Source organism: Pristis pectinata, chromosome 3, assembly GCF_009764475.1.
Source record: "Pristis pectinata isolate sPriPec2 chromosome 3, sPriPec2.1.pri, whole genome shotgun sequence".
Lineage (NCBI taxonomy): Eukaryota > Metazoa > Chordata > Chondrichthyes > Rhinopristiformes > Pristidae > Pristis > Pristis pectinata.
In genome coordinates, this window is record NC_067407.1 from 41952858 (window position 1) to 42241215 (window position 288358).

Sequence of the window (288358 nt, forward strand, 5' to 3'; positions counted from 1 at the left end):
CATTATGGAAGTGGTGCCAGTTGCAAAGTCAGCACTTACACACATGGTGCAGCATCTGAATGGCTAAGGTTGCAGCATCCATTACAGCATAAACAGATACTGCACAAAAAAACTGCAGTGGGAATTCTAACTTCTGCCATGCAAGCTCAGATTACTGCCATCAAAGATCCAGCTTCAAATATATTTTAATGTTATCACAGCAGTTCAACAATCTGTCCTGCAACAAATCACTACAATTGCTGATATAAAGTCCAGTGGGGATGATAATGGCATCACAGAGTATGAATCTATTGTCCTTTCTCCATAATGATCCCACCATTGCTACTCCAACAGTGACCTCACAGCAGCCCATCACCCAAATTGTCCAGCTGCTGCTGCTAAAGATAAGAAATTGCAGTCCAAAGCCAATCCTTTTGGCTCATACTTAGTTCCTGGCACCCTCTCCATTGCATGTGTACAACCTTTCACCGGCAAAACTACAGCTGCTGAGAGATAATAGTGTAGTAGTAGTAGAAAAGGCAAGAGGCAGACAGAAGACAAGAACTGAGGGAATGCACAAGAGTGGTTAGTCAGCAGCAATTCTGATCCTGAAGATGCACAAGAATGCCTGACTGTGATTTTCAATGATTTATGCTGCAGAGAACATTGACATGACTATTAACTATAATAATAACAACATCAGAACTGTATGGTGATATTTGTGATATGCCAGCAACAGAGAAGTCAGGTCTGCTAGGTGGTTGGTGGCGATGGCACAGGACTCCTGCTCACACACCTGAACCCAGTCCAGGTAGTGATAACGTAGAAACCTTGTACTCTGCCATTCTTTGAGAATGAATGGTGCTACGGATACAGAAGGTTAAGGTAGAAGCAGATGCAATCTCACCTGCCAAGAATTTTCCACATAATTTATTGAATTTGGACATTTCTTTCAAGAGCCAGCAGAGTATAAGAGACTTGCAGTGGATCTGAAGATTGCAAGAAGAATGTTGCGGGGGGGGGGGGGGGGGTCATGGGTGCAGGGGCAACACTGAAGGAGAGGAGATTCAAAGGTGTTAAGGATCAAGAGCAAGAGAAGTCAAGGGGAAAGCAAGGAGAAGGCAGTGGCAACAGCATCTCCACGCGTGCATGAACATGTATCTGCTGAACGGTGCCTACATGTGTTGATATCCGTGCAATGGAGACTTGTCTCCAGTCATCTTGGACACACTTGCCACTGGATCGAGACCTCGCTCTGTCAAATCCATGTGGCAGCTCGTGTGCAACAATCACTCTGTTAAAAGAAATCATACACAGACAACTTCCTTCTACAAAATGAAGTTCAGGACATAAAACACTTGAACCCTCATGGACCACCCCAACAGCGACATACCTGAATGCCACTCACTACCATAACACAGGAACGCGGACATTTTGAAATCACCATTGCTACCCTGTGAGAGGACAGGAGCTGTCCACCTCAAAGAATACCTTCCAGAAGAAGGGCAAAATGTAAGAGGAGGGTTATCTTAATGGAGTGGGTTTTGCTGTTTAGAATGAGCTAGTCTGGATTCTCAGTGACTCCCTCTGTGGAAATGTTAACCGCTCACAAACCTCCTGTTTACTCTAACCTGAAACCTGCATACTATCGCCATCAGTGAATGCAACCCAACAACAGAAACCACAGATGTGGCTAAGGAAGACTTCAATCTTTATAAAAAAAAGTTCTAGCCCACATCCCAGAAGAAAACAATCAGGTCCTCCTGGATGACCTCAATTCCAAGGTTGGTAAAGTCGCAATACTGTGGCAAGGTGGGAAAAGGGAAAGCTAACTCCAAATAAAATGCTTGGAGCATGGTCTTGTCATAATCACATTCTGTTTTGCCAGAGAGACAAGCTCATGATCTCATGGTTGCGCCAATCCATCTGTTAGATTATAGCATCATCCATTTGAGAGAGTGCAAGGATGTTCACATCACCTGCATATCAACAGGTAGCCATGCCTGTTGGACTGACCACTGCTTAATCCACTCTGTCATCTTCATTAGCCTGGCCCAAAACAACATCATAGGTCTCAAGAATGCTGAACCAAGAGGAGCTACAAAGCATCCACAGCATCTGGACTGTCTTGAAGTCCATCATAACTACCATCTGTGAAGATAATCTTGGATTCCCCAACAGAAACCACAAGGGCTGTTTCGATGAGATTGACCAGAAGACTGAGGATCCAATTAAATGCAAATACAATGCATTCTAAGATTGGAAGTTCCAGTACACTTCAAGGGAACCTGAAGGCCTAAATCCAATTGAAAACCTGTGACCCGAAGAACAAATGGTTGGTGGAAAGAGTGCACGAGGTCCAGCAACTCACTAATAGCCAACACAAACTCTACGGCAAATCTGTCCTTGATGCGAGTGTCCCCAACTCCAAAAGTATAGGCTTTACATTTAACATCCATCAAATTCAAGTTCTCTAATAACATATCCCTGCTCTACAACACTGCCCTCCAATGATGAGGGTTCACAATGAGACCATGGAAAATATGGACCACTTTCTGTACCTTGGGAGCAACCTCACAGAGAAAGTAGGCATTGAATTTTTCTGGGCAGCTAAGTTTGAGGTTGCTCCAGTGGCGCCCTCAGTTGTGTCAGAGGTTGTGACTGGGCCAACAAAGTCTTTGGTCATATGAGGAAAAGAATGTTTGAAGAACAAGACCTCAGATCTGGTACAAAGACCATGGCCCAATGTTGATTTTGAGTCATGGATTACCTGCAGCAGTCACCTCAAAGTAGTGGAAGATACCACCAATGCTATCTCTGCAAAATCCTTCAAGTCTTCTGGCAGGATAAGCAAATCAATATCGGTGTCCTATCCTAGCCCTAGTTGAGCTCAGTTAGCTCCAATGAATAGATAGGACCATAGGAACCATAGGACACTACAGCACAGAAAACAGGCCATTTGGCCCTTCTAGTCTGTGCCGAAACGTTATTCCGCTAGTCCCATTGACCTGCACCCACTCCATAACCCTCCAGACCTCTCCCATTCATGTATCTATCCAATTTATTCTTAAAACTTAAGAGTGAGCCCGCATTTACATCAGATGGCAGCCTATTCCATACTCCCACCACTCTTTGAGTGAAGAAGTTTCCCCTAATGTTTCCCCTAAACCTTTCCCCTTTCACCCTAAAGCCATGTCCTCTCATACTTATCTCTCCTAATCTAGGTGGAAAGAGCCTACTCGCATTAACTGTCTATACCCCTCATAATTTTGTAAACCTCTATCAAATCTCCCCTCATTCTTCTGCGCTCCAAGGAATAAAGTCCTAACCTGTTCAATCTTTCCCTGTAACTCAACTCCTGAAGACCCAGCAACATCTTAGTACATCTCCTCTGCACTCTATCAATCTTACTGACATCCTTCCTATAGTTAGGTGACCAGAACAGCACAAAATACTTCAAATTTGGCCTCACTAATGTCTTATACAACCTCACCATAACATCCCAACTCCTATACTCAATACTTTGATTTATGAATGCCAGGATGCCAAAAGCCTTTTTTACAACCCTGTCTACCTGTGACGCCACTTTCAGGGAATTATGTATCTGAACTTCCAGATCCCTTTGTTCCTCTGCACTCCTCAGTGCCCTACCATTTACTGTGTATGTCCTACCTTGATTTGTCCTTCCAAAATGCAACACCCCACACTTGTCTGCATTAAATTCCATCTGCCATTTTCTTGCCCATTTTTCCAGTTGGTTCAGATCCCTCTGCAAGCTTTGAAAGCCTTCCTCACTGTCCACTACGCCTCCAATCTTAGTGTCACCAGCAAACTTGCTGATCCAATTTACCACATTATCATCTAGATCATTGATATAGACAACTGACAATAATGATCCCAGAACAGATTCCAGAGGCACACCAGTAGTCAGAGGCCTCCAGTCTGAGAAACAATCATCCACTACCACTCTCCGTCTTCTCCCACACAGCCAAGTTCGAATCCAGTTTACAATCTTTCCAATGGATACCCAGTGTCTGAACCTTCTGAACTAACCTCCCATGTGGGACCTTGTCAAAGGCCTTACTAAAGTCCATGTAGACAACATCCACAGCCTTTCCTTCAACTCTTTTCTTGGTAACCTCCTCGAAAAACTCTACAATATTCATTAAACACGATCTACCACACACAAAGCTATGCTGACTATCCTTAATTAGCCCTTGGTTGTCTAAATCCTTGTATATCCAATCTCTCAGAACACCTTCCAATAATTTACCTACTACTGATGTCAGGCTCACTGGCCTGTAACTACCTGGTTTACTTTTAGATCCTTTTATAAACAACAGAACAACATGAGCTACCCTCCAGTCCGCTGGCACCGCACCTGTGGCTAAGGACATTTTAAATATATCTGCCAGGGCCCCTGCAATTTCTACACTAGTCTCTCTCAATGTCCGAGGAAATATCTTATCAGGCCCAGGGGATTTATCTACCTTTATTCGCTGTAAGGCAGCAAGCACCTCCTCCTCTTTAATCTCTATATGTTCCATGACACTACTGCTTGTTTTGCTTCCTTCCATATACACTATGCCAGTTTCCTGAGTAAATACTGATGCAAAAAAACTGTTTTAAGATCTCCCCCATCTCCTGAGGCTCCACACATAGAGGACCACTCTGATCTTCTAGGGGACCAATTTTGTCCCTTACTATCCTTTTAATATACTTGTAGAGATCCTTCAGGTTTACCTTCACATTATTTGCCAAAGCAACCTCATGTCTTCTTTTTGCCTTCCTGATTTCAGGAAGATCACATCGTTGGCATGCTAACATCAAATTCTCAAAACTGACATGTTCTCAAGGACACTTTGAAAAAAAGTGTAACATCCTTAAACACTGTGGGAATCCCTGGCTCACGATTGCTCAAAATAGAGGAGGAACATTTGGGATGACACTGAGAGGCTCAAGTCATGCACTGGGAGCACGCAGAAGCCCACTTTGAACAATGAACAGATTACACCACCTCTTAAATCACCAACCTACCTGCCCTATCGAGCATTGCCTTCTCACCTATGGCAGAGAGTGTGGGTCCCACATTGAACTCATTAGCCACCTTAAAATTTAAAGTACTATAATGGATGCAAGTGATGCTCAATCCCAAGTGGGTGATCACTTCTACGAGGTCAGCATTTATTACTGATCCCCAAGTTCACTTAAGGTGGCGTACTGCAATGCTGTTATGAAGGAACCCTGACAATACTGCTATAGCAGTAGTTCAAAGTGAATGAAAAGTATACAGGAGTAGGAAAATATTTCACTGTATCTCAGTGCATGTGACAATAATAAACCAATTCCAAATGAAGATAGTGAAACTTGGAGTCCACTCCCCACGTTAGAATTATTGCCTTTTATTTTGTACATGGTCCGTACAGTCATTGTGTTAGTGTTGGATTCAAAGGGATATTACGAAGAGGTTGGCCATTGCAGTGAGCTTTTTTGTGGTGAACATGTCAAAGCTACTTCATTCTTGGAATGTCACTCGGAAGCAAGTAGGGAGCTTTCTTCGTTAGCATACAGACTATATAGAAGTTCTATTATGCTTTATAGAGAGTGAGATTTTACAAGGTCAGGAGTTGAGTCTTTGTGCTACTGATTTGGTCTTGCAGCAATAGTAATCTATAGAGGCTGCTATTTAAGGAAATGGATTACTGTAATGCCATTTGATGTTAAGGGGAAATGGTGATACTTCTACTTGAAGGTAATGGTAATTTCTGGGCAAAAATGTGGCACAATGTTAACTTGCCTATTATTATTCAAAATCCAACGGTGGCAAGGTCTTGCTGTGTTTGGGTACAAACTGTATCTCTGGTTGAGCCCTCATGAGTGAAGTTGTCCCCATAAGGAGATTGGGTGTGGCCACACATCACAGGATGGGTCTCCCAGTGTCTGCTCCGTTTATCCTGCTGTACAAAAGGCAATGACTGTACCCTTACTTCTGCGGGGTTACCGAAAATACAGCAGATACAACAAAGCAGGGTACCATCCTCAAAGAGCACTACATGGTGCTCCTGGCCTGTCCACATAACAATCTCATTTCGAGGACTCCAAGGGGAGTCTCAATTCTTATAGCCTTGTAATTGCAGCTTGAGTTTTGCTCTACAGTACGTGGGGAAGCTTGGAATCCAGGCAAGTCAGTATGCCTGTGGTACTCGAAGCTTTCAATTCAAGGAGACAAATACCAATCTCCTCAAACCGAACAGCAGTGAGAAACCAGGTGCTATAAGCTATACAGCGTGCTCTTCAGGGTAAGCATTCAGGGCGATGGAAGTTTTCTCCTTCAAATGCAGCACGGTCCAGACAGGTGTGGTTGGAGCTGTGCATGGACTTCTGTGACCATTTAGAATACCTGAACCTCTAGAAACACTGTTTTTCAGATGCACTGATAAAACTTGTGTTTGGAAGACTGTTGGAGCATCCTCCTGCAACTTCCTATGGAGATTATCTTAGTTTCTCCCTTGGCTGCTCCTGATTCATGCTGGAGGTCTATTAAGTCCATTAGTAGAGCACCCAGGTTTAATATGCTTCAACTTAAGAGAAAGGAAACATCTCCACAATGTCAAAGTGAGGTGCAGCAAAGCACAGTATCGCTTCCTCTCAAATGAATCCCCAATAAATCTGAAAGTAATTTTGTGATCCTTTGAAATATTTCAGGCACCTGGCTTCTTCCTACTATTCACAATCAACTTAATGCAACAATTCTGGCAAAAATAAAAAAGTAATGTGATTGAATTTCTGGGTCATCCTGAACATGCAATATAATGATCCACAAAATTTCTCTGGTGAATTGAATGAACTAATAAATGACCATTTTGTGACTTAACTAGCATACACAAATGAACACATTAATAACTCCCGTAAGGATCAACATTTTCCCCCCATCCATTATTAAAAAAATGCACTATTTTTGTTGATACTTGTTTACCTTACCTTAAAATAGCGTATGGTATCTTTTATGTTACAATTTGCACAGTTTCCAGTTGCAATACAGAACTGGTATTGATATGGGATATTATACATAGTTGTGAACTAAAATTAATTTTAGTTTTCATTGCAGTTTGAAAAAAATACATCAATAAAGAGTATATAATATATATTTAATGACATTTTTAATACAACTTTTTTTTAAACCTATGTTCAGTTTTTCTTGAAAGGCCATAATATTCTGAAAACAGTGCAAGATGATAGTTTACAATAACACTTCACATTTTTCAGGTTTTTTTTTTAATATATATATCTTTAGTTAATTCTTCTCCATTATTTTATCTTCCGATTTAATACTAGATATTTATGTGATCACTGTTGGCTTGGTGCGACCTGTTCGCTCATGAATCTGAGAAAACTTCAGAGCAATTTTTATTAGAGGGCTGAGCATCGCCTGTAAAAGAAACAGAAATCAGATTAAAAAAAAGTGTGCACACACACTTATGCACGCTCCTTTTTCTCCCCCTTGTGCTTAGATCTCTCCCATCTCTGCACCATCTGCAGCTGACAAGGCTGCTTTCAGGACAGATGCTAGGAATTAGTCCTGTAGCTCTACAGGAGAGCAAGAGGCCATGTGTAGAGAACAGGAAGGTGACAGGCTATGTGTAAAGAGGAGGAGCAGAGTGTAAAAACTGAGAGTAAAAGGAAGAGTTTAACATGTGCAAGATTGTATTTAAATGGCAGAATGGGAGGCTGAATATAGAGTGAAGATCAAGTTTATTAAGTGGGAGAACACTTTGGGATTTAAAATGTGATCTCTCTGAAGGGCAGGTGACAAAAGGTTATCTGTGGCTTTCCAAATTGGGAAAGGGATTTAAATATAAAGCACTAAATTTAAAAGAAACCAATTCTGCAATAAACTTAAAGTTTAAACCAGGAAGACAGGGGTAAAAAATTAAAGATATGGGTAATTCACCTGGAAGTTCAATTGGGATAACACATTAATGTGTACCTAAAGAGTAAAGGAGAAACAATGAAGTTTCACTGATCATGAACAACCACCATGGCTTCAAAGTGTAGTGCAGCAAAGACCAGCAAGCTCTCCTCTCAAATGAATCCCCGATAAATCTGGTAGTAATTGGTGATCCTTTTAAACATTTCACATGCATGGTTTCTTCCTACTATTTAGATCAGACCTGCTCCACGTGGCCCAATGGGCTAAATAATGCAACCAACACAATGTGGTAGGATAAATGAGTCTGCAGAGACTCAATTCTTACATCACGTAGAAACTTCAGGATTCTAGGAACAACATGTGCAGAAAGTACCTCCAGTTGATCAAATTTAAACTAAGGATTTCCAAGCTGGAAGGGCAGCTGGAATAAATCTTGAACACAAGGGAGGCTGAGCATATCCTGAATCTGTGTGTTCCAGGATGTCATTGCTATTCAGGGTAGCAAGTGGGTGACCATCCCAAAGTGCAGGAGTAAGGAAGAATCTCCATGCAATACACCAGTCAATGATGAGTGCTCAGCATTAGGACAAATGGGCTGATGATGCCCTGAACAAACACAAACAATGGGCAGTGTAATGGTGGTGGAGGACGGCGAGTGGTGAAAACATCCAGGCATTGAAATGCATTAGTGTCTGGGGATCCCATTGTCCAAGAATAAGTTGTGGGCAGATACTTCCCACTTGATGTGCTGATTCCCTGAAGTTAATAGAATGTTACAGAATGTTCAGGGTATTCTACAGGGAAGCTGTGGGAAAAGAAATAGATTAAAAAATGGCTAGATAATGGTGCTGGATGGAGGGCTTCAGATTCTTGGTGCACTGGGGGACAATTGGACCCGATCTAAATGAATGGGTTGTGCTTCAGGAGGCCTTGGATTAGTGTTCTTATGAGGACATTCTCTAGACCGGTGGTGGTGGTGGGGTTTAAAAGATAAATAGGCAGGGGAATGGACACCAGCATATAGTTGTACAAGAGATCTACAAAGACGTGGGAGTGTCGTATTGTACTAGAGTGGGAAATAGTCTGCTTCCACTCAATTCTATACTGTGAGAGTATATAGATGACAAAAACAGGTTTAGAAGACATATCAGTAAATACACAATGTATGGTAAATAAGGTTCGTGAGTTACAATCATAAATATCTGCACGGAAATGGTATAGTGGTAATGAATGAAACGTAACTGGGGAAAAAAGGGGCCGGACTGCACAAAGTATTCAGAAGAGATAGGGAAGGGGAAGAAAAGGCAAGTGTGATAGTACTGATTAAGTAAGATAAAATGGATAAAATGATAGAGAAAGAATCTCATTGTGCAAACAATAGATCCATGTGGTTGGAAGTTAAGGATAAAAAAGGTGTTTTATACTACTGGGGGTCATCTCTATATCACTAAATAGAGAGAGGGAAAAAGTGGGGCAGACTTACCAGAAAATTAAATGTGCAATAATTGTAGGGTGGTGATATTGGGGAATTTCAATTACCCCAAATGGAATAATTTGAGTACTGGGGCAAAGTGGGGAGGAATTTCTGAAATATGTTGAAAACTTCCATTGTCAGCAGGATCAATACAGTGAAGAAGGATCCATTGCTGTATCTGTTTCTGGAGAATGAAATAAGCCAAATGGACCAAGTGTACATGATTGAAAAGTGAGGATCATCAAACAAGGTTTAGGTTGACAATGAACAAGGACAAGTACCAAACTGCAGAAGAACTTCTTTACTGGAGGAAGGCCAACTTCAATGGGATGGGGGGAGGGGGGTTGGGGAGGTGGTGGTGGTGGGTGTAATCTGGGTTTGGTAAAGTGGAAGCTAAACTTGCAAGAAAACAATGGGAGACTTTTGAACAGGGGATGTTTCAAGCTGAAGGTAAATATACATCTTTCCTGGGAATATCAGGCTCAAGGTGACTCAAAGTGGAGATCGAGCATTGGGAACGGTACTGAGAACATCAAGATCATCCATCAGGAGCACACATCAGGATGCCCTATGTAGGAAGCAGAAGGAGAACACCACCTCAAGCTACCCACCTCCAACCATGAGCCCCATCTTTGGAAGAGTCTACAGATCCCACATTGGCTTCATTAGCCACTTCAGAACCCACAAAACCAGTGGAAACAAGTCATCCTTGATCCTGAGGGACTGCCTAAGATAACAAACAAGTGTGAAGAGGGAAATGGGGGGGGGGGGGGGGGGGGGGAGGCTCAGTGACAATTGGGGACCAGGAAAGTAACATGTCAAGAGAAGAAAGGCAAGGCTCAAATATTTAAACGAGTACTTTGTACTGGTCTTTACCAAGGAAAAGAACGCAGTCTCAATAAAAGTGGAAGCAGTAGAGATAATGGGTCTAGGGCTGAGGGATTTCAGCTATAATGTTAGACTGGAGAAGCCTGGGTTGTTCTCCTTGCAGCCACAGAGGTTGAGAATTTAACAAGATCATGGTGGACTTATATAGGGCAATAGAGAGAAGCAGAGCAGACAAGATTCAAAGTGATGGGTAAAAGCTACAGGAGATGGGAGGATTTTTTTTTAAAAAGCAGTTTTGATTTTAAAAATAAAGTTCAGAATTTGGGTGTCATTTATTGCTCTGGAAGTCATTGACTACAAGGGCAATGGATTCTAAATGTGATTCCATCAGGACTTTCAAAAGTGAATTGGATAATTGAGGGGAAAGTAATTTGGAGGGCTACAACAATAAACAGGGAATGTGGCCAAGTAGATTGCTCTACAAGGAACCAATTGACCAAATCACCTTCTTATGCACCATAATGATTCAATGCTTGAAATAAACCCGAGGATTGCAATCTCTCTGAATTTTGGTGATAAAAAAGTGGACACTTCCAAAATAATGTTGTGTGAATTCAATTTTGTCTTACTTCCACTCTGCTATTTTGTCTGCACAATTCAGAGTTCAACTTATTTTGTAGTTTATTGCTTTAAAATAAATGTTTGGATTTTTTTTTTAAAGAGTTGAGTCTTTCTGTTTTAGTCTGTTCTGTTGTATACCATATCATGCGGAGCAAACTAAGGTGTGGATCTTTAAGGTTTTTTATTCCATGGAAAAAGTCACGTTCTTCCCTCTGCTCCTCTAAAATGTCATGGTTGAGATTGAACTTCCAACAGCACAAGGAATCACATTTGTTAACCAGTGACACATTTTACAGCATGCACTTTAGTGTTTCAATAAATTGCAACATTGCACTACATTATCTTTAAGATTTTCTGGTCCCTTTCTCTTGAAGGCATTGAGTGACTCTGGACAATTTTACTGGCGATGGAGCCCACTTGTGCCCCATCCAAGTGGCCACTCTTCCTGTGTGGACCTAGAAGCTGATTTATTTCCTGTGTTATACAGTAGGTGTTAATCTGGGGAAGCAACACACGTGAAAGAAACACATGTACACTTTCCACTAAAAGTCACACATGGAAGGAGAACTCTGGCCGCACTTTCTTCACTTTCACACAGGATCTCTTGGACCATAAACATAATCCCAGATGCTACCCTAAGATCAGACAAGGTCAAATCTGGAAACTTCTTGGTTTGCAAGACACCATTTCCATTTAACCATCAAGACATTACAGACTATTCCTTATATTTTTAAATCAATAAAACTGTCAACATTTTTAACTCTATACCCAAAGCATTGCTTTATGCATGTTTGTTGTCACAGAATTAAAATTCAAGTCAATAATTTAAAAGGGAATAATTAACATTGCACACATAAGTACAGACCCATAACCAAGTAAACAGCCCATTCAATGTGTTTCTATTTAAACAAGCTGGAGACTGCTAACCAAGTCAACAACTCCAGCCAGATGTTGCTAATGTTGGTAGATGAACAACTTAAATTTTCAGTTACTCTGCTGTCAACCTTATGGGTCATTATGACAAAATGCTAAGGAAATACATTGTACACCTGGAGAAAAATAGCATTTTCTACTCATTTTCTTCTCGCAGCTTGAGAGCACAATGTTCCATTAGTGCTGGCTACCCTCATACCTATTACAATGAACCTTAGTGATCTGAGATAGTAACAGCGAGCAGAGAGCACAGTACTTGACTGTTGAGATACGAAGCTAATGTCTTCAAGATAGATCCCTGAATACAAACAAAAAGGAACACGAGCTAATTTGTTTTTCTTATGTCATTGCTGCAGAGGCATTGAATCAAACTGTAGTAGCACTATCTCCGATTAACTATTATCAATAGAGATTGGGAACAAACTTCCAAGTCTATGGCTATGACCACATCTTGCAACTCGCTTACAAGCCAGATCACTGGGAGCCATCCAGTTAGTAAATGAACCACACTAACTAGGAAGTTACACAAGGGAGCTCCCCCACCCATACTCCGCCAATTAATTTCAATCGGTGTAACAGAGCTCTCTTTAGCTTCAATAATCCATAATAAAAGGAGAAAATTAAATTCTTATGGTGTCACTGCTGACCTCTGCAGCATCTCTGGCTAGAAGCAAATCTATAAGTGAGAACGCAATTGGACTTGGATGCAACAATTCTCCTCCGTTGAAAAACCAGGAAACACTAACTATCAAGGCTCACACGTGAATAAAATGCAAGGTAGTGTTGGTGAGAGCTATGTCTTAGCTATAATTAATTGCCTTCAGATGCTGAGAGAGGGAAGAAAACCAGTTATGCCACATTAAGATTTCATCTTGAAGTTCCGAACCATCCAACACTTTATATTATGGATAAAACAAACAGATTTTTTTCAATTAACATTTCCAACAAAAAAATCATTCCCAACTAAACTAACAGATAAGATCCAACAGCACAGTATGATATATTCATAAGATCAAATATATATTTTAGAAAACTGGAAATTACTGAGCCAAATGTTTAAAAGAAAACAACAAGAAGGTCAAAATAAAAATCTGACACAAAATGAATTATACATGATTACTTAATTGTTCAACATTCACAGTTGGACAGATTTCATATATTCCTTTACTGACAAACCTTGTAGAATAGTTGTTTGTATAGGCAATAGAATATCATGCAATATCTTTTAGTTTTTTTTTCCCTAAATGTGGGAAGAAGTTGATCTATTATCAGAACTTCTCTATTATTGCCATGGAAAATTAGGCTGAGATGTTCCTAATAAGTGCTTGACCACTGGCTGGAAAATCATGCAGATTGTCATCCAAGACTGGGCATTTAATTTGTTAGAAAATCAAAGTACAATATAGCAGGCAAATTGTGGGCCAGATAGCATTTTCCAATTACTGAAATTGCTCATGCACTGCTGTTTAAGTTTGGTTTGCTCTAAACCAACTTATTAGGAAGTCATCACTTTTCACCCGAAATATCTCAACACATAATTCTGACAAAACATCATACCTCATCAATTAAATTGCAGATTTCAACTAAGATTGCAGGAGGAAGTAAAATTATACTCTTCTCTAGAAATCCAGATCAGGCCTTCAGTAAAAATGAACTTCTCTGCTATTGTCTTACAGCTCATATTAACATACTTTGGAGAAGCGGTGCCTAGCAGCAGATCTCAAGATACAGTGTTTAGATTAAAGACGAGGATGGGGATTAAAAGTCACTTTGTATACAAAATATTTACCTGTGGATCTTGGAAGATTTTACAAGCATCTTTATAGTAGCTATCAATATAGATTCTGATGGTTGCTCCAGCACTGCCAGTTCCACTTAATCTAAAGATAAGGCGTGATCCGTCTGTGAAAATGATTCTCAATCCCTGTCAACATAAGATTTATCACAATTATTCACAAGCTGACACTGATGCTGTGACCTGTTAATGATATGGCTAATATTCTAAATATACACAGCCTGCTGCTATCATGAGTTACTGGTGCATAAGAAATGTAAAAGTAGAACATCTGTAATATCTTCTAGCAGGAAATTAACAAAGGTATTCATAACAGTTCTGGAGATTTAATTCCCAGTCTTTGATGAGTTAACAGACTGGTGTTAGAATAGCAATTGTATGCTCCAATTGTTCTTGGCTATCTGGGGTAAAAGGCAAAAGAGAAAAGCCGTAATCCTCTCTCAGCTCCTCCTGGGTGGTGTGTGTGCATGAATTTCCAATTAATGCAGAACTTGTCTTTGGTTAATACCTTCCACAGGTGTTCCAGTAGAATATCTTGCCAAATTTTTTTTAGGCTTATATCTAAAGGAAAGGCATGAAGATGATCTATCCCAGGGCTGGAGGCATCTATACAAACTAGATAATCAGCCAGCAACTTGAGCAAGAAAATTGACAAAACTACAAGAAATTAATTACCAATGGCTATTGATCTTAGCCTGAAAGGAAATTGATATTTCAGTCTGGTAATATTTTGTTAAATCCTAAATGGATTGCAAAAGCTACTAGTTACATTGAAATATTCAATGTGTAAAAGTGAAATAAAATTTGAAACTTTTGCCCTTCGGACTTTGCAAAATTCTTCCTATTTAACCACTTTTATTCTGATGTGATGGATTTCAGGCATTTACTATGGATATTGCATGTTCCAAAATTAGAGATGTGCCATAATCTATTTTAGACTAAAAGCTCTGTACTATTCCAATATAAATGTTTTTTGTCTGAACTTCTGACTCTGAATGAAGTTGATAACAGTCAGCAACAATGAGTGGCATTTTATGATTTAGGTTTGTTAACATTTTAAAATCACATTGCTTTTTAAAATTTAGCCCACAAAGGAACTACATTGTCTGCAATAAAGGAGATTTTCATTACTGAACAGAAAAGGATTAAAGTTCTAACCAACTGCAGCTCATGGTCACAATGAATTACAGAAAACAGGAGCAGGAGTAGGACACGCAACCCTTCGAGCCTTCTTTGCCATTCAATATGATCACAGTTTATCGTATATTTCAATACCATATTCTCACTCTCTCCCTTTGCATCTAGAAATTTATCTATCTCCTTTTTAAATATATTCTGCAATTTTGCCTCTGCAGTCCTCTGATGATAATTCTACAGATTCATTACTCTTCAGAAATTATTTCTCATCTCAGTCTTGAATCTCTTGGAAATTGTAATCTTTTGTTATCAGCATGCCTGCCATGGGAAACATCCATCCTGCACCCAGTCTGAATTTTGTAAGTTTAAATTAGATCCCCTCTTGTCCTTCCAAATTCTAGTAAATATAAACCTACTTAACCTAATCAGTCTTGTTCTATCAATGCAGCTCTAACAAGTTATTTTAAAAAACAGCATCTGAATTTCTTATCAATTGTATAGGTAACTGCAGCTGCTTTCCCATTTTTTGTTCTTTCCCGCACCAATATCTTTGATTGGCAACTCTAAAGAAAGTAAATTGTTAGAAGTCAGCACCTGTATTTCTTTCCCACCTTGTCCCCCAAGGTATATATTGGAGCACGATCTTCTAGATTCACACAGGTTTAAAGTTACTGACATGTCACCTCTTAATGTACCTCCATGGAGAACTAAATATTATGCAATAACATCATATCTACATCTCTACCTGATTTCTGGAGATACTGCCATCAACAGGGTCACAGTATTCAAAATTATCAGCCTTTTCCACAACGTATTCTTCCTCACAAACTGTGAATTTATGGCCAGTGAAAGCACGGTCTAACATTACAGTCTCCATATCCTTCATTATCTTGCTTGCTGCTACAGCATCTACTTCCTCATAATCGTACCTGTCACAGAAAAACTTAAGTGAATAATGTGCATACAGCTAATTAAGAGGCATTTTTACATAAGTATTTGGGATTATGAAGGTAAATGTGATATTGCTTCCAAGAGTGTAATACCAGTATTCTGTTTTAAGATTATCACAAGGAATTCATGGTAGGTTAGAAATTTTATAAATCACGACCAAAGAAATCATCACTAAGGGAGAATCCAGTTATTTTAGAAGGGAATTGGACATTTGCTTCTTTTGGAATAAGAGCAGGAGAAGGAGATTAGACTCTGGTTCATGAGGATAAAAATATATGTGCAAACTTGATGGAACAAAAGCTGTATTTCTATTCAGTAATTCTAACTGATTTACATACTGGTTCAAGTGTATGTTATAGTAAGAAGTCAGTGTGATCATTTTTTTGCCATTTCTTAATCCCAGTTAAATTTCATTTCCTTCCTTGTTCTCCTGAAGGTGTTGGTTATTATGAGAGAATACTTCCCTAAAAATTCGATCTTCTTGATAACTCACTCCAGAAGTTATTCTTTATGTGCAGATTTGGATTGTATGCTATGTGTAGGGTTTCCCACCTGACCCTAATCAAATTCCTACATACACACTTTTGGAGAGGGCTGACTGGATAAAAATAAGAATCAAAAGCTACAGAAAATTTACCTAACACTCACCAAGCCAAAGACCAATGTTAGAGCCAAAATCAAGGTCTGCTGGACTGGAAAGTAGCTTCAATTAACCCAAATTTAGTACTTTCTAGTCTTCATGGCTTGGCATCACACATCATGCATATTAAATGCCAACATCTGGGGAGTTCAAACATTTTATTCAGACAGAATCCTGATAATGTAACTGTACCCCATAGTTCCACATTAAATGTCACATGAAGGTTGAAATGTCAAATCAAAGCAGCTCCTTCCAATCAAGTAAAAATTAAATTTTCACCAACTAATTTACTATAATTTATCATTCCATATTTGAGTAAAGATGACAAATGTAGTCAAAATAAGATCCAATTATTAGTGTGAAATAAGCTAAGTGCAGCTCTTGGACACTTGTGATCACTAGCCAACACTCCGAATTGCCCAGTTTAAACTTCTTCTCTGAAATAAAACAGAAATGCTTCATCGTGTCAGGCACCTTCTGGGGACATAGAAACAAAATTAACACTTCAGATAAAGGCCCTTTGGCAGAACTGAGAGACAGAGAAAACAAGTTGGTTTTAAATTACAGAGAGGGTGGGGTGTGGGATGAATCCCTTTCTGAATCTCTGTCTCAGTCTCAGGGACAGGCTAGCAACAAACGTGTATTACAAGCCGAGAGGCTCTCACAGCTATCTTGACCATGCTTCTTCCCACCCTTCTCCTTTAAGAATTCCATTTTATTCCCCCAGTTGTTCTGTCTCCATCGTATTTGTTCCAATGATGAGACTTTCCACACAGGTGCCTCTATGATGTCTTCTTTTTTTCCCCAAGCTATGGCTTCTTTTTGACATAGTTGATGGAGCATAAAACACTTCTGATTTATTCCTGGGCACCTCCATGCTCACTCTCTCTCTTTCTGGACAGAGCAAGGACAGAATTCCTCTGGTACTCACCTTTTGCCCATCAGCCTTCGTGGTCAACAGGTTATCCTTGGCAATTTCTGCCACTTTCTTGGCCTCACCTCACCAGATATTTTCACCTTGTCCTATCCAGTTCTCCCCCAACCTCTGCAATTGAAGACCAACTTGTTTTCTCTCCTTCCCAGTGTGACAAAGGGCGTTTAGAGGTCAGAAGGCATGGGATCCAGGGAAACTTGGCCATGTGGATTCAGAATTAGCTTGCCTGTAGAAAGCAAAGGGTTGTGGTGGAGGGAGTGTGCTCAGATTGGAGGGCTGTGACTAGCGGTGTCCCACAAGGATCAGTTCTGGGACCTCTACTTTCTGTGATTTTTATTAATGACTTGGATGAGGGGGTAGAAGGGTGGGTTGGCAAGTTTGCAGACGACACAAAGGTCGGTGGTGTTGTGGATAGTGTGGCGGATTGTCAAAGATAGGATGTAGAGCTGGGCTGAGAAGTGGCAGATGGAGTTCCATCAGAAGTATGAGGTGGTACACTTTGGAAGGACAAACTCCAAGGCGGAATACAAAATTAATGGTAGGATTCTGGGTAGTGTGGGGGAGCAGAGGGACCTTGGGGTTCATATTCACAGATCCCTGAAAGTTGCCTCGCAGGTGTATAGGGTAGTTAGGAAAGCTAATGGGATGTTAGCATTCATAAGAAGTGGGATCGAGTTTAGGAGCTGTGAGGTAATGATGCAGCTCCACAAAACTCTGGTTAGCCCACACTTAGAGTACCGTGTCCAGTTCTGGTCACCTCATTATAAGAAGGACGTGGAAGCGTTGGAAAGGGTGCATAGGAGATTTACCAGGATGCTGCCTGGTTTAGAGAGTATGCATTATGAGGAGAGACTAAGGGAGCTAGGGCTTTACTCTTTGGAGAGAAGGAGGATGAGGGGAGACATGATAGAGGTATACAAAATATTAAGAGGAATAGATAGAGTAGACAGCCAGCACCTCTTTCCCAGGGCACCAAGGCTCAATACAAGAGGGCATGGCTTTAAAGTAATGGGTGGGAAGTTCAAGGGAGATATCAGAGGAAGGTTTTTTTTTACCCAGAAAGTGGTTGGTGCATGGAATGCGCTGCCTGGGGTGGTGGTGGAGGCAGGTACATTGGTCAAATTCAAGAGATTGCTCGATAAGCATATGGAGGAATTTAAAATAGAGGGATATGGGGGAGGTAGAGGTTAGATAGTCATAGGCGAGGTTTAAAGGTCAGCACAACATTGTGGGCCGAAGGGACTGTATTGTGCTGTACTGTTCTATGATTAACCTAAGATGTTAAATCTATTTCTCTCATTTTATTCCATATCCAGCATCGAAAGTCTCTTTTGCCTTCAAAAAACATGTTGCTTCAGTTTGCATAAATGGCAACTGCTCTGCAGCAGAACAAACATTCCAAGCAGCAAGGACTGTCCTTCTGAAAACATTTTTTTTCAAATCAAGATCTTTTAACAACTGAAGACAAATGAAAAAGCAGCATGGCATTCTTGCCCAGTCTGATGGCTAACCCCTTCTAGAATACTGTGTCTAGTTCACACACTGGGAGAATTAGAAGTCAGGTGATTTCGCACAGAGTAGGTTGTTGGCTCACACAGTGGATAAAGATTAATTACAATGCTTTCCCCCCCCCACAATTACACTTTACTTAATGTCAAATGAAACTGAACAAGTTTTTGGATGTGTTTGATATTGCAGCATACAAAATTGAGGCAGGATGTTTGGTAATATACTTCATGATAAATGTTACCAAACGATGAACATTTCTTTTCCTCCCCTCTCAGGGTCAAAGAGACATTTCCCAATTTATTTTTCCCCTACTGTAATTGTATTTATATCTATTGGTTCACCTTGTGGACTGCTCAGAGAGAAGTTTGGGGTTGTTCTGCCAGTTAACTGGGATGTATGCAGTCTATTCCTTTGGACTCATTTGCATTTCCTTATGTATGTATGGCATTTCTTTTTAGAAACATTGCTGAAAATAAATTGCAGGAGACACTGAGGCAATAATCAACAAAATCTCCTTCAAAGTTTTATCTCACTGGCAAATCATAATGTAGGATTTTTCATAATTTGAACATAAGGTGTGCAGATGAACAGAGGAGTAGGTTCCGGTACAATTTTTTTTGCCTGGAACCATGCACATTCATATGAAAAGCAAAGGAACCTTTTTTGAATTACGTGATCTGACCTGGTGAAAAAATTGCGACCATATTTCTGCCAGTGCTCCTGCATGATCACCTCCACGCTTTGTTTGCGTTTGGCAATAATGGACAGCCAGGCAAGCACAGCCCACAGACCATCTTTTTCACGAATGTGGTCAGATCCTTGAAAGGTAATGAAAATAACAGCTGCCATGAATCAAAGGTTCAATTAGAAAAAACACTGCAAGAATCATGGTGTGGGAATGCTGGCAGAAGGAACACATTTCCAATGTCTAATTAAGCAATCAAGGTTAGGTGAGATAAAGCAAAAGCTTTGCATCAAAACTGCCCTGAAAGTGTTAAATGTTCAAAAAATAAAGTTCCTTCTTTTGTATTCAAGGCTTTCATTTCTGAATATTGCCCAGTTACATGAGCTGGCCAATATTCGGAAACGAAAGCCTTGGAAGTTTTCCCTCCTTCCTCAGTATGAGCTATTGAAACCAAATACAGTTCCATCACAGTCAAATTTAATACAGAGCTTAATATATTTGTGTCTCAGTTACCTTCAGTTTTGATCCTCAGAAATACCTCTGTTATTCTTTTGAGAGTATGTTTCCAATAATATTGTCCCCAAGCCACAAGACCAAAGGGAGATGGCAGTTTTCTTTCAGATCACTAGCACTACATCTACTAGAAGATACACGACCAGGAATGGCTTAGCTACTGACTTTTCACTCACTGGAGTATTGGGAACGAGGGTGATCAGCTCTGCCAGATCATCATGTTTAAATTACTGTCTACTGCACAAAGTTGTGGATTTAGACTATACCTTAATGTTGAAAGTAGCGATTAAAAAAAATCTCACAATAATCAATTACAATAGTGAAAATTATTTCTAAACCTCTTATTTCATAATATTAATATCGCATTCATCTACCAATTAAGAAAATTAAATACCTTACCTGTTCCAAAGCTTTCTTCTCCACAAAGGGAAAGTTTATTGGCATCCATCAGATTTCCAAAGAATTTCCAGCCAGTAGGTGTCTCATACAAAGCTATTTTTGTAGCCTTGGCAACTCTTTAAAGAGATGAATTCAGGTCCAATTTTCAATTTTTCTTCATACGTTAAAAAATAAAGTTCAAAAAATTCATCTATAATTTATTGCAGAATTTGACCTCACAACTTTTGGATCCAGTTGTTGAGCAAAATAGAATGTAAAGGGAACCAAGGATATTTTCTTGGGAGTTTCAAAAGTGCAGGAGCAGGCAGAGAAACTTGTTACAAAATATAGTAGGAGTATAGTATAGTAAAATAAAAATATAGTAAGGACAGTTCATTGAACAGAACTGTTGAAAATCATCTATTGTGTCCGGAGTACAGAGATCGAGGAGGATCTTTTTGGAGGAGATGGGGGTTTTATTATGGTGACAGTCATAAGGGATATTATTTGTGATTAGAAGTGTATCAGTAGTTTGCCAGACCCAGAAACTCAGTTGGAAAAATGGATACAAATCTGAAGATAACAGACATGTTAAAAAAAAGCATAAGTATAAATGGATTGGACACAAGGAAGGTTTTTTTTGAGAAGTGGGCAATGATTATGATTGTTACAGGGATAGGAATGGCAACTGCTTGTAATGTTAATAATATAGCAAATGTGCAATCACAAGTTTAATGGAAATATTTTTAATAGTGATGGAAGGGTCTTGTAAAGACTATAAGCTTGCAGTAGGAAAGACAAGCCAAACTATATTCAAAATGCAGTGTAGGGAATTTTGAAATGAGTTTGGCTTGGTGTGCAAGTTTAGTAATATGCAAGCATTTTTGCCAAATGGTAAATAATGCCATTTCACCAAAAAGATGTTAAAGGAAATATTTTCTAGTCATTGGCAATCTTATCATCAGAGTCCCTCAAAAATCAATATTAATGAAAAGTTTTAATTCATACTCATTTGACTCCGTTTTAAACATTTAGATGAAGAAAATACCATTGGTTTTATTTTCTAGGAATGGTTACTGAGCTCAAAAGAATGTGGAACTTGAATTATCCATGTTATTGGATAGGTGATGTTTGCTGTAAATTTGACTAGGACACAATATTCAAATACATTATCAACCTTGATTAGTTTAATAATACTGTCTCCAGTTGAGAGCAAGTGATCTTTTGAAGCACCTTGCTTAATAACCGTTCTAAAGATTCTGTGGATTTGGTCAAAAGATTATCCCATGTTTCCATTAACAAAAATGCAAGGACATTTCAGAAGGCTATTAGTGTGCTCAATGTACGTTTTCCTGAAGGAGCTCCCAAAGACAAGGACTTCCCTTTAAGAAATTAAAACAGAAAACCAAGATGCTGTCACTCATTTAAGTTTCAGACCACAGGTAAATCATGCTCACCGATCCAGTGCTGCACTAGTGGGCATGCTGCGAGCAAATCCTCGAACACCAGTTTGTTGGAAGTACGGAATAGTGAAGATGTTTGCAGCAATTACAGCCACAGAATCAGATGGGTTGACAAAGAATCCATGCTTTCCAAGGATCATGTTCCGATCCTAGAGGAATAGAAGTATATTTTCATTTTATGTGATCAAATGTGATTTAACAGTATGCTTAGAAATTAATCAATTTGCGCTCTTATTTTTAAGACATTAATTGCACACTACACATAATTTAGGGAATTTCCCCCACCGTGATTGCACACATTTTATGATGAAATGCCGCCAATCAAAAAAACTGGACCAGGCATTTAGAGAGAGTCATAGAGAAATACAGAATGAAAATAAGCCCTTTGGTCCATTGAGTCCGTGCTAACCATCAACACCCATTTACACTAACACCACGTTAATCTCTTTTTTAAAAAAAATTCTCTTACATTCTCATCAACCCCTCCCCCCCCACTTTGCTGATGCACCAGGGGAAATTTACAGTGGCCAATTAATCTACCACCCTGTATGCATTTGGGACATGGGAGGACCCAGAGCACCAAGAAGAAACCCATGCAGTCAAAGTGAGAACGTGCAAACTCCATACAGATGACATCAAAGGTCAAGGTTAAATAAAATGCACATACATTATGAGTGCATTGTGCATTTTATTTGATTAACAGCGGAAACTGGATTAAAGATGAATGACCCATGTTAGGACACAATTCAACAAGGAGCATATCATGGTGAAAGTGAAACCTGTGGGACACTGCTGGAGATTTGCTTTTATATTTAATAAAGATTGTCTGTTTCCCTCCACAGATGCTGCCTGTCCCACTGAGTTTCCCCAGCTTTTAGTGTGTTGCTCCAGCATCTCCAGTCTCTTCTGTCTCGACTGTGTCAACTGAGTTTTATTTTAATAAAAGTAGTTGCACCCGCAACATGGGGTGGGATTGCAGGTTCTGGCTTGCCCCCAGCCAAATCACTGTCCCATGGCCAACCCAGCTTGATTGCAACCGATCATAACACTCAATTCCCCCCACGCTGCAATCTGCTTGCCACTAGGAGCATGCCTTTAAGGGTTAATACCCTTCTGAGATTGCTGAATGAGATTGCATTGTATAAAGTGTGATCCCACTGGAAACCATGCAAGGCCCAATTTAGCACTTCATTCTAGCAGTTTGCCTTTTTGAACAATTTCACTATTTTTTTTTGAAAGGGTCTGAGTAACACCAGAATTAAATGCAACAATGTTACAACATAGCAAAATACATGTGATCAAATGGGCAAAAAAAAAGAGCCTGACATCCAGTTGCTGTGGACCTATTTGTCCTGCTCTGTAGAGACCACGTGCAATAGCCACCCACATTAAAAGAATTCATGCACAGGTATTATCCACTCCTCAGGAAAGGACTGCAAGCAAGTCATCCTCTATTCTGAACGACTGTCTAAGAAGTTGAAAAGAATTGAGCAAAAGGTAAAAGATAAGAACACAGAAGAAACAGAATAGCATCTCAAGTAAATGGTTAAAGGAGATGGATAAATGGCCAGTGTGTTATCCGTATGAGACAAGGCATAATATGTGGGAATAATTGTGGCAGTCAGGAGGGCATTGCTGCCAGAAATAAAAACACATAAAATTGGCAAAGCCTAGCAAGCACAGGCTGTCTGTAATCTCTGAAGGAAAAAGGTCACCATCAAGGGTGCAGACCTCCCTATTAGTTTTCTAACAGAGGTGCCCTTTCCAAAAATACAGTACACAGATACCACATCACCAGCAGCTTCTACTAAAGAAAATGAGAGCTATATAAATGTGACCTGACAGAGTGGAAACTCAAATTCAACACAAAACTCAAATCCGATATATGCCGACTCCACATCACTGAACATGAGGGCACCAACGTACAGCACCATTCCACTGCCCTCAATAGGTCTGTTTAAGTTTATTCGGGTCCTTTCATTTATATTTAAATTGGTCACCAGCATTAGAAACTGGAAAATTATACCACAACAGCTCCGAGCTAAAATACTGGCAGAAAGACAAATGTTATTTCTTACACCATCACCGTCAAATGCAGCTCCAAAATCATAGTCTCCTGTTTGCATGGCCTGCACTAGGTCAGCAGCATATGTCAAGTTTGGATCAGGATGATGACCACCGAAGTCTTCAAGAGGTGTGCAGTTCACTGCTGAATTTGCAGGGGACCCCAGCTCTTCACATAGAATCTTCTTAACGTAAGGACCCATCACTATTTAAAAGAATAAAATGAATGAAACAAATATTCTGATGACAGAAAAAAAGTGCAGCTTATTGACAATTAAATACTTTAAATCCAAAACTTATTGAATTGAACATCACACAAAATATTAAGAAAAGCAAAATAAGCCATCATTGCAAAATCTGAAATTAAACAGAAAATGCTGGTACAATTCAGCAGGTTAGGAAACCTCTGCAGAAAGGGAAATAGAATTAAAAAGTTCAATGACTAGTGTAGGTGGGCAAAAAGATGGGCATGGATGTGGTGGTCCAATAGGCCCATTCCTGTGCTGTACATCTATGACTCAATAACTCTATGACTCTTTTCAGAACTGGAAAAAGTTAGCTTAAAACTTATTTTACTTGTGTGGAGAAAGAGGAAAGGGGAGAAAGAACAATGGGAAAGATCTGTGATGATCTGTCACAGACCTTAACCTTGTTCTCTCCTCCCCTGTCCTTTCTCTCCATCTTAAAACTTATTTTACCTCTAACTTTCCCCAGTTTTCACAAAATATAATTAACGCAGGAGATTAACAGTTCAACACTTTCCACAGACACAGAGAATGATATCAAGACTGAGTGAAATTTAAAACCAAAAATATACATTGTATCAGCAGCAGATTCTTATTGAATATTTTCTTCTGAACATGCAGAACTGCTAACATGATTTGCCAGATTTCTTTTCTATCCTCAAATATCGAGCAACGGCTTCTAAAAAAGGTGCTTTTTCCAGACATTTACCAGCCCCATACGAGAAATTTTCTTAAGCTTGACGAGCTCTTTTGATGCAATATCTCCGCAATTGGTTCACTGCAAATCCCAGATGGGGGGAGGGGGGGGGGGGGGGGGAAGTAAACAGTGTACATGTCTGCATTATGGGGATCACAAACTACAAATAAACATGAGTTGAGACTTTTAAGAAAAGTAAAAGTGCTATTCTTGATAAAAAAAAAGTTTTAGGAAAAAGTCATTTGCAAATTTTAAGGGTGTTATTGCATTGGAGAGGGTATAGAAAAGATTCACCAGGATGTTGACTGGATAGGCTGGATTTGTTTCCTATGGAGTAGAGGGGGCTGAGGGCAGATCCTAATAGAAGTGTACTAAATTACGAGAGGCATTTATTTCATAGAGATATGGAAAAAAGAAAAAAAAGAATGTTTTGTGAATATCAGAAGCATTCATAAATATACCAGCTATTTGAAAAATAGCCAAATAAGGTCTGACATGTGACAAAGACCCACAACAACATTTCATTATAAAATGGCTATATAAAGGGCTAACTGTGAAATGAGTGATAAAAACAAAATGTACAACACAGCAGAAGGCCATTCAACTCATTATGTCTGTGCTGGTCAAGAAAGAATTAAGCTATTCTTCCATCTATAGCTCCATTGCTCTGAAGCTCGTGGCTCTTCAATTACACATACAAGAACTTTTAAAATGTGATGAGGCTTTCTGCCACTATCATCCTTCCACACCCTAACCACCCTCTGGGTGTACAAAAAAGTTTCCTCACCTCCCTGTAAATTTATGATTTGCCTGCTATGTGGGATCCATGAAGACAATATCAAAAACACTTCCCAAAGATTAAATACATAGTTATCATGTGCTAAATGCATCTTGATCACATTGAAAAACTTGTTTGCAATATCCCATATCTATAATATTTTGCTTTTATTTGTTTACCTTTTGCATCAACAATAAAAAATACATGCATAGAGCAGAAGAAGTTATAACATGGGAGAAATGAGGGAGGATTTTTGAAATAGAGTTCTGTTGAGGAAACTGATATTGTTGAAGAAACTGAGTAACACAACATAATGCAAATGCAATATTTGGCTTAATCAGTTACAGTAGCTTGAAACCTGAAAGTTAAAGAGGTACAAGCTTTGCAAGCTGTTATGTAGTCAGACATTGATTTATTTGCAAAGAATCCAATTATGTAAATCATAATAAAATACAGAATAATTTAAGTAAAGGCTATTTGTCAAGCATATTTTCACAAAAATTCACCTTTTGCAATTAAATTTTATACCGGGAATCTTCAGCAAAATATGTTCTAATATTAATATAGCAATAAGCAGTCTTCTCACTGCAGTTCATACCTCCATGCATGGCATCCAATCTTATCTTCAAGTGCTCTGAACCAGAAAGTAGCTCCTTCAAAGCATTAAAATCGAAAATGTTTCGTAGCATGTTAGCATAGGCTTCCACTGAATCCACAATTTCCACTAGAAAATAATCAGACATTCCTTATAGGGACTGCCGTGATATTTATTTTTAATGGAGATAATAGCACACATGACAAAAAAGACCAATTATTACAAAGGTTGGTGTTAAAGGGGAAGATACAGGAATCTGCTGTACTTCAAATGAAAATATGAGGGTGATAACCCAATAATTCAGAGATTGGATGGAATATCTATAGAGAAGTTCAAGCCGATTCCTTGCTTCATATGATTAAGTTATGAGGAGTTGATGTGCTTCATCTTTGGAATTAGGTGAAAATGGACATTTTAAAAAATGATAACTGCAATGCAAGGCAGCATATGTCCAGCAAAAAATTAACAGTAAGATCACAGCTATGTGCAGAAAATAGTGCATTAAGCAACTTTGCATATAGCACTGATCAATACCTGCACCTTCCTGGAGGCAAAAAGCATTGAATCATCCAAAACACAATGAATATCAAAAAGTTCTTTCCAGCTACAGAAAAAAAACCTATCATGTCCATAAAACTCATTTCTTTTGATGGATCTTAACTCTCTGAACCCACCTCTTTAAAAGGTTCCTCAATTCCTTCTTTTGAAAGTTCGGTTATAAAATAGTTTCTACAACCACATTTTTTTTTTAAAAGAATGATCATTCATAGCCTAATTGACAACAAAGTCACAGCTTAATTGGCAAGTTCTCTGTTCCTTGATTTCTTCATTTTCATAGTTGTTAATAATACTGGTTCTTGAGTCGTTAAATTTTAATGGTATCACTCTGTGCAATACCAAGACAACATGAACACTCCCACTTTGCACTTAGCTTGTCATAGCTGTGGTACTATGGTATCGCAAAAAGTAGGTTCATGCCTTATCGAAGCAGAAAGTGAAAAAGAAAAAAAGCTCAAATGGAATTGTTCTTCTAAACTGTTATTCAAGGACCATGGCTGGCAGAAAATCTGAATGAAATATCAGATGACAAATGAATCAGATTAATTTATGGATTCTATTTTATTCTTTGATTAACTGCCAATTCAAGTTAAGCTCTCATTTATGAAATGGATGAGATACTCACCGGGCATGTACTTTAAAATGAATAGCACTTCCATGAGAGAAGGAAAAGAAAACATCCAATCCTACATTAAGCTGATTTGTAGTTCTAAATTACAATTCTGTTCAGAACACAAACAGAATTATTAGAGCCCAATATTGCATGGTCTTATAGACAATTAGGTACAGCATTATCATGCCCAGGGACCAGGTTCCAAGCACTAATGAACTCAAGAAGAAATGAGGAGACAGTGAGAGATTCAAAATACTTATTAACCCAAAATAAGTGAAAGTTTAGTTTATGTTAGTGGTTTTAAAATAGAGGAAACAATTGGTTACCTGTAAATGGTTTAAACTTATTCTCCAAGTCAAATTGTTGTTTTCCAATTGTGCTTAAGTCAACTTTCAGATCCGGACAGATTGCATATTCTTCAATAGTTTTGCTGAGCTGAAAAATCTTCTCTGTGACAGCCTCAGGAGCTGGACCTGCAGGAGGCAAGACATACGTGATATACTATAAAAGAGATAAATCAACACAAATAACTAGTTGTTGATTTACGGACACTTTTTAATTGAAGGATCTCCCAAAACACCAGAGAATGGGGATACTTTCAACTTTGTCTACAATGCTGCATTCTACTTCAAAACATCCACTTGAAATTTACAGGACTTCCCCCAGCCCGTTTCCTGACAGCCAAGTTAAAAATTGTAATATCTGCTGTTTCTAGAAACTGATCCAGTATTCAAATGGAATTTGAAAACCTTTAGGAATCAAAAAGCTTACAAAATTAATCTTCAAACTGCAAAGATGGTTGATCTTAGGCAGTAGAGAACTACAAATTGCCCTGGGTTCTAAAGGCAAAACCAAGATTTGGTCAGGGCTGTCATTCATGAACACAATTCTGCAGCATGCACAAGAGTGAGATTGTCTGTGATGCACTCAAGATCGAGTAGTCTGTTGACATGTCATGACACATGATTAAAGGGCTTTTTGGGCAAAGAACTGAAGGGTTTCTATGAGCTAATAGAACCACAGCAAGATCTCAAGTTCTTCATAAGAGGGAAAGATGGATGAAAATTCACAGACTATAAATTGTCGTAAGTATAATTTGTCAGGTTTAAGTATATGTTACACTAAACAGAAATCATACCAACATTCCTGACCATTTTTTAATTTTGCCTCCTAAGGCAATTTGTAGTCCTGTACTGCCTCAACCAAGATCAACCAACCTTGACCTTGGAGATTAACCTTTAAACTTTCCTATTCCTTTAGGCTTTGATATTGCAATCAACTATGAATCTGTTTCTGGAAGTCAAAAGTATTATGACTTCTACTTAGCTCTCTAGAAATAGGCACTTAGCTCTCTAGAAATAGGCTCGGGGAAAATAATGCAAGCTTCATTCAAATGGATCTTTTGATCATGGCACCTCCATTATCTTAAGTGAGAAACATTTTGCAGGTAGGATCATTTTTGCCTTGTAATTAATTGGTGGATCTCTATTTAAGAGTCAGAAAATCATTCCTTTGTTCAATGGCATTTAATTGAATGTTACCCGTTAGGGGACGATGCAACGGGAATATTCAGGGTTGTGGTTTAACTTGAAAAATGGGGGAAACCCTTAAAAAGTACTCAAAAGTGAATTCTCTTTTGATAATTGATATAGTGGGCTGCAAGCAGAATTTGAGTACCTGAAAGCAGCCAGCCACTTCCAGGCCATCTTAATTTTGGGCAATCCAATCTGCCTCCAGGCTAAAAGAGATAGCTAAGACAGGGGGAGAAACCTGACATTTAGGTCTAGGAAAGCCAGAGCAGCAACAGCATTTCAGGCAGGACTTTCTTCTGTGACCAATCCCCCCCCCGTGCTGGTTGGAACATGCAAATTGCTCCTGCAATCAATTCAGTCTATTATAAACGAGCCGACTATCCATCTCCAAAGGACGTTCCATTAATAGTGTCTTGTATTCACTAGTTATCACCTTCAGAGTGCTATTGTTTTGCTTCCCACTGAATGGAAGTGAACAAAATTCAAATTTCAATCCTTCCATGTGTGGCAAAAGTGGTACTACAATTGACGTCAGCATACCTAGGTTGCAGGGAAGAGGAAAAATTGCTAATCAATATCCCTTAACCTACTGGTGAGAACAGGCTTGAATGCAAGTATGATGCTTTTACAGAACCACAGAAATGTTACAGCAGGCAAAGAGGCCATTTGAGCCACTGTCAATATTATCCCTATGCAAGAGCAATACAGATAGTTCCACTCCCATATTCCATAACTTTTTTCTTTAAAAATACTTACTCAGTTCCGTTTTGAACATGACAACTGAATCTGTTCCTGAACATTCCAGACCCTAAACACTTGCATAAATAAGTTTTCAACATGTCACATTTGGTTCTTCTGCTAATCGTCATCACTTTATGTCCTCTGCTTCTTGACCCTTCCACCAATGCAAACAGTTTCTCTGTCAACCCTTCATAAATTTTTAAACACCTCTATTAAGATCCCGTCATCTTTGGCTGTTCCAAGGAATGTGGTTGTATGGATTGACTGGAGGAGCAGAAATTAAAATCCCTCATCTCTGTAATCATTCCAGTCAACCTCTTCTGCATTTTAAGGCCTCCACATCTTTTTCAAAATATGGTGATGGAAGTTGAACGCATTTCACCTGTTGTGGCTAAACCAGCTATTCCATATAAGCTCATAATGAAATACATTATGTCTCCATTTATAAAACGCAGGATCCTACATGCATTTTTAAACAACAGTCTTCTCAAACTGCCCTGTTACTTTCAATAATTTATACATGTACAACCTCCGATCCTCTGTTCTTGCACTGTATCAATAGTGCTGAGGTGGAGGTGGTTGAGAGCTTCAAGTTCCAAAATGTAAATATCACCAACAACTTGTTCTGGTCAAACCACATAGATGCTATGGCCAATAAAGCACACCAGCGCCTCTTCCTCAGAAGGCTAAGGAAATTCAGCATGTCCCTGATGACTCTCGCCAATTATTACAGATGCACCATAGAAAGGATTCTATCCAGATGTATCACAGCTTGGTCTGGCAACTGGTCTGCCCAAGACCACAAGAAACTGCAGAGAGTTGTGAACACTGCCCAGTCAATCACAAAAACCAGCTTCCCCTCCATTGACACACTTCCCACTGCCTTGGAAAAGCAGCCAACATAACCAAAGATCCCTCCCATCCTGGTCATTCTCTCTTCTCCCCCCTTCCATTGAGCAGAAAATACAAAAGCTTGAGGATTGAAGTGGATAGTATAACATGTAGCTTAAACAAATATGATGTGCCAGGAAGTCCCTTTCTGTACTGAAGTTTCAGTAATTATTTATGCCAATAATACTAAAATTAATAAACATTGTATGCAGTGTAATATTAGCAAACGTCTTGGCAAAACTAAAATTACCACAATGTTTGGGCAGAAATGGCTCAAGATACAATTAAGATAACAAAACTAAATCTCAAGTAGTAACAACAGTAATCTGAAAACAAATAAAAACACAATAAATACTACAAAGGCACTTCCTTTGTGACTATGTACCAATTATAACCTACTCAGAAGTGAGATGTAATACCTTATGATGTTTCCAAAAGGTATGCCACCTGAAACACGCTCTACATTCGTGAATTTCAGTCCTTCACAAATGTTCTAAGATAGCAAAGGAATGAGACGAGCAGATAAAGCAGAGAAAAACAATTTCTTTTGCTCTAAACTGCAGAGCAAATGATAAACATTCAATACAATTTTGCCAGTCTAAATACATGCATCAATACTCAGTGCTTGTCTGAGTATCATTTGAAATTAAAAGCAGATGAGTGGAAATAATTGGATAGTTCTTTCAAAGAGTGTACAGGAAGTGATGAACATAATATCTTTCTTCAGTGCTATGTTAAAAGGGAAAAGTAGAACAATTATGGTTGGGATGAGATGTGACGATAATGAAAAACATCTATTTCAAAGAGATGCTTTCTGCTTGAACTACAAGCAAAGCTGTGATATCAAATCTGACCTATTCAAATACCACATCAAGATGGTGCTATTGAGCCGAGGAGAGTTCCCATCTTACCTGCACTGCCATCTAAGGATCTCAGCATCCAAGATTAGGAAAGATACCAAAACACGGTAAATCAAAAAGAAGCCCATTATGGAAGTAAATTTTCAAGATAGACCATTCTATTCTTCATGCCAGAAATGAAAAATAACAAATAAGAAGGCTGGAAATAAACATAAAACATCTACTGTTCTTGGAAATGAGAGAATTATGCCAAACAAGTGTTTCCACCAGCTTTCTGTTAAATACTTTCTTCTGGCATCCCCTCTGAATCTCATTCCATTTCACCCACCCATACTCTAAATATCAACAAATGAAATGGTTCAAAGAATCTCAATTTGGCAAGTGCTATGATGGAAAGTTGCATCATGGAAATTTTTTTGTTTTAAAAAGGTAGCTGAAAATGAGCTGGACCTAAATGATGTCTGGTCTAAGAAGAAACTACATGAAAGCCATTACTGCCATTCAAGCTATCCAAACAATAGCAAAATGAATGATCAAAGCACAGGTTTGAAAACCCATTAGTTAATCAACAGCCAAATTTTGCATGTATTACTAACCTCCATTGGAAATATTGAATTTGATTCCAAAATCTCCATCAGGTCCACCAGGGTTGTGGCTTGCTGTCAGAATAATTCCTCCAATTGCTTTAATTTTTCTGATTATGCAAGATACAGCTGGAGTTGAGAGAATTCCATTTTGTCCAATTACTAAATGGCCAATCTGTTTAAAAAGGAACATTTGTTAAGTATTCTGAAACAGTAACAGTTTGTTTTTAAGTGAAATCCACTCATAAAAAGATTAAGAATGCCTGTAATGAGGAATAAAAAACTTCATCAGTATCAGCATCCAGTTTTACCCCACTAGGATATGGATTGGAGTTTAAAAAAAAACAACTGTGTTTCATTCCTATTGTACCAACAATACATGTTCTGATTCCATTCTCAAGAGTATCTTCACTCCTTCAGTATATCTCTCACCAACTGAGGGTGTATCCTTCTTAATATTCAATTTTACTGCCAAATTATGGACTATTTTGTCTTAATGACTACTGCCTTAATGACGACTGCCCAGTGGCTCTGACATCCGCCATCATGAAGTGCTTCGAGAGGCTGGTCATGGCACACATGAACTCCAGTCTCCCAGACAACCTCGACCCACCGCAATTCACCTACCGCCAAAACAGATCTACGGCGGATGCCATTTCCCTGGCCCTATGCTCATTTCTGGAACATCCGAACAGTAAAGACACCTACGTTAGACTATTATTTATTGACTACAGCTCTGCCTTCAATACTATAAATCCAAGCGAACTCATCACCAAACTCCTAAACCTGGGATTTAATACCTCCCTTTGCAACTGGATTCTTGACTTTCTGACCAACAGATTGCAATCAGCAAGGATAGGCAGCAACACCTCTGCCACGATTGTTCTCAACACTGATGCCCCACAAGGCTGCATCCTCAGTCCCCTACTCTCTACACACTCATGATTGCCTGGCCAGATTCTGTTCTAACTCCATCTACAAGTTTGCAGATGATACCACCGTAGTGGGCCACATCGCAAATAGTGATGAGTCGGAGTACAGGAAGGAAATAGAGAGCCTAGTAACATGATGTCATGATAACCTTTCCCTCAATGTCAGCAAAACAAAAGAGCTGTAAAAGTAATTGAGAATGTAAGGGTTAATGTTATCCAGCTGCTGTGGCCTAACCATGGCATATAAAGATGCAAGATGTCCAGGTGTCTTGTGTAAATCAGATAAGTATCCCTCACTCCCACTAGCAAAAGAAAATTAAAATGTTTGTTGTATGCTCCTTGGTTCTGTTTATCTTTGCTTTATTACAGCGTGGAATGACTTAACAGAGCTGGTCACCGACTTCAGGAAGGGGAGCAGTGCACATGCTCCTGTTTATGTCAACAATGCTGAGGTCGTGAGGGTTGAGAGTTTCAAGTTCCTAGGAGTGAACATCACCAACAGCCTGTCCTGGTCAAATCACATAGACGCCACAGCCAAGAGAGCTCACCAGCACCTCCACTTCCTCAGGAGGCTAAAGAAATTTGCCATGTCCCCTTTGACCCTCAATTTTTATCGATGCACCATAGAAAGCATCCTATCTGGATACATCCCACAAGAAACAGCGGAAAGTTGTGGACACAGCTCAGCGCATCATGGAAACCAGCCTCCCCTGCATGGACTGTATCTACATTTCTCACTGCCTTGGTAAAGCAGTCAACATAATCAAAGATCCCACCCACCCCAGACATTCTCTTTTCTCCCTCCTCCCATCGGGCAGAAGATACAAAAGCCTGCAAGCAAGTACCACCAGGCTGAAGGACAACTTCTATCCCGCTGTTATAAGACTATTGAATGGTTCCCTCGTACAATAAATGGACTCTTGACCTCACAATCCACCTTGTTGTGAACTTGCAACTTACTGTCTACCTGCACTGCACTTTCTCTATACTGTAACACTTTATTCTGCACTCTTATTGTTTTTAACCTCATACTACCTCAATGCACTGTTATAATAAATTGATCTGTATGGACAGTATACAAGACAAGTTTTTCACTGTGCCTCGGTACATATGAAAATAATAAACCAATTTACCAATTTATTTTATGCCTTTATTCACCTCGTCAAGCAATCAGATTGAGACTGATCCAAATGCATTTAACTCAAGGCCATCTCAACAGATAGCAAAATAGCCATCTTCAAGCCAATAGCAAGTAAATGCAGTGTACATGGATTCAATGATGTATTTTATTAATCTGTGTCGATTTATAACTACAACTTCTGAAAGAATGGAATAATCCGTGAAACAAAAAAAAGTACAGAATCAGTGTCTTGATTAAAAGGCTTCAAAAAGATTTTATTCACCACTAGTGACCATCCTTTGACATTATTCAAAGCAAGTCGGAGGTAATGCATTTCACTATTTGTAACAAAATATATTATTAGGGCTACTAATTTCTTGTGAATGAATTAGTTCAATCACTATTGCACTTCAAAAATACTTAATTGACTGTGAAGTACATTGGAATGGCGAGGAAAATTCTCTCTTCATTACTGGAACATTGATTCAGAGGACCACAAATGGCAGAAGGGTCTTCAAAAGAAAAGGTAGATATTGTCTTTTTATTACGAAGTCAGCAATGCAGGAGGTGGCACAGAGTTGGAGGACAGAACCACCAAGAACATGCTAGGAGGATTAACACAAATGTTTAAGGCTTAAATTTGGGATTAGCAGGATAAATTGCACCAGTTAACAAAAGAAGTGGGCAGCCTTTACTGCAGATGGGGTAAAGGCTAAGGAATGGGCTAAGGAACTCCTCAGCAATGGGCCAAGGAATTCCCAACATGAAGACAGGGAAATGGTTCACATAAAACTCATCAACAGTTCTGACAATTCGTCATTTTAAAATCTTCATCTTTATGTTCTAGTCCCTCCCTGGTTTTCCAATCCACCCCTGCTATTACACAAATCTGACAACCCATTCCTCCAGCCTGTAAGCCAATGCACCCCACCAATTCCTGGCCCTTTATGTATTCCCAGTTTTAATTGCTTCATCACTGGTGGCCATTCCTCAACTTGGCCATCCTGACATACTCTCCAAAATCTTCTACCTGTCTCCTCCTTGAAAATGCTCATTAAAGTATATGTCTGTTTGACCAGTACTTTATGGCTGGTGTCAATTTTGAAAATATGGAAACATACCAAGAACAGCAATAAATTGGAGGCACTGTATTTCCTAATGAGTTAAATTTGACTTTGTGGCTAAGCAAACCAGTCCTCACAATGCAACTCCCTTTGAAAAGTGATCGAGTTGAATGAACATGTTAACGAGGTGCAAAGATTGAAAAGCATTTCGAGTGCTTACCAAACAACTCAAGGTCAGAAATATGGCCTTTTTTAAAAAAACTGTTGAGATTAACAATTGAAATGGTCAAGTCAAAACTCAGTTTATACTTTGAGGTAGAGCATGGAAGAGTGAGGGAAGGTGTCACCTCTTAAGTAGCTGAGAATTAGATGAAAAAGAGCAACAAAACCTCAGTTGGCATCAAGAGATGGCAATGAACTGAACTGCGACACTATCCTCAAACATGCAGCTGGGAGGACTAAACGGAAGCTCAAAATGCAATAAAAAGTGATGGAAAATTGAAAGGTGGACAGAAGTGATGTGCCAAAATGATGGAAAAGACAACAAGATTTTAAGGAAACACAAGAGTTTTGTGTTGCATGTAAAATTGTTCATTTCTATGTAGCAGACCTGTCATGATATAACCTTTGCTGAATTAGAAAATGTGCAGTTTTATAACCTTGGAGCCATTTGGCACAAAACATCATATTCAGAGATTTATGGTGATGGAATCAGTCAAATTATATTTTGTTGAATCAATCATCATCACAATGACAAAGCTATTAGATCACATCTGTCTCAAAATGTTTCAGCACTGATACTGAAAATCAATTTAACATGGAATAAATTGCACTTGCGACCACTTCCAGCTCAAATCACACGAATCAAAAAAAATCTCAAATGGACATATCTATTTTTTTTAAAAAACAAGTTACCCTTGCATCTTTACAAGTTACCCTTGCAACCCTGGCACAATTTCTGTGTCATGGGAACATGTGACATCATCATTCCTAGTGTAATGCTCCTTTTGAAGCAGGGAAATTTGGATCACATTGCCCTGGAGATATCCATCATTGGGAATTCCCAATGCAACAAGATCTTAATCCCACAACACCTGCTGGTAAATCAGAAATGTATCCAAATCCTCAAGCCACAGCTCTCTCCAAAGCACCCCCATCCCCCCTCCATATCATCATGCCAGCCTATCTGATCTCCTCACCACCCCCACCTGCTTCCCTGATCTTCCTGCCACTCCACCTTCATATTCCCCTTTCAGATCTCCCAACCACCTGACCCTCGTATTGTCCTTGCCGATCTAGCAACCTCCACCCCTCACACCATATTTTCACACCAGTACCCTAATCTAACCTGCCACTGCTCCCCACCAATTCCTTGTGGCAGCCTCTCTCCAGACCATGCCAACCTCCACATTTATCCCCTCACTTTGTGCATGTTGTGCTTAAAACTCCTAATCCCAACCTTCCAAACCGAGGCTCAGGAAAATACTGAGCAGTACACTCAAGCACGAAAAAGGGCAATGTCAGGTTACTTGCAACCAAGGCCAATAGCGCAAGTAAACTTTGATGTAGTGGGACAATGAGCAAAATGATTGTTGTTCCACCAAATTAAATGTCATTCCAGCAACTCTCCGGGCAATTTTCCTTCAACTATAACACAAACAAAAAGAACTCAGGTTTATAATAAAAAGCCATGGAACTTCACAGGAATGTTTCAGATGAAATTCAACTGAGCAATGTAAGAACACACTACAGCCAACTATCAACAACTTGGACAAAGGGGGCACATTTTAAAGCAGCATTTTTGAAAAATTAAAAAGCCTAAGAACCTGAATATCTTGGGAAAGAATTTCAGAGGCTTGGCAGCTGAAGACAAAGCCACAAATGAAAGAGCAATTAATTTTGGGGATAATAAAGTTGCCAGTGCTGGAACATACAGACAGCCTCCAGGAGATTACAGAGATGGGAGTTTTGAGGCCCTCAGTATTAGAACATAAGAAACAGGGGCAGTAGGCCAGTTGGCCCCACAAACATGCTCCCCCAGTAAATGAAGTCATGGCAATCCAATCTTAGCCTCAATTCTCTCCCTGTACCACTCCACACCAAGAAAGTTTAAACACCTATCAATAAACAATTCAATGACTCCATCTCCACAGTTCTCTGAAGCAAAGAATTCCAAGATTCATGGCCCTCAGGAGAAGAAAATCCTCTTCAGCTCTATCAGAAATAAGTGAAGCCCTATTCTGAAACTACCCACTAATTCTAGATATCCCCACTAGTGGAAATATCCTCTCCACATCTACTCTGTTAATACTACAATTTTCAATATGGGTGGCAAAGTAGTTAACAGTGCTGCCACATAGCTCCAGTGACCTGCATTTGATCCTGACCTCTGGTCATGTCTGTGTGGAGTTTGCACATCCTTTATGACACTCTGGTTTCTTCCCACAGCAGTGCCAGTAAGTTAATTGGCTATTGTAAATTGCTGCTGATGTAGGTGGAGGATCAGGGAGGAATTGATGGGCATGTTAGAGAATAGTTTACAGGGAAATAAAATGGGGAAATGGAACTGATGGGAATGCTGAGCATTGGCATAGACTCAATGGGATAAATAGCCTCCTTCATCTTTTGAGAATATGAATATGAAATCACCTTTCATTCTTCTAAACTCCCATGTATATATGCTCAACCTGTTCAAATTCTCTTAATACATCAACCCCTTCAAACCAAGAATTAACCAAGAGAAGCTTATCTGCATTACCTCTAACACAAGCACTGCCTTCCTTAAACACGGAGGACATGTATTCCAAACTGTTAATGGCATTATAGCAAAAGTTAGTAAATTGTGCAATACCTATATGCATTGAGCATACACAGCTCTAAAAGATAGAGAATTACATAAAATCACTGGAATAAAAGCCAACATACATTCAAATTGTATATCAAATACTCTAATGTATAACAGAGTACTAAATTCAAATTTGCTAATTTCCTTTGTCTGTAGTGGGCATAATTTCTGGATCAGCCATTTTTGTAATTCTCTATCCCACGAAGCTGGTATGTTCAATTGTTCTATTTATAGATATTAAGATATCTTTATAAGTTACATGTACATTGAAACACACAGTGAAATGCATCTTTTTGCATAGAGTGTTCTGGGGGGCAGCCACAAGTGTCACCACACTTCTGGCACCAACATCGCATGCCCACAACTTCCTAACCCGTGCATCTTTGGAATGTGAGGGGAAACCAGAGCACCCGGAGGAAATCCATGCAGACACGAGAGAACCTTTAACTATGGGATACGTGTCTTCAATTTATACATCTATTTCTTGTTATAAGAAATAGCATACGACTCTTCAATTATAAAATTGCTTCATGCAACTCTTTCCAGGAACGCATCCCTTTCGTAAATCAAGGAATACCTGTGCATTCAAGACCAAGTACGAATAATTCCCTTAGTGGCTGAAAAATAGAGGTAGTTAGGATTGGAAAATACAGCAGATGTAGAAATTCAGCCATAATGCATTGAGCATTGGAGCAAGCTTGAGAAGTAGTATAGCCAATTCCTGAACTAATTGGCTATAATCTTATATGACAGTTTAAAAAAGACAAGGTATCAAAGATATGGAATGGCAAGTATCTGTCAGCAAGCTTGACCTTTAAAATTATGATTCCAGGAGGACTGGAGTTCCTCAGATTTAAGATTCTGGAAAGGGTGAAGTTAAAATAGCAAATCTTATTTCCAACACTAAGAACTGAGGAAGAAGGAAAAGCACACTGGATTGAGTATGTGCAACTTAAGAATAACCAAGGAGAATAGTTTAGAGCAAACTTGATCTTAGAAATACCTGAATAAAGTAAAGTAAAGCAAGAAATGCTGCAAAATACTATAGCGAAGAGAATTAGCATCCAAACACTTTTCTTCTTTGATTCTGTTCAATGGCGCAAGAAAAACTTTGAAGACTCTTCCATGAATCAGCCATAATCAAATGGCCGGAGAAGACTCAACGGGCCGAATAGCCTAATTCTGCTCCAATGTCTTATGGTCTTCCACATTGCATGCAGCATTTAACTCCTGAATGTACTGGAACATTTTAGGCAACTAAACTATTTAAAGGTAAAGTGTTTGGCATTAAATAGAATCTAAACTGTAAAAGCAGCCATAGCATAGCCATCATAACACTTGAAGGATAAAAGAGTAGGACCAAAAATGTAACAGAGCTTTACCCACTTATTTAGCAACATGAAGCAACCTCATATCCAAAAGGATCAAAAGAAACCTCCAAGATGAACTGGCTGAAAGTAATCCTTTTGGCACGGCTCTACAAGAGCACTGACGGTTTTATGCATCATGCACTTGTAGTACACCAATCATCGATGAATATAAAGTAGAATCAATAGCCAAGGGTTGCCAAGGTTGGAAGAAGTGACAGTAATCATAAAATTTTAAGTAGATGCAGAGGAAAGAACCAATTCAGCCATCAGCCTTAACAAAGGATAGCAATGTAAAAGAATATGTTAGCCAATAATATGGTAACTCACAGAAAGAAAACAATGTCTCTACCTTGAAGAGATCTGTTTGAAGTGTAAACCAAAGCCTAATAATACCCACCCTCCTGCAATTCATTACTTGGTGGACTTTGTTCATTTGGTACAGAGAGTTTTTGATGCATTGTTGTTGCATCCCCATCTTCATTTTACATTCTATTTACATATACTTGAAAGCAAACAAGAATCCAAACCACAATACTTTAACATCATTCTCTTCCTCCAGAATCATGAGAAGGAAGTTGAAATTAAAAGTATATAGAAGAAAATTACTGTAGAAATAAATAGCACTCTTCAAAACATCATTACATCCTGCAAACAGAATTAAATAGTACAAGGCATGTTGCCAGTCAGAGTCTGTCTTAATTTTCTGCATCTTCTGCATCCTGGGCTTTTATTATTCTGTGAAATTATGCTGCTCTGTTCAAGTTACATGAAAAAAATCAAATAAATCAAGTTATGGGTAAAATGTTTTAAAAAAAACTTCTCATCCCAAACTATCCATATGCCATTGTATTACCATCTGGTCAAAGATTTCTTGATTCATGTAACATATCTATGTATTCATGAGTTTTAAAATAAAATCTGATATTAAATATAACTATTGTTTACTATCATCACCACAGAAAACGGTTTAAAATTAGATCTTTTGATGTAGTCTTCCTGGGATCTCCTGTCCAGCTTAACTGGGTGAAATATATTTTACTATTTAATTAGGATACCAGCTGTAGGGAGGACGCCAATTAAGGGAGAAAATACACTCTTCCTCGTTCCTTGGGAAAGTTAATGAACTTCTTCAAACACCTGAAGTAATGCACAAAATTAAGACACATTTATTCACTCTTGATTTTCTGATTTTGGATATAGACCAAAACAGATAGCTTCCTCTATGTTCTCCACAATAGTAACACATGAAATGAGTTGATCAAGTCTTAAATCAGTTCTCAGCTTGGAGCCAAGGATTGGAATAATTTGTAATGTTGGACAGGTTAGGACAAGTATGTGAAACATAGAAGAACATTTCTTTGTGCATTTAAGTGGGAATAAAAGGGCATCATCCAGGTAAAATAGAGGCATTTCATATTTTCACCAATGAGTCACATGCATTGCTTGATAACAATAAACAGCTCCTAAAACAGGAAAATGTTCCATTTCCTATACTAGAGAGGATAACAAAGTTCAAAAATAATAAAACCTTATTAAAATGAATGCTTGTCATTGGAATGGTCAGATAATTTTATTTTGTGTTGTCAACAGAAAAGCAAAGAAGTAAGATGGAACTTTTTCATGGTTTGAATTTACTGGCTCAGTTGCATTTCAAAGACAAAGCAAAAGATACTTAAAAACTTTTCCCTTAGAAAAAAATGAAAGACACGTTAGGTAGAAAAAAACTAGCATTAGAAGTAATACAACTAAACCAGGATAATCTGCTCACACTCCCAACTGCACAGGAGAATGGAGATAAAAGTGAATTGATTAACTACACTGTTACTTTCACTTCCACTTTTGGGATCCAATCAAAATCAGACGGCTCTCTCAAGGTGTGAGGTCTGGTATTTGATCTACCCAGTTCCAAATAGATTTAACATTTTTTCCACACCAAACCTTAGATTAACCCCAAAAGTGCCTTTGGTTGTTGGCATTCATCACTTCCTTCAATAAAAACGGTTTGGCAGGCTCCTCTAGCAAAGCAGAGCCAGAGGAGCAATCTGTTATTTTCTGCAAATGATACCAAAGAATGACTTGTCTTTTACGACCAAAAGCGCACATTCCAATGCGCTTTACAAGCAATTTAGTACATTTTTGAAGCGTTGTGGCATGGGAAATACCGCTTCCAATTTAAACATTCCAGGCTACAACAAAGATAAAACGAAGAACCCGATAATCTGTTGATGTTGAATTCCTGCTGATCTTCGCATAGAGCCGTAGGACTTTCTACCTTTATTTGAAAAGGCACACGAAGCCTCTACCACCTCAATTGTTCCTTCGATTGTTTAGCACTCCTTGAGGACTGCAGTGAAGTCAAACAAGATGTGAGCCTCAAGTCTCGGGAGTTGGACTTGAACCCTCAACCGTCAGTGAGTGCTGCCTCTGAGCCAAGACAAACACTAATCAATCATTCGGTGTGCAAACGTACATTCAAATGTTACCCCTCTAAATGTGTCCCGCATACGCGTGCGTAATTTTGATCTGTACCAAATATAACCTCGACTCGATGCACAAACCAGAACACGTGCCTCAGAGTCTAGATAAATATTATTTGCGCTTCAATTTACCTGTGTCCTCCAACTACCAAGCGTGATACTATCATAGAACGTTAACAGCAAAACGTAGCCAGTTTTCCCATCGCACTCGCTCTTTTTAGGCCCATTCCCCAGCAGAAGTACTCGTATCGCATTCGCATAGACCCTGAAGTGATATCTCCGTGAAAATACCCACCAAAATCAGTGCAACTCAATCGCAATATTGGCCGATAATGTGCGGGTAGCAACATACCCCATTGGCAGCAGCCATTTGAACTATGATTTCTATGGCAGCTTTATTGTAGTACCGACCATCGCCTCCGACCACCATAGTAGACCCCTGGCGATCCCTCAAGTCAATGGAAGCATAGATGCTCTGGATGAAGTTTTCAAGGTATCGCTGCTTGAACTGAAAAACTTTAGTTTTCTTCCTGAGCCCGCTAGTTCCCGGTTTCTGAGCATCATAAGGAGCTGTAAGTACAGTCTCTACAGGCAGTGGACTCCCATCCATAACGAGATTCACGCCGATGATTCATAAAACACTATCAGGATACAGGAATGAATGAGAAGTGGGAAAGAGCAGAATTTCTTCCGAAAATTACACGGCGAAATCGGTCAGTGAAGGAACGGGTTACGCTGCCGAGAGATTTAGATGTTCAGAAACAGCAAAACAGCGCCTAGAAATAGCTCCCTCGAACAGATACAGCACTTTCTGTAATTGAAGAAGCGTTGCCACACTTGTTCCAAAAGATCACTGTCAAAAAGTCAGCATGAAAAAAAGAAATAGCCCGTTGCAAATCAATGATAGGAAAATGGAATTGTTCCACTTATCACCTGGCAGAAAACTTTCTTCGGGTGTCTGCTTTTGATAGATGGGCTCCCTAGACAGAAGGAATCTCTCTTGCTTGTTGACAGATAGATCAGACGGACGAAGGACTGTGAAAACACGTCATGAACTCGGAGTCATCCCACCAAGAAAGGCTTGGTCTTCTCATCGGAGACCCAAACGAGTATGGAATGCACACTGATATAAGGAGATAACCGAGTATAACAAGGTGCAAAATAAATAGCACAGATCTAAACGGAAAGGACAGACAATTTCATAGTCAGAGTAAGTACCGAAAGCTCCGATTGCTTCTCTTATTCCAGTTCTAAAATTTGACCATGTGTGAAAAAAAGAAAGAACGCAATGACTGTGTAGTCTATGAACAGTTAACTTTTCATCTCAAAACATCTTTCATTGTATTTAATGCACTGCGATTCAAAATATTAGTGTATTGATTATTCCCATGCTGTTGTTGAAAACATATTCCGAACCGGTTAAGTTCCGATGCTTTATTTTTAAAACTTTGAGCTACATCTCCAGCCATGGTTTAAGGGGATACGTTCATTTCATAACTTTTAAATGTGGCCACCTACACAAGAAATGGAAGAAAATCTGATTTCTATAGTTCTGACCCTTAAAAGCAGCTTGATACATATTGGATATCCACATTAGCACTGGGTGTTTACCGCATGAGAAGGTTGTTACATGCTGGGAGAATAAGTTCTGAATAAATCACAATTTTCTTCGCATTAGATGCTGAAAAAAATTCCCATTGGAATTTGGAGGAGGTCAGTCGCCCGTAGTTTTGTTTGCTCCCCACCCCTTACAAAGCTGTCAAATACCACCCCCCCCCCACCGATATTAACGCAGGAATCATAGCTAAAAAAGTTTACAAGAACGACAAGTGAACAACCAGATGCGGAAGGGTAGGCAGGCCCCACATCGGACTTCAGCAAAATTAAGAACCCACAGACGTGGAGAATAAGTCATCCACGACCACGGGCTTCAGCACTTCCAGCACTCACACAATTTCATATTCACATTCCAACTAAACAATTATGAAACTGCTATGAAGGTTTTCTGTTGTAAGCAAATTTACTGCCAGTAGGTATTTCCCTATTTATCAGGAATACACGAATGTCAATTTTAAGAATATCATCAGAAACCTTGATGTAACTGAGATTCACAGTCTGCATTTTAAAGTTTGGTGAGTGGAGTATATTTTTAATGCAAGAGCAATTAGTAAATGTATTAATTGGTAATTTTCTCAAAAGGACTGGAATGAGGCTGAACACATGAACCTCATGGGAGCACTTAAAGGCAATGCCAAAGCATGCTCAAATTACAGAACATTAAAAATGAAAATAATATTACAATGGACTACAAATGATTGCTGGCATAAACATTAGTAGGCATTCTAGCTGGGAGTCCATTGTATTACATAGTTCCTGTCTGATACACATTTCTGTTTAACAGTTATGGTATAAATTACTCATGTTTAACTAATTTAACTAATTTCTAATTAAGATAACAACCAACAAATTTCATTCTCCAAGAACTTAGTGCACAAGACACTGCTATTTCTCACATACAAAAGAAGTTTGAAAATGAGAAGAAATCACATTAAAAAAAAATCATCTTTATTGGCTTTGTTTGATTAGAAAGGGCCAGTATCAGAAGGAGGGGCCAAGTCTGATGAATTTAATCAGATTTATTTGAGAGTTACAGAGCTGATGGATGAAAGTAAACCACTGGATATAATGTAGATTTCAAGAGACAAGTGACAAATTACTAAGGTGGGTTAATGCAGACCTGAAAAGTCAGTAGCAAAGAATGATTTGGCATGTGTATCTGTATTCATACCAAGGCATTGAGGTCAACAGAATCACTGCTTTGGTTCATTTATAGTCTTTATAAATTACTTAAATAATATGGACAGTGCACTAGGTTTACAGAAAGGTAACAAGATCCCTTAGGCTACAAATATTGCTAATATCCCATAAAAAGAACCCAGATTAAGTTAAAGAGTCAAAGAACAATACAGTGTGGATACAGGCCCTTTGGCCCAACCAGTCGATGCTGACCATGTTGTCCACCCAGCTATTCCAATTTCATGTGGTTTGGCCCATATCCCTCCAAGCCCTGCCCCTCCATGTACCTATCCAAGTGCTTCTTAAATGATACTCTAGTACCTGCCTCAACCACTTTTCTTGGCAGCTCATTCCATATACTCACCATCCCCGGGGAAAAGACTGTTACCACCCACCTTATCTATGCCTCTCATAATTTTAAACATTTCTGGAAGGTCATCCTTCACTCTCCTACCTTCCAAGGAATAAAGACCAAGCTTGGCCAACCTCTCCCCATAGCTCAGACCCTTTAGTCCTGGCAACATCCTCATAAATCTTCTCTGCACTCTTTCCAGTTTAACCATCTTTCCTATAACATGGTGACCAAAACTGTACACAGTACTTCAAGTACGGCCTCACCAACGACTTATACAACTGCAATATAATGTCCCAACTTCTATACTCAATGCCCTGACTGATAAAGGCCAGCATGTTAAATGTCTATTTCACCACCCTGCTACCTGTGACACTGCTTTCAACAAACTATGCACTTGTACTCCTAGGTCCCTCTGTTCCAATACACTCCTTAGTGCCCTACCGTTCATAGTACAAGTCCTAATCTGGTTTGACTTTCCAAAATGCATCATCTCACACATCTGTATTGAAATCCATTTGCCACTTCTCCACCCACTTCCCTAATTGATCAAGATCCCCCTCTAATCTATGATAACCTTCTTCACATCAGCACCACCTCCCAGTTTTGTGTCATCTGCAAACTTACTGATCAAGCCTTGTGCATTTGGGTCCAAATCATTTATATAAATAACGAATAATAAGGGTCCCAACACCAATCCCTGCGGCACAGCACTAGTCACCGACCTCCATTCCGTAAAATAACCTTTAACCACCATCCTTTACTTTCTACCTCCGAGCCAATTTTGAATCCATTGAACTGGCTTTCCTTGGATTCCATGGGACCTAACCTTCCCGATCAGCCAGCCATACGGGACCTTGTCAAAGGCTTTGCTAAAGTCCAAAGAGACAACATCCACTGCCCTACCTTCATCCCTTTTGGTTACCTCTTCAAAAAAAAAACTCCAAAGGATTTATCAAACATGACTTCCCATGCACAAAGCCATACTGACTCCTCCTAATCAGACTCTATCTATCCAAATGCTGGTAGATCCTGTTCCTCCGAATTCCCTCCAGTAACTTCCCAACTACTGACGTCAGGCTGACCGGCCTGTAGTTCCCTGGCTTGTCCTTGCTACCCTTCTTAAACAACAGAATGACATTCGCCACCTTCCAGAACTTCGCCAGTGGCTAACAATGAAGCAAATATTTCCGCAAGAGCTTCCACAATTTCTCCTCTAGCCTCCCACAAAGTCCGAGGACGCACTCGGTTAGTCCCTGGGGGTTTATCCACCTTAATGTGCAGTAAAGCTGCAAATACCTCCTCCTTGGTAATATGAATGTTCTCCAAAGCATCTCCACTTGTTTCCCTTATCTCTTGAGCAACCATGAATTTCTGCTCAGTAAACACAAAGGAGAAATATTCATTAAAAATCCCACCCACCTCCTGTAGCTCAAGACATAGGTGGCCCTGCTCATCTCTAAGGGGACCTACTCTCTCCTAGCCACCCTTTCACTCTTAATAAATCTATAGAATCTCTTGGGATTTTCCTTAACCTTGACTGCCAGATCCATCTCATACCGTCTCTTTGCCCTCCTGATTTCCCTCTTATTCCAGACTTGGCTAAATTGACAAATCATTCTGCTGGTTGCTAAACCTGTTCCATCTATAATTCAGAATGAATTCTTCTCAGATGGAAAGATGCGAATTCACTGTTCAAAGTTGCTTTTGTAGCTTTGAAATTTTGACTGGGAAAATGTGGCACATGGAATTCAACATGACAGGATAAGATAAAGTAAGAATATAGCTGGCAACATAAGCAAGTTAAAGAGTTAAGGTGGGAAATGTATCTGGGAACATTCATACACACATTTATTTACTTTTACCATCTGTCTATATGCCAGGAATCAACTCTTGCACATTCCTTGCAATGTGTTTCCAGAATTTTGTTTTTTTTTTATTTCAGATTTCCAACATCTGCCGTTTCCTCCCCCCCATGGATACATCTCCATTAAATTTCTGTTCAGAAGTTAGTGTAGTAGTATCACTGAAAAATATAAAAGACTGCAGATACTGAAAATCTGAAATAAAACAGAAAATGCTGGAAAGATTTAGCAGGTGAGGGATCATCTGTGGAAAGACGAAAGAGTGAATGTTTCAATTCCACAATACATTGTGGTGTTTCTGGGATAACTGACGATTAAAGACCTCTGCGTAAATTCTGAAATTCTTGTAAATAAGGCGTGGTTTTGATGTTGTTGTTAAGCAAACAGAAAACAAGACTTGGCTTTCCCTCCATAAAAGAGCGAGACACATCTGCTTACCAGAATGCTTTGATATGGAGATTCATTCCAATGCAAACCATTGAGATGTGAAATGTTATCTTCCCAGTTATAATGTCTCCTCCTTTAATCTTAATTTCTAGAAATTTTCTATGTGTCACACAGAAAATGTCCAATCCAAAAGAAATAAAAGTTAAGGGAGGTTGGTTAAAAAATATTGAAATCAACTATCAAATTCTGAATGAGCACATTTTGAGCAGTTTCCACATATTGCTAATCTGAAGGGGACAGAGGATTGTTGCCTACTTTTTTCTTATTTCTGTGAAAATATAACAGGAGGTCACTTTCTCAGTTGCAGGTGTGCTCTTAGATAAGAAGACATTTGATTCCTTAATAACTCTCACACAGTTATCCATCATCCACAACTCTGCCATTTAGAACCCATTTCCATCAGAGTGATAAATTATTCTTCTTGATAGTGAACAATAAAAGAAATGATTGGCCTAATTCCATGCAGGTAGTTGACTATGAAATATCAGAATTCAAATGCACCTGGTGAAGTACTGTGATCTTTAAATGGTCTGCATAGATCCTTCCCAACTTCAAGGGGAAAGAAAAAGGTGGAAAAAGTTAAGTTAAATTAGTAACTTTGATCAGTTTCACCTGCATAAGACTTGGGCATATTCAATTGTTTTGATGTTACTGCCCACCTTTTTAAATTAGCCTTTCAGTATAATTAGAATAAATTTTGAATCCCGGACTTGTCTAAGTTGACAAATCATTCACCTAGTAGCTAAATCTGCTCCAAGTCAATTCAGTCATCTAATTCAGAATAATTTTTTTTCCCCAGATTGAAAGGTATAAATTCACTGTTCAAGTTGCTCTTGTGGCTTTGGGAATTCCAGCCAGTGTGCCTTCCGGTAATAAAAACCAAAAACATATGTCAGGCCTAAGATGGTGCTTCCAATGACAAGTTACATTGAAAGGAGGAGGGTTACTTTGCTGCTATTGACACTTCCAATTGTTTGCATCCAGTGAAACTATGATTTAAGGTTGAATGTGATACTATTGCACAGTAAAAAAAAATGCCTGTGTGTTCAAGAGACCCATGAAATTTGTAGAGGATAACTACTCTGATTTAATTGCTCAAGCATACCAACTGGCTTGCTTTCTGTTTTCCAATATCTTGTTATCCAAATCAATGAATTTTCTTTTCCAAATTGCATCATTTCTAAAATCAAATACACATTCTTAAATTATACTTACCATGCCTCAAAATGTAATTTAACAAATATTGTTATTATGAGTTTTAAATCTAGTGCAAAGGAACTAGAAAAATGAGAGCTAAATTTCAGCTTATTAGATTTCTTAATTACCATAAACTATTAACTTGATTTCTGTCTTGCTTTCACTTACATTAAGAAACTCTTGGGTGGAACTCTTTAGAGTCATTTTCACAACAGCCATTTCTTGTTCATGAAGAATTTATTCTTCAACTTCAAAACATTGTAATATATCTTCTTTTGCCAGCATTCTTCCAATCAACTACTCTTTATCAGTAACCTATCCATCCCTCCCACATCCTATCTAGAACTTAGAAACAAAATTAACATTTCAGGTCAAAGGCACTTCATTAGAACTGGGAAAGGGAGAAAACAAGTTAGTTATGTTTCCATACTTTCTCTATATAAGAACTGGTCAGTTCTGTTGTTGTTATGCATCTGTAAAATTAACTCTCTCTCCACTGACACTGCTTGATCTGCTGGGCATTTCTTATAGCTCTGACCTACATTTCAGAGTTTTACATGTCTCTTTGTTTGTCTCTCGCGAACTTCCCTCAGTAATTTATCAACCAGATGGCTTCATAATAGCTTATCACCATGACAATCTTGGCTGCACCCCATCAGAGATACTTCCTTTGTCCTGTTCATCTCTTCCCCACCCCCTCAGCAATTTAAAATTGCTTTCTCTCTTTCCAAGTTCGGATAAAGGGTCTTTGAACTGAAATGGCAACTCTTTCTCTTTTCACAAATGCTGTCTGACCTGCTGACAATTTCCAATATTCCCTATTTTTAATCCCTTTATCAGTGACCTGGACGTATATGCAATGTCATACAAATATTGGGAAAGTACAAGGGGTAAAACCAAATTTGATTTCTCCCATTACGAGTGCAACTTCAACATATTTTTAAAAAATCCCTCATGGAGAAAATATTTATCTCAAACAATTTCCAAGCGTATACACAAAAGGAAAACCAGTAAGAGCAATTGTGGCCAAGATTTAATGTAGAAATAGACTGAGACAGATTGGGCGATGTTTAGTTGCCTGGGACATTTTACTACATTAAAGATGTAACATAAGTGCAATTTACAGTTACTAAAACTACAAATTTTGTTGTGGCCTTCGCAGTTTAAAATTAAAATTTAAGATTAAATAATATGTTTGTGCTGATAATTTTATATGATCAAAAATCTTTCCAATAAATGCTTTTCAATAAAATATCCGGGATTACTTAGAACAAATATTTGGCTACGTCTTTTGCTTAAGTGGTTTTCCATAAACCTGCTATCTTATTGATTGCTATTATCTGTACCGAGTTTCACAGTGTTTCTGCCTTGTGGATGACAAGATTGGAACAGAATGCAACCACTGAAAGAATACACTACATCAGATTTGTTTAATATTTAGTACTTCTCAAAAATAGCTTTTATCAAAACAACTTCAAGAAGTTCAAGGACCATTCCTGGATGATGTATCACTGCGAATCCCAAAGTCTATGTGCCTACCCAGTGCCAGAATTAAAGGGACCTCCTCGAAGCTGGAGAGGAACAGAGTAGGTGGGAAAGAATCCCTTTTTTATGGACAATGTAGTTGAAGGACAAAGAAGATGGCTCTGCTAAAGGAATATGAGCAGCTAGGATCCAAATTAGAAAGCACAACTACAAACATAATAATCTCTGGATTATTTTAAAACAACACAGAAAGAAGCCATTCAGCCCATCAAGTTCATGGTAACTCCCCAAGGGACAAATCTCAGGAGTTCTATTCTATTTCCCTATGCCCTTGCAACTCATCCTCTCACACACAAGCCTGTGAACTCTTTGTTTCTTATTGTTATTAAACCTACACTATGGGATTAATTTGCGAGAGCCAATTATCCTACCAGCAAATCTTTGGGACGTGGAAGGAAACAATACCATCCAAAAGAAACCTACTGAATCATAGAGAGAACATGCAATCTCCACACAGAGAGCCATTGTTGGAAATACTCAACAGGTCAGGCCACATCTGTAGGAAGAGAAACAGAGTTAACACTAAGGTTGAAGGCCCTTCATCGAACTGGGAAGGGGAGAAGAAGCTTGTTGAGCTGCAGGGAAGTTGGGGAGGGTGGTGTCTCGGAGGGTAAAACAAGGATGGCCATGGTAATAAGCTATAAACAGGGTTATCTGGTCAATGAATTAATGGGAGCAGTTAGAGAGTGAGAACATTGACAAAAGAACATAAAACATTCTTTTTGCCACTCGCTGGTATACTCTTCCATTACCACCAACCATCTCCCTTCCTACAGTACTTTCCCTTGTAACCACAGGTGATTCAACTTTCACCTCTTTCCTTTGCACCATTCAAGGATTTAAAAAGTCTTTCTGGGTAAAGCAGTGATTCACTTTCACATCATCCAATCTAAAGTACTACATTTAGTGTTGATAATGTGATCTCCTCTACACTGGAGAAACAAACGTAGATTGGGTAACCACTTTGTGGAGCAAATGTATTCAGTCCACAGGGGCACCCTGAGCTTCTTGTTCCCTATCACTTTAATTATTCATCCCACTCTGACCTGTGTCCTACTGCACAGACTCAACACAAACTTCAGGATCAGTGCCTCTTCTTCTGTCTGGGAACACTGCACCAATGTAGACTCAATATTGAATTCTACAACTTCAGGCAACTTGTTTTCTCTGTCTGTATCAACTGTCCATCTGTAATATTGGCTCAATTTGTTCCCCCCCCCCCCCCCTACTTTCTCCCCCTCTGCAAGTACATGCCCAGACTGACCTCAGGGCGTGTTTTCCTACTCTGCATTTTGCAACTCATACATTATTTTCTCCATGTTCTTTTTTCTATGTTCTTACTCTCCAAATGCTCCCATTCGCTCATTTATGAGATAACCATGTTTACAGCTTATCCCCATGGTCACCCTGGTTTTATCCTATCATAGACACCCCCTACCCTCCCAACAGCTTCTTTTCTCTCCTTCCCAGTTCTGATAAAGAGTCTTTGACCTGAAATGTTAACTCCTGTTTCTTTTTCCACAAATGTGGCCTGATCTGCTGAGCATTTCCAGCATTTTCTTTTCTTATTTTAGACTTTGGAGTCTTTTCCCCCCCATTTTCATCCACATAGACAACATCCAGCATCTGAGGTCAGGATCAAACCCAAGTCTCTGGATGTGTAAGTTAGCAGCTTTAAATCCTGTGCCACCATCTATCTGAGCATTGGGTAGGTAGAATCAGAAAAATGAATGTGTGGCTCACATGGGTTGCATGGGGAAAGAATAGACTGACTCGGCCTGTGCTCAAGTTTAGAAGAATTAGAGATGCTCTCTTCAAATCATACACAATTCTTAAGGACACTTAAAAGTGTAAAATAATCAGGTAAAAACAAGATTTACTTTCCACAAAAATATGTTTAACTAATTTATTGGAGTTCTGTGGAGAAGTAACTAATGTGCACTGTGGATAAAGAATAACCACCATTGGATCCACTGCATTCAGATTTCCAAAAGGCCTTTGATAAAGTGCCACATTAAAGGTTATTATGGAAAATAAAAGCTCATTGTGTAATAGGTAACACATTGGTTTGCATAGAAGATTAGCTGAGTAACAGTAAAAGGAAAAATGACATAAATAGGTCTTTCTCAGGTTGGCAAGATGCAATAAGTGCTCTGCTGCAGCAAACACTGCTGGCCTCAATTTTCTTTTACTTGTTAAATAAATGATTTGGAAGAAGGTCTGAAGGTATGGTTGCTAAATTTGCTGATAAGACAAAGATAGTTAAAGATGTAGCTAAAGGCTTCCAGAAGATGGATTTACAAATGAAGGGGTAGTGCCCAGTTCTGGATTTGCAGGGATATGTGTTGAGCATCATTACACCCAATGGAGCTGGAAAGGCAACACAGCAAACTGCACAAAACAGCTTGAGAAGGATAACCACAAGGTTAAGAAGCAATACATGATCAAATCAGTGGACAGATAGCTGAAAACATTTGGTGCTTATGAGTTACAAATGGATAATCAAGCCAGTACTGAAACTGAACTGATCAATGACATCCAGACTGAAATTGATCAAACAAGGACAAATTAAGTTAATAAACAACTCACCAAGGAGAATATGAGGAGGGATGCAAAGTCCACACTTGCACAACATCTCTGTGGAGACCAACCTTCGTAGACAGAGAGCCTCTATGCCCGGGACGAAAGGGAGACCGACTGTCAAGAATCAAGAGGAAGCCCCTATGTCTGGGACGAGGAGATCGAAAGTGGATAGTTCAAAATCGTACATCTAGCCAGTCACCTTGTACTGGTAATATCCTAACCAACTTGCTTTAGTGATTGTCTTAGTAGTCATAAGCGTTATTAGTAAGAATAATCATGTACTAAGAGACAAATAAATAAAGTTTGAGCATAAAATGTACCTTCTGCCTCAGACTCTCTATCTGTCTGGAGTGTTGCTGCAGGACACAGACAAGAAGAGCATAAAAAGGCTACAAAAGGGATAAGCAAGTAGGCAAAGATTTGATAAATGGATTATAAAGAGGTAAATGTGAATGGTTCATTTTGGCAAGAAATCCAAAATACAAAAGGAGTTGTTAACAAATCCTTACAGATTTTTTAATCAAACCACCTGATCCAGGAACTGTTTTATGCTATTCTAAAGGGAACTAGGTGTCCTTGTACAACAAGGAAAGTCAACTTGTAGGTACAGCAAGCAATAAGGAAATTAAATGATATGTTGGCATTTGTTATAAGAGGATTCTTCCAGCGATGTCCAGAATCTGAAAAATGAATTAAAATAACTGGTGTGGTACTCCCTCAAGACTGTAACATAAAATTAACTAAGTGATAAGAGATTGCAGAACTCTAAAATGCAGAGGAATCTAGATGCCCTAGTGCACAAGTCGCAAAAGGGTTGTATGCAGTTCCAACAAGTAACTTGGGAGTTAAAAGTATGTTATTTTTTATTGCTTGGAGAATTGAATACAAAAGTAGGAAGGTTATGTTTCAGTTATACAGGGCATTGATAAGACAATGTTGGGAGTACACTGCACAGTATTGATTTCCACATCCATGGAAGGATGTTAATGTGTTGAAAGCAATTTAGAGGTTTTCTAGACTAATATCTGGAATGGGAGGGTTGTTGCAAGAGGAAAGGTTGCAATAGGATAGGCTTGTATCCACTGGATTTTAGAAGAGCAAGAGGGGATTTGACTAAGACGTACAAGATCCTGAGAGGTCTTGGCAAGGTGGATGTAAATAGAATGTTTCATCTTGAAGGGGCATCTAAATCTAGGGATCATTGTTTGAAAGCAAGTTAAGATAGTGATGAAGTGAAATTCTCTCTCAGAAGGTTGTAATTCTCTGAACTCTTCCTCTAAGGGTGGTGCAAACAGAGTCTGAGTAGGGGTAAGTAGATTCCTGATAAGCAAGGGAGAGGGGTAGGAAGAGGAAAAGGAGCAGGAGTATGCCATTTGGCATTTTCAGCCTGCTGCTCCATTCCTCAAGATCATGGCCAATCTTCTACCCTAATGCTATTTTCCTGCAATATCCCCATACCCCTCAATTCCCTAAATATCCAGAAATCTTTTGGATCTCTGTTTTGAATGAACTGAAAGACCAAATCTCCAGAACCCTCTATGGTAGAGAATTTTAAAGATTCATTACCACTGCATAAAGAAATTTCTCCTCATCACATTCCTACATGGCTGATCCTTTATTCTGAGACTGTGATTCCTGGCTTTAGACTTCTTAGCCAAGAGAACCATCTATTCAACATCTAGCCTATCAATCCTTGTAGGAATTTTCTTAGTTTTAAAAGGAACCTCCTCTCATTTTTCCAAACTCTGGAGAATATAGCCTAGTCTACTCATCCCGCCTCATAAGATAAACCAACCATAGTAGGAAGCAATCTAGTAAATCTTCACTGGACTCCCTCTATGGCCAGTAGTAATCTCCTTTCTCTTTAGTAAGGAGATCAAAACTGTTCACAAAAGGACAGGTGTGGTCTCACCTGGACCCTGTATAATTTCATTAAGATATCTTCACTCTTGTACTCAAATCCTCTTGTAACAAATGCCAACATATCATTTGGCTTCTTAATTGTCTGCTGCATCTACAAGTTGACTTTCATTGAGTTGTGTACACAGACACTTTGTTCCCTATGAACATAAATGTTATCCAATAATTTGCCATTTAATAATTACTCTGCTTTTGTTTCATTGACCAAATTTGGTAACTTCACATTTTTTCCACATCAATTGCATTTGGCATGTTTTTGTCCATTCACTCAGTGGATCTATATCCCTTTGAAGCTTCTTTACATCCTCCTCCCCATCACAAAATCACCTGGTTTTGTCTCACATTTCCAGGTTTTGGTGATATTATAAATAAATGTGGTCCAAGCACCAATCCCTGCAGTACCCAACTAGTCCCAGCCTGCCTATCTGAGAACAATCCATTTATTCCCACTCTTTGCTTTCTATCCAATAACCAATTCTCAATTCATATCAGTAAGTTACCCAAATCCACGTGCTCCAATCTTGTTGACCACCTTCATGGGCCTTTTTGAAAGCCTTCTGAAAATCCAAATATAGTACATTCACCATTTTTCCCCTTGCCTATTGTACTGATCACGTCCTTAAAGAATTCCAAAAGGAAAAATTTGATTCAGATATGACTTTCCTTTCATAAATCCATGCTGACCCTACTCAAACCTATTATTCTTTTCAAGGTGTTCTGCTATTACACAACATTCCAGTGGACAGGAATGTGGAGAAATGGCAGAGCAGTTGACTCCTGCATCTAATTAGTATGATTGTGGAATTACTCATGGCTTTTATTTTAAATGCCAGATTATCAACCTGAATTTAAATCTAACAACTGCCAAAATGGGATTATTGGTCCAGGTGTCTGAATGACTGGTTTGGTAATTTTACTGCTGTGACACCATTGCAGCAAGGCAGGAGAACAGCGACATACAACTTATTTCCACCCAATCTAGTTTCTGTTCTGCACATTTCCTGCCATCCGCTCAATCTGCATGGCAAAACATCAGACATATCAATCTAATTTCATCCCCTTCCCCCCACCCCACCACCGTTTCCACTTAAACCTACCCAAGAATGTGAACCCAAGAATGAAAAAAAAAGCCAGTGTTATATTTACCATTGTAACCTTACTAGTAACATTAGGGTTCACTATAAAGTGCATCTCTATCAAAAACCCACATTAATAGAAAACTAAGTGTTCTTGTCTTTGAGGCTCAATGGCCAGATTAAGACTGAGAATGCACTAAATCACCCTAGACCTGTGCAAATTATAACATACGCATTATTTTCCCTTTTGAATTTTTTGTAATCTACACCAAATGTTTATCATTCCTGTCTGAGCATCATCAAGATGAAAAGGAAAAGGCTGCTCACCCATCCCTTTTCCTAACCTCTTATAATGTATTTCATATAATTTTTGGTACAATAGTGTGTCAAGTAGGATAAATTCAAATCTCACCATTATGAAATTGCATTTAGTAAATCTGGTAACTTGTGTTATTGCTAGGGTTGGGGATGGAAGAAAAGAAGAAAAAATTCTGACTGTGACAAAAACCTAACACTGTCACCTCTATGATGTAATTAACTCTTAATGCCCTCTGTTATCATCTTACAAGTCAACACTTCTTCAGTAAGGCAACACATTGCTGCCTTCTCAGGGAATCTAAAAATAAAAACTACAATCTTGCCAGCACCATTCATATAGTGGGATCATATACATAAGAAAGGTAGGATACAAAAGCCACTTTTCTCAATGCCACCATCAACCCACTCAATGGAGGAGTAAGTTTTCATCCACTCTAACAATTTTTTTTATTGTGGCAATACTAGGCCACTTCAACCACAATAATATTTGTCATCTGTATCACTGCTCTGAAGACATAAATGGTATTTCCTTTGACACAAATACAAAAAAATTCTATAATCTGATTGTTCAGGGTATGCACATACCATTTACTTGAGCCTCCCTCCTGCAGTTCATTCATCTGAAGATGGTACAGGACAGGGAGGAGCCATTTAATTTTGTTCATGGACAGTTGTATGACTATTGTAGACAAGAAATTTCTACTCTGGTTGGGCAAAGTTTCTTTTGTAAATCCAACCCTAAAAAGTAAAATAAAATCTTTAGCAGTGCGATGGAAACAATGCACTACTACCTCAGACTACCTGGATTCAAAGTCTACCAAATTGCATGTCCTCATTTCATGGTGGTCCTTCTATTTTCTTCCCCCCCAAAACAAAAGGAAATACACAGTGATTATATAACTTCATTTTTCTATAAATTTTCTATCCCTTTTCTCTGGCATTGATTAAACATGGTATGGATGAAAAATATCAATTAAGAAGGTTACAGCTATTCTTCAAATCACAAAATGAACGTGTTCCTGAAAAAGGTTTCACTAAGTGAGATTTTGTAAATCAAAAAGGCTGGGAGAAATACATTGTGGGTATTTTGGTCATGTATTCCAAACGGCAGAGGCAGATTCATAAATCAAAAATACACACCCCTGAGAATCAATATGATCTTGCAAAAATTCACACTCATCATCTCTTCATCATTACAAACTCTGGGCAGCACCATATTCTTCAGTATCTTAAAAGCAAAACTCACATGAATAAATAACAGCACTGCACTAAGATCAAGAGCACCTATTAATTCCCTAATCTTTACTACAACTATAGAACATTTCCCAGTACATAAAGTTGCAAATCCTAAAACACCTTCCTCGTAACATTTCTAAACTTCTCTTCCACGAAACTAATATTCCTTCTCCTCCTATCCCACCCATGACTGATCTAATTGTTAGGCTGCCCCACCAGATGTCTGCAGATAATAAATTACAACATGCTCTATTGACACTGGGCCTTATGGGGGGTAACATAGATAATGTGGCTCCATCAGCATATTTCCTGCCCCATGCAGGGGAGTTAACAGTCTAGATCACTGCTACAGCACCATCAAACACATCTATCGCTCCATCCCCTGTCCTCATTTAAGCACGTCAGATCATCTGTCAGTCAGACAATTTCTGGCAATGACACATCTCCACTGGTTGAGCTCAATGCTTTTTATGCCCGTTTTGAGCAGGAAAAAAAGTACCACCAAGGTGCATCCCCCCCGTCCCCAGCTGGCTCTGTGCCTTACATCTCCTCAGTGGCAGAAGTCAGATCTACTTTCACCAAAGTAAACTCTTGGAAAGCGGCAAGCCCAGATGGAGTCCCGGGCAGGTTCTGAAATTGTGCACCAATCACCTGGCCATTGTCTTTGCTGACATCTTCAACTTCTCACTTCAAAAGTCTACATTCCCCAGCCACTTCAAGAAAAGAAAATGTCCTGTCTTGATGACTACCAACCAGTAGTTCTAACATCAACCATAATGAAGTGCTTTGAGAGACTGGTAATGGCCCAGATCAGTGCTAGCCTCCCAGACAATCCAAACCCCTTGCAAATTGCATACAGGAAAAATAGGTCAATGAAGGACAGCATCTCACTCGTTCTATATTCAGCTCCAGGTCATGTTGATAATAAGAATACATATTTAAGGATGTTATGCATTGATATCAGCTCAGCCTTCAACACCATAATACCCAATAAGCTCATGGCTAAACTCTTGGACTTTGGCCTTAGGGGCCTCTATCTGTAACTGGCTTCTGGACTTACTGACTGGCAGATCTCAGTCAGTTAAAATTGGTCATATCACTTCATCCACTCTGACCTTCAACACTGGTGCTCCCAGGGTTGCATGCTCAGTCCCCTGTTCTACTCCCTGTATACCCATGATTGTGTGGCCAAATACAGTGCCAGCTCGATCTTCAAGTTCGCCAATAACACCACTGTTATTGGCCGGATCAACAAAAATGATGAGAAAGAGTACTGGAAAGAGATCGCGAACCTTGTGTCATGATGTCAGAACAACAACCTAGCCCTTAATCTCAGCAAAGTGAAAGAGCTGGTTGTTGATTCAAAGAAGCGAAAGAGTGAACACAATCCTATCCTCATCAATGGAGCTGCAGTAGAGATGGTCAACAGCTTCAAGTTCCTAGGCATACATATCACCAGCAACCTCTCCTGGTCCCTCATACCGATGCAGTGATCAAGAAGGCACATCAGTACATATACTTTCTTAGGTGTCCAAGAAGATTCTGTTTGTCCACGAGAATTCTCTTAAACTCTACGGAGAACTATAGAAAATATCCTGAGTGGTTGCATTTTGGCCTGGTATAGCTACTGCTCTGCCCTGGACTGTCAGAACCCACAGAAAGGGGTAAACGCGGCCCAGTCTGTCAGAGGCTCATTACATCCTTTCATCCAGTCCATCTTAAGATTTCTTTATTAGTCACATGTACATCGAAACACACAATGAAATGTATCTTTTGCGTAGTGTTCTGGGGGGCAGCCCGCAAGTGTCGCCACGCTTCCGGCGCCAACATAGCATGTCCACAACTTCCTTACCAATACATCTTTGGAATGTGGAAGGAAACCGGAGCACCCGAAGGAAACCCACGCAGACACAGGGAGAACGTACAAACTCCTTACAGACAGCAGACAGAACTGAAACCAGGTCACTGGCACTGTAAAGCGTTATGCTAACCGCTACACTACCATGCCTGCCTTCATGGTGCATTGCATCATCGAGGATGCCTGCCACCCTAGTCATTCCCTTTTCTTTATTCTCCCTTCTAGGGTGAAGATACAAGAGCTTGAGAGCCCAGATGACAGATTCAAGAACAGCTTCTTCCCCACTGCTCTCAATTCTGAACCAGTCATCTCTTTCATATCCCCTTCCCGGTGGTACTACCATGTTCTCAAACCCTTAATTCTACCTCTTCCAAAACTTGTCACTTTAGCATTTATTTTTCCACTAAAAGTTTGCACCACTGTACTTTGCACCATTCCATTGTTTTTGCACTCACTGTATTTTTTGTTGTATTTATTACTAGCATGTATACTGTTTACTCTGTCATTGCACCCTAATGTAAATGACAATAAACTAATCCAGCTCACTGTCTCCTTTTGCTTTATCTCTTTCCTTTAGAGCTGTGGATGTTGTCTACGTGGATTTTAGTAAGGAATTTGACAAGGTCCCTCATGGGAGGCTCACCCAGAAGATTAAGATGCATGGAATCCAAGGTAAATTGGCCATTTGGATTCAGAACTAGCTTGCCCATAGGAGACAGAGGGTAGAGATCAATGGGATTTATTCTAGCTGGAGGTCTGTGACTAGTGATGTTCCTAAGGGATCCGTACTGGAACCTCTGCTGTTTGTGATGTATATAAATGACCTGGATGAAAATGTATATGGGTGGGTTAGTAAGTTTGCAGATACTGCAGCGACTCACCGCACCGGCATTGAACCAGCTCCCGACATCGCGAACGTCGTCGGAGGCCCCGATCCAAGATGGCGCAGGGCCCTCCTTCTTCCCCATCGTCGGGCTAGGAAAGCCTGCGAGCGGGAAGGTCAGGTGACCCACGCGTGACGTCAGCGCGTGAATGGTAGCGCGGGAAGTTTTGGGATATTAAAGGCGCACCGCGCCCCTGTCGTTCATTCGACTTCTGATTTCGAACCAGCGACTCTGTGTCTTCATTTTGTAGTGTGTAGCTAGCCGCTACATTGGCGACCCCGATGGGCCCCAAACGTTTTTGGACCCACGATGTCTGCACAACAAGAGGTACAGGCAGTAGCCCTTAAACTGCCCACCTTCTGGACCCTCCGGCCCCGTGTCTGGTTCGACCAGGCCGAGGCCCAGTTCCAGATTCGCCAGATCACCAGGGACGACACCAAGTACTATTACGTGGTGAGCGCCCTCGACCAAGACACCGCAGCCCAGGTCGAGGACTTCATCCAGGCGCCCCCAGAGGAGGAGAAGTACAATAAGTTCAAGACCCTCCTTCTAGAGACTTTCAGCCTTTCCCGACGCAAACAGGCCTCCCGCCTCCTCCACCTCGATGGGTTGGGTGACAGACCCCCCTCTGCGCTCATGAACGAGATGTTGGCCCTGGCAGACGGGCATAAACCCTGCCTGCTGTTTGAGCAGGTCTTCCTGGAGCAGTTACCCGACGACATCCACCTGTTCCTGGCGGATGCCGATTTCAGCGACCCCTGGAAGGTGGCTGCCCGGGCGGATGTCCTTTGGTGGGCGAAAAAGGAGAGCAGGGCATCCGTCAAGCGCATTGCCACACCACGTACCCAGCGGCCCAGCAGGCCAGACCCGGCAATTGAATGCACCCCACCCGCCACCAGGTCTGAGACACCGATCGACCAATGGTGTTTCTACCACCAGTGGTGGGGTGCTGACGCCCACAGACGCCAGCCACCATGCAGGTTGTCCGGGAAATGCCAGAGCCAGCTGCCGCTAATGGCTACGAGGGCTGGCCACCCGGATAGCCTCTTGCATGTGTGGGACAGGCGTTCCGGACATTGGTTCCTAGTGGACACCGGGGCCGAAGTCAGCGTCATGACTCCCAACTGCCGCGAGACTCGCAACTGCACACCAGAACCCGCCCTCAGAGCCGCCAACGGCAGCACCATTCGGACCTTTGGCACCTGTTTGGTACACCTCCAGTTCGGCACCTGCAACTTTACTTGGAGGTTCATCCTGGCCGCCGTCGCGCAACCACTTCTCGGAGCAGACTTCCTTCGCACCAACAGTCTGCTGGTTGACCTGCGGGGTAAGCATTTGGTACATTCCAGGACCTTCCAAACGTTCTCGTTGGGTGAGGCCAAGCTACCGGTCCCACACCTCAACTCCATCACCACGTCGACCAATGAGTTTGCCAGGGTCCTGGCAGAGTTCCCATCTGTACTCACGCCCATCTCCACCACCTTGCCCAAGCACGGCGTCCAGCATCACATCCCCACCCAGGGCCCTCCCCTCCACGCCCACGCCCGGCAGCTAGCCTCAGACAAGCTCCACCTCGCGAAAGAGGAATTCAAAAAAATGGAGGAGCTGGGGATCATCCGCAGGTCAGACAGCCCATGGGCCTCTCCGCTACACATGGTCCCCAAGGCAGCCGGAGGCTGGCGACCCTGTGGCGATTACCGACGCCTCAAGGACATTACTACCCCGGACCGGTACCCCGTGCCGCACATTCAGGACTTTGCTGCCAACCTGTACGGGCAGTCCATTTTTTCCAAGGTTGACCTCGTCCGCAGGTATCACCAGATCCCGGTGCATCCGGACGACATTCCGAAGACGGCGCTGATCACACCTTTGGGCCTCTTTGAATTCGTCCGGATGCCCTTTGGTCTCAAGAACGCTGCTCAGTCCTTCCAACGAATGATGGACGTGGTCGGGCGCGACCTTGACTTCGCCTTCATATACCTCGACGACATCTTGATCGCCAGCAACAGCCGCCAGGAACATTCCACGCACCTCCGCCAACTATTTTCTCGCCTGAGGGATTTCGGCCTGACCGTCAACCCAGCCAAATGCCAATTTGGGCTGGAGACAATCGATTTCCTGGGCCATCGGATCGACAAACACGGTGCCATGCCCCTGCCTGCGAAGGTCGACGCCATCCGCCATTTCGCCAGACCCACCTCCATCAAGCGCCTGCAGGAATTCCTCGGTATGGTAAACTTTTATCACCGGTTCACACCATCTCCGGCCCGCATCATGCGCCCGTTGTTTGCTCTCCTGTCAGGCGGAAGCAAGGACATTGTTTGGTCGGAAGAGGCTCACACCGCGTTCGTTGAAACCAACCAGGCCTTGGTGGACGCAGTCATGTTGGTGCATCCTCGCACGGACGTCCCGACTGCCCTCACGGTCGATGCCTCCAGCATAGTGGTCGGAGGCGTTCTAGAACAGCTTATCGAAGGGCATTGGCAACCGCTGGCGTTCTTCAGCAGGCACCTTCGACCACCAGAGCTCAAATATAGCGCCTTCGACCGCGAGCTGTTGGCGTTGTACCTGGCCATCAGACACTTCCGATACTTCTTGGAGGGCAGGCCGTTTACAGCTTTCACCGACCACAAGCCGTTGACCTTTGCTTTCAACAAGGTCTCAGATCCCTGGTCAGCACGGCAGCAGAGGCACCTGTCGTACATCTCAGAGTTCACCACTGATGTCCGCCATCTGTCTGGGAAAGAGAACGTGGTCGCGGATGCACTGTCATGGCCCACCATCCAAGTTTTGTCCCAGGGGGTGGATTTCAGCGCCTTGGTGGAGGCACAGTGAACGGACATGGAGATGCCCAGCTATCGCACCGCAGTCTCGGGCCTGCAACTGCAAGACCTACTGGTAGGCCCCGGTGAGCGCACCCTGCTCTGCTGACAAGTGTTTGATGCCATCCACGGCCTTGCACACCCATCCATCCGGACTACTGTCCGGATGGTGTCAGACAAGTTCATCTGGCATGGCCTGCGTAAACAGGTTTCTGAATGGGCCCGGTCCTGCACACACTGCCAGACCTCGAAAGTACAGCAGCACGTCAAGGCCCCCCTGCAGGATTTTCAACCTACCCGCCGGAGGTTCGACCATATCCATGTTGACCTGGTCAGCCCCCTCCCAGTCTCCCGAGGAGCGCGGTACCTCCTCACGATCGTCAACCGTTTTACCCGCCTGAAGCCATTCCCCTCGCAGACACCTCCATCCAGTCCTGCGCACGGGCCCTTTTGTCAACTTGGGTGGCCCGTTTCGGTGTCCCGGCACATATCACCTCAGACAGGGGAGCTCAATTCACCTCCGGCCTGTGGTCAGCCGTCGCCGACTTGTGGGGTTCCCGGATCCACCTCACCGCCACCTATCACCTGCAATCCAATGGGCTGGTGGAGAGGTTCCATCGCCACCTGAAGTTGGCACTCATGGCCCTCCTTAAGGGGCCGAACTGGGTAGATGAACTCCCCTGGGTCCTGCTGGGGATACGCACTGCGCCAAAAAAGGACCTGCATGCCTCGTCCACGGAGATGGTCTACAGAACGCCCTTAGTCGTCCCGGGCGAGTTCCTACCAGCCCCTCGGGGGCCAGAGGAAGAACCTGCCGCGTCGCTCGACCAGCTGCGCGAGCGGCTTGGAAACCTGGCCCCGATTCCCACCTCGCGACACGGACAGGCCCCGACCCGTATGCCGACTTCCCTCCAAGACTGTAAGTTTGTCTTCGTCAGGAGGGGCGCACACTGATCACCGCTGCAGCGGCCGTACAAAGGGCCATTCCGGGTCGTCAGGAACAATGGGTCTACGTTCATACTGGACATTGGGGGGCGCGAGGAGGTGTTTACAATTGACCGGCTGAAGCCGGCTCATTTAGACTTGGACCAACCCGTGGTGGTCCAGCGAGCGCGGCGCAGGGGCAGACCACCCAAGTCATAGTCTATTTCATTCTGGTTTTCCCAACGGTATTGCCGGTTCTGGGGGGGGGGGGGGGGGGAGAGGGGTTATGTAGCAACTCATCAAACTGGCTCCCGACATCGCGAACGTCGTCGGAGGCCCTGATCCAAGATGGCGTGGGGCCCTCCTTCTTCCCCATCGTCGGGCTAGGAAAGCCCGCGCGCGGGAAGGTCAGGTGACCTGCGCGTGATGTCAGCGCGGGAAGTTTTGGGATATTAAAGGCGCACCGCGCCCCTGTCGTTCATTCAACTTCTGATTTCAAACCAGCGACTCTGTGTCTTCATTTTGTAGTGTGTAGCTAGCTGCTACAATACGAATATTGGTGATGTTGTGGATAGTGTAGAAGACTGGCAAAGGATGCAGTGGGATATAGATCAGTTTAAGATATGGGTGGAGAAATGGCAGATGGAGTTTAATCCAGCCAAATGTGAAGTATTGCACCTTGGGAGATTAAATGTAGAGACAGCACACTGTCAATGGCAAAACCCTTAACATCGTTGATGAGCAGCGCGAGTTTTAGGGTCCAAGTTCATAGCTCCCTGAAAGTGGCTAGACACATTGATAGGGCAGTAAAGGCGACATATGGCATGCTTGCCTTCATTAGTCAAGGCATTGAGTTCAAGAGTCAGGGAATTATGCTGCAGTTTTATAAAACTTTAGTTAGGCATTCAGTTCTGGTCACCCCATTATAGGAAGGATGTCGAGGCTTTGGAGAGGGTGCAGAAGAGGTTTACCAAGATGCTGCCTGGATTAGAGGGCATGTGCTGTGAGGATAGACTGGACAAACTTGAGTTGTTCTCTCTGGAGTGGCAGAGGTTTATAAGATTATGAGAGACAGAGATAGAGTAAACAGCCAGTATCTTTTCCCCAGCGTTGAAATGTCTAATACCAGAGAGCATGCATTTAAGGTGATGGGGGCAAGTTCAAAGGAGATGTGTAGGGTAAGTTAGTTTTGTTTTACACAGAGTGGTAGGTGCCTGGAATGCGCTGCCTGGGATGGTGGTGCAGACAAATATGACAGAGGCGTTCAAGAAGCTCTTAGATAGGCATATGAATGCGAGGGAAATGGTAAGATATGGACATTGTGTAGGCAGAAGGGATTAGTTTAATTGGGCATTTTATTACTCGTAATTGGATCAGCACAACATTGTGGGCCGAAGGGCCCGTTCCTGCACTACACTGTTCTATGTTCCCTTTGGTCACTCGCTCAGGCACTGTTTGAGACAGATTTCTGCCTCAATGTGGCCAAATCATGGCAGTTTCCTTGTTTTCTTGCTGTTAAGAGACTGTTTCTTGGCAAGTAGATCAAATAATCTTTTGTACCTGTTAATTTGATACCATATGTCAAATATTTGCAAACACACCTTACTTTTGGCTTTGAGATTCTACATTCCATTGCCATCCATGACAGTGTACACAACAAAACTTTTACATAGTCTGATTTTGGTGCCAATGCTAAGATCTCTGCTTTTTTATACTGTAAACAGTTTGGTCATGGCTCCAGTTTTCATTGCCATCCTTCTTATTTCACCAGCTCCCATCCAGCAGAAGGGAGCACACAATTCACAACATTGAAGGCCCATAAGGAGATATGGGCCATCATATATTCAAATGCAATATTTCAAATTTCATCTGACACAGGAGGCCATTCAGCCCAGAGTCTATGTCAGCTGTTAAAAGAATTCCATCCAAAATTCCCATTATTTGCCTGCAACCAATTCTCTCTCAAATGCCCATCAATTAACCCACCAGCACATCTTTGGTATATGGGAGGAAACTGGAGCAACCAGGAAAAACTCGTGCAGTAACATGGAGATGTGCAAACCCCACACAGACAGCATGCAAGATCAAGATCAAATCCAGGCTGCATGAGCTGTGGAGCAGTAGCATTAACTGCTGCTCCATTGTGCCACCCTAAAAGCAAAATACTGTAGATACTGGAAATCTGAAGTGAAAATTCTGGGAAAACTATGTAGGTCAGGCAGCATTTTCAGAGAGACAAAAATAGAGTTAATGATTCAGATTATCCACCCAAAGCATTAACTTCATTTTTCTCTTTCCACAGAGGATGTAGAACATAGAACAGTACAGCACAGGAACAGACCCTTCGGCCCACAATGTTGTGTCGAACTAACTAATCTAGTAATTAAATGCCTAACTAAAGTAATCTCTTCTGCCTATGCAATGTTCAAATCCCTCCATTCCCTGCACATTCATGTGCCGATCTAAGAGCCTCTTAAACCTCTCTATTATATTTGCCTCGACCACTACCCCGGGCAGCGCATTCCAGGCGCCCACCACTCTCTGTGCAAAATAAATTGCCCCGCATATCTCCTTTGAACTTACCCCCTCTCATCTTAACTGCATGCCCTCTAGTACTAGACATTTCGACCCTGGGAAAAAGATACTGGCTGTCTACTCTATCTATGCCTCGCATAATCTTATAAACCTCTGTCAGATCTCCCCTCATCCTCCGCCGCTCCAGAGAAAACAACCCAAGCTTGTCCAACCTTTCCTTATAGCACATGCCCTCTAATCCAGGCAGCATCCCGGTAAACCTCTTCTACACCCTCTCCGAAGCCTCCAAATGCTTCCTATAATGGGGCGACCAGAATCGAATGCAATACTCCAGATGCAGCCTAACTAGAGTTTTATAAAGCTGCCACATAACTTCGCGACTCTTGAACTCAATGCCTTGACTAATAAAGGCAAGCATACCATATGCTTCTTTACCACCTTAGCAATCTGTGCAGCCACTTTCAAGGAGCTATGGACTTGGACCCCAAGATTCCTCTGTACATCAACACTTGCCATTAACAGCATACTGTCCCTTTACATTTGATCTCCCAAAGTGCAACACTTCATATTTGGCCGGATTAAACGTCATCAGCCATTTCTCCACCCACATCTTAAACTGATCTATATCCCACTATATTCTTTGGCAATCTTCTGCACTATTTGCAACGCTATCGATATTCATTTCATCTGCAAACTTACTACCCCCCCCATCTACGTTTTCATCCAGGTCACTTATATACAGTACATCACAAACAGCAGAGGTCGCAGAACAGATCCATGTAGAACACCACTAGTAACAGACCTCCAGCCAGAATAAGTCCCACTGACCACTACCCTCTCTTCTATGGGCTAGAAAATCCTGAATCCAAATGGCCAAGTCACCGTGGATCCAATGCATCTTAATGTGATTTGATAGAGACGGTGCAGCAAAGATTCACAAGAGCCTTGCCTGGATTGTAGGGCTTGAGTTACAGGTAGAGATTGGATCAGTAGGGTTCACAAGATCACAAGACAAAGAAGCAGAAGTAGGCCATTCAGCCCATTAAGTCTGCTTCATGAGCTAAACTAAACTATTCCTATCTAGCCCCAATTTCCAGCCTTTTCCCCATATCCCTTGATACCTTGACTAATTAGATACCTATCAATCTCCTCCTTAAACACCCCCAATGATCGGGCCTCCACAGCTGTATATGGCAAAGAATTCCACAAATTCACCACCCTCTGGCTAAAGAAATTTCTCCTTATTTCTGTTCTAAATGGGTACCCTCTAATTCTAAGACCGTACCCTCTAGTCCTGGACTCACCCACCAAGGCAAACAGCTTAGCCACATCTACTCTGTCCATTCCTTTCAACATTTGAAATCTTTCTGAGCTCCCCTCTCATTCTTCTGTACTCCAGTGAGTACAGTCCAAGGAGCACAGGAGACTGAAAGGTGATATGATAGAGGTGTATAAAATTATGAGAGTCGTAGATAGGCTAGATAGCCAGAATCCATTTCCCATGATAGGGGAAGTTAAAACTAGAGGACATAGGTTTAATGTGAGAGGGAGGAGATGTAAAGGGGATCTAAGGGATAAGTTTTTCCCCACATAGAGTAGTTGGTATCTGGAATTGAGCTGCCAAGCAAAGTGGAGGAGGTAGGACCAGTAACAAAATTTAAGAGGCATCTGAACAGATACTTAAGTGAGCAGGGCATAGAGGGATATGGTATTAATGCAAGCAAGTGGGATTAGTGTAGATAGGCATGATGATCAGCAAAGGCATGATGATCAGCTGAAGGGCCTGTTTCTGTGCTATACAACTCTATGGTGCCTGACCTACTTTTTATTTTCATCACAGTTGTGTCAGAACTAACAGGCAGCATCACAATGCTAGGATTAAGATCTGAAGGGGATGCCTCGACTCCAAAATTACCATATGGCCACATCTACTCTGTCCAGTCCTTTCAACAGTTTATATGTTTCTACGAGGTCCCCTCTCATTCTTCTGTACTCCAGTGAGTACAGTCCAGGAGCCGACAAACGCTCATCATATGTAAGCCCTTTCATTCTGGGAATCATCCTCGTAAATCTCCTCTGAACCCTCTCCAACATCAGTACATCCCAAAGGGCCCAAAACTGTACAGAGTATTCCAAATGAGGTCTCACCAGTGCCCCATAGAGCCTCATCAACACTTCCTTACTTTTATACACTATACCTCTCGAAATGAATGCCAACATAGTATTCGCTTTCCTTACCACCGATCCGACCTGGTGGTTAACCTTTAGGGTATCCTGCACGAGTACCCCCAAGTCCCTTTGTACTTCTTTGAATTTTATCCCCTTCTAGATAATAATCTGCCCATTTATTTCTGTTTCCAAAGTGTACAACGGCACATTTCTCAACATTGAATTTCATCTGCCATTTCCTTGCCCATTCTCCTAAACTATCTAGGTCTCTCTGCAACCTTCCTGTCTCAATACTCTCTACTCCTCCACCTATCTTGGTGTCATCCACAAACTTAGCCACAAAACCATTTACTCCATCATCCAAATCGTTAATGTACAGGGTAAAAAGAAGTGGCCCCAACACCGACCCCTGCGGAACACCACTAGTAACTGGTAGCCAACCAGAACAGGATCCTTTTATTCCCACCCTTTGCTTTCTGCCAACCAGTCAATGCTCCACCCATTCTGTTATCCTAACTGTAGTTCCATGACCTCTCATCTTATTAATCAGTCTCTTGTGTGGCACCTTGTCGAAGGCCTTTTGAAAGTCTAAATACACATCTACCATCTCTCCCTTATCCACCCTACCTGAGATTTCTTCAAAAAACTCCAATAGGTTGGTCAGGCAGGATCTTCCCTTCACAAAACCATGTTGGCTTGGACCTATCTTGCCTTGCACCTCTAGGTATTGCATAACCTCATCCTTGAGGATCGATTCCAATAACTTTCCCACCACCGACATCAGACTAATAGGTCTGTAATTTCCGTTAGGCTGCCTCCCACCTTTCTTATACAGCGGAACTACATTTGCGACCCTCCAGTCCTCCGGAACCATGCCGGAGTCTATTGATTCCTGGAAAATTATCACCAATGCCTCCGCTATCTCTAAAGCCACCTCCTTCAGAACTGAGGGATGCACCTCATCCGGTCCGGGAGACTTATCAGTCTTTCGTCCATTTAGCTTTCCTAGCACCTTCTCTCTAGTAATCTTAACTGAACTCAGTTCCATTCCTTGAGACCCCTGACTATCCGGTATATTGCTGATGTCCTCCACAGTGAAGACCGATGCAAAATACTCATTTAGTTCACCTTTTTTCTTGGAATATATCTTCCTGCATTTTCCTTATTTCTTGTAGAAATTCCATCCATTTCTGCTCTGCCGTCCCTCCAACTAGCTTACTCTTCCAATCAATTTGGGCCAACTCCTCTCTCATGCCACTGTAATTTCCTTTGTTCCACTGAAATATTGATACACCAGTTATCACCTTCTCAAATTTGAAACTGAACTCAATCATGTTGTAATCACTAGTTCCTAATGGTTCCTTTACCTTTAGTTCCCTCATCACCTCCGGTTCGTTACACAGCACCCAATCCAAAACAGCCGATCCCCTAGTGGGCTCATCAACAAGTTGCTCCAAAAAGCCATCCCATAGACATTCCACAAACTCACTTTCCTGAGATCTACTGCCTTGCTGGATTTCCCAGTCCACCTTCATGTTAAAATCCCCCACAATTATCTTAACGTTGTCACTCTGACACGCTTTTTCTATTTCTAACTGCAACTTATAGTCCACTTCCTGACTGCTATTAGGGGGCCTATATATAACTGCTACTATTGTCCTTTTACTCTTGCTATTTCTTAGCTCCACCCATAAGGATTCCACCTCTTCTGACCCAATGTCCTTCCTTTCTATTGATTTTTTTTCATTACTAACCAACATGGCCACACCACCCCCTCTGCCTACCCGCTTATCCTTCCTATACACTGTGTACCCCTGGACATTTAGTTCCCAATCACATCTGTCATAAAGCCATGGTGACTGCCACAATGTCGTATTTATTAATCTGTAGTTGTATCACTAGGTCATCTACTTTATTCCTAAAGCTACGTGCATTTAAATATAGTACATTTAATCCAGTATCTGCTATTGATTTTGTTGTACTTCTATTGTTCAGCAAATTGTCCTGACTTTTCACCTGCCTGTCCTTCTTACCATCCTCACTACACACTACCATGGACTTGTTTCTATATACCTCATCCTCTATCCTAACATCCTGTATCCTAACATCCTGGTTTGTTGTACTTCTATTGTTCAGCAAATTATCCTGACTTTTCACCTACCTGTCCTTCTTGTCATCCTCACTGCACACTGTCTTGGACTTGTTTCTATAAACCTCCTCTCTTACCCTAACATCTTGTATCCTAACATCCTGGTTTCCATCCCCATGCCAGATTAGTTTAAACCCTCCCCAACAGCTAAATTAAACATTCCCGCCAGGATACTGGACCCTTTGGAGTTTAGGTGTAACCCATCCTTAATGAATAGGTCATGCCTCCCCCAAAAAAGGTCCCAATGATCCAGAAATATGAAGCCCTGCCCCCTGCACCAGTCACTCAGCCATGCATTCATCTGCCAGATCTTTCTATTCTTACTACAGTTGGCACGTGGCACAGGTAGTAATCCTGAAATTACCACCTTAGAGGTCCTACTTTTCAACTTTCTTCCTAACTCCTTGTATTCCTCTTCTCTTTTTCTACCTATGTCATTGGTACCTACATGTACCAAGACTTCTCGCTGATCACCCTCTCCCCTCAGAATATTCTGGACCCAGTCCGTGACATCCCGTACCCTGGCACCAGTGAGGCAACACACCATCTGGGATTCATTGTCCGTTTTGCAGAATCTGTTATCCGTTCCCCTCACTATAGAATCCCCAATAACCACTGCATTACTCTTTCCCCGCTGGACCACAGTACCAGGCACGGTGCCAAGGTCCCGGTTCCCATCATCTTCCTGTGTCAGGTCATCCTCTCCAACGGAATCTAAAATGAGATACCAATTTTCGAAGGGGACCGCCACAGAGGTACTCTCTACAAACTCTTTATAACTCCTATTTCCTGTTCACTCTCCCTAATCAGCCAAAGGTCATTGAGCTGCTGCTCCAGACTCTCAACACGTTCCTTGAGGAGCGGCATCTCAATGCCCTTAGTGCAGATGTAGTCATCGGGGAGGCTGGTGAGTTCTTACAGCATTCTGCTTCCCCCCACCCCAGATTCCAGATTCCAACATCTGTAGACTCTTCTGACTTCAGGGTCATGAATGTTATGGTCAGAACCAAAGACAGCAGCTTTTCTCTTCCCACCTGTAAGCTGATTCTGATCATCTAAAAAGGGACATGGCACAAGCAGTATGACAAACTATTTGCAGTGCGAGGTCAAGCAATGTCATGGTGAGGTACAGCTGGATCCTCTATCTTTTCCATCCAGCATTAGAGTAACAATAGCTCAAGTTCTGAACAAAAAATGGAGATCATACTTCCTCTTCTTCACTAGCTGCACAGACACAGCATACAAGCATATTTCATTAACTTTATGAAAATGCAAATTCAGAGCTACTCAAATTTATGCTTCCTCTTTTTGCAACATTTCGTATTTTCCAAATGGTGCCGAGGGCTGTATTAAATTTCAACCCTTGGATGAGACTCTAGCAATCGTGGAATTTTACAACACTTTAATTTTTGAAATTCGTCTTACATCTCACCTAAATCAACTTTTGACTGTTTTTATTTTTTTCCTCTGGCAAATGACATGTTGTTCCACTTTCTAAACTTTGCTCACCATTGTCCAACATTAAACCCTTGTGCAATCTGGGAGCTCTTTCCCCTCGCTCTGTACACAACCCCCTCCCATCCGTAACCATAGCAACCAGGCCTGCTAAATCACAGGCAGCCCGGCAAGAGAAACTGCGAGACAAGTAAATTAACACGAACACCCAGCAAAAAAAAAGAATTTAAAATTACTATCAGACATCAAATACCCTACATGGCTGGAATACTCACTAGTATCCTATTACAAATAAGAAAATGTCAGAGGGCAAACGGTCAGGGGACGAAAAGTCATCGAGCTGCAGAAGGGCAGCAATGAAAAAAAAGACCAAACGGGCTAATAAAGAAAGGCTCAAAACAGCAATTAAAAATTAAAAGTGACTCAACTTTCATTCACCTATGCACTCGACGACTACAAAGCAGCGACTTAAACACAATATCTGCTAAGAATCCCCTCACTTAATAAATTCGAGCTGCACTATTTATAAATTGGGACTACGTTCAGTGCCCAAAACATGAAGACCCTCGATCTTCATGTGGGGAGAAAAGTAAAATCAAACAACCTCTGAGAGTTTTAGCGACAAAAGGGCCGGTGTGTGTGTCAGCGGTGTCGAGGCCCCGGCCCAGCCCGGCCTCCGGTGAACCGCCCGGTTTTCCTAGCTACCGTGCGCGGAATGAGTGCAATTTACCCCGTTGGCCGCCGACATCTGGATAATGAGCTGGATGACATGCTTGTTGTAGTAGCGGCCGTCGCCGCCGACCACCAACACAGCGTCCTGCCGCTGGGCCGGCTCCACGGCCGCCGTCACTATGCTCTGGATGAAATTCTCCGCGTAGTTCGCCTTGGACTCGAACACGCAGACCCGCTTCCTCAGGCCGCTCGTACCCGGCTTCTGGTCGTCGAAGGCGCTGGTTTTCACCGTCAGGATCTTGCTCATGTTTCTGCCGCTTAACTCTCCTCCTTTAACTGATCTATCAACAAGTTTCTTGATGTTGGGCCTCTCCTCAACCCCGGCTCCCTCACCCCCTCTCTCTCCTCGTCCTTGCCGACGCCTTCGTCTTTTGACAGCTGGCTGCTCCTCCCAGGTTACCGAGCCGCGCAACACGTAGTGCACGCCGACCTCGCCTGCTGTCCGCCACGCACCCGCTGGCACGCTCTGCAGCCTTCCCCAGCTGATCCATTCCACTGCACAGAGTAGCTGCGAGTCAAGCTATTCCACTCTAGAAGGCATCACAACCAAGGTGATTTGCAAGTTTTGTTCAGTTATTCAATTGTCCAATATTTACCAAAAAAAACATGGAAGTCTGAAAGAGAAACAAAATATTCCACAATACAGCCTCTGCACCCCTTTGAGTGCAAAAGTTGGATTACCAGTGCCCAGAGCTCTTTGCAACCTTCTCCAATCACATACGGCCCTGACAAAACCAGAAATGTAATGTGGTGTTCAGGTCTGGTCTCCCTACCTAACGCAGGATATATTTGCAATTGAGGGAGTGCAGAGAGGGTTCACCAGTCTGACTCCTGGGATGAAGGGTTTATATGAGGAGTGATTAAGCAGACTTGGCCGGTACTCTCTTGAGTTTATGAGAGGTGATCTCATTAAAAAACACAAAATTCTTATGGGACTTGACAAAGTAGATGCAAAACTGATGTTTCCCATAGCTGGGGTATCTTGAACCAGGGATCACAGCCTCAAAATAAGGTATTGGCCATTAAGGACAGGATGGAAAGAAATGTCTTCATATGAAGACTCTTTGGAATGCTCTACCCAAGGGGAATATAGAGGCTCAGTTGCTCAGTATATTCAAGAGATTTTAGATATTAAAGGAATCAATAGATGTGAGTTGAGTGCAGGCAAATAGAACTGAGGTAAGAGATCAGCCAATTCTTATTGAATGATGGTGTGGGCAAAAACGCTGAATGGCCTACTCCTGCTTCTATTTCGGAAAAGAGAACAGTGAGTGAAAATATAACATTAAAAAAAAATGAAAATGCTGGAAATACTCGGCAGGTCAGGCAGCATCTGTAAAGAGAAAAACAGTAAAGATTTAATCAGAACTGAGAAAAAATAGTAATCAAATACATCTTAAATTGGAGAAGGGAGAACAGTGAGAATGTTCATGATGGGTCGGAGACCAAGAGAGAATGAACAACATCGGATCTAAGGAAGGATGTACTGGCCCTGGAGAGGGTCCAGAGGAGGTTCACAAAAATGATCCCAGGAATGAAAGACTTAACATATGAGGAGCGTTTGATGTCTCTGGGCCTGTACTCAGAATTTGGAAGGATGAGGGGTGATCTCATTGAAACCTACCAGATACTGAAAGCCTGGATCGAGCCCTTTTCAACTTTCCTAGTTCATTTTCCTCTGATATCTTTACCTCTTCACAATTGCACAACTATTATGTTTTCTACATCTTAATTTTCCAATCCACATGCTGACTTGTAATCTTCCATTGCGTTTATTCCTGACACTGAGGTGCCTTTAGAAGGGAGCTGTTTTCCCAGAGCTGTGCTTTTGGTGTCTTATTTTCTTAGTGGTCATGCTGTACATATTTATCTGTTAGGTCCTACCAAAAATGTAACTGTCTTATCTGGATGTGGATCAGGCATGGTAGTGTAGCGGTTAGTGTAATGCTATTACAGTGCTAGTGACCTGGGTTCAATTCCGGCTGCTGTCTGTAAGGAGTTTGTACGTTCTCCCTGTGTCTGCGTGGGTTTCCTTTGGGTGCTCTGGTTTCCTCCCACATTCCAAAGACGTACAGATTAGGAAGTTGTGGGCATGCTATGATGGCGCTGGAAGCGTGGTGACATTTGCGGGCTGCCCCCAGAACACTCCACGCAAAAGATGCATTTCACTGTGTGTTTTGATGTACATGTGACTAATAAAGATATCTTATCTATTAATGCAGCCAATCATTTATATCTCCCATTCATCCTGTGCATTCCCGGCCTTTCCCTCCAATCACTTCGCAATTTGCAAACACCAAACCCAGGGTCCAGCCCAGGTCCCTAATAGACATCTCAACCAAAATAACAACTCTAAGTATTCAGTACTTCATATATATTGTAATACCATTTTAATTTTTATTCACAAACCTTTAGAAATAAAAGCTTTATGATAAGACAAAGGGGACTGGTCTCATTATCATATTTAGAAGACCATTACATGTTCTGTCATAATTCGGTCAGCAGAACTAATTATTCCTGCATGGATCTCTGAGCACCTTTACTTCCCACCATCAAATTAAACAATAGGATGACTTAGGGGCTGGAGCAGTATGCATTTCTACTATATTTTGGCATGTGGACTGCTGAGCATTTTGGTGAGAATGAGGTTAGTGATAAGCCAACAAACTAGATTATTGTGCATGGTATCTTCGCTATCTATCTGAGCTGATAAGAAACTTAGCTGGGCCCACATCAAATGTGTAAAGTTTCAAACTTAGTCCTCTGACAGAAATGTTGTGTAAATTACATTGCTCAATGTTGGAATACAAACAAACTTACTAATTAGGAGGAGGGGAACAGTCAGAACCTCAAGCGGCTAATCTTTTTGCAACTTCAACTCCACATTCCTGTCTATCCATGGTAACCTATCACCAACTTGCTTATCAAGTATCTATCTATCTCTGCCTTAAAAATATTCAAAAGACTCTGCTTCCACTGCCTTTTGAGAAAGAGAATTTCAAAGACTCTTGATTCTCTGAGAGAAAAATTTCTCTTCCTCTGTCTTAAATGGATAATGCCTTGTTTTAAACAGTGATTCCCTAGTACTAATTCTCTGACAAGAAACATTTTCCCTATATTCATCTTGTCAAGACCCCTTAGGATCTGATATGTTTCAATCATATCCTCTTGTTCTTCTAAATATCAGCAGATACAAGCCCAGCCTGTTCAACCTCTCCTTGCAGTACAATCCACCTATTCCAGGATGGAGAAATTCATCAATCAAAGTGGTACTTTTCATTAGTAGTTCTGTAAGACAATCATTTACAGCACACAGTCAAGGGAAGAGTCAGACACGGGTTATATTTCTAGAGCTTTGAGATGCAAAGAAATCTGAGTGATCCAGTACATGAATCACAAAAGACTGGTATGGAGGCGCAGCATGTCTTGGTATTGGTGTTGGTTTATTATTGTCACTTGTACCGAGGTACAGTGAAAAACTTGTCTTGCATACCATTCGTACAGATCAATTCATCACACAGTGCATTGAGGTAGTACAGGGTAAAAACATGTAATTAGGAATGATAACAGAATGTTATTGTTTATTGCTAGGGAAATCGAATACAAAAGTAGGGAGGTTATGCTACTGTTATTTAGTGCATTGGTGAAGCTACATCTGGCATATGGTATACAGTATTTACCTATTTATTTAATGATGCTGATGCATTGGAAGCAGTTCAGAGAAGGTTTACTAGACTGGTCAGTCGAGTAAAGCTTCTCTGAACTGCTTCCAGTGAATTAATATCCCTCCTTAAAAGTGTTTTTAATGATTATCTCTGAGTGAAATATACCACTTTGACTGAGCAATTCTCCATCCATTGTGTGAATAGCGAGTATTCTGTTATACTTAGTGAATGAAAATTTTGCTTCAAAAGGTGCATCTCTGAAATTTGCTCTAGTCCCTACATTTTCTGATTATATTGTGAATATACACAGTTGTATCAACTATCTTACCTGTATCCCAGATATTGGATTCTAATAAACATCCTGAATGAGTTTTGTTTTTTTTGAAAATGTGAATAATTTACATTAAATTCAGTCCTTGACACACAGATAATTCAAGGGATTCTTAAATAAAAGTATGTATATTTAAATAGTTATCAACAAAACGATCACACATAGTTCTTTTTTTTGGGACAAGCATTAAACATAGGCTGTGTCTGCAACATTCATGCCAATGTTTAATGGTAGTCCCTAATTTTCATGGGAAGGTGGTTGTTGGCCGCCTTAATGAACCATTGCAGTTGTGAGGTGAAGGTTCTCCCACAATGCTGCTGATCAGCAGACTTTTGAACCACTGACAATGAAAAATGATATATCCAAGTCAGCATAGCACTGACAACAATACTCACCAGGACTGCATTGATGGTTGAAAGCAGACCGATGGAGCAATAAATGGCCTGATTGAATTTGACTTTTTTTTGTGAAAAGGACATTTTTGAGGAACTTGCCACACTGCTGGTAGATGCCACTGCTGTGTTAGAACAACTTGGCTAAAGGTGAGTCTAAAGTTAAGCCTTGAACATTCTGAGATATCTTTATTAGGCACATGTACATCGAAACACACAGTGAAATGCATCTTTTGCGTAGAGCGTTCTGGGGGCAGCCCGCAAGTGTCGCCACACTTCTGGTGCCAATATAGCATGCCCACAACTTGTTAACCTGTATGTCTTTGGAATGTGGGAGGAAACCAGAGCACCCGGAGGAAACCCATGCAATCACGGGGAGAACGTACAAACTCCTTACAGACAGCAGCCAGAATTGAACCCGGGTCCCTGGCACCGTAAAGCATTACGCTAACCACTACACTACCGTGCCTGCCCACTCTGATTGTGATATTCCTCCATTGTATCCTGAATTTCAGACAATTCTTCATTTCACATGGAGTGCATTAATTGGTTGAAGACCAGTTTCACGAAGATGCTGAGATGAAGAATCAATTCCACACTGGTGGTTGAAGTTAATTGCAAATGTTTCAACCTTGTGGAGACACTAGAGAGACTGCAGATGCTGGAATCTGGAGCAACACACAAAATGCTGGAGGAACTCAGCAGGTCAGGCAGCATCTATGGAGGGAAATGAACAGTCGATGTTTCAGGCCAAAACCCTTCATCAGGACTGGAAAGAAAGAGGGCAGAAGCCAGAATAAAAGAGTGGGGGGAGGAGTAGGGGGAACCAGATGGAATCTGTTGAGAGAGGACAGTAGACCATGGAATAAGGGGAAGGAGGCTGGGGACCAGAGGAAGGAAGGTGTGGGTGAAGGGCAGGTCGTGAGGGCAGGGGAGAGGAAACAGAAGGGGTGAAGGAGCCAGAAAGATAAGGGAAAACCAAAAGGAGGGGAGGGGGGTGGCAAAAAAAAAGTAGGGGGGGGAGTGGTCACTGAAAGTTAGAGAAATCGATGTTGATGACGTCAGGTTATATACCAAGACGGAATATGAGGTGTTGTTCCTCTAATCCGCATTTAGCCTCAACTTGGCAGTAGAGGAGGCCGTGAACAGATATGTCAGTATGGGAATGGGAAGTGGAATTAAAATGGCTGGCCACTGGGAAATCCTGGCTGTTCTGGCAGATGGAGCAAAGGTGCTCGATGAAGCAATCCCCCAATCTGCATCAGGTCTCACTGATGCAGAAGAGGCCACACCGGGAGCACCAGATGCAATAAATGACACCGATGGATTCACAGGTGAAGTGTTGCCTCACATGGAAGGACTATTTAGGGCCCTGAATGGTGGTGAGAGAGGAGGTGCAGGGGCAAGTATAACACTTAGCACGGTTGCTCCCCCCACCCTTTTGTTCTGGCCTCTGCCCTCTTTCTTTTCAGTCCTGAACAAGGGTCTTGGCCCGAAATGTCAAATGTTCATTTCCCTCCATAGATGCTGCCTGACCTGCTGAGTTCCTCCAGCATTTTGTGTGTGTTGTTTCAACCTTGTACACTCACAAGCTGTGCTTTCCAGTTCTTGAAGATAGGGATGAATATGAGAGCTACTTCCTCCACATTGCCCTTCATTGTGTGGAAGGATTGAAGAGGTTTGATCTTATCCAATAGTGGTGGGATTACTCGGGTCTGGCTATAGCAGGCTACACGTAGCCCTGCATTATATATTCACTTGATCAGCACTTCTTTGTTAGGTAATCCTGGCCTGCTCTTCACTCTCCTCACGTAACTAGGATTGGTTCTGGTAGAATGAGGGAAAATCAAACTGTGAAGTGAGACATGATAATCAGAAGGATCCATCTGTGCTTGTGTTTTATCTGATTTCGTAAGAAATGAGTCATAGTCACGTCTTCCTTTTATGATACCACACTTGGTGGCTGTCTCAGTAATGGGACAAAATGTACCTGTAGAATCTAAACAATGGCTGTAAGATTTGATGTTTTGAGTTTGCATGTCTCAGCCATCAGCTCCCCCAATTTATTTGTGAAGAAAACACTGCAGGAGTGGCTGAGCCGAATGCACCTTTGTCATGTCCAGATCCATTATTCACATTGATGTCAAATGCTCTATCTGATTTTACTGTGCTTTGTCATAGCAGTTTGTTTCAATGGAGTGGCTTGCTGAGCCATTTCAAAGAACAGTTAAGAATCATATCTGACTAGAATCACAAATAGGCTATAAAGATAAGGAAAGCAGATTCCTTGAAGGACATAACTGAACCAGGGTTTTTACAACAATTTGGTAATTTCATGATCACGAGTGGTGGTACTAGCTTTTCGTTACAGGTTATTTAATCAACTAATTTTAAATTGCTCATCTGCTGTAGTAGGATTTGAACATGTTTTGGCTCATCAGTCCAGGTATCTAAATTACAAGGCCAGCAGCCTAACCACTGTGCTATCATTCCCCAAAGGAATATGCTGTTGAAATTATAAGAAATAAATTTGTGATCAATGGTCCTGGATGTTAAGGAATAAAAATTGTATTTCACACACATAAAAAACAAAAGTAAATTTAGGATGGGGATAGAGCCACCAAGGAATATACATGATAAACTTATAGATGTGATTTAAAAAATGGCCAAAATGTTTTTCAATAATCACGTTGCCACTACTTTTATCAGGGAATCCACATTGTGAACAGGATATTAGAAGAAAGAATCGAAATATATGTAAAGATATACAAGATAGAAAGAGGTAAATAATTGATAAATTAATCATATTTACAAAGGACAAAACCTCTGGTCTGGCCAGACAGTCTGCACCCAGCATGTTAAAAGAAGTTAGTGTGTTAGTTTGTGGCTAGCAGGGCAATTGCCCCTCAATTGTTTGTTATTCTCGTCAGCCAAGACAACACAGTCACAAATGCCTTTGGAAATGAGTTGTGCCAAAGGATTGAAAGTCAGTGATTCTTTAAGAAAGAACAAGTTCACGGAATGATAGATCAACTAGCTTCATGGTAGAAAAAATAATGGAATCCTCAAGAATGTCAGAGAGAAACATCAGATATTAAAAATACAGTGAGAGATCATCAGCATAGATTTCAAAGGGGAAGGTCATGCTTGACCAACTTTACTGAATTATTTAAACTAGCAGGGAAGGATAATGACATATAGCTGGTGAGGTAGCTGTAATAGATTTGGATTTCCAAAAAACCTTTGAAAATGCACTGCAGGATACACTTGAGACAATCAGAAGACATGGAGTCAGAGGACAAGTAGAAGAATGCATAAAAAACAGGAAAAATAGAACAGATGAAATAGGAGCAGGAAAAGGCCATTTAAACCTTTGAGACTGCTCCAATGACCAATGCTCCAAGTTTATTTTCTCTCCTGAAGCCCATATGCTTTGATTCTGTTGGTGTCATAAATCTAGCCTCTCTAAGCACAACTTGTGTGAAATAACAACAAATTCGTAGGCTCATGTGACCTAGCTGTGTCCTGATTCTGCAAATTACTTGGAGAAGCTGGTCTACATATTCATCTTTTGAACTGGATATCTGCAAAAAAAAAACATCCTGGGTTAAGCCAACCAGTCTACTGAAAAATGATGGGTCAAAGTTTGGAGGTGCGAGTAAAGTAACACTGGGCATTACTCACCAATCTGGATCACAAAACAGCTACACATATATATCCATGTAGCTGTCTGTCCATTTACTTATTGAGCTGCATACAGCCAAGTGACAGATGTAAAATTGCTAGTAGCAAGAGTAAAGGGGTAAGAGCAAACCCATGAAATGATATATCCATACAAAGCACAAAGTGAACTATATATCTACCTACCTGATTACAGGCTACACACCTGGTTAAAATATGAAAATATGGGATAAGCTTATCCAATATTATGTCCCAAACACAACAAACAGAAACTAAAGATCAAGATTATGGTACTAAACTTGCTATCCATAAGTTTTAAACTCAAATCCAAGCACATCAAACTTTAAAACTGAAGTTGAAATAAGTCACAACTATGGTGTGAAGGAAAAAGAATGGTAATAAAAGGACTTACTTGTGGACAGCTAACCAGACCAACGGTTGCAAGTTATTTCTGTGCTGGACTCCTCGATGTCATCAGTGTTGTTTTTGGGGAAAGGAGGACTTTGTGAGTAGCTCAGAATAATTCACTGATGACTTGACTGACCATATGATAAGGCAGACACTTATCGCCTTCAGGGAAGGAAGCCTAGCATCTCTATCTGGTCTGGCCTGTCTTCAACTCCAGAACTCCAGTCCTATTCTCCATGGCTAATTCTCATCAGGCATTAGGGGTGGGTGTTGAAAAAGATGAAGTGGTATTGCAATTTTGATTAATAAGTTCATTACTGCAGCAATGAGGTTGCATATCCTAGAAGGCTCTTCAGAGCAGGCCAGACTTTTAAAACTTACAAACAAAAAGGGAGAAATCACTTTGCTGGCGATGTTCCACAGATTTCCTAACAGGCTGCAAGAGATGGAGGAGCAAATATATTGGCAAAACACAGAGGTGTAAGAATAATAGTGTTGTAGTATTAGGGGATCTCAACTTCCTCAGTATTAACTGTAATCACCTCAGTGTGAAAGAAATAGAGATGGAATTTTTCATGTGCATCCAAGAGAACCTTTTAAGTTTGTGCATAGGTAGTCCTTCTGGAGAAAGGGCAGTACTGAATCTATTCATAGTAAATGTAGCTGAGCAAGTGGCTGGAATGTCAGTGGATAGACCAGAAATTAAGGTCTCCCATGAGGGAATATTGTAAGACAGAACTTGGCAAAAGGAGACTGGAAGCAGTAACCTGCAGACAAGTCTTCATTGAACAAGTGGGAGTAATTGAAAAGTGAAACAGAGTTCAATGCCAACATGTTCCTGTAAGGGTGAAAAGAACAATATCCAAGAACCCTGGAGGTCAAGTGATATTGCGAATTGAATAAAGAAAAAAAAGACAGGTATAAACAACAGAAAATGGGGCAGCCTGAGAAGAATATAGATGGTGTTGGTGGGGTACTTAAAAAAATTAGGCAAGCAGAGTGGGTGCAAAATATCATTGGCAGATAAGATTAAGGTAAATCCTTAGGATTTTATATGTATATTAAGGGGAAGAGGGTAACCAAGAGTTAGGACCATTAGGGATCACAAGGGCAATCTATGCATGCAGCCAGAGAACACGGTGAAATTTTAAATGAATATTCTTTTGTTCATTTAAGGAGAAGAACATTGTAACTGGAGAACGCGGGGAGAGGGATGGTGAAATTCTCAAAGAAGTTAACATTAAAAAAAAGGAGATATTAGATTTCTTAGCAATATATAGATATGTGACATACTTGACCCTGGCATCAGAAGCTAACACACCATCCTGAATTCACATCAGATCTCCAGAAATGTCCTATCCCCCTATTGAGACTTCTACCTCTATTGCCCTTGGACTCTTGCTGCTCCCCACATGCATCTGAGCCACCCACAGTGACATGATCTTCGCTCTGGCTGGACACCCTAGAGATGCATTTAGTCCCATCATTTCCCAACACAGAGAAATGGTTTTGGAGTGGGATACACTATGAGGTTTCCCTAGCTGTCTCCCTTCCTTTCTCTGCCTGGTGGTCATCTGCTCCTTCTCTGACCACCTTTCCTAAGCTATGGGGTCAACACTTATTAAAATGTGCTACCCTGATAACTCTCAGTCTCGTAGATGCACTCTGTGAGGAGAAAATGCCTTCATCTCTGGAATTTCAGTGACCTCACTGAAACATATAACATTCTAATTGGGCTTGACAGGCTGAATGCTGTGAAGGCTTCCTCTAGAGAGAGACTCTAGAACTGAGGGCCATAGTTTCAGGTTTAGAGGTCAGCCATTCAAGACAGGGTGAAGGGGAACCTCCTTTTTCAAAGGTCTGTGAATCTTTGGAATACCCTACCCCAGAGGGCTGTAGATGGTAAGTTATGGAATATATTCAAAGGTAAGACTGATAGAACTTTGGATCCAGGGTTATACGTGTAAAGAAGGAAACTGGAATTAAGGCCAATAGGCCAGACTGGCCACAATTTTATTTATTGAGGAGCCACACAGCCTACTCATGCTCCTATTTCTTAGTGTTACATTCTCAACAAAGCCTGACCAGAATACAGCTAAATCAAATTATCAGGCATGGTTTTGTGGCAAGTAACATTCTTGGCACAGAGGTTCCAGGTTATGACCATCTTGAATAAAAGAATGCCCAGCCACCTTCTCTTGACTACCAGCATTGCCATCTTTGCTGAGCCCTCCATCATTGTGGTGAAGAGTTGGGATGGAGCTTACCAATAACCAGAAGCTTACTTGAACCAACCATATTAACACTTTGGATCATCTTAAGATGATTGGCTCACTTCCTCACCCCTGCAAGGCTCTCCATCATCTACAAGCCTTGAGGCAGGAGTGCTGTCATTCCTTTATTTATTGCTATTTACACCCGAACTAAAAATTACCTTTGCCCTTCACTTGGTATCTCACCTGTGCTCCAGTGGCGATCACATTGCAATACCAAATTGGTGCAGTGAAAAATAAGACATTGAGTCATGCTATCCTTTGCATATTTAATAACAACTTCCATTTATAAAAACAAATTCAATAAAAACATATTGAAAAGCATTTTGCAAGGAAATTGATGACTTGAAGAAGGAAAAGTGAACTGAACAGGCAGTGGATTGTAGTGATATAACAGCATTGTAGCCTGTCATAGTGAATATTCTATCACACTCTTGACTTGAGGCTGATAGATACTGGAGAGGTATTCAGGGGATCAGGAGTTGAGCCACTCATGATCTGAAAACCAAAGATGCATTATGTTTCTTGGAGATAAAGCCTACCCATTATGAACCCAACTCAAAACAGGGTTCACTTGATATCAACTACAAAATACCACCATTAAATTTTGAAGTTTTATTTATTTAAAAATACAGAAACATTGTACAAAATTAAAAAAAAGGATATTTCTATGTTTAGAATCAAACTAAAAGTGGGTCCTTGTAAGAGCAGTACGGGTTATGTGTTAGCTGACATTTACTGTACTGGGTTACAATTACAGTGCAAAAAGTCATAGAGCAAAGGAATCACTAGTAGGTTAAAGATAGCTTTTGAAGACTCCTGTTGCCAACATGTCTAAGGTAATTAAGGCACACTTTAAAATAACCTGCAATAAGTCTGTTTTAGTTCTGAGTATAACATAATGTGTTCGTCTGTGAAAATGATAAGACCTGAAACAAATCTATAAAGGACACATGTTTTAAATCTAAAAGCGAGAAATTTGTTCAAAATTTGAACAAACTTTGAAACAGAACTCAAATTCTTGATTTCCCTCCAACTACCACAAGTGATATTTCAAACTGTATTAACAATCTTCCCTGATGTCTCAGTCAGTAAATGTATCATGTGGTGTGGTGTAGTGTGGCAGTGAGCCATATAAAGCAGGGATTCCAGTTCTGATCCCTGGTTTGTGCTGAATCAGCTGGTCTCTGCTGAGGTGCTAGATACTCAAACTGATCTTGTTACCCCCATACTAAAGGGGAAAAATTGATCTTGCTGATAAATACACACATGAATATGAAGTGATGGTAGGATTGTTCTCAGTTGTAAGATGCAAAACTCCAATGTCAAAAAAGATGCTGACTCTTGGGGAACTGTAATCTGAAAAAATGGTTAGGTTTGGAGGCAACCTCCCCCACAAAAGGACTGTAGCCCTAATATGAATCAAAAGATGGACTGGATCAAATTAATATCAAATTTTATAACAACTGAGTGTTGCATGGTGAATTTACTCCCCATTTAGGCAGAGAAGAGCCTCCTGTTCTTTAGATGCTTTAAATGAAATGTACTTTGTTAAACTGCAGCACGTACTTTCTCAAAAAAGACGTGCTTTAAAGTATGAAAGGAAAAGCTGAACATTTTTATGCAGTTCCAGCACCTGCCTGACAAAGTGCACAATAGTTCAACTGTTATTTCAGTGTGACTTCTAGAAATTTAATTTTGCACTTGACTGTCAATAGAACTGAAACATCAAAGGCGGCCTTTTGTTGATAATCATAACTTGTATCTATTATGAAATTGGGTTGTTATTGTACAATTTTTTATGTTATTCAGACTTCAAGTGATGGAACAAAAGCAGCAAAAAGTTCAAGATGTTGCATACACAGACAGCTGCTTTCAGCAGGCCAACAAGTATACAAGAGCTAAGTGTTTCCACAAACCTTCCACCACCACCTCACCTACCAGCTCTTGCAAAAGTGCTTCCGGTGTCCACATCATGATGCCTCCCTATGATCACATGAACATTGTAAGTTCCCACTGTTTCCAGCTGGCTACCATTCCCTCCTATACAATTGCTTCCTTCACCCACTTCCTGCCACATACCAACCCTCTTCAACACTTTCTCCTATCCCCATCATTGCTACTATTTTCCATTCTGATCCCCGTCAATTAGCTTCCCAGTTTTACTCCTACCTTGACACAATGTAGCGCCTCACCACATGCTGGCTCCAAATCTGCTGCAGACCACATAATTCAAAACAGACAAACAAAAATCGAGTCATTCAGTTTTTTAAAAAAAATGCCACATTATAACCAGATTGGAACATGTACCGAGAAGAATTAATTTTGAGGTGAAAAACAAATCAAGAATGAGATTAACAGTTGTAGATAAACAGATACAGACATCACGAAGAGAAACACACCAGAGCCAAACAAAAAATTGAAAGACAAATGTATTGGCAAAAGAACAAGAAAAGCTACAAAAAAAATCAAATAACAATGTTATTTTCTTTCTCCATTGTCAATAAAATGGGGGATCAAATTACTTTTCAAATATTATTTTCTGCTTAATTTTCAGTTTTTAATAGGATATACTATTGTGCAAGAATCTGAATATAAAAGCATGGAAAGGAAGGCATGGCTTGAGATGCACTCCATGCATTGAGATAGGTAGTAATGGAATCCTGCATAGGCCCACCCTGCTTGATGGCAGAGCAAAAGTACATAGTTGCAGTCACAGAGGATGTAATTTGCGACTATGGCAAGGATTATTCCAGTGCTGCAGATGGCAGGCTGGAGAAAGTCCAAAAGGGTGTTTTGGGGAGATGATGACACATTAAAGAATTTTAAAAAGAACTGGAGGTTGGAATGCAGGTGGTAGTTGAAGAGGACAACACCACTTTGATATGTTTTTTGAAGACAGGAATGCGTGCTTGCTGCTCAATAATTAATTATATTATAGTATCACTGGTGGTGTAACAATAGCACCCTCTTGTGATCTGAACCTATCACGTCCCCCAGAACATTTCTCCATTCTTTTCTAGGGTGGAATGAAACACTATGGAATGAAGCCAAACTCAAATCATTAAAATTGTTGCATCTCACAGGAAACATTAACTTTCAGAGTAACATGCAATCAATTCTCACCTTGATTCACCCAACTCAGCATGAACAAGGAAACTACTAAAATTATGCTGAAGTATCCCTCTTTGCTAGATTGCTTAATATTTCCTCTTTGGCTTCTTTTCACTGATTTTAAACCTAAAATGGTTTCCCTTGTTTTGTCAGATTCTATTTTAAATAGTTGACTGTTGCTGTGTCCTCAGTAGGTAAAAGACTCATCCCTCAGATTTCTTCCAAATTCACTGCAGCAATTCAAGATTAGCTATTTCTCCCGCCAGTGGAAGTGTGGAATTAAAGAAATCATATCCTGTTGTGAAAATGGGGCTAAATTGTAATGGGCCTTAAATAAGACAAATTACTCTCATTTCAGTCTGCGAGTGATGGGATTTCAATATCTTAATAATTTGGATTTGATATACATCTTCAAAATCTAGCGCAGTGGTAACTAAATTTTGTTAGTGTTTTCATCCTCTGGTTTTTAAATGCCTACGAACCTTAATTTTTGCAACATGAGACATACAAAGCTCATATACATGTTTCCACTTGCTGGGATGTCTGGAATCTAAGGGTCACAGTCTCAAACTAAAGGAGCGTCCATTCAGGATTCATTACCCAAAAGGATAATGAATCTTTCAAATTCTCTATCCAGAGGGCTGCAGAGATGACAGACTGAACAATTTTTGGATATTAAAGTAATTGAGTGATGTAACATTAGTGAAGGAAAAGTAGTACTGAGGTATAAGACAAGCCTTAATCTTATTGAGTGCAGTACAAGCACAAGGGGCAAAATGGCCTTCTCCTATTTCTTGCATTTTTCTGACATCATTCTCAATTACTTTCCAATCAGACAAAAAACTCAAATTGTGATTAAAATAAAAATACAAAGTGGTCAGAGGTTGAAACTTCAGATGCAGAGAAGGTAAGGGCCATACAGAAAGGGTGATTTTGACAAAAAGCAGTAGGCTGAAGTCTGGTGAATGGTACAGGGAGCTGAGGTGCAGAATGAAGTCACCCAGAATGTAGAAGTGGGGGTAAGAGTTATGGTGGAACATCTCAGTAAATAAAGTAGACATGGTGTGTAAATGGGTTGGTAAGTTTCAAGACTTTAAAAGATTGCTCCAAGTAGTGGAAAAGATTGCATTATTCAAAACCATAAAGGTACCAGAGAATTAGATTGAGAGGCCAAGATGAAATTCACAATGAGAAACATGCCACCTTCATGTTATTTCAACAGTACTAGTATTGGATACAGAAACTAGTCAGTAAAGCAAATACAGAAGTCTCTGGCAAGACGCACCAAAACTTCAATGAATCACAGATATTGGATAAAGCTTTGTTTATGAATGACAGCATGTTCATGAATGGTATATGAAAAGAGTACATGATCACTGATCCTCAAGGGCAATGGAAAGGTTGAATGAAATGGGTAAAAGGTTGAAGAGATTACAGTGGCATGCAAAAGTTTGGGCACCCCTGGTCAAAATTTCTGTTACTGTGAATAGCTAAGCGAGTAAAAGATGACCTGATTTCCAAAAGGCATAAAGTTAAAGATGACACATTTCTTTAATATTTTAAGCAAGATTACTTTTTTATTTCCATCTTTTACAGTTTCAAAATAACAAAAAACTGAAAAGGGCCCAAAGCAAAAGTTTGGGCACCCTGCATGGTCAGTACTTAGTAGCACCCCCTTTGGCAAGTATCACACCTTGTAAATGCTTTCTGTAGCCAGCTAAGAGTCTTTCAATTCTTGTTTGGGGATTTTCGCCCATTCTTCCTTGCAAAAGGCTTCTAGTTCTGTGAGATTCTTAGGCCGTCTTGCATGCACTGCTCTCGAGGTCTATCCACAGATTTCCAATGATTTTTAGGTCGGGGGACTGTGAGGGCCATGGCAAAACCTTCAGCTTGTGCCTCTTGAGGTAGTCCATTGTGGATTTTGAGTAGTGTTTAGGATAGTTATCCTGTTGTAGAAGCCATCCTCTTTTCATCTTCAGCTTTTTTTTTACAGACGATGTGATGTTTGCTTCCAGAATTTGCTGTTATTTAATTGAATTCGTTCTTCCCTCTACCAGTGAAATGTTCCCCGTCCCATTGGCTGCAACACAAGCCTAAAGCATGATCGATCCACCCCCGTGCTTAACAGTTTTAGAGGTGTTCTTTTCATCAGAAATCTGCACCCTTTTTTCTCCAAACATACCTTTGCTCATTGCAGCCAAAAAGTTCTATTTTAACTTCATCAGTCCACAGGACTTGTTTCCAAAATGCATCAGGCTTGTTTAGATCTTCCTTTGCAAACTTCTGACGCTGAATTTTGTGGTGAGGACGCGGGAAAGTTTAATGGCTTCTACAACAGGATAACTATCCTAAACACACCTCAAAATCCACAACGGACTACCTCAAGAGGCACAAGCTGAAGGTTTTGCCATGGCCCTCAAAGTCCCCCGACCTAAAAATCATTGGAAATCTGTGGATAAACCTCAAAAAAGCAGTGCATGCAAGATGGCCCAAGAATCTCACAGAACTAGAAGCCTTTTGCAAGAAAGAATGGGCGAAAATCCCCCAAACAAGAATTGAAAGACTCTTAGCTGGCTACAGAAAGCGGTTACAAGCCGTGATACTTGCCAAAGGGGGTGTTTCTAAGTACTGACCATGCAGGGTGCCCAAACTTTTGCTTTGGGCCCTTTTCCTTTTTTGTTATTTTGAAACTGTAAAAGATAGAAATAAAAAAGTAATCTTGCTTAAAATATCAAAAAAAATGTGTCATCTTTAACTTTATGCCTTTTGGAAATCAGGTCGTCTTTTACTCGCTTAGCTATTCACAGTAACAGAAATTTTGACCAGGGGTGCCCAAACTTTTGCATGCCACTGTATCTTCGAAGCATTTAATCCTCAGTGCAAATTGATTCTATATACTTATATTAAAGAATACCAAAACCAACATTGTCATTTTTGAAAAAATAAAAATCTTCACAATATCCAATAGCTAAATTTCAAGTATGTTAAAAATAAAATGTGTGATGTAGAACTCATTCAATATGTGTACTTTTGTTCAACAAGATGAAGGATGTTATAGTTAGACATTGGAACACCTTCTGTTTTAAGTACATATCTCGGTATCAAATACACTAAAGTATGACAAGATTAGGTGCTTTGGTGTAGCCTTGCAAAGGTATCTGTTACTAGGTCAGTCTGATACTTTTGCATCTCCCATACCAGCCAGGTGGTTCCCCAGACTGACACAGCCAATTTACATGTGGTAATTTACAGTTAGTCAAAGTCCAAAGGAATTAAGTTAAATTTTCTATGCTTGTTGCACAAACTCTGTCTAATAATCAGATAGATGTCTGGAGAGCAAGGTTCTGGGGGTTAAAGCATCTTGTTCTTGTAAACAAAATGCTTCTGAGAAAGCACAACTGCAATGATGTAAAAGTTAAAAGAACTATTGAAATACAGTAAAACTCTGACAATCCGGCACCCTTTGGAGTTTGCTGGTGTTAAAGGGAGCATGGGAACCTGGGCCCTGATGAGTTTAAAGGGAGTGTGGGAACCAGGGCTTTGGTGTCATAAAAGGAGGATGGTAACCGGGGTCCACTTGTGTTAAAGGGAGTGTGAGAAATCGCTTATACTACCTAAAACAGATATTTCCATAAATGTTTCTTGTACGGCTTAATCTGAATTACATTTGTATTATGCCACACCTAAAACCACATCAGTTCTTTCATATAGATTATGAATCAGAATTCCGTGACATTATTTTAATTTAGTAATGAAAGATGATGCCAATCTTATCACAAACACATTTTCACTCTAGTTCCAATTTGTTTAATCTCTCCACGATATCATTCAATGTGTCTTTAATGTATAATATCCATTATACTTTTGTTTGCTCCCTCAGTATTCTTTCCTCTCTCATTAAAAAACACACTGGCTAGGTGTAATAGTCAAAGAGTCATAGAGAGGCACAGTACAGAAACAGGTCCTTCAGCCTACCGAGTCGACACCGATCATCAACCATCCATTTACACCAATACTACATTAATCCCATTTTATTCTCCCCACATTCTCATCAACCCCCACCCCCACCAAGATTCTAAGATTCTACTACTCACCTACACATTAGGTGTATTAATTATCACAGCTGCAGGACTGTTTTGAGAACACTGACTGGAGTCTTTTTGCTGATAACAACCCTATTGCAGAAAACAACGCTGCTATAGACCTTGAACAGTACACCTCATCAGTACTATCATATATCAACTTTTGCACAGATAATGTTACCACTGTTAAGAAAATTTGGGTGTTTCCGAACCAGAAACCCTGGATGAATACACAGGTCAGGAAGCTGCTAAAGATTAGAGATGCTGCTTACGGAGCTAGAGACACCATTGCCTATAGTCTAGCTAGAGCAAATCTTAAACGCGGCATCAAAACAGCAAAACACGACTACAAACTTAGGATCGAGGACAGTTTTAACAATAATAATCCCCGTCGCATGTGGCAAGGAGTACAGGCTTTCACTGATTATAAAATGAAAGATACCCAGCCTGTAAACAGTAACATCTCACTGGCAGTTCTTTGCCCACTTTGACAGGGAGAACTATAGCAAGGAAATGGTTAGACTGCCTCAAGATCCTTATGGACTGGTACTTGATACTAATGAGGTCAGTAGGATACTACACAGTATCAACACAAGGAAAGCAGCCGGACCTGATGGTGTACCAGGGCGTGTGCTTCAGGCATGCGCTAACCAATTAGCTGGGGTTTTCACTAACATCTTCAACCTCTCCCTGACATATGCTGTTGTCCCTACGTGTCTTAAATCAACAATCATTGTGCCCATTCCTAAGCAAAAAAAGTGTGCTGCCTCAATGATTATCGCCCAATTGCACTTACACCGATTATAGCCAAATGCTTCGAGGGACTGATTTTGAAGCACATTAAACATGCTATCCCTGCCACTGTGGACCAGCACCAGTTTGCCTACCGGGCAAATAGATCAACGGAGGATGCAATTAGTCTCGCCCTCCATACTGCTCTGGCGCACCTGGAAAGACCGGACATGTATGTCAGGATGCTCTTTTTGGACTTCAGTTCAGCCTTTAACACAGTTATTCCCAGCAGACTAGTGTCCAAACTCCACAGCCTGGGCCTGAATACAACAATCTGTAACTGGATTATGGACTTTCTGACCAATCGTCTGCAGACTGTCAGGTTAGGAGGGCACATATCTTCCACCCTCACCCTGAATACTGGTGTTCCCCAGGGGTGTGTGCTGAGTCCCTTCCTGTATGCCCTTTTTACTCATGACTGTTCATCCGTCCATGAAACAAACACCATCATAAAGTTTGCAGATGACACAACAGTCATTGACCTGATTATGAACAATAATGAATTGGCATACAGGGATGAGGTACAAAACCTGACAGCCTGGTGTTCCGCCAACAATCTCATTCTCAACAGCCAAAAGACTAAAGAGATTGTGGTGGACTTCAGGAAGTCAAGGAAGATAGATCTTGGTCCAGTGTTCATTGGTGGCGAGGCTGTAGAGAGAGTCTCCAGTTTTAAATTCCTGGGGGCATACATCACCGAGGACTTTTCCTGGGCAATACACACCTCAGCTGTCATTAGGAAGGCACAGCAATGCCTCTATTTTTTGAGGAAATTGAGGAGAGCCAGACTGTCTCAGAACATTCTGGTGCACTTCTACTGGTTTGCGGTGGAGAGCATCTTGACATACAGCATTACTGCTTGGTATGCCAGCCGCACTAGGAAGGAGCAGAAGGCTCTGCAGAGGGTCATCAAGATGGCCCAAAGCATCATTGGGACTCAGTTACCAGCGATGGAGGACATCTATCAGGCTCGGTGTCGGAGCAGGGCTTTAAACATCATTCGAGAACCAGCTCACCCTGCTCACTACCTTTTTAAACTACTCCCCTCTGGTAGGCAATACAGGGCAATATATGCACACACTACAAGACTGAAACACAGCTTTTTTCCCCAAAGCTGTTAAATTGTTGAACATGGACTGTCACCTCCTATACATATATACATACACATACTATGTCTTCCCCCCTTTACCAGCTGGACTCATCATGGTGTTATTTAATATGTTGATATTGATATGCTGCTGATTATCATTATTATTATCATGGTTCATTTGCACACTGCCTTTTTATTTTTTTATATACTTTATATTTGTGTAAGTGTTTGTTTTATTTTATAGTTATAATTGCTCTTATCAATTTACTGTTTTGGTTTTTATTAGGCAAGGGAGTGCCATCGTAATCTCGTTGTGTTGTTGTTGCAACAGTACAATGACAAATAAAGAAATGAATGACTGATGATGACATTAGGGGCAATTTGTAGTAGCCAATTACCTATCAACCCACACATCTTTCAGATGCAAGAGGAAACCACCCAAAGGAAACCCATGTAGTGATGGGGAAAATGGGCAAACTCCACACAGAAGTCAGGATTGAACCCAGGTCTGCCGCTGTGAAGCAGCAGCACCACCAGCTGTAGCACTGTACTATCCCAATAGTCTCAATGTTTCATACCAGGCTACTATGATTACATGAGAGTCAGAGTCATACAGCACAGAAAAGGGCCCTTCAGCTCAACTCATCCATGCTGACCAAGACACCTATCAAAGCTAGTCCCATTTGCCTGTGTTTGGCTCATATCCCTCTAACCTTTTCCTATCCAATTATTTGTTCAAACATTTTTGTTTAAACATTGTAATTGTACCTGCCTTGACCACTTGCATCTTAAAAGAAACCATGTTGTGTGGCATGATGGAATATTAGTTTCAGTTTTGGTATGGCGAGTGCCATGCAAACACAAGGTACTGCATCTGGTGGCCTGGCCAAAAGCCCAGTAAAACACATTTTAGCAGTAGCAGATGGACTGGATTGATGGACGGCCAGGAGACCATCTGGTTACGAGATATGCTCCAATGTCACTCTCCAATGCCTATGCTTTGAGGCTACTTAGCACTAATTCATTTTTCTAGATCTTGTGCTGTTGTAATTAAGGTAGCTCTTACAAACACATTTAATGAAAATAATATATCACACGCAATGATTCCCCATACCCTCCCAAAAAAACTTTTTCTTGCATAGCGTGATTTCACAAATCAACATCAATAATTTCCCTTGACTAGTAAATGGATATTCCATAGAACTATGATTATGCAAAACATTTAGCCAGCAAATAAATTAGATCAATTAAAAATACATTAAAAGGCACAAAATAGCGCCAATTTAACTTGCACACTTTGCACAAAGGAACATTGTCACCCAGATGCATTATAATGCAGCTTAATAATGCAGCTCCTTTCCTACACCTCATTTCAGGTCATAATGCTTTCTGTGCAGCAGTAAATCCATTCTCGCCTCTCATCGACAGGCATCACATGTTGGCAGACCTACAAACAACAGAAATATTAAAATTAATATTTCTATTTTATTCTTTTGTGGTGACATTGAGGCAGACATAGAAAAGTGTTAATAATTTCTCCATAATCCTTTTTCCAATTTTAATCTTCCCATGCTCCATGGCATATTGGCTGATCTCAGCCAGGATATCATTTAAAAAATTGAAATTGCTCTCTTCATTGTATATGAGCAAGGGAGAGGAAAATTACATCAGTTTCCTACTGATCAATATGCAATAATCTCAGTTTGAAATGTTCATTTAGAGATACGGATGTGGGCAAAATTTGAAATGACTGATAAAGGGATTGATATTTACATATATAGATCCTTGGTTTGACCCAAAACAGCTTACAACCAATGCCCCTCATGGATAAATAGCTCACCAAAGCTCAGTCTCAGCCTGCACCAAAGACCGGAGAATAAATCTGAACAGATGCAAAGACTTAGGAGTAGGACAGGGATTCTTTGTGGGGAAAAAAACCCTGCTTTAATGGAGCAAGAGTACACTAATTAAAAAAATGCATTCCAACTATGTCTTCTTCACTGTTAAAAAGAAAACTTTTTATTAATGTACCAGTAACTATTAGCCTCTCACTACTGTTTGCAAGGGTGGCTTAAAATCACAGATAGATAAAAGGTTTAACCCTTCCCAAATGATAAATAGAAAACCAACAAGACCTCTGTTTATTGAAGATTAATCCTTACTTTCTGGGGTAATTCACACAAATTATTCTCAATTTTGTATCCCCTATGAGTGGACTGTGTGATTTGGTGGGTGGTTTTCTATTAGAACTAGTTTTTTGGATAATAACCATCATTCATTCATAATTTGGACACCCAAGGTATAGGAATATAGCACTTGCCACATAGGCTGGTTTCAGTAACCTGTTTATTACAACAGCTGAGAGTTTGATTGAAATAACACAACTATTAGTTTGCCCAGCCATCTGTACTGTATTCTGCAAATACAAAAACACTGACATAAATATCCAGTTAAGATTAAATTATGTAATCACCACCATCAATGATTTTCAGAGAAAATGTGAAATAATGTGATTTATGAACGCATTATGGTGGGCTGGGAAATTAATCAGCTTGTCACATGCACTCTTATTTATGCAAGATCATTGTGATGAATATGTCACCTGAAAAGTAGAACACAAGAGGAAAAATAATCCATAGAAATTGAGATACCAAAGATAGGATTACTCTCCTTAGAGCTGAGATGATTGAGACACAATCATATAAAAGTACTGATATTATGAAGACCTTTGATGCAGCAAATAAGAAACTGTTTTCTCTGCAGATGGCTCGGTCACCACAATGTTAAAGTAAATTATTAAACAGGCAGACAGGAGGTGAGGAAAACTTAATTTTAGAAAATAGTTGTTGTGATCTGGATTGTACTGCAGAAAGAGTGGTAGTAGCAGATTTAATAGCAATCTTCAACTGGCAAATGCATAAATACCTGAAGGAAAGGAAAGTGTGGACTAGAGGGACAGGGCAGTGAAACAGGCATAATTGGATAGGTCTTTAAAAGAGCCAACCCAAACACAAAGGATTATATGGCCTTGTTTTTTTCCTATAAGATTTCATGATTTCAAGAGATACATACTGTATATGATGTATTTTCCCTAATGGCAGGTACGTAATCAGACCTCAGTTGGGGTTAATTACTATATTTCAACAGTCACAAGCTTAGGGAAGAGAGGAAAAAAAATGCAGATTCCTACTCTTAACGGCTCTCCAGTCATTGCTGCAAATATGGAGATGGTGGGAGATGATTAAGCTTAATTGAGATTCTCCTCTGTAAAACAGATTGCTGAGACTAAGAAAGTATTATCCAAGTCAAGTACCATATTCATTACACCTACAGAAATGAAATATAGCAACTCAAAAATTATAGGTAGATTTTATTCTTCAATTAGAAAAAATGTATATTCTTTTCTATCACCAGGATGAAGTTTGGGGAAGGAGTTGCTAAATTTAGGGCTAAGGATGCTGAATGCAAGGCTGTCAATAGTGGATTGATTAGAATGATGAAACCACAAGAGGCCACAGTGGGAGATTTTGAGGCCTTGCAGAGCCGTAAGAGGTTCTGGATATTGAAAAGAGTGAGGCCATAGAGAAGTTAAAAAACAAACATTTTAAAATGGAAGCATTATTCAACCAGGATCATTTCTATCAGTTTCCTCACCACTGGATTAAACTTACTGGCCCATTGATGCTGGATTTATCCTCTTCTCTTTCAGAACATCTAGTCCGGAATCATGCCCTTATCCCAGGAGGATTGCAAGATTAAAACCTAGTGCAATTTTTTCATTCTTGATGTGGACACTGCAGCAAGGACAGCATTTGGTGCCCATCCCTAATTTCCCTTGAGACAGTGGTGGTGATCTACCTTCTTGAATGGCTCTGAATGGCCTTTCAGAATGCAGTTTAGTGTCAACCACATTACAATGGGTCCATAGTCACATACCAGACTGATGACCTGACCAAACCAGATGGACAGCAGATTTCCTATCCTGAGGGCCATAGGTTTTTTCAATATATATATATATAGCTTCATGATCATTGCTAAAGAGGCTGTTGATTTTGAATTTTAAACCCAACATCCCTCTCTTCCTAGTCCAGGCCAGATTATTAATCTGGTAAATCTGCTACAGCACCACTATCAAGGTCAGCACAGTGGCACAGCAAGTAGAGTGGTTCTTCACAGCTCCAGTGGCCAGGTTCAATCCTGACTTCCAGTGCTGTGTGTGTGGGATTTGCACTCTCTCTCTGACCCCTGGGTTTTCTTCCAGGTGCTCCAGTTTCCTCCCACATCTCAAAGATGTGGTGGGTTAATTGGCCACTGTAAATTGTCCCCAGTGCAAGTAGTTGATTCGGGGGTGGGAGTTGACAGGAATGTGCAGAGAATAAAAATGGGATTAGTGTTGGATCAATGTAAAATAACTGCTTGATGCAGCATTGACTCAGTGGGTCAAAGGGCCTGTTTCCATGCTGCATCTCTCTATGACTTTAATTTCCACCTTCAATTCTTTCAACAACCCAAGATATATCCCCACCAGACTTAGCGACTCATCTATATCAAGTTAGCCAACATTTCTGGTACTCGCTCCTAGTCAATATTTAGCCAGCCGAGCTTATCAACTACCTTTCTTTAACTGAGACTTTGCAGTTATTTCCTTGGAAATCACAAATATGAAGTACCCATTTAGAATGCTACCACCTGCATCTACGTATAATATCCTTTTAGTTTCTAATCAACTGCCACCACCTCCCTGCACATCCTTTCCCCCCCCCCCCCCACCCACACCACCACTGACCTTAGTACCCATTTATATTTATTTACCTGCAAAAGAGTCAGAGTCATACAGCTCAAAACCAGGGCCTTTGGCCCACCATATCTACAGTATATGCTGACCACTAAGTATTTATCTATACTCATCCCATTTTCCAGCACTTCTTTGCTTTGACGATTCAAGTGCTTGTTTGGATGCTTCTTACATGTTGTGAGGGTACCTGCCTCCACCAACTTCTCAGGCAGAACATTCCAGATTGCAACCACCCTCTGGGTGAAAGAAATTCTTCCTCAGATTCTTCCTCTAAACTTGACTTTCAACCTATGCTTAGACACAATAGTTTCTTACTCTCTCTCCTAGCTATGCTTCTCATAATTTTGTACACCTTTATCAGCTTCCTCCCACAGACTTCTCTGCTCCAAGGAAAACCAGCCCAACCTATTCAGTCTCTCCTTATAAATGAAACATTCCAACCCAGGCAACACTCTTGTGAATCTCTTCCATATCCTCTCCAGTGCAATCATGTCCTTTCCATAGGTTGGTAACCATAAATGCACCAGCTGTAGCCTAACCAATGTTTTATAAAGTTGTCCAAGACCTGATTGACCTTATACTCCATGCCCTGGCTAATGAAGGTAAGCATACCATATGCCTTTTTCATCAACCTATCTACCTATGCTGCCACGTTCTGGGATCTTTGGACGTACACCAAAGTCCCTTTGTCCCTCAATTCATGGTTTATGTCCTACCCATATTAAATCCCCCAAAATGCAAGACCTCACATTTAGCGTACCCTAGCATGGACTTGCCTCTGATTGTGGTTTTTCTTTTGCACTAATGTCTTGTTTTGCACATAGTCTTTTTCTTCACTGTCTTGTAATAGTTTATGTTATGTGCGTTGTCTGATTCTACATGCCTGTGATGCTGCTGCAAACAAGTTTTTCATTGTACTTGTACCTCACCGTACTTGTGCATATGACAATAAACTTGACTTGATTTGACTTAAATTCCATCTGCATTGCCCTGCCCAACTTTACCAGTTGATAACATCATCCTGTAGCTAAATCTCCCCTCCTCATAATCAATTTTTGTGTCATCTGCAAATTTACTAATCATACCTCTTACATTCACATCCAAATCATTCACATTTACAACAAACATCCAGGTCCTAGAACTGAACCCTGCAGTACACCACTGGTCACAGACTTCCAATCACAAATATAACCCTTCAAGATCACCCCGGCTCCTTGTACCAAACCAATTTTGGATCCAATATGCCAATTTGCCTTGGATTCTCATGGGCTCTAACTTTTTGGACCAGCGTTCCATGTGGGACCTTGTCGTAGGCCTTACAGAAGTCTACGTAAATCACCTCATTGTCTTCATGAATATCTTTATTTACCTCTCCAAAAAACTCAATCTGACAGGACCTTTCACCAACAAACCCCTGTAGACTATCCCTGATCGATCCCTGCCTTTCCATGTGTAGATTAATCCTGCAGATTAAGACTTTTCAGTTCCCTTTTACATTAGCTGCTAATCTGCTGTCAGACAATATCTCTGCCTCTTTTATTTCCTTTTTCAATTCCCTCCTGATATTTCTAATTTTGGCCTGGTTTTCACTTACCTGATATCTATCATACACTCACTTTCTCTGCTCTATCTTACTTTCTCTCACAGGCATCTTAAAATGGGAGAGGATGGGCCAGTAACAGCATTTTACTCCCCAACTATCAGTAAGCACTTTAAGATGCATGAATGCAAAAGTAAATTTGCTTTAAATGTCCTTCCAAAAGTGGTTACAATCGAGTTCCCATACATGCCCCTGCTCTACTTCTCTCACATCCAGGGAGTACTGGCTTTGTTGTCCTACCTTTCCCCTTGTAAGAATGTACCTGAATTTTACTTGAACCATCTTTTCTTTAAATGCCTCCCATTTTTCAATCATCATTATGTCTGCCAATCTTTGACTCCAATTCACCCAGCTTGTAATTTTTTTTCTGAATTTTGTATTGTTCCTTATGCTTTTCCTTAGCTACTGAAACCAAGATCAGTCTTTCCCAAATGTTCCGCAATGATACTTGTTCCATTTGACGCAGCACATTTCCTAGAACAAAAACTAGCAACAGCTTCCTTCTCATTGAACCAGAAATTATTAAGTATTTTCTTCTGAATATTCTTGATATGTTATCTCTTCTATTTTGTCCTTTGCATTTTTACTCTCAAGGCTGTAATAGGATACTTGGAGTCCCTCATTACCACTACTCCACATTCCTTACTCCTCTCTTTAATTTCTCCCAAAATGTAGTCTTCCTTTTGTTAACCTATAAAAGCATGCAATAATATTGGCACTTAGTTCAAACCATATGGATTCAGTATTTGACCCTCAGAGACATTTGCTTGGGGATACTGCAATATTCTTTTTGATCAATACTACCTCATATCTATCTTTCTCCCTTTCCCTACCTTGCAAATCTCAAATACAAGTCCTCCTTTTCCTGATGAAATAAATTCGAATATAGTTTGAAAATATAATGACAAATATAACCATCGTAATCAATTTGATAATATCAACCTTGCTTACATTAATGAGAGTCTTCTAGTGTTATCTGGTGTATAATGTAATATTAAAATCACAATACAAGTGCATGATTAATTGATTCTTTCAAAGAAAGGACCAGTGTGAGAAACAAAGAAATGGAATTAATAAAGTGCCAAGATGGCATAAAATAGTTCACATCAAATAAATAACTTTCAAGAGCAATCAATATCATTGCATAGACAGTATACCAACAACATCCACACAAATATCAAATAAAATGATTGATCCATCTGTATATATTAGTGTTTGGCCAGGTAGAATAATGATCAGTACTTTCAGGAAAAAAGCAGGGTGGGACTGTATTGTTGGATCAATTAAAAAGCAAATAATACATGAACCATTATCCCAAGATATTTAACCCTCTATTTTTCTCTATTGATGCCAGGAATCAGAGCATCAGAGATAGTTTCATTTGATGGTGTTACAAAGGAATTGCAAACTTTATGTGTACTCTCTGCTTCTAAATTGTGCACATTCAACTGACCGTAGTTGTCCTTGGTGATACTTCCATTGCAAAAGTACTAAGACCCCGACTACTGACACAGTTTTTACTCTTCTCATTGTTGACATGAATGATCACTTTGCTTTCAGACTGTAAAAAGAGTACACAAAAACAAAATGTTACCAAAAATAAACAAAGATTGGATAGTAATAAATTTTATGCATTTATGAAATAAATAGAGTAAATGCTTAAAGTACTCAGCAATCCAAGCAATGCTATGGAGGAAGAAGCAGCTTCCATTATTTTGTTGATGACCGAGAGCTCACTTATGGTAGGGTAATTGAATTAGTCTAGTTTATAGAAATTGGACTAAATTTGGTAAGGATGCCAGCAAGAGTTGAAATTTACCAGCTTCTGGAGGGGGAAATTGACCATTTTCTTAGAGGTATGGCATAATTACCTCCATCTCCAAAACCTCAATTTGTCTTTTGGCAAAAACTGCATGAATGGTATCTATGTTTCTAATTCCCCGCACTGTACTACCCCCCCCCCCCCCCCCCCCATCTCACACTGCCCTGCACCTTGACAATTTTCCATTTTGGTGGGATAATGTCATTGTTGCGTCTGTCCTTGAGCAGTTTGGCCAAGGCACAGCTAATTCTGGACCACAAGTCTTGAGTGCTATGGTGAAGATGTTGTTGGAACCCACTGCCTTTAATGTATTCATTGCCTACAGTTGTTCCATGATACTAAGAGGAGTAAATCAGCTTGGCAAGTGAGGTGATATATTGCAGCATTCTTCAACCAATAGATCAGAGCATACTTTGCAGTCCTGCCTAAAGCAAGCTGCAAATGATGGTGGACAATGATGTTCCATCAGTCTGTAATTTGGAATTTAGGAACACCCAGAGTTTTACCTTAAACAAACAGGATTTGGGATTATGTTCTCCAAAAGCAAACATAGATTTAAAATTTCCGTAATTTTAATTTGAATTAAAGACTGCCAAAATCTACAGATGCTACAAAGTATTAGAAAAGTCAAATTAAACTAATAAAATGATAATACATACTTTATTTTCAATTACTGAAGTGATTAGTGTTTCAGTCTTGTAAGTGTATATCACCAATGCATTGTAACCCTTCATGGTTTTTGCTTCTCCTTTACTCATGACATTTTTGCAGATAATTGAATTGAGGAGACTTCCACCTGCTTCCAGATTGACCGGTGTCAGCTTAGGTTTGCAATCCTCTGCATAGATATTAACAACAAACGGACAAGCCTATACGAACAAAATACATTATTTTAATGAGAAATTAGAAAATAAAAACACCGATGTACTTAAGTAGATAAATAATTTGTATTTATGTGCTGTCTTTAATGTCAGAAACATCCAAAAACCTCTTCACAGAAGCTTAATTATGGGAATTGAAACTGACCCAAAGGAGGAGATATTAAGAAAGGTGATCGAAAGCTTGGTTAGATCTAGATTTTAAGGAACAGCATAGAGGAGGAAAGAATGAGTGTTGATGAAGGGAACCACAGAGCTCAGGCCCAATTGGCTGAAAGCAAAGCTACCAAAAGTTAGGGTGAAGAACTTAAGATGGAATATAATTTACTTGAGATGGAATGTAACTTGATAATAGAGGGTGCATTTGGGGATTAGTTTCTGAAGAGGGGTGATAATACTAGTTACAAGCTATGATCACAAAAATTTCAGTGATGTATTGGGATTCTGAATAAACAACTAGCAAGACAATTATGCAATATGCCTTTCCAGTTGCAGTTGACTCTCAATTGGGAGCTCAAAATAAATGTGTCTGTTATTAGTTAATGGCACTAAATTGAAACATTTAATTAAGAAAGGTACACTAGCACATTATGCAAAAACAAAATACTGCCAAAAGGAAATTTCTACAAATACTCAGCAGGTCAGGTAGCATTTAGGGACAAGGAGGAAGAGTCAATGACCCTTCAGCAGTACAAGCGCATCATAACCTGAAATACATATCAAATATAAAAGTTTTCTTCTTACATAGCAATGTGTGTTAAATAAACCAAGCAACAACTGAATTCCAGAATAAATTATACACCTGAAAGCATGAAAAATCTTGTACATTTACATTTTTCTCTTCTGGTAAATTGTGAGTAACTTATTGCTATTAGTCAAAATGAACATTCATACCTCTTGCATTTCCAGTGCTCTGTTGTAACCCATTGATTCAAGTGTTACCCAGAGATCTCCTGGATCACCTTCCCGATCATTGGCTTCCATCAGGTTCAATTCCATGAAACCCTGTCGTGTCAGTTGGTTTTTCTTTGTGTCAAAGTTTTCTGTGCAGAATGTGGAAGTATGAAGTGAATGTATAATTAATCATACCCGGTAAGGATTTGTAAAGCACAGTTATCCCAGGTTGCTATAATGTAACTTTCAGCAAACAGTTCAAACAAGCATTGCCAAAGGTGTTGAGAACATGTGACCCATTGAAGCTCTTAACCACAGCTGATACAACCCAAAGTCACTTGGATGTAATTTGAATAGCGGTAGCTAGAGAGGAATTCATTTTCATTCATAATCTTGAAACAAAATCTACATTAAAAATTTTGTTAGCCTTCTCTGGTCCCATGGAAATTGTTCCAGCATTTCCATTCTCTCCTTATAACTAGTTTCTTACCTTTGTGCTTTGCTACTGAATCTATGAAACATATGCTATAAGCTCTCTGTGGCTTTAATGACCAAACTGTAATGATAATCACAAAATAGACAAAATACTTTGGTTGCAACCTTACTCAAGTTTTGTGCAAAGTAACTGTGACTCTATTCTAATATTCCCATGCCTTTATTTGTAAAACCTAGTTAAAGCTTAGTGTTCATTTTTATGCCTTTAGTCATCTGCAATTGCACTTCCAAGGAACTGCATATTTGAACAAATAGCTTTGACCAAGTTTCCACTGAGTGTATGTTCTTATTGCTTGTTTCCCTTTGTCAAAGTGCACCACCTCATAATTAGCCACATAAAATTGCACCATCTATATGTTTGTTCTTTCTACTAACTTTCACAGTCCAACTCACTGTTTCCCTTCTTCTCTGGGTCATCAGCACATTTTGAGATTGTGTTTCCTGAAGCCATGCCTAGATATGTGAAAAGAGCATCGAAACCTGAGCACAGTTCTAATTATTTTCTGGTCTAAGCAGCACCCATTTTCCGTACTTTCAGTTTATCAGACAAATTTCCAATTTATAATATTTCCTTTAAGATCTTCTCTCTGAATTTTTCTAACAACTTCTAAAAAGAAACAATAAAATGACTTCTGAAAATTGGTTCAGAACTATTACATTTTCAGTGTGTGTGACTTGTTTTTAATATTGGCTATCCTTCAATCTATGGATTGTACAAATTGTGCTTTCTAAGAGTTTGTTTAAAACTCTTACTAGATTATTTGGCTTATTGTTACTCGTTTTTCTCCCTTTGCTGCTTCTCAAAAAGGTGTGTTACTCTTGCCTATCCAATGGTATAAATTGCAGATGCAAGGTAAATGAAAAACTGCAACCAGAATCTTTGTTTTTCCTCCTACAGAAACTGCACTGAAGCTTTCTAAATCTTTCTAATGTCTTTTTTTTAGATTCACATGGCTTCAATTTGCAAAATGAAAGGATCAAATGCTATCAGCTAATGCAATGGCATAACCTATCCAGAAATCATAAGTTTCAAACTTCTATTTTTGTTCACACTAGTTTCTTGCATTGTTATTTCTCAGCAATTCTTTCTGCTACACCGGAAGACATTTGCTCATTCTGTTCCTTATAGCTCTGGCACACCTAGACTTTTGTCTTCAAAATAATTGATACTACTTTCAACATCTGACTGATCATGCACTTCATAAAATCTAAAAAAATCTTAGCAGTACTCCAGACTGGAAAGTTGTACTTCAAGCACCACTGTAGAACTTGAGCACAAAATCTAAGTTGTTCATTTCAGTGCAGAGTTGAAGAAATGCTGAAGTTCAGAGGTGCAGTTTTTCTAAAGGAGACAGTAAAATCAAGCCCTGTACACCTCTAATCAGGTACCTGCAAAAGATCTCAGGGCATTATTCAAAGAACAAGGAAATTGTATCCCCATGTTCAGGCCAAAGTTATCCCTCAGTCACTGAAATAAATGGTATTAATGTCTGTGGGTCCTTGCTTTTCGCAAATTGGCAGCCCTATTTCTTACAACAGTGCCCAAGCTTCAAAAGTGAACTTAACTGGCTCAGACAATTTGGACCATTATGAGATAGTGAAAGCTACTATATAAATATAATTCTTTCTTGTTTGATGTGAAAATAATGATTTGGAAAGCAATCTAAAAAGCTTTTCCCAATTTGATTTCATAAGTTATCATTATCCTAGATCATCCTGGGATTGTTAAAAATTCACTGATGTGTTACATCTCTCTGAATTACATTTCTATCTCATTTCCAAGAACTTGTGCCCTGTAATGCAAGACAATTATGCACCTGTTGCTGAATTAAGTTTGGCTTTTATTGAATGTTTTAATTGGCTTATCCATGGTCAAATGAGGGAAGTGCACCAGAATTGGCGGATGGAGGGGAAAGGAGGCTGTGGGGGCCCACATAAGTAACTCAGGACATGTGCACATGTATGTTGCCACTTCAAAAATGATCAGATTTAAATATCTGCACATGCCCATGTGTAAGATTTGCAGCTGAGCAGCCAAATATGATTTTTTTTAATGTGTTTTTAATCACTGTCATGACAGAATAAAGAAAAACTGATAATAAGGTGTTTGACTAGAACAGATTAGCTGGGAATATGGGTTAGGACTCAGAGACAAATAGCTCAGTTTTGCTTGCATGATAACATTTACTTCAAAATATCTCCCTCTGGATCTTTTTAACCAAATATACTGTATTTCACATCACTATCGAATTGTTCTCATTCTTCTGCATCACTTAATATCCATTTTCTTTTCCACCTAATTTCTTCAAGATTGAATTTTGGACCCTATCATTATTGGTTCTGTTCAATGTTGTGCATCCATAACTAAACTATAATTATCCTTTCAAATTAATGCTGGTGATATCACTTATGGCTGCGCAATCCAGTTATTTTCAAGATTCCACAAGTTCTCCCTGTGAACATATTTAACTAAAAACTTTCTTGGTTTAATTGATTAAAACAAAGCCCATTGTTTTGAAAGTTTAATATACTGCAAATGCAAATATTATTAGTGCTGAAATATTTCTCGCACTAGTAGATTCTGTAATTGAAAAAAAACTAGAGTAATCCTTGGAATACTGAAATTATTTTTTGGATGATTGTTTTCTCTACTGCTTCTACAATTTCTTTCTGAAATTAAATATTGTGTAGTCTTCTTCTCAAATCTCACAGCTCTCATTGAGTCTTGATGCAGCACAAGTTTCAGAGAGCACCTATTCTCATAGCAGTCATTTTACGTCCATATATAAATAAGTATTAAAACTGAATACAAGCTGTAAGCCATTTTCTGTCAGTCACAATGACTCAGTGACAAAACACCCCCTTCTGTGCTATAATGATTCAATAAAACACTATCGGTTGAGGTTACCAAAGAGATGAACATACCAAATGCATTTTTACTGCTTCACATTCCCAGCTTTGCATATTTTTATTAGGAATCCAGGAACACTTGGAGTAAGTGAGCAGTGGGTAAATGCCACACAAAGTGTCAAAATTTTACAGGGTGCATCGCCATTCCAATCACTGAAGGCAATTTTGGGCCAATAATAATCTCTCTTCATTCCTTTTAATGCTTCCAACTGTCCACTACTAGTTTAAATGCTTTCTGTATTTGTACACATATCAAACAACCATAAACCCAATTTTTGGAGCACTGTTATTTCTTGTTTTCTATATCTTACTATTTAACTTTTTTTTATATCCTTAGCTCCAAGTACAATGTTGTTTTTAAATACTTTATTTGTTTTTTAGGATCTGGGCATTGCTGGCAAGGCCAGCATTTATTGCCCATCCTTAACTTCCCTTGAGAGGGTGGCGATGAGCTGCCTTCTTGGGCAATCTGATTAACGTGCTCCCATAGTGCAAAGTTCCAGGATTAAAGCCAGCAATTATGAAGGACCACTTCTGAGTCAGGATGGTCACCAACTTGGGGGTGCTCCCTTGCACTTGCCTCTCTTGTTCTTCCCAGTGGTAGAGGTTATGGGCTTGGAAGACGCTGTCAGAGCAACCTAGGTGAATAACTGGTTTAGGTTTCTGTTGCGATGGCTTAAATTTGTTATAATTGCACCATCACCCCAACAATTTTCTGCATGCAAAGGCCCTGAGGCCATACGTTGAGTTTCAATGTCTTCAGTAAACAATCTTAATGTAATAAGTCATCCAAATGCCTTGATCCTTGAGATTTTGTTTCTTTTCCCCCCTGTTTAATGCTGTTTTTTTCTGTTTACTGCTTAAATTCTTAAACTCCTTTTCCTGGACATCACTGACTTTTATTCATTTAATTTGTTCTAAAAGCACTGCATCCTTCTCCAAAGGATTTTCAACATTCATTCAAGCCCTTCATTCTAACACTGAAACAGCAACATTACATTTGGGAGTTCTGATTAGAATTGCAAAATTTAAAAAAAAACCCCAGCAATAGTTCAGAGACATAAGAGATTCTGCAGATGCTGGAATCTGGAGCAACACACACAAAATGGTGGAGGAACTCAGCAGGTCATGCAGCATCTGTGGAGGGAAATAAACAGTTGATGTTTCTGATGAAGGGTTTTGGGTCGAGATCCTTCATCAGGACTTCTGATGAAGGGTTTTGGGTTGAGATCCTTCATCAGGACTTCTGATGAAGGGTTTTGGGTCGAGATCCTTCATCAGGACTTCTGATGAAGGGTTTTGGGTCGAGATCTTTCATCAGGACTCCCGATGATGGGTCTCGACCCAAAATGTCGACTATTTATTTCCCACCATAGATGCTGCCTGACCTGCTGAGTTCCTCCAGCATTTTGTGTGCCCAGCAATAGTTTACTCATTTCTACTCATCTCTATACTTTATCCTCTGCGTCAGTGAGACTAAACGTAGACTAGGCGACCAATTTGCAGAGCACCTGTGACCTGCCTACAATAGCCATCCCAAGCCTCCAGCTGCATGCCATTTCAACTCGCCTTCCCATTCCCTGACCGGCCCATCTATCCTCAGCCTTCTCCACCGCTAGGATGAGGCTTTATGCAAACGGGAAGAACAACACCTAATATTCCGCCTGTGCACTGTTCAACCCAATAGTATGAATACTGAATTTTCCAATTTCAGGTAACCCTCATTTCCTGTGCTCCATTCTTTCTCTCCTTCCAATTCACCTCTGGTCCTCCCACTTTTGTTCCCTTTCCCATACTGCCCCAGCTCCATCACACATTTTCATTTGCCTCCCCTTCCTGATTCCATCCACCCAATACCCACACATTTCACCCACTGGATCCCTTCTCCTATCTGGTTCCATCTGCACTTCATCTCTCCCCTAATGGTCCCATTATCACTTTGCTCACTAATAGCCTTTGCGTTCCTGTTTATCACCCTCCAGCTACTGTCTCCATCTTCCCCCCTCCTTCCCCCACATGCCTCCTTCTGCCTATCATTTGCCTGCAAGCTAGTACCACTTGCCTGTGTTGCTGAATGTAGAATGTTCTGCATTGCCATCTCTGAGCCTAAAAATCTAAAATCAGCCTATTCGCTCACCACTATCAAACCTATGCAAATATCTGGCTTCACCAACTCAAGGATTACTGAAGAGTCCAATTTAATAATCCCAGTCATGAAGCTGGTGAAATTGTCAATTTACAAACTTGGCATGAAAAATAGAAGTAGATTTTTTAAAAAAATGAATGGTGATGATAAAAGTAGCAGCAGACCAATAAAGAACTAAAGAACAAGTGCCTTGATGCCTGCACCTTAAAGGTCCTTGTGCAAATTATTCAACGACTAATTAAGGCTCCAGCTTTTATGCATTTATAAAATGTATTAAAATTCTATATAATGACTACAGTGAAGGAAAATGAACAGCAACGTTTTGGGTTCATTTTATTGACTCTGAACCCTTTCATCCTAAACTTATAGTCTTAAATTTATGGATTTAGGTTTCTTCCATCAACTTTCTGAATGACCTTGCTGTCTGAACTGATGTGAAGAAAACTATAGGGCTGTCAATATCCACAAAATCATGCACAAATATAAGTGATCACTTTGAGAAACTACAGGGAAAATAATCAAGATTAAATCATTGAAACTTTCTTTATTTGGATATGGAAAAGTGATGATTTACTATGGGGTTTAGCCCATTTTCCCTGCAGACACAAAACAAAGTCCAGTTTAAGTGTTCCTACATATCCAGCTGGCTCTGAAATACATTGTTGGGTGAACCAACTTTCTTATTCTTCAAGCAGCTCTTGCTTTTACCATAAAATATTTATTTCAAATGACCATGCAATGTAAATGTCTTCTTTTGCTATTGCATGTTTGCGCACATCATTAAATATTTGGCCAAAGTTTTATTGTTGTAAAGAGAAGAAACTATCATATTGTGTTTCAAACAGATTGATTTAATTGAATTTGTAAATAGTTGATTTAAATTGGTTTGGAAATAAATGATAAATGACTCATTAAACTCTATCAGAAGATAATTCTCTCTAAAATAACAGACAAATCAGCGCTCAGATCAACATCTTAAAACTAAATACTGCATAATATTGAGTGTAGCACTTCAGACTTGTTGACTTTGTCTCTCTCTTTCAACTTATGTCTTGTACATGTCAAGCATTTTCTTTTTAAAGTTCTGATTTCATTTCATTATAATGAGTTTAAAGGCCAAATATTTTTCCTATTTTCAAATATATAAGAATTAGAAATAAGTTTCCCAAAACAAAGATATTAAAATATTACTGAGGTTATAAAAAGTTTATAGTGTAGTGGGGTGCTACGCACTCAGCTAAGAATGAAATACGCAGTCGGAGGTCTGAACTCGAGGCTGATTTATTTTTCAACTACCTGTGCTAGCTTTTAAACCCAATACAGATCCCGCCCTTTCTGGGAGGAAGTGACGCCCGCGGTACGTCACCGAACTGTTCCCGCATGCGTGCTTTCTCTCCCCTCTGTCGAAGGAGGAGGCCTGGCGCCATTTTGCTGGCGGCCTTCCTGCCGACGTGCGCTCTGTTCTCGGAGCTGGTTCGTTTGCTTCAAAGGTAGGTTGCTACATGACCACCCCCGCCGCCACCCCCCAGAACCGGCGATACCCCTCCGAAGTCCACAGTTTGGGACAGTTGCTGCTTGGGCGGTCTGCCTCTGCGCCGTGGAGCCTGAGCCTCGGCAGTCTGCGACAAGTCCACATGTGCAGGTTTGAGCCGGTCTACCGTGAAAACCTCCCCTTTCCCCCAAATGTCCAGAACATATGTTCCTCAGTACTTTGAACAGTCCCTCATATGGCCACTGCAGGGGTGTCCGGTGCGCGCCCCTTCGAACAAAAACAAACTTACAGTTCTGCAGGTTCTTGGGTATGCAGGTCGGGGTTTGTCCGTGTTGTGAAGTCGGTACGGGGGCCAGGTTGCTGAGCTTCTCGCATAGCCTGTCCAGGACTGCTGCTGGTTCTTCTTCCTGCCCCCTTGGGACTGGTATGAACTCTCCTGGAACGACCAGGGGTGCGCCGTACACCAGCTTGGCCGACAAGGTGTGCAGATCCTCTTTGGGTGCTGTGCGGATTCCCAGCGGGACCCAGGGGAGCTTGTCCACCCAGTTCGGCCCTTTCAGGCGGGCCATGAGAGCCAACTTCAAGTGGCGGTGGAAGCGTTCCACCAGTCTGTTCAACTGTGGATGGTAGGCGGTTGAGTGGTGCAAACGTGCTCCCAACAGGCTGGCCACGGCCGACCACAGGCTGGAGGTGAACTGAGCGCCTCTGTCGAAGGTAATGTGGGCCGGTACCCCGAAGTGTGCTACCCAGGTCGCGATCAGCGCTCAGGCGCAGGAATCAGCGGTGGTGTCAGTGAGTGGGGCCGCCTCTGGCCATCTTGTGAATCGGTCGACCATAGTTAGGAGGTACCTCGCTCCTCTCAACACAGGCAGAGGCCCCACAACATCCACATGAACGTGGTCGAACCTCCGTTAGGTGGGCTCGAACTGCTGCGGTGGTGCTTTGGTGTGTCGCTGCACCTTGGCTGTTTAGCACTGCACGCACGTTTTGGCCACCCACTGACCTGTTTGCGGAGCCCATGCCACACGAACCCGCTGGAGACCATCCGGATGGTTGTCCTGATGGATGGGTGCACCAAACCGTGTAGAGTTGAAAACCCGCAGCCGCCAGGCTGCTGGGATGATGAGGTGAGGTTGGCCGGTAGCTATGTCACATAGGAAGGTCCTCCCACCTGGGCCTACTAGGAATTCTTGCAGCTGCAAACCCGAGACTGCGATCCTGTAGCTGGGTAACTCGTCGCCCGCCGACTGTGCCTCCACTAGTGCTGCATAGTCCACTCCCTGGGACAGAGTCTGGATAGCTGCCTGGAGGGTGCGTCTGCCACAACATTGTCCTTTCCCGAGACCTGCTGGATGTCCGTCGTGTACTCAGAGATGTAGGACAGATGTCGCTGCTGACGGGCCAACCAGGGATCGGACGCCTTCGTGAACGCGAAGGTCAATGGTTTGTGGTCCGTGAATGCGGTGAACGGCCTGCCCTCTAAAAAGTACCTGAAATGCTGGATTGCCAGGTAAAGTACTAACAGCTCCCAGTCGAAAGCACTATAGTTGAGTTCAGGTTGCCGCAGGTGCTTGCTGAAGAACGCTAGGGGTTGCCAGCGCCCCTCGATGAGTTGTTCCAGCACCCCACCGACTGTCGTGTTGGACGTGTCCACTGTGAGGGTGGTTGGAACATCCGTTTTGGGGTGCACCAGCAGCGCAGCATTTGCCAAGGCTTCTCCGGCTTTAACGAAAGCGGCCGCAGCCTCTTCGTCCCAAGTGATGTCCTTGCCTTTACCTGACATCAGGGTGAACAAAGGGCGCATGACTTGCGCTGCGAAGGGGAGGAAACGGCGGTAGAAGTTGACCATACCGACAAATTCCTGCAAGCCTTTGACTGTGTTGGGGCGGGCGAAGTGACGGACTGCATCTACCTTGGCGGGCAGGGGAGTTGCCCCATCTTTGGTAATTCTGTGGCCCAGGAAGTCGATGGTGTTGAGCCCAAACTGGCATTTGGCCGGGCTGATGGTGAGGCCGAAGTCACTCAAGCGGGAGTAGAGCAGGCGGAGATGGGACAGGTGTTCCTGGCGAATGCAGCTGGCTATGAGTATGTCATCTACATAGATGAACGCAAAGTCTAGGTCACGCCCGACAGCATCCATCGGCCGCTGGAACATCTGTGTGGCATTCTTCAGGCCGAAAGGCATCCGGAGGAACTCGAACAGGCCGAACGGGGTGGTGAGCGCTGTCTTGGGGATGTCTTCGGGGTGTACCGGGATTTGATGGTATCCCCAGATGAGGTCCACCTTGGAAAAGATGCTCGCCTCATGCAGGTTTGCTGCAAAGTCCTGTACGTGGGGTATGGGGTAGCGGTCTGGGGTTGTGGCCTTGTTCAACCGACGATAGTCGCCGCACGGTCTCCAGCCCCCGGCTGCTTTCGGCACCATGTGCAGGGGGGAAGCCCATGGGCTGTCAGACCTCCATACAATCCCTAATTCCTCCATCCGCTTGAACTCCTCCTTCGCCAGGCAGAGCTTGTCCGGAGGAAGCCGTCGTGCACGGGCGTGGAGGAGTGGTCCCTTGGTTGGGATGTGGTGCTGTACTCCGTGTCTGGGTATGGCTGCCGTGAACTGCGGTGCCAGAACCGATGGGAAATCCGCCAGAATTCTGGTGAATTTGTTGTCCGACAGCGTGACAGAGTCCAGGTGTGGGGCCGGCAACTTGGCTTCGCCCAAGGAGAACATTTGAAAAGTCTTGGCATGTACCAGTCTTTTCCCGCGTAGGTCAACCAGTAGGCTGTGGGCCCGCAAGAAGTCCGCCCCTAGGAGTGGCTGGGCCATGGTGGCCAGTGTGGAGTCCCCCGTCCACCGGCTGGTGCCAAACTGCAGTTGCACTGTGCTGGTGCCGTAGGTTCGTATCGTGTTGCCGTTCACGGCCCTGAGGGTGGGCCCTGACTCCCTGTTGCGGGTGTCGTGCCCTGTCGGGGGTAAAACATTGATTTCCACTCCAGTGTCAACCAGGAAGCGGCGTCCCAATTGTTTGTCCCAGACGAACAAAAAGCTGTCTTGGTGGCCAGCCACCGTAAACATCAGTGGCGGCTGGCCTCTGCGTTTCCCGGGAACTCACAGGGCGGGCAACACCGGCAGGCTTCTGCGCCCCACCGCTGGTGGTAGAAACACCACTAAACGTTGGCTCCCTCACTGCTGCCTCTAGGTTGTGCGTGCTCTGTTGCCAGGCCTGGTCTGGTCTGCCGTTGGGCACGTGGCCTGTTTATCTGTGCGACAGACACCTCGCTTTCCCTCTTGGCCTTCCACAGCACGTCTGCCCGGGCCGCCACCTTCCAGGGATCACTGAAATCCGCATCAGCGAGTAGCAGATGTATGTCATCGGGCAGCTGCTCTAGAAATGCCTACTCGAACATGAGGCAGGGCTTGTGTCCGTCAGCCAGGGCCAGCATTTCGTTCATTAGCGCGGACGGTGGCCTGTCCCCCAAGCCATCCAGGTGCAGCAAGCGGGCACCACGCTCCCGCCATGAGAGGCCGAAGGTCCTTATGAGCAGCGCTTTGAATGCTGCGTACTTGCCTTCGTCCAGGGGCGACTGAATGAAGTCCGTGACCTGAGCTGCCGTCTCCTGGTCGAGGGAGCTCACCACGTAATAGTAGCGCGTGGAGTTGGAAGATATCTGTCGAATCTGGAATTGGGCTTCTGCTTGATCAAACCACAGTTGGGGCCGCAGTGTCTAGAAAGTTGGCAGTTTAAATGAAACTGCATGAACAGCTGAAGGGTTGCTCATCTTCGGTCCAAATCCGTTTGGACCGTTGGGGTCACCAATGTAGCAAGGTGCTACGCACTGAGCTAAGAATGAAACACGCAGTCTGAGGTCTGAACTCGAGACTGATTTATTTTTCAACTGCCCACGCTAGCTTTTAAACCTGACACAGATCCTGCCCTCTCTGGGCGGAAGTAACGCCCGCGGTATGTCATCGAACTCTTCCCGCGCGAGGGCTTTCTCTCCTCTCTGTCGAAGGAGGAGGCCCGGCGCCATTTTGCTGCCAACGCGCGCTCCGTTCTCGGAGTCGGTTCGTTCGCTTCGAAGGTAGGTCGCTACAATAGGAAGCATAAGTTTCAAGGATAGGTAAAATGGAAACAGATTCAAATAAATTCAAGACAAACATCCAAAAAATTGTTCTTCACATAAAAAAATGATCAGTATATGAAGCAGTCATCCAAGCAGTGAGACAAAAATGTTTCAGGTGGAAATATACTCTCTGTTGTATGTACTAACATATGAGTAGTAATGCAATGCACGTTGAACTTTGCTTTTGAAATTTGGTTCGAGGTGACAGAATTTCAGAAGCAGAGTTCAATGCATTTACATCACTGCTGTGTACACTTAGTGCATATAACAGGGAAGGAATTTCTTCCCCTGTATCTTTTTAGAAATAATTAGCTGCTGAAATACAAAAAGAATGACTGAAGACAGGTTGAATGATGTTCCTTGTCATAATTGTCTTGAAAATGTTGATTAGTAGGTTCCTAGCTTAATGCTTAAATTCTTTAAGTGATTCGATCCTTGCTCTTCAATTACTGGTGCTATCTTAGATAGTTAAAATCTTTGCTATTCTCTCCACTCTCTTTAGATTGGGCAATGTCTATTCAACAATATCTTGCATCAATAGATTATGGCAATTGATTTGTTACTACTAAGGTGCTTGTATATTCACTGCGTTCAAGATATTTGAACACAAAGTACTCACCCATCAAATCAATCAACCATCAACCACTCGTCACTATAGATGTAAAAATCTGCCATGATTTGTCTATGGATGTCATGCCACATTAAGTCACTTGCCCTAAATATAGACTATAGCATTTGCTTAGGAGACAAAATCTCTTCTACATGGTAGCAGATTTACCACTCACCTTGGATTGTCTTCAGAATCATTTAAAGATATACACTTACTAACAATGGAAACATAAAAGACTGCAGATGCTGGAATCTAGAGCAAAAAACATACTGCTGCAGGAGCTCAGCAGGTTGAGCAGCATCTGTGGGGGGAAAAGAATTGTTGATGTGCTGAGGCAGGGTCTTGACCCAAAATGTCAACAATTCTTTTGCTCTCAAAGATGTTGCTCAACCTGCTGAGTTGCTCCAGTGATTTGATTTTTGTTACTTATTAATCGTGTCAGATTAAACAAAATAACATTTATCAAAACCACCCAGAGCACTTGTAAAATATTCAAAGTGGAAAAATAAGTAATGATTATCAACATTTTCAGACTTTTAGCAAATCACTGATAGAGATAGTTTTAGAACTCATTCAGGAGAGAGTCTGTGATGTACCAAGATGAAGAATATAAAACTGGGAAGACTTCTAATAAGACAATATATTTAAAAACAAAATATACTAAAGGTTTACTACAGTATCCTTAGGAGATATCATAAATTTCAATGGAGAACTTGACAACTGAACTCCAGTAAAGTAATAACAAATATTTTTTAGGCCAGTTAATTACAAACTCTGCATCAATGCAAAATGATTTTGCTTTTGCAGTGACGTGAACGTTTAACATAGCTCAGGTATGAAGGAACATCAATCAAATTTTGGTAAATATGGATCATGTCAAGTATATTCACATTGTTCCACCTTCGCACTCATTAATTTATAATTGTAACTGTTGCAGAGTAGTTAAACATGACTCCAAGCATGGACGCATTATGTTTTTCCAAAGTTAATGAAAATGTAACTCTCTCCCATATGCCTGAATTTCCAGTTTTCTTGGTAGACAGCAACATGAATCCACCACTACAGCAAGACTCTGGCAATCTCGTATCACTCTGACGTGCACTCAACTTCAACTCATAACTGTTGTGTAACAACTTTCATTTTTACGCAATGATAGAATAACCCAAAGATACATTGTTAGTCAGAGTTAGGAAGTTATAAGAAATGGAAGTACTCACAAAGAAAAATCCACGGGTCACCAGGATGCATTACTGCAAAAAAATCTTACTTCACATGGCAATCAGCAGAATTTAGCACTTTATACACCCATGATAACTTTTAAGAAAACATTTTAAAAAATATTTGATAATGGCTACACTTTTACTTGCCTCCCTGTTCTCAGGCTTGTTCTTCATTCTTTGGATAAATCAGTTTCCCAGTTTCTGTTTAAATGCAGCAATATTCAAATGTCATAACTGCTACATAGAATTAAATGCAACCTTCTCAATTTTGGAAGTATGATGGATGAATACAGAAAAATAATCTAACACCCCCCCCCCCCACCCCACAATGTAAAAATGATAACTATCTTGTGCTGGATCTAATAGATGGGAGATGTCTGCTTCTTTAATGATGTCTCTAAGCCACTGAAAATATGCAGACACTCTTATTTGTCCCATTTCTTTCTCCTTATATCTACCCAGACCATCTATAGGAATGAGCAAAGGGTCCCAAACTTCTTTCAATGTTGCCCTAAAACTACCCATTACTCGGTACAAAATACTTCTCATTTTAACTCTTCACAATGTCTGAGACATTCATTGCTTCTTTAATGCTTTTGACTGACTAATGGAATGTGGTATTTCAGTATCTTCCAAAATATGTTCATAATTTAGATAATCTGAGCAGCTGTCATGAACATGTTTTAGGAGCTGAGAATTTTGACCAAACAAGCCCATCTCCTTTTGATAGATATCATCCTCATTGTCTTCCCATTCTTTCAGTGATTTCTAACTATATCTTGAACTGTCAGATACAATACTTTCCTGTAACAATATTTTGCTTCTCTCAAAATGAAAATCGTCAGCATAACTTCTATTGTAATTTTAAACTTTCATATTGTATTTAAACATACAAACAATAAAAATTTGCCAAAATTAAAATACTTCTGTTTAAAACAGAAAACATGGGAATTACCAAACTGTAAGTAAAATTGTTCACCTCACCTCGGCACATAGCCCAGGCTTCACTGTCACATTTCTCTCCACTGGTTCTCAACTCAAAGAAGTTATACTCTTCAAAGCTCAAAAGCCCATTGCCATCTAAATCAATGACTTCAAAGATGTCTGATAGAGCAGCCCTAATCAAAGGAAAAGAATCAAAATGTAGAGGTTGCATCATCAAAATACAGAATAATCCTTAACTACTCTGGTAGTTGCATCCTCAAAAACTCAATAGATTTTTCTCCTCAAGTGACTAATCATACGTGGTTTCTAAGCCCCTTGTTACTGCATCCCTAAAAGGTAGGAACTACCAAAATAAACTGAAAATACTGAACAAATGTCTTTAGTATATTATCTGAGTGCACGTTTCTCCCCTTGCCCATGGCTAGCTTGATTTGTATCGTATTTCTGTCTACAACTGGTCAAAAGAATTGCAGTGCCAAATGTGAAATAGTAAAGATTACCAAAGAATATCGCAACATTATCCAATAATTTTAATGTATACAAATAACCAGTTATCAGCTTGTCAGAGGGGTATATTTGAACTTCTGCCACTCTTGGTAAATAGGCTTATCCAGCATGAGTGTCCTGATAATGAGGGGTTAAACTAATTTGTTAACACATTTTCTCCTCCATGAGCTGAGTGTCCTGCTATGCATTTCCAACAGTTTCTTTTTTATTGACTTCTAATATTGATAATTTTTCTATGTTCTGCAAATGACAGCTTTTTCAAATTACCTATTTTAAGCATAACTTTTATTACAAGAAACTCTTTCACCTGAATTCCTTGGTGAGTGTTAAGTCACCATTTTCCCTGTGGACCAGCTTGGCCTCTCGGATCATTGATTTACTCCTCTTCCTTAATCTGCAGCCAGTACTGAATGGGATGAGATGATAAACTCCTGAACTGAGCTCTCCCTTCCATCCAAATCTCTGTCGTATGAAATTAAAACATAAACAAGATATTATTGTAATCCAGAATCAAATATTTTGCTTCACTCTGTGAACAGCTGTTTTTAAATCCACAAAAATTTGGTACTGGGTGGTAGCACAAATCATTCTTACAATTCAAATCTAGTTTGGCAGGTTTCTTTAAGTACAGCATAAAGCTTCAACATAAAAGAATCAGATCTCATTCCAATTTTGAAGCCACATCAAGAAAATTGCTCAACTTAACACTCCTGGACAATTTATTTGGAAAGAGCTGCTGGTATGTTGCATTGCTTAACGTGGTTAAGGCAAATTGCTTGATAGCACAAAGTTAGCAAATGCTTAATCTAGGGCTTCATACATAAGGAAATATGAATTTCATTTCTTTTCATGTTAATCACTACCAAGTTTGTGTGGGTCAGAGTCCTTCCTCACTAAAACAATTTTCTCTGCCACTTTATGTCTGTATCACAGGACCAACCTGCTTCTTGCACAAAGATGGGATTATTCCATTGTCCTGTATATCTACAGGATTTCTATAGGCAGCACAATTGTAAGGACCAGCAGCAGGTTGTGGCAGACATGAAGTGGGACTAAATGAGTCAATATCTGCTGATGTCCACCTCTGCTTTGGAATGCACAGGTGGAGCAAAATGGTCAGCTGTGTAATGCTACTGTTGCTATGCAAGAGAAAAGGAGATGAAAAAGCTGTCCAAGGCATCAGTCATTTGTTTGATACATGAGGAAAACGTAATGTCTGACACTTCAGTTGATCCTTGTGCGAGACTACATGTTGTTTGAAGAGCAAAATTGAGGTAACTGGTGACCTTGCCTTCCCCATGGCAGATTCATTCTTAGAGAATAGTTGGTTATAGTTGTTCATGCAGCAGATTGCAACTGCCTCTCAGCTGACACAGACCGAGACTTTTATTTGCTGGACACTGATGTGACAAGCTGGCAGATATAAATGCAAAATCTAGTTCTCGAGGGGGCTGATAACCCATTCTTCCCTTTCATTATACATGACACCCATCTGACTGCCATTTGAAGATAAAACTTCATTCACCTAGTTCATGTAAAAAATTAGAATAGCTTATTTGGCAAGTAACCTTTTTAAATCTTATTATTTGGCTGGTTTTTGAAATAAATCGATAATAGAAAATACTTTGATGTTTTAGAATGGCTTGATATTATAAGAAAATAAAAAAACAAAATTCTGGGTAAGATTACTTAATTTGCTATTGAACTTCATGTGGGAGAAAGATTACAAAATCCTACCCTTTAAAAAGTTCTAGAGTACTCCATTATGGGTTTAAAGGAGGCTCAGTTTCCCTTCTGTTTAAATTCACCTGAAATTGTCTTACACTACTCTGTAACATGTATTAAAAAAAGAAAATAAAGATGTGCTGGGGTAATAAAAATAACATTCAACAGTCTGGAAAATAAGAGTCATGTAGAGAAACAGCACCAAACAGGCCTTATGGCCCACCAAGTCCATGCCCATCAAGCACCCATTTTTACACTAAATTCTACCCAAACTCATTTTATTCTCCCAAAATTCCCATCCGCTCCCATGCCCAAATACCAACCCCGCCAGATTCCACCACTCATCTACAAACTAGGGGCCATTTACAGCAGCAAATTAGCTAACCAAACTGCATGTTTTTGGGATGTGGGAAGAAACCAGAGCAGCCGGAGGAAACCCTTCTGGTCACTATCTGCTCGTCGAGCACCAAAGTCCCAAGAGTGCTACATCAAAAACTGGCAGCGGGGGATAGAAGGTAAAATGAAACAAATTGAAACAGCAAGGCATAACCATGTTGACAGTAAGAAAAAAGATCACCTGAAACTGCTAAATTTAATATTAAGTCCCGAGAGCTGTAGCATGCCCAGATGAAAGATGAGCTTACATTGGGCTGACTGAAGCATTGTAAGAGAAAGAGGACAGAGAGGCAAGAATAGGACACTGGTTGTTATGGGGAACATGCTACCAGAGGAGGTGGTGGAATCAGATACAATTACTACATTTAAGAGAAATAAGCAAGGCATAGAAGGAAACTGTTCTAATGTGGGAGAATAGGATTAGTTAGATGTGCAAAAAGGTTGCCATGAACTTGGTGGGCTGAATGGCCCATTTCTGTGTTGTACAGATCAATAACTCCATGACAGAAAATTAAAGTGAGAGGAGACTGGAAGCTCAGGTTCACTCTTGTAAACTTAAGAGGTGTAAGGAGAAGGCAAAGGGCGCCCGGATAAAGAGCAGTCCCCTTGATGACTTAGGTATTGTGCATTAATAATGATGCCATACTTATGTGCAACAAATTTGGACCATACGCACACTAATTATCAACCCTTTATCTCTACATGTGTCAATGCATTAGTCATGAAATCCATATTCAAAGGCTTTATTTCTGTTAATAATTCTGACCTCCTTTTCCCGTAATTCTGTCGCACACACAACTTCCAGAGCTTCAGGATCACCAACATTCCTCAAAACGTATAATGCAGTATCCACGTTCATCCAGGGCGATAATTTTTCTGAGCAGTAGGAACAAGTGTAGAGTTACTGAGACTTAAAGACTGATCCATATGCAACAAAAAAGGTATTGTGTATAAAAAAAACGTCTTTTCTCTTCTGCTTAAATTTGTGTTGGAAGTATGTCATTTTACAATTGTTAAATGGATAAAGATATATTGTGTTGGGGAGAAGTTGTTTAGAATTCAAATAATCCAGGTTACAGCATGTTGAATAAAACATTTAAAAATCAATAAGGTGTTCAAAATGGTTGGGGAATCGTTTTAACATACTTTACAGGGGAATTATGAGGCAAAATTAGTCTGCTTCCATTTCACATCATAAATAGTCCTGTCTGAAATTCTGCAACCATACCAGGCTAAATTCATAAAAACCTGATGAAACTACAGAACACACATTTCTCATATTGTGAATGATTGAACTGGGTGATTGATGTGCTGCCATTACAAAGATTTGTGAGGCTGCACCTGTCAAACAGGAGGGAACTTCCTTAGGATTAGTAAAATATGTATTAAAAACTCTACATTTTTAAAGGTAACAAAATGTATTGCTCTGCACTCTTTTATGCTATTAAATAATACATTCACATTCATTTCATGCATTTTCCAACTAGAACAGTGAAATGCAAAAAAAAATACATATTAGTCAGTGTAACATTGTGCAGGCATTGAACCTGTAGTTACCAACTTTTTTAAAAATAGTTACAAGTTGGTAATTTGATTTCCTTTCGGCTAGAGATCGGCACCCATGTCCCACCTCACTTAAACAGCCATTCTTCAAGTTTGAGACCAGGACATGAGTGTTGACAATCATTTGACTCTCTGTGGCGTCACGACCCAATCTAATCATTTGTGTGAAAAGGCATGATTTGTTCTGCATACAATGTATAGGAAAAATCATAAACATGAACGGATTTATAATTTTTACCACACTTGGTGCTTAATGAAGATATTTATATTTTTGTGTTCACAAAAGTCTATCTGGCTTTAGTAGACTGGATAGTAATCACAAACATCAATCAAGCTGATATTTTCCCTCCCCGAAGTCAGAATGATGAGTTAAAAGAAAACGGCGATTACTAAGGAAGAAAATAGCTTTTCTGAATTATGAACACAGATGTAACATACGAGATGAGCTGCACAGACCAAAGTGACTCATCTCATTCTTACATTATGTTCTTTAAAAGGAAGAAACACAACACAGAGTGAAGTAGATGATAAAAGGTAGAAGGAGATGAATATATCATCACTCTTCTCTCAGAATTTATATTTTGTTGCAAATAGAGAGACTAACAGAAACACAAAAAGCAGCCACGTATTCCTGGGAGATGTATAATTACTAGATAATTACATATAGTGAAAGCCATTCAGCCCACATGTATTCATCCATCCATATAAACCCAAATACACCTTCACGGTTGCATTCAGCATTTAAGTAATTCCAGAGATTTACCTCTATTACTCTGAATTATGTTTTTCTCATTTGAAGCCATTTCTGTAAATATTATTCCCAAAAATTAAATACAGAGAGAAATATTGTCCATCAGTGAGTAGTTTGGTTTGTTTTTGCTTGAGATATCATCAGAAAGATGGCATACTGCTCACACTTTCTCTTGTGAATAGTTGGAGAAAATAGCCAAACAGAATATTTAATATTTTGTACTTATTCACAGTTTCAAGTTGATGCTTTTTGTCTTATATCTAAATGCACCCTTATTGTTGTAGTACTGAAAGACCTTTTATTGTTTAGCTAACTGCTAAGCTGTTTTCCTCTATATCCATCTGAGTATCCTTTTAAATGTGTTCTCCAGTTATTTATATTGATACAAATGTTATCTTCTGCTTCCTTTTTATTGGATTTTAATAAATTGCATTTCCCGATTAGGGATATGGGCCAAACACAGGTAAATGGGACTAGTTCAGGTTGGCAACTTGGTCAGCAAAGACAAGTGGGCCAAAGGGCCTGTTTTTGTACTATATAACTCAATGGTTCTATTATTTTACTTCTAGTGGGCTGGATTTTGCAGTGAAATGCCAGCAGCCACATATGGAATTGACACAATTTCCCTGCATAAGTGATAGCTAGTTTGAAATTTCCATGTATGTCAAGTTCCAAACGGACTGGCAGCTGGACTTTACCAATTTCCAGACTGTGCTCTAATAGCAGACTCATTTGGGAAGAAAAGGAATCTACTGGAAGTTGCAAGTGTTCTCCTCTTCGAGTTCAATGGAGGGGAATAATTGCGAGGGATTAAGGTGCTACTATTTCTATATTTCAACAGTTGAGTTTACTTAAATTGCTTTAACGTGTTTCAATTTTTTTGTTAAATGTTTCAAAAAACAGACAATTAAAAAATTGTACTACCATGGAATGTTATTTAATTGTCAGAAACATTCATTTTTCTAGGAGGTGAGATTTAGCCAGGAGTCAGATTTGTTTCAGCAGTTCTGTGTTATGTTTTCCTCATTTGAAGCAGTTTCCTTAAGTATTATTCCTACAATACAGGGAGAAATGTTGTCTGTCAATGATTGGACATGTTAAAGCAGGGCTGGTTCTGTCTCACCCACACAGTGGGACAGTGGGCCTGGCCACTGAGTTGAACATTGTCACTGGGTTTAGAGTTGAGACTTTACAGCAAGTTCTCAATGGAAGATGATAAAAAAGTGTGATTTGTTTTCATAGAAAAACAGCAATTTAGGCCGTTCACTGCTAAAAGGGTCAGTTACTCTGATTTGCATTTTTCTCCTCGAAAGATTCCCACATTTCACTGAATGTGATACTTTTAAGGATATATGTCTGACTCCTGGGTATTTCAAATTCATGGATGATTTCTAATTTTATCCTTATGTGATTACTGTGCATTCCCTGGGTGAATTAGATACCTGATCAAGGTACAATGTTTTATGAAAGGATTGTGTTCCTAGAAAACCACCTGTATCACGATTTTCTTTTTCCCCCATATTATAAATGGAGATGCATTCCAAAGGGAAGTTTTTCTCACAAAAGTAATGCCCCTGTGGGTGTGCGATCTATAGGCAAGGGAATTCTGATTGCATTGTGGGGTGAAGAGAAAGGGTTGCTGTTTTAATTAACTAGAAGTGGATGTTTATATTGCTTGATAAAGTATCATTGTGCAAGTTTCAATAGAAGACATTGCCTTGTCAGTTTCCAAAGCAAATCCCTCAAGTGGCCTTCTGCTGTGAACCGGCAGCCTATGAACATTGTTCTTGGTAAACTAGTTCAGTTCTCAGTACAGATTATGTGTCCTTTTTATTTCTTTTCTTCCCCCCATATAAACTCTGTAATAATGAATTTCCATTCCCCCCTCAAAATTTTTGGTAGTGATTTGTGAATTCCTTAAGGGTGAATTTCTGTTACCTGCATGATTACTGTGTACCCCCAGGGGTACACTGTAATCATTGTGCCCTCTTTGACACATCATGCATTATATCTTTGTTTGTAAACTTCTTATATTGATTGAAGTATTCCATTTGAATGTCTTTCCTCATCTTACTTACATGTAGCAAATCATTCTCCTTCAGTAGACCAACTAATCTAGGGCAGATATCTAAGTTTTTGTTTAAATTGTTTTCTGTATTAAAAATTTCAACCCACAGTAGTTAAGTTGTTGTAGAACATTTGACAAATTATACCTTCAGTTTGGCTGAGGTTTAATGGTCCGATGGTAAGAAAAATATTAGTTGCTTGCTGCAATTCCAGTCTATACCAATGACTAACAATTCCACCATCATCTTCTAGGAAAAAGCATCCCTTTGACCAAGCATGTTGCCAGTTCTAAAATGAAAAGACATAAATATGAAACATAGAAAGTTGACTTGAACAGCATGATTTGAACTGCACAACATGAATTTTTATTAATACTCATTGATTAACACAGACAGACACTAAACTAGCATTTTAATTTGAAAAATAATGAAGTATACTAAGAGAGGACTCTTGCAGATGTTTAGTTATTAGCTATATCAGGAATTTGATTCACTTAAAAACCATGCAAAATTCTAGACATACAGTACCCTACAGTTTTACATGAGTGTTCTCCAACCCTAGAGTCACAATTTAAAAAAAACAATGGGAATCACAGAGCCTTCACAATGTAGTTATAAGTTTGATTCTCTTCCCATTCCTTGCAGGGTTGTTTTGGGCATCACCAAAAACTTCCATCATGTTGAGGAAAAAATTGAGAGGTGCTGCAGTAAAAAATTTCTGAGTCAATTTCTGAGCAGGCATGAATGACTATCATTCAAAGCCTGTAAACTCGCATGTAACTTGCACATAAAAATCCTTATAATCAGTTATTAAAATATGTTGATCTGTTCTGAGGAAGTTAAAATCTTCTTCATCTTTAAAAAAATATATGTAAACATTTTGAAATTATATACTCAAATTGCTTACCTAGCAATACTCAACCTCTTCTCAAGACAGCCTGACTGAGATTGGGAGATACACAGACAGAAATGCAAAATGCTTGGGGCACAGACCTGTAATGTTTTAAAATCAATAGAAGGGAAGTTTTGGAAAAAGGCATTTTTATTTTCTAATCTTCCACAACAAAACAAAATGTGCTCAAGTAAATATATACTAAGGCAGCAAACTTTTTATTGAAAGCGCAGAGTACGCCAGTCTTATTCAAAAAAAACAGCTAACCTTCAGAGCATCCTATTAATCTATGACAAATCATACAAGTTTAAACAAAAACATGAATAACATGGAATATTCTAGGCAACTTAAAAGACACTTAAATAAATAAAGAGAAATATTTTCAGAAGCATTAATAGTAATAAAGAATTTTCTTTGGGAATAAGTTGTGTCTGGGTGAAGAAAATAATTTCATGGTCCCTTGGTCACAGAACCCACAATACTAAAGTGGAGCCCATGATAATCTACTCTCAGAATGAAAGCTCACCAAAATGTTGGACAATAACCATTTCGCTGTGCTGCATTCCCTAACCTGCCATCACACTTCACCAATTTAATGGAATACTTGGCTTTTGTTTGCTCTCTCCAGGCAACAACGTTGCTGAAATGGCCACACCCCACTACTTAGTGGCATTTCACTGCCTCTTTCAGAAGCCTTTTTTCTCTAAACTGATAATTTTCTTTGACACACAAAATATAACAGCTGTTAAGGCATAAATTTTTACAATGTTTGAAAGCCTTCCCGGTTTCTTTTAAAATTGCTTGATGCGAGACAATGTTGAACAAGCCCAAGGTGCTCATACCTATGTTTACCTTGGTTTGTCTCCTGCCAAGGCACTTTCAACAGCCATTATTAATCAATCGCTCAGTACCATCCATGCAGGTGCTACCTTACTAATGCATGCATTGCACCCTTCTGAAACAGTAGTGAAAGCACTAAGTAAATTGACAGAACTTGGCTTAGAAGTGTATAAGTTTTGTTTCATGCATTCTCCCATGAAATAAAGATATGCAAAATATTTAAAAAGATAATGTTTTGCTTGGCTGCACCCATTTAAAATAATTTGTTGTGTTTCATAGCAGTGCCACTATATCTTTCATTTTGAAGTCCAATACAGATGGAGGAAGGGGAGTCTGAATCATCCAATCCCCAGTCCTGGTAGATCAACAATACTTCAACTGGACAACTGGACAACTGGGCAGCATCATAATGTACAAGTGACCCCTGCATTACAAGGGTTGGGGGAGGTGTTGCATTCCCAGAAAATATCCTGTATCACCATTTTCCATAACACGAAGCTGTGTCATCTGTACATGTATCAAGAAATGCAAGTTAAAAAAAATAAATGTTGTATTTATTTACTTTTATTCCAACATACATTCCTTAAGAGCAAATTTAATTCTGCATCTGAAATTTTTGGGTAGTGATTTGTGAATTCTGTAAGGGCAAATTTACATAATCAATATGGTTGCAATGCAGGGGTCACTTATAATTTTACAAAGCATTCCACTGACATTCTATTTCTGATAATGCACCAGGTGGCGCTCCAGCCACTTAGATTTACAGTCAGAAATTCTTGTGACTGGAGTCGGTGGCCTGCAGGTATTTAAACCTCTAAGTCTCAGAATCCCACACTAATGCAACTGAATAACTAAGTCCAAGGCTTATCCCACCCACTTTCCAACTATGTCTTTCTAGGGAAAACTCCTGTCCAATCATATGCCAGATCTCGTGCAAGACTGGAGTCCATATTTATTCAAATAGAGATGCTCAGCCAGGAAATTAGGAGGAAAATGTGTTCCAATCCAATATGTCCAGGTCCAAACATATCAGTTTTAAAACACACTTCTTTAAACACAAATATTTCATGGTGATGTGCAACAACTCCACCATTTTATTGTTGATTTTAATCCTATTGCTCAACTTGTTAACCACATCCTTCAACTATTGCCGTACTAGAAACACATCAACTTAGACTTTGAACACATAGAATCTGTCAGCTTCAATAGCCATCCTAGGTTGGTAATACTTCCTTGAGTAAGAATATTTCATCTTAACACTTGTAACAATTACTTTTTAAACTTGGTCTCTTAAAAATTTGCACCCATATCTGGTGAAGAACTTGCCAGATACACTTCTGTCAATGCTATTAAAAGTCAACACTTGTGAGTTAGTTCACTAATACTGTAGCAAAACAAATACATTCTTAAACTGTTTTTCTTTCACTTCACATGTGCATTAATAGTGAAAATTTCACATCTACATCGACTCTTACCTTTCTTTTAAATTAAATGTTCAAATTAAAAGTTGATAATATAGTAAAATCCATTGGAGGCAACATATTTAACATATCTGTTTATCTCTGGGCTTGACTCATAGTTTGAAGTGCATAGATATACCAGGTACTATGGACACTCAGGTGCCTCATGTGCCATCTGAAATAGAGAACACTGCCAGCTTGTTCAAAGATGGAACACTTTACAGTATGTGCAGATGCATCTTCCAGCAGAGGTCACTGGATAACCAATGAACTTCCGGACTCAAAGATTTTTTATTATTTCTCTAGCCCAGAAACTCTGGATTAAGTACAGAGCCATTACTGCTGAAACTAGTTAACTCGGCATTGACTGGAATTGAATCCATGGTCTTTGGTCTAAAAATACATTAACCCTTGGACTATTTAGAACCCAAATTCATTTTAAGGCAAACCACTTGGAACAACAATCAAACCAAGTAATGGAAAAATCTGATTAGTATCAGGATATTCAAGCCAACATCCCCCTTCGTGATCAAGATACTTTCTGTAATCTCACCTGTGTAAGAATTGCTGCAAAAGCCATGTGATATTCTCCACACAGTTAACGGCAATGAAGCGTGATTGATGAAGTCACCCAACTACTTTCATCATAATTTACAAGTAAAATGTAATCTGTTTTAACTCTGCTGAACAGATAATATCTTGTAAGATCGATACATTATGAATGTCTTTTTTATTTTAAAAATTTCAGCATCAGAGACAAAAGATTAAAAACAAGACAGACCTACTGATCACAAAGAGCAGACAGAGGCTGGGCTGTTAAATATTATGACATCACTATGCCCCAGGCATAATATTCAGTTCAGTTTGCAAATGAGTAAAGGGGTGCAAAGATTTTAAATGCGGTTGCAGCTGTTTTTTTTAAATATACTTCACTTGGCTATTGTGCTAACATGTTCTTTTTTAAAGGAGTTTGCCACCCCCAGCTAAAAGCACGTACTAATGCCGTGTCATTTTAACTAATCTCTGCTGAACAGGAGTAAATGGGAACAGGTTTGCACAAACTCAAGAAAGGAATATTTCTGCTTGTGTAGCACATAACTATTTCTGTTCTTCCTAAAAACATCTAACCAGCCAGGTAATTCATATGAAATTAATATGTAATTCTTTAACAAGCTCAACTATATTCTGCAATAAATTTACAACATTTTGCCATATTGTTTAAACAAAACATGGTTTCAAAACAAAACAACACCAGGGCCTTTCTTGCATCAGATGTCTTTTTTTGGTGGAAGCTATTAATGGGGTAGAATTATCTTCAAAAGAGCCTAAGGGGTATAATTACTTGGAAGGAGAATGTGAAATACGGTCCCATTGAGACCCTGCATTCAGACATCCAATATAGGAAAGCATGACATCTTTTCTGTTTCATCATATATTTATGCTGCCTTTGTGTTTTGGGGTTGAAAGGTATGGGGGGGGGAAAGGTGTCAAGTGAGATGTGGCTCTGTTATTTCTCCACAATGCAGCACAAAAATCATCAACGCACAATTTTTACAGAAGGTCTCCAGACTCCCATTCACAACCAGAACAGTAGCATTTTCCAATTTTCTCTCCAAGCATTTACAACTGTTATTGTATTGAATGTTGAAAGGAAAATATAACCAAAGTTAAGAGATGAAAGGAAGAAAGAAAACGAAAAAAAAATCAACATTAACACTACACAAATATTGACTTTACAAAGTCAATATCATGTTATCTTTACCCCTTAGGAACAGAAATTGAAAGAGGTTGCTTCTAGTTTTGAAGCAAAGAACTAGTATGTGCAAACAGTCCATATTTCTTCTCTGTAATTTTTTTTGTTCGCCTAGTGCAAAATAAAAAAACAAAAAAAAAGCAAAATTATTATAACTTCAAACACTGCTACAAATGACAGATGCTCAAACTTGCTATAAGATTCAATCCAAGTGCAGAAAAGATTCAATAAATACTTAACCAACTGATTTGCAGAATTCCCAAAAAATTATAAAATTACTTTCCTATCCCTTCAATTTGATCTCACTTTTCTATTCTACCATATATCCACCAGTCAATACAAAATACTTAAATGCCCAAAACAGACTTAATTTTCCATTATGTTATTCTGATTTTTGTCTTCAAAAGGTGCTGTGATAGCATGCAGTTTCATATATACCAACAGGAGCCCTCTTGCAGAGATTGCTGGTATAATCAGTTAGCTGATGAGAAGTGATATATTTAAGAACCACTCTCACTGTGAAAATAAAATTGAAAACGTTACACCTTGCTAATGGGTTTTAAATGTGTACCAAGTTATTTAACAACCTTTCTGCCCCCTCAAAAATAAACAATTCATTCAGATAATCAGTTCAAAATTAAAATTAACTAACTGTATTAAGTTTATATTTGAGCTTTCTACGTTAATATCACACATGTCCCAGTCTTTATTTTTGCTACAAATTAAGTGTTTACTTCTCAGTTTGTCCAAGAACATCCAAGAATATTCTTCCTGCTTGATTACGTCATTATTGCTGGACAATAAACATCACACAAGAACACAAGAAAATACCTTTCATAAAACCATAGTGACTAGATTTGATTATTTTCAGCTTTCTTAAATGGTTAGTTATTTTCTCTTTGCTTATTGACTGTAGTATGTTGTTAAACTAGCCTATAATTCCCTGCTTTCTGTCTTCCTCCCTTTTTCAACAAGGGAGTTACAATGACTGCTTTCCAATCTACTGATACTCTCCTGGAATTTAGTGATTTTTCAACCAATGGGTCCACTATCTATGCAGCCACATCCTTTAAAACCCCTGGATGCAGGCCTTCGGGTCCCAGTGATTTTTCTGCCTTTAGCCCCGTGAGTTTCTCCAATACTTTATCCCTTGTGATAGGGATTTCTACAAGTTCTTCTACATTTGAAATTAACCCATGTGTTATCTTGGGGATATCTGCAGTTGTCCTCCACGGTGATGACTGATACAAAACATTGATTTAACATAGCTGCCCTTTCTTTGTTTCGTGTTGTTAATTCTTCAGCCTTTGGCACCTCCCCAATGACCCTCACCAATTTTTACAGATGCACCATAGAAAGCATCCTAAGTCATTGCATCACAGTCTGATATGGCAACCGCTCTGCCCAAGACAACAAGAAATTGCAGAGCGTTGTGAATGTAGCTCAGTCTATCACAAAAACCAGCCTCCCCTCCATTGACTCTATCTACAATTCCTGCTGCCTCAGGAAAGAGCCAACATAGTCAAAGAGCCCTCCCACCCAGTCATTCTCTCTTCTCCCCCCTTCCCATCGGGAAAAAGATACAAAAGCTTGAGAACATGTACCACCAGGCTCAAGGACAGTTTTTATCCTGCTGTTATAAGACTACTGACCAGACCTCTTATACAATAGAGATGAACTCTTGATCTCTCAATCTACCTCGTCATGGCCCTTGCACTTTATTTATTCACCTGCACTTTCTTTGTAACTGTAACACCATATTCTGCAATCTGTTTTTCTTTCTTTTATACTACCTCGATCTACTTATGTATGGACAGAACTGTCTGTATGGCATGCAAACAAAAGCTTTTCACTGTTTCTTGGTACATTTGACAATAATAAACCTATTACCAATTAGAGATACCATATCTACCTTAGTCACCTTCTTCCTATTTATATATCCACAGAAACTGTTTGTTTTGATATTACTCAAATTTTCTTTCAAATTCAATTTTCTCCCTTCTTAGGGGCTTTTTAATCTTCTCTTGCCAATGCTTGACAAATGGCATTGGGAAAGGAAAAATCTTTTCTGCTGGCAATTTCAGGGTAGCTTTTTATAAGGTCAGTGGCAAGCATTGCCACTTGGCCACTGACCGCAAAATCCAAATCCGCTTGCTCCTCACGCAGAAGTCGACCTAGCATCATCTTACATAAAACTACTAACACAGCAGAGATCAGGGACAGATTTAGGCCTACAAGTTAATATGGTTCAGAATCACATCACTTAAAGAAATGGATAAGTTCCTGTATTTTTTTCTAAGCATTTCTTCAATTCTTTAAGAGCTCTATAGGTTAACATGCACTGCCTAATTCCACTTGACTTTGGTGGCAAATTAATATTTTTGGAATTTTTCCCATGTTTAGATTTTAAAAATTCTAAGACAGCAGCAGCACACCAAGAAGTTAAAATGATCACCATAACAAATCTTGAGTATATTATGAAGTGAATCAAGATGATTTACTGCTCTGGAGCATTCTCAAATCTATCAATCTTAACACACAAATAGAGCATTTTTATAGTATTTTATCACCTTTGTGATTTTGTCAAGTGGAGGTACAATATCAACTCTTTCTGTACTGACATGCAAAGAATAGTAACAGCTTCACACAAGAGTAAAGTAATTCATGACATTGAAAATTTAGCTGCACCACCTGTTAAAGTCAGTCAAACAGCATGTCACCACACACTATCTAGGCTTATTTTGAAGAATGGCCACGTAGGTAAGGTACCCAAGGTCAGCCAGCATTGTTGCATTGAGTGAGCTTGATGTATTAAGGGGAAAAGTAGGGAATTTTTTTTGCAAATAAATACCACTTACAGACTGCCTCACTACATAGTTCCAGGATTTTGTTTTTTTATTTCAAATTTTCAGAAGTTGCAGATTTTTTGTTTTCCAAATAAATTTCACAGATTTTTTTGTTAAGTATTTTTGAAATTCACAGAACTTGTACTACAATAGGAAAAAATGTTCATTCCATTTTAATATAAGAAATACACAAAATCTCATGTTAGAGCAACCAGTAATCAATAATATCACCACAATAGCTTGAGAAGGACGACATATAGTGTCCTGAGGGATTCTGCGCCATTTCTGTGCTTCTTTCAATAGGGCCAATGGTGCAAATAACATTAATTATATTGAGCTATTATTTTTAGTATGGACTCACAAATCTGTAGGTCGATAACATTTTTGTAATCCTACATTTTACTTGAGGATTTCATAAAGCAATGATGCAACATTTTCAGATTAAAAAATAGTTTAAATGAAATTGTGAAAAATTTCATTCCCTTTATTTCAATATCATTTTATCAAGACGAACCTTTCCAAAGCTCCATTATCACCTTACTATGACACACACACATAGCTAAAGATATAAACAATAATATGTGCAATGCTGAATTTGGATTTCAAACAAAAAATAAAATCAGTATTTGCTCCAGAAACAGACAACCTAAATCTTTATTTCTGATGCATTATTTTTATTTATGCACAATTACCATTATCTGTAATTTTCATTTCTAACTATATGAAAGGATGTGTTTCAAAGAAATGAAATCAGAAACTTTGAATATTACCTTTATTGTTCTGGGCTCTGACAATTTAAGGCTCTTTGTAGTGATAGCTCCCATGTTAGTGGTAGAAGAAACAGAGGTCCTATGACTTCGAGCAGTTGAGGGCCTCGATGAAAATCTACCATCACCTGGAATAGAATTGGGAATGCAGTGAGAACCAATATTTACATTATTATTTTAAGAATCACAGAACTTGGAGGAACATAAAAGGCGTAGCTATACTACAAATATAATCTTTGACCCAATTATTGCAATTCCATCCCCAGATATATTTCCTATCCCTCGAATCAGAAAAAGATGTGCTTGTTTTGGGTGCACTTGCATCCATTCGCAAAACACTAAAATAATCATGCCAATGAAATAAACTTCATGAGTTAAACTGCCATTTTTTCTTTCACATCTGTACTATCTACCAAACAACTAACATGAGACTTGGTCTTATTAAGAATGTCAGAACCTTTTTAAACTTGAATGTCAATATATTCGCATCATATACATTTTGGAAGTGACACTTTAAGAAATCTATAATTAAGCTACAAACTGCTACTTCAAAACCAGAAAGGTTACCCAATTAAATCTATTCAACAAAATATTTTCCGGTCATAGGATTGAATATTTTCATAAGATAGCAGTGTATTGCAATTTAGTTTATATTTAATATATGCATATTCTGGCATTTACTGTAATTCCATGGGTTATGTTGTTTATCATAGCATTATCAAAAATTGTAATATTGTAGCAGCTAGCTACACACTATGAAATGAAGACACAGAGTCGATTGTTTGAAGTCAGAAGTCAAATGAACGACAGGGGCGCAATGCGCCTTTAATACCCGAAAGCTTCCCGCACTACAGTTCCCAAGCTGATGTCACGCGGGTCACCTGACCTTCCCGCACACGGGCTTCCTAGCCCGACAGTGGAGAAAGAGGGCCCCGCGCCATCTTGGATTGGGGCCTCTGACGACGTTCGTGATGTCAAGAGCCGGTTCGATGCCGGTACGGTGAGTCGCCACAATATAAAGTAACAAATCTTTAAAACTAAACTACTGATCCTTTTTAAAAAGTAGCATTCCACTCTAAACGTAGCAGATGATATAAAATAAATATTGTGGCTGTGTTACCTTTTCTGGGAATTGTTTCAGTCTCTTGATTTTGAGAAGCTCCCAGCAGTGACTTTGTTGAAGGCGAGGATAAACATTCAAGTGAAGTCAAACTTCCAAACTGTTGTTGTTTCATCTTGGCATCAGCATCTAATCTTGCTACTGCATTTTTTTGACTTGTTTCAATTGTCATCAGAAATAATCTACAAAACTATGAAGAGGTGCAACATAAATCAGTATAATGATTGCATAATCAGCATAATGAACAAATTCCAGTAAACTTAAAATGGAAAAGAATATCTACTCCTCCATATCCTTGCAGGAATAAAAAACTACAACATCTTCTTTAGAAGGTTTCAGATACTGAATTTTCTATTTAAATGAAAATCTGCTATTTAGGATTCACACTACAGGTTCAAGGTCCATAAGTAAATATAAATTGTCAAGGCCCAAAAAGTAAAACATTACCAAGATTAAAATTAACAGGTTAGAGAAAAGGCAAACTAAATGGTAGTGAACTAAGTGACAACAATCATGCATTTTAAAAGGGTATAGATTGTAGCAGAAAGTGAGAAGGTTTATAGTTTTTAGAAACTGGAAAGAGAATGAGAATTGATTATTTCAATGGATATCAATAAGGACTGGAAGATGTTCCTGTGCACGTGCGAGAGATGTCATTCCCGTCTGGGACCAAAAATGATAGATCATGGCCAAAGTGTACCTTCAAAGTACACCCTAAAATGGTCAATCTCCTTTAAATAATACACAGGATTGCAATGTTATTGTGAAGAAGATTCATTCTAACTGCTAAATTTTTATCACTTAGCTTTTGAGATTTTATCAAGTGCTTTTGCAACAATTTACATTTCCATGGCATATTTAACAAAGCAAAATGTCTTAAGTCACTTGTTATTTGGTAGGTGAAAAGTTCAGTAAAACTGGTAGATTATAAGGAGCGTCTTAAAGAAAGAAAGAGAGGTAGAGAGGCCAAGAGGTTTTGGCAGTGAATTCCAGAGCTTAGGGCCATGGCAGCTGAAGGCACAGCTGCCAATGGCAAGTGATTAAATTTGGGGATGAACAAGAGGCTGGAATTGAAGGAGCACAGATAGCTTGGAGGGTTACAAGCCTGGATGAAATTACAGAAATAGAGAAGGATGAGCCCATGGGGGAGGGGGGATTTGAAAATGAATGAGGATTTCAAAATTGTGGTTTTGTTTAACCAGAAGCTAAAAATGATCAATAAGCACAGGACTGAGGTGCAACTTATCACAGCCGAACAGCAATCGTTGCAAATAAAGTCTGTTTTGGACTGCTAGATCTGTTTAGATCCAATTTAAAGAATGCTAGTAACATCAAGTTTAAGTTCAAGTTATATATATCTGAAGGAAGAAGGAAAAGAAACACAGGGACACGACAGGTATTTTAGAATAGGACCGACTACCAATCTTAACTAATTGGCCAAAAAAGATGGCCTCTTTGCTGCAAATTAAACTTAGTTTATTACTAGACTGGTTAGATACTGATTCCTCCTAATGTACAGTTGTAAATGACATTGAAAAGTACCAGGAGAGCTGGTCACTTGTTCTCTCTATCTTTTAGCAAAGAGAAAATATGATCAAAAACTATATTAAAATAAAATTACAAACAAATCCACTTGGCTTAAATGGGTCAATTTGGAAGCCTCATCATCAGTAAATTAATTTCAATAAAAGGCACTTGGGCATTAAGGCATTTGAATATAATGCTCCAGATTTTGCAGTCAAAGACAAAAAGGGAATCAGCTGTTTTTTATCCTTGTCCAGACTTCCCAGGGGTATCTGCAAGGGATCTGGGACCTTTGAAACAGGATAAGTAATGGTATTTCTCCTTAACCAATCAGAACATAGAATTGATGAGCCACAAACAGTATGAACCGAGTGCTGGTTGAAATAGTTAATTCAATGCCAAGTCATATTCAGAAAGCAATATAAGAAAGGGGAAATAGTTGACATAAAGAGAAACTGAAAAAATAAGTAAAATTACCTTAATTTTGTAAAATTTTCAGCAATAATTAAAACCTGAACAAGTGAAACACTTCATTTATAAAAATTAAATCAGATCTGGAGATACCATTTGATCATAATTATGTCTTATAATCTATTACAATATATTTGAATGAGAAAGTCCTAACTTCTCCAGCATGTCTAGTGGGTAGCCAAGTACTGCAATTTCATGAACACGCTATGTAGTTGAATCACAGATCCACCACTGAGGCAAGGAACAAGGAAACAGACAACTATTTCCACATTTATCTGTATGTGTGCAGTCACAGAGTTGTTTCTGCTTTAATAATGATGAAAACTGATAGCCACACTATTATTTTAAAATCACAAAATCCAGTTCAATGCTAATATCCCATTATGTTACAATATAGCTTCAGGTAGTAGTAATTCTATAACATGCTGTGCTGTAGATTTTACACTATACATACAGAAAAGTGGATTCCACAGCATCAGTAACTGCACAACTCTAATTCATTTCTGGTCACTATGGAGAAATCATACTGCTGCCTTTTACAGACATAGTTAAATGAGTCGCCAATAGCTGTTATTTACAGCACTGCTGTCTCTGAAGAAACCTTGAGGTGTTTCTTCCTTGACCAGGAGAAATTCCATCATATTTATATTACACTAACCATGGTGCCATTTTCTATACTAAATTAAAAGGGGGGGTTAAGTTCTTGTACAATGGTCCTTAAGAATACAGGGATAATGTTCGGATTTTGAATTCCTGGCAGATAGCTCTGCTTGTTGGAAAAAATATCAGGAATTCATCTGTGTATATTACCTTCTAATCATTTGGATATATATTCTATCTGCATTTGCAAAATGTGTACCCTACATTTAATTTCTATTGTTCAACAAATGATATAAACATTACAAAACAAATTCTTAACCATTAGATTTAGAAATTTCTAACTTGTAGAACATTGGAAGAAAAAAGGAAATAACCCCACACCCATTGCAGGTAACAGAAAAATTACAACCGATTAACTACTTTCCCATACCAAAACACTGAATGGCAATCATCTACCTTCCACATTATGTTCAGCATGAACTCTTTAGTTTTTATTTTAGGTTTTGCTGAGGAATGCACTTTCATTTGTATGCTTGGCAAATTAGGGTATTTTTGTTCAAAAATATTTCAGGCAAATGCATGGTTTTTTTCATACTTCAATAATAAACTGCAATTAAATTGGTAATGACAATAAATAATACAGCATATTCAAAGTAATCCATTAATACTTATGATTTTACTTATCCAGGTTTTTATCCCACCAGCCAAAGTATTACTTCATTGATGAGCATGCACAAACAAATACTATTGATCAGTAGTCCATCTGGATTTCAGAAGATGCCTATAAGTGATTTCTTTTAACATTCAATGGCTGATGCACACTAGCTATCATATAGTCTCAACAGAGCAATGTCTTGGTCCAATGGCAGGAAGGTCCAAAATGATTAGAGACCAGGCTCTCCTATGTGGACTTAGCAATGCACACATGCAAACACATCACCTTTCCCATGAGTTTTCTCTTTGCCACTCCCCTTCCCTGCAGTGGCTTAATTCTGTCGTTGTCCCTCAGTTTCCCTGCTTCTGTCCCCTAAGTGCCTCACTAGGTTTCCCCCACCCCACTACAATTGTGGCAATAGGCTTTGTGTGCTCTTGTAAATTCTCTTTGAACAAAATACAATGACAATACCAATAAGAACAAAAGAAACAGAAGGAGTTGGCCATTTGGTCTCTCATGTCTGCTCCAGGATCTGGTAAGAGCATACCTGACTTTTTACCTTGGCAGCACATTCTTTTGTATTTGAGGTAATGTGAGACGGCATGGATGAGAGGTTATCCATGAATATGGTTAGAATGTTGACATGGAGGCAGATGCCCAAAATAGTTGGATGGCAGACAAATTAGAGGAGAATGGAGAAACTGAATTCAAAAGGAGACAGATGAGGAAAAAAAAAGATGAGGAATCAGGAAATTCAGAGGGTGTTGAAGGAAAAGAGGAAAGATACAATCACAATAAGTAAGTGGAGATGGTCATTTGAGAAAGACAATAGCAAAGAAGAGATAAGTATGGTAGAATAAGTTCAGAAGCTCGAAGGAGACAAAACCAGAGAAAAGATCAAAGTATGTTTTACAATTGCGCCAGGATAGACAATGTGATCTTGATCAAGAGGGTTTTGTTGCCCTGAAGCAACATTGAAGTACCAAGCAAATGTGTTCTGCTGCAATACTTTCCAGAAATATATAGCACACTCCTCCTTGATATATCATAGGAAGCAAGATAAATGTAAGGAGTGCTCAATGTAAAAACTGTAAGTTACTTTTCTATACCTCATTATAGTCTAGTTTTCCATCTTTATTAACATCAGCTTCATCCATAATCATTTTCACTTCTTCATGTGTCATCTTCTCGCCTTTCTGCAGAAAAATAATGGCACAAGTGGTTGTGTGGCACCAGGATGCTATGTAAAAATTACTTATCAACTTATCACAAAAAACTTTTCAGCAATAAAGAGATGCAATGTGAAATGAAATGCTGAGATGATGTCATTTAGTTTTTACAAGATTATGTGAAAAAATAGCAAATCTGCTCTGTGCAATTTGTTCCTTTTCATAAAGGGCTCAAGTTATCATACTTGAAATTTTTTAAACACAGATTTTAAATACTGGAAGTCAGGATTATAAAAGGAAGTCAAAGGTGACTTTTCCCAAACAAATGAAATCAATCACCAAGAAAAACAAATGTAATGAGAACACTCTACGCAAAAATGCATTTCACTATGTGTTTCGATGTACATGTGACTAATAAAGATATCTTATCTAATGAACCCCATTAAGAAAAAGGAGTTACAAAACAAAAATTCCAAGATAGCAGTTTGGTGACATTGGGATCTATGTAAAATGGACTGGCATTTTGAGCCTAATGTTCCTTTCTTGTTCTTAAAATTCCTGGTCCTTTAACACAAACAAGTCAGGAAAGTTTAACAGTGGAAAAACCAAGTTGGGCACTTTCAAGACTTATGACAGACTTATTTACAAGGATGCTGCCTGGAATGCAGAGCATGCCTTATGAAAGCAGATTGACGGAACTCGGCCTTTTCTCCTTGGAGCGACGGACGATGGGGGGGGACCTGATAGAGGTATATAAGATGATGAGAGGTATGGATCGGGTAGATAGTCAGAGGCTTTTCCCCAGGGCTGAAATGGTGGCCACAAGAGGACATAGGTTTAAGGTGCTGGGGAGTAGGTACAGAGGAGATGTCAGGGGTAAGTTTTTTACTCAGAGAGTGGTGAGTGCGTGGAATGGGCTGCCGGCAACAGTGGTGGAGGTGGATACGATAGGGTCTTTTAAGAGACTGTTGGATAGGTACATGGAACTGAGAAAAATAGAGGGCTATGGGTGAGCCTAGTAATTTCTAGGGTAGGGACATGTTCGGCACAGCTTTGTGGGCTGAAGGGCATGAATTGTGCTGTAGTTTTTCTATGTTCTAACTGCTCAAAGAAATAAAACATCATTTACAATTATATGGCATCTTACAAGATCCTCAGAACATGGCATGTAGTAATTGTTGCTCGGTAATAAATATAACAGCCAATTCATCTACAGCAATGGCCCCATAAATAGTAATGCAATAACAACCCATTATTCAGATATAAATATTGCCTGGACACTTGAAACATTGTTCTTCTTGTAAAAACACCATGGGAAGATTCATCTGAGAGGGAAGCTAAAACCTTTGTGGCTTGAGAAAAAATTCCTCTGTAATTTCTCAGGCTTGTATTCTTCTACAGCAAAAAAAAACACACTGCTGGAGGAACTCAGCACATCAGGTAGTATCAATGAAAGCAAATGTATGGTCGAGACCCTGCATTGCAGCACCTGCCTCTCTTGTATTCCTCTACCTTCCTTCCTCGTTCATACTGTTAACTCGTGAGAAAAAATAGAAAAGTTCAAAAAAATCTGTATGCACTAAGTGTAAAAATCAACCTTATAGCATGTGTGATTTGAAGACTCATACCAATCAGACAGATTATTGGTTTATCATCATCCTACAATGGATGGAACCAGAACTGCCAATGTTATGACCAGCTCAAATCAAAGAAGATAGAGCAAATAAACCCAGGGTTCTTTTTGTTGATAACTCTCCAGTGACCCTTTGCTGTAAATTACACAGATATATATACTTAGCAATAACAGGATCAGACTCAACTGATGCATTGAGGTAAGGTATTAAAAGGTCGCCAGTTGCTGTGAAACATTACTACTCTTGAAGAGTTGGCATCTTCAGGAAAAGAAAGTCAGACCTTTTTTAAAAGGCTATTACATTGGTGAGATAGAAAGGAGACTCTCTTTTGTATGTTAGCTTAGAATCAAATATCCCTTTTGAGGTCAGAGACGTGATGCAGCAATTTTGGTGTTTGGGTGTGGGGATGCAGAGCTTCCTTATGTTCTGTCATTCCCACCTGCCATCCAGAAATAAGTCCACGAATCAACCCAACCAGGCTTAGAATTACATGGAAAGAAGTCCAAGTACTGAGTTAAGACAATGTTGGAATATTTGTACCATACTTTGTGATCTTACATTTGAATATATTGGACTGGTTCATTGGCTTTTGATAACATGGCTGAAAGGTTCAATTTCTGACTTGGGTTCAATTTAAAATAAACAATATTTATTTTGAACAGAGGAGGAAGAAAGCACTTACAGTGGTGAGTACTTTATAAAGTTCTTCCTGCACAATGTATCCATCATTATTTAAATCAATCTTTCTGAAAGCTTTCATCAATTCTTTCTTATCTGTCGGTTGTTCTTTTTTCAAGATCTCACAAAAGTCATCAAAATTTAACTTCTTGGTAAATTGAGTCCAGTACTTTCCAAGTGTCTTTCTGGAAGGATTCCTTCCAGCTTGCTGGAGAGCTATAATTTAAGCACATTAACAATTAACCAAAAAAGGAAAAACAGACTTGCATTTATATATAACATTTTACAACCATTGCAGACGTAAGATCAGTCTTCCAGTGAGTGAAACCACAGAAAGCATCTGGCCCAGTGTCCCTGGACGTGTCCTTAATCCTGTACAGATCAGCTGGCGAGGGTATTTTCAGACACCTTTGACCTTTCCCTGCTTCAATCTGAGGTTCCCACCTGCTATCTTTTTTAAGTTTTAAGTTTAAGTTTAAATATTTAAGTTTAAGAACACCACTATCAACCCGGTACCTAAGAAAAACAAGCTAATCTGCCTTAATGACTACCACCATCATGAAGTGCTTTGAGAGGCTGGTCACAGCATACATCATCTCCAGCCTCCCAGATAATCTCGATCCACTGCAGTTCACCTACCACTGAAACAGGTCTACAGCAGATGCCATCTCCCTGGCCCTACACTTATCTCTGGAGCATCTGGACAGTAAAGACACCTACTTTAGACTATTGTTTATTGACTACAGGTCTGCCTTAAATACTATAATTCCAAGCAAACTCATCTCCAAACTCCTAGATCTGGGACTCAACACTTCCCTTTGACTTCCTGACAACAGACTGCAATCAGCAAGGATAGTTAAACAACACCTCTGCCATGATTATTCTCAACACTGCTGCCATACAAGGCTGCGTCCTCAGCCCACTACTCTACTCCCTTTACACTCAAGACTGAGAGGCCAGATTCTGCTCAAACTCCATCTACAAGTTTGCAGATGATACCACCATAGTGGGCCATATCTCATAATGACGAATCAGAGTACATGAAGGAGATAGAGAGCCCAGTGACATGGTGTCATGACAACAACCTTTCCCTCAATGTCAGCAAAACAAAAGAGTTGGTCATCGACTTCAGGAAGGGAGCAGTGCACATGCTCCTGTCTACATCAACAGTGCTGAGGTTGAGAGGGTTGAGAGCTTCAAGTTCCTGGGAGTGAGCATCACCGATAGCCTGTCCTGGTGCAACCATGTAGATGCCAGGGCCAAGAAAGCTTACCAGTGTCTCTACTTCCTCACGAGGCTAAAGAAATTTGGCATGTCCCCTTTGACCCTCACCAATTTTAAATCAATGCACCCATCCAGATGTATCACAGCTTGGTATGGCAACTGCTCTGCCCGTAACCGCAAGAAACTGCAGAGAGTTGTGGACACAGCCCAGCGCATCACGGAAACCAGCCTCCCCTCCATGGACTGTGTCTACACTTCTCACTGCCTCAGTAAAGCAACCGACATAATCAAAGACCCCGCCCACTCTGGACATTCTCTCTCCTCCCCCCTCCCATTGGGCAGATGATTCAAAGGCCTGAAAGCATACACCACCAGGCTCAAGGACAGCTTCTATCTCACTGTTACAAGACCATTGAACAGACCCCGAGTATGATAAGATGGACCCTTGACCTCACAGTGTACCTCATTATGGCCTTGTACCTTATTGCCTACCTGCATTGCACTTTCTATGTAACTGTAACACTTCAATCTGCATTTTGCTATTGTTTTTACTTTGAACTACCTCAATGTACTGTTGTAATGAAATGATCTGTACAGACGATATGCAAGACAAGTTTTTCACTGTACCTCGATACATGTGACATTAATAAACCAATTAATCTTAAAGCTAATTGTTTTTAAGGCAGTCACTTTTATAATGTTAAAAACACTACATCCAATTTGCACACACCAAGCTTCCACAAAGACCAATGTTTTCAGTGAGGTTGACTGAGAGATAAGCAAGGGCCAGGTCAAAATAGGACCTTGGGATATTTTCATTCAACTGAAAGAACAGACAAGACCTCAATTTAATCTTCCTTCCCAGTGCAGCAATCACACAGTATTGCTCTGGTTTGTCAGCCAAGATCTTTCCACTCTAATCTCTGGGATGGGACTTCAAACTTCCAATTTTGACTCAGAAGCACAAGGGTTACCAAGCAAGCAACAGCTGACATTAATTTCAGGGCAGTTTCCTCTAACTCGTAAATAAGTACTAAAATGCAACTGACAGTTCAACGAACCTGGTATTAGGTGATAAAGTCTCAGAATTCCAGCAAAAAAATATAGCCAAATCCATTTATCTAAAGAGCATTTTAATCAGTGTTCATGGTTTGCTGTCTCTAACTGGAGAAGTGGAAAAAGGTAGATTATAATGGAGAACTGGAACTTTCTATCCTTAACACTCATGAAGTTTTAATCAATTGTAATTCTTTACCCCTGCATTATCACACAATTTTAGTACATATGTGCATTCAAACCATATCCATCGTGACTACTTGTTTACAAATAAATATAATGTCAATACATAGAGACTTGGATTAAATTAAAACAGGAGAGTATATAATTATGTTTCTAGGCCCTTTCTAAACCTTTTTGCACACAATTACCTCAGTTACTTTATCTGAGCACTTTTTGACCAAGTTTTTGGTTATCTGCCCTATTATTTCAATTATACAAGGCTTGCCATCAATTAATTTGTTTGAGGGTGCTCCCGTGAGGCACTTGGGACAATTTGCAATATTAAAGATCATAAATAAATGGAAGTTAATTTCTTTTCCCAATAGACCCTCAGGATATTTTCAGAATGTTCTTCTCATGAAATTTCTAACTCCAAACTCAATTACTTTAAAATGAGCTTCCAAATTACTGCTTGAAAAGAAATGTCTACAAACCCTTTGGAGTGAAAGATTAAGGGGAGATTTCTGCTACTTTTTCTGTTTTTATTTCAGATTTCCAGGAACTGCAGTTGTTTTATGATTAAACTGGGATATTCAGAATACAGATGGAAAGAGACAATATCCTTCTGTAGCAACATCAAAAACTGGAAATAGATCCAATGATGTCATTTTTCCAAAAAGGGCTGTAACAATGTAGAATTCCAGTTTGTTTTTTTGGACAGAGACCCAACAGCACATAGTACACAAAAGGAAGTTTTACTGGAGCTCTGTGCAATGTTAGCAAGCCTTCCTTACTTACGTGCTCCAACAACTTTGTAATAATGTTTGCTCTCCTAAATACCTGATATACCAGCATGTTTTCTTTCTTGCATCTCATGATCCTTCTGCATCAGCATTTATGAGTTTCTCACCATTTAAGAAATAATCCGTCTTTCTATTCTTCTTATTAAAGTGCATAATCTCACATTTCCCCATATTAAACTTTACCTGCCATTTGTCCACCCACTATAGACCAAGCTACAATCCTCTGCAGAGCAGAACTAAAGTAGTATTCAATTACTAGAGGTCATCTTCTTGCACCTTATCAAATGTCTTTTGAAAATCCAACCAATTTATCAAGCAGAACATAATAGAACCAAGGGTTCTTCTGTTGGCCTGACAACACCACCAGAATGTAATAACTAGCCACTAATCTATTTTTCCATTTGCTCTGTGCAATTTGCCTAAAAAAACTGTGGCTACATTTCAAAATAATTTACTAGCTGTTTCTGAGGATTGAACATACAAATATTAATTGTTCCTTTAGACATTATTCCTCTTCTGCATTCATTATATATGGTCATTCAAGGAACATAACACATTAAGTCATGTGCATTCTTCTGATGAAAGGTCACTGTAGGATTAATCCAGTTAGCTCTCAACTAATCTGACTCATCTCAGAATTCTTAGGAACTGCCACTATTTCAAATTTCCCACATCTACAATGATGTGCTCTGGTATTTTCAGACATTCATAATAAAAATGTTGCTCAACTATTTTTCTAATCATTTTGTTTACTCACAAGCAGTGAATTTACCCAAATTTCTACATTGGTCAAATAAATAAAGCAATTAGATTTAAAGTTATCTCCCTTTCTCTCATCTATCATCTTCCAATACTACACTGAAAGGACGTTAAAATGGTGTTTATATCTTTTCCGTTTGACTGTAAAGCGCAAATTTAAAAGCAAAGTATATAAACTTGATTAAATAAAAGTTACCCAGGCAGAGTTGATCTTCGGAAGTGATATTCTCCAAACTGGTACCAAATACTGACAGGTAAGCTGCTCTGCAGTTTCTGTAAAAAGTCTCTTCTTCATTGTACTGAGATCTGCCAGCTTCAGATTGTGCTGATTTTGTTGTAGTAGGTGTGATCCGTCCTTGCCGATTGGACATTCTGGAAAAGTCACAAAGAATTATGTCATTTTAAATTTTTCAGTCAGTAGGTGTTCAGTGTGTTAAGGTTGTTATGGAATACAGGCTATTATTAAACTATCAGCCAGCCAGTAAAGAATTGTAACATGGTAAAATTGCCTTTGTATCACAAACTTATAATTTATGATACTTGTTGTAATATATCATCTACTAATAAATTGAATGTCTATAAAGTGAGGACTTATTGGAAATTTTGAAGATCCCAGTTTCAAATGGTGATCCACTGATTTAACCAATCTTAACCAAGGCAGCAGCAGGGACACATTGGCTTTTAGTAACAGATAGATTAAACACACATTCCCTATTATCGAAAGCCCCCTCCAAGAAAGCAAGCAAATGTCCATTGACAAGCATGGTTTAAGGCTTGGTTGGATTGCCCACTATGATCAAACAACCTGATCACACTTGATGCATGGGGGAGGCATGATCTTGGAAATTCATGAATCTCTTTTAAGAGATCTACCTACATGAAAACATTAGGTTTCTTCTCATCCTTGCCTATTTATTAATAGTTCGGAACTGACAATAACTTAGCTGAAATTTATAATCAGATATTTTTGGCAAGCTGTTAATGAACAGATTAAAATTAAAGGACATGAGGCTTATGCCTATTCACACGGATGGAATTCTACTTAATATAAGTGAAAGGTCTCGCTTGTGGAATTTCCACTGCTTCAAATATTTATCCAATTTTCCTCTAAACTGGGATAGCTTCCACTTCATCCACATCTTATGGAAAAGCACTCCAAATCCATGACCAAAATGATCTCCAAACCTTGTTGCCCTCCTGCCTCTCACCACCCGAGCTTTCATGTTCACCTTGTCAAAACGTCATTGACATTTTGAACATCTGCTGAGCCTCTCCCTTCTCCTTTCCTCCGTCCCGCTGCAACCAGTTCCAGCACCTCACAACTTTCCTCATAACTTCACTTTCCCTCCCCACTCATCAAATGGTAAACAAAGCAGGTGAGCTTGGCTCCGCTGTTAAACTACCTCTCTTTACATAAAAGTTGAAGGAAACTTATTCAGAACTTGTTCTTTCCAAAGTGTTAACTTAAAGATAGAATACCTAAACAGGAGTTGGTGAGCCGAGTGCCCCTTCCCCGATCGCTCCCGGCCCAGGCCGCTCTGCAACCATGGCGACAACCGCAGCCAATCGGGAGCTTGCGGTCCCACCGTGAAAAGGACTCGACCCAAACAATGGTTCCGCGTCCAAATTGTGGATTTGAGCAACTTTTACAATTTCAGTCGAAGCAGGACACCAAGGCGTTCAAATGCCGCCACACTTGTTGTCGTGAGGATTGCCTGATTCAAAGTTCAAGCCAGCGACGGTTTGCGTGTTAGAGAAAATAGATTTTTGTTTTCTTCCCCAGTCGCGAATACAAATTATAACAAATCCTTCAAGCATCGTTTTATCTGCGAGTGCAAGGTGATTTTATCCTGGAATCCACGGTGCAAAAGGCCTTTAACTGGAACAGATGGAAATAACAACAACCAGCTACAGCTATCAAATGCCCTCTTCAATAATTTTAAAACAACTTCACGTTTTCCACATTATCTTAACTTCACATGTGGATTGAGACGCGGTTTCCCAAAGTATCGTCAGTTTCACTGACTAACTCTGAACATTTTCCCCCCGGGCCCACAAAAGTGCAACACGTGGCGGCAAATGTAAGGATGGAACCGAGACGCCCGTGAGTGGGGATGTTGGGGGAGGAGGGGGGCTGGGGTGCGAGCGGAGAGGGTGAGGGGCTGGGGAGTGAGCGGGGGTGGGGTTGAGGTGCGAGCAGGGAGGGCAAGGGGCAAAGTGTGAGTGGGGAAGATGAGGAGGTGGGGAGGGGGTCGCTGTCCTTGAGCCTGGTGGTACGTGCCCTCAGGCTCCTGTATCTTCTACCTGATCGAAGAGGAGAGAAGAGAGAATGACCCGGGTGGGTGGGGTCTTTGATTATGCTGGCTGCTTCACCAAGACAGCGAGAGGTAAAGACAGAGTCCAAGGAGTGTCAAAGGGGACGTGCCAAATTTCATTAGCCTCCTGAGGAAGTAGAAGCGTTGGAGAGCTTTCTTGGCCGTGGTGTCTATGTGGTTGGACCAGGACAGGCTATTGTTGATGTTCACACCAGGGTCTTCCAGAGTAGGGGAACAGGGAGAGAAAGGGGAAGAAGGAGGTGTGGGGAAAAGGGAAGGAGATGGGGTAGAGAAAGAGGGGTGGAGGGAGTCATTGGCAAGAGGGAAGTGGGAGGGGGAGGAGGGTGGGGAATAAAGAGTGGTGGGAGTAGGGATTGCGGAGTAGGGGTAGTTGGGGGAGAGTGGAGGTGTGAGGTGGAGTGAAGAAAGAGTGGGGACATGGGGAAGGGGCATAGAGCATTAGAGGGCACGATCAAACCTGGATCTCGGGAACTAAGAGGCAGCAGTTCCTCTAGCTGCACCACTGTGTCCACAATGTACTTTCCCTCTTTGCCCACTTCTCCCACCCCTCTCTAATTGGAAATGATCACTGTTATACTTATATATTTGATCATTCTCAGGGTCCGCCATTGCTATTCATTTGCAGAGGTTGGCAATATCATGTCTATATAGGCTGATGATACCAACTGTGACCTTTGTTTCTTTTATCCTTTTGCTGCCTCTATGGTATCTAACAATTATCTGAGATCCATCTCCTTATATTTGTATGACATCTTAAATAAGTAAAATTTCTCAAGGCCTTCCCAAGGTATATTACAAAATTAATACTGAAGGGCCTTGGTCAAAGAGATAGGAAAGGCTCACCTTTATCAATGCTTTCCTCATTTTCAGTGATTCCCTGCTCTCCCAACACCATTGGTCAAAATTCTCTGCTTTTAGAGCCCCAACAGAGCAAATTACATTGGTCTGCAGCCTCTAAAATTTCGCTTACATTCATTTGTGAAAATTCCTCTATAGCTTTGACATTCCTTATCTCTGTCATCTTTTATTGCTAAAACCTCCTCCTTTGTTCTGCCCTTTTCTACATCTCTTCTCTGCTAATAGTGGACATAGCTTAAGTCAAATGATTTGGAATTCCCTTGTCTCCCCAATTCCACTCATCATTTAACTCGCTGCTTAAAACCCAGTGAGGATAGGCAGCAATACCTCCAGCATGATTATTCTCAACACTGGTGCCCCACAAGGCTGCATCCTCAGCCCTCTACTCCCTATACACTCATGACTGTGGCCAGATTCTGCTCTAACTTCATCTACAAGTTTGCAGATGATACCACCGTAGTAGGCCTTATCTCAAACTGCAATGAGTCGGAGTACAGGAAGGAGAGAGAGAGCTTAGTGGAATGGCGTCATGACAACAACCTTTCCCTGAATGTCAACAAAACAAAGAGCTGGTCATTGACTTCAGGAAAGGGGGCAGTGTACATGCACCTGTCTACATCAACGGTGCTGAGGTCGAGAGGGTTGAGAACTTCAAGTTCCTAGGAGTGAACATCACCAACAGCCTGTCCTGGTCAAATCACGTAGATGCCATGGCCAAGAAAGCTCATCAGCACCTCTACTTCCTCAGGAGGCTAAAGAAGTTCGCTATGTCCCCTTTGACTCTCACCAATTTTTATTGATGCACGATAGAAAGCATCCTATCTGGATGTATCACGCCTTGGTACGGCAACTGCTCTGCCCAGGACCGCAAGAAACTGCAGAGAGTTGTGGACACAGCCCAGCACGTCACATACACCAGCCTCCCCTCCTTGGACTCTGTCTTTACTTCTAGCCCTCTTGGTGAAGCAGCCAGCATAATCAAAGACCTCACCCATCCGGGTCATTCTCTCTTCTCTCCTCTTCCATCGGGTAGAAGATACAGGAGCCTGAGGGCACATACTACCAGGCTCAAGGACAGCTTCTACCCCACTGTGATAAGACTATTGAACTGTTCCCTTTTACGATAAGATGGACTCTGACCTCATGAACTATCTTGTTGTGACCTTGCACCTTATTGCACTGCACCTTCTCTGTAGCTGTGACATTCTACTCTGTACTGTTATTGTTTATACCCTGTACTACATCAATGCACTCTGTACTAACTCAATGTATCTGCACTGTGTAATGAATTGACCTGTACAATCGGTTTGTAAGACAAGCTCTTCACTGTACCTCAGTACAAATGACAATAATAAACCAATACCAATACCACTTCTCTAACCAGTCAGTTCCAGCCAGCCTTTCGAGGTATCTGAATTTTACTTTACGTTGCAGTGTTTTTGGAATACTTGGGAACATCCATCTTAAAGGAGCTATATGAATATACACAGGAACACAAATCAAGTGTAGGAGTTGGCCACTCAGATCCTCAAGCCTGCACTGCCAATAATAAGATCATGGCTAATCTGATTGTTATTGATTCTTCATTCCCAAAGACTTGCAAAAAAATTGTTTTGTTGTTGCAACAATGTTGCTTATGTGATGTGAAACAGGATCATTAAAATGATAACGCCAGATTCGATGCCAGTGGATCAATGAAAGGTCAATTAATTAATTTTAAACATAAGAAAAATATTTCCATGAATCAGTTGCAATTGATTGTTCATCAGAGTCCTATTAGGTCACTTAAGCAATAATTAAACTCAATTATTCATGTGTCAAACCAACCTCATCCTTTTGCATGGGGAAGTGAAGTATCCATGTACGAGCTGTGCTAATCATTAACTTTTGTTGAGAAGCGTAGTTGGAACTGATGTTTTGCATGGGTTGCTTGACCTACACATGTCAGGGTGCTTGCTCTGTGTACATGAATGGACATCAGAAGAACTAGGCTGTTGGTGCATGACCTCTGACTGTCAAATAGGGTGTCGATACATCGCTTGGTTTTGTACGTGAACAATATTTATTTCAGAAATATGTTTAGGATAATGTCACATTTCAGAATATTTTAATGTTTTCTCATTGGATATTCGGTAAGTTTACTTAGGGTATAAAGTGTGGGATAGACTTGAAAAAGCATCTGATGTGGCTGAATTTTTGATGGTGCAATTAAAACATAATGTAGAGAACATGGGAATGGGAAATGATATTAGTATCTGCTGCTTAGAAGTTACTACTTTTATTTCCTATTTTTAAAATACTATTTCTTTTAATGTTTTAGAGTTAAACGGTCTCTCCAGTTAGAAAATAGGGTAAGTGTTACGGAAGTGAAAAATTGAAAATACTTCTCTTATTGAAATAAAAAGGAATGATTGTGTCTGGAAGAGATTTTTTTTCTTTTTCTGCAGGAAGTAGAGATAACACCACGCAAGAAGAAACTCGAGATTTCCGAGGAAAAGTTTTCCCCAGTCACAGGAACACAGTGTCTTAGCCCTTTTACTCCTAAGGATTCTCATTTTAGGGCAAACTCCGGTACACTAATAACAATTTATTAAAAAATTAATTTTGTTTAATGTGTCATCTAATGACAATGACCCATTAACTGTTTACTCATTTTTTGTTACTTTCTAATAGGTGTAATTGTTGTTCCAGTTTTAGTGTGTCATTGTTGTACAAACAAAATTGCTTTACAAAAATAGCAGCAAGCCACATAGTCCACGATAATTTCAGAAATATTCATGATGGGAATGCATGCAAAATTATGGTAATTTAATAGCCTCAATAAATGTAAGAAAGGCTGCAAAAGGAGAATAATGTTTATTAAACATAAAATTGCAAATTCATTCTCTCTTTATAATAGGTGTAAAGAAATGATTTAATGCGAAAATACCATGGTGAAGGAGAGAATACAGCTATAGTTTAATTTTCTACCCATCTAACCACCACAGTTTATATGGAAGTTTCTGATCTCATCTGTTTCAACTATGAGTCATACAGCATGGAAACAGGCCATTCAGCCCACCACATCCATGCCCACCAGTGGCCACCAATCTGTTTGAGTCCCATCTTCTAGCATATGGCCTTCTATGCCTAGGCTATTCAAGTGCTCTTTTCGACACTTCTTAAATGCTGTCAGCGACTCTGCTTTCACCACTCCCTTGGACAGTGTATTCCATGTACTCCCCAGCCTCTGCATAAAAAAAATCTATGTCCACTCATGGGGGCGAATGTTTCCTATAGTCAACCCTATCTATAGCCCTCAATTTTATATTCCTCAATCATGTCCCTTCCTAGCCTCCACTGCTCCAGGAAAAGCAGACTTGGTCTCTCCTCATAATTGAAATGCAACATCCCAATGAATATCCTCTGCACCATTTCCAGCACTATCATACTATGGAGCTAACTGATTTGGAACCAGATGTTCAATCGATTGAGTGGGGAGAAAACTAGAGACTAATCTAATCTTGAGTGTTTACCAAAGGTTATTTCAAAACAGCATTGGCTAGAACTTAGGCTCATATCATTTACCGAATCTTCCTTATCACAAGGGAAGTGTTAATCAAAAAGGAAAAACATTTGGGAAATTACACGTTATGCATTCGACAGGCCAACAATACTTTCCAAAGATCAAATTGAAATGTCATTTTCTGTTGTCTTGCAGATGCTCCAGAGTCACACGCAGAGAAGACAATGGTGTCCACAAGAGGGCAGCTGAATTCAGATCAGAAAGAGTGAGTCACTGAATCACCAGGAAGCCTCATGCTAGGTGGAAGAAGGGCTATGCTTAGCCATCCAATACTTAAGAAAATTAATATGCCACCTAAATATACTTCTAATATTTACGTATTAGTAATTTGTTTATGGTATTGTTCACAGCATAAGAGAATGCACTGAAAAGAACAGATGAAGTGTGACAAACTAAAAGTGATGATTACAGTAAATGTATATTTGCAAGATTTCAAATCTGTTATTTATTAAAATTAGATACAGTTAAAAGACATGATGAACTAGAGCTGTCTACTCCAATCCCTTCCTATCCTTCCTTGCATCTTCATATATTCTTTTCAAAAATTCATCCCATTCTTTTCACAAGGATTATAAATATACATAAATTGCTAGGTAATTAGGTTTTATACATGTTGTAATTGGAATCCTTTCCTTTAATATAGATTAAATATTTTAAGGTCAAAGGTGGAGAAGTCTGTCTTGGTTATCCAGTCAATCAGAGAGAAGCTGCGTGCTTTGAAGGTCGGTGTCGATTATGCAATTAAAAATAATGGTATTTCAGAATAGCGAGTTTAAAATGCTACCTTATTTCGTTGAAATTTTTTTTCTAGTTGCTCTTGGAGTAGAACTGACAGTCATTCATAATCAAGTTACATTTTCTGCTAAACAGTTTTGTAGACTAAAGTGCTACAACTGTCTATTTCCTATTTTCTAAATTTCCATTTTTCAGAAAGCAGAGGTAATGTAATCTATTTGTTCACTACATGGCAGCTGTTATAGCCAATGACTTCTACAAGATACAACTTGACCGCCAGTACTTTTGTCTTTCAGAGAGCCTTATCTGTCAGAGATTACACAAGTCTTATCCAATGTCAGAATTATGAAAATGCAACTTCTTTTGTTTAGTGTTTATTGCTCCAATCTCTATTTCTAATCACCCATTTTTGCCAGAATTGTACAACCCACTAACTATGTATATGCAAATATCTTCAGATTGATTCTGAGTTCAGCTTTGACGAGCAACCTATTATCTCTTTTATTTAATGACACAACTGAAGTTAAAAGTAATTGTGATTCCTGAAATGTGTCTTTTACTGCTTTTGGATATGCCTGTTGTTGCTATAAGCTGGTTTAGTTCCTATGCATGAATTGTGCCTCCTGATAATTTATCATTGGTTTTAGAATGTGAACTAGAACATAAAATATACAACGGTACAGCATAGGAACAAATCTTCAGCCCATGATGTCTGTCCTGACCATGATGCCAAATTAAACTAATCCCATCTGCCTGCACATGATCCATAGCCCTTCATTCCCTGCACGTTCATGTGCCTGTCTAAATCTCTTAAAATGCCACTATTTTGTGTCTGCTTCCACCTTTGGCAGTGCATTCTAGGCACCTACCATATATATTGTATGTAACAAAACTTGCCCCACACATTCCCCCCTCACCATAAAGCTATGCCTTCTTTTATTTGACATCTCTACTCTGGGAGAAAGACTCTTACTATCTATGCCTCTCATAATTTTATAAACTTATATCAGGTCTCCCCTCAGCCTCTGATGCTCCAGAGAAAACAATCCAAGTTTGTCCAACTTCTCCACATAGCTAATACCCTTTAATCCAGCCAGCATCATGTGAACCTCTTCTGCACCCTCTCGAAAGCCTCCACATCCTTTCTGTAATGTGACAACCAAAACTGGACACAATACTCCAAATGTGGCCTAACCAAACTTTAATACAGCTACAACATAACTTCCTGACTCTTATACTCAATGCCCCAACCAATGAAGGCAAGCATGCCATACACCTTCTTTACCACCTAAACTACTTACGTTGCCATTTTCAGGGAGGTATGGACTCCAAGATCCCTCTGTACATCAATGCTGTTAAGGGTCTTGTCATTTATTGTGTATTTTCCCCTTTCATTTGGCATCCCAAAGTGCAACACCTCTCACGTCCAGATTAAACTACATCTGCCATTTCTCCAGCCATAGCTGCAACTTATTTATATCCTGCTGTATCCTTTAACAACCTTCTTCAATTTCCACAACACCACCAATTTTTGTGTCATCTGCAAACTTGCTAATCAGCCCAACTACATTTTCATCCAAGTCATTATGTACAATCACAAAGAACAGAGATCCCAGCCTCGATCCCTGAGGAACATCACTGGTCACAGGCTGCCAGACAAAACAACATCCCTCTATCAATGCCCTATTTATACCCTACCACTATTTATATTAATTTCCAGCTATAAACTATCTTACTAGCTGAAAATATAAATATCACACTTGATGTTGCTGTCTCATGGTGCCACATGGCCCATGAGGGTCTAGGAACTTCTTACAGATTGATCTTGGACATAGAGAATAGCCAAACAGTCAAAGTTAGCATTCTGGCCAAGCCTTATTCTGTACCTCCTCAATGAATGCATACATGAGTGCTCTAAGTAAATTCAGAACATTGCACTTTATGGTCAGTATCTATGTAGACTCTGTGCAATCTTCAGAAAAGTGACAAATCTTTGTTTGAACTGGTGTGGATTTATAAACCAAGCAAGAACAATAATAGACATCACTAAAAGAGTTTGTTGATCCAAAGTTATAGATATAAGTTTTAATTTTAAAAAAAGTCCCTATGTTATTTATAGGTTTTGTTGGTTATGCAACAAGCTTATCACTTGCTATTATTTCAGGCTTTGGAGAGCAGTAAAGAGTTTGGGTATTTCATTGGTGCCTGGAACAAAGGCGACTTGGCCACGGAGCTCCGAAGAAACAGAGAACTTAGTAAGTATCAAAATTTTATTTTCCAAATTTCAGAATCCTCTTGTTAACTGTAGGAGAACTTGTGCTACTTGTATCTGTTGACAAATGTCTAATTTCAGAGAGTAGGAATGATTAATTTTGCAACTGAATTGGGAACAGATTAAAAAAAAATCAAGTGGCCTTTGTGTGCACATATTGCTTTATATGTAATGTGACACACTTTAGGTCTCAATTTTTTTCAGATTGTTTTTGAAAATAAGTTATTAATTGCACAAGGTATTGTAGTTGTGGTAAATTTGAGCACAACTTTGTGTAGTGGGCCCAGGATTGATCTTTTTGCACATAATCTTGTTTTATTATTTCAGTAATGGTTAGGCTTCAGAGCACAATGAAGGGGTTAATAGTGAGAGTAAAGGAGGAGTATCCTCATACTATTTTCATAAGAAGTATGAACAGGTGGTTCAGAGTACCATTCACCAAGCCTTCGGACATGATTCTGACTTGATCCATAAACTGGAGGTATGGATGAAGAGCATAAAAACACAGATTTCCCAGAATGGCTCAATGACATCTACATCTGCTCCAAATGAATTGATTTTGGAGCAAAGAATGCTATGTTTCATTTTGGAAAATTTGGATTAAGGAGAAAAATAAGCGACTTCTGATCTTTAGTGATCTAGAAAGACTATCCATAAATGTTAAATGGAGATTGGATTGGGATCAGTACTAATGTGCACTCATACATTTCGATTTTTTTCACTTACCATGATTGAAATATCTGGAGATCCAGGTGGGCACTTGAGGTATGATTTCACAGCTATATCACCCCTGCATTCAATGCTAATTCTCACAGAAAAATGTGAAATTCTAGTGCAAATTATAATTGTACATTATTGTTTTTGTTGCAGTGGCACAAGCTGAAAGAAGCAACAAAACTGCTAAAGTTCAGGAGAGCTGAATGAGCAACTCTTCTAATTCACTTTTTAATACTTCTAATATTTTTTCACTGTATCATGTATCATGCTGTATAGCTGTTCTTTGTGATGTATTAATAGTCTGTTTTTTCCCATTAAAAATGTATTACAGTAAAATAAATTTCAGGTGTATTATCGAGATTCCTGAAAGAATTTTTTCTGCTTAATAACAAAATTAAATATCAACTTCATTTGTAAAACAAAAAATATTGTCAATTGTGGAATTACATTTGCTACATTTTTCAAAAATCAAAACTGCAGATGTTTGAAATCTGATAAACAGAAAATGCTAGAAACACAGCAGCTCTGGCAGCATCTGTAGAAAGAGAAACAGAGTTAACATTTCAAAACTGATAAAGGGTTTTCAACCTGAAATTCTAAGTTTCTCTTTCCACAGATGCTACAAGACCTGGGTGAATTATTTTTCCTTTCCTAATGATCTCACATACATTGTATGCTGAGATCCCCCTGGCAGTTTAACTGTGGTTCACCAGTGTGTTGCAAAATAAGGCTGAATGTACATTTCATTCACATTAATTTCATAGTCACCTAAAATAGGATTACTTCATTTATTTGCTTTCTACAAGTCCAGTAGTGATCTCTTACTCCCCTGACAATTGGGACTCTTATTTATCTTAGGCTAAAATATGTTAAAATGTAACTTTTATGATCCACTTACATAAGTATCTACTAGAATCGTAGAAGCAAATGGCACAGGATAAGACCATTTGGCTCCTGTCTTTGCAGGTCAAACAAACTTTAGGTTAATCTCAGTTCCCAGTTCTTGGTCTATAGCCTTGTCCACACCTTCATGGTTTTTCATGTTCATCCATGCATCAAATACAAGAATAGGGAGGTCATGCTCAAACTTTAAAAAAGTCAGTTAGGCCATGGCTAGAAAGCAATGCACAGTTCTATTTATCACATTAAAGGAAGGATATGATAGCACTACAGAGGTGCAGAGGAGATTTATGAGCATGTTTCCAGGGCTGGAGAAGATTTCTGCTTCCACCACCTGTTGGGCTTGAATTCCAGTTCCCCAAAATTCATTAACTGATAATTTTTTCCTCAACTCCCCAAAACTTGCTGCTTAATCTTAGAGTTATTGAATGCCCTGCTATTGGGAAGTACGTAGTTTATGTACATCTTATTGTCCCCTTATTCAAGAAAGGTAGTAGGGATAGTCCAGGGAATTACAGGCCGGTGAACCTTACGTCTGTGGTGGGTAAGCTGTTGGAAAGGATTCTAAGAGATAGGACCTATGAGCATTTAGAGAATCATGGACTGATTAGGGACAGCCAGCATAGCTTTGTGAAGGGAAGATCTTGCCTCACAAGCCTGATAGGGTTCTTTGAGGAGGTGACCAGGCAGATTGATGAGGGTAGTGCAGTAGATGTAGTCTACATGGATTTTAGTAAGGCATTTGACAAGGTTCCACATGGTAGGCTTCTTCAGAAGGTCAGAGGGCATAGGATCCAGGGAAGCTTGGCCGTGTGGATTCAAAATTGGCTTGCCTGTAAAAAGCAGAGGGTTGTGGTGGAGGGAGTGCATTCGGATTGGAGGGCTGTGACTAGTGGTGTCCCACAGGGATCAGTTCTGGGACCTCTACTTATTTATTAACGACTTAGATGAGGGGGTGGAAGGCTGGGTTAGCAAGTCTGCAGATGACACAAATGTTGGTGGTGTTGTGGAGAGCTGTTGAAGTTTGCAGAGGGATATTGATAGGATGTAGAGCTGGGCTGACAAGTGGCAGATAGAGTTCAATCCAGAGAAGTGTGAGGTCGTTCACTTTGGAAGGACAAACTCCAAGGCGGAGTACAAGATAAATGGCAGGATTCTGGGCAGTGTGGAGCAGAGGGATCTGGGGGTTCAGATCCACAGATCACTGAAAGTCACCTCACAGGTAGATAGGGTAGTTAAGAAAGTTTATGGGATGTTAGCTTTCATAAATTGGGGGATTGAGTTTAAGAGCCGCGAAGTGATGATGCAGCTTTACAAAACTCTGGTTAGGCCACACTTGGAGTTCTGTGTCCAGTTCTGGTTGCCTCATTATAGGAATGATGTGGAGGCCTTGGAAAGGGTGCAGAGGAGATTTACCGGGATGCTACCTGGATTAGAGAGTATGGATTATGAGGAGAGACTAAAGGGGCTAGGGCTGTTTTCATTGGAGAGGAGGAGGATGAGGGGAGACATGATAGAGGTATACAAGCTATTGAGAGGAATAGATAGAGTGGACAGCCAGAGCCTCTTTCCCAAGGCACGAATGCTCAAAACAAGAGGACATGGCTTTAAGGTAATGAGTGGGAAGTTCAAAGGAGATGTCAGAGGGAGGTTTTTCACCCAGAGAGTGGTTGGTGCATGGAATGCACTGCCTGGGGTGGTGGTGGAGGCTGATACATTGGACAAGTTCAAGAGATTGTTAGATAAGCATATGGAGGAATTTAAGATAGAGGGATATGTGGGAGGAAGGGATTAGATAGTCTTAGGTGTGGTTTGAAGGGTGGCACAACAGGGTGGGCCGAAGGGCCTGTATTGTGCTGTATTGTTCTATGGTTTATCTGGGGCTCTCTAATTTTACACTCCTTAATTAAATCTCCCCTCATTCTTTGTTCCAATGAAAAAAACCTAATTCTCTCATTACTATAACTCTCTAGCCCTGGCAACGTCTGAGTACATTTCCTCTGCTTATCATTTCCAAATATTTCACATTCTGGCTCACCTTTTGAAGACAAATCGTTCATTAGCACTAAACATTTCATCCACACTTGAACTGCAGCTTTAGTCTATGAAAGAGTCTGCTCTTTCCCTTCACACATATATAGAACATATTAGGGTCTTCCTTGATTTTTATCTACCAATATTTTTTTCATGCACCTCTAACTTTTCAATTTCACCCCTGCACGTTCTACACACCAGATGTTCTACAGCGCTGTGCTCATTGCCTGTCCTCTTTTGTTTTATCCTGTCCTGCAATATCCATGGGGATCTAGATCTAGGAACTCCCTCTTCTACATATTTGTTCTGAGTCCCAACATCTCCTCTTTGAATTTTTCCCACTGCCCTGACAATAACTTGCCTTTAAGAAGCTGTTTTGCTCTATTTTTGCTAAAATCAGCCTTATAAAATTGGCCTTTAACCAACTAAGAACTTTTACTCCTGATCTATCTTTGTCCTTTTCCATAACTCTGCTAAATCTAACTGAATTTTTATAACCTCCTCTAATATGCTACTTTTTTCCCTTGACCGATTCATTCCCTCTTTACTCCATTTTTTTTCCCTTCAGTTCAACTTATAAGGTCCTCTTTGTAGGATAATAGCTCTTCCTCCTAGTTTGGAAGACACAACCAAAAATAGGAGTCATTTCTTTTGAACCCAAATCATCTGTATATCCAGGATTCAAAATGGCTATCTGATTCCATGAGTTTGTTATAAAAGCTGGTTCTTTTGATTGGTAGAGCCACCAGGATTTAACTCTTAATCGATGCAACATTTACAGTCATAGCTATAGAGCATGGAAGCAGGCCCTTTGGTCCACCATGTCCCCACCACCCTTGTACCTATCTAGACTAATCCCATTTGCCCGTGTTGGGACTGTAACCTTCACTGCCTTGGTAATTCAAGGCAGAGAAGGTTACCCCGCTCTGACTTGGGGTTAATGGAATATAATTCCTCTGTACAAGCCCAGGAATTGCCACATGCCATACAGCAGGCTGTGGTGCTCAGCAGCTTTTTCCTGCTGGAGTCTTCCTTTTGCAGCTAATGAATTTCACTGCATGTTTAGCCAGACCCTTGCAAGCATTTTCAAGAGTAAAACAATTTCCGGGCACTGCCACTGAGAAGGTCATCAGATCAATCTGGGCTTTAAGTATTTGCAGCTGTCCTCTAACGTTGAATAAAATAACTTAAGCTATCGTAAATTGTTAAAAAAGATTGTCTGTTATAAGAGAGTTGCTGGCAGTAAGTCATTTCTACTGCTTCATAAGATACAAATATGTAATAATTTGTTTGCCTGACTGCTTCAAAGAACTTGCTAGAACTTCAAAGAAAAATCAGATTTCTCAATCTTGAACCTTCCAGCACTCTTCAGATTTCTGTTCTTCTTTGCCATTACTCTATAGACAATATATAGCATTCCAAAAACAGTGACAAAATGATTGATAAAATTTGCCTACTGTGATTGAAAAGAATATTTTTTAAAACAGATCTCCTTTTTGCTTCAGTGAATTATCTAAAATTGTGAATAAATCTGTACTTCAGTGCAGACGGTCTTGTTTTCGGTTGTCTGAATTGGCTAAAAGATGTCTGATGTCTGCTCTCCTATTCTCCACAGGCAATCTACCATGATTAAAGAAAGAATTGGACTGGGCTACCTGAAAATAAGCTTTGAAAAAAAGCTTGCAGAAAAAAAAGTTAAAGATACTAACTGATATCCCTCAGAGCATAACTCAGTGCCTAGTTACAAATTTTATTTCCATCATGTGATTCTTCAAATAATAACACCTTTCCTACTACCTGTATCACATTTGCACCAAGCGAGTGCAAGAGATTTTGCTTGAAAAAGTTTCATTTGGGGGACGAAAGCTTTTACTTTGTTTACTCAACACTTGTCTTCATATAGTAGCTTATTAAAAGGAATATTATTAGTCAAAAAGTCATATAGTCTAGTATCTTACCAAGCCAATTAAGTTCCATAATGCAGTGAGTCACTTTGTGCACATGATGCAGTCTCAAGGTTTGCAAGCTACGTATCCATCATCTTATTTGGATAGAAGAATGCTAACCAACACAAGTCTCTACATTTTCAAACTTCTTTTTAAAACATTGCAGGGTTACATACACAGCAACTTAATAAGTGACCATTAGTTTATTTTTGGTTATTAATTGTCAGAGGGATTTTAACAGAGGGATTCTTCTGCTCTTGCAATCGTACTATAGATTATCCAATAACCTCAAATCACCAGAACAGGACACCAGGTCTTGGTTTTAACATCCATGAAAATATAACACTGTGTTGTGCTGAAACAGCAGTCTAGATGTTATGAAAGTGTAAAAACTGTTCAGTCCATCAAACCCTACCCTTCCATGGATTATTTAACCTCCTGAGGATTCAGTGTTAGTATCCCAAAGGCTGATCAAAAGGTTCTCAAAGTATTTCATTGTCACTTCACTACTGAATCTGGGCATACTGTTCTCACAGCCACATTATCACTAGAACAATAAGATTTTACATTCAAAAAGCTTTGTCTTTTCTCAAATCATAATGGCTAATTCTCTAAACCAGATTAGAATACAAAATAAATCATTGTCAAGAACCAGCAACAAAAGAAACACACCGAGTTATGTATAAGTGTTAAAAACTATTTTATTAATAACTACTTATGATAATAAGAAAAATAAAAGTAAAAATGTTAGAAGTAAAAATGTTAGATCTTAAACATTAACTCCAAAAACTAAACTCGAAGTGTGTGTGTGGCAAATTCCCAAACTCCAAGTCCAGGAATAGTTCTCAAAGTTCAGTTCAGCAAGCCATAAGGTGAAACATGAGCAAAAGTTTCTGCAAAACCATCGTTGACTGAAGAGAAGATGTAGAGAGAAAATAGAGACATTACGAAGTCCAAATGTTCCACGATGGAACCCATACGACACCTCAGTGTCTACTCAGCAGTGACTACTCCACCGCTTTGTTCCGAAGCATCTGCCACCCCGAAAGGCACTCGAATCGTGGCCGTCCACACAAATACCTGTTTCCCACTACAGGTTAACGACAAAGTGGACTCCACTGGATTATTCCAGAAATCCATACGTGGATTGTAGTGACAAACACAGTTATTGTTTTTCATCCATCGATAAAGACTAGCAGGCTGGTCTCTCTCTCTCTCTCTGTCCTGACTGACTGCTCCAAAAACGTCATTACGTCCTTATCTTCTGTTGACGTAAGCACACCCCACACACACACACACACACACACACACTGTGCTCTGTCTTAAAGGGACATTCACCAATAGTAACCCAATCCATCATAAAGTGAGTAAAATATGTAAATAATTTATCATGATACATTATCTATTTTAAGCTGTCTTTAATTGTAAGAAAGGGTTATTAATATTTGAAATTATTTAGCATTTGTGCAATGTTTTGTCTTGCATCTGTTTTACTGGTTTTTGGAAGAAGTTAATTACTATAGTGTAATTAAAATCTCACACTGAGCAGGTTACCATAACTATAAAGTGCATTAATTACCTGTGGCTATATCACCCATAATAAACATTAGGACTTAATGTTTTATCTGTATGGACTAAGTATCATCATTGCATTTGGAGCAATATTTCATGTACTTCAATTTGTTAAATATGGATTTTGGTTTTTTTTGCAGTGGCGAATGCACTTTTTAAATTCAGTATCTATAAACCAACCTTAATTCAGTTTCCATCAGAACCATGTTATTCATTTCAATTTCTAAGACGTTCACATTGATGGTTTGTGGAATTAAATGAAAGACAATAGCAAGACATTTTCCTCTTATTTTAACTGAAATGAACAAGGTATAGTTTTAGCCAGCAATATCCAAGTACAAGAATAAATAATTAAAAAAATAATCTACCAAACATTGACAGGATCCACGAAATCCAAACATGTGGAAGTTTCTATTTGCCCTGCAACAAATCAGTTGGTTTTGAGAAAATTTCACGGGAAAAACAAAGTAAATTAAAAGAAATCTAAGGAACATAACTGCCAAAAGAACAGTGCATCTATGTACTGCACGTACATAATAGTCATAAAGATCAGTAAATTATTGCCCATTTGTCCCTTCCATCTCAAGGATATCCAAATGAAAAACACGAACCATGTCTGGCTAAAGCCTTACAAGGATGATCTTGAAATAAATGTGAATCAGTTTAATTTCTCCTGTTTTTATTTCTTATTTTGTATTTTTTCACCGATTTTATTTGATAGATGAGATTTGAAAAGCTGCTCTTTTTACAGTTCACTTAGTATGAAAATTATTGGGAATTTAGAATTATGAAATCTTACTGTGGTTAGATGCCAATGCAAAGTTGCATTCAGATGAGCTATAATCTTATTAAGTGACAGATCAAGCTTGAGGGGCTGAGTGATTACTCCTGCTCTTAATTCATCTGTGTAACAGGAGGCCGTTTGTCCATTGTGCCAGTGACAACTCTTTCAAAGAGCCACCCAATTGGTGCCATTTCCCTCCTATTTCACCATAATCTGATAAAGTAATACCTTGCTACATGGCAATGGCAAAATTACAGTTCATTATTACCTCAGATTTCTTAGAAATACTGGAAACTACAGCTACCGGGGAAAATTAAAACTTCCCTCAATCTGGTATGGGGTGGGAGCTGGAAAGCTACCCCATCTGAGTGATCCAATTTAATCTGTGGGGAAACTTGATAACGCTAGAGGAAGGGACTGTATCACTCCAGCTATATAATAGACAAATGTAAACAAAACAATTACAATGCATGCAAATACTTGCATATATATGTTGAACTTTATATCTTTTAATTATATATATTTTTTAAAGATTTCCTGTAAAAATTACAATAGTAGGGAACACAGAAGCTTCCCCATCTTAACTCTAATTTGTGTGAGCTCCCTGGTTCTTTTTTCAGTAGCCTTTACTAAGAAGAATATGGAGGGTGGTGCTCTGGTCAGTAATAGGAAGGTAATGATGAACCAAGAAGCGAAAGGGACCAGCATACACTATCTGATGCTGAGTTTGACTGGTTGCACTCGGAAAACATCAGCAATAGAGATGTATCATGCAGGTCCTCTCGTTAGTCTGTGCTAAGTTAATTGATCTCAGTCAGTGGAGCATACAATGATTAGAGTCAGCCTTAGTACTTTAAAGTTAGTGAAAGGAATAAAAAACAACCAATACTTCTGCTCCTGATTGCTACCCAGTGAAGTGCAGGAAAGTACACTTCTGGAGGACAGATGAACACAGTACTTAGCTGTGTTAGTATTAGGGAAAGTTCTTAAATATTAACTTACCATAAGCACCAGCCTCTGATATTCATTTAGTGTTATAGAACATTACAGCACAGATTAGGCCCTTCGGCCCACGACGTTGTGCCGACATTTTATCCTGCTCTAAGATCTATCTAACCCTTCCCTCCCACATAGCCCTCCATTTTTCTATCATTCATGTAGCTATCTAAGAGTGTCTTAAATGTCCCTAATGTATCTGCCAGCAGTGCATTCCATTTACCCACCACTCTCTGTGTAAAAAACTTGCCTCTGACATCCCCCCATACCTTCCTCCAATCACCTTAAAATTATGTCCCCTCGTGTGAGCCATCTTCGCCCTGGGAAAAAGTCTCTGACTGTCCACTCGATCTATGCCTCTCATCTTATACATTTCTATCAAGTCACCTCTCATCCTCCTTCTCTCCAAAGAGAAAAGCCCTAGCTCGCTCAACCTACCCTCATAAGACATGCTCTCCAATCCAGGCAGCATCCTGGTAAATCTCTGCATCCTCTCTAAAGCTTCCACATCCTTCCTATAATGAGGTGACCAGAACTGAACACAATACTCCAGGTGTGGTATAACCAGAGTTTTATAGAGCTGCAACATCACCTGGCAGCTCTTGAACTCAATACCCCGACTAATGAAGCCCAACACACCATATGCCTTCTTTACAACCCTCTAAACCTGCATGGCAACCTTCAGGGATCTATGGACGTGTACCCCAAAATCCCTCTGTTCCTCTACACTGCTAAGAGTCCTGCCATTAACCTTGTATTCTGCCTTCAAATTTGATCTTCCTTATCATGATTGTATAAAATGACTTGAGTTGCAAAATCATTAATTGTGTAAGCTACATTTTTCAAAGTATACTCTGCACTGTTACAATGCTGTGAATGTAACTTGGCAAAATATGCTGGGATATTTCATCAAAGAAAGACTAAAGAACCAGGGAGTTATTAGTTCAATGCTGGCTGTTCAAGATGTACCTGTCAGCATTTGGAGGATTATTAATTGTTGCATTACCTTAGGGTGAAGGGATCTCAAGTCTGGGAAGAGCTGTACTGTCTCACAAAGAGAAGGAAAGGCAGCAGCTTCCACCCACATCTAATAGGAAGTGACGCAAAAGACTGCAGGATGCAGGCCATTTGTCAACGCGGAGAGCAACTTTTGCTAGTCCCCAGCAATGGCACACATTCACTGTGCCACTACAGGCAGCCTTTCGGGACCATGGGGCAATTCATTGCTGCAAGAACACCAGAGGACAGGGATTCATGCTGGGTTCCCTGCACAGCAACAAGCAGGGCAGGGTTTGCACTGGATTCCTGGCACCCATGCTCCTACTGCAGCAGCATGCAATGCAAGCAGGTCTTTTTTTTTAAAATATAAAGTACAGGGATTAGAAACCTGTGAGTGTTCGGTCTGGAAGACCAAGAGCACTGTAACAAATCAATGTTTTGTGGGATAGCACTAAGCTGGGTGCCAGTGTATGGGCACATCACTCTCGGTCAAAACATTGTCTTTGTCTCAAATGTGTGTTCTAACAATCCAAGAGACTCTCTTGCCAGGGATTCACCATTAACGTCAATTGAATAAAGATTTGTTACATTAGTACCTCCCGACCCTGAGTGGTGATTGTATTGTACTTCCTCTCACATTTTAAAAGACTGCCAATTTCAGGCGTGACAATTGTCATGTTGATAAATTGTGAATGGAATCTAACACCTGTGCATTACATCAGAAAAGAAATCAATACATTGAAGAAAGACAGGAGAATAATTGTGAAAAATTAAATACCAACACCATGCCCATTAAAAGTTCAAACCAGACATCACAATGCCTGACCCGTTGAGTTAAAAGTCATCATTCAGACATGAAAGTACGCAGAACAATATTTGGAAATGAATATAAGGGGGCTTTATGTGGATTAAGTGAATTGTATAAATATTTCTCAACCTACAGGCCAAAATTTAACTGAAGTGAATTCTGGATAATGACAAAGTTTTTAATATTTCATGCTTTGAAAATGCTCCTTTGTGTAATTACATACTATCAATAAACATTATTGTTTGCCTAATATAGACCAACTTTCAGCACAACATTCTTACTTTTCACCCTAAGTTACAAGAAGGAATGTTCGTGATGCTGGAATAATACACCCATTGACTAAGGGAATCTGTGTGTGCTGTTCTTTAAGTAAAAGTTATTTTTCTCAAGTACATGTTTTACAGCTTGGACCATGTGATGACAATGTGACTCCTCATCTGCGAGGCAACACAAACCAGTCATAGTTCCATTCAGATCAACTAATATTTAAAAGGATGACCATAACTGAAGTACTGAGAAAATGAACCACAATACTTAAATCATCATTCTGACTCAGTGATTAGTTTGTTTGCACAGTGAAGGGATTATGTGATTGAATCACAAGAGCATAATGACAGTGTTTGTACAGCATTTCAAAAAAAGCTATAATACGAACAGACATTAAAAAATCATGCTTTTTAAATCCATTTACTGGAAATGTAAGCATTACTGCATGAAAAGAACAATTTTCAACAAAAAGACTACTTCAATGCATATAAGGATTCAAAAAACTTCTATGATTATACATTTTCTGAGAACTTATACTCCAGTTTTCTCTCTTCTTGATCTGCTTCTCCCATGCCTCTCCTTCCCCCTCAACCAATTCTCTCCTTCCTTCATCTTCAATACAATTTCATAATCAGTACTTTGCCAAATGATATTTCAACAGCACAATGTCGAGGAAGTGAATGATGATATTTTATAAGATTAATGAGGGTATTGCAGCTGAGGTTGATCCTTTATTCACAGCATCGTGCTACCCAACGTGGAATTTTCGATGGGATTAAGGAGCAGAAACACTGATAACTCCATCACCAGACAATGGCTGCCGAGACCAATTGTATTCTCCCAAGCACAATACTGGCGAGTAATTGTGATCTACTAACTCACTATAAGTCAAAGGTTGAATCTGAGACTTTGCTGGTCTGTACAGCTTACTACATATGCTCACAAGACTTTAGGGAGAGCTTTTTACCTTCTTTGAGCCATCCAGAAAGATCCCAGGCTGCCTTGGGTCAAGTGACTTTTAACAGGACAATGTTAGGCAGTACAGGCTCCTGGATATTTGGGTGAAGAAATATTATCCCACTTCTATTTGCTGCTACTAATCCTATTAAAGAGAGAATAGATTTAATTCAAATATCACTATCAAATAGCTTATCTCTAATTATCTTGGCACATTCATGAAGAATGGCCACTTGGATGTGCAACAACTGCACAAGCATTGGTATACATTTCAGCTTGGGATAAGATTCTGGCTGTAATTGACTGAAACTTGATGGGCTAAATTTTCTTTCTCATTGGGTTGTGATATTGCCAAAAGTGAACTTTCATAGTTCCTGGTGATCCTATTAGGAATCCATCAAGAATTAAATCTTTTAAACAATTCAGAAGCCTTCCTAATAGTTTCTTTATCCCCTTTAATTGGTAGATAACTTCTGGATGGGGATGATGTCCAATGCAGTCACAGCAGAAGAAAGAGAAAGGTTTAAGTTTTACCAGCTCCATCCTCAGGACAGAAGGCTCCAAAGTTTACACACACAGAAGTGAAAGTATTACTTAACAGCTGAATGCTCCTTTGGCACACGGAATAGAAAACCAGGTCCATAGCCCAGGTCCTGTGGCAGGATGGCTTTTGCTTATTCATTTGTGGGAAATAGGCATTGCTGACGAAGGCAAAATTGTCTCTCATCAATTATGCCTTGATAAGAAAGGTGAGCACATTCTAGAACTGCTAGAAACCAACAGGTGAAAGTACTTCCACAATATTGCTGGATAGCCAATTGCAGTAAATAGAGTAAAGGAACAGTAATTGAGTTCCAAGTTATGATGGTGCACAACTTGAATGGGGACTTGCAAGTGTTGTTCCCATGCACTTGCTGTTTTTGTCTGAGGTGGTACATGCTGAGAGGTGCTGTTGAAGATGTCAGGATCCTGCATACGTCAAATCAATGTCAGAAGTTTTAATGACCTCAAGTCAGTCACTAATTCTAGCATTCACCATATTTTATATTTGATAATTGCATGAAAATTAGCAACATTCATCTCTCAAAGCTCCTATCATATTATTCCTGAGATTTTCTTTCTTATCCTTTCCTTTTATCTTCAAATGTCACTTCACTCCCTCCCCTGCAGGAGCAAATGTTGCAGAAACATCTAAAATGGAACTGCCAGTAGTTAGTCAATTTAGTTATATAGTACTCAATTATCCAATGTGGCCTGTAAACAATCTGTATTAAACATCTGTAGTTTGCCACAATCATTTTAACTGCCATAATTGATGCTATGGGAAAGTGTTGGAACAACTCTACACTTTACACAGTCCTTAAGAAAATGAAGTCTGTCTGTTCATTGACATTTTGACAAGTTTATGTATGAACATATTTGCATTCTTATGTGAAACAATGGATATTTGCAAAATGATACCATTCTATTGCCTATGTTCCTTTACAAAATTAGTATTATTCTGAGTTTCCTTCATTCCTTATAAATCTTTTTTCATTTCAAAATAAATGTACAGTGGGATGTTTGGGGAGGAGGCAGCTTTACTGGATAAAGGTGTGGGGGAAAGAAAGTTGTACCACAGTCAATTATTCTGTAGACCACAAGGACCAAAGCGAGAAATCTTTGAAACCAAGAAATGACAATAATTGGTTAAATTAAAGATCAATTTAAAATCACCACAAAGTGGAATCTTTTTTGTTATTGCTTCTAGCAGGGTAAAACTGCTATTCTCGTGTTAGCTTTTGTTAGTGGAACCAATGTGCATGGCAGGAAATTAAATTTGTTACACTAACATTTTGATACTGAGGGCTAGTTTTGATGGTTTTGTGTTATATATCATGAGCATAGAGAAAAGGTCAAGAGCAGGAATGAAATACCAAAACCCCTTTAGTTATCTGGTTAGCTAGTTACCTTTTGGACTAGGGTTTGAACCTAGGTTGGGTTGGGTATCAATTAAGGAGGATAATTCAGGAACGGAAACGTCCAAAATCTATTGACCAAATGTGGCCAATGACATCTCTCAGATTGCCCCAGTGAACCCCCTTTGATATTTCACTGAACATGAAACTTAAAGTATATGACACATACGGTGGGATCAGCTCTTCCTCACCCCATCGCCTACCATTGCCGAGGTCAGAACCAGGTCAGTAGATGAGTCACAGTTGATGGGGGGGAAGGACTGAGAAACTCAACAGTGAGGGGTTAGAATGGAGGAATAAGAATACCTTTGACTCTCAGGAGCTGACCTAGTAAAGTGAAGGTTCTTAACTAATCTCAAAGCAGGTTCTCCTGTAAAAGATAAGATTCAGTGTTCCTATGGAACTTGCATACACAGTATAATTCTATTATATGCCATTTGAGGTCACTGTACAAGCTCTGCAGCCCCCATGCACAAGTGCCTTACTTACACAGAAGTTCCATCAACAATTTCAGCCCCGTCTCCATTCCAACATCAAAATGGCTCTCCAAGCCCAAATGTTTACTAACATAATTGGATTGTGAGGGAGAGTGTGGTTGGGGGGAATTGGTTGTTTCTGGGGTTTTACAAATCAGCAGTGAATTGGGACAAATGTAAAGATGAATAGACATTTTTTTTCCGGTTTTACTTAAGAAAAAGGTAAATTTTAAGTTAAACATTGGTTCTTAAGAAATTGAGTGAATATGGAGAGACTGTAATAGAGACTATACGTGCTCTATTGAGGAGGCTGAGTCACCTATCATTGACCTATCCTTTCTTATCTTAGCAAAACAGATCAAATGTTATAATAGAGAGAGGTGAGCAGACTATCATTCACTGAATATATTTTCCAGTGCAATATATGCAACACTAAATGACAAATATTTTTCATTAAATGTAAAAAAAAACATTTACTGGAAATCTGAAATAAAAATAGAAAATGCTGGCAAATATTCAAGAGGCTCCTCCTCCACAGATGCTGCCTGACCTGTGGCCAAACATTTTATATTTATGCAGATTGAGTAAACTAAAGCAACAATAATTAGAGCGGGATAATTCATTAGCTTATCAAGTGCCACTCTTTCCACTACTCTTTCATTTACAGTAATTAATTAATTACGTTGGTGAATGCTAATTGAAGTCCAGTCATGAGGACATGGTCTCTGAGGGTCTCAGGTGACAGATGGCTGTTATATGTACTACAAGGGTAAAGCAGATATAGTGAATGTTGTGGAGATGAACTTCCTATTCCCTGAAGAACACAAGGAACTGTAATTGCTTTATACTGCTTAAATTAATTCATGATAATCAGCATTAGTTATCAGGTGGACAGATTCATGGATATATATATAACTACATGGCTTTTGTTATTTGTGTTATCCCTCTGTTGTGACCTTAAACTGATTGCTGCCATGTTTATTCTCCGGCTCCTTGGTTGCGAGACACTGACCAGCCAGTGATTCAGTGCTGTCCCTGATTCTCTCCTTTTTGTGTATTCCTGCAGAAATACAAGGGGTCGATATTTAAAGGCTTAGTGATTTCAGTTGCCAAGCAGGTGGAAAGGGTCCATTAAAAAGTACCATCTAAATTGCCCAACTGACATGAATGAAATGAAAATTTCATTGCAAACTAAGGCTCAAATCTTATTTCATCATGATGTATTATGTTGGAGTGTCCCTGGCAATATCTTTTAGACAAGCATTGGAAGATTTGAACACCCCCCCCCCCCCCCAAGTTACAGAGTAACGTTGACTGCTTTAGAAGCACTTTGTGGAAGTGGCAGCTCCTTTCTCCTACACCACACTTTTCGGAGATGGTAAATTGTCTTTTTACTCAGCTAATGAGCAGATTAAGTTGTCTCATCCCAAACATTCTGATGCAACCTCTCTCACATTCCTTAACAAAATATATGGTTGATTCTTCCCTCCCTACTAGCCTCTAATGAAATGATCATTGCTGCACTTCAGAACTTGTGTTTCTTCTAACCTACAAATATACTGTTTATGCATTCTTCTTTACTCCTACATTTCAAGATACATCATACTTGTCTCCTGCATTTAGCCTCATTTCCTCAGCACTTCAACACTGGAGCACTTTACCTCCTTCAGATTTTGCTTCTTCCTACAACCTGCAGGCTTTTAAAATCTGAACCTACTATTACCTAACCATTGCTTTCTTTTATTTTCTCTGACACAATTTTTTAAATCTTAATTTTTTTTAACAATGGACCCATATCTTCCAACCAGGTTTCTCAATGAAATAAAGAAAAATTGGGTATTTAGGATCTGACACATCTGCTGCTATGAAAAGTTAATTTTTTCTTGTTTTTTTTTGTCAGAGTATCTCAAAGGAACAATAGTTTATGAGGTTAATATAAATTATTTGTCAAGACATTACAGATATCCAAGTGCTCTTCTATGTGCTGATGACAACAAAATTGGAAAGAAAGCCAGTCCTTTTCCTGATGCTGGAAGATATTGATTATTTGTGTGCGGCTAGAGATTTGGAAAATTCAATTAAAGGATTTGAGCAAAGGTTTCATAAATTTTTTTCCTCCTACAGCATTGTTGTGATTTAATCAATATTTTATTTTTCTATAGATTTTTTTCTGAACATGAAAATAAATAACATTTAAACAGTTCTGCTTACTGCAGAAACAAATTTAACAATCTCTGAAGAGCTTGATCAGATGTTGTTACTGAGTTGCACATACATTTGCTGGCTGTAACTCATTTAATTACTAATTTTATTGGTATTTTGTCCAAGGTGATCTTATTTACTATGACTTTGTGAGAGGAAAAAAGAAAACCTCAGCATTAGAGAGAAATTGATAGGCAAGGCACAATTATAAATAAACCTCAGGGATGGAGTTGGTGGTGTTGGCCTTTACACTGGCTTTAAACTTGGTTCAGTGAAAACTGTTTTATTCTCTTTTGACTCTTGACAATTAGGGGTCACTTTATGAATTGTGCACTGGTTATGAACTGTTTGCAAAAGATATAAATGGTTCAACCTTTGCTTGGTGTTTTATTTTGATAGTTGCAGCTCTGACAGGATCAAATCTTAGAATACAGTGAAGTGGCAGGAGAGGTTCTCAGCATTGTTATTTTAGTTGCTATTTGGCAATGTCCAATAAATATTAATTAAGCACTAATTATGTAAACATTCATCATGACTTTATCCACTACAAAAATAACATTTGTAAATTTATCACTATTCATAAACACTTTGATGTATCATTTAAAAAAATCAGTTTAACCCTTCCTCTTCTAATCTATTGCTGGGTATGCTTCTGCACCTGCCAGCTACTCTCCAAGAATTAATCATCTGCTGACAATGTTTGAATAAATATAGGAATTTATAAAATTAAATAAAGGACCATTTAGCATAATAGTCCTGTTCTCATATTTTCTACAGATCCTTAATCTTTCTCTCTGAATAAAACACATTTAGTTGCCTCTTGAACCCATTATTTGTATCCACTGCAAAACCTTCCATAAGTAAATAGCCTTTTAGGTGAAGTTCTGACTTCTTCCTAATTTCACAATTTCTAACCCATATCATTTGGAAACCTAAGAAATGCATCATTTTGCTTGCATAAACTTCAGTAATTCTTTCAATAATGTTTTAAAAAATAACTTTATTCACTTAATCCAAAAAACAGTACACCATCTTTCTTAGTTTTTCCTCATGCAAATTCATGATAGATGTGTTTCTTGGTTCAACTTTGACTCTTGGTATCATTATATAAAGCCCTCATTTTATCCTCTTGGTTTCATTGGTGGAGCTATTAGATTACTATTGAAACTATTAGATTGCTATTGACAGGTAACAACTGGTTGCTAGTAGCTCTGTGGGAAACTAAAATTGAGCCTTGAATCCATCAAAGCATTGCCCAGCCCATTTCTGAATAGTGCAAACTCAACAGCTGATTTTTCCACAGCCTTTGCCAAAACAGTGTCACTTATCAAATCATCTTTACATATGTTTTAAAAAGGGAGGTAAAATAAATGTACAAGACTTGTAACAAAATAACATCACTAGATCTTCATCATCTCAATGCCTCACCCACCTCAAGATATTACAGTTGAGGCTCACAGCAAGAAGTGATATTTGGGTGAGGTATTAGTCAGTGGGCAAAGATAAACCTCACTCCAGTCTGAGCCAATGTCACCAGGAGACAAAAAAAAATCAAAGAGAGCACAAAATGTTGTTCTTTTAATCTTGCAACTGACATTAACTGGACACAATACAAAGAGCAGAAGTAATTGGGCATGACCTGATAAAATAGACAAGAAAGTGTGTATTGTAATTATCAGCATTTTAATTTTATAATTTCTGTTCCCAAGGGAACGTCCCTTAGGAGTCTGGTGTGAATATGAAAGGGCAGATCATTGCAGCTGCCCACTCATATAAATATATGACAGAAATGTCACTAAGCAAATCAATCTGTCCACTTAAATGCCTGCAGGGAACTGCTCCCACAGGTGCACACCAAGATTCAGTTTCTAGCACCTAATTTAAATGTCATTTACCCTGACACACAGCTCTCTCAGCGACCCCCTCTCCTGCTAAAGAATATCAAAGAATGTTTGTTAACTTGGTTAACTGTTATATGTAACCGTATTATTAAAATCTGTCTCAAATACTTTATTCAGCAAAATATTGAAAGAACAAGCTTACAATGCTGTCACTAGTTTATGCTCAAAGGAAACCTTAGACCAACCAGATCACGGGGGAAAATTAGTTGGACTCAGTTGAATAAAATCGATCCAAACACAGGTCCATTCCCTCTGATCCAACCAAGACTTACCCTAAGTTCTACAACAGCTCCATGTCCTACTTGCATTGACTTTTCCTTCTTCCCTTCCTCTTTTGGCTCCATATCTGCCTTTGATGATTTTTTTTCTTGGCCCCAAGAGCTGGCTCTTGAGTTGGAGATGATGACAAACGGTCTAGTAAATGATCACTGCCAATTTTTATGTGGGGCAAGAGTTTAAGGGTCAGTTGACAACAATCAGCAGTCTTGCTAAGCAACATTTTTAAAAATTGAGCAGTAAAGCAATTTTATGACCTCCCTCTTTCAACCTTCAAACCCAAGATGCATCATTTATCTAACCAGCACTTCTGGCAAAAGTTCCTAATCACACCAGTATTTGTCAAGATTACGACAGCAAACCCATTATACCATCATTAGAGAGTCAGATCAAAAGTCTAAGGCTAAGAATATCTATGGCTTCATACAGACTTGTCTTAAGCTTTCTCTGACACCATTCCACCCGCCCCCACCCCAAGGCTGAAGATGCTGGGTCAATTGAGCTTTTCAAGACTTTGTTAGGCAAGAGTACTAATGGAAATAGAGTAAAAAAAAATCACATCAATGGGCTGCAATTACAGATTAATCACGATTGAAGAAAACAGAAGAAATTGATTGTAGGTGACTGCCCCACTCTTGAAGGTTTGAAGGCTTCTTTCTGAGAGAGTCATAGGACAAATATCCATTCCTGACCAGAAACTTGGACTCAATTTGATCTTTGTAAAAGATTTTGAAACATAATTTTTATAAATAAGGTATCTTTATTAGTCACATGTACATCGAAACTCACAGTGAAATGCATCTTTTGCATAATGTTCTGGGGGCAGCCCGCAAGTGTCGCCACGCTTCTGGCGCCAACACAGCATGCCCACAACTGCCTAATCCGTACGTCTTTGGAATGTGAGAGGAAACCAGAGCACCCGGAGGAAACCCACGCAGTCACGGGGAGAATGTGCAAACTCCCAACATACAGCAGCCGGAATTGAACCCGGGTCGCTGGCACTGTAATAGCGTTACGCTAACCACTACACTACCGTGCCTGCCCACACCAATTCAGCAATTGTGGGCGAAAGGTAGATGCAATGGGAAAAATGCAGAAGGGAAATATGGAAGGAAAACACAAGAGTGAGAAAAAAATCCAGCAACAGTAGAAAGTTTAAAAAGGGAATTAATTGTTGATTGTGATCAGTGCCAAAGATCAACAACAGAGTGCACAAGATTTCTGATAGAAGAAATCAGCTCCAATACTTCTCTAGAATTTAGATTTAAACTGGAAGGGAAATCTAGGAAGCAAATTAAAGGCAGTCCCACATATACCAATGTTTAAAAGTAGCAGTAAAATTTTCGCACTTTGATGTTAAGTGGAGCCAGCAGCAATAACACTGATGGGAAGATGTGCTTAAGAAGAATACAGGGTTGAATATATTTTTTTCTCATGGTCTGCATAGAGGCAAGTTTTTGTTTTTAAATTACAAATTTTTCCATCAATATTTGGGAGCAACACTATTTGCTCTCACTAACCTATTCCCACCCCCTTCAGTCACATGCAACATAGTGATGATGATTATCATAGTCAATGAATGGTTAATGTCAGAGATTTCTGCTCATTCGACAGCTGGTGCTTCTGAGATCCATTTTCCAGTTGTGCACCAGGTAGATCATATAACTCTCACTTTATCACCCTGTGAAGCCAATTGAAAAAAAACTGAAGGGGTGCTGGCGGTGTGGAGAGACAGGGTAGGGGTGGAAAACTATCCCAAACACAAAACTAATGTTTTTATACTGCAGTAATAACCAGGAATGGATAGTCTGCATCTATTTGACAGAATGAGCCTCTGACATGAGAGATCACTGCCATTTCTTTCGAGCATTCTTGAGCTGCTTGCCAGCCATGACCCTTACCAAGCACATGATTAAATGGAGATTTTCATTGCATTACCCTCGAGGTGTCTCATTCAATGTTCTGGGTCTGTCATTCGCTCAGAATGTCATGAATGTCATTTTCCAGTGCAGCTGGAGGGAGAAAGAATCTTGCTCACCTCATGGTTATGCTGCTTTCCAAATTCCAAAACCCATTAAAACACAAATAAACCCAGAAGAGATGAGAAAGCAGGTGGGAATGTGTGGCCTGCAGTAGGTCATGACATCTTAATTTTATTAACCATTTGCTCATAGTTTTGTTGCTATCACTGTTAGAAATGATTACAAAATCTAATGCTGTGTTATAACATTATAACAACAAGCTTTAGATTCAAAATGACTGAAGTTAGCCATTTTCAGCTGTTTTTATAAGATTTCTTTATTGGTCACATGTACATCAAAACACAAAGTGAAATGCATCTTTTGCGTAGAGTGTCCTGGGGGCAGCCTGCAAGTGTCACAATGCTTCCGGCGCTAACATAGCATGCCCACAACTTCCCAACCCATATGTCTTTGGAATGTGGGAGGAAACCAGAGCACCTGGAGGAAACCCACGCAGACATGGGGAAAAAGGTACAAACTCCTTACAGACAGTAGTCGGAATTGAACCTGGGTCGCTGGCACTGTAACAGTGTTACGCTAATCGCTACACTACCGTGCCTATGAAATGGACATTTTGGTAATGTATAAATGTTAAATAGATAAACAGCTGACAATGACAAAAAAAAAATTACTTCCACTCATGTGGAAAATGTTTTGGAATAAAATTAAAAATACTAATTTTAAACCAGCAACTTCATCAATTACTATAACCAACTTTCACACAACTCTCATATCTCCCCTTTGCAACCTCTTTTTTCCTTTGGAGATTATTCATTCCTTGCTATTATCTTAATCTATATTCCTTGTGTCAACATTAAATCCTCCTAATCAAGTACAACACCGGTCAGCTACAGTGCAAAGTTTACTGTGTTCTGTTCCAGCTTTTCATAACTCTAGATTGGTACGGCGACTGCTCTGCCCAGAACCGCAAGAAACTGCGGAGAGTTGTGGACACAGCCCAGCGCATTACGGATACCAGCCTCCCCTCCTTGGACTCTGTCTTTACCTCTCACTGTCTTGGCGAAGCAGCCAGTATAATCAAAAGACCCCACCCACCCAGGACATTCTCTCTTCTCTCCTCTTCCATCGGGTAGAAGATACAGGAGCCTGAGGGCACATACCACCAGACTTAAGGACAGCTTCTACCCCACTGTGATAAGACTATTGAACAGTTCCCTTATACAATGAGATGGACTATGGCCTCACGATCTACCTTGTTGTGGCCTCACACCTTATTGCAGTGCACTTTCTCTGTAGCTGTTATTGTTTTTACCTGTACTACATCAATGGACTCTGTACTGACTCAATGTAACTGCACTGTGTAATGAATTGACCTGTACGATCGGTTTGTAAGACAAGCTTTTCACTGTACCTCGGTACAAGTGACAATAATAAACCCATACTAATGTCCCAGTACCACTCATTTCTACTCTCATCGTCCTGTACACATACTCGGAGAATGTCGATTTTGAACTGATTTTTAGACATTTATATGCAATGGACCCACATCCACTGACAATTGGGCTCAATTCTAGATGTATTGTTCACAAATTTCATTATGATGAGTTGTAGGGGCTGAGTTGATAAGCAAGTTCATTGCCAATGGTAAACAATGCAAAAAAAAAGAGGTAATCCACTTCAGCAAAAAACAGAAAAGTGGAGCTCAATGTGTAATTGAAAGGATGTTCGAAGGGACCTAGACGCCCTTGTATACGAATTGCAAGTTAACATGCAGATAGAGCAAGCCATTACAACTGCAAATAGCATGAGAAGACTGCACATGAAATACCACAAACAGATCCAACCTCTGCACCCAAGGCAGAGTATATAATAGTGGGAGTGCAACAAAAGTTAATTCCTGGGATGTGGATTTGTCCTTTGAGCAGGGATTAAGCAGACTGCATCCACATTCATCATTTTAGTTGAAAGCTGATCTCATTGAAAAACACAAAATTGTTCAATTATTACAGGGCTTTACAGGGTAGATTCGGGGACGATATTTTCCCTGTTTGGCAGAAGGGAGAGAGTCTAGAACCAGGACTCAGTCTCAAAATACGGGATTGGTCATTAAGGGAAATAAGAAATTACTCCAGCCAAGAGGTTGAGGGATCTTGGGAACTCCCTACCAAAAGGCCAAGTCACACAGTAATATTAGGTAGAGATCAACATATTTTTGGATATTTGGGAGTGAAGGGATTAGTGTCAGACAGTGGCACTGATCATCCGCAATCTTATTGAATGGTAGAGCAGGCATGAGGGATGGAATAGACCATTCCTGCTACCAAATTTTTAATGTTTTTATGTAAATTTCAATTGTCAGGTTAAGATTGGGAGAGGATGTCTCACTATTATAAATGGCTGTGTACACACACAGGCTGCAATCACAGATGAAACATCTCTGGAAAAATTGCAGTCTGCATTTTCAGGAGAAATGGCAAAGTATGCAAATTAAGTGGACAAGAATAGCAGAATTTAAGTCTTAGGGTGTCAGACATCCATTATTCAGAAAATTTGAGGTACTGGTTTAAATATAAACTGTCAAATTGGAGTATATTTTAATTGGATTTTAAATTTCTATCTTTGTCTGATTATGGAATAGGTCAGTGCACTCCCAAACCACTGCCAGTGTTTTTCTCTCTTCCCTAAAACCAGTAAGCACATACCAGTTGTTTTTCTCCCTTTTTATTTAATGCCCTCTTTAAAAACTGCCCAGGGTCAAAACCTGAGCATGTTGGTGCATGGAACAATCATTATCCTTTTCATTTGTTTCAATTCCTCTCAAAGGGAGTTGCCAACGCCAAGGTATGATCATCACTTAATGTCATTGGTCTTGGTTACCTTGTGTAAGTGTAAAAGTGGTGTCAGAATATTAATCGTGGGAGACATTATTTGCAAACTTAATCTTTCCTTCAACAGATGTTCAAATTGTTGCACTTTTCATCACAATTCACTTGCTAGTCAGGAGCAGCAAACATCTGTGGTCAAATGAAGCATCCTAATGGTTAGCCTGGCTGAGATCAACTACAGCAGCAAAGACCCATTATCCATAGTGCATTCTTCAGCATATATTGAATAAGTATTTCTTAGAAATGATCATTTTTGAAATTTGGAGTAAAGAGTAACATTTATTTACTGTAATATACAGTGGAATGGATTCTTGTTTTGCACTGCAATAAAACAAGTTGTGCTTTATTTCACTTTCCATTGATGCTTCTCACACACAGGCTCCGACAGATGCAGAATGTTGAAGTAAATCAGGAAGATCAAGAAGTGGATGCAGGAAAATAGAGACACCAAGACAGGGAACAAGTCTGGGAGTTGTGGTGGAGGAACTAGTGTTACGCTTATCAAACTAAGAGTTGCCATGGCAATCACTGATAGAAGGAACTGTAAAAACAAAAAAAAGTTTTTATCTTAAACATACCAAGTCACATTTTGTTTAGCCCATTTTGGCTTTTAAGGCTGTAAAACCCAAATATTGGAACATACTTAAGTATCTTAAACCATAAGTATAATAACGTATAAATTCCTTAACCTGAACACCAGCTATTTAGGATCCCAGGATGTTAAAACTATAAAGCAAACTAACCCAGTTTTCTCCAGTTTACCGACCCTTAAAATCCACTATTATCTAAGGATTAGTTATCAATTTATTTTTCCTTCTCTACAGCAGTTTTTGTTTACATTTCTTGATGCAAGAGAAAGTAAAATAACTAAAATCAGTTCTCCAGTTTCAGTCTGTTCCTTAATTAGAGCTTTTCAATAGCATGTCGAAGGGTTATGATCTCATATGGCACTCCAGAGATATTACCATAAAAATCTAGGCTCATATTCCAATGCTTTTCTGAGAGAGAGTGCACTGTACTATCAGAGGAGCTGTCTTTCATATAAGACATTAGAGCTCTGCCTGTTTGCTCCATCAGGTGAGTGTAAAAGATTCCTTGGCATTATTTCAAAGAGCAGGTGTACTCTTTCGTGGCCTTATATTAAGGAGCCCAATAAGATGAATTTAAGGATAGGCTTGTTGACATTTTCCCTTCCAAAAGCTCCTTATTTATTGCTAATTTGTACTAATTGTTGGGCAACATTGGACTAATAGAAACTAGAATAGAAGCATCTTCAGATCCATCTCATGCACCACATGCAAAAAAAAACACCAAATTCGACAAGATCCAGAAAGTAAGTGTTTGCATTCACTTCTGTCAACTCGTGTCAATATTTGTGCAATTCCCAAGTACTACATGGATTGTATATGTAGCTCTCTAGTTCATTGTCACTTCATCTTGGAAGTGTACTGCTATGGAAGTTTCTATTTCCTGCACCTGCCATCCCTGTGGCTAATTTAATAATAATTAACTTCCATTCAATTAGTCTGAACTGGATTGTAACCCAGGTCCCAACACTGACAGGCTAGAGTGAAAGCCCATTGTACTCGTGCTTTGGAACATAAAAACAAATTTAAAGCAACAATTTTGCAATGAAACATTCTTCCTGAAGCACAGAGGTTACTTACTGAAAACTTTGCCACGTATGGCAAGATTGTGAAGTGTGGGATGTACCTCCTCAAGCTCTGTGAAAATGGCTGGAGCTGCAGATCCTCCACGGACACTTTTTCAAAGGCTGATAACAATTTTGTTGTGACGAGAAGGAACGCCAAGGAGGTAACGATATAAGGAAGGAGCAGCCCATCTTTCAACAACAGGGGAAACATGCTGCAAGAACAGAAAGGAAAGAATGACAAAGCAAGAAGCTGTGTTCCAACTTGATTCATTGTCCATTTCTAGTACTATCAAGTTAAACCTGCTACCTTGGATATAGGACTGGCAACTGAAGATTAACAACATTGACATCAGCATCAATTGCTCTTTGGTGAGCACATAAGGAGGCCAATAGGATGGATTGACTAATAAATTACTCAGGCTTGTTGGCATTTCCCCAAAAATCCATCTGGTGCCCAAAGCAGAAAGAAGACATGCCTTTAAGCACAAGAATTGGAAGCAGTTCCCAAACACCTTTTGAATGTTTAAAAGATCATGTGATTGTTATTTACCAAAACTACAGAAGAGACAAAGAAAAGATTTGTAAGACACGGTTTTGAATCTCAAGTTGCCTCTCAGTTCAATTTGGAAAGGGAATGAAGAAAGATAAGGGTAAAACTAACACATAACTAGTTATACAACATCCATGTAGCGATCTGTCATGCAAAACAATTAACCTTACCTAAAAGTTGACACCAGCAAAAACCATGTTGCCATGAAGGGCAGTTCATGTAGAATCAATAGTACAGGTCTGAAAACCAGCAAAATAAGACTTGTATAAACAAAGATTTGCACAAAACTGAACTGAAAATATCAATAAATAAACTCACAGTTTTGTACGGAGTGGAACTGCTCAGACGAAGAAGGTCAGAGGTTCAATCCCAGTCTGTGCTCCTTTAGCTGGCCTCATTAAGGGCAGTCAGAGGGTATTACAAATAGTCTGAGAACATTGTGCAGTGGGGAGAGGGAATCTTGGACACTTTCACATGAACCAGCATGTACCCTTAATACTTGTATTTTAACAGGCACTCCATTGATATTGTTGATAGGAGATAGCATAGTCTATTTGACTATCTGATAAACAATCCTACATTCAAACAGATGACCAACCCACTCAATTGCTTTCAAGGGCAAAAAAATGAAGAATGGACATGTGGAAGAGACAGAACAGCAGCAGTATCAAACAAAACATACAACAGCACCAGCCAATCTTCTTGGGAAAGAAATGGAAAAGATTTGTAACTTCTTACTTATTATGTCCTCCTCATGGCCACCAGCTCATAATTACTGAAGGTAAACAAGAATCCTCAAGCTTTATTGCACAGGAACAATTGCTTGAAAAAGATTTCTAAGAAATGGAATGACACCCAAATGCAAATTCTTTCTGCCTTTCCACTCTCCCCCCACTCCCCCAGTTGAATTAGCTGCACGAGCTTTTTTTTGATGAATGGGCATTTGGGTAAAATATCTTTGAGTGCCTGGCGCCAATAGAATTATACACCAAGGTTCAATGCCTTCAGAAAGAGGACATCTAGACAATAAAAAAATATTTAAAATAAGAAAATGAATAAGGTACGGCTATAAAATATTCCATCAAGTGTCCTTTGGGCAGAAAGCAGTTCTTAAATTTTAACAGCAGCCAAAATCTCATGATCAGTCTCAAGATAGGAGTAAGATAGAGCAGAAGACTGTTTAACAAAATCATGTACTGATATGTTAACTGACAGTGGAAAAAAAATCTTAATCAGATTAGTCAGTAACCGTGGAATAGTAATTTAATCTCGTTATTTTCCCTACTTTAGTAATAGACATTTCATTCATGAATACTGTTCATTTCAGCTGCTCCATTCAGTCTTGCTCAACATTTCCTGAATGTTTTTATTTTAATATAAATAACAGATTAATCTCAATTAAAAAAATTAGATCTATTCCAGACCACTTTCCTGAAGGGCTAATTCATACTGGAATACAAGATGTCTTTATTAGTCACATGTACATCGAAACACAGTGAAATGCATCTTTTGCATAGAGTGTTCTGGGGGCAGCCCGCAAGTGTCACCATGCTTCTGGCGCCAACATAGCATGCCCACAACTTCCTAACCTGTACATCTTTTGGAAATGGAGGAAACCGGAGCACCCGGAGGAAACCCATGCAGATATGGGGAGAACGCACTAACTCCTTACAGACAGTGGCCGAAATTGAACCCTGGTTGCTGGTGCTCATTTAACGTTATGCTAAATGCTACACTACCGTGCATGCCCACTACCTTGCTGGCACTTGCCTTGTACCTCTCTCCTATTCATCTATTCTTCATGTACAAGTGAGATAGTCACTGTAAAATGATTGCTGCAAGTGTGACCATTGGGAGGAGGCACTCTGTTTAATTTTTCCTGACCCAAGTGCCAATCACAGCACCACACCGCTGCCTTGGTGGATATTTCAGTAAAGATCTGGAATCTTCCTAATCTGCAAGGCCTAGTACTTTGCTACACAATCTGCTTTCAGGGGCAGCTCAATAACTTAATTTTGTGAATATTTACCCAATGACTGCCACAAATTTACCATTAGTTTGGCTAAGTTGGTAACGTGAGCCAGCAAAGTGAGTGCAAGTCTTGAGCATAATTTAGATAGAATTTATAATTTTTAATGTGTTGGAACTTATTCAATGTAGCACTTATTCAAAACTACAATGCCACAATCATATCCATATTAAAAACAGAAATTCCTTAAACAGTTAACATGTTTTACAATATATCCAATTTGCACTAGCAGGATACAAAAACAAAATGCAATAACTACTAACTTTTAGCTTCTATCCCTTGATAATGCAAGTTGAGTGCACTGTAATGTTTCTGTGCAAGTACACTGTGTACAATGTTTATCGTACTGCCATCTTCAGCCACATACTCATCGTTCATGTGTCTATTCCTTAAAGCATTGATTGCTATGATCACCACAAAATTGAGATTGGATTCACCTAGGTTATATATAGATCAGTCTGTCAGGTATAAGGAAAATATCTTCCATTTACAAGTAAAGCTTTTACCCTTGGGTAAAAGGAGACTCTGCAATAAGCTAAGAAAAATAACATTTTGAAGATTAATAATGGAACAAACTAAATTGATCCAGACAAATAGTTCACTGAGAAGGTCAAATGCCAAGGAGTATTAGAAATTAATAGGGTGGCCTAAGCAGTTAATCAAAATAGTTACATCATATTGCAATTGATCTGTAAAGCAAGTTGCTGGGACAGATCATTGAACCTGATGGTAGAGTGATTCTACCTGATAGTAGAGTGCCCATTTCTGAGGGGGCAGAGACTGAGAAATGAAATAAGGAATAAAACTGGCAGGGGTTGGTCGAACCAGAAAGGAATGGTTTTGTTATGCTTAATGGACCTTTCCAGTTCCCAAGAACTTCCTTGCCTTTTCTTCAAAGTCACCCAAATAATATCACCCAAGAAATTAGAAAAATATATATTGAGCTTACCTACAAAAAGATGTACATTCTTTTTAAATTAAAATATCACAACACTTGGTGTACAAAGGAGCAGTGCTTGTGATGTGACACTGGGAAACAGCTACAAAGAATGCCTGCTTCTGGGACATTTAACTTCACCATCCACCCACCAATTTTTTGGATGGCACAGTTAGTAGAAGTGCTGCCTCATAACTCCAGCAACCCAGGGTCAATCTAAATCTCCAGTGCTGTCTATATGGAGTTTGCATGTTCTCCTTATGACTGCACAAGTTTCACCTGAGTGTTCTGACTTCATCCCACATCCCAGTGATGTGTAGTCAGTAGGTTAATTGTCTGATGTAAGCTGCCCTTAACGTGTAGCTGAAAGGTGGAATCTGGGGGGGGGGGGGTTAATGGGAATGTGGGAAAAATAAAATGGGATTATTGTAAGATTAGGGGAAATGTGACCTTGATGGTCAGCTGGAACTTAATGGGCCAAAAGGCCCATTCCTTTGCTGTACAACAGCATGACTCTAAATTGCTTCCATTTTCTTTTTTAACAGCATCAACACCTGTTGAGTTATAGGTCCCATCCAACTGTTCTTCATGAGTGAGCTCTTACAATGTTATGAATATTCAGCTATGACATCACAACATGCAAATTAGTGTGAGCTGCTTAATGAAGTGCAGGGATTTACTTGATTTTTATTTTCTCCCTCTTCCTAGCCTGTGAAATGACTGACCAAGCCAGGATCAACTCTCAGCACAACATCAACGTAGTATGGGAGCTCCCAGATCTATTTTATCCCAATAATACATCAGGCTGAATATTTAACCATTCCAAAAGTTTGGTCACAATAGGTAGTAAAAGACTTGTAAAGGATCAAACTTTTATTTAAATATTTACAGAATCAAACTTTTTAATTAAATATTTCAAAATAAATTGGAAGCTTGGAGAAAAAAAAATCTCACTTTCAATATGCGGGACATTCCTGTTAATTCTCAGAAATTCAGTCTAGAAGTTTAAATATTAGGTGCAACGTAACTCAGCTAATATAAAATGTGCTCTTTGCAAGTCAGCTGACTGCTTCCAAAGTTTGATTTCATTAACTTTAAATATCATAACTAATTTGAACATTAAGTCAAAGCACATGACAATCTGAAGATTCTAACTCACAGTATTGCTTAGATAGCACAAGGGCATCAAGGAACTTATGGAAGCTTTCTTAATGTGTCAGTAATTATAATGGAAGCTACTGACACACTTCTTTGTTACTGCAAACAAACATTGTGTGAGCATTTGTAGTCACAGGAATAGAACACGATGTTACATAAAATGAGTGCTAACTATTGAAATGCAAGATAGTGGAAAACTGCTCCAGTTCTGATGAAGGAACATTGACCTGAAATGTCAACTCTTACACTCTCAACATATCCTGTGAAACATCACCAGTATAATGACAAAGTGGGGAGAAAATTCATTAAAAATCATAACACTGCCACAAGGTCAAGAAAAATACCAGAACTGTCTGAACAGATAATGGGCCATACAGGCTAAGGTCCCAGATTCAATCCCTCACCCATGTTTTAAGTAGTCTAATGTGAAATAGCATATACAATGCTAAGTAGACCACACCTGACGAAAGGAAGATAATTTAAAAAAAAACAGGTTTCTCACTCCTGAGAACCAAGCAAAGGGGGCTTGGGTTAGTTTATGACATCCTTCCAAAGCAGAACACCACATCAACATTGACAATGAAGAGCACCCAATGAAGTGAGACTGAGGACCATTCATCACATGGTTTATCAGTTTGCATCTCGTAGAACATTAAAATAATAGAATCCCAAAACTTACATAGCTGCCAGAAGTATAGATTTTTCATGAACTTGGAATGAAAACAGGAAGAATGACAAGGAACAATTTACCTAGAAATTGCAAAAGTGAAAAGAAATTTTAAACTTTAGGTTTTTTTCCATTTACACATTGCAAGAAATTATCGACATAGTTTTCCTCCAATTCTAATTCACGTCTCTTCTAAAGAATCATCGAACGGTAGTTTCACAAATGCCAGCAACCCTGAGAAACTTCAGTGTGATCATTGGTCTTCACCCAGTTGTTAATGAGTCAAGACAGAAGGATGGGATCCAGGGCTTTTCCTGTGATTTTCCACATACACATTTCTTGGTTTCAGATGGAATCCAGAAATTTTCACTCTTTAAATGTACTCTTTTACTTAATATACAGGATCCCAGAGGTAACCTGCATAATTTTATAGATGTGGAAAGGGGTCATCAATAAGTCCCAGCACAGTCCAATATAAAAGATAGTCCAGCATCACAAGGAACACCAAGTTTAGTTCATTGCTGAAGAGGAATAGGGATGTGAATAACTCCCAGAAAGCACTGAAAATCTAATTGAAGTCAAAGCACCGAGTATCAATTCACTTGCATATTAAAACTGTTGGGAGTGGAGGCTACATCTGACTTCTCTTTCCTAACTTACCAACACAAGGACCACACTCCACGCAGTGCTGGTTCAGATCAACCAACTTCAGCAAGGACTGTCATAACATAAGGATTTTTTTTTAAAAACTCTTTATCTTAACTTGGTGATCCTCAAAATAAGGTTTGGTGATCATTGGAGTCTGGCCACTATGCACCCAGAGATTTCAAAAACTTGCTTCTACATGCATTTCTAAAATGATTCATTGATTGACTGCCCTTAGGATATTGACCAAACCTGTTCTAACAAAAGGGCAGAACAAAATTCTCAGGTAAACAGTCTATCCCAATTTCGACTCAGAGCAAGAGGGTTTAATTAAAATAGAATGAATATTGTTTCTTCTTCCTGGGGTAATGTGCTTGGCAACTGCCCATAGTAGCTTGATGGAAGCCAAGAAAAAGACAGATTGCATTAAATAGTTCACTTGTATGGGTGATCAAGGATGCAGAAATGCCCATCCATTAAATTACTGTACATCATTCATGTTTGTAGCATCTAAGCTAGATGTTGGTTGAAAATATGACCCTTAAGTAATTTAGTCCATCGACTGCTTGAATTTGTTTAGATTGTCCATAAATTAGCTAAAACTGAAATGTATGATTAAGTCAAAATAATTCCACATCCCAATAATAAATCTGTATATCCAATCCACCCAAAGCTGTCAGAACTGTTAATTGCAATGATTCACAGGATTTATAGAGCATTTTTGAGTCAATTACTACTGCATTTTAGCAAACAGTCAATTCATGAATTCTTTGTAGAACAAATTCTTATAGAAAATGAATTTTAATATAAAGTTACAAGCATGTTGCAACAAACTAGTTGGATTTATAAGTGTGCTGTTAAGGTTATTCTCCCACCCATTTTTCCCCCTCCTTTCCTGCAGGCACCAACTCTTATTTAAGATCTGTAGCAGCTGCCTACCCTCTGGAATTTCATCCAAGCCATCAATCTTGACTAAACAGTGAGTGTTGGTAGACTTTCTGGGCCAGCAGGCACATATCCAGCCAGAATTGGTTGACAACAGTCAAGAGTGGGAGCACTCAATTTTTGCTCTTCAGAGACAGGGTAATGTCAATTACAATAGCAGAATTACACTATACTATGCCTTCATCACCCACCAGGCCATCAAAGACACAAGCACAGTTAACATGGTGTTTTCCAATGGAGTGTCTGCAGAGTGACCCACCACCCCATTGTGGAAGGACCTTGTGACACCGAAGAATCTTCTCATTATCTGTCTTTACTTTCACTGCCCATATATGACATCACATTCACAGAACAAGTGCCAAGCCACAAAAGATAAACATCTAAAAGGTGAAGATTAAAATTTTCTGTATGCATTTTCATGAATGTTACTGCTTACTGTTAGAGGACAAAACAAAAAAAAAATCCTAAGCATTAATCTAACAAATGGGTGAGTAAGTGAACAGAACAATACCGGTAGCACAGAGCAGGAAGACCATAGCTCTGAGTTAGACAATCCATTGTGACATGGATATGCCAGTGCACTTTGGACTAGGAAGGGGAAAATCTGCCAATTTCTCTGTTTGACATCATTGTCCAGAGAACTCTACCAGAAAGGAAACCGATGTGAACAACAGGGTCTTGGAGAGTGGACCGACACTAAATAGAGTGAGTTGGAGATCACTTCTCAAGTGGTATCTTCCCTCAGTCCCAACCAATTAAGCTATTCTTAACATGCTGAAAAAAGTGAGCATTTAACCATGTGGAGGTTAACCACAACAGTCCACAAACATACTCCACAAAAAACACACTTCAAAAGGAATCACTAAGGTGAGAAAAGACTGACCTCTGATAATTTTGCTTCTAGCTGAGAGCAGGCAATTCTAAATGGGGTAGGAGGACACAGAGTCGAAGGACAATCCTGATTAGTACAGCTTAGCACCTTGTAAGTTCTTATTGCCATAGGAAAGTTAATGTAAAAAAAAATTGCATGCAATACATATCAAATTGTCCCAGATTTAAAAAATAAAACTTACCAGTGCAAATTTGAATCCCTTTATTGTGGGATTAACTGTCAGCTTCATGCATGTAGGCAAAAGTGTCAGAAGTGTTGCAGCAAAACTGACAAAAGATACAGTTGTTGTTAAACCTCTACCTAATTAAATCACTTCACATCAAGTGCAGAACAAAGACACTCACCTATTGGAATGAATATCTATGATTTACCTCATGTCATTTTTGAGGAAGACTTGAGATCAGGAAATCAATGTGTGGAGAATCATTGATTAGAAACAAGGAATTGATGTTAAACACTAACCCACCTGTCTTACCACTTGATGAAAGCAATTTGGAATATTGTGGAAAAAAAATTTCCTTCATCCACTTCAATTTACCATACCATTAGAAATAATGCTTTTTTTCTCTAAATGTCTGAGACAAATCAGAGGAATAGGAATGTGGCAAGAGCAGGTCCAAAAAAAAAAGAGTCCTTAATCAACTGCCCAAAAATCCCTTCACGTTTTCCTTGCATCCTGTCCTCATGATACTTTCATTTTATTTTTGAATAATTTAAACCATACTACACATGCAATTATTGTGTGCAGTTCTGGGCACAACACTATAGGAAAGATGGGATTGTGTTGGAGAGAGAGTGCAGAGGAGATTCACCAGGATGTCACCTGGATTAGTCATGGGGAGAGATTAGAAAGGATAGGTTTGTCTTCCCAGGAGCAAAGGAGGCGACATGATAGAAGTATACAAGATTACGAAAGGAATAGACAGGGTAAATAATCAAAAACTTTTTCCCATGGTAGGGTTATCAAAAACAAGATGGCATAGGTTTAAGATGAGAAGAAAGAGCTTTAAAAGGAGATCTGAGTGGTAAGGTTTTTTTAAAAAACACAAGAGTGGTCGATATTTGGAAAGTGCTGCTAGTGGATGTGGTGGAATCAGTTACAATTACTGCACTCAAGAGGCATCTGGACAGGCACTTAAATAGACAAGGCATAGAAGGATATGGTCCTAATGCGAGAAAGGGGGAATTAGTGTAGATGGCAATAGATTAGCATCGACATGGGGAGCTGAAGGGCCCATTTCCCTGCTGTACAAATCTATATCTCTATCTTCCCTCTAAACTTGAGCCTTGGTTCTAGAGTTGATAGAAATTTATCCCTTCATTTAAGGATCTTGCACATTTCCTCACAGCCTCAAAAGCAACCCTAGACACTTCAACCTCTCCTCATAGCTACTTTAACTTAACTTACTTTATCTGTCTGGTTGCCCTTTGTCCACATGCATCAATGCCTGCATATCTTTGCAATGACCAGAACTGTACACAACATGTTTATATCTGTGTACAGACTACCACTTCCTGGGATTTGTGCTCTGCCAACTGTACCAATAATGCAGTCAGTTTTTCTCATTAGGTACTGCACACTTGACTTTAGTGAGCTGCATGTAATGTCCCCAAAATCCACCTTCTGTTGTGTTGCCAAACCAAGAGATGTTGACTGTATATTCCCAACGATTTTCTTCCCTTTTTTAGTCCCGCAATAATCCGTATTAAATGCTGTCTGCCACTCATTAGCCCATCTACCTAACCATTTTATTTTTTCTCTTGTTTATTCTTTAAATCTTTCCCTAATTTCATGGCTTCTCAAAACAATGTTGTCTTCCTGTGTTAAGATCAACCATTTTATTTTCAGCTAATATACAGGGTTAATGTACATTATGTGTCACAGAACAATTGTCTTTAATGTCATCTACAGAACACAGCCACATACAACACCAGCTTTCCAGCCCAGTAGCATCAGACAGATGAGATTGCAAGTTAGTTGCAGCTAGTCTTAAATTGTAGGCAATTTTATGCAATGGACACATGCCCAGGAAAAAACAAACTGAAAAATCAAATAAACTGGAGATGCTGGAAACCTGACAAAAACAAAGAATGCTGGAAACAGTCAAGTCAGCCAACACCTGTGGAAAAGGGAAAGTGAGTTACTGCTTCAGGTCAAAAGTCCTTCATCAGAACTGGGAAAGTGAGGAAACAGGCTACTTTTAAATTGCACAGGAGGTATGGTTAGTACAAAGGGAATATCTCCGATAGGATGAGGCAGGGTTGCATTAATGCCCTCACTAATCTACGAGCCAAACAGCTCCGTAGGCACATGCAACACCTGGACAACACTGGCCTCACCATTTGTTTAATTCATCCTTCTTCACCTTCTCTGCAACTTAAAATTAACTTGTTTTCCCAGTTCTGATGGAAGATTTGTCAATCCAAAATATTGACTTTATTTCTCTTTCCACAGATGCTGCCTGATCTGCTGAATATTTTCAGCATTTATTTTTAAATCCCAGCAAAAACTACATTGGTGTTACCCCCATAATTTTGTTTTTTTGGTTGGATTTAATTTCAAATTACAAAAATAGTCACATCCCTCTCCCAGTCAGAAAAATTCTAGATTTGGGGAACACTTCTTTATTCTCCTCCATCGCTTCTGAAGTCCCCAAGTCACTCGTACTGACAGCCCTCTGATTATCCCCCAAGACACTGCTTTTATGTAGGCTAAATCTGTCAATCACTGACCAAAGCCAAGTGTCCTCAACAAGCATTTGCAAAATTTGCATTTTTCAGCAGAAGCCAGCAGATTTTCCCACTGTGGAAGATGGCACACAAATCAAAGGCAGGGTCTGTAAAGTGACTCAGTTCTAATTGGCCAGCTCAGACAGAGGTCATAGCTTCCTGGTCCAAAAGGCCCAGTAGTACAGGATGCAACATCTTCATTCATCAGGTTATTACAGGAACAACAAAATGATAAATTTACGGTCACTTGCTTTGGACTAAATTTGGGGGGGGGGGGGGGGGGGGTGCAGGTGGAGCACTTTGCGCACAAACAAGTGAACTAAATCAGTTACTAACAGTTCATTCACTCCAAGTAGCCAGTGGAAAGGGCATTTGTCCAAGAGGAAATAAACCAGAATACCGTAGAAACAAAATTTTTGTCTTTTACAGATGTTGTTAACATTGAAATTCAGTGTGCATTTTTAAATTCAATTCCAGACGAGTTTGTGCTGTACAACTCCATGACTCAATGATTCTAAAATAGATATTGAATGAGTCTCTCTCATCCCCCCACCGCCCCCCCCCCCCCCAAGGTTTTGCTTGCTTTTGTTACCCATCTTTAGCTAACTGACCTGGCCACCTCAATTGATGCCCATTCACAAATTCCCACATTATAAATATAGCTTCCTTGAATACACAAGATGAACTGATCTCAGGTAGCCATAGAGGGAGAAACAATAAATCATCTTCCATTTAAAAATGAACAGCTTTTAAATTAAATTCATAGTATTTGCAATTACTTTAAAAATACCAACTCATCAATTGCTAAGGTAACAACTGAAATGTTTAAACTACACAAAATTGTTCAACAGGAACAAAAAGATTACCTGAGCCAAATCTGTGTCTGTTGTGATAGAATCTTCTTCACCTTCAAGATTATAGATAAACTGCACCATACATTTCCAACTTTATCCTATTTAGAAACACATGTAACCATTTATCAGACACAACGTCTTGCAAAATATCAACTTGGATCAGGAAAAGGCTGGATTGCATTCAAAGTTTTAAACTACTCGTTATTTAAATTTACCACATGCAATGAGAGCCATTTATTGAATTGGTTCCTCAGTCCACCAATATACCTCTACGAGGAATGGGACGCCATAGCACACGCAGATTGGGAACAGTATATGAACTGGCAAGGCTATGATGAAAGGGCACATGATTAGCTGGATTGCTTTTACAGTTAGTACGGATTCAACTGAATGAATGACCTCCTTCGGTGTTTTAATTGTTTTAAAATTCTGGGAATTTCAGTTCTCCTTTAACAGCAAATATTCATTCAAAATGGTTATTGAGATCAGGGATTCTACAAGTACTAAAGATGATCTGGGATTTGAAAAGACAACTCAAGTGTATTTTCAGAAAAATAATATTGAGAAGCGTGCAATAAGACCACAAGTCCATTAGGCCCACATTTTTCACAATATGTGGAGTCACTGACTTCATTACTACCCTTTAAATTAAGGGACAAACATTCCAAATATTTATCAATTCTCCTACTACCCACCTGCAATATTCTTCTCCCCCACTATTCCCCTGCCCATAGAACCACTGTGGCAAGTTATTGATTCCTATATATCTGGATTCTTTGCGAAGGAGTTATTTTTCACCATCTCAGGAGCATTTGTTGAATCTGTCCCATGTGATTGAAAACTATTGATAAACAAGTTATGTGGCTTAAGTGTGAGTGTAATAAAGGCAGAAAAAAAATCAAAAATTAGAATTGTTTTATTACCCATTGAACTGAAAACATATGCAGAACATTCAAAAAACATTTTCTGGAAAAAGTTGAATAAATTCCAGTTGAATCAAATTGAAATTGACAAAAACTAAAGCATTTAATAAGATGAACAAAAGCTGCATTATGTTTCCTGTACATTCGGATCTCGGTGGTCAAGGTTACTTATGCAGTTTGGCAGGATTGATTAAAATGGTTACAATATTATACTGAACAAGTCTTGATTCAAATATTTATTAGGGATTTCAGATTTTTCTTCCTGTAGAGATTTTGACTGCAATTACTTCAACTGAGATTAAATTGGCAGTGTCTCTGGCATTTCTTGTACTTTCAAGTTATATTGTTTTGATGTTTTTGAATATTTATTGAAGTTTGGTGCCCACGTTGTGAAAACTAAAGACAGACTTCTGGTTATATTTTTCCTTTAATGTCTTAACTACTCAGCACAAGTCTGCAATATGACTCCCTATCATGTCGTGTGACCTTACCGACGTATTAAGACAAACTAGGGAAACAGCTAACGACCCAAAAATAGGTCATCAATTAGGCAATGGATTCTACGTCACAGAGAAAAATACAACACCACACTCTATAACCTCACCATCCACCTTATGTTATCTCTTCTCTTTCTTTTTCAATCTTTTTATTAGTTTTCAATACAGATTAATATATCAATGTTTATACATGTAATACAAAGAGATCAGGAGAACAATCATGCCATGGATAATCATAAAGAACAACAGAGTATAAAAAAATCTGTAGATCCAATGATCTGTTAGTGAATGAATATAATATAAAAGAAAAAGATTATAAAATAAGGAAAAAAACCCAAAACAATAAGAAAAATTATAAACAATATATCAACCAAACTAAGCTAAAGAAAAAAATTTAAAAAAAAACTGGACTAAAATTTCTCAGTAGAAACAGAGCAATATTATGTCATCAACTCCGTTCCTCTAAATTGGAAGGTTATTATAAGGGGATCTATATCATGTGAAAATATTGAATAAATGGACTCCAAATTTCTTCAAATTTAAGCAAAGGATCAACAATACCACTCCTAATTTTTTCCCAAGTTTAAACATGATATAGTTTGAGATAACCATTGAAAAGTAGTAGGGGGTATTGGATCCTTCCATTTAAGCAAAATGGATCGTTTGGCCATTAATGTAACAAAGGCAATCATACGGTAAGCGGAGGCAGATAGATGGCCAGATTCTATCCTTGGTAAACCAAAAATTGCAGTGATAGGATGAGGTTGTAAATCAATCTTCAATACATTTGAAATAATGTTAAAAATATCTTTCCAATATTTTTCCAAAAGAGGACAGCACCAAAACATGTGTGTCAAAGAAGCCACATTCGATTTACATCTGTCACATATAGGATTTATATGTTGATAAAAACGAGCTAGCTTATCTTTTGACATATGGGTCTTGTGAACTACCTTAAACTGTATCAAAGAATGCCTGGCACACATTGAAGATGTATTAACTAAATGAAGAATTTTCTTCCAAGTCTCTGTAGGTATAGATGTCTATCTCTTCTCTAACTGTTATTTCCCTAAATGTGGACAAGTTCAGGATTTCTACATGTGCACAAATGCTGAACCTCTTGACAGCTGATTGCCCTTTTTTTTTTGGTGGAGTCACAGAGTCTAATGGCAGAGCACAAACATTCTATAATTCCCCAGCTGAACCTATGCCAGGTTAAGTCTTGCACAGGAAGAACAACTCTAATATTAATGCAGAGGAACAGCTGGAAGGGACCAAGTATTAAGTCATTTACCTTTATCTTAAAAAAAAGATTATTTAAATGTTTAATTGTATTTTTCACTGTTTAAATTGTTACCAAGCTAATTAAATATTTTTAATGATCCTGACTATCAGAGACATTAATAAACATTCATGGTTTTGATAGTTGACTAAGGCAGGAAATACAATTTATCCAGCAGCCAAGATTTTTCAGCTTTATAATTGATTCTACAAGGTGCTGGGATATACACTCCGAAGGTCCTGCACTGCAGAGAACTTTGCCAACAAGTGGAAGGGTGGTTTTGGCAAGGAAGCTGCTGAGAAATATGCAGAAAGTGGTGAAAGACTAGTTGGTAGGTAAATGGCAAATCCAAGTAGCCTATCATTGCCACGAAATATTGGACTATTATATCCATGCTCATATTTTCTTTGTCTCTATTGCACCCAACCCTTGCAAATGAGATGATGCAATGGCCTAGGATGCAGCCACTTTAGGTAGGCTACTGAAGTGAACAGAAGTCACCCTTGCTCCTCAAATGAATTGGCACTGAATTTTTCCACCTAGTTGTGCAGCTACACAACAACACTGATGTAATTCTGACTCAAGTTTTCAAAATTCAACGAACTCCATGACACTGGAGCAACAGCACTTCACTTGCTAATATTGGACATAGTTAATTGTAAACCATGCAAGTGCCAATGAAGTTACCAGCTTAAATTTTCTAGTATCCCGAAAGCCATGGCTAAACTATACAATAGCACAGACTAGTGGTCATTCGCAGAAAGTGTTGGAATATCAAAATGGTGTAGTCGTACGCGGCGTGTGGCAGAAACAAAACGCAGAAGCTGGACTGGAACACACTTTACTCACTCAAAGCACACGCGCTTGCTAAAGTAACCGAGAGCCTCTCTGGCGGACGTGACGTGCGATCCCCACCGGAAGGCCCGCCCCACGGTTAGACTGCATCGCGCACGTGCGCACACGCCCATGGCCACCGATGGCGTTTCGAGTCCTGCTGGTCCGGGCCGCTACACCACCCCCCTGCAGAATCGCCCATTGGGGGCGTGGGATCCCCAGTCTGTGTGTCCCTCTTGGGTGGCCTGCCCCGCCGGCGTGGTGAGGGCACCTTCACAGACTGTCCGATGTCCAAATGTGCCGGTTTGAGGCGGTCCACTGTGAAAGTCTCCTCGCAGCCCCCCACCTCCACGACACATGTAGATCCATTGTGCTGGATCACCTTGAAGGGTCCTTCGTACGGCCTCTGCAGAGGGGACTTGTGCATGCCCCTGCGAATGAAAACGTACTCACAGTCCCTGAGATCCCTAGGAACAAAAGACGGTGTAGTGCCATGTCTGGAGGTTGGAACCGGTGCCAGGCTCCCCACCTTGTCCCACAGCTTCGTCAGCACTTCCGCCGGCATCCCTGCTGGACCTTGGGCCTCCAGCATGAACTCGCCCGGAACCGTCAGGGGGGTGCCGTAAACCAACTCCACGCAGGAGGTGCCCAGGTCCTCCTTGGGGGCCACGCGGATGCTCAGTAGAACCCAGGGAAGTTCATCTGCCCAGTTGGGCCCTCTGAGGCATGCCATCAGGGCTGTCTTGAGGTGCCTGTGGAAACGCTCGACCAGACCGTTGGCCCGTGGGTGGTACGCCATGGTGTGGTGTAACCGGGTGCCCAGGAGCTGTGCCAGTGCTGTCCATAACCCTGACGTGAACTGTGCCCCTTTGTCGGAGGTGATGTCCGCTGGAAGTCCAAACCTGGCGATCCAGTTTGCGATGAGCATCCTGGCGCAGGACTCCATGGATGTGTCCGCTAACGGCATGGCCTCCGGCCATCTGGTGAAACTGTCAACCATGGTGAAGATATACCTGGCGCCCCGGGAGATGAGCAGGGGGCCGACGATGTCCATGTGGATGTGCTGAAACCTGCCGAGTGTCGGTTGGAACTGTTGGAAGGGAGCCTTCATGTACCGCTGGACTTTGGCGGTCTGGCAGTGTACGCAGGTCCTGGCTCAGTGTCCGACCTGCTTGCACAGACCGTGCCAGACAAATTTGTCTGAGACCAATTTGATGGACGCCTGAATGGACGGGTGGGCCAGGCCGTGTAGCGTGTTGAACACCCGCTGCCTCCATGCTGTTGGTACCACGGACCGAGGTCTGCCAGTCGACGGGTCGTACAGGAGCCGAACCGCTGTAGGGCCGACGGGGACGTCCTCCAGCCGGAGTCCCGAAACGGCGGTGCGATAGGCCCGGACCTCGGTGTCCGCTCCTTGTGCCTACGCCAGCACCGTGTAGTCGACCCCTGGGGCTGAGGTGGTCACTGAGTGGATGTGGGGACAAGACAGCGTGTCGGCGACCACGTTGTTCTTCCCCGCGATGTGGCGGATGTCGGTGGTAAACTCAGAGATAAACGAGAGGTGCCTCTGCTGCCAAGCCGACCATGAGTCCAATACCTTTGCGAGGGTGAAGGTGAGGGGTTTGTGGTCCGTATATGCGGTGAAATCCCTTCCTTCAAGGAAATACCAGAAGTGCTGGATGGCTAGGTAGAGTGCTAGCAACTCCCTGTCGAAGGCGCTGTACTTCACCTCTGGTAGTCGCAGGTGTCGGCTGAAAAAGACGAACGGTCGCCACTGGCCATCGACGAGCTGCTCCAGGACTCCGCCAAATGCCGTGTCGGAAGCGTCGACTGTGAGCACATCGACTCTCGGGTGTACTAGGAGGGCCGCCTTCACCAACGCCTTTGGTCTGCTCGAAGGCTTCCGTGGACTCTGTGTCCCATTCCACCTCCTTGGCCCTGCCAGCCATCAGACCGAACAGGGGTCTCATGACGCGCACCGCCACCAGCACAAACCGGTGGTAGAAATTCACCATCCCCACGAACTCTTGCAGGCCCTAGACCATGCTGGGTTTGGGAAACTGGCAGATGGCCTGAACCTTGTCCGGCAGAGGGGCAGCTCCATGCTGGTTGACCCGGTGGCCCAAGAAGTCTATTTCCAGCAGCCCGAACTGGCACTTTGCCAGGTTGATTGCCAGTCCGTGGTCACTCAGGCACTGGCAGAGCTGGTGCAAATGTGCCACGTGCTCCTTGTGTGACTTGCTGGCCACCAGGATGTCGTCTAGGTAGATGAAGACGAAATCCAGGCCTCGCCCAACCGAGTCCATTAGTCTCTGGAAAGTCTGAGCGGCGTTCTTGAGGCTGAAGGGCATCCTTAGGAATTCAAGCAGCCTGAAAGGGGTGATGAGGGCTGTCTTGGGCACATCGTTGGGGTGCACGGGGATCTGATGATAACCTCGGACCAGGTCGATTTTTGAAAAGATGGTCGCCCCGTGGAGGTTGGCCGTGAAGTCCTGGATGTGGGGCACCGGGTACCTGTCGGCGGTTGTGGCGTCGTTAAGTCTCCTGTGGTCCCCGCAGGGCCTCCAACCTCCTGCGGACTTGGGCATCACGTGCAGTGGCGATGCCCAAGGACTGTCCGAGCGGCAGATGATTCCCATCTCCTCCATTTTCCAGAACTCCTCCTTGGAGGGGCGGAGCTCGTCGGGTGGCAGCCTACGGGCCTGGGCGTGCAGCGGTGGTCCTTGCGTGGGAATGTGGTGCTGTACGCCGTGCTTGGGGCCGGTAGCGGAGAACTGTGGGGTGACAATGGAGGGGAAATCCGCCAGCACCCTGGCGAACTCGTCACCCAAGAGTGTGACAGAATCCAGGTGAAGGGCTGGGAACTGGGCTTCCCCGAGCTGGAAGGTTTGGAAAGTCTCAGCATGGACCAAACGCCAGCCTTTTAGGTCGACCAGAAGACAGTTGGACCGTAGGAAATCTGCCCCTAGTAATGGCCGCGACACAACTGCTACCGTGAAGGTCCAGGTAAAACAGCTGGGGCCGAAACGCAGCAGGATGGTACTCGAGCCATACGTCTGGATGGTGGTGCCGCTTGGGGCGGTAAGGTTAGGGCCTGGGGCCACGGTACGGGTGTCCATGTTTGGGGGGGGGGGGGGAAGGACACTGATCTTGGCCCCAGTGTCCACCAGGAAACGTTGCCCGGAGTGTCGGTCCCAGAGGAACAGGAGGCTGTTGCGATGGCCAGCCGAAGCCACTAGCGACGGCCAGCCCTGGCATTTCCCGGGAAGGCACACAGTGGACGGCAGCGGCGCACGTTTGACCCCCACCTCTGATGGTAAAAACACCATTGGTCCGAACCCTCGTCTTTGTCCCCCGTGGGTCTCGGCGGTTTCGGTTGTGGGGCCTTGGCCTTAGGCTGTGCGGTCGTGGTTAGGCAGATGGAAGCTGCTCCCCGCTGCTTACTCTGCCACAAAATGTCCGCCCTGGCCACGAGGGTCGCTGAAATCTTCACCTGCGAGGAGGAGGCGAGTGTCCTCTGGCAGTTGCTCGAGGGACAGCTGCTCGAAAAGGAGGTAGAGTTTATGGCCACCCATGAGCGCCAGCATGTCGTCCATCAGCTCGGATGGCTTGCGGTCGCCCAGGCCGTCCATGCAAAGGAGCCGCGCAGATCGTTTGTGGCGGGAGAGTCTGAAAGTGCGGAGGAGGAGTGCCTTTATTTTAATGTACCTGTCCTTCGTAGGTGGATGGTGCAGGAAGTTGATGATCCGCGCTGCCATGTCCTGGTCGAGCGCGCTGACCATGTAGTAGTACCACGTGGTGTCGGCTGTAATGCCTCTGATGCTGAACTGGGCCTCAGCCTGCTCGAACCAAACATGGGGCTGAGTGGCCCAGAAAGTCGGGAGCTTGAGCGAGACTGCGTTGTGCGAGTCGTTGGGATTCATGTCGCGGGTTCCAGATGCTGTCTGGGAGCGTCGGGGTCACCAAATGTAGCCGTATGTGGCGTGTGGCAGAAAAGAAAATGCAGAAACATGGATGCTGGACTGGGGCACACTTTACTCACTCAAACAAAACGCACGCGCTCGCTAAAGTAACCGAGAGCTTCTCCGGCGGACGTGACGTGTGGTCCCTGCCGGAAGGCCTGCCCTGCAGTTAGTCTGCGTTGCGCTCCCGCGCATGTGCCTGCCGATGGCAGTTCGAGTCCTGCGGGTCCGGGCCGCTACAATGGGTCATAAAAAATCTAAATCAGTTATTTTTCTTAAATTAAAATAAGAAGGTAAAGCCGAAAGCTCTTGTGCTTTTGGCAATGACAAGGCTGAAAATAGAAAACCAGGTTAGTTGGGAAGCATTAATTAGTTGAGTTCAACCATGCTTTTTTTTTTAAAAAGCTTGATTTATGAGGAACAGGAAAAATTGAGTTCAAACGTTTTCACAGTAATGAGATTCAAAGAAAGCAAATTACAGTTTACTGTGCAACAGATTTTCATTTCAACATGATGCAATACAGGGAGGAATAAGAGCTTGCAAGCAACATTTTTGGAACTTTGGAAAAATTTGTTCAAGTGCTACGAAGCAGTAGTATCAATAAAATACAGAATGCTGCAATGGGAAAACTGTTTGGACATTGGTGATTACAAAGACAGTGGAGAGAATACAAACATAGGCATACACTATGGAAAAAGGGTTTTTGCCCACCAATTTTGCACCAACAGTCAAACACCCCTTTACCCTAATCTTGCATTCATTCCGGTTTATTACCTTCACATTCCCATTAACTCTTCACAGATTCTACCATTCAATGACACACTATGGGCAATTTACAGCAGCTAAATAACCAGCTTAATTATGGGCTTAATCTACCAGCCCATAATTTTTTTTAGGTGGGAGGTGTTACGGACTCAGTGAAAGTCCCTTTAAGATAGAGAGTGTGTGTGTATGTGTGTGTGGGGCGTGCTTACGTCAATAGAAGATAAAGGACGTAATGACGTTGTTGAAGAAAATGGGAGGAAATGGAGCAGCTGGAGGAAACTCATGTGGTCACAGGGAGAACGTGCAAACTCCACAAAGCCAGCATTGTAGGTCAGGATTGCACTGAGTCACTGGCGCTGTGAGGCAGTTCTATGAGCTGCGCTATGTGTCACCCCTACTATATTGAACTTGAACATGAAATCCATTACAAATCTTTTTCCATTAACACAGCAACTGGGAAAGCAGCCCCAACATCATTTCTCTGTCCCACAGTGGTAGATATCTCCATTTTTCTATTCTCATATTTTGTCATTTGAGGCATTTTATCATTGTGTTTGGTGTGTGATACTGTAAACAGCACAAATAAACAGTTACTTATTCACACTCACAATAAAAGTCTTACAGTTTACCCTGAAACACTCAGTTTTTGCTGCATTAGCATCTGACAAAACTCAATCCTGTAAGTGCTGAGTAACTCTAAGCAGGAAGATCCCAGGCTAAAGGGCTGGAAGAGAAACAAACAACAGATGTGTGCACAGACTGCAAGGAGCACAGGATCCATCTTATGTCAGGTTTATTGCAGCACAATCAAGTCAGCTGGTGCTGTATTGACCCAGCACTGTTTTTTTTTGTGTGGTGCTATCCCCTCTTTCTGTTCTAGTGACTGAAGTGCCTAGCACTGTGCTTTGAATTTTAATTAGTGCTAATACCAGTTTTAAAATTCCTTCCAAGTCAACACAACAAATACATTAACTGAACATCTATCTTACTAATATTTATGGAATTTTGCTGCATACAATATAGCTGCTACATCTTTCCAAAATAGCAAAGTTTTATTCCCTCATACATACACATGGATGTGGAAATCCAGACAACTCCCTTTTGAGATTATTTGCAAGTCACTCCATTAGATGAATTTACTGCTTCATACAAGTATAATAAAGGTAACACATAGGCACTCAGTTCTGTCCGCCCTGCAAATTCCTTCTCACTAACATTTGGAGCAGGCCAACATTTGGAGAGCTGTCCTGCAGGCCGGTCAACCACAAAGCTGTCGGCCTGGAGTCACAATTAAGTCAACTGAACATTAGTGATATGATGGTTTCTTTAAGATTAATCAGTAGTTTCATTCCTACATTACTGACACCAGCTTGGTGTATTCCAGATCTACTTACTTAATTAACTAAATTTTAGTTCCCAATTTGAACTCCTATCTCTGGATCATTAGCCCAAGACTTTATTTGCTTATTACCATGAAACTTCTGACTACTGTGGTCGATGCACTTTAGAATAATTATACTAGAAGCACCTTTGAAGATTTAAAAGATGTGATGAATTGTTAAGCAACTGAAAATCTTTTAAAAATCTTTCTTCTAAAGAGGTTTAAAATTGAATACTTGCTTCAATCCATACACGTCTCTCATGTCTGCTACGCGACAGCTAAAAACTCAAACATCTGATTCAATAAAATATATTCCTGTGAATACTTGTCTACCTTATTAACTGGCATCTGATTAAGCCAGGAACAGAAGAATGCTGCAAAAAGTAAAAAGATCTTTCACTATTAAATATCTTAAGTTCAAAGCAATTACCTATATTAACCATTTCTATAGATTTGGTGCATTACCATTTTTATTCCACACTCATTTGTGATGGTGTATTAAGTAGTAACAAAGCCGCTCAGTGACTTATGGAATAAGTGCTCTTTCCCACATAATTCTAGACCAGGCAGACATAAAAGCTGTAGGTTTCATTCCCGATCTGTGCCGATTTAGCTAAGGGAACTGGAGAGGTTTGTTTGGGGAGCCAGGTAAGGAAAAGTTGCTTCCAATTGTTGTGATGGACATGTGGGACGTCGAAAGGGGATGCTTGCTTCCAAGTTTTGTTAGTGAATCAAGGGCAAAATATTCGTATGCCCTGGCAGAATAAGTATAGGAATGGCCTCTCATTTAATATCACAAGCAGCTAGAGTATTGATTTTTAGTATCTGGATGGACGCCAGCACCTGGGATACCACAAATACATGGAAACCACTAGTAGCTTCCACTCCACTCTGACATGCACAAACAGCATCAACATCAAAATAAATTAAGAATAACTAAGACTTTAAAACAGATTTCATGTAACAAAAAAATGTACTTCATTTATTCTGTTGAATCAGAAAATACTTGTAATCAATATTCTTTTGCTTCAAAAATTACTCCTGTTGCTAGAGAACTATACAAATGAACAATGCTGGAACTGGTTATTGAATGGACCAGAACAATTGAGTTATGGTCAAGCACTGTCACAAATTTGTTTGCTGTTAAGTTCAAAGTTATTGCTCATAGTGTACCAAACACCAAATGGCAGAAGTCTAATGTGACTAATATGCATAGTCCTGACTGAGTCAACAGAATCTGTAGTGTTTACAATACAAGCACAAGCCAATTTCAAGGGTTAAATCTGAGCCAGATTGGATCTATAAATGGGCTATCTGTGGATGGCTATGATATCAGTATCAAGAATGCAATATCTGATACCTCTGTTCAAGACAGGAAATAGAAACAGCAGAGACAGTTGTCAATGTCACAACTGGAGGGGACATAACTCCACAGGCAAGCTGGTCACGCCTCAGACCAATGGAACCATTTCCCTCATAGATGGCACAGATAGAATATCGGCCCCGAATTTGATGAGGACACAGAAAGGTTAGAAGGTTAACACTTGAGGCATTCTACAAACAAACTGAGCAGATATCAATTTTATAGCTCAACATGTAATTTACACATCAGCATATTTTTTAAACAGCAACTGGAGATGGCCAACTTGTCACACAACTTGAGAAATTGTTAGCGTAAGCAATCCACAAGTTCATCCTCACCCATGTCCAAATAAGTATTTGATGACAGACTTTTTACATGATTGCTGAGCTAATATTATCAGTGAAATATTAATCAGGAAGATTTTATGATGAACTTGTGCCAGGTGAAGATAGTTGGCCTTGCAGCTTAGGTATAGTTGGATAATTTAACTCATAACCATTGTTCATTTTGTTGGACTGTTAAAACATCTTTTCCTACATTCCTACTGCTTCAGCAACTTGGTGGTGAAATACCAAAGTGGCAGCTTGTGCATTATTTTGGAGGTACATTCTGAAATTACACTTGTATGTTACAAACTCTTAAGTTTTGTAAATGGGAAAACAACTACAAAACATGTGCAGTTACTGATAATAAACAATCTTCTGAACATACCTCAAACAAACCTCGATCAACTGGGAAAAGCCTTCGAATCACCTGCAGAGACTGCTGGAAACTGGTGAGGAAGGGCAGCCAGCAGCAAGCAAATGAAATCAACACAACAAGGGCTATTTTGATCAACCGTGTTAACCTGCAACAGAAGAGGGAAAGAAAAATGGTTTTTGGAACAGTTAAAGCTCATTTCTACATCTTGGGCATTAATATCCACAATCAGAAAAAACGATGCAGCTTCTGTCTAGAAATAAAAGCTATGATAAAAGTAGCCCTGGGTTCCAAGAACCCAGCATGGGTTCTACAGTACGATAACTAAAATGTTATAGTGGCTGCAGTTTTTCCTATGCTTCCCCACCCAACACTCTTTCCTACCTTATGCTCCAACATTCTTTATACAATGGTGGTCTATAATGAGCACATTGTGGCTACGTTAAACAATGATGCATGCATGCTGGCTAAAATCTTTGGCTGTCAGCAATCTTATCTTTCCATATCCCTACAGTACCTACCACAAGTATACAAGCATAGGTATAGTATTTTACGAAAACTCAAATAATAACAAAAATCTAAAAGACAGTCAAGGTGTTATTTTATTCATTCACAAATGTGCTTACTAGCAATGCCAACATTTTTACCCCTGCTTAATTTCCTTAGGAGTGAGTGATTTGCTCTGCCATTTCAGAGGGTAGTTATTAGTCAACGACGCAAGTCTAGGTGCCATGTAACACTACACCAGATTAGGCAAGGGCAGCAAAGTTCTGTCCTGACATTGGTCAACCAGATGTGTTTGTATAACCATCTTAAATTATATTGTTATCATTACTGATTGTAGTTTCTTATTCTAGATCTACTTAATTAAATTTAAATTCTACAGCTGCTCATGAAGCTTGAACTCGTGAGCATTAGTTCAGATCCCTGGATTACTCACCCAGTAACAAAACTGCTACACTATTCACCATTCTATTGAATGTATTAACAGAACTTTAAGTTGCTGTAGCCAATTTTTCCACAAATAATTGTCAAAAATTTGTCATTCAATGGCAACGTCTAACCAACCAGAAAGCTGTTTTATTAAAACCATTTCTGGACTTCTGCACGACCCAAGTTTACACACGGGTGCAGTACCAAGGAATGCCAAGCTGTTGTAAGTGCTGAGTCATTGGATAAGGCCCATCTCAGATACAGTTCCAATGCCCTGAACAGTAGTTATTCCTCAAATCAAATAGATCAAGTTATTTATCTCACTGTTGCTTGCAGAAGCTTGTATGTTAGTTCCAACTTGTAACGTGGCTTGAAACTAGTGACATCTGCTACAACCTACTAGGTGAAAACTATGTGTAAGCTTGCTGTTATGTTTCCCCTTATTACAACATTGTAAATGTCTTGTGGCTATGAATTGCTTTTGGAGATTATGGGTTGTGAAAGGAATTACACAGTTACTTTATAATTAATAGCTATATAACACACTTATTTTCTCTCCATCTCTTTGGAATACATTGACTCCAGGTGGGTTATAGTTCTGAAAAATATCACCAGCTTTCCAATATCTTGTACATGCCCGTTCTATATATTTATGGATATAGAACAAGTGATTAAGTTCTTCCAACTTTGGGTCATACTAGGCAAGTCTAGTTCTGTCCTTGTACAGTTCACACACACTACTTATTGCAGTTCGCTCCCTCAACTCATCAAATCATCCATATTCCAAGTCCAGAGGCAAATTTCAGCATTTCTATCACTTTTCCTTCAGAGAAAATGGCACACAAATCAGAGACTGTCCAATCTATTCCACAAAGTACATTGATCACTATTAAAATACTTACTGGCTGGTATCGTACAACTCCAGTTAGACACCAGAAAATTACCCATCGTCTACAAAAGGCTGCACAGTTCTAAGAAATATTTGGAGAGAAGCTAATAATTCTAAAAAATAAAACCAGTGTTTGTATTTAAGCTATTTACAGAGCAAAGGCAAAATAGAACAATTTGCAAATCTTAAGACGACCTTACTTGATTCATACGACACAGCAAAAACTAAAATTGTATTAATCTTCAGTTACTCACCCGCCACCATTCAGGTCTCTCAAACATTTTCCAAGGAGATAGCAGAAGAAAGGGAGTGCATGGTAGAGTTCCATTTGCTTATAATTAAGAGCCAAGCAAAATGCCAGGGACCCCAATAGGACCCGGTCTTTCAAAAGGCCCAGCAACCCCCACAGGGCGAGGCCCAAGCTGATACAGTTGTATGTGTTTTCATGTTAAGGACTGCACACAAGTATTGATCCAGACTAAACATAGAATAAACCAAAGCCTCCTGCTTTCATAAAAGAAAGTTTTTCCAGAAGAATATCATTGAACATTTTCAGAATTTATTCTACAAGTTGGACCTAGGTAAAGTGTCAGGATACAGATTTAATTTAATCCCTTTCAAACTCAGTTTGAATATAAACCAAAAAGATCTTAAAAAATTAATTCAATTACAATCAAGAGGTGGTATTTTAGTTCTGCATTATTACTATTCTCTCAGCACCTCGAGAATGTTGTCTGACAATAATTTTTTGTTTCCTAGGTCAGAGTCAGAGCCAAGGAGTACCCCACTGGGCCCTTCAGCCCACAGCATTCATACTGCCCATCAAGCAACCTCTACATTACTCTAATATTTCCTCTCACATTCCAATTAACTGCACCTCTCCCACCCACCCACCCCCCCCCCCGCCATTCTGCTGTCACCCACCTACACTAGGGGTAATTTACAGTCGCCAATTAACTTGCCAACCAGCATGTCTTTGGCATGTTGGAAGAAACCACAGCGCTTGGAGGAAACCCTTGAGATCACAGGAACAACACCCAAGATCAAGATCACACCAGGTTTCTGAAGCCATGAGGCTGATGTTGGACACTTACCTCCTCCAAATGAAAAACTGCAACAAAACCCAACTTGTCCTCAACCAACAATCGCACTAGTAGTTGAAAATCACTGATTAAATTTTCTTCCCCCTAGATAACAGATTTCAGTCAGCATTCAGGAAACTAGTAAAGGCCAGGAACTGACCCCGAGATCAGCCTACCCGCTGCGGCTGAGTGCCACACCATGTTGAACAGTCACTCACTGAAGCACTAGGGGTGACTCTACGTGTTACCTCATTTTTTAAAATAACTGAAAGCCACCATCAGTAAGGATATTGAAAATGCCCATGGTCAATAAGAATAAGTCCAGGATACAGCAATGCACACAGCAAAGACGAGACCTGCAAAGAATAAAAGTAGAGTTTGTAGGTTTGTAATTTTTAAAATATTAAGTTAACATAATTGTGTATTTGGATTCAGTGGTACAGAATCATGGCTTGTGATCAGTGACTTCAATTCCCCCCCCCCCCCCAATTTTCACTCCATTTCTCCTTAAGATGCCAACACATGCTGCAAACGCAAACACTTTATACCCTCTACAGTACGTCACCCCAAGAAATCATGTTTCACATGGTCTTATCAGTTTGAAGAACTGCAGAGAAACAATGGCAGAGTTTAATCTATGTTTACCAGTGAACATATGCAAACCTTCCAAAAGGGGCCACTGATACTGACCATGTGTGTGGAAGCCTGGCTAATTTTTTTTCCTCTTCCTAAACTCAGATGCAAAGGTCTTCTTGTCTACGTGCTTTATTTTATCTGTGTTACATTACGGCACCAAATAATAAAGGTACCTCTGGTAATGCCTCAGTGTCCATTCTTCCTGAGTTAGAGTTAGATGGCGAGTGGAATTGGCCATGGCAGTCATCTTAGTCAAGACTGCTCCTGATGAGGTTTTCTGACCACAGGACATACTACAATTGAGCACAGTCTAGTCCTCAAGATGTTAACAGATATTTTATAGCAGTGCTCATTTGAAATCAATTAGCAATAAAATTGAAGTAAGTGGAGTAGGCCATTCAGCCCCACAAGCCTACCCTGTCCTTCAGCTGTCATTTATCTGCCTTTTCTCTGGATCCCCTGACTGCCAATTCAGACAATAGTTTGAACTTCGATTTGCTTGGCCCTTTATTACTTTTGCATGGTGCAGTTTTCAGACAAGTTAAAGACAAGACAAAAAAAAATTGACAGACCCAACAACTTATCTTGTATTCAACAATACAACTGGCAAAGAATGGGGAATTCTTTAAAGGGTCTGTGGTAGAAAAGGTGAGCAGCTTCAAGTTACTGGGTGTCAACATCTCAGAGGATCTATCCTGGGCCCAGCAAATGGATGCAAGCATGAAAGCAGCACACCAGCATCTCTATTTCCTTAGATGTTTAAGGAGATTCAGTATATTATTGAAGATACAGTGGAAAACATTCTGACTGGTTCCATCAGGGCCTGGAACAGAAACTCCAATGCACAGGAATGCAAGAGGCTACGGAGAGTAGTGGACTCAGCCAGTTCAGCTCTCCCACCATCGAAGACATCTACAAGAGGTGATGTCTCAGGAAGGTTACATCCATCATCAGTGACGCCCACTGTCCAGGCCACGCCCTCTTCTCGATGCTGTCAGGAGGCAAGAGGTACAGGATCCTAAAGACCCACACCTCAAGGTTCAACTATAGCTTCTTCCCCACTGCCATCAGGTTCTTGAACCAAGCCAAAAAACCTGAATACTACCTCGGATTACATTTTATTTTCTCTCTTAACTTGCACCAGCGTCATTATGTTTATTGTGTTGTTTATTTCTGCACATGTACAAGTTGTGTTAATTTAAGTTTGTTAACTTGTGTTTCTAATGTACTGTGGTGCTGCTGCACAAAGCTAATTTTCATGGCATTTATACCCTGTGTATGACTATGACAAGAAACTTGAACTTGAATGCAACCTACTATCAAACAGAATCTGCCACACGATAGTACGTGGAACACCTTTCACCATACAAGATGCAGGAAAACAAAGCAAAAATACGGTTCTTTACAAGAACTTTGCACTGTGCTTAATTGAGAACTCAACGCAAGAGTGAAGCAGATATGGTGGAAAGATCCAAGTTCCATTCCTGGATTTGTACCGCAGGTGTTAACACTCATCCCTTCCTTCACTCAAAGGGCAGTGTCATTAAAACAAGTCAAATCAACCAGGGCACTGCAAATGAAGATTTAATGTCTGTTGGCAAAGGAGAAAGTTAACAGCAACACCAAAACTTGGTGTTGCTTATTCACTGGAAAAAGTGATCCTTGTTTGAGGTAGTCATGAAGGATTAGTCTTAGGACAAAGTGGTGAAATAAAATGTTCAGAGATAGAAAAAAACATTTGTGTTCTGTATTTTGATAAGACGGTTGCCAGGGATTTATGCCCCATGACACAGCACGCTGCGGTCTTGTGTGATTTTAGGCACACAACGCAGATGCTAATTTAGGAACACTTACTCACTGCGCACGACTAAGAACGTGAGGCAGTTAATGCACAATTGCAGCTGTTACCTTTATATGAACTACTCTGATAATTACAAGGGATGAACAGTAAATAAATGTCATTACTGTTCCCTCTCAGCTGTTGATTGCCCTGGTTGTCTCCACCCCTAACATCCACCCCGTCCTTCCCCACCCCCAACTATCTCTCCTGCATGCTTCTAAGGAAACGATTTCAAAAATTGTTTACCAGCCAAACATATCTGGTTTCATGGCATATGTACTTTGTTTGTTATCTTGAAGCACCCACCATAGATCAAGGAAGCCTTCACCTTGACTTTTATCAGCATTTAGAGCATGTTAATGATTTGGTTTTGTTGTTTCAGTATACAAAAATACCAGTAAATCTAATGATGATTCTATAATGTGACAGAATTTAAAACCTCAAGGCGGTTTCAAATGACATTATCCTCTAGTCAGACAAGCCAGTGCTGCCTGAGAATGAACTTCACTTGTTCTGCGGTTACGTTCTAAAGGATTTAGCTGAAACTTTCTACTTGTGTCCAAAACCTATCAGTCACCTTCACCAAAATGTCAAACTGCATTAGATCATTTGTTGATTCAAAACTGCCAGTTAATCAATCCATAAAGATTATTTTGTTTCTTGTCCTGTACTCTCCCTTCAGTGAACAATGCTCTCCCTTCTTCCTTCAAGACAATAATCATTGTTATGATATGCTTCCATAAGTGTCTTTGTATCAAGTTGGCATTATCACTTGAGCCTACATGGTGACAGCAGGCTATTTTTCAGATGGTAAGCTGCCTCATCACAGTGGAGTGTTAACTTCCCTTCACCCCACACTTGTCCACAAATACAGAAATATACACACAGATGGTTAGCGCATTCTCTCCTGGCAAACCGGTCATCAACATCAACCTTCAGCCCACCACCCACACAGAATGCTGATTCCCACCACTTTACATCTACAGCCACCCAGCACTATCCCAGCCAACAGTAGAGACCAAATATTTGGAACTGAGATTAGCTGCCTCATTTCAATCTGGGCATTTCAATCTGGAACAGCCTTGACTCTGCAGTGCACTTAACCCACTGAGCTCCATTATCCTATCAATATTTTGAGCTGATAATGAATTTAGTGTACTTAAGTATCAAAGTAGGCAGCAGAGAGCCTGACAAGGACTAAAATAAAAGTGTGTGAAATTTTGTACTGCATTCAACTCAGCTCTGGAAAAAAAACCTTACATTTAGTTGGATCTTTTACAAAACAAGATGATGTATCAGAATACATCGAGTGTGGTAAATACTAAGCTAATAAGTAACAAAGGAGTTACAAGAGTATACCGAAGACTAAATTGAATCCTCCTCCCAAGTCCAAGTGACTGTTAGAGTGGATGATATTGTCCACAATTTCTCACTGGTTAGACTTGTTCCTGCACTCTTTAGCTCAAAGGTTTTTGTCCATAAGACTAATGGAAGTAAAAGTAAACAGTAATCGAGAGCAACAAGGCACCTTGGACTATCATGAATAATGAGATAAACAAATTATTTCCTAAACAAAAGATTTGAGAATTAAGAAATACGCAGAGGGACCAAGGAAGGTGAATTAAAGAAGGTGAATTCAAGTCAACTCATATTTAAAAAATAAAGATCAGATTAATTAATTTAAAAAAGGAAAAGAAAAAAGCCAAAGAAAATATTAAGTTTTAATTAAAGCCTCCATAATTCACAATCTGAAGGAACAAAGGCTTCACAATTTAATTGTTCACTTTCTGGGCAAGCAAAGTTGTCTGGCTGTCATTAACCATTATAATGTTGTTAAAGGGGCACTTACACTGTTAATTACTAGATTAACTTTCTGTGGTGAGTTTAATAGCCAATTAATGTGCAAATGTAGCAATTTGAAATTCACAAGATAGGCAAGGGCAAGATGCTGCTTTTGTCAAGCTAACAGCAGCATGGTGGAAATTGTCCAGCAGAGCGTGGCAATTTGCAATTCAAAGAATCTCTCTTATTCACAAGAACACAGAAAATAGAAGCAAGGCATACACAAGCCTGTTCTGCCATTTGATCCGATTGTGCACAGCAGAATCCAGGTTCTTCCCAGATCCCCATGTCTTTTGACTCCTGGTTTCCAAAGATCTGCCAATCACAGTCGTCAATGTTCTCAACCACTGCACCCACAGCCATCTGGGGTTGAGAATTCAGAAGACTCAATCCTGAAGAAAACAACTTCACTTCTCAGACCCAAAAGGCCAACAAAAGTTGCTGGACAATTTTCACTTTAACATGGTGCATCATTCTGTTATTTCATTTTTCAGCCCACTGTTTTCAGAAAGATGGGAACAAAACCAGGAGAGAGCAGTACCACAAAGTGGACCACAGAAATAAAGCAGTGGAGGAGACAGATCACATATCAAAGTCCACGCAAGGCTAACTGAGAGTCATTTCCTGCAATTTCAGCTGCACATGAATGGATGATGCAAGAGAAATAGTACAGTCTTAAATGGTGTGCATTAGAATAGGGCATGGTGTAGCAGAATAATAATCCATGAAGCTACCAAATAAATAGGAATTTGAAATACACATAGCTGCTCCACAGAAAGTTTATCTTAACCATCAACTCCGAGTGAAGTGAAGAATGAAATTACATGAGAGAAAGAGGTTTACTTTGTCGGCAAAAAGTGCTATTAAAAATACTAGGTAATGAGTTGCAGTAAAGAGGTTCAAGAGAGCAGCTGGAAGTTCTCCAACAATATAGTCGTTCTGACACAAAGAGACTTGTATTTTCTAGCTTTTACTTTGAAATGGCCTTTTATCAGAACTAGAAAAAGTTATTTCAAGCATTTTCTAGTTTCATTTCTGATTTCCAGCATCTGCAGTTTTTTTGCTTCATGAAATATCAATGCTATTTGGTTGATTCCTGGAACAATTTTCAGGGACAATCTTCTACTTCCAAAATTTATTGTTTTTTTTGGAAGGTGATACTTTAGGTGCATGGCTCAAGACTAAAAATTTCATAGCAAGCATTTGCTTAATGTTTCAATTTTGCAATTGCCATAGTAACATTGACTACAATGCCTACCTTCACAGTCCCTGGACCTTCACAGTGATGGATGTAGTAAAGGATCGCCGGGATATACACAGTGAAGTCTGCAACAAGCACTGAACAAAATTGATAGTGTGTTAGAAATGTAAATGAGAATCTTTCTGAATAGGATAAAAAATACCTCAAAATCCAAATGGTGCAACCCCATTCCACGACCTCAACCTTTGATAATGTTCTTCAAATGTTGAACCCACATCCTATTTGCTTTAACAGGTTTCCTTAGCAATTTGCTCAATATCTCTAACACCATTCAACAGGTGTCAGTTACTACAAAGTACTTCCTCCAAAGGCCACTGATTTCATCAGGTTTGTTTCTAGACAACCAGTAGGCATTAAAAACACATTTTTCACCATTGGAAAGTTTCCTTGAATAGGACCTGGGATCAATGATTAGGAAACAATCATTTTACTACTTTCCCTTTCTTTCACCAAGAACTCCAGCACTATTTTCAGTGCAACCAACACCACCCTGACCGAGACCATTTAACTCTACACACACCAAAGATACAACTTACGACATTTCAGCTTGCATGGAGTATAGATTTCTCAATCTCTCAAACCTGTTCTATTCCCTACTCCATTTGTCTGCCTTTGCTGTGTATCCCACGAAATTCTAAAACATTTACCATTCTCACTCTTGAATATTTCATTAACCCAACATCCAAAACTACCCGGGGAAGAGTATTCCATATTTCCACAAACATTTGTGCCAAAATGTTCTGATTTCATTCCTACAAGATCAGAAGCTCACTTTACCAAATGGATCATGGAACTCAGCCCATTTCCTTGTGTGAAAACTCCTATTTGGTTTTTCTTCCCGCCCTTAATTCCTGAGCTTTTAATGAATACAGTCTGAAACTGGCCCATTTTAAAGTGAGAATGGTCTAGCAGGCTGCAGCAACCCAACATTCAGTAACGCGACCCTGAGGAAAGACATAACTGGGTCAAGCTGCTGCCGACTCCATTCCCCTTTCACTTCTACCGCTTTAGTCCATCTCAACTTCAATGTGTCTTTAGTGTATGTAGGGGAGGAGGGAAGAGTTCTTTTTGATCTGGATAATCTAAAATGATTGTGCAGAAATTCAGAGCTAACTGGAACCCAACCGGCACTCTCAGAGATCACAAGCAAATAGCCAGTAGAAGAAATGGAAAAATTCCTGTTGGTGCAGTAATGGACATTTATTGCAGCATTTCCAGTGTGTCACGTTCCTTTTAGATTTCTGAAGTCTGTTGTAATTTTCTTTGTTCCACCATGGGTTCAAGTCCACCATTTCATACCATGGGGTCAGCTTATCCAACCGTGGCTCACTATATTACATCAATGCCATTTGCTTCAGTCTTTTGCCTCCCCCAACCAACACTCCATTCCCACCCACTTCACATGAGTATCGTCTATCACAAAGTATCATTGGTCAAGCAACTGCCTTTTGATTCTACCTATTGATCCATGTCATGGTTTAAAGCGATGGGTCAGACTGCGATAACACACTGTGGTTCAATGTACTGTGGATAGGACTCACTGTGTCCAATACGCCAGACCAAAGTGATTTGTAGATATTTGGAGGTTCCCTGCTCAAAGCATTGGTTGGAAACCTCTAATATAATATCAGTCAATAGCACTCCAGTACAAGGAATAATCACCTCACTCACAGGTATCAGACACTTCAGATTTGCTTTTCGTCAACAACTTAAACTTTTCATGTGTGGCACAGGGAGAAAAATAATACCTGTAATCTGGCCAGTACATCCACATGACCCGCAAAATTCTCAAGATCACCAACTGGACAGGTGTTAATAAATGTTGACCTAAGGCACTGGGCAGAGGGTGCTGCAGCAGAATGTTCAGTCCCAGACTATGTCCAAGAGTAATTTATATATTTTTTCTCTTTAATCTTCAAAAGGAGAAGCTGCACAACATTCAACATCACATGAATTAATCCACAACCATCATAAATGTATAGCTTCCATCAAGTTGTATTGTTTATTCCTTATTATAAGGATATGTTTTCGTGATTTTCCCCATGTATTTAATTTTAATGCCTAAATTTCAGTGTTTGTCATTCCTACCTATATGTTCAAGCCATGAGCTGCCAAATTAACATTAGTCACTACCACATGTGCTGAACAAATTTGTGGATATCTGATATTATACTTCTGACATTGACAATCTGAGAGGGTCTTCATTTAATAATTTGGTGGCCCAAACAAGGAAGGACAAAACATTCCAAAAGCCCGTGTAATTAAGCATCTACCAGTTTATGAAAGTGGGAATGTTTACAAAAATTGAGCCACGTGTCAGAGTGTCCACCTTTTTCACTGCCCTCACTGTTACAATGTTGATATGGTTGTTTCTGAAAAGCATTTGGTCGATGACAAACCAGAAGTGGTGGAGGACTCAATGAGAATGGTGCTCTTGAAGATTAGGATATACCTTCTATTGTATAGGATGATCATAACCTGGCACTTAAGTGACACGAATAATAGTTGCCAGCCCCAGTCTGAATACTCTGGAGTCATACAACATGGAAACAGGCCCTTCAGCCCACCACATCGGCACTTGGAACATAAAGCAACCATCTATACTAATCCCATGTTTTTCCTCTCACCTCCCCATCAACTTCCCTCAACCACTTGCCATCCTACACTATGGATAATATACAGTACCAATTAACGTGTCTTTGGGACATTGGAGGGAACCAGACCACCCAGGGGAAACCCATGCAGTTACAGGGAGAATGTGCAAACTCCACACAGACAACACCCAAGGTCAGGATCAAATGAAACTCTGAAGCTGTGAGGCAACAGCACTAATCACTGCACCACTGTGCCACTTTTTTCCCCCCTTATTACTCCATCAACAGAAGCTTTGAAATCATCAAAAAAGAGACAAGCTGATGGAAGAACATTGCTGGTGAAGCATTCTGCTTCTCCCCATACCCCTACCAAGATTTGGAGTTACCTCTAAAGTTCTTAGTTACCTGTTGCTCTCATGAACAGTTTGTGCCCAAGGCTCTCAAACCCACGAGATGTATGAAGAGCAATCCACTCAGGATTTATCGATTCAGCTCTGAGTAAAAAAAACATGAAAAAAGTTTTACTTTTTTTTAAATAAATGTGTAGCCTGAGGAAAAGATATCCAAATATTAATATTTTCTTTCCATTTTCCACTCCTGCCCCAAAAGTATGAAGGCCCTCAACGACAACCAAGTGCACAACCTGTAAACAGGAGGCTGAACAGTGAATAAAAGAACTTGAGCTGCCCTCAACTATCGAAGAACTCACTCAAGCTACTTGCTCTGTGAGATTCATAAATAAGAACATGCAAGATGTATAAAAAATTCCACATCGGAGATTCATGTGCAAAATTAAAATACTTGGGATTGGTTGAAATATACTGGCATCAATTGAAAACTGGTTGACAGAAAAGAAACGGAGCAACAGTAATAAATATTTTATTTGGGGTGATCAGCAATGACAAATGGAGTACCGCAGGGATCAGTGATAGGGTCCAGCAATTCACGATATGCATCGCTGATTTGGGCAAGGGGACCAAATGTGATATTTCTAAGTTTGCCAATGACAGAAAACTGGATGGAATTGTGACTTGTTAGACCGATACAAAAGTGCTTCAAGGCAATTCAGACAAGTTGATTGAGTGGGCAAATACACATGGCAGATGCAGTACAAAGTGGATAACTGTGAAGTTATCCATTTTGGGAGGAAAAACAGAAAGGCATCATTATTTAAATGGTGATGTCCAAAAGGATCTGGATGTTCTTGTACACTAGCCACCTAATGCAAACATTCAAGTGCAACAAGCAGTTAAGAAAGAAAATTGTATGTTAGTCTTCAGAAAGAGGATTAGAACATCAGAGCAAAGATGTCTTACTACAATTATACAGGATCTTGAAGAGACCATTTAAGTATATGTGCAGCTTTGGTATCCTTATCTAAGAAAGGATATATTTACCACAGACATAGGGTAACGAAGGTGCACGAGACTAATTCCTGGGGTGACAGGACAGTCGTACGAGGGACTGGATCCACTAGGTCTGTATTCACTCAAGTTCAGAAGAATGAAAGGGGATTTCACTGTAACATACACAATTCTGTCTAGCTGGACAGAATGGCAAGAAGGATGTTTCCCCTGGGTTCAGAATCAGGGGCCAGAGCTAAAGGAGACAGGCTAGAATATTCAGGACCACGATGAAGAGAAATTTCTTCACCAGAGGGTGGTGAATGTGTAATTCTCTAAAAAAGGCTGTGAAGGTCATCACTGAATATATTTGAGAAGTAGAGATTTCTAGACACATCAAGAGGTACAGGGAGAGAACAAGAATATGGTATGGAGAGAGCATCAGCCATAATCATACTGAATAGCAGAGCAGCTTCAAGGGACCAAGTGGTCTACATCCATTCGTATTTTTCTAATGTTTCAAACTCAATATTAGGAGCTGCTAGTTTAAGTGAGCTGAACAATTCCTGAAGCCCATGAACAAGTACTTCACACAACATTTAATTTGTAATTTACAGTGGGGCACATTTCCAATGCCACTGGAGGCTATTCTTCATTTGCAAATTTGGACAATGTTATCATTATCAAAGCACGTAAAGAATTATCCTAATCTCAACCAAAATTAATGCTATTGCGCTTTCCCATTGTAGAGACAGCAAGAGGGCAGTCATTGATCAGGACCTCAAAACTTTACCCATTTTACATTAAAGAATTCTAATTAACAATATTAAATACCATGTTGTCCTACCATTAGCAGATTGAACTTACACATAAGCACAAAGCAGACTGTGGTAAGCAGTAAAAGGTGGATAATCAAGTCCCCAGTACTTGAGATTATTGTTGCTTGTATTGAAGTACCTGAGAGAAATAAATCAACAATGTTCAGAAATTGCTGGTTCTTGGGTTGTTTATAAAGCATATAAATTACACTGTTTTAAACAATACACTCCCACAGGATCTGTAGGTAATTGTGCCATATGATATAGAACCCCGATTCTCTCAGATTCGGTAACAGGTTTCAGTTGAGTTAATCATTCTCAACAGGGCACCTCTAACAGTGCAGCCACTAAGATCATGCTGTGGTCGAGTAAAGAGGGAGAAAATCAGAGATTGCACATGTGATCAATATCCAATGACTCCTTCTAGAAAGAGGTTAAGTGAGATTATGACCATAATGTTTTCCAAGGGTTGAATAGCCTTTCAGCTTTCCCCATCCAGGCTTGTGTACTCGATTGAGCTATTGCAAAAGTGCCAGAACCAACATCATCGCCGAGGTAGTATGGAAGAGAGAAAGGGTTGGAGGGGAGGGAGGGAGGGAAACAGGGATTTTTTTCTTCAATCAATCACAGGTATTCTAATAAATTTAATAGAGAAAAGTCCTTAACTCCATACTTCAACACATCTAAATGTTAGTTAATTGCACTGTGAGATTACAAACCATTGATGGATGGGTAAATTGAACGTAATCTCCTGCCAGTGTCTCTGAGCTTCATAATCTCCATACATGGGTGGTTTACCAGCACCTGACGACACAGAAAAAAAAACAGCTGTAGAGATAACATCAAAGAGTGTTCTTAACCAAGTCAACTCTTCTGAGAGCAACTGCACTGCATCCATGTGCAAAGTGAAAAATGCAGGAAAGGAACACTGTTCTGAGGTAAATTGACTAATTTTACCTCCTGCAGCAGTACAATTAGCCCCAGTGTCATTTCAGTGGAGAGGGGAAAGTATTATCCAAACTCCATGGCTCTTGATTTCTCCACAATATTCTATTAAGCAAGAAGACTGGGTTCTTCAGTAATATACATTCTCTTATCTCCTCAAAATGCCTTTTGCAAAAAGTTGATGATGACGACATGGTTTATTCAAGACGCATCAACACGCATTTTAAAATGAGGAAATGTGGGATCAAACGCCAACTGCAACTTGGCAGAACAGTTTTAGAAAGTGATTAAGAATGTGGTCTTGGTTCTCAAATGGCAACCAACCAAATTAATAAGGAAGCAGTAAACTGTTAACGTGATGAATTTTGAAATCATTGACCATGGGAGATAAAGAAAGGTGGAGGTGGTAAGAAAGCTTTGTTGCAGAAACAATATCTGACAGATGCTGATAACATGAAAATAAAAGTAGTATAAGAATAGAAATGCTCAAAGCAAGCAGCTAAGTTCTTGTTGAGGTCTAAACAGATGAACATCATTCAGAAAGAAACAATGAAGGAAAAAGGAAAAATACACACAGGATGAGGAATGCAATCACAGGCATGGAATACAAGAGGTAATAAAACTGCAGTTGTAACATAAAGAGTCACAAACAAAGAATAATGGAATAAATGAAAAGATGCTGTGAGTAGACAAAGCTTTGGGGTGGTATCGGGATCACAGTAAGGCAACCTCCAGCAGTTGAAGGATCAGAAAGCAGATGAAAGGCAAGCTTGACAGCAACTTCATAAGTTGAAAACTACTCATGGAACATTTTAAGTATTGAGAAAGTTGCACAAAATTCATGTATTAATAGTTGCAGGACTACATCACACATGCAAGTGATTTCAGCAGAATTGTAACTTATATCACAATTTTGTAGACTTCCAAAAGCAATCATTAGTTAGCAAAACATTATTCAAAGGAAGACACAAGACTGCAGATGCTGTAATCTGGAGCAAAAAAAAACTGCTGGAAGAACTCAGCGGGTCAGGCAGCATCTGTGGAGGTAGAAAGATGCTCAAGGTTTGGTGCAAGGTCCCGACCCGAAACATTTGACAATTCAGAGGAACGGTAAAGGCCGTCGTTGACCTCCCCAATTTGTGCACAACCGGTACAAGTCACTGCCTTGGGGAAGGGGTCGTTTTCCCAGCCTGGGGGCTGAACAGCAGCAATACAGACCTGAGTACGGGCTCAGCGACACTGCCCAACGCACCGTGAGGTTGACAACGAGTACGATGGCAATGAGACTCCATCGCTCCATGTCGTGGGCTGCAGCTCTGCCGCCGCCGCCGACTCCCCCCCGCCACCTCCGCCCGGCGCTTCCTGAAGTCCGCGCATGCGCGTCAGCTCCGTGCAGCTCCGCCGGCGCCTCTTGATGACGTGCAGCCCTGCATGGCCAGCTCAGGCGAGGTGTGTTGACAGTGAGTAATTTACCTTCATTTATGGCAAGTTTATCTGACTTAAGTTCTGGAGAAGACACTAAGTGTCACTTTTAAAGATAAACTTTAAAATGGTTTAGCTTCTCATTGCATAACTACAATATGTGCGTTTTATAACCTATTTAAGTGAACGTACAGTTGATACCATTTCAGAAGCTGTTTCTATTCTAATTGCAGTAACCGACATTTTAAATATCGTATTTGGGTTTTATTTTAATTTGATGTATTTAGTAAAATTCACAGTTGTACTAATATGGACAAATAAAAAATATATTTGAACTTACATTCCGTTCTTGATTTTATATTTGTGGAATGGTGCCATAATTGTATGTTATCCTTTGCACAGAAAGGCGTGCTATTGGCTGCAATTACTGATAAAGAACAAAACGGGGAAACATTGGGAATGAAGCTATAGAAATAGAGGGTGGGGTGAACCACACCAGTTATGGAACTGCATGTGTTTCTCACAGTAATGCACATTAAGGCCAGCCATTTATTAATAAGGGTGCAATGAGATCAAACAGTTCAGGAAAACATGAGGATTCATTTGCTTATGGTCATAAAAATTCGCCTTCCGATAACGTCAAACGGATGACAGGGAAAAAACTCGTGTTTTTGTAAAACTCGTTTATGCCGATAGGTTGAGTTCTATCATCAGGCAGTTTTTAAACTTTCTGTTATGCTCCCTTGTATTGCTGCCAAAATTAATATTATTTTAGCCTCATTTGTCATCATACATTATAATGGAACCAGTTGAGGCAATTAGTTTTATCTAATTAGATGTCTCATACATAACCTCGAATATATTTAAGTTGAACTGGATATTGACAAGATTTGAGAATGGTATTTAATTGAATTTCCCAGCTTTAATACAAAAGTAGAACAATTTAATTGGATTCGTTTTCATTCATTCTGATGAAACTTTGGTTGCTGATTACTTTTCGTCTTTTCCATCTTATGATAATTCCTCGTGTAAAGAATTGTTCAAACGCACAAAATAGCACGTTTGTAGATTATAGTGAATTATTAAAAGGATTTTAAAAATCATTTAATGAAAATGTTCAAATTCCTTGCTTCTGTGTGTGACCAACAAGTTCGTTGTATGTGCTTGACCGAAAGTCCAAAGCTAATAATACCTCTGATTTGTTTGTTTAGAATCTTATTTCATTGAATATTGTCAAGCTCGGGCAACTCAAATTATTCTTTATATTTCAATGTTGTCAGCCACGCTAAGTCGAAAGATATATTTATCAAGGTCCATATATTAAAAATACATGCTAATATCTAGCGATCGTAGTTGTGTTATTTCATATGCCCGGGGAATATGTGTGTGTGTTTGTGGGTTTAATAAATACATCGAGTTTATTCATTTCCATGCATTATCAGAACAAAATTCGCCCGAGGAAGCGGGTTAATTCGGACATTTACAGAACCACAAAATTTAGCCAACCAAGTAGAATCTATTAGACAAATTAATCCCAGTTTGCTGTTTTTACTGACTGCATTTTAAAACTACACCGGCTATGCCCATCGCGGTCAAATATTTGCAAACAGTACTCTCGAAATGCATTTAAAAGCAGAGAAAATATGCCAAGGAACTCGGTGGCTATGTGTCCGAGAACGGAACGGCAGTAAACAGCAGATTTCGGCTCGGGCTGGTCGACGTGAATCGTACCGCTGGTTATTTACAGCTGAACTCAGTGGGCTTCTCTTTATTTAAAAAGAATAAAATATTCGAAATACAGAAACTTGCATCAAAATTTTAATCGAATTGCCTGTTTGGACGTAGGTAAGAGCACGAAGAAAGTGTAGGTAAAGGTCACGGCAAAAGAACCACAAATAAAGATTTATTTAGCTTAAGAAAGGGTTGGTTTTATTTGAAGTCTCTTGTTGATCGTCTATAGTCGCTGATTTATCTACTAAAAATAGCACTTTTTAGGTTGAAATGATTTGAACACCACTGCCATTGGACGGGAATTGGGAATGAATTTTGCTCCGTTATTAGTGTATTTGCCACCTCGCGGGCTTGGTAGATGTGTAGTATGTGTGATCAGTCTCTGGCAGTGGGGTCGCCTCCTCTTTTAATCCCAGGACCCAGCAAAGGGTCCAACGATTTTTCGAAACAAAATCATACTGATTTCTCACAGTGAAACTTTGTGCTCCTGGACCTCGGTGGGTGAAGGTTTTATTGACGTATTAAATGCCAAAAAGAGTTGGGATCCCGAAGAACAAAAACAGAGGCATCACCTTTCTCAGGACTCAGTCCGAAAATAAGCTCCCGCAAACCTAGTAAATTACATTTTAATATTTTATAAACATGGTCAACTCCTCGGAAAATTAGATAGGTAATTCCAACACGGACACATGCGTACAGCTATGATTTGTCTGCATCTTTTATTGGCAAGGGTTAAACTTTTTTTATTTGCTCTTGTGTTGAAAGTACCTATCGGACAGTTGTTAACATTTCAGACATTTCAAGCACATTCCATAAGTGCCATCTAGTGCTCCGTCTCGGTATCACACGGCCGTCCAAATCAAACCCCGAGCTTCCAAATGGAACGAGATTTGGTTAAGCTGCAATAATTATTATGATGTTGCTCACATCATTATCAACACAGCGCTGAGATCTAAACTCTGACTAAAACGAGGACGAAAATTATGGTTACCAATACTCGTCTCATGGCTGATCTGAGCGTTGTCAATTAGTCAATCGGGACTTCCCTTAACTTGTCCCTTCTCCTCTGGGGTTCAGTAACATAAAGCAGTTTGCTCCAGACGAGAGATTCTATAATTTATTTTTTAAAAAATCATTTTGAGCAGGTGGGTTTGAAACTGGTAAATTTCCATCTGCCCGCCATTTATGCAGAAGACTGTGAAGTTCATATTTACGTCGTTTCGTTGCGCGAAAATTCAAGAACCATAAATCACTTGAACATCACAGTTGACCGGAAGGTGACTTAAAAGTTACAACTGGAGATAAATGCGAATCAGTAAAAGTTGGAGGCAACGAAGGATCAGTGTTGGAATGAGCGCTGTCATTTCGGAATGGTTATATCAGCAGGTTTCTGAGCCGGACAGTGACTTTAGGAGTCGCCTTCTACTTTCCCAGGGGTATCAGTTAAATTTAGAACTAACGCTCATGTTTCACTAACCATCCGCCATTTGCTAGATTTGTGTAAACGCGACTCATAAGTAGGGTCGCAAATGCCTAACATCTTGTTACGTTTATAGAAACAAGAGGCAAAACATTTTTAGATCAGTTTCAATTTCCTTGTAAAAGGATTACTTGGGGAGATTCAATTTAGGGAAAGGATCCGCTGTTATTATGTTGCCCTTCAAATAAAGTTGGAGGTGGACATTTCTGCCCGTGTCAAATGATTATCAAATATATATCCACGGTGCTCAGACCACACCCTGACGAGCAGGACGGCCCGCTTCATTTGGTGTTTTTATACTGAGGTATAAATGTTTGCTCACTGTAAAATAATATTTACGGTTAGAGAAAGAAATCGCGTCTTAGCCGGGGCGCAAATGTTGTTCAAGTTGGACGGGGTCAGTCATCTCGCAACTCTCTTTAAGCACAGAGTGTGAAGTAAATAAGGAAATTCAATACCAGCAACGACACTTGAAGCCGCGACACATAGACAAACAGCCGAAGGGGAAGAGCTGGGGATGTGAACACAACCTCGTCGACCGAGATTATCAACAAATTATTAATATTAAAATATAAAAACGAAAACTATCTGCTTAGGCTTATTTCCCCCTCTACTCTGTTTTAAATAAAGATTTGTTAAGGCCAAAATTCTCCCAGAAAATCATGTTTTCTTCTTTCCAAAAACTGAAAGTAAAGTCAACGCGGTGGGTTTTATTTGTTTGAATTCACACTACGCTTCCCGTCTCCACGACATTTTGGAACTGTGTGTTCCATTCTGGAGAGAGACCAGCTTCGGAATTGGGACAATTGATTAGAAAGAAATTCCAAATGTATTTAAATTGCAAGTGTTTAGTATGTATTGAACTTTCGTTCAAATACAATATTTTTAAGCTGCGTGTCAAACACGTCTGCAACGGAGATGCTCAGGGAACCGATACGATTGTCCACGGAGCTAAATATTTGCAGAATATTTAGATCTTCTCTTCAGAGTACCATTACCTTTTAATTTTCAATCTCCTTTTATATATTATCCACGCATTGTCCCCTTTTTATTTCATCCATATTCTTTACATTGTTTCAGGAAACTCGAAGGTACACCCTTATTTTAACTTGTTTCTTATTATTCCAGTGATTGTGTAGGACCTACGGGAAAATTATGCAAAGAAATCTAAACTGTAACTCCTGGTAGACGCTCAAAGCGGGTTCCTCCTCAAGAAACAAAATCTGCTCAAACACACCTCTTTCACCAGTTTAAAGAGATAGTTGTTAATACTTTGCTACTCTATATAAATAATGCAATCTATTGCGATTCCATATAAAAAAGACCACCACTTACAATCGGAATTACGTTTATTTATATACGGAATATATATCTTATGATAAAGCACTATGCTTAGACATTTTGTTAAGCACAGCCTTTTAAAATGGCAAAATCTCCCAATGAAGATATTTCGCTATATCCCTAAAATAAAAAAAATCAATCGAGCCCTATTCAGGTTGCCCTTGTGAACCTCTCTTCCATGAAGTTGTACAGTAAGTGCTGTCAGCTCAAATTTCATCCTTAATATCTACAGCAAAATGTCCACTGATTAAATGGCTTTTAATTTAAAAAAAGGCAATGACCGTCGCTACAAAAGAGATTTTATTTTCTTTATAATTATATGCCGACCTGTCATATCACTTATCTTTTGGAGATTACTGTCATGGCAATGTATTTGAACGGTGGAGTGTGTAATCCTTAAGCGCATAGTACAATTATGACACAAAAAAACTTTAAAATTATCAGCCAATTGCATTTTTTTAGAAATGAACAAGAACATGAATGTTTGCAATTTGTAAAATTTATTTATAAAGTTTAATTCCCATTGTACAACACGACGGCGGCGCTACATAGAATACATAATATTTAATTCATATAAAGGGCTTTAAGCTTTTGTAGTCGTATACAATATTGACAGTTTTTTCCCGTTGAATTAATTCTTTAGAATGATTCAGTCGTCCGTAATATCTGTACATGTTCATCAATAAACTACTGGCAATGAACCTTTCAAAAAGACATTAAGTGTGAAAGCCCAAAGCTCTATACTACAACTGTGAAACCGTCTAATTAAAAAATAAAACTCAATGACTATGAACCGATAGGTTCTTTATACAAATATTTACAAACGTATTTACCTGTACAGAAAGCATTCCTTTTTTTTAATATAAGATAAGATTATAGTCTATCATTTGCAGTCAAGTTCAGTGCAACTCACTACCACAGGAGAAAAAAAAGGTATGGTGAGTGAGCGGTTAGAAGCGGAGAAGGTATTAAGATGGCCATTTGGTCACTGCGGCGGCCGAAGCTGCTGACTGTAAGAACTGTCCGGAGATTATGTTCGTGGGGACACTGAGGATTGGGGTGATTGCAGCCGTGGTTCTCGCTAAGGACAAGGGCTGGGGACTGACCAAAGCCGACTGAGCGGTTACTGGCGGCCGCAGGAAAGTTTGTGAGCTGCCCGACGTGCTTGTCACTCCGATAATGTTCTCGATGCTGAAGGAGGGTCTGCTGGTGGGCTCCGTTTTGACAATGGATGTGGAGCTCAGGCTGCTGAGTTGGAGCTGGAGACTGGGACTGAGCTGGGAATTAAAGGCTTTCCTGTTGAGTTCACTGGACGGTATGAGTGGGACAACTGGGGGTAGCATAGGACCCACGGGGGGGATGTAGGGATATTGAAGAGCGGCGGGATGAGAGTAGGAGGCGGGATGCAGAGCATAGGGACGCCCGTAAGGACCGCTCAGGCTATAAGCTCCAAAACTCTGCATCATGAGGGCAGTCTGCTCTCTCAGATGGTCCGCCGGCTGCCTCTTGAACCTTTTCCGCCGACGGAGAAAGCTCCCATTGTCAAACATATCTTCAGACTGTGGATCCAGCGTCCAGTAGTTCCCCTTACCCGGATTACCAGGCTCCCTGGGAATCTTCACAAAACAGTCATTCAGGGACAAGTTGTGCCTGATAGAGTTCTGCCAAGCTGGAAATTTCTCCCTGTAGTAGGGGAAACGGTTGCTGATGAATTCACAGATTCCACTAAGGGTTAACTTTTTCTGGGGACTTTGCAGGATAGACATGGTGATGAGCGCAATGTACGAATAAGGTGGCTTCACCAGACTGTTCTTGGGTTTGGAGACGTTGTTGCCGCTCGAGGAGCCACTTTCCTGAGTTTCCGATTTAGCGACTTCTCCCTCCGAGGAAGGCTGGCAGATAGCGGAAGGACTTTCCGCGATTTCCCTTGCCCCGATCTCCTCCACCTCTTCTCCCTGATCGTGGGTGGCGTGGCTCTCAGAGTCGCTGTCCTTTCCCATGCCCTCGTCTCCTTCTCCTACCACATCAATATCGACATCCTCTGCTGTGAGGACCGTGTGCCCTGACATGTCGCTCGCACTGCCGCTGCCTGACAGGGTCATCACGCTTTCCCTTTCACAAATCACCAAAAAAAGGTAAGAGCTTGGCTTCTTTTCTGATGAAACTTCTCTCCCCCCTCTCTCTCTCTCCCTCTCTCTCTCCCTCTCCAGTCTCTCGTCTCTCTCACATACACACTGTCTCAGCTGGCAGTCCCTTGCAGATCAGATGACAACGCTTTTTTAATGCAGGTCAAGGGGCTGTCAATAACAGTTACCTTTAACTTTTTGACAGCCTATTTCAACTTGCACATTGCAACGTTTTAACTTTTCCTATAATTTCTCGCAATGTTTTTAAAACGTTTACAGGTACGCAGCTCTTTAGCTTTTTATGCCTCCTTTATATATATAAAAAGACTGGTGATTGTTTCAGTTAAAGATATACTCTCAGGATTGTCACGTGAGGGACTAACGTCAGACTTCCCTCTGTTAAGCCATGCAAAACTCGAGTTATTTCATGTAATCGTCAACATAGATCCGGCCAAGACAACAGTAGCACCACTCATTCCTGCAAGCACCATTTCACTAAGGCGATCAAAGCATTCTTTTATTAATAAACTTGCTCGCAGCATGGAGCAAGACGAGACCTCAAATTATTTAATTGGAAGGTTTTATTTTGCAATTTCACTTTTTGGCCAAATGCAGAAATATGCCATACAAAATATTTTGGTTATTTACTAATTTTGCTTTATTTCAGGGTATTCTGGCGACCCAATCAAAAAAATAATTTAATTAGATATTAAACCCTAATATACCTATATTAATGAATGTGACGCTATTTGTTTAGTTTAGAGATTTTAATGCAGATTGACGTGTCACTCCCTTTCTTTATAAATAGTGATAGGGTTTAATTTTTTTGCTTTACGTTGACTTACAGTCAGGCACCGGCGTCTAAGCGATATTTTTTTCAAAGAAAGACGTATTATAACTGCATCAGATAGGTTGCCGCACATACAGCAAAATGGTTATTGATTAATCTATTAGGTTTTGTGAAGAGGGGATGAAAAGGGCAGGGATGGGGAGGGGGTGGTAGCTATTGGGGGAGACCTGCGGTAACAATAGAGAAGCCTCAAATAAAGAAATTTGGACCAGGATGTGCAGAGGTGTTAACGAGCTAATCATCCCTTGTGTTAGCATATGAAAAACTAGGAAATGGGAGAGTGTGGGTGAATGTGAACAAGCTATTCACAGCACTGAAGGTAAGCGTTTGTCTCAATACAGTTCTCAGGAAAGAAGGTTTTTAAACTACAGAGTGGAAACTATACTTTTCCAAATAAGTTTAACAGGAACTGACACCGTCTTTTAAACAAAAGCCTAATTTCAGCGCAATAATCCCTTCCCAAAAGCAATGTCTTTATGCAACGCTAAAGTTGTGTGTGTAAATACTAGCTTTAATATTTTTTTTGTTTTGGTGTTAGGTTAAAATCGAATTGATTTGTTCTTCCAATTCCTCCTACTCAAATCAGAATATCTTTAAGTGACAAAAGAATCAATTATTCTTTCCACCCTCCTATTAAGACTAACAAAACCATGTGAATGGGTTTACGACATGTTTTCGATGGGAGGAATGAATAACCATTTAAACCTGACAGGGCTTCCCTGTGACACAAAATGATATTATAAACTGTAAGCGTTTTCCCCACAGAGCTAAGCACTGTTTAGTCAGCAATGGATTTTCACTTCGGTTTTTTTTGTATGGTTACTATTTTACGTTATCATTCTATTTTGTTCAACATTGATTTTAAGCTATTAATATCGCACTGGAACATAAACAAAACGATAATATTTCGTAAAGGCATCTGGACTTTCATTTTGTTGAAATTAGATACTATTTGCTTCAATTAATGAACTTCAATTGAGATATATAGCTTTGTGTTTATCTTTTAACAAGTGCGGAATCCAAGCGAATGAAGATATGTTAAGCAATCATCGAGGACAAGAGGAAAAAAAATGGATCAAGCCTGGAGGGGAGAGGGGGAAACCTGCACGATGCGGTTGTAAATTGGTTACAAATGAGTGTTTGTTGGTTGTTGTTTTCATTTGTGTAAATACTGCAGAACATCTCAGTTTACAAAGCACTTAGTTTTCTTACTTGTTTACTTCTTCCTGGGCCGGCTGCCACCATCATCTTGTTTTTTTAAAAAAAAAGAAAAACTTTAATTGATTCTATCAAACTCTTAGCAATTTAGGATGAAATGGATCAGAAACTCGCAGCTATATATACACATTTTAACAGATTTTCGTTTTTATTCGTTACAATTACGCGATTAACGTCCAGTGTGTCACATTTGACGAAAATTGCGTATATTCTGCGGCTGAAAGTGATGGGATTTTAATTATTGAAGCAAAATACTGAGTTTAGTCTAATATGGGAGCAGGAGAGGTTACTGTAACCAGGGGTTCCATAATCACTCTTCATTTAAAATAGGCTGCCTTGTAAGCTAACACTTATTGGCAACTAAAATTCCCCACACAAAGTCTCTCTTTTTTCCCATTTTCTTCCTATGTTTCCCCTCTTCCTGTTTGAATCTCGGTTCAAAAAGTTCCATATTTAAAAATTAGTTTCTTTGTTTGGCTTCAAGAGGATTTAAATTGTGCCCAGAGCCTGGAATGTAGCTACAAAATAAGATCAATTATTTCATTTTTGAGCACTGTTTGATTAAAAAAAACTATTATATGCGACCATCTGGGCTGTTGCTTTCAATGGCGATCAGCTTCGTGGTCGGAAGAGCATCGTTAAGAGAAGCATAAAATGCCGTCTTTGTTCCAAAAGCATCATCCTATTTATTTCCGATGATCTTCTTAACTCTCAGAGGAGTTTGGCAGAGAATTAAAAAAACAACTACAGAACGCATGTCCCTTTGATGCGTATTTCTTAAACACAATAAAAGTCAAATTAATTAAATCATACCATTAATTATGACCCTTAGCGTGAAAAGGATTGTTTCCCCTCGATTAGGGATGTATTGTGCTAATCCCCGTGTTGACTCAGAGAACTGTCTGTTCTACAATGATTTCTATAGAAAGGCTTTCTGGATCAATTTAGCAAATCTTAATCAGACATATTTAGGAAGAAATAATGATCTGGATATCACTGCCACTGTTTAAATAGTGAATTGTAATGTAAAAAACTAAATGAGATTTTCAGATTTACACAGGTTAAAGACGCACAGGGAAACAAGCGAACAGGCTGTCATTTCCGAAACTATTCGGCAAAATCACTCAACTTTAAAAGTCAACTATTTTTATGTAAAACTTCGGCACTGCACAGAAAATTATAATTAAAAAGAGAGACGCAACTCCACTCTTGGACTAAACGACCTGACTTCTCTTTCGCACCGTTCATAATCTAATTTAATATCATGCTGCTAATGAGAAGGAGCAAATCTCCGAGCAACGCTGGGCGTCACAGATCCCTTTCAAAATAATAACAGATTCTGAGCGAATCTTCCTAATAGGAATCGGCACCTAATCCAGCCAAGATGGTGTACTGGGATGGAGGAATAAAGAAGGAATGAAGGGGCGAATAGAGAAAGCTACAAATGTTAAAGGAATTAAAAGACATGCGGGGGGGGGGGAGGGGGCGGGAGCAAATAGAAAAAATATTCATATGTATGAAATTATAGAAGAGGCGAAAGAGTAATGGGAATATTTTCAAGCAATAGTTATTGTTTGATCTTAATCCCCCTATTGCACAAGTGGCGAGATAAATTCGACTAAAATACATTTGTTAGTGTTTTCTAATTTCTCTGTGAAACATAGCGGAGATTTAGACCCATCTGACGCGGTTGCGATCAGATGTCATTCGGGCTCGACAACCCTAAGGCTGTGGTCTCGCGAAGTGCACTTGCCAGAATCCAGTCGCTTTCAACAGAACACAGGAAGAGTATCAAATACGTCCTATTTCTACTCCTAAAACCTTATTAGCCTCTACGATGAATTATGTAAAATCTCGCCACACTCGGATTATGAAAGAAATCCCATTATGATGTGCGTTGCGTGGAGGGAAAGTGAGTTGTGGAGAAATCTTCTTTCAGCTTCCAGCGTGTGGGCTGACTCCAAACTTCGGCAACATACCACGGAGCAACAGTGACGAATAAAAACATATATATTTTGCATTCACATAAAATAGCTACCCCAGATTTATTATTGTAATGTTAACGGTAATACCATTAACCATACGTATAACTGAGAAATAGCAGATTCTTACCTGTGGCATATACTCTTTCCAAAGCTTGCGCATCCAGTAAAATCAATACATTTACTAGCCGCCTAACTGAAATCAGTAACAGCATCAAACCTTTTTACCCACCATGTACCATGTCTGAGTGTCTGTATTAAAATAATCCCCACGCCATTAAGAATACTTTCACCGGGACTTCTCTGCACTATCAAGAGAGAGAGAGAGAGAGGATCACCGCGACGGCTGATTTAATTGTGTTTTAAAAAAATATTTTCATTTCTGAAATAATCAATTTCCGGTTAACAGTAGTAACAGTTAACGCTGTTATTTTCACAACATGTTTGGATACAGTGATCCAAATAACGCGGTGGTGATATTCCAAGTAACCTCCTTATTAACCGGTCGACTCCTTTCGCAATTATTTTAAAATTCTTTAAATTTATACTACAATTTTAACTACAATAACATTGGGAAATGACAAAACAGAATCTTTCATTTATTTACGTGATGTAACTTAACCAGTTAAGACGCTTAGGGGGGAGGGGGTACAAACTTCGGTGATAATGGATAGGAAAAAGTGGGATAACTCCAATTTATACAAATCAAACAGCGCTTAATAAAAAGGCAACTCGTTTAATTAAAGGTTCAAAGAAATCGGATACAGCATTTGGACAGCGTTTAGAATGCGAATAAAATTCGTGATGAATTAATGGCATTGTTGGCGCACTCTTAATTATAGTTATTATGTTAATTATTTTACATTAGCATGAAGTTATCAGCATGTCAGGTTTAATCAAAATGCATCGTTCTGCAGAAACTGTTCTTTTATTTCGCGATGTGAGATTCTACATCATGCGGGTTTATTGTTTAAAGACATAAAAAATGACTTTTTATTGAAAGAAATGTTTAATTTGGTTTTGTACGGTCACGTCACGTGCAGCCTGCGGCTCAAGCTCCTAAAAGGGCTGGATTCGCCATTATCACCCCCTTTAGGAACCTACTCCATCAACGTGTAACTCTCTGTCAAACAACATGAAGTTGCTCATTTTTATCTGTTGATATTTTTTTGCAAATACGACGCGTGCAGCCCTGCTTTCAAATCCAGGGAGAAGTGGTCGGAACAAAAGAGATATTCAATGGCACTGTCAGTGTGTTCTCAAGGTTCGCTCACAAAGCGTCAGGGCAGATTTTAATATCCAGGCACGGCTCCGACTGCACCCAACAGCACTCCACTTACAATTATGAGGGGGAACGATCGACCAGGCAAAAATCTTCTTTTCCCCCCAAATAATGTAAATGCCATTCCTCCAGTTAGTCGCACATTCATCCAATTGTACAGATTTGTGTATTAATACAGTTACGCGTGCCATTCTAACGACACTGAAATATGATTCCAGCGCCTTCTCTCAGCATTACCTGCGTCCATAAAATGAAGTCATAAATAATTTTAAATAGCAATGCATATTATAATCAATCTAAACCTTATGGCCTCTTTTTAAAATTGTGCGATAGTTTCACGCGTATTCCTAATGTGTCATCATTTTTGCATTTGTTTCTCAGCTGCCTCTGAATGAACTCTAGAGGAGTCAGTAAGGTCCTGAGGAGGGATTCGTGAAGGTGACAAGATCTCCAGGAAGGGGTCACCCATTGAGAACTGACTTAAGCAAAATTAACCGAGAAGTCTGTAATTTGAACCGATGAATACCAGCCCAGAAAATAGGGTTCGCATGGTACAGTTTGGCCTTCGGGGACAGTTATTTTTCTAACCAGCCACTCTCTTGAAGGAGCTGTGGTTGATATTTACATCTCAGTTTACTCTGTCGAGTTTGAGTTCAAATTCACGCGTTCTTCAAGTCATACCCTGCACTCAGGGCGTCTCCTAAAATGTAATCCCGCGAAATACCTTGCTCTATAATATTTCCAGAAATAAATAAATGTCGCGGTGTAACTAAGCTTTCTTTGAAAAAATGCTTCAGTTTGGATTATTCACACCATTACTGCAGTCATCTAAAAAGTCAGCTCATAGCCCATCGATTATTACAATTAATTTCCTTAAGGAAATGACTTTTTTTAAAGTATGATATGCATGTCCGATTTTCATGCGTTATCTGTTTGCTGTTTTATTCCAACTTGAAAAGGCCCAGCAAAAACAGAACAATTAAATCTCAAAATGCAGCAAATTCTTTTTGTTTTGGGATTTAGATGTTGGAAATCTGAAACAAAAACAGAAAATAATGGAAATATTTAGCAGGTCAGGCAGCATCTGCAGAGAGAATAAATGGATCGAGACTTTTCACCTGAGGGGAAAAATAGATTTGTATAAAGCCTACATGTAAAGTTTTGAGACAGGTCGGAGAAAGTAACCATGCTTTGGGTTCTATCAAGTTCAAACGCACATGATGGAAACCAATTGGTATGAAATAGTACGAGACAGCAAACGGTATGGATATAACATCTCGAACTTATATTTACAGATCGATGTGTCTTCTCCTTAAATTGCATTGCTATTATATTTTTCTAAATGTTTTAATTCCAAAATGTAAGACGCGCAAAGAAGAACTGACGGAAACTTCTGTGTTTTCTGACTCTCCAATGACTATATTCTTGAATCACCGAAGAAATCAAAGACGATCGCTTCGGTCGTTTGTCTCAGGAACAACAGAATACCGAGCTTGCCTTCAGGCAATACCTGGTTTTAATTACTTAACTTGTGAGATTGCGAAGTGACGAAGAGTTATACTGCTTCCCTGCGCCGCCCTCTACCGAGGTAAAGCAGAGGTCTGCGCAGAATGGTTGGGTTGCTTGCTCTGATCGTCCTGCTGACGGTGAAATTTTTAACCTTTTAATGCCACAAAATGGACGACTTTCCTATCAGTTCTTTTATATCTGTGAGATTATTTAGTAGTTCCACCGTGAAATCTACAATTTTAAAATCGCAGGTTTTCTGTGTCCTTGTCCGTTTGAAATTGTCGCCATCCCCTTTCTATGACCAAATATGCTACAGGAGACTTCTCTCCATGTCGAATAATATCCGTCCAAAGAACCTGAGTTATATCTGCACAGCCCATTGGGTAGACGCATTCAACAGGTGCATCCTGTTTCTGTTTAAGCTATATATATCCATCCAACTTTCTAAAACACATTAGAAAAAAACCTTTTAATATTGCACAAATAAGGACAGGCTACTGTAGACGCATGTGAGAGTATCATTACACATGGGAGGAAGATGGGCGGCACTCATTGACACAGGGATTACATAAACAACCTATATTCAATGCCAAATATTTTTCTGGAACACACAAGTTAAATAGCAGTTAAGAAAATGTGCAACTTCTTACCTTCGGTAATTTTTCCGTCGCCTTGAATTTAGACATTTATACCTCAAGCTTGTCATTACAAACCATTGCTTTTTTTTTCTGTTCCGTGTTCCCTTGCTGTTTTAAAACCACTGGCATTCTGCGTTGAGCCTCGACCCGGCATTTACCTTGAAGTCACAAAAAAAGTCATGTGTGTCAACATATAGAAGATTGCCCATAGAAAGTGTGACAAAGTACCCTTTGAGTGATGGGTTAAATACTTTAATGAAAGACATGTGTATTTAGCTGAGGTTACTTCCGCCTCTGGAATCCGGAGGGCTGATACTCACACCTGTGTCCAGCATGGAACTGACTTGGATATTCCAGTGTGGTGCTGAAGTTACTGGATGTTTGGTTAAATTATTTGCCTCTTTTGGTAGTTCATTTGGATTTTAAACATTCTTTGGGACCTTCAGGAAGACGGCAGAGATCTGAATGTAGATCACCTCAAGAACTTCCTGATGGTCAAGACCAAGTTACTAGGAAGCAGACATGAGCCCATCAGGAGGGAGCCTGCCCACCCACACCCCTTCTATTCCCTCCTAAGCAGACTATCCTTTGCTTTATGCAAGTTGGTTGCTGTGTTTATCCATATTACAGAAGTGATCACACTTCAAGTTATTCAAAGCAAGGCACTTTGGAATATCCTGATGAGGTGCTACGTAACCAAAGCTTCTTCCTGCTTGCCTATTTGGTAGACCAATATCAATACTATCATCACAGAACCTATTGTCCAAGATTTGGTGGTTGGTAACAAAAGATTGCTGTGTATTACTGACCTCAAAGAAAGCTGCCCACATGGTTAAGTTGGCTCTGTGGCAAGGTTTCCAAATTATCAATATGATTTGTGATCCACAGGACATCTGATATATCCATCATCAGTGTTGTCAAGAGGCCAAGTAGAGAAACAGATTGAAGAATTCTCACAGAAAGCAAACCAGAAGTTTGTAACACTAATTTCATTTTATAAACATGTTATTCTGAGGAAATGACAAACAATTCTAATTTCAGCGCCAGAGCTGCTGATATGTGGCAATAATGTTCAACACACTGTCAAAATCTCATGTTAACCACACTTAATGTTTTCATGTTAATGTCTTAATGTTTTCAGTGAACTTACTACAAGGGCAGTGGTCAAAAAAATTGAAGTTCACATCAAATCACAGATTCAGTGTTGATTGCTTCCATAAAGATGACAACAGAGCAGTCTGTGAAAGAGCAAGTTATCATTGACAGCAACTTCTGGGTCCCTAACCTACAAATTGGATCAATTTGCATCCATTTTTTGGGGGCTAAAACACCAAAATACATTTTAACCAGAATATAGCCTGAAAGCAACAATTTTTGAATGAAATGTCACCCATTGAGAAACAGGATCAGCTTCTGACCTTTTTCTGGCATCAGATTTGATGTACCCCTAATACAATGCACTTTTCTGATTTTCCTGACATAAACTGAAATGCAACCCATGTCTGAGGCAGAACAAAGAGAATATTGCACTAGTTTTCTGCATTTCTGGCTTTTAAAGGGATACTCTGCTGACACTAGGAGACCTGACTGGGCAGTTTCAGAACTGAATGTGGCTCTCAAATACCTTCCAAAGTCAACAGAGTGTACTGAAACTAACAAGGAGTATTTTCTCCCACATCTAGCTGCCAACACGTTCATGCAATGAGAATTCAGGAATGACACTATTGCAGAGTAAATGGCCATAGTTTGCTAATCAGGATGGGTCAGGTACCTTGGATCACAAGGCAAAGATGCATACTTTGGTGAACAGCCTCCTCCCACTGCATCCTTCCTGATGAACAATGTATTAACATGCTCAAGTTTTCCAGGCTGTCATTACTGAGGTACATGTGATCTTGACCTCCACAGAGCTGGCAGTCCAACCACGAGGACACTTGACAATGGTGTCATACCTGGTCTGTAAGCTCTGTAGAGGTCAAGATCACATTGACTCTGAACTTCCTCACGATGGGAACACACAAAATGGCATCAACAGATCTCTGCCATGTCAGCCTCAGAGAGATCATCCAGACACTGCATTCACAAATAGTTTTATCTACTTGGATTTCAGTCAGGAAAAAGTTGTATCTTGGGGACTAGGATTTGGCTTTCCATGAATGCAGGCAGGCATTGACTGCACTCCTGTAAGGGCTCCCCTTAATAACCTGAACTTTTTATGAATAGGAAAGGCTTCTAACTCCCTCAATGTGCAGATTACTGTGGATCACCGCAAAAATTGCTCAATGGTCAATGCATGCACAATGCCAGACATTCTCAGCAGCTGCCATGGATCCTGGGGGACAAGGTCTACCTTCTACTTCCAAGGCTCATTACACCAATGTGCTCTCCAACTAAACCAAATGAATGCAGAGACAAGGAGAGTCATCAGACAGGAAGGATAACAAAGGAAAACACCAAAGGAGCGGTAAAGATGAGATTTTGTTGCCTGGAGAGACAGTACAAATGAAGTAAACATGAAAACTATTATTATATGCTGCATGCTGCACAATCTAGCAAACTGGTGCCAGAGGAAGAGGGGCAAGGAGACCCAGAACAGAAGAGCCACAAAGTAGATCCTGAAGGGTAACAGAAGCAATAGGAATAGGAGGAAGAAGTCTACCCAGGGTTTGTTCTGCTCTGCATCCACAGCCTCATCTTGCAAATGAGCAGAGGAACCAGGCAATGTCCTCATGGGATATAAAGGAGTTGATAGACACTTATTGTAATAAGTCAAAATGATAGTCTCCAAAGAAAATCAAGTGACTATCTCCACACTCCAGTGGTTAACAACAACATCATCCACTAATAATCAGATAAGGGAGTTCAGGTGACATAATTATTCCTCACATGCTGCTTTTCAGCTCCACCTGCAATGATTATAAGACATTAATAAAATAATCAGTGATCCAATTATTGAAATGGCTTGCTACAATTGTTTTCAGTGATCTGCAGCGTATCCTCACATATTTTGTGAGGACTTGAAACTTATTTGTGCATTGCTGCATTATGTGGGGATTCTCACACCTGGAGGAGATAATGTAGCCACCTTTTGTCCACCTCATTTTATGTCGGAACGAGGGGGTATCCTGACATCCCTGGGCCACAGGAACTGAACTACTTAAAGAGATAAGCACAGGCTAAGAGGTTGTTGGTTTTAAGATCTTTTGGACTGGCTGTGAGTTCTCCAGTGTTGTAAAGGAAATGAGTAAACATTCAATTTTTGCATAAAAACATACTTCTGGCATTCACTTCGCTGAAGTAAACTCTTCTCTGAAGACACAAGAGACTGCATATGCTGGAATTTGGAGAAAAAAAAGATATTATGGTATTTATTTATTAGTCACATGTCCATCGAAACACACAGTGAAAAACATCTTTTTGCGTTACTGAGAATTTGCTGGGGGCAGCCTGCAAGTGTTGCCACACTTCCGGCGCCAACATAGCATGCCCACAACTTCCTAACCCATATGTCTTTGGAATGTGGGAGGAAACCGGAGCACCCGGAGGAAACCCACGCAGACACAGGGAGAACGTACAGACTCCTTACAGGCAGCAGCGGGAATTGAACCCAGGTCGCTGGTGCTGTAATAGCGTTACGCTAACCACTATGCTACCGTGCCGCCCCTCTACAGATGCTGCCTGACCCACTGAGTCCCTCCAGCGACTCTTTTTTAAACTCTTCTCTGATTGGTGCCCTTAAATAATTGTCAGGGACTGCATTCAGCTGAGTGTGGTCCCATCAGGAAATATACAGGAGACACAAGAGATTGCCAAATCTGGAGCAAAAGATAAACTGCTGGAAGAACCCAGTGGGCCAAACAGCATCCTCCTATGGAGGAATGGAGACAAAGGGGTTTTTGATCTTGCATTAGGACTGAGTGTGTAGAAGGGTGATAGCCGGTATATGGAAGTGAGAGGGAGGGGTGAGACAGAGGCTGGTAGGTGATAGGTGGAACCAAATCAGGGAGTGATGATGGACAGATGGAACCAGCTGAGGGAGGGTAATGAGCCTAGGAACAAGGAGGAGGGACGGAAAAGGTGAATAATGGGAGAGAGACCCTGGGTGGATTGGTGGAAGTGGGAAAGGAACACAGGGGGATTGGCTTACATGAAACTGGAAAATTCAATGTTCATACCATGTGGAATATGACATGCTGGTCTTCTAGCTTGCATTTGACCTCATTGTGGCAGTGAAGGCTGAGGGCAGACAGGTCGATATGGGAATGGGAAGGGGAGCTGAAATGACATGCAACTGGAAACAAGATGGCTGTTGCAGACTGAATGCAGGTGCTCCACAAAATAATCACCTCCACTATTCTTGGTTCTCTGTAATTTTTTTGGCAGGAGAGCAAAATTGCTACTGGTACTAAATGCAATGATGGTTTAACACATCAAAGACAGATGAAATTCAACTTCTAGGTGCATGTACAGATACAAAGTTCTGTCTATATAACAGAGTAATGACCTCAAACACTGATAATTTTGTCATCATGGGAACCACTTATTCTGGGCCTTTGATGTGAAGTTCATCAATTGAACAAATGTTATATGTAATGGTTTTCAAAGTATGTTTCAATTATATAATTATTAAAAAAATACTGTGGCAAATACTTGATTTACTGAAGCACACTGACTGGCCATATTGGAACTAATAGGGGTCAATGATATCAGAACGGTTTTGAGTTCAATCCACACTGGATTAGATCATTTCCACCAGGGTAATAATAAGGATATCAGATATCACTACAGCATTTTTGTAATATGGTAGGAAAAAGCAGCTATGATTCTTGTAGCTGTTCATGATCTACTTCCATTAGGAGTAAAATTCAGTTGCGTTATAAGATAAAATATCTTTATTAGTCACATGTACATTGAAACACACAGTGAAATGCAACTTCTGCGTTTCACTGGGGGCAGCCCACAAGTGTCACCACGCTTCCGGTGCGAACATAACATGCCCACAGCTTCATAACCTGTATATCTTTGGAATGTGGGAAGAAACCAGAGCACCTGGAGGAAACCCATGCAGACACGGGGAGAATGTACAAAATCCTTACAGACAGTGGCCAGAATAGAACCCGAGTTGCTGACGCTGTAATAGTGTGCCTGCCCTCATGGAATTAACTTGGAATTAAGGTGATGCAGGATTTACAACGGCCCAAAAATGCAAAATCTTTGCAATATAACTGTTTCTATAGAACTGTTTCAACAGAACTGTTTCTACATAACAGTTTCAGTTATTTTCATTGCTGTGGCTAAAGCAAGTTTCTGGATTGATAATTTAAATTCACAGTGCTGTGTTATTTCCAGACCTCTTGTTGGGTGAAGAATTTTCTGTACATTTGGGTGGAAATAAAGTTAATGTGTAATAGTCAGTATCCATTTACATGGCACAATAAAAGTAAGAGCAGATGGATGTTTGATAATGCATGGGATGATCAATGGAATTAGTGGAAGATATGAATGAACTAACCAAGGTATGACATATTGTCAAATGTGAGACTAAATGGACAATAGGAATACAACTAAATAAGCTACACCTTGTGAATAGAGATATTTATCAGAAATCATTGTAGAAGTTGTATAACACTTTAAACAAAAATACTAATTAAATTAATCAATCATATTTTCTATGCATGCTTGCCTGTTCTCCCTGTGACCACATGGCTTTCCTCGGGTGCTTCAGTTTCCTCTCACATATCAAAGATGTGCTCTTCAATAGATTAATTGGCCACTGTGAATTACTTCTGGGACTTAGGTCCAGTTACGATGAAGGAGCAGTAATATATTTCCAATTTAGGATGCTGTATGTTTTGAAGGTAAGTGTGCAAGTGGTGGTGTTCCCAAGTGCTTGAAGCCTTTGTCCTTCCTGGTGGTAGAGATCACAGATTTAGTAGGTGCTGCCAAAGTTGCTTAAATGAGTAACAACAGTACCTTTTGCAGATGATACACAATACAGCCTGTGGTGCAGGCAACAAATGATTAGAGTGATGGATAAGGCACCAATCAAGTGGACTTGTTTGTCCTGGATTGTGTCAAGCTTCTTAAGTGTTGCCAGTTATTCTTCATTCTTCTTGATCTATCTGCAGGTTTTGAAGTTGTTAATCACACTATCTCCTTCTAATGGCTCCCTGCCATCCAGATGGTTGGACTGCAATTGCCAGGTCCCATTTGTATCTTACATTCTCTTTGTTCTGACTTCCTTAAAAATTCCATCACCAATGCCATAATCTTAAGACATTACCTTAAGACATCTTTGTTGAAATGTTACACATTACCTTCTTTAACTCTGGATAGTCCAATGCTCTCCTGGTTAGCACCCCCACCTGCACCCTCTGTAACAATATACTACTCCAAAGAATTGCTGCTTGTGTTCTTACTCATACTAAATCCTGTTCAATCATCATCCCCAAACTCATTGAACATTGACTCCTGGTTAAAAGGAAGCTTCCAGTTTAAATTTCTCATCCTTGTTTTCAAATCCCTCCATAGCCTTGCCCCTCCTCATCTCAGTAATCTGCAGCCCTCCAACCCTTTGAGGTTCTCCGTTCCTCCAATTCTGGGTCATTACAGTTCTCTGATTTTTATCCCTCTGCAACTGGTGGTCATGTCTTCAGCTGCCACAGCCTTAGACATACGATTCGTGTTAAGATTCTCTATCTATGTCACTCAACCTCTAACATGCTCCTTAAAATGTATCTATTTGATACAATTTTTGGTTACTTTTCCCAATAACTCCTCATGTACAAATTTTGTTTAGAAACAAAATTGTATGCAATTTTGTTTGGTAACATTATGCAGTTCCTTTAGATGTTTTATTACATCAAATGAGCAAGTGAAATTCAAGTTGTTGTAATGTTATTAGCTGAAACTAAAAATATTTCTTTTCCATAAACATTTTCCCCGTAATCAGATATAACATAAAATTAATCATCTGTGGCCTTATTTTCTGCAAAATCATCTGATACTAGGAAATAATGGTAAGGTGCAGACCCCTTTCTGTTCCATATAAACACAGAGTAAAGACAATATTCATGTTACCAGCAAATTTTCAGCACAATAGTTTATGTAAATATTGCCTACAGGCCTCAGTAGTTTTTATGAAGTAGTTTTTGTCTTTGGTGTGATTCTATCCTGGTTCAAGAACTTCATTCAAAGAACGAGTAAAGAGGCAGTAGCCCACTGGACTTTGTTGTGTAAAAGGTCGAGTGAAGGAACAATGGGCTCTGGTTCTAAGATTTAGTTGACTGAAAGTAAACGATAATCTGAGACAATACTACTGTTATAGAAAAAAATAACATAAGGTGTGGAGTACTGAACAGTTTGTGGTGTCGAGGTGCCCTTCCATCAGGTGTCAGAAGTGGGGATGTTCACTGATGAGTACACAAGGTTCAATATGATTTGTAGCTCCTCAGCAAATGGAGTGACCCATTTGCATGCAGCAAGAGCTAAACAGCATTGAGACATGAGTTGATAACTGGCAAGAAACACTGATGCCACAAAAGTGTCAGGCAATGATCATCTCAAACAAGTGAGAATCTAACCACCTACCCTTGACACTCAGTGGCATTACCACAGCTGAGTCCACCATCAATATCCTGGTGTCAGCATTGACTAGAAACTCAAACGGACCAGTCACATAAATACTGTGGCTAAAAGAGCCAATCAGAAATTGGATATCTTGTGATGAGTGGCTCACCTCCTAACATTCCAAAGCCTTTTGATCATCTACAAAGCACAAGTAAGGAGTGCGATGGAATACCCTGAAATTGCCTGCAGGACTGCAGCTCTAACAGCTCTCAAGGGCCTCAACACCACCTACTCCATCCACCAACCTAAACATTCGTTCCCTCCTCCTCCAACTGTAGTGTGTATCAGCTGAAAATATCACTGTTGTAACTTACTTCTGTTACTTCGAAAGCGCCTCCCAAACCCACCACCTTTACCTTCCAAGAAAGGCAAGGGCTTCAGAATTACAGGATCACCACTGCTTGCAACATCTCTATCCTGACTTCAAAATATATCACCATTCCTTCATTGCTGCAGAGTCTAAATCCTGGAACTCCCTCTCTAATAGCACTTCTGCAGATGTACTGTTGAAAATATCCTGATTGGTTGCACCATGGTCTGGTATGGCAATTCGAATATGCGGGAACGTAAGAAGTTGCAGGGACTAGTGGACTCTGACCAATACACCATGGGCACATCCCTCCCCACCGTTGGTAGTATCCACAGGAGGCACTGCTTCAAGAAGGTTACCTCCATCATCAAAGTTCCCCACCATCCGAGCCATGTCATCTTCTCGCAGCTATCATTGGGTAGGAGGTACAGAAGCCTGAAGTCCCACATCACTAGGTTTAAGAACAGCGACTTTCCTTCAACCATTCGGTTTGTCCTGAACCAACCGGAACAACCCTAATCACTACAGTTTAGCAAAACTATGATCATTTTGATCACTTTTCACAGAAATGGACTTTGTTTTTTTGTTCTAATTGTGTTCTTTCTTGTAAAAATTGTGTATAATTTATGTTAATTTATGTTTTTCTTGTGAATGCTGCTTATATGATGCTCTGTGCCTGTGATGCTGCTGCAAGTAAGTTTTTCATTGCACCTATTGCACCTGTGCATACATGTACTTGCGCATATGACAATAAACTCAACTTTGACTTTGGAAGTACCTTTACCAGAATAACTGCAGCAGTTCAAGAAGTCAGCTCACCAGCACCTTCTCAAGGATAACCAGGGATGGACAATAAAAGTTGCCAGTGACAACTTGATCCTGAAAAATGAATAAATAAAAAAGTAATTTTTCTTTGTGGTACTGTCAAAAAAACAAACCAAGTTAGAAGTGGAACTTCTAATATCAACTTGAAGCATTGAGAGTGACCATTATAGAACTGTCAACATTGGGTAAGTGATACAGATATATTAAACTAGAAATTACTCTGAGGAATGTTGTCATCCACTTCATGCCCTCTTATCAAATTTTCTCTCTGCTATTTTGCTTGCAGTATTAACCTGTTACTTTCTTGATGTATCTTTCTGGAAGAAGTATTGGGAAATCATGACTTTCTGTCCATTAACTTTAATGGTTATAAATTGTGGGAAAAATGTAAACCAGTGGATGCGGTGTACTTAGATTTTCATAAACCTTTTGATAATGTCCCATTGAAAAGACTAGTGTATAAAATTAAAGCTCACAGTATCTAGGGTAATGGATTGAAAATTGGTTGACAGAAATATATAGGTCTTTTTCAAGGGTGGCAGATGGTAACTCATGTGGTACTGCAGAGATCAGTTAAGTGGGGCGAGTATACAGAAAGCAAATGCAGTATAACATGGATAAATGTGAAGATATCCAGTTTGGCAGAAAAAAACAGAAGGGCAGCATTTTATTCTGATAGTGGTAGTTTGCAAAATGTTGAGATTTGCATGTTCTTGTACACCTGGCACTGAAAGCAAATATGCACATGCAGCAAGCGGGTAAGAAGGCAAATGGTATGTGGGCTTTTAAAGCAAGGACATGTGGGGACAAGAGCAAGGATGTTTTACAAGACTGATTCCTAAGGGAATGGGACAGCCATGTAAGGAGAAATTAAGTCAACCTGGTTTGCATGTACAAGAGTTTAGAAGAATGAAAAGGGATCTAACTGAAACTTGCAAAATTCTGACAGACTGGATGCAGGGAGGATGCTTCCTCTGGCTGGTGTGTCCAGAATGACAGTTTACAGTTTCAGGTTATAAACCAAGAGATTTAGGAATATGATGAAGAGAAATTTCTTCACTCAGAGGAAGAAACCTGTGGAATTCTCTACCACAGAATATATTTAAGAAGGGGATAGATACATTTCTAAATTTGAACGGTGTCAAAAGGTATGGAGAGCTGGAATATAATATTGAAATAAATGATCAACCATGATTGTAACGAAAGGTGGACTGGGCTTAAAGAGTTAAATGGCTCCTGTTCCTATTTCCTATGTTTCTCTATTTCCCAATTATTGATCTGAACAATTAAGGCCTTTCATCGGGATTCAGCTTTTGGAAAACCATCACTGAGAGCCATAATTTTATACATTTTTCCTCGAATGAACAACATAATAAGGTTGTTCAGAATAAGTAAGAGCAGGTAACTGAACAATCTCTGATTTTACTTTAAAAGGTAACATATTTTGATATATGTCTTAAAATTGAACACAGTTCCATGTGTTTAAATTGCATTCAAATCTATGTCACTTCCACTGATCATAAATGTTGCTCTTAGCATTCACTCCAGATTGACAGCTGAGTGCAGCAAGCAGACGTTGTGCAGCTTGTTAAGCTATTTCTCATACGATTGGTAGCCTCTGTCATACACTGCATTTGTTCATCTGTATAACAGCTCATTTCATTATATGCAAGGACTTTGGGGTTCCTAAAAGATATGACAAGATACTAAATAAATGGAAGTCTTTGTATGTCAGAGAAAATCTGCAAAACCAGGCAAAAAAAAAGAATGGATCTTGAAATTAATTGTTTGGATGATGGAGCTGAAAGGGATGTGTCATGAAAGAAAATACTCAAGAATATTTCCAGGTTGGCTCAGTGAGTAACTGTACTTTTAAGTGTAGAAAAACGAAGTATGAAGTTCGCTCTTTGAATTACCAGCCTATATTGAGCAAATTGATCTTAGCCCAGTGACAACAGAGGTACTGGCGAATTGGAGGGAATTTTTTAGCAAGTATATCGTTCCTGATCAATATCCAGTGATTGCTGATAGAAAACAAATGTGTGTGGATGTTGAGAAAGGTCTGAAATAGATTTCTTGTGACTCCACCATGATTGAAGAACCAGTCACCTTTAGGGATTAAACACAAATGACTAACTATACAAGGTACAGGAGCTTCTACCTTGTCTGGGGGAAGAGGCTGGGGGAATTGTACTCTGCTTTGTGTCAGTGCCATCAACAGGGAGGGAAACGATAAAAAAAACACAAATAATGTGTTTACGCTCATGTTAAAGGAATCTTCTTCTGCATAGAATGACGATGAGTATTTTATCCATGTTAAACTACACAAGCTAATTTAGATAATGATGATAATAATAATAATCTTGGCCTAACTTTGCAGCCCGTGTTTGAAGAATTCAACATCAGCAGCATCTGCATGAATTGACATTGTCATTCCCAAGGTTGCATGAAATTACTTTTTAATTGCAGGTTATAATGGACCATTTTTTCCTGTAGTTATAATTTATTGGTTTTTTTCTAGAGTTTAAGATAATGTAGCTGGTGACCTGAAGAGAATATGCAGATCAACACTGACAGCCACTATTTTATACCCATTGTTTTTTACTTTTCCATTTCCACCCACCTCTTTTGATGGTGTTATGGTAGATTTTAATCTTTACTGCCAAAGTGCCATGTCCTGCCGGGGGTTAGAGCACAGCAAGAAAATTCTGGCACGATGGCTCACAATTCAATAGCATAAACCACTGGATTTTCCTTCCATTGATGATATCAGCAGGGGATTTGACATTGGAGTAAATTAAAAGCAAGCAGGATTCTGTCTGGACTTGACATTCATAAATGCATACTTTTTCAGCAGGAGTCCTGATCGTCCTCCCTTGCACTGGGTTTTGAGACTAATTATAGCACCCCCACAAGTTTTGCAGCTGAGATTAATGAGTTTAGGAATAGAATTGGGGCTCCCTGTTTCACTTGGCTCAGTTAATCAATGAGCAGTGAAAATGATCCATGGGTACAACCTGTGCTGATATATTTGGAAACAATTTGGATATGAAAGTTAAGGCTGGATTATGACAACAAATATAATGTTGAATTAATATTTACTTCAGGATTTCTATTGTTAAAACGGAAAGAAATACTTTTGCAGGGAAGTGTGGATGTTGGGTACAATAGAGTACCAGGCTGAACTGTTCTCTTATCATTGAATAACTGAAGAATTATCAGTCAAGGAGCCAAAGAGAACAGATGAAGGATGGCTACTGGGGTGAGGGTACTGATGTATTCCTAAACACAGGGTACTGTACTCTGGAGTCATTCTGATTCTTCAAAGGGGAAAGGGAGAAAATTAGTGGAGGGAAAAAGAAATTCCATTGCATTGTCATTATGTTTGTGGAACCAATAAAGGTCATTTATTGAATAATTAAGAACTGCAGTGCAATTACTTTCTCGTCACTGAACACTATGCACTTTCATTTATTCCCTTTACTCAGACCAGTTGGTTTGTGCTGTTTGCTTTTACAATGAAGATCAATTAGCTTTTCCATCATCCATGATACTATTTATTTCAGACATGATCTGAATAATTTCAATTAAATCAATTACTGAGGAATTGCAGCAATTTCTGTAAGTTCTGCAGATCTAGGATCATAGGTTCCACATTAAAACTGAAATCTCCTTTAATCCAAGAGCTGGTGTATAGGATACAACAGGGGTCAAAAGGCAAAAATCTTTATTCCATTTCTTTTCCTTACTCTGTTGTTTAGAATGTAGTGATTACGAGCCCCAATTCTACTCCTAAGCTTGTTACTCTCAGCTGCAAAACTTGTGGGGGTGGCAATCTTCCACAACTTCAGCTAAATGATTATGCTTCTTGTGGCAGCTTACTTCGTTGTATTGAGAGGCTACTCACTGGCCTACTTCAACAGCATCTCACAACTGCTTCTACTAAGAAGAACAAAGGCAACAGGTGCAAGGAAACACCAGCATCAGCAGTTTCCCCCGAAGTCATACACCACTTAGACTCAGAAATATTTTGCTATTCCTTCATCGTCACTGATTCTATATTCCAGACAGCTGAAGGGTCTGTCTCTGTTCTATGTTCTAACTCCCTACCCAACTGTATTGTGAGAGTATCTTCACCAGGAGACTGCATGGGCTGAGGAAATGGCTCACCACCAGCTTTTCAAAAGCAACTAGGGATAGGCAATAAATGCTGCAATACTCGCATTCAAAAAATTAATCTAAAAAATTAGACAGTAGGGGCCTGTAAGAGTCGGGAATAAGGGGGCAGGGTGATGTGAGAATTGCAGTCCAGTTGATCCTGGGATTAATGAATGCATGCACTCCAAAAGCAGTCACTGGGATAATGGTGACTCTGAATGAACTTTTCTCATCCTATTCAAGACTTACTGCTGGAATGGAGTTATTTTTCAGCACTTGTGTTGGCAAGAACACAAACCTTCTTGACAGACTTTTACATTGGAACAGCTTCAACAAATGTAAATTTATCATTGACTCAACATTAGAAGCAGAATTCCTTCTTATTATCCTTAGGTTGGAAGATTTGAAGGCAGAGAATATAGACTTACATTTCGTTGAAGCACACAGCTCCTGCTCATCAATTTTTGGTTTTATCATAGCAATTCCACAGTTATGTTGTCAAAGGTATAGGGTGAGCCTCAAAGATTTTACTTATGCCCTCCAGTGGATTTGTGGGTGAAGATGTTACCTGGTTTGGCAGTTGAATTGTATCCCTGAACAGAGAGAGATGTACAAAGGAGCAACATATGGGTATGGCAGTAATACTACTGCAGTTGAGTAACAAAGCAACTGTGTTCTGAATGCAACATTCACTGTTTCAGGCTCATACATAAAGAGAATCACAGAACGGAAGTAGCACAAAAGGAAGCCATTCTAGTTTATACTGCTTTTTCTCATACTTCACAGCAAAAGGTTTAACATTACACATTTCTCAGCATTGAATTTCATCTACTGCTTATCTGCCCATTTCACCATCTACCTCCATCTTCTGAAGTTTATTACTATCCTCCTCAGAGTTTGCTACACCTCCAAACTGTGTAATCTGAAAAATTTTAAATTGTGCTCTGTATACCTAAATCTAAATCATTGTTTTACACACACACACACGCGCACACACACACACACACACACACACATATATATATATATATATATATATACACATACACACACACACACACACACACACACATATATATATTTATATATATTAATGAAAACTGGTGGTCCTGGAACTGATCTCTGAGGAACTCCATTGTACACTTCCCCCCAAGACTGAAAAACAACTTCTCACTACTCTTTCAAGTTTCTTGGCCAATTTTCCAACCATGCTGCTACAATTGGCCCACTGTGTCTATGCCGGCTCTTAGAGAGCAATTCCATCAATCTCACTGCACCACTTATGTGATCACCACCAATTCTTTTACACATGCCCATTAATACCCCACTGATTCTTTTGCCACCCATCTACACCAGGGGAAATTTACATTAGCCAATTAACCTAACAACCAGTATGTCTTTGGGATGTGAGAGGAAACCAAAGACCCAGGGGAAACCTACAGTCTCAGAGAGAACATGCTAATTTCACACAGACAGCATCTGAGGTCAGAAGACTTAAACCTAAGCCACTGGAACTGTGAGTCGACTTAAGGTGTTCTAGTGTTGTCCATGATGCAATAAAGACACACAAGCCATGACTCTAACCAATGGGTGCATCATAGATGCCATCCCATTGAAAGCTGGGGTCAAACAAGACTGTGCCTTCACTCCAGTACTTTTTTCAGTCCTTTTTGTCCTAACATTGCCCCTCACTTTAATGAGGTTAATGTACAGGACAAATGAGAAGCTGTTCAATCTGCATCACCTCCATTCTGGACCCAAGGTCACTCCAGCCTCAGTCATCAAGCTGTAATATGCAGATGATACTTGTAAATGTGCATGTTCAGAGGCTGAGCTCCATGTCATTGTTGAGTTATTCACTGAAGCATAAGGGAGAAAATGGGCTTTACACAAAACATACACAAAGTGAAGTTCCTCTACCAACCTGCCCCAGTTACGCAATACTGCTCCCGAACAATAAACATCTACAAGACTCTGGAAAATGTGGACCACTTTCTGTATCAGAGAGGTCATCTCTCAACCAAGGTAGATGCCGCTGATAAAATTCACCATGTCACTAGTGCACCAGCTCAGCCTTTGGTCTTCTGAGGAAAAGGGCACTCAAAAATCAAGACCTCAAACTCTGCACAAATATCAAGATCTATTGAGCATCATCTTGTCTGGAGAGCTACAATTTTGAAAGGAGGCTACTTCCAAAAATAGGTCTATGTGAATTTCAAGCTTCAAACATTCACATGAACTTCCTTTCACCTATCATGTTTCCAAAAAATTGATACTAAATAACGATGAATCCAAACCATTTTGCTTTATGTTACTTACCATGAATTGCAACTGTTGGCATTTCCATTAACAACTAGAAATCCTGACTAACTGACACTTAATTACTATATATCTTGTTGCTGACATGCCATTTATTGGTTCTAAAGTGCACTAATCTTCCACATGATCTTGGCTACCTGCTATTCCACTTTCCTTTTTTCTGTAAGGAGTGTTTCCAGAGTGCTTGGTCTTCCACATTTCTCTTCTTCAAACATCTTTTCAATGTTTGGTGTGCTGTTTTGTAATTTTACATTCATAGCACTGCCCAGCTTTTGCTTTGGATGTAAGGTCATTCATTGCTGCCCTTTTCTTTCACATTAACCTATTTGTCTCACTTTCTGTCCAGTAGAGGTTAAATATCCAATGAAAACATCAAATGGCAAAAGTAATAGTTTATTCTCTATAATTTTTTGCCCAACTTTTAATGCCAATTACTGCCATATGGTATGACCCTTTTTGACAAAGGATAGTTGAGTATTTCTATAACAGGTACTCAGTTTGTTAAATGCCTTTGCTGCTTTGCCAACCCTACCTCCTAACATGAGTCCAATATGAGCATTGCAGCATATTATACTTACAATACCGGTGACAATCTTTTATACCGTTTTTGTTCTGAGTTTTATCTTAGCATTAACCTGTGTTTTGTTGTGGGAAACCTTTATTCTGACCTCACTCAGTTTTGTTCAAAATGTTTACTTTTCTTTGCATTTCTTCTTTTCTGTCAAAAGTGCAATATCATCAGTGAATTCTTGTTTTCTGTCCCATCTATCTGAGCCCTGATTTCTCCTGACGGACTGTTTGCATTCAGATATGTTGGCATCCATAAAACAAACATGCTTGCCATACATTGGTTTTTACCTTGAACCAATCCATTGTTCTATTTGTCATTTTAACATGATATTCCATTTAATCATTGTTCCTTAACTATATTTATACACAAGGAAATCCATAACAATTTAAAGTAATACTATTTTTAATATCAAAGCTCCTTTCAAAATCATTGACCCTAATGATGAAGCTGTCATCTTGCTTATTCAAAACTTTCTCAGTGATACCATGTAGCACAAAGGTCCTATTAATGCACAGCCTTTCATTTCTAAAATCCATCCTGTTCTTCAGGCATTCTCTTATATACAGCTTTACTAATCCTATTTATGGTAACTATATTCCTGAGATTGATAGTAGCTATTTTATCACTTCCTGTGCCTTTCCATTTTTCAGTTTGTTTATAGCTTCCATTGGCCTCTTCAATTCCAAGTAAACCTTTTACCTCAACTTTTGTTATTGTTTTTGAGATTTGGGTTGGCAAAGTTTTCTTTTGTTTGTTTTAATGAGGGACCTGATCTTTCTGTGTAATACATGTTAATTTGTACTCTGTACCTTGGAACTTCTCACTACCATTATTGTTTTTCTTGGTAAATTCACACATTACATTTGATTTTTAAAACTAAATTTCCATATCTATATTCCATTTTGCTTTTCCGACTGATATTGGCATCTTTATCTGCATCTTGTCCAGCCTCCTCTCTGATCCCTTTGCGCCTCAAAGCAGGTACCCTAGTTGACTTCCCCAAGTCAGCAGCTAGCCCCTTAACAATGTGAAATTGAACAATTTATTGGCTGCTGAAGATGCGCTTTCAGGTATCTTGACAGGTTTGGAGACATCCTTTATAACAGCAAATGATGTCTCCAGAATGATGATGGTACATGTACTTGTGTGATTGGCACACTTGAAGCTCCATTCAGATAACCACCTTTTCCATTAGAGGAAATATCATTACACAAGCTTGCAAACTCATGCCATTTATACTCCATTTTTTTTGCAATGTTTCAAAGTGCAATTGGGCTGCTTCCTGTAGTTCCAACATGAGGCTGTTCATCAGAATACACAGTTAGAGAGGGATGATGTATCTGCAAGGTGAATTTTGTGAGGAGTGATATGTTGGAGTAAGCATAAGAGGGTAGATTGAATGGATAGGCTTGGATAAAACTGACTTATCAGAATGTGGGTGAAGGTTTAACTCTACTCATTTTACCTGATCTGATTGGATCATTAAACCATTTTTGGCATTTAATCCAAAATCATGATAGCCTGCTCCTGCTGTTTCCTTCTGTGGCAGGAATTGTGAGGAGGAATCTGGTATGTTATCTGGAAGGTATGATTCTGTGAGTATGACCTATTTAGGCTGTTACTTGACCAGTCTGTGGGGCAACTCTCACAACTGGGACCTAGTCCCCAGATGTTTGTGAGGAGGACACTGCAAGATTGACTGAGCTGGGAATGACTTTGCCATGTCCAAATCAGGTGATTGGATCAATGCCAGGTGATGCATACAGTTCTATCCTTCTTTTAATTGTAGCTATTACGATGTAACTGAGTGGTTTACCAGGCCATTTCATAGGTCAGTTAAATAGTTACCACACTGTTGTAAGTTTGGAGTCACATACAGGCTAGACCAGTGAATAGATGAGTTTTTACCAGATCCAAGTAGTTTTTGTGGTCATTATTACTTGTGATGAGTTTTGATTAAACTCCATATTTACTAAATTTAAATCTCATGGTGGGATTCGAACTCGGGTCTTGGAGTTGTTAGCTCAGACCTCGGTTTACTAGTCTACTTTCTGTACAGCCATCATATTTGTACAGCGCAAAGCCAACTTAGAATTCAGTCCTCTAGATGGGGAGGGTTCATTATAAACCAATTTAAGGTCTAGAGTTTTCCGTTTGGGAGCCATGGTTTGTAGATTACTAATCTCTTATCTATTGATCTCGGTAACTTATTCCCACCATTTTACATTGTGGCATAATTTCCACAGATAATTGCTCCTTGATTCAAGTCCTATATTTTTTTATAAAATGAAAAAATATTGTAAAAACTTTTGTTAATAATCTTCACTGATAAATGAACATGTAACATCTTGCAGCAAAAACTTTCACAAAGCATTGCCATGACACTTCCATGACACTTCCATGACAAGTATTCCATGGTAATTGTTGCTTAAATTAAGAGTATTAAATTTCTTTGAAACATCTAATTTATTATTTTATCACTTTTTCACCATGGTAACAGTTCTTTCAGTTTATGAATGGATCTATGGTTCAGTTTGTTTTTTAAGTGACACAGCCAAACAAATAATCAATAAGCTGCTTCATGTAAACTGACCAGGAAAATAAATTTTTGTCAAAAGCAAGTTGAAAATGCCTGCCTCTGAAATTAATTTTCTTTAGAGGAGCAATTTTCTTTTGGAAATACAAACTAATCAAAGAAAATCAATAATAATTTCTGTCTGCAAATGTATTCTCAATAGAATGAACATGGAGAGAGTTAATGATTTTTTTTGGTTCTGAGCTAGTGGAGTTGTTAATTTTCAGAACCATTGTGGGTTGTACTGAAATTTTTTCTTTCAGAATTATTAGCCTTTCTTCAAATAAGTGTTATATCGCTGCATTATTTTTTGTCTCTGCTGGTTGTATTTTGTACTGATTACCTTTCAGTCTCTCTTAAGTTGGCATTTTCCAAAAGATTTGACTAGATAATGAGCAATGTCAGAGTTTTTGAGCATGGAGGGTATCATTGCTGAATCTGATGAAGCTCTCATCTTAGATCAATCCACATGACTTTCCCTAAAAAGTTCAGAAAATGAAAATGAGAATAAGAAACCCTTTCATTTTCTAGCCTTGGGGATCTAAGGCCAGTTGAAACACTACAACTATTGCTGAAGCTGAAATCAAGTAATTCAGACCATCTCTTGAAATTGAGACCTTACTGGTTGTATGGCTGAGATTCACATTAGGTGATACACTTAACAACAGAGCCTCTGAAGGAGCTACTGCTATGATTTTTTTTTAAGGAATAGTTTAAAGAACCTTGAACAATATTAATTATTTCAGAATCATTTGTTATTTCCCAGGGTAGTGTTTCAATGGAATGGAAATTAATTCATGACTCATAAGATTGCTATTACTTTATGGAAATGTTCACTATAAAAATTGTTTAAATCCATCCAAAACAACCAAATAATCCTTGCATTTAAATGCAGAGCATTCCAACTTCTTTCCATATGTCTTTCTCCTTTTTTAAGATAAATAAATATGCTTGAGTTATATAAACCATAACATTTGTAATTCATTTGATTCCTTCAGCACAGACATCTCATTCACCATAGAAGAATATGCTGACTGTTGTGCCTATCTATACTAATCCCATTTGCCTGTATTAGCTCCATATTCTTTTATGCCTTGCCTCTTCAAGTGCCTGTCTAAATGTCTCTTAAAATGTTGTAATTCTATCTGCCTTTGCCACCTTCTCTGGCAGTGTGTTCCAGCTATCACCATTCTCTGTGTGCAAAAGTTTCTCCTCAGATCCCCTTTAAAACTCCTTCTTCTCATCTTACCTCTGTTGTTCTTGTTTTTGACATCCCTATTGTGGGAAAAAGATTCTGACTCTCTATCTTCTCTGTGCCTCTCATAATTTTAAAATTCTTCTGTTGTCACAGCTCAGCCTCCTTCACTCCAAGGAAAACTCGAACTATCCATCACCCCTTGTAATCAAGTTCTCCAATCCAGGCAATGTCCTGGTTAATCTCCTCTGCACTCTTTCAGCACAATCACATCCTTCCTATAGGAGAAGATATCTCTTAAACATTGGCTGAAGATACTCCAGAATTCCAATGATGAGGTCCTATAAGCAATGCAGCAAATGAAACACCGCATTAATATTGCACCCTTCATGACCTCAGGACTTCCTAAATACTTTTCAGCCAATGAAGTACTTTGAAGTGTTAAAACTGTTTAACTATAGTCAACTTTCACAACAATCCTCCATTAAGAGGAATATGATAATGACGAGATAATTGTTTCCAGATGTTGGTTGAGATAAATTGTTTAAACCTTAATGGCAAGTAGTTGAGGAAATAAAGGTGATGATATGAGGGCACAGATAGACATGTGGGGAATATGCTATCATGCCAATAACTGAAACTTGGCTTGAAGATGGAGCAGGTGTGGAGCTCACATTCCCTGTTATAGGGCTTTCAGAAAATATTAGGCAAATGGGTAAAAACATAGAGGGTGTAGCAACATTGGTTAAGGAAATTACAGTTGTAAAGAAGGAGAATGTGCTAGAAACATCAGCAGCTGAGGCCACATGGACTGAAATGATGAACAAAAAAGCAGCAATCACCTTGCTGGGTGTGTAACATAGGCCCCAAAAAACAATTAGTTGGAGATAATTGTGCAAATTCTTAAGCAAGTTTCTGAGAAATGCAAAAGTAACAAGGCAGTAATGGTAGGAGATTTCAACTACCCCAACATTAACTGAAGTAGTAACAGAGCAAAGGGTACAGAAGATGTAGAATTCTGAAATGCTCTTAAGGGAATTTTTTACATAGCAAGCCCGACAGGAAAAAGGGATGAAGGTGAATATAAATTTCCCAAGAATATACTTGGGAAAATGGAAAATATAGCAATAAGGGAGAATTTTGGAGTCAAGAATCATAATTTAATCACTTCCAGGATAGTTGTGGTAAAAGATAGACCATGATTCAATTTTGGAACCTGGATAACGATAGCAAAACTAGTATTTTTGAGCTATCCTAAATTACACCCTTTACAAGGTGGTGGTGAGCCACCTTCTTGAACTACACCAGTCTGTCTGGTGAAGGATCTTCTACAGTGCTGCTGGATTGGGAGTTAGGAATTTAGATCCAGAAACAATGAAATGTCAGGGGTATATTTCTAAGACAGGATGGTTCACAATGTGGAGGGTAATTTGAGAATGGCGATGTTCCTATGTGCCTCCTATCCTTGCCATTTTTGATGGTAGAGATTGTGGGTTTTGGAGGCATGGCTGAAGTAGGCCACGTGAGTTAATGCAGCATATTTTGTATATGTTGCACAATGTAGCCACTGTGTATCGGTGATGGAGGGGATGAATATTTAGGTAGGTGGGGTGGCAGACAAGCAAGGTACTTCCCCCTGGATGGTGTTGAGTTTCTTTAAAGTTGTTGGATCTGCTCTCATCCACGCTTGTGGAGCATATTCAGTCATACTCCTGACATACCATAGAACCATAGAACGATACAGCACAATACAGGCCCTTCGGCCCACCATGTTGTGCCGCCCTTCAAACCACACCTAAGGCTATCTAACCCCTTCCTCCCACATATCCCTCTATCTTAAATTCCTCCATATGCTTATCTAGTAATCCCTTGAACTTGACCAACATATCAGCCTCCACCACCACCCCAGGCAGTGCATTCCATGCACCAACCACTCTCTGGGTCAAAAACCTCCCTCTGACATCTCCCTTGAACTTCCCACCCATTACCTTAAAGCCATGTCCTCTTGCTTTGAGCATTGGTGCCCTGGGAAAGAGGCGCTGGCTGTCCACTCTATCTATTCCCCTTAATATCTTGTATACCTCTATCATGTCTCCCCTCATCCTCCTTCTCTCCAATGAGTAAAGCCCTAGCTCCTTTAGTCTCTCCTCATAATCCATACTCTCTAATCCAGGCAGCATCCTGGTAAATCTCCTCTGCACCCTTTCCAACGCCTCCACATCCTTCCTATAATGAGGCGACCAGAACTGGACACAGTACTCTAAGTGTGGCCTAACCAGAGTTTTGTAAAGCTGGATCATTACTTCGCGGCTCTTAAACTCAATCCCACGACTTATGAAAGCTAACATCCCTTCAGCTTTCTTAACTACCCTATCTACCTGTGAAGCGATTTTCAGTTATCTGTGGATATGAACCCCCAGATCCCTCTGCTCCTCTACACTGCCCAGAATCCTGCCATTTACCTTGTACTCCGCCTTGGAGTTTGTCCTTCCATCTGCCACTTGTCAGCCCAGCTCTGCATCCTATCAATATCCCTCTGTAAGCTTCGACAGCCCTCCCTGCATTGCAGATGTTGTTAAGACTGTGCTGTCAGAAGTTGAGTCACTTATCCCCTAATACCAAGCCTCTGGCCTACTTTTATAGACCGTGTTTTTATGTGACTCGGCCAGTTTAGTTTCTGGTCAATGGTGGCCTCCAAGATATTGATGGTAGGGAACTCGGTAATGGCAATTCCATTGAATGTCAAGTGTGGGTATCTAGACTCTTTCTTGTCAGAGATGGTCATTACTTTTGTGGCATAAATGTTACCAGTCACTTACTAGACCATGCCTGAATGTTGCCCAGGTCATACTTTATACAGGTACAGATTGCTTCATTTGCTGAGGAGTTACAAATGGAACAGAACCCTGTGCAGTTAGCAGTTAATATTTCCACTTCTGACCTTATGATGGTAGGAAAATCATTAATGATGCAGTTTATGATTGTTGGATTCATGACACTGCCTTGAGGAACTCCTGCAGTAATATGTTAGGCCTGGGATGATTGACATCCAATAACCACAACCATCATCCTTTTGCAAGATATCATTCTAACCATTAGAGTATTTTCCCTTTTATGCCCATTGCTTGCAATTTTACCAAGGCGCCTTGACACTACACTTGGTCAATTGCTGCCTTGACATCAAGAGCAATCACTCTCACCTCACTTCTGGAATTCAGCTCTTTAATCTATATTCAAACCAAGGCTATAATGAGATTTGGAGCCATGTGGTCCTGACAAAACCCAAACTGGGCATCGGTGAGCAAGTTGGCAGTAAGTGTTGCTTGATAACAATGTCGACAACAGTTTAGATTACTTTGCTTATGTTTCAGAGTAGATTGATTGGGCAGTAATTAGTCTAATTGGATTTGTCCTGCTTTTTGATAATGAGATATATCTGGGCAATTCTCCACATTATTGGGTAAATGTCAGTGTTGTAACTGTACTAGAAGAATAGTATAGCTGGGGTTTTGTCTGATCCCATAGCCTTAGTTGTGTACAGTGCTCTCAGCTGTTTCTTGGTATCATGTGGAATAAATCAAATTGGTTGGAGACTGGCTTCTGTGTTGATTGCCCTTTGAGTCTTAGAAATTTGTCAGGGGTACCTTCTGCTCCAGAAGGCTTGTTGCTTTTCATTTGGTTTATGTTGTTTTCAACCTCTTGTCTGTTTGGGTTGAGGGTGAGATTCAACCAGATTAACCAGTGCTATGGAATGGAGTCAAGGATACTTGCATCAAAAACACACATGATGGAGTAGATCCTTGAAATGCTCCTTTCATGAACATTGATTGCCTCAGACTGTCTCTCTCCTTGTTCCTTCAACTCATCATCATCTGTTTATCCACCACACATCCTCTTTCTGGAAAGTAATGACTCCCCCTCATAGCCACCTTCAACAAACACTTCTACCATCTTTGAAATGCATGCCATGAGAGATGGTAAATTAGCATGAGGAGTGATATGCTGGATTAGTCTTCAGAAGATATAATTAATTGGTTGTGATGTTGGGATGTATCATTCCTCTTGTCTCTTTCTTGCCACTTCTAAATTACATTCAGCCCTGTAGCACACATGGATAATGAAACAAAAGAATAACTTCTGATTTTGAATCAGAAAAAAAAGAAAATAGCTTTCATTTGTAATGCTAACTTTGTTCCTCTTTCCATGGATGCTGCCTGACCATCTGGGTATTTCCAGTATTTTCATTTTTAATTTCAGATTTCTAGAATCTGCAGTATTTTGCCTTGGTAACTCTACAATCTTTCTCTATCAGCTCTCAAAGCTGTCCGTCTTCTGTCTCTAACTAATATGAATGCTTTTGCCATTTGGAATTTGGCTTTCCACTTGTTCTTCTGAGTTGGCATCCATAAAATACCAGCTGAGTACATGATCTTTAGAAATATGTAGGTCACACCTTGCCATGATAATCTGTCCACTACAACATTTTCTGTTACCATACAAAGGGCATTCCTTCTCATCTTTCAACTTCGGGTCACAGTGATAAGTAACATCTTCATCACAAAGCATGTTTCAAAAGGATCAGCTGTTTTTTCTGTATCATGGTGGTATACCGTTCCTGTCAATTAACTGCATATAACAACAGCATTTATTTAATGATGTGTGACAAGAAAAGGAATTAGCCAATTACTTCTTCTGCAGACCATGCACTATTTGTGCCATCATGGCTTCTACTCAACCTATTTAATCTCCTAAGGAAAAGTTCAGCAGAATTTGACCCTGCTTCCTAAATAAAACTTCCAGAATATGTACCTAATCTACTGTTATACATTCTATATATTTTTCTTAACCAATTACTTTCTTTAGTTGGTTCCTCTTGGTCTCACACAGGAAAGATTTTGATTAACCTTGGGATTCTTTGACATCCTGACAATTGCTGACTTGCCTTTCTGACAGGAAAGCTCAGGCCCTGGTTAAATCTTCTTGACATTGTGGGACTTTGATATACATGTACATATAATGTTCTTACCTACTTCCAACTGAAAGTAAATGCGCAGTTAAGATGGTAGTTTGCATGATTCCAGCAGATATGGGACAGAAATGATGAATGCTCCAATTTAAGATATTCTACCACATATTTTGCAGGGTGGGCTTGTTAAGATCTCCACTCTGATTTTATTTAGTTGAATTTGGATAATTTTTAGAATACTCCGCAGGGTGCACACACAGATCCCAACAGTATTAAAGAAATCATATTTCAATTTGCACTCAAAAGAGTAGCCTGGAAAGGTGATGTGATAAAAGACCTTCAGTCTGGAAAATTACCTCTGTTTCTCTTTCCATAGAAGATGCCTGACCTGCTGAGTATTTCCAGCATTTTCTGCTTTTATTGCAGATTTCTAGATCTGTAGTATTTTGTTTGTATTGGCTTTGTTTTAGTGATCCAGAATCCTTGAACAAATATTAAAGTAGCAACGCCTGGTCTGCACTTATCTTTCCAATGTCCTGACCTACCATTTTGTGGAGTTTTATTAAAGTTGTGAACTGACATCATTAAAAGGTTTGACTATTTATATAGCCACTTCTTTTAGAAAAGCATGGCCATTGTCCTGCACAAAATCAATAGATGATTTTCATTCTGAGGGAGTTAAATCTTGTGTAAGAGCACAGAATTAATCATTGTCTTTATTCACTCTCCTGGAAAGTAAGTCAAGCAAATGTGCTTTAATTATTTCTCCCTTTCATCCTGTGGTGAGGAACAGTTCTATAGATAACATCCAAGTGTATATTTCATGAACTGGATCTTACCCTCACCTTACATGCATAATTTTCAGAAAGAGTCATTGGACAACAAAGAGTAACCATAACAGATGCTGATTCCCCAGCATTCTCCTATGTCCAAAGTGTTAAGGACAATTGGTTTTTATCCACTGGGGTCCAATCTGAAGTCAACAGAGACCAGAGCTTTCCTACTTTACTAGATAAATTCAACAGTGGAATATGATTTAAGCCACTGAACCACTGGAATGGCCACTTTGAGACTGTCGATCATCATACAGACGTACACAGGTAAACACTGCATTCATGAAGTCCTTTGGGATTAAGAAAATATAAAACAAAACTGGTTGCTTGACTTGATCTATGTGCCTGATGGAGGTATTAATTGAAAGAAAATCAATAATGCCCACTTCCAACATTCACTAGTTTTCGGACACTTCCACATGGACTGGTTTTAGGTGAAAGTGGCTTACTACTGGGAATCTGAGTGGCTGACCGAATTGGAGCTAAAGTTAGAGTCATAGAGTTATGCAGCAGGGACACAGGACCTTCAGCACAACTCATCCATGCTGGCCAACTTGCCTACCTGAGCTAGTCCCATTTGCCTGTGTCTGTCCCAAATCTCCCTAAATTTTTCTTATCCATGAACCTAAATGTCTTTTAAATGTTGTAATTGTACCCACCTCTACTGCTTCCTCTGGCAGCTCATTCCATATACCCACCACCCTCTGTGTGAAAACCTGCCCTCAGGTTCCCTTTAAATTTTTCCCCTCTCACTTTAAACCTATGCCCTCTAGTTTTAGACCCCTACTCTGGGGAAAAAAAGACTGTGACCTTATCAATGCCCCTCATGGTATTATGTAGCTCTATAAGGTCACCCCTCAACCTCCTATGCTCCAAGGAAAAAAAAAGCCCCATTTTATCCAGTCTCTTCTTATAACTCAAGCCCTTCAGTCCTGGTAACATCCTTGTGAATCTTTTCTGCACCCTTTCCAGCTTAATTACGTCCTTTCTATAGCTAAATGACCAAAACTGCACACAATACTCCAAGTGCAGTCTTATTAACATCTTGTACAGTTGTAAAATAATGCCCCACTCTGGTACTCAATGCCCTGACCAATGAAGGCAAGCATGCCAAATGCCTTCTTCACCACTCTGTCTACATGTGTCACTGCTTTCAGGGAATTGTGTACTTGTACTCTGAAGTCTCTCTGTTCTACAACACTCTCCAGGGCCTTGCCTGAGAGAACAGTGGGTACAAGGCTATAAAAACTTATAAGAGAGAGAGAAATATTTCTTGCATTCCCTTGCTTTCTACAAAGAATTTAATGGAGAATACTGCAGTAAAATTGTATAGATTACACGAGAAGAAATATTAGTGCATCGCCGGTCATCGGTCACCCAATGCCTTAGTATGGACAGGGAATTGCCTGATATGTTACTGAGTTTTTTGACCACCAGATTTAACCCTGCTCTCTTCTGAGTTTACTGATCCCAACTTGGTAACCAGATGGCATTTAGCATATTGTCTTAATATCTGAGAAATAATTGAGGATCTAAGATCTCTGTAACCCAATCCCAAAATTATAAGTTTCACCCAAGTTCCACCTCTCAACAGTTCAAAGGAGACATGTGGGGCAAGTTTTTTACACAGAGAATGGTGAGTGCCTGGAATGCGCTGCCAGGGGTGGTAGTGGAGGTAAATACAGTAGAAGTGTTTAAGAGGTTCTTAGATAGGAACAGGAATATGCAGACAATGGAGGGATATGGACTTGCGTAGGCAGAGAAAACTAGTTTAATAGACTTTTAATGACTAGTTTAATTAGGTCTGCACAACATCGTGGGCTGAAGGGCCTGTTCCTGTGTTGTACTGTTCTATGTCTAAACAGAGTTAATGATGCATACTGGAAAGGCTGGCTATCTGAAATTGCTAAATTCAACATTAAGTTCTGTCTTGCAACCTTTAGTGATGTTTTTGTATTTGAGCTCTTAGATCCTTGGCTCCCCTACACCATTAAGACACTGATTTTCTAATAAAGGACATTTATTTTCCTCACACTAATTTTCCTCATATGTTGAAATTCATTATCAGTCATCTACCTGACCTTCAGGTTCATTTATGTCTTGTTACATAAATTCCTCCTTTGAATTGACTGTTCATCCCAATTTGGTGTTGTCCACAAATTTACAGTTGATTTTTGAATCCAGAATTTAATTCATTGTGATGGAACTGTACCTGCAATGGTGGTTCCACAAGGAATGTGCAGCTATCAGCCATTCATTGTACAGGACATGCTCATTAAAGTTCAGAAATCCAAAATGCTCTGAAACCCAAATGCAAGAGCACCTGACCTTCTACTTTACCAATAGGCTGAAGAGAGTGGCCAGATGTATTTCACACCTGCCTCCTCCCCCACAAATTTTGTGCAAAGGTGGAAAGCATACATATGGTGGCTCCATTCATTTCAATGTGGTCACTGATCTTGTGGAAAAAGTGCTTTACTTAATTGACTTTATTTTAATATTTTAAATTATTTATTAATGTCTTACTGTGCTTTTTGTTTTTTTAAAACATTTCTGAATGCTTTTATTATTTAAAAATACATTTAAGTTGATCTGAGTAATTTTTGAGACAAAAATGCTGTCAAGCTGTTCTGGAGGTTGGGCCTCAGTGGTGCATTACCTAAGACCTACTTGCCAATTAGAGCCCTGGTCACCTCACAGAATGGACCTAAGGGCAGAGGGCAGTTCATTGGGCTCTCCACATGTGGAAAAATTAAGTCTGGGTGAGCAGAGACTGCAGACAGCAAATCCAGGTAGCAGCAAAGTGTAGATTAATATAAATTGTGAAAACAACAGCCCCAGTATCACTTGTGTGACCCTCATTTCCCACTCTGAATCACCACGCTTTAACCTGACTCTCTACTTTCTGTCTTTCAGCTGTCCAACTATACAAAGTTTTCCCTGACTCGTTGCACTCTAATGTTATTCATTAGTCTCTCATGTTAAACCTTCAAAAGCCTCTTGAAAAATATGTAGATTACATCTATTACATTACCCTTTCCAATTCCCTGATACCTCTTTAATCAAATATGTATGATTGTCAAGTATGAAAACCATGCTGATAATTTTTATTTTTCATTTTGAGCCATTTGTCTATCTTCTCCTCCAGAGGGAATGGCATTATTTTTCTTACCATTGATATTAAACTGACTGTCTGTGGTTTTCCTGGACATGTTCTCACCCGCTTTTAAAATAAAGGTATATTAGCTGTGTAGCACTCCTCTGATGCTACTTTTCCTTATGAACTTGATCTTCCTTTGATTCTTTTAGAAATCATGGATGCAATCTGTTCAGACAGGGGTCAAGCTGATCAAGCTCACATTACTTATTTAATAGCCTGGATTTTTCTGAACAGCACTCATCACCCACATCTGTCACTAAGGTACATTAACATGAGTAGGAGTAGGCCATGGCCAATTTTCCACCTGAAAACTATTTTCCTGCATTTTCCTCTTATCTCTTGATTCTCTTTATATCCAGAAATCTATCAGTCTCTGTTTTAAATGAACCCAATGACTGAGGCTCCAAAGTCTTCTGGTGTAGAGAATTACAGAGATTTGTCATCCTCTGCATGAAGAAATGTATCCTCATCTCAGTCCAAAATATCCCTCCTGAACTCTGAGACTGTGACATCTGCTTCTAGACTCCTGAGCAAAGAGAAACATCTTCCCTGAATCAAGACTGTTAAGTATCGTAAGAATTTTGAGAGTCAGTGAGAATACAGGCCTGATCTACTCAGTCTCTCTTCACACTTTAAGACTCACCTGCCCTGGTGAATCTTTGCTGCACTCCCTTTACAGAAAGTTAATATTGCTGACTTACATTGTCCACATAGAAGAGGGTAATCTGAAAACTATTGAAGATTAAATAAACAATGAAAGCATTCAATAAAATATTAACAAATACAAAAAATAAATTTTCCATCAATATTTAGCAGAGAAATGATCAAAATGACGTGATACTGGAAAACCTATAAACATTAAAATTACCTTTATAAGTAAGAAAATTGTTGCAAACTTAAATTATAAAAATAAATGTAACTAAGCTTATTTTTACCTTCCTTCCTTTCATATGTATGTGTAATAATCTTTACTGAAACAAATGTGCTTGGAGATCCTGCACCAAGTCTAACCTGGCAGCAAATCTTAAAATAAGTTGTGCAGTGTAAATGTTGCGGAATTAAGGCAGGCTCTTGCTTCACCACTGGACTATTAAGTTCAGTAGTGGAATATAGCCAGGAAAATCCTGGTGATTTCTCGCCAGCAACTTCAGCATTCATGTTGGTCTAAACTTACTAACCCTTACAAGGGTAAATAGTAGCAGTTCCCTTCAAGAGTGCCAACAAAATCCTACAAGGATTTAGTCTTATTTTAAATGTCACTTCTAATTTCACTTTCTGATATTACATCACTTTGATCCATTTCCCTGGTAAATACTGAAGAAAAAATAATTTTCCTGCTATCATTGGCTGTGATTTTACCTTGTCCATTATTTAGGGCTTCATTCCCATCCTGACTTCCCCTTATTAAATTTATGTGCCTATAGAATATTTTACGAAGTTGATTTATGTTCCTTGGTAATTTAATTTCATAATTTCTTTTTGTCTTTGTAATTGTTTTTTTTACATCTTCCTTTGTTCTTTGTACTTAGCTTCTTTGCTTTTTCATGGGAATGCTGTGGTGCAATGTGACAGCATTCAAAACACTGCAAGGAGCTTTGTAGCTGAGGGCATTGCTGCTTTATTTTACTGTAGCCCACAAACCAAGCCAAAAAATGGGTAGTAATTCTGAAGAAAATACAGCACCTTGTCTTGTGTTTTTGTGATAGCATAATGGAAAAATTTGCAAAAAATCAAGAATGATGGTTTTCAAGTACTAGCTATATTCTTATTACAGTTAACTCTCTCTCTGCATTGATCTCAAGTAGAAAAGGCAGACAGAGTCATTATTCTGTTTTTTAAGTAAACTACAAGAGGCATTCTATGTTAAGATTTCACCCACTTCATTCCAATTCTGCTCTCTTTGAAATGTCAGTCACTAACCTTGACCTCAACCATGACATGACAGTCTTGTAAGGACAATAATTGCAGTAAATTTCACTGCCTGTTGCCTGCTTGATAAGAACATCGTTTGTTAATTTGTCTAATCTCTCTAAAGAAGGCAATTCTCAGCAAGACATGACCTAAATCAATTGTCATTACTGTGTCAGTAGTCAAGCAACTGTAGTCTTGAAAAAGCAACAGGAAAAATTATTCTGGAGAGATAGTTTTGTGTTTGCAGATATAAAGTCCCCTGAAATTCAGCATAATGGTCAATAACATAAACCGCCAAAGTGCAATGCATTTCTGATTTATAATTCCAATGACTGTTTAAAAAACTTCTGTTCACATCACAGTACCTTGAATTTCTCCAATGTGTTCAAATGTCTGCTTTGAGAAGAGTTAATCAGAGAGCATTGAAGTAAGGGACAAATGGGCCCATTTTTTTCCACAGGCTAATTTTTTTTATTATGTTTATAGGCCATGGAAAAAGTATTTATTTTTACTTGGCTATGAATACTCTTAAATTGTTCACTTCTTCCCCCCCTCCCCCCCATTATCACAAGCCAGCAAATTTCTTTTGGACAGCTACATGATATCAAAAGCCTTTCATTATAACAAGCTACAATTTCCACCACCATTGATCAGAACCCTGGATCTTTTACTATGCCATGGTAAATAAATTGACCATTTCCACGTGTTGTCTGAGAGTTATCACCGGCATCAAATGGCAGACTAAAATTGAAGATAAAATTGCATTGGTATGGAAACATTGTCTGTATGTCCAGTTGTGGAATTCCTACTGTGAACTGCAGCCTAGATATTATTACAGAAATGGATAGGAAAGATGTTATGAAGGCATATTAAAGGCCAGAAATATTACTGAAATATTAACCCCAACACCTGGAAAAGCATAGCCACTGACAGACCAGAATAGTGTCCTCCAGGTTTATGTGCATTAATTGCCAAATGCCTGGCACATAAGGCAATCCGTCTCACCTGGCTTCCAGTAAGATATATACAGCTGTACGTATGTTTGCATTTAGTATCAGACTCTTCTCCTATCACCATATTCTCGCCTACTGAGACTCATCTCAGCTGATGAGGGACACCACCATCCAAGCAATCACTATCATGTGTGAACATCCAAAAAACTGCAGATGCTGGAAATCTAAAATAAAAACAGAAAATGCTGGAAATACCCGGTTGGTCAGGCCGCATCTGTGGGAAGTTAAACAGAATTAATGTTTCAGGTTGAATGTGTGAGATTAGTGAGTGTTGACAGGTCATGTAATCATGCACTTTCCAACAGTGGTCACTAGATAGCAATCAGGAGCAGCAAACTTAGCTGGTACTTTCTGCTTCCACCATTTGGGTGCACTGAGGATTAATGTTGTACCCTCACAATCAGACAGACTGAAATCAATTGATTCACCAATCAAACCTGAAATGCTTTCTATCTTTTCCATGATGCTGTGTGTCCCACTATCTCAGAAATGTTAAGCTGCAAATTCCAGGATTCAAAATCATTACAACAAAAGAAGACTTTTATGCAGCACCTTTCCAATGTCCCAATGTGTCTTACAATGACCAACTTCTTTTGAAATGTACTCAGTTCTGTGACTTACTAAATTTGGTGGCAAAAACGCACATACAAAGTCCTACGAACTGCAATGTGATAATCACCAGAAAATGGTTTATTTAGTGTTGTTAACTAAGGGATAAATATTATTTAATTTGCCAGTACTCCACTGCTCTTCTTTGAAATGGTGCCATGGGATCTTTTACATCCATCTGAGACTGGAGATAAGACCTTGGTTTAATATCTTATCCAGAATTCAGTTTATCCAACACTGCAGGACTCCTTCACTACTGCTTTGGAATGTTAGCCTTTTGTCCAGTCCCAGCAGTGAGACTTGAACCAAATAAACTAAGTCAACAATGAATGGCACTTAGAATGATTGGTATCATTTGGACCTCACGATAAAAAAAATCACGAATGACAAACACTTTGTTAATCTGGACAGTGATTAATCAGCATTGGGGGTATCAGAGGTGAATCCAATCTTTTTATTTTTAATGAGCACAAATGTACATTCCAGAGAAAATCACTGGATTGTAATTGCAAATCAGTAATCTGATGGTTCTTTCATTCCACAGCACAAAAGCAATTGCTGGACTGGCTGAGACCAACACAGAGCAACAATTGAACTTGGGCTTGTTTTGATGGGCCAGTAAGGCTAATACTGGGTTGCCCACGTGTCACCAAACAAGAATCAGCACACAAGACCCTTTTAAACTCCTCACACACAGCATTGAGGTCAGGATTGAACTCAGGTCTCTGGAGCTGTGAGGCAGTCATGCTTACTGGTGCACCACCAAGCTACACATAACTGATAACTTTTTCTACCCTCACTATAAGCACTACAGGGTCTATTGTTGGAATCTACTAAAGCTCACCAGATGGTTCTGGGAATGAATCTGCTGCTTAGTATGGTAGTGAGCTACAAGAACTAGGAAACTCTTACCAAAGGTCCTGCTTTTAGTTGTAGGCTCATACAGGAGGCAGCCTTCTGACCAAAGGAAACGAATATACCCTTCCATTCCATCAGTAAAGCTTTGTTTTGCAGTTCTCTTGTCCTGCACGACAAGGGAAAATGTTAGAGCACAATGAGGACAGGGTTAATGTAAATTTCATAACAGAAATAAGGTGTCCTTTGATGTCTACAGTTTCAGTAAAATGCACCCCAGTCATGGGATTTAAACTTATTGGCTGCATAAACAGAAACAGAAAACAATGGGAGACAGGGAAAAGCAAAAAGGCAAAGTAAGAGAAAACAATGAATGAAAAGAGAAGAAAACTCAATATGAGATGATTACAGAGTTTGAATGCCTTCTTTTACTGGCCTGGAGCACAGATTGTTGTTTCCATTACTCAGCTTTACAAGTGAGGTTACTGTGCTCACTATCTCCACACATCAGTGTGAAGTTGAGCAAGGCAAATCTGCATGCTTGAAACTCATATGCATCCCAGGATTGCTGCTTAATAGCCTCCATTACTGGTACACATTTTAATGATTATATAAGTTCAATAACATTTAAAGAGTGGTACAACGCACATAAGTGATTACTTCAACTTTTAAATTTACATTCTTATAACTAGGCTCCATTTTAGCTGTTTTGATAATATAGCTAATGTCAGTGTACAAGCATTTTTGTGGTATTTCTGGAAGCTGAACAGCAGTGGCACGGTAGTGTAGTGGTTAGCATAACGCTATTACAGCGCCAGCGACCCGGGTTCAATTCCAGCCACTGTCGGTAAGGAGTTTGTATGTTATCCCCGTGTCTGCATGGGTTTCCTCTGGGTGCTCCGGTTTCCTCCCACATTCCAAAGACATACAGTTTAGGAAGTTGTGGACATACTATGTTGGTGCCAGAAGCGTGGTGACACTTGTGGGCTGCCCCCAGAACACTCTACGCAAAAGATGCATTTCACTGTGTGTTTCGATGTACACGTGACTAATAAAGATATCCTATCCTATCCTATCCTATTTCTTCATGTGGCCCAGTTGCTCCAGCAGTTAATAAAGAAAATTGCTGATCATAAGTGATCAAGTCAGTAGTGGTATGATAGTGAGGTCAGACTATTGTCTGCCACTATGTGATGAGAACAGAGTAATAGAAGCAGGAATCGGCCATCTGGATCCTCGTGAATGTTGCACCATTTCAATAGGATCATGGCTGATCTTGTAATGCAGTGCCGCTTTCCTGAACTAACCGCATATCCCTTCATTCTTTTAACATCTATAAACTTCTTGATCTCTGTTTTGAATACATTCAGTTGCTGAACCTCTGTGGTTCTAGACACCCTACCCAGGGATAAAAAAGCAGCTCCGCATCCACCATGTCAAACCCCTTAAAGAATTCTGAAGACACAAAAGACTGCAGATGCTGGAATCTTCAGTTGATGTTTTGGGTCAAAACCCTGCATCAAAACGTCATCAAATCCTTTCCCCCCATAGATGTTTCTCAACCTTCTGAGTCCCTCCAGCAGAATTTTTGGTGCCCTTAAGAATTCTGATACCTATCATTTGTTTAAATTGCTTAATCTCATCTCATATGACAAACCAGTCAACCTTCGTTAAACATCCTCTAAAACAAGTGTATGCTTCCATAGGTAGGGGGACCATACTTGTACCCAATATTCCAGAGTTCTATTTAATGGAGTAGGATGTTTTCACTCTTGTACTCAAATCCTCTTTCATTAAAGGCCTACATACTGTTTAACTTCCTAAATGCCTGCTATACATGCATATTAACTCTCAGTAATTTACGTACATGGACACCAAAATCCTCTGAACACCAACACTTCTCTGTACAGAATGCCTTCAATTTCACTTCAATTTTTCTATTTTCCTAGGGTGGATGACCTCACATTTTTCCACATCATAATCCACCTACTATGTCCTTGCCCATGCATTTAATTCATCTATATCCCCCTGAAGCCTTTGCATCCTCCTCACATCCCACAGTGACACAGTTTTGTATCAGCAGCAAACTTGGATACATTGCAATTGATCCTCTCATACTAATCACTGCCCTGATCCCTGCAGCACCGTACTGGTCACAGTCTCCCAGAGGAAAATGACCCCTTACTCTTATTCATTGTTCTCTGTCCATTAACTAGTCTTCAATCCATGTCTGTATATTATCCCTGATATTGTGTGCTTTAGTTTTATGTAATAATCTCCTGTCTGACATCTTATCAAAATGTTCAAAGAGATTTGTCAAATGCGATTTCACTTTCATAAATCTACATTGACTCTGCCCAATCTTGAAATTATTTACCAAGTGCCCTGTTACCATGTCCTTAATAATAGATTTCACTATTTTCACTATCATTGATGTTGCTAATTGGTCTGTAGTCCCCTGTTTTTCTCTCTCCTTTCTTAAATAGTGAGGTTACTTTTGTTACCTTCCAATTAGTGAGAATTATTCTAAAAAAAAAGTGATTTTTTCTAAAATGAAAACCTGTGCATCCTCCATCTCCATAACCATTTCCTTCAAAACATAGGATGCAGATCATCAGGTCCTGGGGATTTATGTCACTTCGATCCCATTTTTTTTAATAATGGTAATTTCTTTGAGTTCTAAACCTATTGTCCTCCACAATTTCTGGGCTATTTTCCTTCTCTTCTTCCATGCAAACAGACATAAAACATTTATTTAATTTCACTGCAACACAACTTGTGTTTATTATTTTAAAGAAATTTCACATACAGTTTTCTCCTCTGTGTTATGTTATTGGGCTAAAATATTCAGCTTCTTAGCACAATAAGTTGGAAGATATTTGGACACTCAGCAAGGACTTGGTTTGGCTTGAACACGATAACCCCTTTCCATGACTGATTGGCTAAAACTCGCTGGGTAAGTTCATGCATCTGAAATGGTCACTGCTGTAGATACTGAGAAATCTACTCAGCCTGCTTGTGATTACACCTCAGCTTGAGCTAGCATCTGAAGTACTCAACAGGTCAGGCAGCACCTGTAGAGAGGGGGAGACAAATCAACATTTCAGGTTCTGTTCTGATGAAATGTTTATTCTTTTTCTCCCTGCCTGACCTATTGTGTATTTCCAGCATTTTCTATTTTATTTCAGATTTCCAGTGCATGCAGTATTTCACTTTTAGCTTTACGGACCAGGATCTTTTTGAGATAAGAGGAGGAAATTCACAAACAATAACCTAATCTCGGTCTAAGAATATTTATAAGTGCCTTGACATTGTAGCGGTTGCTACCGCGGAATAAAACAAGACTCTACTCGGAGGATTGCCAAACAGAACTGGTTTATTTTCCCGCCTTGCGCGGGCCCCTTAAGGGAGAATGTTCCCGCCCAAAACAACCGGCAATGACGTAAGTCCTACGTCATCAGGACTTTCCCACGCGTGGGTTCTCCCCGTCGCTCGGAAAGATGAGGCCCGCCGCCATCTTGGGCCTCGTCGCTCCGACGCTGCGCGACCCGACTGCCGAGCCGGTTCGCCCGACTAGACGGTGAGTGACCACACAACCCTCCCCAGAACCGGCGATACAGTCCCCAAGGTCCGTGGGCTGTGCCAGCTGCCGCTTAGGGGGGCGGCCTCTGCGTCGCGGCGTGGCAACCTCGACAGGCTGTTGCAGATCCAAATGGGCCGGTTTGAGGCGGTCCGCCGTGAAAACCTGTTCCCTGCCTCCAATGTCCAAAATAAAAGTGGATCCGTTATTCTGTATGACTCGGAACAGTCCCTCATGTGGTCGTTGCAATGGCGCCTGAGGTGTGCCCCTGCGAACGAAAACAAACTTACAGTCCCGTAGTTCCTTGGGCTGGCAGGATGGGGCTTGACCGTGCCGTGAGGTGGGAATCGGGGCCAAGGCGCCAAGCTTCTCGCGCAGTCTTTGTAGGACTGCTGGGGGTTGTTCCCCTTGGTCCCGAAGGGCAGGTATGAAATCCCTGGGGACAACTAGTGGCGCCCCGTGTACAAGCTCAGCTGACGAAGTGCGGAGGTCTTCTTTGGGGGCAGTGCGTATGCCGAGCAGGACCCAAGGCAGCTCGTCAACCCAGTTAGGACCCTTCAGGCGGGCCATCAAGGCCGATTTCAGATGGCGGTGAAAACGTTCCACCAACCCATTTGATTGAGGATGGTAGGCCGTGGTGGTGTGCAGCTGCGTCCCTAGCAGGTTCGCTAATGCAGCCCAGAGACTGGAAGTGAATTGGGTGCCTCTGTCTGAAGTGATGTGGGCCGGAACGCCAAAACGTGAGACCCAAGTTGTGAGCAGCGCCCGGGTGCAGGAATCAGTTGTGATGTCAGTCAGGGGGGTTGCCTCAGGCCACCTCGTGAACCGGTCCACGATGGTAAGGAGGTACCGGGCTCCTCTTGAAACCGGCAGAGGGCCCACGAGGTCGACGTGTATGTGGTTGAACCTCCTACGGGTAGGCTCGAACTGCTGTGGTGGGACCTTGGTGTGTCGCTGGATTTTTGACGTCCGGCAGTGCGGACAAGTCCTGGCCCACTCACTGACCTGTTTGCGCAGGCCATGCCAGACAAACTTGCTGGCGACCAGTCGGACAGTAGATCTGATGGACGGGTGCGCCAACCCATGTACCGAGTCAAAAACGCGTCTCCGCCAGGCTGCAGGGACTATAGGGCGGGGCTGACCAGTCGCAACGTCGCAAAGTAGGGTCCGCTGACCCGGACCAACCAAGAAATCTCGGAGCTGCAGACCCGAGACTGCGGTTCTGTAGCTGGGCAGTTCGTCGTCAGCTTGCTGTGCGTCAGCTAGGGCCGTGTAGTAGACACCCAAGGATAGGTTGTGGATGGTTGGTCTGGAAAGTGCATCAGCAACGACATTATCCTTTCCGGAGACATGTTGGATGTCAGTTGTGAACTCAGAAATGTAGGATAAATGTCTCTGCTGACGAGCTGACCAGGGATCGGAGACTTTGGAGAAGGCAAAGGACAGAGGCTTATGATCGGTGAAAGCGGTGAAAGGCCTGCCTTCTAGAAAGTATCGGAAATGCCGGACCGCCAGATACAGCGCTAGAAGTTCCCGATCAAAAGTGCTGTACTTCAGTTCGGGCGGTCTAAGGTGCTTGCTGAAAAATGCCAAGGGTTGCCAGCGGCCTTCGAGTAGCTGTTCCAGTACCCCACCCACCGCGGTGTTGGACGCGTCTACCGTGAGGGCAGTCGGGACGTCAGTCCTGGGGTGTACCAGCATCGTGGCGTCTGCCAGGGCGTCTTTGGCCTTAACGAAAGCAGCCGCAGCCTCGTCAGTCCAGATGATGTCCTTGCCCTTACCAGCCAGCAGCGAGAACAGAGAGCGCATGATACGGGCTGCTGCAAGGATGAAACGATGGTAAAAGTTGACCATCCCAAGGAATTCCTGTAGGCCTTTGACTGTGTCGGGGCGGGCAAAATGGCGGATAGCATCCACCTTGGCGGGTAGGGGTGTTGCCCCATCGCTGGTGATTTTGTGGCCGAGGAAATCGATAGAGTCAAGTCCAAATTGGCACTTGGACAGGTTGACCGTGAGGCCGAAATCGCGGAGGCAGGAATACAGCTGGCGGAGGTGGGAAAGGTGTTCCTGGCGGTTACGGCTGGCGATCAGTATGTCGTCCAAGTAAATGAACACGAAGTCCAGGTCTCGGCCTACCACGTCCATCAGCCGCTGGAAGGTCTGCGCGGCGTTCTTAAGGCCGAATGGCATCCGAAGGAATTCGAACAGGCCAAATGGGGTGATAATCGCAGTTTTGGGGACGTCATCCGGATGGACTGGGATTTGGTGGTATCCCCTAACGAGGTCCACTTTGGAAAAGATGCGGGCCCCGTGTAAGTTCGCTGCGAAGTCCTGGATGTGAGGGATGGGATAGCGGTCCGGGGTGGTGGCGTCATTCAGCCTGCGGTAGTCGCCGCAGGGCCTCCACCCTCCGGTGGCTTTGGGGACCATGTGCAGGGGGGAGGCCCAGGGGCTGTCTGACCTGCGAACAATCCCCAGCTCCTCCATGTGACGGAACTCTTCCTTTGCCAGGCGGAGCTTGTCTGGAGGTAATCGTCGTGCTCGGGCATGAAGGGGTGGCCCTGTGGTAATGATGTGGTGTCGTACCCCGTGTGTGGGCCTAGAATTTGTAAACGAAGGTGCCAAAATCGATGGGAATTCAGCTAGGAGCTTGGAGAAATCGTCGCCAGAAAGGGAAATGGAGTCCAGGCGCGGGGCTGGTGGGCTGATTTCTCCCAGGGGATAGGTCCGGAGAGTGCTAGAGTGGACTAACCGCTTCCTTTGCAGGTCGACTAACAGGTTGTGGGCCCGAAGGAAATCGGCTCCTAGGAGTGGTCGGGCGACGGTGGCAAGGCTAAAGGTCCAGGTAAAACGGCTGCTGCCAAAGTGTAATTGAAGCGTACGGGTGCCGAAGGACCGTATCGTTGTACCGTTGGCAACATTGAGTAGAGGACCTGGTGGCCTGTCACGAGTGTCGCGGCCTGTCGGGGGCAAAATACTGACCTCCGCTCCAGTATCAACGAGGAAACGCCGTCCAGATTTCTTGTCCTGAACAAAGAGGAGGCTCTGTCGGCGGCCAGCCAGTGTAGCCATCAGTGGCGGCTGGCCCTGGCGCTTCCCTGAAACTTGCAGGGTGGGCGGCATCGACGGGCCTCCGCACCCTACCTCTGATGGTAGAAGCACAGCTGGTCACCCGTGTCGTCGTCTGTGTTCCTGGGGCGTGGCTGCTCGGTTGCTGGGGCCGGGCAAGGCGGGCGTTGGGCTCGCGGCCTGGTGATTTGACTGACGGACGAACCGCTCTCGCGCTTGGCCCTCCACAGGACATCTGCCCGGGCGGCCACCTCACGGGGGTTGCTGAAGTCGGCGTCAGCTAACAACAAGTGGATGTCATCGGGGAGCTGTTCGAGGAAGGCCTGTTCGAACATCAGGCATGGCTTGTGTCCCTCGGCTAATGCCAGCATCTCATTCATTAGGGCAGATGGGGATCTGTCCCCCAGGCCATCCAGATAAAGCAGGCGGGCGGCGCGCTCACGACGGGAAAGGCCGAAGGTCCGGATCAAAAGGTCTTTGAAAGCCGGGTACTTATCTTCCTCCGGAGGCGACTGGATGAAGTCTCCAACCTGGGCGGCTGTCTCCTGGTCCAGAGAGCTAACCACATGGTAGTACTTCGTGGAGTCGGAGGTGATCTGCCGAAGGTGGAATTGCGCTTCGGCCTGGTCAAACCAGACGCTGGGCCGAAGTGTCCAAAAGGTGGGCAGCTTGAGGGCCACTGCGTTGGCTGCTGCGCTGTCGTCCATTTCGTGGGTCCAAAAGCCGTTTGGACCGTCGGGGTCACCAATGTAGCGGTTGCTACCGCGGAATAAAACAAGACTCTACTCGGAGGATTGCCAAACAGAACTGGTTTATTTTCCTGCCTTGCGCGGGCCCCTTAAGGGAGAATGTTCCCGCCCAAAACAACCGGCAATGACGTAAGTCCTACGTCATCAGGACTTTCCCGCGCGCGGGTTCTCCCCGTCGCTCGGAAAGACGAGGCCCGCCGCCATCTTGGGCCTCGTCGCTCCGACGCCGCGCGACCCGACTGCCGAGCCGGTTCGCCCGACTAGACGGTGAGTCGCCACAACATTGCCATTTATTACATAGCCCACATGGCTAAATGACTATCTTGTAGTCACTCCAAGGTCGCTATTTTCCCTGCCAACATTTTATCGATATTATTACAAACAGGACCAATAAACAAATCTACCTTAAGTTTTCATTTCTAGTTCCTCCTAAGTGCTAAATGCTGCAACAAAAAAATTCATATGTTGCAAAAAATCAGTAATGTGCTGATCAGTAATCTCAGTAAATTGACACCATAAGGAGGTGGGTCAGTTCACCCTGATGGCCAGCTGGATGACAGGGATTTTAATAGCAGGACTGGAAAAGACACAACCTTCTGAATGAGTGGCTAGGAACAAGTCAGGAAAGCTAACTCCAACAGGATCCTCATCCTGAAAAGATACTTGGATCACAGTTATGTCATAACTGACATCCTGCTTCTTCAGAGAGGCAAGCACAAGACCTCATGTACCCTTTATCCCTCCATTGGCACCTACTAGTTTATGTCATTGTCCAAACAAGAAATCACAAGAATGTCTACATGATTTGCACTTTGACAGGTACCACCAAATACTCAACTGACCACTACCTAATCTGCTCTGTCATCTCTTTGGCCTGCCCCCAAAACAATGGCAGCAAGAGAAACGCTGCCAGAGGAAAATCAATGTTGAAGGTCTGAAAGATCCTGCAAAGATAGCACTCCTTAGATAGTGCTTCACGGAGAAGGTGATGATCCCATCCTTCTGGCCAATAGAAGCTATAGAGTCTACTGTACTGGACTGCCTTGACAGCCACTGTAAGAAACTCCTCACTTCTCTCCCATAAAGTACCAGGTCTGGTTTGATGAGAATGACTGAAAGATCCAGGAGCTAATCAACTAAAAAACACAAAGCTTTCCTGGATTGGATACCACAAAGGAAAAGAAAGAGCTCTATGGGTCTGAGCAGGATGAAGTCCAACAGAAAACCTGTAACCTAAAGAGTAGGTGATGGGTGGGAAGGGTGCAGGAGGTCCAGCAATTTCCTGCTGAGTGTAATATGCTTGGATTCTTCAGCACTATCATGACCACCATTGGCCCAAATACCCAAGAGTGCACTCCACTGGGAGCAAAGAATGGAAGCAAAATCATCAAGGGCAGATATACAGTCAGTGCTTGCTGGAAGGAAAGTTTTAAATAACTCCTCAATCATGACGCTATCCTTAAAGTCTCTCAGCAACTATCTGTCCAGTCTTGCCATCACCCTTGATGAACAAGAAGTCAAAGGCCATATGCCTACTGAGAGCAAATAGGTCTTGGGAGCAAATGGTGTCCCTGCTGAAGTTCTGAAGCTTGCCACAGAGGAACTTCAGTAATAAATTCACCACTTCTCCCACATTTATGAAGAGGAGGACATGCCAAGGGACTTTAATTGTGACCTTCTTTTAGAAAGAAGATAAATTCAGCTGTGTTAATGACACAGAGATTCCCTGCTACCTTCAATAGGGAAAGTCATCATCTGCTCTGTCACAAACCAGCAACAAAAGAAACACACTGAGCATGATTTAGTGTTAAAAACTATTTTATTAATCACTACTTATGATAATACGTAAAATAAAAGTAAAAATGTTAGTATGTTAGAATTCAAAAATGTTAAACCTTGAACGTTAACCCCAAAACTAAACTCTTCGTGTGTGTGTGTGACAAAGTCCAAAACTCCCAGTTCCTGAATGGTTCTTAAAGTTCAGTTCCGCAAGCCATAAGGTGAAACATGAGCAAGGGCTTCTTCAACAACCACCGTTGTCTGAAGATAAGATGTAGATGTAGAAAAACATAGAGAGAGTACATACGAAATCCAAATGTTCCACGATGGAACCCAAACGACACTTCAGTGTTTACTCGGTAGTGACTTCCTCACCCCGAAAAGCATCCGAACCGTGGTCGTCCACACTCAAATACCTGTTTCCTTCTACAGGTCAGCAACAAAGTGAACTCCACCGGATTACTTCCAACTTCCATACATGGATTTCAGTGGCAAACACAGTTATTGTTTCTCATCCATCGATAGAGAAAACAAGCAGGCTGGTGTCTCTCTCCCTTCTCTCTCTCTCTCCTTCTTCTAACTTCTTCAACAACGTCATTACGTCCTTTATCTTCTATTGACGTAAGCATGCCCCACACACACATACACACACACTCTCTATCTTAAAGGGACTTTCACTGAGTCCATAACAGCTCCCAATAGCTGAAAAGGTGTTCCCTGAATCATAATGTGGATTCTACTCATTTAGAGGAACAATGGGCATGATCTTTACCAGAATTCAACAGAAATACAATGAGCAGTATGAATTACTATAAATGTTTCTTTTATCTCAGAAAAACCCTTGACACCATTATCTTATTAAAACATATAAAGTTCATACAGGGCTCTGCAGGATAGATGTGGATATGATGTTTCCCCTGGCTAAGTATTCTAGTGCTGGTTTTTGCAGTCTCAAAATAAGGGGTTGGACATTTTGAACATAAATGAAGAGGAGGATAAATTTCTTCACCCACTCTGATTCCACCGCTGCTTAAGGAAGAACAATCCAAGGACCACTGACTCAATCAAGAAAGGATTTCAAGGCATCCATATCCTCCATAGACATCCTCTTATTTTTAAACAGTAACCTACTAGTTTTGGATTCTCCCACAAGTGGAAACATTCTCTCCACATCCATCCTATCAAGTCCCCTCAGGATTTTATATGGTTCAATCAAGTTCCCTTTTGCTCCTCTCAACTCCAGCAGATAAAAGCTGAGCTTGTCCAATCTTGCCTCATAAGAAAACTCAGTCATTCGTGGTATTAGTTAGGGGAACTTTCTCTGAATTACTTCCAATGCATTACTACCTATCCTTAAGTAAGGAGATTCATCCTCTAAACAGGACACCAGATATGGTAATTTGATAATTTGATAATTAAAGCATATTGATTTGATTGATTGATAATTGATTTGATAATGAAAGCATAACCTCCTTACTTTTGTACACAATTCACTAGCAATAAACAGTAACAGTCTTTTAGCCTTCCTCATTGCTTCCTGTACCTGCATTCTAGACTTCTGCGAATTAATTACTGGGACACATAGTTCTCTTTGCACCTCAGAGCTGTGCAATCGCTCAGCATTTCGATAATATGTTCCTTATTTGTATTTTCTGCCAAAATGAACAATATCACATTTTCTCACATTATACTCCATTTGCCTGACCTCTGTCTGCCCATTTAACCTATCTGTATCCCACTGTATCTTCTTTACATACTCTTCACAACTTACCATCCTACTCACTTTTGCTTAATCAGCAAAATTAGCAACCCTATGGTGTCTTCATTGAAGTTATTATAAAAATTGTAAAATTGTAAATTGTAAAATTGTTGAGGCCCATCATCCGTCCTTGTGGCACACCACCTGTTACATTTTGCCAACTCGTAAAAGATCCATTTATGCCTACTGTTTGCTGTTAGTCAGCCAATTTTTTATCCACATGAACTTTTACTTCCTGTACCATGAGCTTCTATTTTTTTCAATAACCTCTGATGTTGCATCTCATCAAATGCCTCCTTTGTGCACAGCAAAAACTCCAATAAGTTGGTCAAACATGATATTCCTTTCCAATTCCATGTTTTTCCTGATTACCATGATTTTTTTTTCTCAGAGTCCTGCAATAACATCTTTAATAATCACTTCCAACATTTTCCTAATGAGTGATATTAAGCTTTTTGAATAAATGAGTTACATTTGCTACTTTCCAATTCTAAACCTAGAGAATTTTGGAAAAATAAAACCAATGCATTAACTATCTAACACCATTTCTTTTAAGCCCTTGGATGATATCCATCAGGACCTGGAGATTTGTCAGTCTGCAGCCCCAACAATTTGCATAGTACAACTGCCTCGATGATTGTAATTTTCCTTAGTTCTTCTTTCCCTTTCCCCTCCTAACTTGTAGCAATTTCTGGAACAATATCTGGTGAATTAATTTGTCGTTCTCTGTGTTTCCCATTATTAATTCCCCACACTCACCTTCTATAGGACCAATGTTTACTTCGTTAACTTTTCATTTGTAAGCATCTATAGTCTTACCATCTGTTTTCATATTTCTGGTGCACTGTGAGAAAGCCTGCCACTTTTATATTGTCCTCTTTTCCTGCAGCAGAAACTGACATCCACAACTGACTTTTATCATGGCCTCTGTATCTGTCAAGATATTAAGAGATCATTGTAGGCCTAGAGGTGATAGGAACAGGTGTGACCATGGATGGCTTTGAAAACAAAGATGAAAATTTTAAAATTTAGCAATGCTTAACCAGGAGCCAATGCAGATCAGCAAGCATAGGGGCAATAAGTGAAATTGACTTGGTGCAAGTCAAAATGCAGGCAGCAACATTTTGGAATTACCTCAAATTTACAATGAATACAATGAAGGAGGCCAGGTAGGAGTACAATGGAATTGTTCAGAAGTAGTAAAGGAATAGATGAGCTCATCTTTCTTCCTACCAAATCCAATTTTAACTTTGGTGACAGTATTTTCTGTGGTCCTTGGCACTTCTTTCAAATTATTTATTCAATATTTGGAATACTGGCAAGCCAATATTTATTGCCCATCCCTAAATACTCTTGAGAAAATGGTGGTGAGCTGTCTTCTTATATCACTCTTCTCCTTCTGGTGAAGGTACACCCACAGTGCTATTGGAGAAAGAGTTCCTGAATTAAGGCCAACTAGCAACAATGAAGGAATGGCATTATATTCCCAAATTAAGATGCTGTGGGACTTGGAAGGGTACATGTATATTGTGGTGTTACTATGCCCTGAAGCCCTTGTCCTTAGTGGTAGAGTTCACAGGTTTGGGAGGTGCCTTTGGAATAGCCTAGGGCAGTAACTGCAATGCATTTGTATAGAGTACACACTGAAGCTGTGATGATGGAAGGGCTTTGGGGTATCAGGAAATGAGATACTTGCCACAATATGTGGCAAACACTCCTGAGGTGGTGGTCCTGATCAATGACACACTCTAAAATACTGATTGTGGGAGATCTGGCAACAATAATGCCATTGAATGGCAAGAAGACGGTCTAGACACTTTCCTGTTTGGAGATAATTATTATTTGGCACTTTTATAGTGAGATTATCACTTGCCACTTATCAGTCTTTGATTGAATGTTATCCAAGTCTTACTGCATGCAAGCAAGGAAGCATAGACTACTTCACTGGCCAAGGAGTTGCAAATGGAATTGAACATTATGAAATCATTTGCAAACTTTCCCATTTCTGATATTCTGATGGGAGGAAAGTCCCTGAGAAAGCAGCTGAAGATGGTTGGGATGAGTGCATTCCTAAGGAATCCCTGCAGTGATTTCCTGCAGCTGAGTTGATTGACATCCATCTTCCAGGTGATGACACCTTCCATCACTTTGCTAGTGATAGGAGTAGACTGATTTGGCAGTAATTAGCTGGATTGGATTTGTCCTTTAGTGGTTAGAACATATCTGGGCAATTTTCCACATTGATAGGTACATGCCAATATTGTAATTGTACTGGAACAGCTTGTCCAGAGGACTGGCTAGTTCTGAAGTGAAGGTCTTCAGTATTATGGCCAGGATATTGTCTGGTCCCGTGGTCTCAGCTGTTTTTTGATATCACATGGAATTAATAGAATTGGCTGAAAATGGGCTTCTGTGATGATGGAGATCTAAGGATGACACCGAGATGGATAATCCACCTGGCACTTCCGGCTGAACATTGTTGTGAAAGCTCCAGCTCCATATCTTTAGTACTAATATGCTGGACCCCACCACTGTTGTGGAAGATGATGTTCTTGGAGACTCCTCCTTCTGTTAGCAGTTTAATTGCTCATTATCATTCACAACTAGATGCAGAACTGCAGAGCTCTGATCTGATCCACATGCTGATCCATTTGTTGTGAGATCTCTTAACTCTGTCTATTGAATGGTGAACTTGCCGCTTAGTGTGCATGTATTCTTCAGGTGCAGCTTCACCAAACTGCCACCTCATTTTAAAATATAAGCCCATGGATTAACTTTGCATCAATGAGGAATATGCTTCTGCATTCCTCATTGATGCAATGTTGATCCCAAGGCTTGATGCTAATAGTAGACTGAGGGATATGCTGGGCCATGAGGTTAAAGATTATGATGGTAGCTGCTGATGGTCCACAGCACCTCACGGATATGCAGTTTTGAGTTGCCAGATCTGTTTGATGCTATTCTATTCAGCACAATTGTTGTGTCACACATGCAATAGAGGGGATCCATGGTGTGAAAACAGGATTTCTGCTCCAAAAGGATTGCCTTTTCACAAGGTCGCTTCTGCTAATGCTATCGTGGACAGATGTCATATGTAGACTAGTGAGGATGAGGCCAAATTGGTTTATCCTTCGGTTGATTCACTCATTATTCTCAATCTGGCAGCTATGTTCTTCAGGACTCAGCTAGCTCAGTCAGTGATGTTGCCATAAAGCCACTTTTTATAATGGTCTGTGAAGTACCCACTTTCAATGCTTGTTGTTCAACATGGAAGAGCATGGATTCAAGGAAAGTAGTTGGTAATCAGGAGGTTTTCTTGCCCATGATTGACCTGATGCCAAGGGAAATCATAGGGTCAACAGTTAATGCTTCCTGGGCTACTTATTCCCTCCCTATCAATATACCACTGTGCCTCTCCTGTTGTGTGTCTGTCCTGCTGGTGGAACAAAATGTACGTAGATGCCATGGCCAAGAAAGCACAGCAGCACCTCTACTTCCTCAGGAGGCTGAAGAAATTTGACATGTCCCTGTCGACCCTCACCAATTTTTATGGATGCACCATAGAAAGCATCCTATCTGGATGCATCATGACTTGGTATGACAACTGCTCTGCCTGAGACTGCAAGAAACTGCAGAGAGTTGTGGACACAGCTCAGCACATCACGGAAACCAGCCTCCCCTCCATGGACTCTGTCTATACTTCTCACTGCCTCAGTAAAGCAGCCAACATAATCAAAGACCCCACCTACCCTGGACATTCTCTCTTCTCCCCCCTCCTATTGGGCAGAAGATACAAAAGGCTGAAAGCATGTACCACCAGGCTCAAGGACAGCTTCTATCCCGCTGTTATGAGACTATTGAATGGTCCCCTTGTACAATAAGATGGACTCCTGACCTCACAATCCACTTGTTATGGCTTTTCACTTTATTGTTTGCCTGCACTACACTTTCTCTGTAACTGTAACACTTTATTCTATGTTCCGTTATTTGCATTTCCCTTATACTACCTCAATGCACTGATGTGATGAAATGATCTGTATGGATGACATGCAAAACAAAGTTTTTCACTGTATCTTGGTACATGTGACAATAATAAACCAATTTACCAATTTACCCATGGATTGTGATGGAGCAGTCTACCACATCATCTGTAAAATCTGATTCTGTGAGGACAACCCCGTCAGGCTTTCACTTCACTAGTCTATAGGGCAGTTCTCCCAATTAGACACCAATCCCCAGACATTTGTGAGGAGGAATCTGCAAAGTTGACTGGACTGGAAGTGACTTTGTCATGTCTGAATTCTGTGCTTCAATCAGTGCTAGATGGCCTATCTGGTTTTATTTTTTTCTGTTTCAACATGTCAGTTATGAGACAACTGAGTGTATTGCTAAGCCATTTCAGAGGGCACTTATGAGTCAACCACATTGGTGAATCTGGAAATGCACATTGGCATACAGGGTAGAATGACAGATTTCCTCCCATGAAGGACATTATACTTGCATATTGATAGAAGGGTTAATCACAAAAAAAATACAAGAACATTTGCAAGGAGAAAAAAATTGCATTTCAGTATAGATATACAGCATGTGCTGAATGATCTAACATGTAATAATAGCCCTTATTCCTAAATGCATTACACACTCAATGTGTAAAATCTGTCTGTGCAGGCAGTTTGCGTTTAATAGTTTCCTGCTGTAATATGTTTTAAATACAAATTTACCTCAAACAATGTGACCCTAGATTCACTCTCGAAATGCAGACATGAGTAAACTATGTTAATATAAAAATGACTATTAAGTTAGATGGAATAGGAAACTCAGGTCATAATATTGGCGAATTACTTTACCACTTCAGTGAATCTTTTTGAGCTCACAGCAAACGATTTCACAGTTTTTGTCAGAAATGAGAGGATATTGGGCTCACATGAGCGCTTTAACCACATTTAATTTTATCATCTCTGAGACTAAACAATTTAGCCCTTTCCATTTTCTTTGGTTTTTTGACTTTATGTAGAAAGTGATTCAGAGGAAAGGGCTCATAGTGTGAACACAGATCACAGTTTGGCTTATTTGCATTGGAAATGCCTCCCTGAGGTACTGTGCTGTGAAAAACAAGAGAAAATACAGGTTAATAAACCTCTATTTCTGGCAAAGGCAACTGTCATTCATTTTTTGTCCCATTATGCATTGCTTGTCAAATAAGCATTGAAGCTGACCCTTGAACTCAATCTGCACATGCTTATTGAGGCATAAATACCTATCATATCACAGTAAATTAAATTCAATTTTTAAAAAGCCTTCTACTTAACAATCTGTCAGACTTTATGTTATGTTTTATTCTTAGTCTACTTTTAAGCATCCTGCAAAATTTCTCTCAGTGTGGCTTTTGATTAACAGAAAGTGTTTATTTAGAGTAAGCACCCTTTTATTAATACCCCTAATCACTTAGCTCTTGTCAGGCTGGCAGTGTACCCTACCAGCAGAGATCCAAAAACAAAATACCTTGGCCCTTGTGACTCCTGTTGAGATTAAAATCGTCATCCACTTCTGTTAGTAATGCTTCTAGCTGCTAAATTGTCCATTTCCACCATTAAACCCAGCATATACTGATTTTACTCATTTCTGCAAATTCTTTTTTTTTGGCAAAACATGCAAAAACTATGCACCCTGAAGCCTTTTTTAACTAGATTAGTTAATTCCAAACAGAATTAAATCTTGAAATGAGATTAAATAGTTTTTTATGTTATTATTATTATTCAAACACTTTTAATAATTTTTCAAAAACAAATTATTTCTACAGATACCCGCTGCCCCAATTTCAATTTTGTCTCTGCCAACATTCATCCAGCAGCCAACAGTACAGAAAACAGGTTAATTAATCATTTATCTTTCTTGCTGATTTTGTGACCTTGCTGGGTACAATGTGGCTACCATATTCATCTCCTCATCAGTTATAAAGTGATGTTATATAAATGCATTTTTCTTCTTTCTTTGAAAAAGAAAATTCTCCAGATTTATTTATTAGAATATGCTGTTATTTGTTCTCAACCAGAGTATGGATAGGGGTGCTATGAGTGGCCTCAATGTACAGTGAGGGATATTTTACTGCTGCCTAGTGGCCCTGCTGGAAAGGATATTTGCAAGGCAGTTGAGTTTGAAAAAGATTGGACTCACCTATGACACTTTCCATCTGAGCAATAAGCCTGCCAAAGTGGAGTTTCTGGGACTCTTCATAAAGAATGGGCTTTCAGTATGAGTTTGCACCCTTAGAAAGAAGAAATCAGAAGGGACAAAATTATTTTTATCCACTAGCTTTTATTCAAAAACATAACAGACTTCATTTCATGTTCTAACTTCGACAGTGTTGAAAACTTACGCAGTCTAAAATGACAGACAAATTCAATATTTCATAGCTTTACCTCTCCTCTCACTTCCATGTGCAACTGATAGGTCTCCGTGCGAAAATGACATCCTTTCAAGAACTCTTTGTCACCAACAAACCATTTTTTTTCCCTTTTCGACTCCCACATAAGTTCTTTGCCCTGTACTTTTCTTTTACAGATGCCTTCTGGCTAAACACTAATGAAATTTCTTTGCTTAATTTGATTCTGCTGATTCTTACAGTTATGACCTTACTTTCCCAGGAGATGCATGATTGAACATTCCTTTACCTTATGGATGGGAGAAAACATTGGCTAGAAACTGGACAGATCATTTCCATAATTACAGAATTCAGTGTAATGACCTTATAGAACAATAAAACGTTCCCAACCTATTTCCATTTCAGAGACTGACATTCAAAGAAATTTCCATTTTATAATACGCAAGGAATCACAAGAAAACAAATTCACTTTCTCGTTCTCTGAAGAGGATACTATCCTATTATCCTGAGGTTAATTTTCTGAATAATAAAGGTTACAATTTAATATTTAGCATTTCTTTGTCTTTAATAGCTGGATTATTTACGATCTCAAAGATTAGTTGACTGATTTAAGACAATCAGTTATAATGGTAGGTTTGAAGAGTGGGATCTAAGATGAGGTTTGGAATAATTAAAAAGATCACACAGTCCTTGCTTGAATGTAATTATTCCATTATTTTATTGCATTCAAGAAATTGCTGAGGACAGTGGGGACTGAAGTGAGTTTGCCAGAATGTGAAAGCTCAGTTGAGTTGTTTCCTATTTCTGTAAAAATGGATGAGGCTTTCTTTAATGGGTTGTAAACAAATTAGATGATTATAAACAATTACATTAAGCTATCCTAAAGGCTGGGGTGCGCAGGTATGAACTATTCAATGTTCCATTATTAATATATTTCAGATTCTCAGCCGATTGAGAGCATGGGCACTGCAAATGGCCTTAACAGCTGAGGGTTATGGGGCAGAAAAAACATTGTGGCTTCAATTCCTTATTTTTATCCAGTAATTCTGACTGAAATGTACATATGTGTGTGAAAATCAGATGAGGACAGGATAAGGCTCATTTCAGGATAATCTACTGATACCCACTTTTTGGGCTCACCGATAAGGAATGGCCATTTGAGCCCGTGTCTGCAACATGACTCCAGCAAAAGTCTGTCTTCAGAAAAGTAGGATAATGAGGAAATCAATATTGAAATTAACTCTTTCTACCAGAAGCCAGTCAGAACTCCCACAAAATATGCAATTGTTTGATTAAAAATTAGGGGAAAAAAGTAGCAGCTGGAAAATTAACCCAAAAATTGGGAAACATCATTCTATTAAGACCTAAGAGAAAAATAGAAGCTTTATTTTTCAGGGAGAAACCTTTTATTGGGATCATTTCACTAAAAGCATTAATAATTTAATCATGTACTTGCTGACAGATATACTGTGTATGTCTTTTGTTGCCTTCTTTTTATAATTGAATAATATCCGAGTATTTAAAGGAAGACAAATATGTAAAAGATATAATGAAGATTCAAAAGGCCAGAGAGTCCTGGTCTTTTACAGGCCAAAATCCTGCAGGTGTCGGAATTCTGAAATATAACAAGTAGGTTCTAGAATTACTCGGCAGTCATAGAGTCACAGAGTAATATGGCAAGGAAACAGGCCCTTTGGCCCAACTTGTCCATGCTGGCCATGGTGCCCACTAAGATAGTGCCAGCTGCCCGCATTTGGCTCATATCTCTCTAAATCCCTCGTAATCATAAGTCTTTAAACTTACTGCAATACTGCAACCATATTTTTGGGTGTTTAGTTCCGAGAATTCACTTTCGTTGCTGCTTCCTTCCACTGCCATTTCAGCATGTACTTGGAGGATTTCCAGCACTCTGGTGGCTAGAGGCCTATCTCCTTCTCACCCACCAAGGCCTCCAGAGCTGTGCCAGTAAATTGGTAGCACAATCACCAGTGTACTGACATTTTCCGAGAGAGAATAGGGCTAATGCTTCAGGTCAACAATCTTTCATGGGAACTGCTCTTCAACTTGAAACATTGGGTCTAATGTTTACTGGGACAGGATTTCCAACTGGGGTTGGGAAGGATCTGTAAGGTGGGAGAGGAGGAGTCCAAAAAGTCTGTTACTCCAGATACACAAAGATTTCACTCCACGGCATTTGTTTTTTTAAATATAATCTCCACCCAGAAGCCAGTTTGAGTCATAAACTTTGTCTCCTATTAAGCAGAAAATGCAGCAGGAGCTTGTGCCACTGCAGTAGAAGATAAATATTGGTGATCATTAGAAGATGGGGGAAGGGAGTTAGTGATATCATAGGGTGGAAGGGGTCTGTCCAATCACTGGAGAGCCCAATGGAATTATGGTAGTCTAATCAGGAGGGGTGTGTCCATTGTTAGGGACGCTCAATGAAATTATGGAGAGCTTAGTTTGGGTTATCATGGAATAATGTCCTGATTTGCCTTGCTGACATACAATAATGTCTTGTTGGAAAAGGCATTTACTTCCTCTATGTAGCTGCTGCCCGGGAATCATAGCTGGCTAAGGAAAATTTGGAATGGAGGTGAAGTATGAGACATGTAGTGCATTAAAATATTTAAATAAACAAACTGTCTCCTGAGAGGAGGCTTGTCATGTCCAACACCCACTCCCTCCCCCTACCCTGCCCACTCCCAGCTGACACAATACAGGAGGCTAATTGACTTCAGGTTTAAAATTTAAGTAATGTTTACATTACCACCAATCCAAAGTTATCTGTTAATGGGTATTTGAAACCCCCTTGTTATTCTGTTTCTCCCTCACAGATGCTGGTTGACCAATTGAGTACTTCCAGCATTTTCAGTTATAGGCTTGTTCTTGTGCCTGGAGATGACATATTATCTAAACCCTGTATAGAAATCATCCAGTACAGAATGATATCTGATAAATGCATTTGCCTGATTTTTCTTCACATGCTGTACAAGGTGATCCTTTACATCTAAATACAAGAAGAAGAAAATCTGCCTCTGACCTATACTGTGATATATTCACCAAAGTAGAAAGTTGCTATGACACAATAAATAGAGGAACGAATCATTGTGTTCTCATGATTTATATGGGCTCCAATGAAACCCAGCAGTGAATTAAAAATTTGTATCTAACTGAAGGGTGTGAATGGTGGTGGAATGTACGTAGAATTACTGATGCTCAAGATTAAATTTCAATATGAAATCTAATCAAGGAATTCAAGAAGTTTATATTTAGAACAAATACAATAAATCACAAAGTATGTGTAAAGGACACCTTTCTTCACATCTTCATGTCCCCACAATTTCCCACATTATAATTTCCAATTTCACACTCCAGAGTCTTTGTTACCACTGCTCCATCTAAAAGATCTTTCCAAATACTCATCATTCTTTGTATGAAAGGGTGCTTCCTGATATCAGTCTTGAACTTTCCTTTTACTATTTTGCAATATTGTTCCCTGCCTTCAGATGATATGTTAAAACAATGCTCCATCTGCTTTCTCAGATGTATGTAAAAAATCTTCTGGCACTCTGATTAAAAAAAAGAGCATGGGATGATTCCCTGGTGTCCTGGCCCATATTTATCCCTCACTTAATGTTACCAAACATTAATATTTGACCAATGTCACAGAGTTATTTTGGGGAGCTTGTAATGTATAAATTGATAGCTGCACTTTCTGTACTACAACAGGGACTATATCTTCAAAGTACTTCCCTGGCCATGGAGTACTGAAAGGAAAATGATAAACACTATATCACTGCAAGTCTTCCTTCTTTTTTCTTTTAGTGGAGCACTGCTGAGGATTAACTTTTCTAAGCTTCTTACTGTCACATATACCCCTAAAATATTCCTCCTCATAGAATTTCTTTCAAGGGTCCATGATTCACACCTCTGAAACTCAGCATCAACCTTGCTATCCTTCCCTACATCCTTTTTAGGCCTTAGATGCTCTCCTTGTGCCTCAGCGACCAGCAATGTATGCAGTTCTCAAGCTAACTGGAGCACGCTACGGCTTAGCATTGCCTCATTGAATTCTTACTGATTCAGCCACAATCTGAGCATTTGGCTCACTTCACTAATTGTTGCTCTGCAATTACTGGCCATGGTCACAACAGAATCCATCATAGCCAGATTGCTTTCACACTCTCCCATGTGTAAATCAATGCTACTGGTTAATCCAGGGAAAGAGCTAAAGTTATGCTCTTTTACAAACAAACTGTAGCGACTCACCATCCAAGCAAGCGAACTGGCTCGGCGGTCGGGTCGCGCGTCGTTGAAGCGGTGAGGCCCAAGTTGGCGGTGGGCCTTTGTCTTCCCCGAGCGACAGGGAGAACCCGCGTGCGGGAAAGGTTTGATGACGTGGCGTATACATCATTGCTGTTTTGAGTGGGGGGGAACAGGCTCTCTTAAAAGGCCCGCGCAAGGCGGGAAAATAAACAGTTCTGTTCTGAAACTCTACGACTAGTGTCTTGTGTTCATTCCGTGGTAGCAACCGCTACGTTGGTGACGGATTTTGGACCTGCACAATGGATGACAACGCAGCATCCAACGCAGTGGCCCTCAAGCTGCCCACCTTTTGGACGCTTCGTCCCAGCGTCTGGTTTCACCAGGCCGAAGCGCAATCCCACCTTCGGCGGATCACCTCCGACTCCACAAAGTACTACCATGTGGTCAGCTCTATGGACCAGGAGACAGCCACCCAGGTCAGTGACTTCATCCAGTCTCCTCCAGAGGAGGATAAGTACCTGGCTTTCAAAGACCTTCTGATTCGGACCTTTGGCCTCTCCCGTCGTGAGTGCGCCACCCGCCTGCTTCATCTCGATGGCCTGGGGGACAGATCCCCATCCGCCCTAATGAATGAGATGCTGGCATTGGCTGAGGGACACAAGCCCTGCCTAATGTTCGAACAGGCCTTCCTCAAACAAGTGCCCGATGACATTCACCTGCTATTGGCCGATGTTGATTTCAGCAACCCATGTGAGGTGGCTGCCCGGGCAGATGTCCTGTGGAAGGCCAAACGTGAGCACGATTCGTCCGTCAGCCAAATCGCCAAGCCGCGAGCCCAACGCCTGCCTAAACCAGTCCCAGCAACTGAGCGACCACACCCCAGAAACACAGACGACGACAATGGCGACCAGCTGTGTTTCTACCATCAGAGGTGGGGCGCAGAGGCCCGTCGATACTGCCTCGAACCAGCCCACTTAGATCTACAACAATCAGTCGAGGTTCCAGCACCGCGACGCAGAGGCCGACCTCCTAAGCAGCGGCTAACACAGCCCGCGGATCTTGGGGACCGTATCGCCGGTTCTGGGGGGGGGGGGGGTTGTGTAGCGACTCACCGTCCGAGCAAGCGAACCGGCTCGGTCGGGTCGCGCGTCGTTGAAGCGGCGAGGCCCAAGATGGCGGTGGGCCTTTGTCTTCCCCGAGCGACAGGGAGAACCCGTGCGCGGGAAAGGTTTGATGACGTGGCGTATACATCATTGCTGTTTTGAGTGGGCAGGAACAGGCTCTCTTAAAAGGCCCGTGCAAGGCGGGAAAATAAACAGTTCTGTTCTGAAACTCTATGACTAGTGTCTTGTGTTCATTCCGTGGTAGCAACCGCTACAAAATGAACATTTGATCTGTGCTCTAATATAAGCGGGAAGATGTTGAGTGCAACCATGTCTCGTTATCTAAAGCCAGGGATTATAGATGGCATGAAGATCTTCTTTCAATAATGTATTTTGAGTGGAATACATACCTTTGAGTTTAGGAAGAGGAGGAAAATTTAAGAAATTATTGAAGCACCATTGACAATCCAGAAATAGCAATGAAAAAGGAAAGTTTAATTGCAAATTATATGAAAGATAGTCATTTAAATATTGTTGAATATAAATATTTCTCTGATACATTAGAGTGTAACAAAACCTACCTTAATGTTAAAATATTGAGATGCTTTTGTACTTTTACAATATGTTTTGTTCAATAGATAACCTTTTTTTGCTTATTTATATACTCTAAGTTCAATTCCATCTTTCATCACGTCAATGATTTTTCTAAATTCAGACCTGGTTCAGCAATGACCTTTGGAACCTCTGACAAATATTGCCCCAGCAAAGAATTCAAAAGCATAGGTTGTTATGCTCTGCATTATCTCTGGACCTAAAAAGAAAAAAAAATGCTTTTTTGACTCCTTCCCAATCCTGCTGACTCTCCCCATATAAACCACTAGCACCTGTATCACCACCTCTGCCCCCTTTACCACATCACCAACCAGGTTATTACTCATTTTGGGCACAGATCTAAAGTTATTTTCCCATCATAGGCCTCTGGAGTAGACTGCCAATTTATACTCCCTGGGCA

General features: G+C 40.1%; 5 protein-coding genes across 6 annotated transcripts; 1 reads left to right on the forward strand and 4 right to left on the reverse strand.

The window, feature by feature from the left end:
• Positions 1 to 7110: 7110 nt before the first annotated feature.
• On the reverse strand, positions 7111 to 73094 carry pgm1 (phosphoglucomutase 1). The gene is made up of 11 exons (XM_052011385.1): positions 72598 to 73094; positions 31941 to 32103; positions 27647 to 27793; positions 26153 to 26278; positions 23849 to 24039; positions 21765 to 21919; positions 20329 to 20444; positions 19414 to 19549; positions 15443 to 15626; positions 13555 to 13689; positions 7111 to 7408 (listed from the first exon to the last, which is right to left on the reverse strand). The coding sequence occupies exons 1-11, from the start codon at positions 72844 to 72846 to the stop codon at positions 7319 to 7321; spliced, it is 1692 nt and encodes a 563-aa protein (XP_051867345.1). The 5' UTR covers positions 72847 to 73094; the 3' UTR covers positions 7111 to 7318.
• A 20668-nt stretch (positions 73095 to 93762) lies between these two features.
• Positions 93763 to 145308, reverse strand: efcab7 (EF-hand calcium binding domain 7). Its single transcript, XM_052011384.1, has 14 exons — positions 145251 to 145308; positions 143968 to 144143; positions 139772 to 139983; positions 137396 to 137482; positions 133037 to 133226; positions 131920 to 132044; positions 123506 to 123647; positions 119745 to 119854; positions 117165 to 117319; positions 116390 to 116523; positions 102417 to 102565; positions 101304 to 101513; positions 100276 to 100383; positions 93763 to 93874 (listed from the first exon to the last, which is right to left on the reverse strand). The coding sequence occupies exons 2-14, from the start codon at positions 144140 to 144142 to the stop codon at positions 93800 to 93802; spliced, it is 1872 nt and encodes a 623-aa protein (XP_051867344.1). The 5' UTR covers position 144143; positions 145251 to 145308; the 3' UTR covers positions 93763 to 93799.
• An 85-nt stretch (positions 145309 to 145393) lies between these two features.
• Positions 145394 to 160946, forward strand: LOC127568357 (centromere protein R-like). 2 transcript variants are annotated; one of them, XM_052012007.1, is made up of 7 exons: positions 145394 to 145875; positions 149286 to 149316; positions 149413 to 149536; positions 150666 to 150735; positions 151174 to 151252; positions 153430 to 153520; positions 158804 to 160946. In XM_052012007.1, exons 1-7 carry the CDS (start codon positions 145751 to 145753, stop codon positions 158815 to 158817), a joined length of 534 nt encoding a protein of 177 aa, XP_051867967.1. In that variant the 5' UTR covers positions 145394 to 145750; the 3' UTR covers positions 158818 to 160946. The 2 variants fall into 2 exon arrangements, with proteins under 2 accessions (XP_051867967.1, XP_051867966.1); XM_052012006.1 differs by lacking the exon at positions 158804 to 160946 and adding an exon at positions 154408 to 154741.
• Positions 160947 to 177456: 16510 nt separating this feature from the next.
• Positions 177457 to 217499, reverse strand: alg6 (ALG6 alpha-1,3-glucosyltransferase). The gene is made up of 14 exons (XM_052012987.1): positions 217367 to 217499; positions 215923 to 216007; positions 215253 to 215342; positions 213448 to 213536; positions 210446 to 210525; positions 205158 to 205225; positions 204042 to 204221; positions 201978 to 202113; positions 190271 to 190356; positions 186856 to 186940; positions 184205 to 184275; positions 179572 to 179640; positions 178865 to 179063; positions 177457 to 177738 (listed from the first exon to the last, which is right to left on the reverse strand). The coding sequence occupies exons 1-14, from the start codon at positions 217446 to 217448 to the stop codon at positions 177541 to 177543; spliced, it is 1518 nt and encodes a 505-aa protein (XP_051868947.1). The 5' UTR covers positions 217449 to 217499; the 3' UTR covers positions 177457 to 177540.
• Positions 217500 to 223090: 5591 nt separating this feature from the next.
• On the reverse strand, positions 223091 to 224224 carry foxd3 (forkhead box D3). The gene has a single exon (XM_052012383.1). The coding sequence runs from the start codon at positions 224222 to 224224 to the stop codon at positions 223091 to 223093; it is 1134 nt and encodes a 377-aa protein (XP_051868343.1).
• Between the last annotated feature and the right edge of the window lie 64134 nt (positions 224225 to 288358).

Bases quoted from the DNA above. Each gene is read 5' to 3' on its own strand.
- pgm1 (XM_052011385.1), bottom strand. From the start codon at position 72,846: ATGAGCAAGATCCTGACGGTGAAAACCAGCGCCTTCGACGACCAGAAG. The intron at 19,550-20,328 runs GTAAGGTATTTA...TTACCTTTCAAG, and splicing joins AGAAGAAAGCTTTGGAACAG to GATCTGACCACATTCGTGAA. The intron at 7,409-13,554 runs GTAAATATTTTG...TTTCTTTTACAG, and splicing joins AAATCTTCCAAGATCCACAG to GCGATGCTCAGCCCTCTAAT.
- alg6 (XM_052012987.1), bottom strand. From the start codon at position 217,448: ATGGAGCGATGGAGTCTCATTGCCATCGTACTCGTTGTCAACCTCACG. The intron at 179,641-184,204 runs GTAAGTTTTGGG...GCTGGTTTTCAG, and splicing joins TCTATACTTCTGGCAGCTAT to ACCTGTACTATTGATTCTAC. The intron at 177,739-178,864 runs GTAAGTAACCTC...TTGTTTTTACAG, and splicing joins CATACGTGGCAAAGTTTTCA to TTCCTTCTATCAGTGATTGC.
- LOC127568357 (XM_052012006.1), top strand. From the start codon at position 145,751: ATGTGGATTGAGACGCGGTTTCCCAAAGTATCGTCAGTTTCACTGACT. The intron at 149,317-149,412 runs GTAAGTGTTACG...CTTTTTCTGCAG, and splicing joins CTCTCCAGTTAGAAAATAGG to GAAGTAGAGATAACACCACG. The intron at 149,537-150,665 runs GTACACTAATAA...GTTGTCTTGCAG, and splicing joins TCATTTTAGGGCAAACTCCG to ATGCTCCAGAGTCACACGCA.
- efcab7 (XM_052011384.1), bottom strand. From the start codon at position 144,142: ATGTCCAATCGGCAAGGACGGATCACACCTACTACAACAAAATCAGCA. The intron at 137,483-139,771 runs GTAAGTGCTTTC...ATTTTTCTGCAG, and splicing joins TTTATAAAGTACTCACCACT to AAAGGCGAGAAGATGACACA. The intron at 123,648-131,919 runs GTAATATTCAAA...TTTTCATTTTAG, and splicing joins CAGAGCCCAGAACAATAAAG to AACTGGCAACATGCTTGGTC.
- foxd3 (XM_052012383.1), bottom strand. From the start codon at position 224,224: ATGACCCTGTCAGGCAGCGGCAGTGCGAGCGACATGTCAGGGCACACG.